This window comes from Euleptes europaea, chromosome 12 (assembly GCF_029931775.1).
Source record: "Euleptes europaea isolate rEulEur1 chromosome 12, rEulEur1.hap1, whole genome shotgun sequence".
Lineage (NCBI taxonomy): Eukaryota > Metazoa > Chordata > Lepidosauria > Squamata > Sphaerodactylidae > Euleptes > Euleptes europaea.
Window position 1 is genome coordinate 3,660,706 of NC_079323.1, and position 287,494 is coordinate 3,948,199.

At 49.0% G+C, this 287,494-nt stretch overlaps 2 protein-coding genes and 1 non-coding gene across 3 annotated transcripts; all 3 read right to left on the reverse strand.

The window, feature by feature from the left end:
- Positions 1–7,105: 7,105 nt before the first annotated feature.
- TRNAP-GGG (transfer RNA proline (anticodon GGG)) lies at positions 7,106–7,182 on the reverse strand. The gene has a single exon. It is a non-coding gene; the product is annotated as a tRNA-Pro (tRNA).
- A 46,243-nt stretch (positions 7,183–53,425) lies between these two features.
- ARHGEF17 (Rho guanine nucleotide exchange factor 17) lies at positions 53,426–215,188 on the reverse strand. Its single transcript, XM_056858830.1, has 21 exons — positions 213,152–215,188; positions 99,683–99,760; positions 90,732–90,914; positions 88,412–88,528; positions 87,149–87,241; positions 77,504–77,680; positions 76,027–76,077; positions 72,959–73,068; positions 70,183–70,268; positions 69,197–69,315; positions 67,719–67,932; positions 66,915–66,988; positions 65,683–65,876; positions 62,444–62,694; positions 61,631–61,880; positions 60,240–60,326; positions 59,896–59,963; positions 59,064–59,212; positions 56,630–56,804; positions 55,142–55,399; positions 53,426–53,601 (listed from the first exon to the last, which is right to left on the reverse strand). The coding sequence occupies exons 1-21, from the start codon at positions 215,186–215,188 to the stop codon at positions 53,426–53,428; spliced, it is 4,947 nt and encodes a 1,648-aa protein (XP_056714808.1).
- A 20,557-nt stretch (positions 215,189–235,745) lies between these two features.
- Positions 235,746–236,717, reverse strand: P2RY6 (pyrimidinergic receptor P2Y6). The gene has a single exon (XM_056858612.1). It carries the CDS (start codon positions 236,715–236,717, stop codon positions 235,746–235,748), a length of 972 nt encoding a protein of 323 aa, XP_056714590.1.
- Positions 236,718–287,494: the final 50,777 nt, after the last annotated feature.

The window sequence follows — 287,494 nt, forward strand, 5'->3', positions numbered from 1 at the left end:
AGCTTTGAAGAGTCAAAGCTCTCTTTGTCACATAGCCTTGATGGTGGTAACCCAGCGGTCTCCGATGAAGGGAACTTCGACTTTCAAAAGCTTCAACGTCGAAAATCTTGTCGGTCTCTAAGGTGCTACTGGATGAATCCAGCTATTCTTCTGCAGACCAGTACGGCTACTCTCTGAAACTACCTTCAAGACGACTTGCGACGCCCTGGCCTCGTTTTAGAAATTAACCACGGGGATTTACCGCACCAATTGGCCAAAAGAAGTCCTTGTCTTCCCTCTGCAAACTCTTTGCTCTGTTTTTGGCTGTAAATATATATAGCCCATCTATGAATTATCCTCGTTTCCAAACCGAGACAGGGTTGGCTGGTCACCCGTCAAAAACACAAGAACGCCGAGTTCTCGTCACAGTCCCCACCGCCAGGCGCTCCAGCTTCACGCAAAGCCGATCCCCCAAGAGTCACCTCCAAACGGCCCCGCACGGCCTCAGACGACTTCCACCATCACCCCTTTCTACCATTGGAACTGACCTCGGCCAGAGCAGCGCCGGTGAAGAATGAGCCACGGGATGTTAATTGCAGGGAAAGAGCCCGCAATGAAATGCCGAGGATTCATTCAGCGTGATCGATTCTTTCCCTGGAGAACCCCCCGTCCCTGTCCATCACACTCTTAACGCTACGAGGCATCGGTCGGCTGCCAGCAGTCGCCTGGCACAGCCTGGAATTGGATCCTGGGAATGGCGCCAGCCATTCTGTTCGAGGACTGAAACTCTTCGGTCCTGGGCACCGGCCGTGGGATACAGGCCGCCACGGCTGCTCGGGAAGAGGAGCAATTCTCAAGTTTCCACTCCTGAAGAGGTCCCAGCAGCATTTGCTCGGAAAGGAAACGAGGCTGGTTTGGAGTGTGGTTCTCTACGAAGATCCACAGCCCTCATAGATATCTACAGCCCTCACAGATACTCTGAGAGCCAGCGTGGTGTAGTGGTTAAGAGTGGTGGTTTGGAGCGGTGGACTGTAATCTGGAGAACCGGGTCCGATTCCCTTCTCCTCCACATGAGCAATGGAGGCTAATCTGGAGAACCGGGTTGGTTTCCCCACTCCTCCACGTGAAGCCAGCTGGGTGACCTTGGGCCAGTTACAGTTCTCTCTGAACTCTCCCAGCCCCACCGTCTTCCCAAGGTGTCTGTTGTGGGTCCAACAACAGGGCACAGAGGCTGAGGCCATCCCCTGAGAAGAACCTCAGAAGAGCCCTGCTGGTCAGACCTGTGAGGGTCCATCTAGTCCAGCATCCTGTCTCACACTGAGGTCAACCGGTTCCTCTGAAGGGCCAACAACAGTGCACAGAGGCTGAAGCCTGCCCTTAACGTTGCCTCCTGGCACTTCGATTCAGAGGTTGACTGCCTCTGACTGTGGAGGTTCACTTTATTCACCATGGCTAGTAGCCACTGATAGACCCGTCCTCCATGAATTTGTCTAATCCCCTTTTAAAGTTGTCTACACTTGTGGTCATCACTGCTTCCTCTGGAAGCAAATTCCACATTTTAGTCACTCACTGAGTAAAGAAGTATTTCCTTTTGTCCATCCTGAATCTACTGCCCGTCAGCTTCATTGGATGCCCTCAAGTTCTAGTATTTTGGTAGGGGGAGAAAAAGTTCTCTATGTCCACTCTCTCCACCCCATGCATAATTTTATACACCTCTATCACGTCCCCTCCTAGTCATCTCTTTTCTAAACGGAAAAGTCCCAGACTCTTCTGCCTTTCCTCATAGGGAAGGTGCTCCAACCCTCTAATCATCTTGGTTGCCTTCTTCTGTACTTTTTCCAGCTCTGCATTGTCCTTTCGGAGATATGTCGAGCAGAAATGATCTGTTTTTACCTTGCGTATATTTAGCTTTGCATAGAAATTTGACAAGGCCTGCAGATCCCCTCTTTCCCTTCTGGCTCCACTCTTGAAAAACGAGGCTTCTCTCTATCTCTGCAGGTTATAAATACCTGCCAGCCAAGGAGAAGGCATTGCGCACCTGAGAAAATGAGCTCCGGTCCACAAAAGGTGTTGCAGCAATAAATCTCAGGTGTCACAAGATGCTCTGATTTTCTTTTCTTTTTTTGGGGTGGAGTGGCAGCCCAATCCAATGCATGTTTACTCAGAAAAAAATCATGCTGTGATCAGCGGCGCTTACTTCCCCTCGGAAATTTTCTCCACAATTTCCATGGCAGTCATCTTTTAACTAGTAGGAAATTGCTATTGTGTCAAGAAAATAAAAACATTTAATGACCCCTGGGAAAGCAAACCACCCACTCCCGCAGGAGGCTGCCCACTGCAGCTCTGTATGAGTCACCGTTCTGCCCTTGCCTAGCCTGGTGCTTCTGCTGAATCAAGTGGGACTGGATCATTAACAAGCAGCAGTGAGCCCCAAAGTGCCCCCCTTCAGAAGAATCAACCCATCATGTCTCTGACTGAGTTGATGCTCAACAGACACCCCCCTCCAACCAGGAGACATCAGTGACTGTCAGGAGAACATACAGGGTGGCACTTTTGCACACCCCAAAACTAAAACTCTTCATGTGCTTCCCCAACTTGAAGACAGAAAATAATTATTTTGGTGTAGGATGGTTACTCCCCCTTTCTGTTAGGACACAGGGCTGTTGGAACACCATACTCCCCTGCAGAATGACATGAGAAAGACAGGCCAAAGGCAACCATGTATAGAAACATAGAGCTGGAAGGGACCTCAAGGGTCATCTAGTCCAACCCCCTGCACAATGCAGGAAATTCACAACTACCTCCCCCCCCCAATACCCCAGTGACCCCTCCTCTATGCCCAGAGGAAGGCAAAAATCCTCCAGGATCCCTGGGCCAATGTTGCCTGGAGGAAAATTCCTTCCTGATCCAGTATTACCCTGGGCATGTAAGAAAGGGCCACAAGAGCCGAGCACTGGTTCATCCCTTCCTACCCGCCCTCTCATGATCTGCCTAAATTTATAGAATCTACATTGCTGTCAGATGGCCATCTAGCCTCTGCTTAAAAACCTCCAAATAAGACATCATGGGAAACAGGTTAAACTCTAAAATGTAGAGTTGCCACCCTCCAGGTGAGGCCTGGAGATCACCTGGAATTACAACTGACCTCCAGACTAGAATCATAGAGTTGGAAGGGACCACCAGGGTCATCTAGTCCAACCCCCTGAACAATGCAGGAAATTCACAACTACCTCCCCCCCTACACCCCCAGTGCCCAGAAGATGGTCAAGATGCCCTCCCTCTCATGAACTGCCTAAGTTCATAGAATCAGCATTGCTGACAGATAGCTAGGGAAGGAGAGCTCACCACCTCCCGAGGAAGCCTGTTCCACTGAGCAACCGCTCCAACTGTTAGAAAATTCTTCCTAATGTCTAGACTACAAGCATCATCTCCCCTGGAGAAAATTGCAGTTTTGGTGGCGTTATATGGCATCGCACCCCGCTGAGGCCCCTCAAACCCTGCCCTCCCCAGGCTCCACCTCCAAATCTCCAGGAATTTCCTAATGCAGAGTTGGCAACCCTTGCAGGACCCGCAATGCAACTCCCAGGCCGACCCCATCCCTGGAGAAATGCCAGCGACTAACTTTATGGCAGAATTAATGTCTCGTACCCGGAGTTAATTACTTCATCCCAGAAGGAGGAGCAAAATCACAGGTAATCACTCCTATTAATTAAGGATCTGATGTCCTTACTAGAGAGGCATCATGGGAAATTCAGAGGTAACGTGCTAATTGCTGTCTTCCCCCAAAAGAAACTTGTAAAAGGGCTCTGCCCGGGCGCTTTTCATCCAGAAGACACATTTTTGTTCTCTTCCAGGTTCCTTCCAGAAAGCAGCAAGCAAAGAAGCCCACTGATCCCCGATTTTGACAACCCCCCCAAAATCTTTCCCAAGCACTAGCAATCATTTCTTTTTCCTGCTGGCCAGACTCGGTCTGCAAACCTGGCAACCGCTCCCCCGCCTTACAATACGCTGCGACATAGGAAATTTTCACAGATCGCAGGAGTAGCGGCACACAGACATCTCGCTTTGTGCCGAGCGGGAATCCAAGCAGGCCTCTAGCTAGGATTGCCAACTCTGGGTTAGGACATTCCTGGAGATTTTGGGGGTGGAGCTTGGAAAGGGAGGAGCTTGGTGAAGGAAGGGACTGCAGAGGGTTATAATGCAACAGAGTCCACCCTGCAAAGTAGCCCTTTTCTCCAGGTCAACTGATTTCTAAGAACTTAAGAAAAGCCCTGCTGGATCAGACCCAGGCCCATCAAGTCCAGCAGTCTGTTCCCACAGTGGCCAGGCAGGTGCCTCGAGGAAGCCCCCAAACAAGACGACTGCAGCAGCACCATCCTGCCTGTGTTCCATAGCACCTAATATAATAGACATGCTCCTCTGATCCTGGAGAGAATAGGTATGCATCATGACTAATATCCATTTTGACTAGCAGCCATGAATAGCCCTCTCCTCCATGAACATGTCCTCTCCTCTGGAGTCTGGAGATCAGTTATAGTCTGGAGATCAGTTGTAATCCCAGGAGATCTCCAGGCCCCACCTGGAGGTTGCTAATCCTATCTGTAGCATGGGTACAGCATAGTGTTAAATCCGGCCTACTGATTGGTTGATCAACCAGTGCATTTAGCCAGGTGCCCGGCCCAGCCAAAAGAGACACTTCCATCAGTCAGATGATGAGTCTGGAGCCAGTGAGCTTTGATGCTTACATTTATTTATTCACTTACTTCATTTATACCCTGCCTTTCTCCCCGTGGGAACCCAAAGTGGCTCAACACCATTCTCCTCTCCTCCATTTTATCCTCACAACAACCCTGTGAGGCAGGTTGGGCTGAGAGCGTGTGACTGCCCTGGTCACCAAGTGATTTTCCATGGCAGAAGTGGGGATTCAAACCTGGGTCTCCCAGATCCTAGTCCAACACGGTGTCCACCGTGCCCCGCTGGCTCTTGCATGGAAGCATCCTTTTTTTTCGGGGTGGGGGGGCAGGATGCTATTTCTCAGTTCATCCACATGCTTGCTTGATTGCAAAAGAAAAAGAAAAGAAAAGAAACGGAAAAGAAAAGGAAAAGAAACTTGCCCTGTTTCTCTTGTGCCTTAAAAAAACAGCTGCCTAAATGTTTAGAAGGCAAGACTATTTTTGGTGGGGAAAGTTACCTGGCCTCATTTCGGGCTCCTGAGCAGGGACTCTGCCAGAAGACTGTGGATGGTGGCTGTCGGAAAAGCACCGCAGTCTCCCAAGAGAAGTTGTTACCTTGAAATGAACACCTGGCATCTCCCTGCAGATGCAACGTGGAGAAAGCGGAGACAGGCTCCTTTCCCTGACGCAGCATCCCTTCTTGGGGAGACAAGAACTTCGCCAGGTAAACATCTGTCCGAAAGCAGACACTTAGTACATTGCAGGGGATGGTCATGTGCTCTATCAATAGGGTTGCCAACCTCCAGGTGGTGGCTGGAGATCTCCTGATATTACAACTGATCTCCAGGCGACAGAGATCAGTTCCCCTGGCGAAAAGGGCCACTTTGGAAGGTGGACTCTATGGCATCATGCCCTGTTTTAAGTCCCTCCCCTCCCAAAACTCCACCCTCCTCAGGCTCCACCCCCAAAATCTCCAGGTATTTCTCAATGGAGCTGGCAACCCTATCTATGAAACCTTTGGGATAATCAGTGTCAGTTAAGTGCATACTTAACACGATTGCCATAAATATTTATTGCAAGATTAAGGGACAGGAGGCTGTCATATGGAGAGGGAGTAGGGTTGCCAGCTCCAGGTTGGGAAATACCTGGAGATTTGGGGGTGGAGCCTGAAAAGGGTGGAATTTGGGGAGGGGAGGGACTTCAATGGGGCATAATGCCTTAGAGTCCCCCCTCCAAAGTAGCCATTTTCTCCAGGTGATCTGATCTCTGTTGCCTGGAGTTGTAATAGCAGATCTCCAGCCACCACCTGGTTGCCAACCCTATCATGTGCTGACTTTTTTTTAAAAAGCAGCAGCTGCAGAGAAACCACATTTTTTGGAGGCTGGTCCCCTGAGGATTATTCCTACTCGCCATAGGCGAATGGTTATTTGCAAGTCTGGTTTTCCAAGGAAAACCTGCAGCATTTCCTATTCTTATTCTTGGAATTGGAGGTTGCTGGTTTCCCTGTGCCTGTGTTGGATTTGCATTTCCCCAAACTTGTCTCTTCTGCTTCCCGACATCTGGGGAAATACTTGTGACTCTTCATCGCGCGCTCAAACACGTTTCTCCTGAGGCTGTAACTAGTTTTGACATCGCGGCAGGAAGCCAGAAACAGTGTCAGGGGCCATCAAATATTTGGTAATCAAATGACTTCCCGGTACACTGCAATGACTCTTTGGGACACAGAAGAATTAAACATTCTCGACTGACAACATTTTAACATGCTGTGTGAGTTTCAAGTTGCCAACTTTTCAGCTGCCTCATGTGCGTTTAACAGCAACGTGGCAATTAGCAGGCGATAATGCTTACTCCACATTGCAAAAAGCTTCATCAGCTGCGTTCTGCACATCATACTACTAGTAAAGGCACAACAGCAGTCGGCCAGCGTGGTGGAGTGGTTAAGAGCAGTGGCTTGGAGCTGTGGACTCTGATCTGGAGAATCGGGTTTGAGTCCCCACTCCTCCACATGAGCGGCGGAGGCTCATCTGGTGAACTGGATTTGTTTCCCCGCTCCTACACATGACGCCAGCTGGGTGACCTTGGGCTAGACACACTCTCTCAGACCCATGTACCTCACAGGGTGTCTGCTGTGGCGAAGGGAAGGCAATTGTAAGCCGGTTTGATTCTGCCTTAAGTGGTAGAGAAAGTTGGCATATAAAAACCAACTCTTCTTCTTTTCTCTCTCCTGGCCAGCCGGCAACTGGCATGCATGCACAAAGGTGTAATCCTAGGCATCCTTCCTGGGGAGAGCTTAAGAGCACTATACCAGAAGCCGCAGTCACATGAACACATGAAGCTGCCTTATACTGAATCAGACTCTTGGTCCATCAAAGTCAGTATTGTCTATTCAGACTGGCAGTGGCTCTCCAGGGACTCAGGCAGAGGTCTTTCACATCACCTGCTTGCCTAATCCCTAGAGAGGCCGGGGATTGAACCTGGGACCTTCTGCATCCCAAGCAGATGCTCTACCACTGAGCTACAGACCCTCCCCAAATTTCCTTGTCCATGTTGACGGACCATTCTCCTTGTGGCGCACATGCATGCACCAGAGTAAAACCAAAACCAGAAAAGGGGAGAGAGGTCCTAATACAAAAGCAAGAAAGAAGGAAACTACATAGTTAAGACCTCTGCAAAGTGTAAACAAAATAACCACATATAATATGACGATGGGTAGCCGGGTTTGTCTGTAGCCATAGAAAAGAGCAAGAGTCCAGTTGCACCTGGCAGGGTATGAGCTTTCATGATTCACAGCTCACTTCTTCAGATCAGTTGTAATTCATGGAGAACTCCTGGAGGTTGGCAACCCTACTCACTTCTGTAAGGGGCGGGGCCATACTCTCCTGTGCTGGAGCTTTTCAAGCAGAGGTGAGACTGCCACTGGCCAGGGATGCTCTACCTTAGGATGTCCTGCAAGGAGCTGTGGGTTAGACTAGGTGACCTCTAGGACCCCTTCCAACTTTATGTGGAATGTGTGTAGGAAAGGAAGGATTCCACAGGGCAAGAACCCCAGAGGCATGCTCATGCACGACAAAATACTGGGAACCGGCTTTTAAAAGTACAATTTATGTCATAAGAACATAAGAAAGGCCCTGCTGGATCAGATCAAGGCCCAACGAGTCCAGCAGTCTGTTCACACAGTGGCCAACCAGGTGCCTCTAGGAAGCCCACAAACAAGACGACTGCAGCAGCATTATTAGGGTAGCCTGGTCCCAATTGGGAAAATTTTACATGAAAAAGAAATAAATACATATGTTTGTTGGGAATATATGTTGTTGGTGGGTATATTACCACGTACTGTAAATATATAGCCAGAATATTGTTGGCATTGCTCACAGCTATTCCTATACTGAATTTCTCATCTTATGATAAGTGTATAGAGGTGTCTGATTTGTTTTCCAGTACCTGGAGGTTGGCAACCCTAAGCACTATCCTGCCTGCGTTCCACAGCACCTAACGTAATAGGCATGCTCCTCTGATCCTGGAGAGAATAGGTGTGCATCCTGGCTAGTATCCATTTTGACCATGGATAGGCCTCTCCTCCCTGAACACGTCCGCTCCCCTCTTAAAGCCTTCCAAGTTGGCAGAAAGAGAATCACCCCTTCTTTTTGCACCCAGCTGGCTCCCTTTCTAATGCGCAGCGAAGACACAGATGGTGCCTTTGTTATGCCCAGGGCAGAGCTGGCAAGGGTGGGGTGGGTTCCCTGCACGGGCCTCTTCATTGTTTCAGAGGAATCCTGCACAAACAACTCTCTCTCAGAGGAAGGGAGACCCAGGCCGGCAGCCGCAATCCTTTCGAGAGAAGCCTCATCCGCAAATTGGCCGGAGACCAGAATGGACTGAGCGGAGCTCCCACAGTTATGAAGGGGCTGGTAGAACACGGGTGGCAGAATACCCATTCTGGAGTGGGTGTGAATGGAGCGTTGGACTAGGAGTGGGGAGACCCAGGTTCGAATCCCCACTCTGCCACGGAATGTTGCCGGCTGACCTTGGGCCAGTGGTATGCTTTTGGACTAGCCTTCCTCACAGGGTTGTTGTGAGGATAAAATGGAGGAGAGGAGAATGACACACGCCGTTCCAAGCTCCGTGGAGGAGGGGCAGAATAAAAACATATTACAAATACCATTTTGCAAAAAGTCTTCATTGCATCCCACTTGTAAAAATCCAGGCTTTGAAAACCGCCACGGTGGGGAAATAAGCTCTATCATTTCCTTTAAATCCCTCTTCCAGACACACCTTTCTGAGGAAGTCCTTGGCAAAACCTGTTCCTCCCCTCCCCAACTGAAATTAAGCCTGTAGAACTGGGAAGGAGGCGAATTCTTTCCTTGTTCCTCCCCACCCTTGTCTGTTGTATACCACATATGAGATTTTATTGGAAGCGCCAGCCACCAAATCAGCAGGCCAGTGTTTACAGGAACACACATGAACACATGAAGCTGCCTTCTACTGAATCAGTCCATCTGTCCATCCAAGTCAGTATTGTCTACTCAGACTGGCAGCAGCTCTCCAGGGTCTCAGGCTGAGGTCTTTCACATCACCTACTTGCCAAGTCCCTTTTAACTGGAGATGCCGGGGATCGAACCTGGGACCTTCTGTATGCCAAGCAGATGCTCTACCACTGAGCTACGGTCCTTCCCCCTTTACGTGGCAAGCCACACTCTCTTAGCCTCAACTGCCTACCTAAAATATAAGGATCAGAATGCTGACCTACAACACAGGATTGTTGTGAGGGTTACGTTAATCTGAAGCATTTAGAACACTGAAAGTGCTATACAAAAAGCCACCGGTGGTGGAAAGTACTGTCAAGCCACAGTTGACTTATGGCAATGTGAGGCAAGAGAGGAAAACCGATGGTTTGCCATTGCCTGCCTCTGCGAAGCAGCCCTGGATTTCCTTAGCAATCTCCCTTTCAAATACTAACCAAGGCTGACCCTGCTTAGCTTCCGAGATCTGAGAAGGTTGGGCGAGCCTAAGCCATTCGGGTCAAGCCAAAAAAATCCACTACCCCCTTCAAAAGAACTTCAAAGGGAGAAACCAATGACAAAGTAGCTGAGTTAGAATCCATCAACAAGTTACACATCTCCCACCCCAGGGCTTAACAAGAACTTGGCATTTCTCACCCACTATAAAGGTGCTAATTTCTTGCATATTTCACCCCTTGCAGTTGTTAATCAGTTCAGCTCTTTCTCACTCACTTTCTAATTGCATCAGCTTTTCAGGTTTCATACAGCACCACCACCACCCCAATTTTTAATCCCACCTAGCCTTTCTATCAACAGTCAGGGGAGGGGCTGTGGCTCAATGGGGGGAGGAGGAGGAGGAGAAGAAGAGTTGGTTTTTATATGCCAACTTTATCACTTAAGGAAGAATCAGACCGGCTTACCATCACCTTCCCTTCCCCTCCTCACAACAGACACCCTGTGAGGTAGGTGGGGCTGAGAGTGTGTGACTAGCCCAAGGACACCCAGCGGGCTTCATGTGGAGGAGTGGGGAAACCAACCCGGTTCATCAGACTAGAGTCCGCTGCTCATGTGGAGGAGTGGGGAATCGAACCCGGTTCATGACATCTTCAGTTAAAAAGACCAGGCAGGAGGTGAGGTGAAAGAACTCAGCCTGAGACCCTGGAGAGCCACCGCCGGTCTGAATAGGCAGCATTGACCTTGACGGACCAACAGTCGGATTCAGTATAAGGAAGCTTTATGGGCACTTCATGTGCAACATTTGGAAGAGGGCTTCACATACTCTTGAGTTATTTGAATACATACATCTGACAAGTGGGCCTCAAGCCTATGAAAGCTTTGGCCATGAGAAATCTAAAGAAGCACATCAGAAGAGCCCTGCTGGATCAGACCAGTGAGGGTCCATCCAGTCCAGCATCCCATCTCACTCAGCGGCCAACCAGTTCCTCTGGAGGTCCAACAACAGGGCACAGAGGCTGAAGTCTTCCCCTGACGTTGCCTCCTGGCACTGGCATTCAGAGGTTGACTGCCTCGAGATGTGGAGGTTCCCTTTACTCACCATGGCTAGAAGCTACTGGTGGACCTCTCATCCATGAATCTATAAGAACATAATCTGGTTGGCTTTTAAAGGTTTCGGGGAGGGGGTGCCCAAAGACTGATGAGTCATTGCAGAAGGCAAACCTGCTGACTCATGTGGCCGATCAGTAGGAGAAAGGAGGTCAGTTTGAAGCACGCTCAGATCCCTTCCTCCCAGTCACAATTTCCTGTGGCGAGAGCAGCACAAAAATCCACCCCTATCCCAATTCAGCCTTTTCGCACCTGATTCCTGCTTGCTGCCCCTCTTAAGGGGTTGCATTTAGCAGAAAACAAGCAAGTGGCTCTGATCACGGGCTCCTCCGCCCAACTTTCCTGGTAAAACAAAGGGAGTTCTCATTTCCAGCTCTGTTCTGATGTGCGATGCATCAGGCTTTACACAGCAGAGGCGCCAAAGAGAACGGCCTGTTCCAGCAGGTGACCAAACCTGCCAGTAAAACAGAGCTAACAATCCCAGATGGCGCTAGCAAACAAACCTAACCATCGGGGTGTGAAATTAGGAAGATCCCCAGCCTCGTGTTGTGTTGTGTGTTTTTTTTGCATGTGAGCAAATATCTTGACAGCTTGTTTTCTTTCGGGGAGGGACAGAGTAGATGGGCAAACACCGTGCCAGCCAGAGACAGGGCACATTTATAGTCCAGCCCTGGAGGATGGGGGCGGGGGTTGCCAATGGGTCTCAGCTCTGCATCTACAAAGATAGTTGCTTATTGGACACGATCCAGTCCACGTTCCCGCAGAAGATTCTTGGGAGTCCCGAGATGCGTTCCGAACGCCCTCCTCAGATTAGAAACTGGAGTGATCCCCTTGGAGACCAATGGCTCAGTGGTAGAGCATCTGCTTGGCATGCAGAAGGTCCCAGGTTCAATCCCCAGCATCTACAGCTAAAGGGACTAGGCAAGGAGGTGAGATGAAAGACCTCTGCTTGAGACCCTGGAGAGCCATGGGGAGGGGCTGTGGCTCAGTGTGGTAGAGCATCTGCTTGGCATGCAGAAGGTCCCAGGTTCAATCCCCAGCATCTACAGCTAAAGGGACTAGGCAAGGAGGTGAGATGAAAGTCCTCTGCTTGAGACCCTGGAGAGCCATGGGGAGGGGCTGTGTCTCAGTGTGGTAGAGCATCTGCTTGGCATGCAGAAGGTCCCAGGTTCAATCCCCAGCATCTACAGCTAAAGGGACTAGGCAAGGAGGTGAGATGAAAGACCTCTGCTTGAGACCCTGGAGAGCCATGGGGAGGGGCTGTGGCTCAGTGGTAGAGCATCTGCTTGGCATGCAGAAGGTCCCAGGTTCAATCCCCGGCAACTACAGTTAAAGGGACTAGGCAAGGAAATGATGTGACGGACCTCTGCCTGAGACCCTGGAGAGCTGCTGCTGGTCTGAGTAGACGATACTGACTTTGATGGACCAAGGGTCTGATTCAGTATAAGGCAGCTTCATGTGTCCATGTGTTCAATATGTGGACCCATGCACTTAACTATTGGCTACAACTCATATTTAACCCTATTGGCCTAACTCCTCTGATTCTTACCGATAACTATTGCTCAACTTGGCAAAGTGGAATAGAGAAGACGCTTCAGAAACACGGCCTTTCCCCACAAGCCATATTGCCCCCTGGGGTACCAAAAAGCCAAGGAAATGATCTGGGATCACGCCCTTCAATCAGATAGGGCTCAGATTAATAAATGCTCACCCATCCTGCAATACATTAAACCTTTTCATTCTGCAGACTATCTTGGATCCCTGGAAGTATGTAAATACATCCTTCCCTTACCTCACACATTTACCCTTGCCCATTTCAATGTTCTACTTTCAGCCCTCCTCGAAGGCAGGTACCACCGTACTCCTTTTTACCAACAATAATATCCATGCAAAACAGAGAAAGTGGAAACTACAGAACATGTCCTGCTGCAACGATATAAGATTGCAGTATATTTTCCCCGTTTTGTCAACTTTTCCTGGGAGATATGAAGAATCTAAAGTTTTTTATCAATAAGTAAGATCATTATTAAGTATGATATCAAGTTTTATTCAGTGTACCTATAGTTTAATTAAGACTTAAAACTTTAAAGTTTATTACGTTAATAAACAGTGTACCTACCTGTATAGTTTAAGATTAAGAAATTTGGTTCTCAAAAGAAATCTCATTTGATATTTGGCCCTGTTGACTAATGAGTTTGGCGACCACCGTCTTAGCTGACTCCTCTCTGGAGATAACCAACCAAGTAGCCAAATTCTGTCTTCGGTCTTGTGGGATTCGTAAACGGCTGACTGTAAATCTCACCCCATCGATTATTTTTCCTTCCCTTCTACAAAACATCTCTCCCAGAATCGTCAACATACTTTATTATTTTATTTTTTTATTGAGATGATCTTGTATTGAAATAAAGGTGATTTGATTTGAAGCAAACGGCTGCCCATGCCTGTTCCTGGGCTGTTGGCATGTGCTCTGCATCTCTGTGGGTATACATCTCTTTAGGATGCATGACTAAGAAGACTATATGTGAAGATACTGGTCTTGCATCTTAAAAAATCCCAAAACAAACCTGGAAAATTTCCTGGTCAGTTACAACACTCACCCCAAAGCAATCCTGGATCCTAACCAACCCCTTTCATTGGTCAAAAGGGAATCAACAATATCCACCGTCTGAAGCAGGATCTCCAATCTTTTTGAGCCTCTGAGCACTTTCGGAATTCAGGGTGATTGGCGCAACCACAAAACGGCTGCCAAAGGAGGCGGAGCCAACCACGGAGAAATCCCAAGTGCAGGAGAGAAGAGAAGGACTTAAAAATGCACTGGGAAAGAGGGGCAAGAGTGAATCAAACAAACACCCTGGTAGCATCTGCAACTGAAATAATGTTATTTTAATCTGCATAGCCGAGAAGAGCTTTAGTGGCACATGAAAAACTCTGCTGGGCATGAGCCCCACCTGGCTCCACCCACTTTCTAAAAATACTTAGTGGGCACCAAGAAAGGTGTTGGCAGGCATCACGGTGTCCACAGGCACCATGTTGAGGACCCCTGATCTAAAGCATCTGGGAACAGCTTGCACGTGTGAAACAGTTACCACCCCCCAGCCAACTGGATGCAGGGAAAGTCGTTCACACATTGAGGTTCAATTCAGACATCGCCCTAAGCCACAAAAGGCGGCGCAGCTACAGGGCGACAGCTGCATCTTCCACCTCGAGAGGATCCTGCACCATAGAAACCAGAGCGCTGAGCAGATGGAAAACCGAAGCAAGCAAAAAAAAAGCACAGTTTGCTTGCTAGTTTGGAAGAACAGAGCAGCGTTCGGAGTCTAAAATACTGTTAGCACAAACCACAGGGGTGGATCCCAAGCCAGGTTGCCAACTCTGGGCTGGGAATTTCCAGGAGATTTGGCAGTGGAGCCAGGGGAGGGACCTCGGAGCGCCAGCGTGGTATAGTGGTTAAGACCGGTTGTTTGGAGTGGTGGACTCTAATAGGGAGAACCGGGTTTGATTCCCCACTCCTCCACATGAATGTCAGAGGATTAATCTGGTGAACTGGATTTGTTTCCCCACTCCTACACATGAAGCCAGCTGGGTGACCTTGGGCTAGTCACACCTCTCTCAGCCCCACCTCCCACACAGGGTGTCGGTTGTGGGGAAGGGAAGGTGATTGTAAGTGGTTTGATGCTGCCTGAAGTGGTAGAGAAAGTCAGCATATAAGAACCAGCTCTTCTTCTTCTCGGCAGGGTACAATGCCATAGAATCCACCCTTCAAAGCAGCGGTTTCCTCCAGGGAAACTGAGCTCTGTAGTCTGGAGATCTGTTGCAATTTCAGGAGATCTCCAGGCCCCACATGGAGGCTGGAAACCCTAATCCCAACATCCAAGGTGCCTTCCTTGAGTGCAAAAAACCTTCTGTTGACGGAAGGCTTCTTGCACCAGAGAAAAGTACTGCCATAAGTAGAACAGCTTGGCCGGATCCAACTGATCTGGTTTGGTATGATGTTTGAACACATGAAGCTCCCTTCTACTGAATCAGACCCTTGGTCTATCAAAGTCAGTATTGTCTACTTAGACTGGCAGCGGCTCTCCAGGGTCTCAGGCAGGGGTCTTTCACATCACCTACTTGCCTAGTCCCTTTAACTGGAGATGCCGGGGATTGAACCTGGGACCTACATGCCAAGCAGACGCTCTACCACTGAGCCACGGCCCCTCTGTATTAAGCCCTACCCACAGACATCTGAGTGACGCATTGCTGAAGGATGCAGGTAAGCATATAGAGTAGCCAAATATGGGGTGTGAATTGGGAAATTAAATCAAGGTTTTCTGCCTTGGCGATACATCTCATCTTCCATTTAACAGTGACACCTGATCCGGCAAGAGAAGAAATACACTGCAGGGGTTTTGACTTCAAGGGCACAGCATGGTGTAGTAGTTAAGAGTGGCAGACTATATAAACTATGCTGGGTCCGACCAAGGTCCATCAAGTCCAGCAATCTGTTCCCACAGTGGCCAACCAGGTGCCTCCTGGAAGCCCACGCTTCATAGGGCAGGTTGCTCCAGCCCCCTGACCTTTTTGGTTGCTTTTTTCTGCACCTTCTCAAGCTCTGCAATATCCTTTTTAGGTGTTGTTTAGGACTTTATGGCATTGAAGTCCATCCCCTCCCTAACCCTCGCCCTCCTCAGGCTCCACCTTCAAAATCTCCAGGTATTTCCCAACCCAGAGGTGGCTACCCTACCCCTTTTTCCGAGCGATTTTGTGATTGTGGATCAGGGGGCTTGGACACTGGTTTTTTTGTTGATTGTAAAAAGTATGAGCTTGCCAAAGATAAATGGATCACAATATACATTCAAAAGTAGGGACCTGCCCTAAATCAAGAGATAGTTGCAAAGCTATTGGCTGATACTGATCGAAATGTAACCCTCACCAATGGCAAAAACATTATCTAAGGCTTTTAAAGATATTTCCCTTTAACTGTACATCTCAGATTTTGTATTTCTGCATCTGAAGAAGTGAGCTGTGGCTCACGAAAGCGCATACCCTACCAGAAAATATTTTTGTTAGTCTTTAAGGTGCTACTGGACTCTTGCCCTTTTCTACTACTGCAGACAGACTAACACGGCGACCCACTGTGTATTTCTACATGTTTGGTTATTTCTGTATAATTGAATTGCTAATGACCTGTTGGTCCGCGAGCATAAAGAACAGAAATAAAGGAATAAAAACTTCCCCACCTCATCCCCTCTATGCCTGGACTATGGACGGATGTCGACAGAGCGACACAACGCAGGGGGGGGGGGAACCCAATCAAAACTGCCAGAGATTAAAAGCTCAAACCCATGGCCATTTAGGTTTAAGCAGAGAATTAAAAGGTTAATGCCTAAATCAGATCCTCCAACCCACTAACCAACTCCTGGGTTATGCAAAACGGAGGCTCAGCGTAGGCATATCCGGACTCGACACAGGGCAATCCTTTGCACATTTACTCAGGAGGAGGACCTAGGATTAGGGCTGCCAACTCCAGATTGGGAAGTGCCTGGAGATTTGGGAGTGGAGCCTGAGGAAGGCAGGGTGTGGGGAGAGGAGGGACCTCTGTGTAAGGTTGCCAACCTCCAGGTAGTAGGGAGGAGCAGAAATTGCACATATACTACAATAGTCAAGCTAAAGGAAAAGAGCAGTAATGGCTCTAAAAAAATGTACACAAACAAGTATTCAATGAAAAAGTGAATTTAGTGCCAAAGTGAAAACTACAAAAATTAACAAAGGAAACTTACGAAATGCTAAGAGTACAAACTCAATACAACAATGTACACCAGGCAAGGATTCAGTTCTTATCTCATTCAATCACTTGTAAAACCTTAGGACTTGTGTACAGTTCATATGATTATAAATCCCACAGGCGCAGGAAGTTTTCACTTTGGCACTAAATTCACTTTTTCAATGAATACTTGTTTGTGTACATTTTTTAGAGCCATTACTGCTCTTTTCCTTTAACCTCCAGGTAGTAGCTGGAGATCTCCTGCTGTTACAACTGACCTCCAGCCGATAGACATCAGTTCCCCTGGAGAAAACGGCCGCTTTGGCAATTGGACTCTATGGCATTGAAGCCCCTCCCCAAACCCCGCTGTCCTCAGGCTCCTCCCCCAGTGGTGAAGAGGGTCCTGGCAGCCCTAACTCCTTGGGGCATAATGCCATAAAGCCCGCCCTCCGAAGCAGCCATTTTTCTCCAGGGGAACTGATCTCTGTTGTCTGGAGATTAGTTGTAATTCCGGGAGGTCACCAGGCTCCACCTGGAGGTTGGCAACCCTACCTAGGATATATGTGCTGCTCCCATATAAAAATATGCAGGATTGCAGATTTAGGAAGAATGGGAGAGAAAATTCCTGGGGCAGGGGCATAAGCAAATTCCTTTAGGAACAATGCCGCGAAGTTTACATTGCACAATGAATGCTGGCCTTATTAAAACCGCTCAGCTGCTGCCCTAGACTTTGAAACTCCGCCGACACCCACCAGAACCGCTGCTAGGGTTGCCAGCCTCCAGCTGGTTAACCCAAGTAACTGGTGTTTTATCCCCTAACCAACCAAACCTGGAACCACCCCACTCCCCTGCCTCAATTGCCCCATTGGTGCTCCAGCCCAAACTGTGGGATCTTTTCAATATGATGATAGCAGGAACCAAAGTGTTCTGTAATTGGATACATGGAGGGCAGCGGTTAGGGTTGCCAGATCCGGTTGGGGAATACCTGGAGATTATGGGGGTGGAGCCTGAGGAGGGCGGGGTTTGGGAAGGGACTTCAATGCCATAGAGTCCTATTATGCATGGTTTGGGGAGAGTGGACAGGGAGATGTGTTTCTCCCATAATACTAGAACGCAAGGTCATCTGTTGAAGCTGGAGGGTGACAGATTCAAAACAGATAAAAGGAAGTATTTTTTCACACACGCATAGTTAAATTGTGGAATTCCCTGCCCCAGGATGTGGTGATGGCTGCCACCTTGGATGGCTTTAAGAGGGGAGTGGACATATTCATGGAGGAGAGGGGTATTCATGGCTATTAGTTAGAATGGATATTAGTCATGCTTCATACCTATTCTCTCTAGTATCAGAGGAGGATGCCTATTATATGAGGTGCTGTGGATCACAGGCAGGATGGTGCTGCTGCAGTCGTCTTGTTTGTGGGCTTCCTGGAGGCACCTGGTTGGCCACAATGTGAACAGACTGCTGGACTTGATGGGCCTGGGTCTGATCCAGCAGGGCCTTTCTTATGTTCTTATTGCCAAAGCAGCCATTTCCTCCATGTGAACTGATCTCTATCAGCTGGAGATCAGTTGTAATAACAGGAGATCTCCAGCTAATACCTGGAGGTTGTGGAAAAATGCCATGTAGGAAATTTACTTTCAGTGCACAGCTTGCTTATAGTCTTTATATCTCAGTGCACATCTTATATCTCATATATCTCAGTGCACATCTTGCTTATAGTCTTTTCAAATACCTGGAGGTGGGCAACCCTACTCAGAACTCTCTCTCAGCCCCACCTACCTCGTAGGATGTCTGTTGTGGGGAGGGGAAGGGGTTTTGAAGCTGCTTTGAGACTCCTTAAAAGTAGAGAAAAGTGGGGCATAAAAACCAACTCTTCTTCTTCTTCTGTTGTTCTTTTACTTTTTTTAAAAAAAAACACCAAAAGACACACACGAAGTTTCCATAAAGTCATTACGACCCAATGTTGGCAGGGTTTTCTTTGCTGCACCACTAGGAGACATGAATGAAGGTCAGGCACAAAGCAGCCCTCAGCGAAAGAGGCAGGTCTTATTTCCTACAGTCAGGAAATGCCTCTGCTGCAGAAGAGGTCCCCATCCGTGCAAACCCAGCAGATCTTCCCTGGAAAGAAAGCCTGCCCCGCTTGAAACCTGGAGGGGCGAGAAGGGGAGATGCTCTCAGGAACCAGGCTGCAAGTCTAGTCCTGTGCGGGTGTTAAGTTTGGCTGCGCATATGGGACAAACACAGCACATGCAACCCTCCCCAGAGGCACAATCGCTGTTTCCTCGGAAAGGCGCATACCAAGCCCTGACCTGAATGGCCCTGGCTAGCCAGATCTCATCAGATCTTGGAAGCTGAGCAGGGTCGACTTGGGTTAGTACTTGGATGGGAGACCACCAAGGAAGTCCAGGGTTGCTACGCAGAGGCAGGTGATGCCTCAGCTCTGACTCTTTCCCCTTAGCACAGCATTGAGATATCAGCTCCAGACTAGAGGTGTACCTGAGTCCTTTCTCCACTTGTACTTTTAACTGCTAGCACGCAGAGCTGGCTCCTCTTATATTTTTCAGTTACAAAGAAGAATTGATATTCTTCTGGCAATGAGCTGTACAGCCAAGTTTTGGATGTTTATTTCACCTGAAGGTGTCTGAAAGCCACTGAAATCCGATACAAAGGCCTAAAGCACTCTTTCAGAGCAAGGTTCCCGCAGGCCAGAAATTAAGAATGCATTTTTTCTTTTAAAAAGATAACTTTTTTTACAGTGATTTTTCAAACACTCCGAATTGCTCTGGCAGGTGAGAACACAGGCCAGCATAGATGGGTACTTCGGTTGCCTTGGTCGCAAGCCTAGCACCCCAGAAAAAACAAAGCACCAAGGCAAGATGGAGGTTGCTTCCACGTGGAATTTTTTGCTCTGCTTTGCTCCCTTAACTGCAGTGTTTTTCAAAAAGACTTCCATGTAACTCTGTCACGCCCAGACCTGGATGGCACAGGGTAGCTCGATCTCATCAGATCTCAGAAGCTCAGCAGGGTCAGCACTGGATAGTTCTCGGATGGGAGATCACCGAGGAAGTCCAGGGTTGCTACGTAGAGGCAGTCAATGGCTAACTACCTCTGTATGTCTTTTGCCCCGACCTGGATGACCTGGGCTGGCCTGATCTCAAAAGCTCAGCAGGGTTAGCCCTGGTCAGTACTTGCATGGGAGACTACAGAGGAAAGAGCATTAAAAAAGGCATAAAACAGAGGCAGGTTTGAAAAGTTGCCAGCATTAGACACCCTCCCCCCCCCCCGAGCGAGTTTATTTGCACAGCTTTGGAATAATGAAACAAGTACCAAATTGCAAGATTCACGCTCTCTGCAAGGAAATAATGAGCGTCTGTGAGTCACGGAGAACGTGAGAGAGCTGTGAGCCAGGCTGACATGCCCCCCATCAGATAATTAACTGTAATGTGCCAAATGCCAACAAGCTTTTAAATTTCAGGCAAGAAAGTGACAGGGCTCCATCCCTGCTCCCCGGGGGCTCTTTGAACATTAAGACTTGCAGTGCCAGTTACCACCAGTACAGCCCCCCAGAGAGGGGCAGAGGAGAAGCTGAATGCAAATTAAGAACTGCTGCATTGAAAGGAGAAAGAGAAGGATTTGGGGGGCTCAGTGGTACAGCGTCTGCTTGGCATGCACAAGGTCCCAGGTTCAATCCCCGACATCTCCAGTTGAAAGGACCAGGTAGGAGGTGATGTGAAAGACCTCTCTGCCTGAGACCCTCTGCCTGAGACCCAAGAGAACCATGGGGAAGAGCCATAGCTCAGTGAAAGAGCCTCTGCTTGGCATGCAGGACCCAAGTTCAATCCCCAGCACCTCCAGTTAAAAAGGGACCAGTCAGTAGGTGATGTGAAAGACCTCTTCAGACGCCAGAGAGCTGCTGCCAGTCTGAGTAGACAACAGTGACCTTGATAAACCAAGGCTCAGATTCAGTAAATAGCAACTTCCTGTATTTGTGCCTTTCTTTCCTGGTCCCCAGCTCTTATTAAGAGCAGCAGCCTTGAATAGTTGCCAATGTACCTAACTCTCTCCGGCTCTTGTATCTTTAAACAGTAGCACAGTACAAGGATAATATCACAGGAAGTGGACAGGTATGGGCTGTGAAAAAGCTTTAACGGGCACGTTCTTGCAGGTGAAGCCATAATTGTTGGCACCAGAGAAGACAGATGGTTTCTTGGGGTCAGTTGGCAACCCTGGTAGCTTCCAAATAGGGAAAGAGAATCTTGGTTCCGAAAGAAAAGGGATTCTTCTAGCAAAGCCAGAATTCTTCTACATTCATGGTAGCCAGAGAGGCAATACTTGGGGGTTATAGAATAACAGAATCATAGAGTTGGAAGGGACCACCAGGGTCATCTAGTCCAACCCTCTCAGTCTTCTCCTCTTCCGGCTAAACATACTCAGCTCCTTCAGCCTTTCCTCATAGGACTTAGTCTCCAGACCCCTCACCATCTTCATTGCCCTCCTCTGGACCCGTTCCAGCTTGTCTACATCTTTCTTAAATTGCGGTGCCCAAAACTGAACACAGTATTCTAGGTGAGGTCTAACTAGAGCAGAGTAAAGTGATACCATCACGTCCCGTGATCTGGACACGATACTTCTGTTGATGCAGCCCAAGATTGCATTTGCCTTTTTAGCTACTGCATCACACTGCTGACTCATGTTCAGTGTTTGGTCTACTAAGACCCCAAGATCCTTTCCCCTGGAGCTCCTAGCAGGTTTTTCGTCCAGTTTCTTAACAAACAAAAAAAAAATCACACATGCATAGCTGCTTTGTGCAGGTAGCAGCCCAGTTTCAACCACATGGTGTGTGAACGCTGTGACAAAATGCTGGGGCTACCACCAGCGTCATGCTCAATGTCAGGCCTGTGCATTGTTTGCGAGAGAGGCGTAGCACCCAATTCAAGGGCTTCCACTTTCTCTTGCAAGGACTATGCTCCTCTCACGCGCCTAACTGAAATGTTCAATTGTGTTTTCAGAGTCGTGTGATCTAGGCGTAGATCATGCTGCTCTCTCAGCACTCGGGGCCTCCCCCGCAGTGCCGCAGAAACATCTCTCAACCCACGAAATGCTCAGCTTGGCTTAAGCAACAGCCGCCAAGACACCAGCCTCATCTCTGCGATCAGGGGCCAAGGTTACCAGCTCCAGGTTGGGAAATTTCTGGAGATTTGTGTCGGGGGGGGGGGTACCACAGCAGGCTACGATGCCACAGAGTCCACCCTCCAAAGCAGCCACGTGCTCCAGAGGAACCAGTCTCCATCAGCCAGCTTGGACTCTAACCTGGAGAACCGGGTTTGATTCCGCTCTCCTCCACATGAACGGCGGACTCTAATCTGGTGAACCGGGTTGGTTTCCCCACAACTCCACATGAAGCCATCCGGGTGACCTTGGGCTAGTCACAGCTCTCTTGGAGCTCTCTCAGCCCCACCTACCTCACAAGGTATCTGTTGTGGGGAGAAGAAGGGAAGGCAATTAGAATCACAGAATCAGAGTTGGAAGGAACCACCAGGGTCATCTAGTCCAACCCCCTGCACAATGCAGGAAATTCCAAACTACTTCCGGTAGTAAGCCAGTTTGAGACTCCTTAAAGGTAGTGAAGAAAGCAGGGTATAAAAATCAACTCTTCTTCTTGAACACATGAAGCTGCCTGATACTGAATCAGACCCTCGGTCCATCAAAGTCAGTATCATCTACTCAGGCCGGCAGCGGCTCTCCAGGGTCCCAGGCAGGGGTCTTTCACATCACCTACTTGCCTGGTCCCTTTAACTGGCGCTGCCGGGGATTGAACCTGGGACCTTCTGCATGCCAAGCAGATGAGCTATGCCCCTTCTTCTTCTTCAGCTGCAATTCCTGGAGACCTCCAGCCCCATCTGGATATTGGCATCCTTATCAGTGGCATCCTATAGAAGACTAGCCAGTTCCTGATGAACAAGCCTGTTGTAGCCTGCTGTAGAAAAGGGCGCCTCTTCCCCGGTTGTTAAGCCGGCCGTGCATTTACTCAAGAGCCGTAAATCCTGAGATTCATTAAAACCACTAAATCATCTCTCCTTCCTTTTCTCTCTCACTGACAGATTACGGCTCTCCCCTCCAAGGGCCGGCCAGCATGCAAACCACTTGAGGTCCCGTCCAATAGCTTACAAAAATAGCGCCTCCAGGTCAGAGGCTACCAGCCGATCAAGGCAGATGCAAAAATCCTGCATCAAACGGTGCTTTGCATGGACCGTGGTTTTGCAGCCACATTGCCCCAAGCGCTGGCATTGCTTTGTTGCTGCTTCGGTGGCAGCAAACCCTGGTTTGCTAGGAGAATTAAAAAAAAAGGGGTCTTGGAGACTTGGGGGTGGAGGCTGGGGAGGGCGAGGTTAAAATGGATACTAGTCATGATGCATACCCATTTTCTGCAGTACCAGAGGAGCATGCCCATTATATTAGGCGCTGTGGGACAATGCTGCTGCAGTTGTCTTGTTTGTGGGCTTCCTAGAGGCTCCTGGTTGGCCACTGTGTGAACAGACTACTGGACTTGATGGGCCTTGGTTTGATCCAGCGGGACCTTTCTTATGTTCTTATGAATGTCTCTTGCCTTGAAAACCTTATGGGGTTGCCATAAGGCAGCTGTGACTTGATGGTACTTTTCACCACCAAGCTTTCAAGACTCAAAATTCCCTTCATGAGCTATAAGCTTTGACTCTCAAAAGCTTATACCCTGAAAGTGTTGCTGGCTTCTAGACTCGAATCGAGCTCTTCTGCTGCAGACCAACATGGTTACCTTCTGAAACCATTTTCATGGTGAAGAGCATATTCTCCTCCCAAGCCCACCCCCGTATCATCCTTCTTGCTTACAAAGGTTGACAATTATCAAGACCCCTGCTTCAAATTACTCTTAACAGCAGTGAAGGTATTTTTGTTCAAACTGTTACGTTGCTTTCTTTTTAAAAAATACACGCTCATCGATTGCCCGAAACATCTGGCAAATGCATGAAGTAAACAAAGGAAAAGGAAACTTTCCTGGACTTTGAAGAAAAGAGCTACTCGGAAATAAACAGCAGGAAGGGAAGGATGTGACTAAGAGGAAGCCAGACTGATACCCAGTGTTAAAATAGTCACCTTTGGCAGAAGGATTCTCCTTTGTGAAGAGGGAAAGAAAGTGGGTCATCTAGAAGGGTCAGATCAGGCAATGGATTCCTTACAAACTAGTAATTACAACAGACAGCACCCCACGGGCTCAGTTCTGCGGTACCTGGAAACTGATACCAAGCTGGGGCTATGGAGAAAGGCTGCGGAAAAAACTTCTTTTTCTAACAGGCTGTGGATTCATTGGTTGTTGAATGCCAGGCGCGTTGAAAGTCTGCTTCCTGCGATTTTATTCTCGGTCCGCTCATTATTTTGCTTTTAAAACATTTTATCACAGCAATTACTTTTTATGGTTTGAGGATTTCAGCAAAACACGACAGAATAGAATCTGTTTGTAGGGGTCCGTGGCTCAGTGGAAGAGCGCAGGCTTTGTACGCAGAAGGTACCAGGTTCAATCCCTGGCATCTCCAGTTAAAAAGGACCAGGCAGTAGGTGATGAACACATGAAGCTGCCTCATACCGAATCAGACCCTTGGCCCACCAAAGTCAGTATTGTCTACTCAGACCGGCAGCGGCTCTCCAGGGTCTCAGGCCTTTCACATCACCTACTTGCCTAGTCCCTTTAACTGGAGATGCCGGGGATTGAACCTGGGACCTTCTGCTTGCCAAGCAGATGCTCAACCACTGAGCCACGGCCCCTCCCCATGATGTGAAAGACCTCTGCACGAGATCCTGGAGAGCCATGTGGGAGGGGGGTGGCTCAGTGGTAGAGCCTCTGCTTGGCATGCAGAAGGTCCCAGGTTCAATCCCTGGCATTTCCAGCTAAAAAGACCAGGCAATAGGTGATGTGAAAAACCTCTTCTTGAGATCCAGGAGAGGGACTATGGTTCAGTTATAGAGCCTCTTCTTGGCATGCAGAAGGTCCCAGGTTCAATCCCCAGCATCTCCAGTAGGTGATGTGGAAGATATCCACTTGGGAGTCCTGGAGAGCTGCTGCCAGTTTGAATCTGAATCTGACCCTTGGCCCATCACAGTCAGTATTGTCTACTCAGACTGGCAGCAGCTCTCCAGGGTTTCAGGCAGAGGCCTTTCACATCATCTGATAACAGATCAGCCGTGATGGGCCCCCACTGGGGACAGAATCGGGACCGAACACATGAAGCTGCCTTCTACTGAATCAGGCCCTTGGTCCATCAAAGTCAGTATTGTCTACTTAGACAGGCAGAGGCTCTCCAGGGTCTCAGGCAGAAAAGGGTCTTTCAAATCACCTCCTTGCCTAGTCCCTAACTGGAGATGCCGGGGATTGAACCTGGGACCTTCTGCATGCCGAGCAGATGCTCTGCCACTGAGCAGCGGCCCCTCCCCTGCGATTCAAATTTGGCTGATAACATAAAGAACAGCAGATCCCAAACAAAGGCAGAGACACACACAACTGCAGATTAAATTTGCAAGGTCTCCCAGCCAACCCCTGCTTTTCTGGATGGTTCCAGGCGGCTGCCATGGAGGGAGAGACTGGATGGAAATTTACTTGGGTTGCTACAACACCCCCCTGCGTTGACGTGGCTCTTTGCCAGAGTGTTCTCTCTCTCCCTCTCTGGCTCTGTCTTTGTCAACAGAAGGTGTGTTTTGTTCAGAGGGAGGGGAGCCCCTTTTCTCCCTGAAACATCTTTGTCACGACACCCAAAGCAGTAGCTGGCAGAGGAGGTGACGCAAGGAAGGGATTCATAGCCCGGGCTGCCAGGAAAGGGCAAAGTAGGTCAGGACCCACATTTTGCACCCTTGGGAGTTAAGCAAAAGGCAGGGAGCTTGCCGCAAGGAGCTGGGGCGAGCCAGGGGTCCCACCGTGGTCTCTTCGCCATGCCCTGGGCACCCCCAACCCAAATTTGCCCCCTCTTCTCTCTCAGCTATGGCACGAATCAAATGTCGGAAGGCTTGTGGGATCCGTTTGGCCACCCAGGGCCAATTCCGTATCCGAGGGACCACTCTGGATGATGAAGAAGAAGAGTAGGTTTTTATAGGTCGACTTTCTCCACCGCTTAAGGAAGAATCAAACCGGCTTACAATCGCCTTCCCTTCCCCTCCCCACAAAAGACACCCTGTGAGGCAGGTGGGGCTGAGAGAGCTGTGACCAGCCCAAGGTCACCCAGCTGGCTTCGTGTGGAGGAGTGGGGAAACCAACCCGGTTCACCAGATTAGCCTCCGCCGCTCACGTGGAGGAGTGGGGAATCGAACCCAGTTCTCCAGATCAGAGTCCCACCGCTCCAAACCACCACTCTACGTTGGCTCTCCTGGCCGCACTGGGACCTTCACCTGCACTCCCCCCCCCCCCGTTTGACATGACAACATTTCCCACCTTCTTCCAATGGGCCATGCTGAAGACACAGGGCCCCACGTCAAAAGAGCCGTCCAGCCACATCCTGAGCCAAAGATCTCTCTGTCAAAGAGATCTGCACAAAGATGCAGCAGGAGAGAGACCTCGAAACCAAGACGGTGGGAAAAGCCTATCGAGTAATTAGCACGTTTCGCGCAGACGAGACACGAACAAAAAACGTAGGTGCTGAAATATATATTTTTAAAAGTGTCAGACAAAAAACACACACCCCATACTCATAATTTGGACAGATTGCAATTTCCACGTCTGAGGAGAACGGAAAGCTCTATATAATTGGAACTGTCGAGGCATGTCCAAAAGGCGGAAGGCAAGGGGTTAGAAGGGAAGGACACCTACAAGCTTCATGCCCCTTTGAAGAGAGACAAAAATAGATCACCATATGAGTAGCTGCATCAAGATTAAAGAGCAGGTTCCTTTTTCCAGGCGGGAAGGAGAGTCACAGTATGCCACATCGAGGGTCCTTGGCCATGGACTCCTCAGCAGAAAGTCACCATTTCAAGCCAGGACTTAACATTAGCCTGGAGAGGCTGTGGCTCAGTGGTAGAGCATCTGTTTGGTACGCAGAAGAGCCCAGGTTCAATCCCTGGCATCTCCAGTTAAAAGGGAAAGATGGTAGGTGATGTGAAAGACCTCAACCTGAGACCCTGGAGAGCCATGAAGAGGGGCCATAGCTCAGTGGTTGAGCATCTGCTTGGTATGCAGGAGGTCCCAGGTTCAATCCCCGGCATCTCCAGTTACCACGACCAGGCAGGAGGTGATGGGAAAGACTCGAGACCCTGGAGAGCTGCTGCCAGGCTGAATAGACAATAGTGATCTTGCTGGAGCGAGGGTCTGATTCAGTGTAAGACAGCTTCATGTTCAAGATACATCCGTCTGTCCCCTCCCTAAACCCTGCCTTTTCCAGGCTCTACCCCCATATCTCCAGCCTTTTCCTAACCTAACCCAGAGTTGGCAACCCTAGACCGTGAATGGCACCTCTGTTAGAGCCCATGAAATCCCTTAGTTAACCAACCCACCCATTAAGGGCCGGGACCATGGCTCAGTGGTAGAGCATCTGCTTGGCATGCAGAAGGTCCCAGGTTCAATTCCTGGCATCACCAGTTAAGGTATCTGGCAGGGAGTGATGGGAAAGACCCTGGAGAGCCACGGCCAGTCTGAGGAGGAGGAGGAGGACTTTCTCTACCACTTAAGGACGAATCAAACCGGCATACAATCACCTTCCCTTCCTCTCCCCACAACAGATTCCCTATGAGGCAGGTGGGGCTGAGAGCGCTCTAAGAGAGCTGTGACTAGCCCAAGGTCACCCAGCAGGCTTCATGTGTAGGAGTGGGGACACCAACCCCAGGTCACCAGATTAGCCTCCGCCGCTCATGTGGAGGAGTGGGGAATCAAACCCGGTTCTCCAGATCAGAGTCCGCCCCTCCAAACCACTGCTCTTAACCACTACACCACACTGGCTTAGACAATACTGACCTCAATGAACCAAGGGTCTGATTCAGAAGGAGGCAGCTTCGTGTGGTTATGTGACAAACCCTCACTGAACCTTGGAACAAGCCCCGATTTTGGGGAAGGAAGTTTTTCAGAAATATACACCCTCTCAAGTCTTCATTTTGGCACCAGCTAGTCAGAACAAGTTCCATCCTGGCTGCGATGCGGATTTCAACCTGCTTGTCCTTGGAGGCCCTTCTTCTGCGTGAGCCGCCAAGCGACAACGTTGGCTAGGACAGAGTCGCGCCTGCCACCTGCCCTGGGTTTGTGGCAGAGTGCCGCAAGCCGCGCTCACCACTAACCCAGCCACAAAGATCTCCCTAGGGCATCCAACGCCAGCTGTAACTCTAAAAAACAAAACAACCTGCCTCCAGTCCGATGGGACCAGACCCCACCAGGAGAAAACCACGGGACAGATTACGGCAGAGAGACCCGCTACACGGGGACAGCTTTCAGAGGATGCAAACGGACACAAAGGCTGCTGCTGCATTGCAGATAAACCGAGAGGAAACGTCTTGCCCGTTGTGAGATTACTGCCAGTGCAGAAAGTTTATTTCCCTAGACTGGAGGGAACAGCTCTGGCAGTCGCGAATTGGCACTGGACTTCAGCCGCTCTAGCCCAGAGTTCTCCAGACCGGTTTAAAATGCACGGAGGAAGTGCTCACACAAAGGGAAGAAGGGCACTTGGATGGCGCCCTTCTTCCCACTGGTCAAAGGTGACACTAGAAACCCAGCACTGGGGCATGCTGGTCTTCCAGGGCTGTCATTTCAACCCCATTATGAACTCCTGATGCATTTCTAGGACTCACAGAGCTGAGGAAGCCAAAAGGCCGTGAGCTTCAGAGGTCCCAGGTTCAATCCTTCGGCTTGGCTATGAACTCATTCAGCGCTTAAGGACAGCCATTGTTCATCTCAGCACCCTCCTGCCATATGGGAGATAATTATACTAACCTACCTAACAGGGCTGTTGTAATGTCCATCAAGATAAAGTACACGGCATGCTCTGAACACTTTAACATGTCACTCTAGCAAGATTACATCTGAGTCCAGCAGCTCCTTAGAGACCAACTCAAGCAAGAGCAAGTCTGCCTGCAAAGAAGCAAACTCCCCTCGTAAAAACAATTCCCTTCACTGAACCAATCTAGGCCCATGTACAGTAAGAAACCATATACACTGGCCAGAGCTTATTGGAGGAAGGTTGAGGCTAAAAGCTTAATCAGCTTTCCTGAATATCTCCTGAAACTTAAAACTCATGGCAAATGCCTTACAAGCCATAATTTGAGGTCTGCAGCTTGAAACAAAACAGGGATATTTTAAAATTGAGTTTGACCCATTCTAGAGCACAGCCCCACCACGAGGAGTGCAGCATCCGCACACGAGTAGACATAGTGCATGACATCACGGACCAGCTATGCATGCCCATAAGGGCACAGAGACCCTTCCTATTCAGGAATCTTTTTTGGAGCTTTGGGTGGAATTGGTGTTTGGGAAACTCCAGATGTGGAACCTCTCTACCTACCTCGAATGGCTAGATGACAGCCGGCCCCCTCCCTCTGACACATCTGTGAGACACAAGACTGCAGTCCTCATGATCTCTACCACTTGCAATGCTCATTTACAAGCACCTGGAACAGACACGAGTTCAATTCAGCCTTCTGCCCTGACTCACCACAACTCAACGCCTTGAACGAGTCATTTCCCACAACCTGGCCTGGGTTTCTTACTGTCACTCAGCAAAGGTAGGAGGCTTCTCTCCAACCACATTATATTGAACAAGGAAGAGATTTAACAAGGAAATCCCTGAAGGTATAGTAAGCCAACCAAGAGCAGAATCAGGTTTTGGTTGTCTAGATGCCAGCACCAGAAGAAGAAGAAGAGTTGGTTTTTATCTGCCAACTTTCTCTACCACTTAAGGTAGAATCAAACCGGCTTACAATCTCCTTCCCTCCCCCTCCCCACAACAGACACCCTGTGAGGTGGGTGGAGCTGAGAGAGTGTGACTAGCCCAAGGTCACCCAGCGGGCATCATGTGGAGGAGTGGGGAAACAAATCCAGTTCACCAGATTGGTGTCCGCCACTCATGTGGAGGAGTGGGGAACCAAACACGGTTCTCCAGATCAGAGTCCACCGCTCCTAACCACTATACCACGCTGGCTCTCACCAGCCTCCTAAGCATCGCTCAACTTCCTCCAAAGATTCAAGAAGTCTTCTAGAGGCAGGAAACCACACATGGAATCCTCACACCCCAGGTGAGAACAGGGAAATCTCTCCCTGGGCCACTGAAGGCCAGAACAAGATGGTCTATCGATCAATGGCCTCTACCACAAGATCTGGAAGCACCATCTCTGCATTCAGACAACATAATCACCTCTCACCATCAGAAGCTAGGGAATGAATAGGTCCGTCATACTTCATGGAGGATCTCCCTGGTGTTGATGGCCAACCACAACCCGTAAGAGGACTTCATCGGGAGGGCAAAAGAAGATCAGTTACAACAAAGGCTAATAAAATTAAGCATGGCTGGAAGAAGTGGAGAGAGATGTGTCATTCATTCATATTCTTTCTCTCATAACACTTAAGAGCTAGCATGGTGTAGTGGTTAAGTCCAACCCCTGCACAATGCAGGAAATTCACAACTACTCCGCCCCCCACACACAAAGTGACCCATACTCCATGCCCAGAAGATGGGAACAAAAATCCTCCAGGATCCCTGGCCAATCTGGCATAGAGCAAAACTGCTTCCTGACCCCAAAGTGGTGATCGGCATTACCCTGGGCATGTAAGAAAGGGCCACGAGAGCCAAACACTGACACAAACCTTCCTGCCCTCCCTCTCACAATCTGCCTAAGTTCACGGAATCAGCCTTGCTGTCAGATGGCCATCCAGCCTCTGCTTCAAAACCTCCAAAGAAGGAGGGCCCACCACCTCCCAAGGAAGCCCGTTCTACAGAGGAACCGCTCTAATTGTCAGGATGTTCTTCTTAATGTTTAGGCAAAAATTGATACAAGATGGAAGGCCAGCACCTACATAGATGGCTTAGAAGTGGAGGGGTTTTTTATATGCCAACTTTCTCTACCACTTAAGGAAGAATCAAACTGGCTTACAATTGCCTTCCCTTCCCCTCCCCACAACAGACATCCTGTGAGGCAGGTGGGGCTGAGAGAGTTCAGAGAGAACTGTGACTAGCCCAAGGTCACCCAGCTGGCTTCATGTGAAGGAGTGGGGAATCGAACCCAGTTCTCCAAACTAGAGTCCACCGCTCCAAACCACTACTCTTAACCACCACACCATGCTAGACTAGGTGAACCTTTGGTCCGACCCAACAGGCTCTTGCGATAGAATGACCAGGTGAACAAGCAGAAATCAGACACAGGTAAGCAGGTGTACATTTTGACAGTATTACTGTCCTGTCCCTCTAGCATCGCTACAAATCACCTTCCCAAACTACCAAACCTTTCGCCCTTCCAACGCCCCTCATCTCAGCTAGTCAACATAAGCAGACTGCATTAGTTTTTAAAAAACCCACAAAGGGCAGAGTTTACATTTCCTTGGTGAATGCTTTTGGACAGTGAAGGGGGGGGGGAGAACAACCCCTGACCACAGTTTTCTCCCTACAGTTCAGGCACAGCCTGTGAGCCCTGTAATTTACAGACCTGCCAAACTAAGCGTTCTTTTCAAAACCACTACACAGACTCTTTCCTTCGCCAACATCCCCTCTGGCAAAGCCTCTCATTTTCTCTCTCAGGAGCAACTCGGGTGTCAGGCTCCCAAGAGCCCAGAAATTGTAGGGCTAACAAGCAAATAGGAGACGTCGTCCTCACGAGTTGCTAGAGACCCTTTCCGGTAATAGGCATTATTCATTAACCAGGTGCCACCTGCTCTTCCCGCCTGGCGTCTTTTCCAGAGTCCTTGCCCTCGCTGGCCTCTCCAGATGGTATAGGGCTAGGGCCGTAGCTCAGTGGCAGAGCATCTTCTTGGCATGCAGAAGGTCCCAGGTTCAATCCCCGGCATCTCCAGTTAAAGGGAGATAGGCAAGAAGGTGATGTGAAAGACCCCTGCCTGAGACCCTGGACAGCCGCTGCCAGTCTGAGTAGACAATACCGACTTTGAAGGACCAAGGGTCTGATTCAGTATAAGGCAGCTTCATGTGTTCATGTGTGTTCTTACAGGGAAGGGGCTGTGGTTCAGTGGTAGAGCCTCTGCTTGGCATGCAGAAGGTCCCAGGTTCAATCCCCGGCATCTCCAGTTAAAGGGACTAGGCAAGGAGGTGAAATGTGATGCCTGAGACCTTGGAGAGCTGCTGCCGGTCTAAGTAGACAATACTGACATTCATGGACCAAGGGTCTGATTCAGTATAAGGCAGCTTCATGCGTTCATGTGTCCCCAATGTAGCGCCCATGGGTGTCATAGTGCCCGCCAACACCTTTCCTGGCACCCACCAAGTGTTTTTGGGAAGCGGCCAGGTGAGGCTTTTGCCCAACAAGGCTTCTAATTGGTTGTTGAGGATTTGATTGGCTGTGCAGCTTTTTAAAAAGGTGGCTTTGGCAGCAGCTGCCACCACAGCACAAGGATCTTCACCATGTGACCGAAGGTGAGCAGGGGCAGTCGTTTTGTGGCTGGCTCCGTTTCCCGTGGCAGACATTTTGTGGCTGCGCCCACCACCCTGTGCCAGAACTCCAAATGTGCCTGCAGGCTCAAAAAGGTTGGGGATCTAATTTTTTAAAAAGTTAATCAGAACGCTAGACAGGCTGGACAAGCCCATTTGGAGTGACATCAGGTCCAACTAAAGTTGACGGAGTCCACAATTTCAGAGCTCAGTGCCAAATGAGCAGAGATGCTATGGAAACCTCCAGCAAAGGTGGCCGCAGTTTGGCTAACCCAACATTAATCAAGGCCCTTTCTACAGAACAACTGGCCCGCGTGGGGAACAGACAGGCCCTTATTACTCCCGCGTAATCTTATTTGAACTCTTTCCGCTCTAGCCTGCAGCATCCGGAACCCAATTATTTCCCCCCGTAACCAGACAAGAACGGGAGTTGTGCCAGTTTCATTTACCAAGCAGCGGTCTTCACACAGCACTGGAGACGGGGAAGGGGAGGGCACAAACAGAAGAGGGCAGGTCTGCTCTCGCTCAAACTGCAAGGAATCCATAACTCATTGCCACTGGATGGGGGTGTGTGTTGCTTCCTACTCACAGCCAAACTACACACGGTATTCGGTTACCTGCTCACTAAAAAAAAAAGAAATCTGCTCACTATCAGGTTGTCTACTGCACCATCTGCTCTGTCAAACTCTCTCCCCCTCCTAGGCCTACAGGCAGCCAGAGGAAGGCATTTGCACAAGGGAAAGGTCAGTAGAACCTCCATGGTCAGAGGCAGTCTACATGTTAGCTGCATGGGGACTGCTGGATATATATCCTTTCTTGCAGACAGCCTAGAAATACTGGACTGCCCACAGTTGGGAACAGGATGCTAGGGTTGCCGATTCCAGGTTGGGACATTCCTGGAGATTTGTGGGGGGCAGTCTGGCATGGGCAAGGATTGTGGGAGGGGGCAATAGGGACCTCAGTGGGGTATAAGCATAGAGCCCATCCTCCAAAGCAGCCATTTCCTACAGGGGAAGTGATCTCTGTCATCTAAGAAGAGTTGTTTTCTATACCCCAATTTCTCTACCTTCAAGGAGTCTCAAAGAGGCTTACGATTACCTTCCCTTCCCCTCCTCACAACAAGCACCTTGTGAGGTAGGTGGGGCTGAGAGAGTTCAGAGAAACTGTGACTAGCCCAAGGTCACCCAGCTAGCTTCATGTGGAGGAGCGGGGGGAAAAAGCCAGTTCCCCAGATTAGAGTCCACTGCTCTAAACCACTACACCATGCTGGCCATCTATCAGCTGTAATTCCAGGAGATCTCCAGACGCAGCTGGAGGTTGGCAACCCTATGGAGTGCGGAACAAGAGTCGGTTTCATACAAGTTATCATGCGGCTTTTGTGTTTTGGGACTCCACTAATTAATGACACCAATTAGACACCAGGAGGCCACTAACAAACCATCAGCAGGTGCATACACCTCCGCCCTCCTGGGTTTTGATAGCACAGGTGAACCTCCTAAGAGCCCAATCCACCAGGAAGCTCTTCTGTACAAGCCCTGATCAGAACAGCTTCTGTCCTTGAACACATAAACACAAGAAGCTGCCTTATACTGAATCAGACCCTTGGTCCATCAAAGTCAGTATTGTCTACTCTGACCAGCAGCGGCTCTCCAGGGTCTCAGGCGGAGGTCTTTCCCATCACCTACTTGACTAGTCTCTTTAACTGGAGATGTCGAGGATTGAACCTGGGACCTTCTGCATGCCAAGCAAGAACCTCCTTCTTGCAGTCTCATGAACACATGAAGCTGCCTTATACTGGACCAGATCCTTGGTCCATCAAAGTCTACTCAGACTGGCAGTGGCTCTCCAGGGTCTCGGGTAGAGGTCTATTCACATCACCTACTTGCCTAGTCCCTTCAACTGGAGATGCCAGGGATTGAACCTGGGACCTTCTGCATGCCAAGCAGATGCTCTGCCATTGAGCCACAGCCCCTCCCCTTAGTCTCACCTTAATTTTGGACAGGGCTTGCACAGAACAGTTTCTTGGTGGATCAGGCCCTGCGTTTACAACCTCCACCGGCTTCCAGCACTGTCCCTTGGCTAGGATCGCTCCAGTCCGGAGCCAGGTACCAAGACAATGCATAGCTGTGTAATATGAATCTGCCCAAGTCACAGTGGGTATTTTTGGCACGGCTAAAAATAAATATTAGCCCGATTTAACATTATGAGCGTGAGTATCTGTACAGTAATTTATCTGTCAGTCGGCTCCATATTCCAAGTTTGTCAGCAGTTGCTGCATATTGCTATTAATAAGCATCTACTGGGGTTTGAGGGGGATATAGGCCAAATCAACTACAAACTCATTATTTTAAGAAGGAAAAGTGCAGCACAGTATTCTAGGGGTGGCCAAGAGAAAAATCTACGTTTAGATTAGAACAAATGCCTTGCAAGAAATCGGGTGGCGCATCCACATGAACACATGAAGCTGCCTTATACTGATCAGACCCTTGGTCCATCAAAGTCAGTATTGTCTGTCTAGACCAGCAGCTCTCCAGGGTCCCAGGCAAAGGTCTTTCACATCACCTACTTGCCTAGTCCCTTTGACTGGAGATGTCGGGGATTGAACCTGGGACCTACTGCATGCCAAGCAGGGGCAGCCTCCCCCACACAGTTCACAAAAAAACCATAAGAAATAAAATAAAAACAGAAATACCATCCCTGCTAATCCTTCTTCCAATATGGCCCCCCTGCTTCCCACACTGAAATCTGCATTTGTTGGTATGGTGAATGCTTTTTCCTTCCCCATCTTAGACAGAATGGCTCGATTCAAGCAGGAGTTTGCAAGAACAGCCCACGAGAAAGAGCAATGCCCCCCCCCAGAAGTGCCAGAGAGTTCAGACACTGAGATCCCAACCCACCCCCAACAGGCTGCTAATGCAGCTGCATAAAGAACCCTGCCAGCAAAAAATAGTTGGCAATTTGTCCAGCACATGAAGCCCTGCACGGCAATTGAGCCGGAGCGTCCTCGAGCACAAAGCCATTTGTTCATGTGAAAATTCTGCCTATGCGACTGAAAAGAATGGGTTCGAAGCCCACCACGACCGTGAAATCACGGATGGCTCTGAGCGACCAGATGACTCTCAGCTTCAGTTTCCTTAGCTGTGAAACAGGACCAGTGGTCCATAATGAACAGCAAACAATAATGTTAAGAGTTAGTTGGCAGAACTCACTGCCACAAGATGAAGGGAAGGACACTGGCTCAGCAGGCTTTAAAGAGAAATTAAATGCAGTTAAGGCCTTGATTACCAAATAGAACCTCCATGTACAGGGGTAGTATACCATTACCAGATGCTGGGGAACAAACGACAGGAGAAAGACCAAGTCTTCCCCAAACAGGTCATGCAGGAAGCAGAGGCAGCTATTATAAGCCCTTGTGGATGGGTCTTGGTCCAGTCCAGCTACGGCATCCTTAAAGGATCAACAAGAGCCCAATCATGGGCCTGGGTTCAAATCCTTCACACCTTTGGGAAAGCCTGGGTTCAAATCCTTCATGATCTGCTGGGTCACCATGGGGCCAGTCTCCCGCTCTCCACTGAGCCTACCTCGTAGTGTGGAGAGGAAACACCATATACAGACATTGCAGGCAGGGCAGGATAAAAAAAATGTACAAATAAAATAAAAGGATTCAATAGGTCCAAACACGTTCAGCCAGCTAAGGAACCCAAGCTTTTCAAAGCCAAGCCTTTTCAAAGCATCCAAGAAAGATGCTTTGTCCGAGGAGATGCCCTGGGACAGAAGGCACAGAGGGGCTGTGGCTCAGTGGTAGAGCGTCTGCTTGGCACACAGAAGGTCCCAGGTTCAATCCCCGGCTTCTCCAGTTAAAGGGACTAGGCAAGTAGGTGATGGGAAAGACCTCAGCCTGAGACCCTGGAGAGCCGCTGCCAGTCTGAGCAGACAATACTGACTTTGATGGACCTGGGGTCTGGTTCAGTATAAGGCATAAGAACATAAGAAAGGCCCTGCTGGATCAGACCAAGGCCCATCAAGTCAAGCAGTCTGTTCACATTGTGGCCAACCAGGGGCCTCCAGGAACCCCACAAACAAGACGAGTGCAGCAGCACCATCCTGCCTGTGTTCCACCGCACCCAAAATAATAGGCATGCTCCTCTGATACTAGAGAGAATAGGTATGCAGCATGACTAGTATCCATTCTAACTAACAGCCATGAATAGCCCTCTCCTCCATGAACCTGTCCACTCCCCTCTTAAAGCCGTCCAAGGTGGCAGCCATCACCACATCCTGGGGCAAGGAGTTCCACAGTTTAACTATGCGTTGTGTGAAAAAATACTTCCTTTAACCTGTTTTGAATGTCTCACCCTCCAGCTTTAGCAGATGACCCCGTGTCCTAGTATTATGGGAGAGGGAGAAAAACTTCTCCCTGTCCACTCTCTCCAAACCATGCATCATTTTACAGACCTCTATCCTGTCTCCCCTCGGCCGCTTCATGTGTTCATGAGCGGCGACGGACACCGGCCGGCCGGCTGGCCACCGCAGCAGTCCGCCCGGGCCTCCGGCAAATGCGGATCTGTCACCCCTCGCCTGACCCCTCGCCTTCCTGGAGGGAGCCGAGCGCAGCCGCAGAGGGCGGGCAGGCGGGCGGACAAAGAGAGCCTCCTTGCTCCTTACCTGCCAGCAGGTCGCTCGCAGCCCCGCCGCTGGAAGAGCCCGGAAAAATCCCCGCGGAGCAAGAAAAGGCGCCTCCGCTGCTTCCGCACGAAGGGAAGGACGGGCTGAATCAATGAATGAATGAATGGAGCGAGCCGGCTGGGAAAAGTAGCCAAGGCCGGCGGAGCCACGCCCCCCGCCGTGCATCACAATTGCACGGGCCCCGCCCACCATTGTGGCGTCACCGGCCGAGGACCGCCCCAACGTTCCGAACCCCCCCGCCCCTCCGGCCGAGCCTCCCGGCGGCCTTCCCTGGGGAGGAAAAGGCGACGTTAGGCTCCGCACCGCCATCTGGTGGGGGACGCTGGGAGCTGCGGCTCGAAGGCGCGCCGGACGGAATGGCCAGCGCTTTGGGAATGCACCCCTCATTAGAGTTGCCAAGCTCCAGGGGGAGGCTGGAGATCTCTCGGAATTCGGATTGATCTCCGGACTATGTAGAGCACTCGTTTGTTCATTATTTAATCATTTAAAAACATTGGTTCTTGTAGGTTATCCGGGCTGTGTGACTGGATAACCTACAAGAACCAATGAACTCTGACCGCGAAAGCCTTCGACAATATTTAAAACATTGATTCACATGAACACATGGAGCTGCCTTATACTGAATCAGACCCTTGGTCCGTCAAAGTCAGTATTGCTTACTCAGACAGGCTCTCCGGGGTCTCAGGCAGAGGCCTTTCACGTTCACCTACCTGCCTGGTCCCTTTAACTGGAGATGCCAGGGATTGAACCTGGGACCTTCCGCATGCCAAGCAGATGCTGTTCCACTGTGCCCCAGCCCCTCTTTATGGCTCTCCAGGCTCTCAGGCAAAGGTCTTTCACATCACCTACCTGCCTAGTCCCTTTAACTGGAGATGCTGGGGATTGGGGAGGGGCCGTGGCTCAGTAGTAGAGCATCTCCTTGGCATGCAGAAGGTCCCAGGTTCAATCCTTGGCATTTTGAGTTAAAAGGACCAGGTAGTAGGTGATGGAAAAGACCTCCGCCTGTGATCCTGGACAGCAGCTGCCAGCCCGAGTAGCCAATGCTGACCTTGATGAACCGATTCAGTATAAGGCAGCTTCATGTGCATTCAAGATGCTTCTGTGATGGACATTGAGGGGTAGATGTTGCTAAATTCTAGGAAAAGATGTGACGGGTGATGCCAACTCTCCTAGAGATGAACACACGTGAAGCTGATACTGAGTCAGACATCTGGTCCATCAAAGTCAGTATTGTCTACTCAGACTGGCAGTGGCTCTGCATGGTCTCAGGCGGGGGTCTTTCACATCACCTGCTGCCCTTTTAACTGGAGATGCCGGGGATTGAACTTGGGACCTTCTGCATGGCAAGAAGAGTCTCTACCACTGAGCCGCAGCCCCTTCCCTTTAGCTGCAAGATACCAAAACTCTTAGAGAACAGTTTGTGTTCCCACTTTGCAAGGAATTTCAGAACAGCAAACCGTATTTTGGTGGGTTCTGCCAACGGGCATCGAACTCCTCACCAACCCATCTGCCCGGCTTACAAACATGTTCCCCACCCAGCTATTAACCAACCTCTAAGCCCAGCTACACAACAAAAAACAGGGCAAAAAGCAACTAGTAAACAAACACGAAAACAAGCAGCGTGCCCACGCCCCAAACCTCAGCATGAAGGCAAAACAAAATGGCATTGAGCCGGAGGCAGACAACGTGGGTCGGAGCCGTCAATTAGGGCACCCACAAGAACCGACTCTTGTTCTCCGTCTTCGTTTGCTCCTGACTCAGCACACCCATCTTTAAAGAGCTGTTGTTTAAAAGATGCAAGTCAGCCCCCCCCTTCCTCGAACAGGGGTCTTAAAGCAAAACAGCCACACCCAGAGTGACCATCAGGGCCGGCCTTTGGAGTGGAAATCCAGCCGCCTGCAGCTTATAGGGTCAGTGGGGTCTCCTGTAAAGCAGACTGTGGCTACCAAACCTGATGATGAACCACAGGACTTACTATATTCACCAAAATATGCAGCGTGGTGTACTGGTTAAGAGCGGTGGACTCTAGTCTGGAGAACCGGGTTCGATTCCCCACTCCTCCATATGAAGCCTGCTAGGTGACCTTGGGCTAGTTACAGTTCTCTCCAAACTCTCTCAGCCCCACCTACATCACAAGGTGCCTGTTGTGGGGAGGGGGAGGGATGGAGATTGTAAGCTGCTTTGAGACTCCTAAAGGTAGAGAAAAGCGGGGTATGAAAACCAACTCTTGTTCTTCCCCTCCTCCTAAAACCGAGCCTTCATTGTATCCATACCAGACAATTAGTTGTGATACATTTGCAGTTTTTTGCTGATAAAATATCAAGAATACGATCTGATTTAGATGTTGATTGTAACACAGACCCATTGAAAGAACTGCCTATTTATGCATCACTTTGACCCAGCTTCCACAATGGATGTTGACAAGATCCTGGGATCTATGAAGGCCGTGGATCCCTGGCTTCTAAAATCATGTAAACATGTCAACAAATCCCTGGTATCTATTATAAATAAATATACTAACTCAGGGCACCTTCCTTCAGCCCCTCAAAGAGGGGTTTCTCTGTCCACTACTAAAAAAACAACAACACCCCTATAGAAAAATGATAGCCAATTACCGTCTTGTCTCTAATCTGCCCTTCCTAGTTAAAGTAAGCGAGAGGGCAATAGCAGACCATCTCCAAGTATTCTTGGATAATGCATGTCCTCCAGACCCTTCTCAGACTAGTTTCAGTCCGGGCTATGGGATGGAGTTCATAGAATCATGGAGTTGGAAGGGGCCATAGAGGCCATCTAGTCCAACCCCCTGCTCAATGCAGGATCAGCCTAGAGCATCCCCGACATGTGTTTGTCCAGCCTCTGCTTAAAGACTGCGAGTGAGGGGGAGCTCACCACCTTTCTAGGTAGCCGATTCCAATTTTGAACAACTCTTATTGTAAATTCCCCCCCAAAGCTGGTACCTTTCTGCCAGTAATTTAAACTCATTATTGCAAGTCCTCTGCTGGCTTTAGTTGACGACTTCCTTCTAAATGTAGGCAAAGGTCAGGGAACCAGAGTGGTGGGGTGGTTTGGAGCGGTGGGCTCTGATCTGGAGAACAGGGTTTGATTCCCCAGTCCTCCACATGAGCGGCGGAGGCTAATCTGGTGAACTGGATTGGTTTCCCCACTCCTCCACGTGAAGCCAGCTGGGTGACCTTGGGCTAGTCACAGCCCTCTTAGAGCTCTCTCAGCTCCACCTACCTCGCAGGGTGTCTGTTGTGGGGAGGGGAAGGTGGATTGTAAGCTGGTTTGATTCTTCGGCATACAAAAACTGACTCTTCTTCTTCCCTGTTGCTCCAACTGGATTTATCTGCTGCCTTTGACCCAGTACACCAGGCCGTCTTGTAAAGGTGCCTGGAGGCAGAAGCAGGCAGCGAGGGTTGTGCGTTGGACTGGTTCAAATCATTCCTCAAGGATCAGCCCCAAAGAATCCCATTGGAGACCTGTTATCATCAGCGTGAGACCTATCCTGTGGGGTCCCACAGGGCATGACCCTATCTCCCATGCTCTTCAACCTCTACATAAAGCCCTTTGGACAAATCATTCATAGTTTTGGGGTTGGCTGTCATCAATATGCAGATGGTTCACGGCTATATATATCCTTATCCAAATCTCCTGGTGATGCAGTATAAGGCCTAAATTGCTGCCTGGCTGCTGTGGTTAAAGGGCTAAGAGAGAACAAATTGAAACTAAACTCTGGGAAGGCAGAAGTCCTGCTGGTTGGGAAGGCAGAGGCCTTGAAGGATATTATGACCCGCACTTTCGATGGGATTCAGCTGACCCTTAGCGACTCAGTTAAGAGCCTTGGGGATATACTGGACCCAATGTCATTGCTGGAGAAGCAAGTGCATCTGCAAAAAAGGATTTCTTCCAATTCAACCTAGCCTGAAAGATGGCCCCTTACCTTGATGGAGAGCCAGTGAGGTGTAGTGGTTAAGACCGGTGGTTTGGAGCAGTGGACTCTGATCTGGAGAACCGGGTTTGATTCCCCACTCCTCCCCATGAATGGTGGACGCTAATCTGGAGAACCGGGTTCGTTTCCCCACTCCTCCAAATGAAGCCATCTGGGTGTCCTTGGGCTAGTCACAGCTCTCTCTCACCCCACCTGCCCCACAGGGTGTCTGTTGTGGGGAGGGGAAGGTGATTGCCTCTATAAAGGAAGCCACAGCCCTCAATTTTCAAGATCTGAGCAAGGCTGTCAAAGACAGGACATTTTGGAGGACATTGATTCATAGGGTCGCCATAAGTTGGAAATGACTTGATGGCACATAACACACACACACGCATCGTATACAAAGCCCTTCATGGCCTTTGTTGGGGACCCCTGGGATACAGGGAGTTCTCCCCTGATTTTTTCAGGCTGAGCCATCCGAGTGGCTTGAATTTTTGGAAAGAAGCCACCCTAACCTTGAAAAGCCCATTGTTTGTCAACAGAAGCAGGGCTGCTCTCTAGACAGCCAAACCCCCAACCGAGGCTGAACGGCTAACCGACATGCCGTATAAACATAGCCTGTGATTACTGGCCCACTTACAAAGCTATTACCCCTGCCTGGTGTTTTCCTCGAGCGGGGTTGTTGTTGCATACCCGAAAGCGAGGTGCTCCGGTCACCAGCCGCTGGTGGGCTTTTGATGGCTACCTAGAGAGATCAGACTCTCTCTCCCTTCCCCACCAACACGCCCACCAAACCGCTCGGCATTTAATTGGCAGACGGGAATCCCGAGGTAAATATTTTCCTCAGCGAATGGGCGTGGGGGTTTGTGGCGCCTCCTTACCTGGTTTGTGGGCTTCCCCGAATTATCTGGTTGGTCACTGCATGGAAAAGGATCCCAACGCTTTGGTCTGATCCTGCAGGGTTCTTCTTGTGTTCTGATCAAGAGGAAAGCAAGAACGTGGGGCCATGATACCCAGGGCTGGGGTGGACTCTGAGATCCTGCGGCAAGAGCCCAGCGTGCTCTGCTCTCAGTCACCTTAGGGCTATACAGGCATAGTTAAATTGTGGAACTCCCTGCCCCAGGATGTGGTGAAGGCTGCCAGCTTGGAAGGCTTGAAGAGGGGAGTGGACATGTTCGTGGAGGAGAGGGGTATTCATGGCTACTAGTCAACATGAATACTAGTCATGATGCACACCTGTTCTCTCTAGTATCAGAGGTAAAAGGTAAAGGTAAAGGTCCTCTGTGCAAGCACCGGGTCATTCCTGACCCATGGGGTGACGTCACATCCCGACGTGCTGTGGGACACAGGCAGGAGAATGCTGCTGCAGCCGTCTTGCTTGTGGGCTTCCTAGAGGTCCCTGGTTGGCCACTGTGTGAACAGATTGCTGGACTTGATGGGCCTCGGTCTGATCCAGCAGGGCTGTTCTTATCTTCCTTCTTTCCCTACATCCCTTCTTCCTGCCTTCCTTCTTTCCTTCTCTCCAGGATCAGAGGAGCAGGCCTGTTCTATTAGATGCTGTGGAACACAGGCAGGATGGTGCTGCTGCAGTCGTCTTGTTTGTGAGCTTCCTAGAGGCCCCTGGTTGGCCACTGTGTGAACAGACTGCTGGTCTTGATGGACCTTGGTCTGACCCAGCATGGCCTTTCTTGTGTTCTTATGTTCTTGTTTTATTGAGCTTTGCTTTATTGTGCTTCGCAGATATTGCGTCTTCGAGCAAGCCTATTGGCACCATTTCCCCAACAGCATGTGCTCACTTCATGACTCTGTGTCACATTTTGGTAATTCCTGCAATATTTCAAACTTTTCTATTATTATTACAGTACATTTTTTTAAAAGACATGATGCTCTTGCACACTTAATAGACTACAGCATCACTTTTGTATGCACTGGGAAACCAAAAAGTTCATGTGACTCAATTTATTGCAATATTCGCTTTATTGCAGTGGTCTGGGACTGAACCTGCCATATCTCCGAGTTATGCTTGTACACTGCAACACAGACAGAAGTGTGCATCCCACAACCGGTGTTTTGGGCTGTGCATGTGCCACTGCAGACAGCTACATCTGAAGAAGAAGTTGGTTTTTATACCCCAATTTTCTCTACCTTTTAAGGGGACTCAAGCCGGCTTACGATTGCCTTCCTTCCTGTCCCCAAAACAAACACCTTGTCACCCAGCAGGCTTCATGTGGAGGAGTGGGGAATCAAACCTGGTTCTCCAGATTACAGTCCACCCATCGCTCTTAGCCACTATACCATGCTTGGCTGAAGGCACAATGCATAGAAACATTTTCCAGGTACGCAAGCCTCTTGCAGTGTGCATGGGAGCTCTTCTGCACCCCTTTCCATTTCAAAGGGACTTCCTGGAGCATAGGTAGATTCCAGTAGCACCTTAAGAACATAAGAAAGGCCCTGCTAGATCAGACCAACGTCCATCAAGTCCGGCAGTCTGTTCACACAGTGGCCAACCAGGGGCCTCTAGGAAGCCCCCAAGCAAGATGACCGCAGCAGCATTATCTTAGAGATATCTTACACTTTATCTTACACCAGGGGTGTTGAATTCATTTGTTAGGAGAGCCAGATATGACATAAATGTCACTTGGTAGGGCTGGGCCATGTACACATAAATAAATAAATAAATAAATACATACATACATACATACATACATACAAAAGAAAGAAAGAAAGAAAGGAAAGGAGGGAGGGAGGGAGGGAGGGAAAGAAAGGGAGACAGAAAGAAAGAAAGAAAGAAAGAAAGAAAGAAAGAAAGAAAGAAAGAAAGAAAGAAAGAAAGAAAGGAGAGTGAGACGGAAAAAGAGGGAGAAAGAGAGGGAGAGAAAGAAAAGGAGAGTGACAGAAAATGAGGGAGAAAAGCCTCCCCCCCCCACATCCGGCTGAGCAAGTGGCCCCACCACACCCGGCCATGCAAGCGGTCCTGCACGACTGGGCCGAAGCTTCCCCCCTGCCCGGTCGCATAAGTGGCCCAGTGGCCCAGAGCGACCAGGCTGTAGCACTCCCTCCCCGGCTGCACACGCAACCGAGCTGAAGCCTTCCCCACTCCCTCCCTGGCAACGCACGGGCCCTGGGAATCCTAGAAAAGGCCGGGGGAAGAGGGAAAGGGGGATTAGATACCTCAGCTCCGCAGGCCAGATAAAAGCCCCCTGGGAGCCGGATCTGGCCCGCGGGCCGCATGTTTGACATCCCTGTCTTACACCTTAGAGACCAACAAGATTTTCAGTGTATGAGCTTTCAGCAGTCAAAGCACCCTTTGTCAGATGCCTAGAGCATGGTTCCCTCCCCTTTACTGGATGCAACGGACTTTGAGCAGGCCTCCAAAGTGGCTGGCACATCACTTTTCTGAACAAAGAAATAAAAAAGCAAAGAGCTCACACACCAAAACTGGGTTCTGACACCAGTGATCTTTAATGACAAAGAACCCGCAGTGCTGACTAGGAAAAAAATTAAAAACAGAAACAAAGCCCCAAGAATAATCGCTGTAACATCTTGCTGGGATGGGTCATAATTTGCCGGGGGAAGCGTGTGGCCGTACCCTGTTTTTTTTCTTGTCATCTTTAATGAAATGTAGTTATAACTTAAAACAGTGTTCGAGGCACCCTCAGGCACGCCTGCGAACGCTCATAACAAGTATATAAAAATATGCCGTTAAATTCGTATCGACAATCAGGAGACTCGAGGAATTTTATCTGTACACAGGAGGCGATAGATACCAATATTTACAACACATCTGCAGCAGCCCGCAAAGTCGGAGATGCCCACAAGAAAGAGAGAGAGTCATCTTTGGGAGGAGGGCACCACAAGAGGAATGTGCCGAGGGCACCACAAGAGGAATGCACCGAAGTCACGCGCTTCAGTGTTATCCATGCAAGAGCCACAGCAAAACAACAGCAGGGCAAAGGCAGATACAGAGAGGTTCTCTTCAAAGCATATCCATCACTACATCAGCATTTGTGTTTACTGATAACATCAAAACCACATTCCAGCGGTTCAAATGAGAAATGTTTTTGTACCCATTTGGCTGAGTCTAGGAACTATTTCGATACAGAGGTTCAGTCCTGGACCAGGTGAAACGTTTAAGGAAAAAACATGCCTTTGAGCATGAGCAGAACATCTTTCCTGGAGGGAAGATGCAAGAAAACCCCTCATGAACACAGATTATATGTCTGCCCACAAAAAGAAATAAAATCGATCGAGCACCTGTTATTCGAGTGTACCTTACACAATAAAATTTGTATCGAAACTATCAGACCACTGCTAGAAAGGTTTCCCGGAAGATGTAACAAAATTAGACTTGAATATCTTCTGTCAGATAAGAACCACCAAATGGCACGATTGGTTGCCCGGTTTTGCACCCAAGTCTATAATCACAGAAAAATTGAGAAGGGCCTTTAATCCTGAAGAGTGGCAGAGATTTTAATCCCTGGAAATGATTTACCGTAATCTTTAGTATTTGCCCAGGAGAAAGGTTGCAGTGTTTAATTGCTGACAGATGTGTGTAGTTTTAGCTGGTATCTATTAAGACTGTCCTGGGTTTTAACAAGATCATTTGTATATGGCGACCCTATGAATGAAAGTCCTCCAAAATGCCCTATCTTTGACAGCCTTGCTCAGATCTTGCAAATTGAAGGCTGTGGCTTCCTTTATTGAGTCAATCCATCTCTTGTAGGGTCTTCCTCTTTTCCTGCTGCCCTCAACTTTTCCTAGCATGACTGTCTTTTCCAGTGACTCTTGTCGTCTCATGGCGTGACCAAATACGATAGCCGCAGTTTAGTCATTTTAGCTTCTGGGGTCAGTTCAGGCTTGATTTGATCTATAACCCACTGATTTGTTTTTTGGCCGTCCACGGAATCCGTAACACTCTCCTCCAACACCACATTTCAAAGGAATCTATTTTCTTCCTATCAGCTTTCTCCCTGCTAGTCACAGAATTATGAATAATCGCCCCCCACATCCACGCAAAACTTTCTATGCCACCCTCAAATTGAGAACAGAACAGAACCGGGAACGATGTAGCTATCTAGATAATGCTCGGAATACAGAAAGCTCAATTGTGCCGGCAACTGAAACGGCAGGGTGGAAACGGGGCACGTCTGTTTCCTTCTGCCTAAAGAAGAACGGTACAGTCCTCTTCAGAATTGTCATTTGCATTGGGCCGTGGTTTGCAATGTGTTGCTTAGGGTGTGGAATAATTCGACCCATTTTGGCCACGGGTCCTTAGGAGCAGCTCCTAAACGTCTGAGAAATCAGGGATGAGGTTTTACTTTCTTTGTCAAGCTCCAGGCATGTGGAAGTCAGGAAAGTTCCCAAGCTCCTGGCATTTTGCAAAGATGTAAAACAGAATTGTTCGGGAGGGCATTTTTTAAATAATGGAAATAAAGATATGTCATTAACAGATTGGTCCAGGGAGATGTACTGTTTCTAACCGTTGCTATACCATGTTCTGCATTGTTTGACATGGCGTATTTAATACTTACGCTTTGTTCAAAGCATAGCTCCATTTTAAATTCCTGCAAATTCTAGGTCCCTTTCCATTGCTTATTAGGATTATTGTCATCCTATTAATTGCATTGAATTACATTGCGCAACCCGCCCATAGACTCTCAGTGAGAAAGGCAGGCTATAAATAACATTTAAAAAAATAAATGTTTCCCTCTTGTACACAAGGTTTACTTTTAGACTGGAAAAGCAAGACTTAACCTGCACCGAGAGAAGCCAACATCCTGTCCCTGATCTGGGCCTGTCTCCTAGCTGAAAAGAGGCAAACCCTAGAGCAGAGACTCATGTAGAGATAAAGCAGGCAGCCTCCTCTGAGGGTGGGAAGGTCTGCTTTGGTTCAGTGAGGTTGGGGGGCAGGGAGAAGCTTGATTGAATGACTTGATTACATCCAGTGTAGGGGTATGGAAGAAATACTCATTCCCAGTTGAGGTGGATCAGAAGGAAACACAATCAAGGTAGTCCATCATCCAGAGATGATTTGGGCCACCCCCTCTGTGAACACACACATGAAGCTGCCTTATACTGAATCCCTTGGTCCATCAAAGCCAGTCTTATCTATTCAGACCAACAGTGGCTCTCCAGGGTCTCAGGCGGAGGGAGTTCTTTCACATCACCTACTTGCCTGGTCCCTTTAACTGGAGATGCTGGGGATTGAACCTGGGACCTTCCGCATGCCAAGCAGAGGCTCTACCACTGAGCCACAGCCCCTCCCCATGGCTCTGCAGGGTCTCAGGTGGAGGCCTTTCACATCACCTACTTGCCTGGTCCCTTTAACTGGAGATGCCGGGGATTGAACCTGGGACCTTCTGCATGCCAAGCAGAGGCTCTACCACTGAGCCACAGCCCCTCCCCATGGCTCTCCAGGGTCTCAGGTGGAGGTCTTTCACATCACCTACTTGCCTGGTCCCTTTAACTGGAGATGCCGGGGATTGAACCTGGGACCTTCTGCAAGCCAAGCAGAGGCTCTACCACTGAGCCACAGCCCCTCCCCTTAGGGTCACAAGGGCCTTTAATTATTCAGTGTATGCCATCCTCTCACCTGTTAACAGCTCTCTTGCAGTCCTGTCTCCCTCCTAAAATGCCAGTTTGGCATCATCTGCTGGTCGCTTGAACGCCATGTCTGTCCTACCACATGCCGTGGGAACGGGTCTTCAAAGATGTTCCACATACTTTTGCAGAGTTGTAGAATCATACCCTTTGGCACTCCGGGAGGCACTGCTGAGACCGTGCTTTCCCCCTTCTTCCCTTTCTGCAATGGTGACGGTCACGACAGTCAACGCAAACGTCCAAAGAAGTCGCTGGGCAAAGCTGTTTCGTTATCTTTTAATGAAGGATGCCAGTCAGTCGGTCGGTTCCTTCTTGTTCACTCATGATTACGTGACCGCTTTAACAGGATGGCGCTGCGCGGAATGGCACACGAACATGGAAACTAACGCTTTGACATCCAGGAGTATTGCTTGTGTGCAAACTTAATTAGTGCAACAAAATGTTCTCAAGCTAACAGGCTGATGAAGTCTACCTGGGTGAAATGGTTTAAACTACTCCGGATGAACTGTACCTGTTCCTGCTGCTCTAATCGATTTAGAGATTTAGATTTAGTTTTCATTTGGCTGCACTGATTTATCTTACTACCGCTGGTACTGGATATTTCCCTGTGTATTACCTTGCAATTATAATCAAGGTGGTGGCCACTTTTACTCTGCTTCATTATCGACGATTATATACAGTGACTTGGATATACGTTTTATTGTTCACGACATTCATTTAGCAGTGTATGCTGTTGGTTGTTACGGACAGGAACATGGAAAGCATCATCCAACCAAGTTGCTGACATCAGCTGACAAACAGCCAGCAGGGGTTTCGGATCCAGTGGTTGGAGAGAAAGGTCCCAGCTACAAGACACACTTGTGAAAGGTTGCTAGCATCCCCCAGGTTTTCTAAGTCTCTGCCCATTTCAAGGGGAACTGTATCAGGAGGCTGCCAACAAAGGGTTGCCTCCCAACGAAGGGTGGCCGCAGCTTGTTCCTGCATATGGGGGATTGACCCAACAAGGGCAGGATGCCAGGTGCTTGAATGAGATCTTTGCCTGGGGGCTTCATAGTTCCTGCCAATCCTCAAGGCTCCCGTTGCATCCTGTTTGTGTTGGAAGATACTTCTGTGGCTTCTCTATTGCACATTCTCAGGGTAGCTACCTAATTCTAGGTCAGGGGTCCCCAACGGGCACCCTGTGGGTACCATGGCACCCACTGACACTTTTGCTGGCACCCACCAAATGTTTTTAGAAAGCGGGCAGGACCAGGTGGGGCTTTTGCCCAGCAAGGCTTCAGATTAGCTTTGTTTTAAAAACATTACTTGGACAGCAGCTGCCACCACAGCACAAGGATCCTGTTCACTGTTTGACCGAAGGTCAGCTGGGCCTCCCTGTTGGGACTGAAAAATGGTGGTTGACACGTAAGAACAGGATGATCCAGCTTGAGGGGGCTAATCTGGAACCTTTCTAATCATTTTACGAAAACGGTCTCTGGGTCTAAGCCCACGGCACGCATCTGAGGCCAATTACATTCTTCTGCCGGAGGCATGGAAATTAAATGGGGCCCTCAAGATTTACTTCTGATAAGGACTTCTGTGCTGAGCCCGATGTCCTCTGGGGGCCCTCCAAGGAAAGTCATGCTGCTAAATCAAGGAAAGTCACAGGAAGGAGGTGAAGCCCATTTGCATCACAATTTCAATTTCTGGCTGCAAATGTCTAAATATGGCGTCCAAAATTTGGTGATGGTGGTAAGGGAGATCCCTATGAATTCTGCGGCACCTCGGGCAGGGGATCGTGACCAGTTTCAAAACAGAACTCCAGTTCTTTAAATGTGGATTACAAAATCTGAGTTGTGTTTTGAAATTCTAACAACACAGAATCTGAAATTTGGGTGCTGAGATTCAGTGATATTAAAAAAAAAAAGAATTTGGCAAGACAGAGTGAAAGGGACAATTTTTTTTTTGTAAAAGAACAAGATTTAGTAGTTCAGGTCAATCCCTGATCTGGATGGCCCTGGCCAGCCCGATCTTGTCAGATCTCAGAAGCTAAGCAGGGTCTCCTGGTTGGCCAGGAGACCACAAAGGAAGTCCAGGGTCACTGCGCAGAGGCAGGCAATGGCAAACCACCTCTGTATGTCTTTTGCCCTGACCTGGATGGCGCAGGCTAGCCTCATCTCATCCGATCTTGGAAACTAAGCAGGGTCAGCCCCAGCTAATACCTGGATGGAAGACCCCCACGGAAATCCAGCGTTGCTACACAGAGGCAGGAGATGGCAAACCACCTCTGAATGTCTCTTGCCTTGGTGAGGGGTCTGGAGACCAAGTCCTATGAGGAAAGGCTGAAGGAGCTGAGTATGTTTAGCCTGAAGAGGAGAAGACTGAGAGGGGATATGAGAACCGTCTTCAAGTTCTTGAAGGGCTGTCATAGAGAGGAGTGTGCTGAGTTTGTTTTCTGTTGCCTCAGAAGGTTGGACCAGAACCAATGGGTTGAAATTAAATCAAAAGAGTTTCTGTCTCGACATTAGGAAGAATTTTCTAACAGTTAAGAGCGGTTCCTCAGTGGAACAGGCTTCCTCGGGAGGTGGTGAGCTCTCCTTCCCTCGAGGTTTTTTAAGAAGAGGCTAGATGGCCATCTGATTCTGTGACCTTAGGCAGATCATGGGAGGGAGGCCATCTTGGCCATATTCTGGGCAGGTAGGGGTCACTTGGGATGTGGGGGGGGGGAGGTACTTGTGAAATTCCTGCATTGTGCAGGGGGTTGGACTAGATGACCCTGGTGGTCCCTTCCAACTATGATTCTGTGATTCTATGAAACCTCTACGGTGTTGCCCTAAGTCAGCTGCGACTTGATGCCACTTTCCACCACAGTGTTCAGTTCCAAGGTTTGGAGCTTGAAATCGAAAACAAACTCTTCCGGTTACATATTTGGGACTTTTAATGTTGATCAGAAGCATCAGAGGCGGTCCTATTTTATGGTGCCCAGGAAACTAATCGGAGACAGTTACAAAGATACATCCATTTCAGACAGAGCGGGAGAGGCGACGTTTTGGGACCAGTCCCTTTGGCACGGGCACCCAGGGGCTTCGGCCCTCTGCGACCTCCATATTTATACATTTATTTCAAAATCAGAAGCCTCATGGTCCCCTGAGGTGCTTCAATTTACAAAGCGACCACATACTCGGGGAGTCCCAAGTCCTAAACAAGTGGAGTGAAGTGATCCCGAGGCTTGCTTATGAAAACAAAGAGGGCCTTGCAGGATCAGGCCAAATTTCCTCCTAAATCCCGCATTCTCCGCAACAAAAACTGGCAAGCAGACATCAGGCGGCCAGCGGTCCCTTGCTAGGACATGATATACCTCAGTACTAGCCACGTTCAAATATTCAGCTCGACTTCCTCCTCTACCCACAGACAGCTTCCCAAACCACCCATTACTATACAGAAGAAGAAGAAGAGTTGGTTTTTATACCTCACTTTGCTCTACCTTTTTAAGGAGACTCAAACCGGATTAGAAGAAGAGTTGGTTTTTATATGCCGACTTCCTCTACCTTTCAAGGAGAGTCAAACTGGCTCACAATCTCCTTCCTCTCTCCACAACAGACACCTTGTGACGTAGGTGAGGCTGAGAGAGAGTTCAGAGAGAACTGTGACTAGCCCAAGGTCACCCAGCTGCCTTCATGTGGAGGAGTGGGGAAACCAACCTGGTTCACCAGATTAGAGTCCGCCGCTCACGTGGAAGAGTGGGGAATCGAACCCGGTTCTCCAGATTAGAGTCCAGCTCTCCTAACCACTACACCACGCCCCTCACTCAAAAGGCAAGCTGACACGACCCACAGGTGAGGCAGGGTTTCTGCATACCTGGAGAACTCCACAGGTTTGTGGGGGAAAAAGAATGCAACTTTGCAAATTAAGAAAAAGAGAAAGGTCCCTTGCTTTCCTTCAACAAAAGGCCTGATGAGGGCTGATCGGACACCAGAAGCACAGAAAACGGACAGCAGTGGAGAGTTGGCTAAAGGGGAGAAACAAATATGGAAATTGGCCCCTGAAAGTCTATCACAGGGTGCCCATGGTCACCATGGTAATATGGTGCCCATGGTCACCATGGCACCTGCCGACACCTACCCTGGCGCCCACCAAATGTTTTTGAAAGTGGACGGGGTCCAGTGGGGCTTTTGCCCAGCAAGGTTTCTGGTTGGCTTTGCAGATTTTCAAAAAAATTACTTTGGCAGCAGCTGCCGCAACAGCGCAACGATCTTCACTGTGTGCCTGAAAAGTAAGCTGGGGCAGCCATTTTTGTGGCTGGCTCCGCCTCCTGTGTCAGCCATCTTGTGGCTGCGCCCATAGGGTTGCCAGGTCCCTCTTCGCCACTGGCAGGAGGTTTTTGGGGTGGAGCCTAAGGAGGGCAGGGTTTGGGGAGGGGAGGGACTTCAATGCCGTAGAGTCCAATTGCCAAAGCGGCCATTTTCTCCTGGCGTACTGATCTCTATTGGCTGGAAATCAGTTGTAATAGCAGGAGATCTCCAGCTAGTACCTGGAGGCTGGCAATCCTATGCGCCCACCATGCTGCGTCAGAAGTCCAAAGGTGCCCGCAGGTTCAAAAAGGTTGGGGACCCCTGGTTTATAGAATCCCAGAAGGGAAGATTTCTGCAGGAGTGTCCGATTTCCACACTGTTTAGCTTCCTTTCCCGTGGAAAATTCATCCTTCTCCCAGTAGGAGATAACCAACCCAAAAATCAGCATTTCCCCCCGCTTCTTTGCAGGCCCCGCTCGGAATTTTTAAAAAGGCAAACGTATAAATTAAGTGCCACTAACAGCCTCCTCCCTCCCCAAACATAATATAAATACTGTACAAGGTGGGAGAGCATGTGGGCCATACAAACTCCCCTGCTCCCTCCCTCCCTTGCCCCGGTAACCAAGAAGGCAGAAAACCCTCTCCGTCCATGTTGGACCCTCGTGCCTGCCCGTCAGTGGGGAAATTCAGCCCAATATTGCACAATTATTCTGTCCGTACCTGTGTGTCTGTCCCTCACCCGTTGCCCAGAACGCTACAAGGGGGTCTGCATTCCCTCCCGCCCAAATGCCACGTCTCTCTTCTTCCCTTCAGACACTCAACATCCGGCAGCTATCTTGGGCAACGACCACAATCCGAATCGCAGAGCGACAGCAAGCCGCATGCAGGCATCTTTGATTGCGACAAGCGCTCGCAGCCTGCTCTCATCACGAAACAGGCCGCGCACAGTCCCACCTTCCCAGCTCTCCGTCACTTGTTCAGAAACCACGCAAGCTCATCGATCCGATGCTTCTCGTCCCACCTCCTCTCCTCAACTGACAATAAATAAAGGTTATTTATACATATATATATATTTTTAAAAACACACACACACGAACATACACCCCCTCAAAGTTATCTGTAAGCTGGTGACGAGGGAGCGGGTCCGTAATGTTGGCACGGTGATGGAGTGGAGTGGTTCTTGTGGGAATCCCGGGAAAGGTTGACTGGTGCTGGCTAAGTGGATGGAATGTTACGGTGGCGTCGAGCTGAGGTGTCTACATCCATGTCCGAGGGAAGGTGGTGCGAGGCAACCAAAGGATGCGAGATACGGCGTCCGATCCATAAGGTGAACGTACTACGGCGAAGGTTGTCCGAGGGGTATTCCACTGACACAATCCACCTTTGGCCTCAAAGTGCGGGTGCCACAACACCCAACGGCTCCTGGCTGGCTGGTTGAGTTGGGAGGTTTCTTACCAAGCAACAAAAAAGAAGCAGACAATCCTTTTTCTCAAGCAGGGCCGGCTTCCTACATTGTCTTCTCTCTCTCTTCCTCTCTTGGGACCTTCAGGCGGACCCAAGGTATCAAGAATGCCCCCAGCCCACCCCGTGCTCTCCTCCTGTCTCCCACACACGCGCTTACACTTAAATCACGGCGGCAAGCGCGAATTGTGCAACATGGACTTGCATTCTGGAGAGGGGAGAGGGGTCAGAGGAATCTGTACACGACGCGCCTCGGGGCGTCGCTCTCTCCGTGCGGCGGATCTGGAAGGTGGCCACGGGCACCCATTTGAGACAGCCAAGATGGGAGATGAGACACGGAGACGAGCTGGTACATGTGCATGTGTGAACAGGCAAGGACGGGACCGGAGCACTCTCTCGCTGTCCCCAGAGGGGGCCCAAACCCCACTCCGGCACTCAGACCCTCCAGAGCAGCAGGTGGTTTGTGCTGTCGTCCCGGCCCACCGTCTCACTGCTGTTGGTGAGCCGGAAGTCTTCGTAACCATCTCCACCACTGATCACGAGCATCTTCGACTTGGGAGGCCTGTGTCTCGTTGAGTCGCGCTTCTCCAGGTCGTTGGACTTCTCTGTACCTAGGAAAAGGGGAAGGAGGGAGAGGAAAGAAAGGTGAATGCTACTTTCTACACTGAGATTACCCAAATGGTGTGGCCAGAACTAAAAAGGCAATCCATGGTTGTTTATGCATGGGTACTTTCACTCCCGTTCACCCCGTCTGTTTCGGTTGTTCCTTGGAATTATGCATGAGTTTTCCCTCCATTAGAGATGACCTCGCTGCCAGCCCTCACAAATCCTGGGACTTCCTGTTCCTCTGTTAACCCGATTCTTCCCTCTCCTGAGCTCAGCCTGGGTGAAATCTCCATGCATAAGGCAAATTGCGGGACACGCAAGCTTGGTTTCTCTCACAGCCAATTACAAAGCAGCAAGTCCAGAGGCAGGGATTCAAATACTTCCTGCTTCCTCTGAGCTCTTTCTAAGCAGAAGAAAGGCCTGTTAAAATTGAGGCTTGGCTTTCTCCCCCTCCCCCTTCTTTTCAGGTTGCTCCATTTTTTGTTTTATGTTCTTAAAATGCTTTTTTATACAGCAATTGGGATTGGAGGGAGGGAACTTTTCTCTCACTACAGCCAATTACGAAGCAGCATTTCAAGGGGCGGGGATTCAAATACTTCCTGATTTGAGCTTGGAGAATGCTGGTGCATAGACTCCCAACAGGAAAGTGTGGGTCCAGTGAGCAACGAACCTCAGTAAAACACCCACGCATAAACAACCTATGTTTGCTACTAGGTTTGAGTCCAGTAGCACCTTAGAGACCAACCAGAATTTGGGAGTATAAGCTTGCGAGAGTCAAAGCTCCTTTTTTCAGGGACCTCCAGTCCTTCTTGTATCTGATGAAGGAAGCTTAGACTCTCGAGAGCTTATATCCCCCAAATCTCGTTGGTTGCTAAGGTGCGACTGGACTCGAGACTAGCTCTAATACTGCAGACCAACGTGGCTATCCCCTGAAACTACATTTGCTGCATTTCATATACAGTGCACCTGATTTTCCACATCAGTTTGATCTTTTGATTTACTGCTAACTCATACATCGCGAGTCCTCCCCTATGATGCCCGCCAACTCATTTAACTTGTCTTTCCAGCCTACATTCAAACGCAACAGCTCTCCTGCAGAAATCTCAATTGTGGCAGAGGAGAGGAAGCAGCAGGGCCCAGGCTTTCTCTGTCACCCATCCCTAGGAATGTCACCCTGCTGACCACCGTACATATTAAAATCACCTCCTAGTTCTTGGGTGTTCAGCCAATCAACAGGGCAGCCATTGCCTGCCTCTACGTAGCAACTCTGTTATTCCTTGGAGGTCTCCCATCCAAGTCCTAACCAGGGCAGGCTCTGCTTAGCTTCCCAGATCTGATGAGATCGGGCTAGCCTGGGTCATCCAGGTCAGGGTAATCCATTGCAAGCAAAAAAATTCCCTCCACACCATGGATGAAAAATAAGCTTCCAAAGTGGCAACATGAAGAAAAGTAACTCAAGAAGAACATGCAATACATAAGAACATAAGAAAGGCCCTGCTGGATCAGACCCAGATCTTGTCTCTCGTTACCCGTGCTCAAACCCACCTGGATCCCTGGGCAAGGGGAAAAGGACATCGAAACTTTCCGGCAGCTCAATGGAAGTGAGGAATCGGACATGGCCCGTGTGTCCCTGCGAGAGGCCCACCGGCAAAGGCGGAGTCTTCGAGGAGGCGGCGTTGGCCGTGATGGAGAGCGTCAGCACCACCCCTGCGCTGGTACCGATCCACAGCAGGTCCTTGCACGCCAAGAGGGCGGTGATCCGCAAGCACGCGGCCTTGTGCTGACGGATGATGGCGTCTGACCCTGTGAGACACGGATGCGGGATGATTAATCGGGAGTCAAAGGGGGCAAACAGGCAAATGGTAACCAAGGTGGAGGAATATGGGGGTGGAGCTGGTTCTTTGCTTCTCCCGCATTGCCTTTTGAGACATCCAACTGCAGATATGGAGAGTTCACAGTCCAAACCCAAACAGTTCAGTTTCCCAGGGATTAACGCAGACCAAAGTATGTCATATAGGGACTGTGTGAATTCCCGGAAGGCACATGCAGAGAGAGCATGGGTGTCATACCCAGAGACTTCTGTTAGGAGAAATTTATGGTGGGACCATAACTTCCTGACAGTGTAGTTCCTCAGTGGGACAGGCTTCCTCGGGAGGTGGTGGGCTCTCCTTCTTTGGAGGTTTTTAAGCAGAGGCTAGGTGGCCATCTGTCAGCAATGCTGATTCTATGACCTTAGGCAGATCGTGAGAGGGAGGGCAGGAAGAGATAAGTCAGTGCTTGGCTCTCGTGGCCCTTTCTTACATGCCCAGCACAATGCTGATCGCCACTTTGCATCAGGAAGGAATTTTACTCCAGGCTAGATTGGCCAGGGGTCCTAGAGATTTGTTTGCTTTCCTCTGAGCATAGAGCAGGGGTCACTGGGGGAGTCTGGGGGTGGGAAGGTAACTGTGAATTTCCTGCGTTGTGCAGGAGGTTGGACTACATGACCATTGTGGTCCCTTCCAGCTCTATGTTTCTATGACCCAAGGTAAGTTACCTGCCCAGTGTACTTTCTACCCAAATGGACAGCTTATAGACTGGGCCACACCCAAAGAAGGTGTCAATCCAGTTCCATCCTACCCCATCACTTTTCTTAGCTGATGCTCCAACCAGTTCCTCTGAAGGGCTACCAACAGGGCACAGAGGCCGAGGCCTTCCCCTGAGAAGAACCTCAGAAGAGCCCTGCTGGATCAGACCAGTGAGGGTCCATCTAGCCCAGCATCCTGACTCACACAGAGGTCAGCCAAGTACTCTGGAGGTCCAGCAACAGGACAAAGAAGCCAAAGCCTTCCCCTGATGTTGTCTCCTGGCACTGGGATTCAGAGGTTGACTGCCTCTGAAGGTGGAGGTTCCCTTTAGTCACCATGGCATAAGAACTCTGTCCCCCAGCATCAAACACCACAATTAGTCAGACTGTCCTCTAGTGGGAGCTTCCCTAGATTACCACCCCCTCCCCTGCATGTAAGGACACTTTCCCCCAGCTCAGGGTCTTACCTGCCAACATCTTGTGGACCGGAGGGGTGACGTCCACTTCCGCTAGTTGTTCATAGCTGGCCGGATGGTACAGCCTCACCTGGGCACTGCCCTGAAGGGTCACCCAGACGCCCACGCTGGAGCTGACCAGGCAGGTCACACTGCGGCTACTGTCCTGGCCAGCGTGAAACGAATGCTGGACAAGGGAGGGAAGAAATGGGGCTGAAGCCACTGAGGGAAGGGAGCTGGTGAACGGTTTGTGCGTGTGTGTTATCGAGCCTAGTGCTTCTTCTCCAAGTGGAAACCTATCCCTCTAGCACATTTTCCAGCCAAGTACACAGTTCCATTCCCCCTTCACAACAATCCAGTGAGGTAGGCTAGGCTAAGAGAGAGTGAGTGGACAAAGGTCACAAACACAGTTTCCTCCCTTCTCCATTCCCCCTTCACAACAATCCAGTGAGGTAGGCTAGGCTAAGAGAGAGTGAGTGGACAAAGGTCACAAACACAGTTTTCTCCCTTCTCCATTCCCCCTTCACAACAATCCAGTGAGGTAGGCTAGGCTAAGAGAGAGTGAGTGGACAAAGGTCACAAACACAGTTTTCTCCCTTCTCCATTCCCCCTTCACAACAACCCAGTGAGGTAGGCTAGACCGAGAGAGAGTTCTCAAGGACCCTTCGTTGATCAAAAGTGTCCCAAGAGGCAAGGTATACGTTTTCCTTTCCTCTCAATTTCCCCTCACAACAAGTGAGGTAGGCTAGGCTGAGAGAATGAGTGGCCGAAGGTCACACACAGTTTCCTCCAGTCTCCGTTTCCCCTCACAACAACCCTGTGAGGTAGGCGAGGCTGAGATTAAGTGGCTGAGAGAGTTCGAAGAGAACTGTGACTAGTCCAAGGTCACCCAGATGGCTTCATGGGGAGGAGTAGGGAAACCAACCCGGTTCTCCAGATTAGAATCCACCGCTCTTAACCACTACACCATGTTGGTGAAGGCTTGCCAACCTCCAGGTGGGGCCTGGGCATCTCCTGCTATTACAACTGATCTCCAGACTAGAGAAATCTGTTCCCCTGTAAAAAATGGCGGCTTTGGGGAGTGGGCTCTATGGCATTATACCCCGCCGAGGTCCCTCCCCTCCCCAAGGGCCAAATCTCCAGGAATTTCCCAACCCAGAGCTGGCAACCCTGCAGGGATATTAGCTAAAATAACAGCACGATGGCCAAAACATATTATCACAAAGAAAACATAAGCTTGTATGATATATCAATATGTCAATTTTTCACAACCTTGTGTGTGTGTGTGTGTGTGTGTGTGTGTGTGTGTGTGTGTGTGAAGTGCTGTCAAGTCACTTCCGACTCATGGCGACCCTAGGAATCAAAGTCCTCCAAAATGTCCTGTCTTTGACAGCCTTGCTCAGATCTTGCAAATTGAGGGCTGTGGATTCCTTTATTGAGTCCATCCATCTCTTGTTGGGTCTTCCTCTTTTCCTGCTGCCCTCAACTTTTCCCAGCATGATTGTCTTTTCCAGTGACTCTTGTCTTCTCATAATGTGATCAAAGTACGACAGCCTCAGTTTAGTCATTTTAGCTTCTAGGGTCAGTTCAGGCTTGATTTGATCTAGAACCCACTGACTTGTTTTTTTGGCAGTCCACAGTATCCATAACACTCTCCTCCAACACCACATTTCAAAGGAATCATATTGTCAATAGGTCAATTTTTTCACAACCAGAAACGCAGGTAAGTATAATGTTTACAAGATAGTCTCTTGCAGCCGTCTTTGTTGGCCTCGCTGGTCATCGTCTGGCTTCGTTGCTCCACACTTATTAGCCTTGAGAGTGTTATTCGAGTTACTGACACACCAATTTATACACAGAAGAGGAATTCATATTAATCATATTGAGACTGTTGTATGGACATTTGTATTTATTTGTGTCTTTAATTACAGGACAATTACCTGGAGACTATCTTGTAAACATTGTACTTACCTGTGTTTCTAGTTGTGAAAAATTGACCTGTGTGTGCGTGTTAAGCGCCATCAAGTCGCTTCTGACTCATGGCGACCCTGTGAATCAAAGTCCTCCAAAGCGTCCCATCCTTAACAGCCTTGCTCAGGTCTTGCATACTGAGGGCCGTGGCTTCCTTCATAGAGTCCATCCATCTCTTGTTGGGTCTTCCTCATTTCCTGCTGCCCTCAACGTTTCCTATCATGACTGTTTTCTTCAATGACTCTTGTATTCTCATAATGTGACCCAAATATGATAGCCTCAGTTTAGTCATTTTGATATGTAGTCATATTGATATATAATACAAGCTTATGTTTTCTTTGTGATACATTGCTTTGGCCATAGTGCTGTTACTTTAGCTGCTCTTTTTGAATTCAGCACAGGGTTATTTTTGTATTAACCCTACAGGGATGGCACAGGAAACAGAGGCAGAAAAGGAGTCAGGTGCCCTCCGTACCTCCTGCTGCAGGGTAGATGTACTCAAGACGATGACTCGGTTCTGGCATCCACACCAAAGCTTCCCCGCCACGGCCACCATCTTGGTTACGGGGCTGCCCGGAGAGCCCAAGGCGAGGGATTTGGAGTTCTGAGAGTCCCAGAAACGGCCTGCGAAAGAAAGGGATTTGACACTTTTGTTCCCCCTTGACAGACTGTACCTATTGATTGTGGATGAGCCAGTTAAGAGGTCACCCAGCTGGCTTCATGAGGAGGAGTGGGGAAACCAACTCGGCTCACCAGATTAGAGTCTGCCACTCATGTGGAGGAGTGGGGAATCAAACCCGGTTCTCCACCGCTCTTAACCACTCTGGCTCTCAGCCTGGCTCTATCCTGCCTCCACCTCTGGGAGAAAGGTGGCCTTATCCTGGATATGCTGAGCATTTGAAGTACTTGGACAGCAATTGAGACTCCTTGTTTTGACACTATTATGCTCAGCTCTTCAAGCTGCAAATGTGAGGCTGACAGAACAGGGTGTCTAGGTCACAGGTCCCACCAGTCGCCACTTCTGGAAGGGCTTATCCTTTATTTAATTCGTCAATACCCCACTTTCCTCCCCAAAGTGGGTTCCATCTTTCCCCTCTCCTCCATTTTATCCTCACGACAATCCTGTGAGGTAGGTTAGGCTCAAAGTTTGTGAGTGGCTCAAGGCAGAGCGGGGACTCGAACCTGGGTCTCCCAGGATTTAATCCAACACTTCAGCCGCTACACCATGCTAGTTCTGTGGTTTTGCCACCCCATCCTCCGAGGGTAAACCCTTCCATAAAATGGCTTTACAGTGACACTTTTGTTACCTGCTTCTCTTTGATAGGCAATGAGCTCCCCATTGGCCAGCGATACAAACACCTGGTTATCAAGATACCTGCAGCGAAAGAGAACAGAATGGAGTGGGTGCAGAGGCAGAAGAAGAAGCTTCCAAAATGGCAAAGCTAAGCTCAGCATCTCCCCCCCCGCCCCCCCCCCCAACACACAAAACGTATTCAACCCTCTGGTTGGATTTTGGGTAGATATTTTTCACACTCTGCAGTCCTAGAAACCCAAGTTTTGTTTGCTTTTTTAAAATGAAAGTTGCAATCCTCCGGATGCCAAATCCAGGACCACAGAGAACGTCTTGAGCAAAGCATAACTTGACACTTACAGGATGCAAGTCACTGAAGCGGCGTGCTGCATTTTCATGCTGTTCTTCCGGTTGCGGATGTTGTCTGAGGATTGGTAGACGTGGATGCTGCAAACCCAAAGACAGGAAAGCTGGGCATGAGATCCTGGCTGGTTCACATGTAAGCAACAGTGCGCTGTGCTAAGTTTGCAAACTGTGGTAGCGAAATGTTAACTCCTGCAATCAAAAGCTTTAACTCTGGCTCAGAAGAACATAAATAACAGAGCTTCCCCTTCTGTCTGGGGAACTGGACTGATTTTCATTATTCAATGACTGAGAATGTTTTGGAACATTCTGTGACCTCACAGCAGCCCAGCCAATGGCTAAGGGAGCTTGCAGATAACCAATAGCCATCTTTTAGCTTGTTATACAGAAGGGAAGGTTTTCTAGCAATGCCTTTAGCAGTCTAATCCCACAACTGATTTTATTTATTTAATTTATATCATTTATCACCCGCCTTTCTCACTGGCAGATTACATAAGGTAAGTCAACACAAACAATAGGATGACACATCTAATAAACAATGTAATAGGACTAGGATTGCAGAAATCTGAAACAAGGTGTACGCATTAAACATGATACTGGTACTGGAAGACCCAGGTACTAGAAGGTACTGGAAGATCCAGGTATTTCCTAATCAGAAATAATGGCTGCTAAAAGTTTATCATACTCTGCGAATGGTAAAATTAACTGTGCTGCAACATTTTGGGAACATAAGGAATGAAGAAGGAAGTCAGCAACCTTTAATTAGACATGATTTAGTAGCAGAGCACTGCATAAAATCATACAGTCTGTTGGCTAGAAATGAATGTATGTCAGCTGACTTTCAAACTAAATTGTTGTTTTGTACGACTGTAATTTATGGAATGGTATTAAAGTGGATTACATATGATTTTCACAAATAAATAAGGGGAAAAGGGGGGGGGAAACAAACATGACTTATTAGCCAGGGAGCCTGGAGGTTTTTTGCTTTCCTCTGGGCACAGAGCAGGGGTCAACTGGGGAAGATTGGGGAGTGGTAGTTATGAAATTCCTGTGTTATGCAGGGGGTTGAACTAGATGACTCCTGACGTCCCTTCCCGCTCTACATTTTTATTAAGTAATGCAAGAAATGGTATTTTCTAAGCAGAAATATAATGGGGTGGAAGCAAGATAAAATCATACAGCAAGGGGTTACTACAGATTCGGGGTGTGCGCTGATTTTTTGGGTTTTTAAAATTTGGTATATTGACACGCACACCCCTACTACAGATTGTGGTACAGTCCAAAGTCCTGTTCCCTGTATCAAAATGACTTCCTAGATCATTCTTATAGCGCAGCCCTATTGCTTTTCCAAAACGACCCCCTCCCCTCCGGAACAGTTTCGTTCCTACCAGCCATCTTCGGTCCCCAGCCACATCGAACTCTGATAGGCCTCCGGGTCGATGCTCAACAGGTCTTCTAGGCTGCCCCTGGTGAATGACCCTCGACTCGACCGCCTCACAGCCCTCCCGTCCATGGGGCTCTCACTATTCCTGTTTTGAACGAAAGTGCTGGCGATGGGGAGGAAGGCGGCCGGATCCTGCTCTTCTTCCGAGCTGGTAGTTTCTGCCGTCGCATCTTTAGAACTCGGGATTTCCTCATCTGGCCAATGGGAAGAGACAGAAGAATACACATTAAGGAATAAGACTTCCAAACATGAAGGCTTAGTGGGAAAATTACATCTTATGATTTTGAGAGCCGGCATGGTGCAATGATTAACAGCGGTGGTTTGGAGTGGTGGCGCACCAGGTTTGATTCCCCGCTCCTCCACGTGAGCGGCGGAGGCTAATTAGTGCAGAGGAAGTGTTTGCTAAAGGCGCCCGGGTGGCCCCGGCCTGCACAATGTCTGGGTCATTTACAGCCCAGTATAAATGGAGGACTGATGGAAACTGGAGGATAACTGCATGTATTTATTTACGTTTTCCAATATTTCTAAGCTGCCTCTCTCAACAAGGAAGCTCACAACTCATTTCCTAAAAGGTTTTTTTAAAGTGTTATGTTCCTGGTAGACACAGAGATATGTTTGGAAGAAGGAGACTCAATTTTCCAACTCCACACAACAATAAAATGTGCTGGGCAGTTGGAGGGGTTCAGGCAAGTAACTAGCCCTCAGCATGTCTATCCTGTGTGAACTCTCCTTGGTAATGGGAAGGATCTGAACTCACTTCCGAAGCTGGAGGAGATGGTGGAATGGCTGGCTTGGCTCTGGAGGGTGCTGGAGGGGCTGGGTGAGGATTCGTCGTCGCTGTCGTCGCTGTCGAAGGGGACCAGTTCTCGGTTGGCGCTGTCCATAGGTTCCGACAGCTCCAGCGAAGATCCGGAAATGGAGATATGCAAGCACTGCTGGGGTCCTGCCTCCTCCAGCGTGGCATGGAGTGGCTCAGAGGAAGGGCAGGTCAGAGACTCCGGACGCTCCCTAAGAAGAAAGAGAGAAAGACGCAAGCAAATGTCAAACGTGCGTGTCCCCTAGCAAAATGCAAAGGTCCAGAAGAGGAGGCCAAGGAACACAGGAATGGGTGAAGGTGGGGATTCAGTACTGACAGGAACTGTCTGGGCATACAGCAGGGGTCACTGGGGGAGTGTGTGGCGGGAAGGTAGTTGTGAATTTCCTGCATTGTGCAGGGGGTTGCACTAGATGACCCTCGAGGTCCCTTCCAGTTCTGTGCTTCTATGAATGAGGGATGCCGAGATCCAAGCCAAATGATCAGCTGACTCAAGGGGTGGAACCTTCACTGGGATGAACCACTCTGGACCGTATAAGGAACATAAGAAAGGCCATGTTGGATCAGACCAAGGTCCATCAAGTCCGGCAGTCTGTTCACACAGTGGCCAACCAGGTGCCTCTAGGAAGCCCACAAACAAGACGACTGCAGCAGCATTTATCCTGCCTGTGCTCCACAGCACCTCATAGAATAGGCCTGCTCCTCTGAGTCTGGAGAGAATAGGTGTGCATCATGACTAGTATCCATTTTGACCAGTAGCCATGGATAGCCCTCTAGTCCATGTACATGTACACTCTCCTCTTAAAGCCTTCCAAGTTGGCAGCCATCACCACATCCTGGGGCAGGGCACAATTTAACTAAGCTTATTTAACAATTTAACCATTTTCTCTGACACACTACCTTTCTATATGCAGGGGTTTTTGGATGCGTGGGGATGCATCCAAACAGCTATTTACCTATTTTCATTTATAGTCCATCTTTCACACTGGGACTCAAGGTGGATGACAAGTACTGCATCTGCCCTGGCCCACAAAAAAAGCTGCACCGCTCAATTTTGAGGATTATTTAGCTTGGGCCAAGGGAGTCAAGAGCCACTAAAGCACAGAGCTGACAACAGCTTCAGGAACAACTGGACAGGAAGAGAAGGAGCTTTCCTAGCCTGAATCAAGTGGATCATCTGTGTAACTGTTCTGCCCGGCAGCAGCTCTCCAGGGTCTTGGGCAGGGGTTTTCCCCCTCTCTCAACAAGGGGAAGTGATACAGATTGTGGCTAAGTTCTTTGGCACGCACAGCCTCTCCTCTGACATTGTGGTATGTCCCCCACCCCCAAATGGCTCTAGGCATTCACTGCTGGAAAGACTCTTGTGCTGGAGGAACACACCGGCATCACTGAAACACACCAGAGAAACAGCACGGGAGCCAAGCTATTCTTTAAGACAAGCAGCTTTTAAAACGGCAGTGCAATGAACACGGCAATAAAATAGTGATTAATTTTTTTAAAAAGGCATAACGACAAACCAGTGGGTCACTTGAAACAATCAGACGCAACAAAATCCAGCTAGTGGTGGAAAGGGAGGGCAAGCCACAGTCAACTTAAAGCAACCTCCTGTGGTTTTCACAGGAAGAGACAAACAGTAGTGGTTTGCTATCTGTCTCTGTGTAGCAACCAAGAACTTCCTTGGTGGTTTCCCATCCAAGGTCTGATAAGGTCTGACAAGATTGGGCTAGCCTGGCCCGTCCAGGTCAGGGTGAAAATATTTTGCTGGAAACTCCAAAGGGAGAGGGAGGAGCCAGCAAAATTTAAAAAATAGAATAAAAAAAATAAAAGGCTGGGGGGAGCAGGGAGGGAAGGACGATTTTCACCTAGTGCCAAAAAACTTAAAAGGGTCAGCATCAGGTCGACAGCAGAGGTTTCCACAGTTGATGTGTTGAAAGAAACCACTTGTTCTTGATTGTTATTTTTATTTATTGACTTTCCTCCCCGCATGCACCTTAGGGTTGCCAACCACCAGGTACTAGCTGGAGATCTCCTGCTATTACAACTGACCTCCAGCCGACAGAGATCAGTTCCCCTGGAGAAAACGGCCGCTTTGGCAATTGGACTCTATGGCATTGAAGTCCCTCCCCAAACCCCGCCCTCCTCAGGCTCCGCTCCAAAAACCTCCCACCAGTGGCAAAGAGGGACCTGGCAGCCCTACCGCACCTCCAAACGGTTTGTGTAGCCCAGGGGTCCACAACATGATGCCCATGGGCACCTGTTGATACCTTTCCCGGCACCTGCCAAGTGTTTTGAGAAAGTGGGTAGAGCCAGGTAGGGGCTTTTGCCCAGCAAGGCTTCCTATTGGCCAGTGGAGACATGACTGGCCATGCAGATTTTTTTAAAACGTTGCTTTGGCAGCAACTGCCTCCACAACACAAGGATCTGAACTGTGACTGAAACTCAGCTGTGACCAGCCCTTTTGTAATCGGCTCCAACTCCTGCAGCTGCCGTTTTGTGGAAGCTGTTATCTGGCTGCACCCACCATGCTGGATCAGAATTCCAAATGTGCCCACAGGCTTAAAAAGGTTGGGGACCCCTGGTGTAGCCCATGGGCACCACCCCACAGGATGGAAGAAGAAGAGTTGGTTTTTATACCGACTTTCTCTACCACTTAAGGGAGAATCACATGAACACATGAAGCTGCCTTATACTGACTCAGACCCTTGGTCCATGAAAGTCAGTATTGTCTAAGACCAGCAGAGGCTCTCCAGGGTCTCAGGCACAGGTTTTTCACATCACCTACTCGCCTGGTCCCTTCAACTGGAGATGCCGGGGATTCAAGCTGGGATCTTTTGCACGACAAGCAGATGCTCCATCAGTGAGCCACGGCCCCTCCCGATCAAACCGGCTTACAATCACCTTCCCTCCCCCTCCCCACAACAGACACCCTGTGAGGTAGGTGAGGCTGAGAGAGTTTGGAGAGAACTGTGACTAGTCCAAGGTCACCCAGCTGGCTTTGTGTGGAGGAGAGGGGAAACCAACCCAGTTCACCAGATTAGCCTCCGCCACTCATGTGGAGGAGGGGGGAATCGAACCCGGTCCTCCAGATCAGACTCTACCGCTCCAAACCACCGCTCTTAACCACTACACCACGCTGGTTCTCATTACACCACAACATTCCTAAGAGGCACTGAGGATCTCACCTGAACGTTCTCTTCAGGCCAGGCACGGAGGCGATGCAGAGGATGCGGGCCGAGCAGACAGCGATGCAGGCTTCCACGGTGGGCTCCTTCCGGATGCTGAGGAGGCAGACCTGCCCCACGTAGCCGTCGCTGTTGCACACCCACACCTCGTAGGCGTTTTCCAGGCTGCTGTGGCTGGGAGATGCACAGGAGAACTGGAAGGCAAGAGGCGAGGGTATCGCGGCTGAGATTCACAACAGAAGGGCTTCGGCGAGGGACGCAACAAAAATCGACACCCCCTTTCTGCTCTGTGGGTACGAGACATTCTGGGGAGATGCGACTGCTTCTGGGCTGAGGCACAGGAAGCTGCCTTATACTGAATCAGCAAAAAGAAATAAAACGGCCGCACCAGTAACAGGAAATAAAAATAAGGCCAAGGCCAATGGTGCAAAATAGGGGAAAAGATTTTTTATTACTCAGAATGATAATTCCCTATGCATTTTGCCAAGGGGCAGGGAGTGCCACAATTTAACTATGCGTCGTGTGAAGAAAGACTCTCTTTTGTCTGTTTTGAACCTCTCACCCTCCAGCTTCAGCAGATGACCCCGTGTTCTAGTATTATTGCAGAGGGAGAAAAGCTTCTCCCTGTCCACTCTCTCCATATCATGCATAATTTTATAGACCTCGATCATGTCTCCCCTTAATCGCCTTCTTTCCAAGCCCTAAAGCGTTTTAACCATTCCTCTTTGGGCAGCTGCTCTAGTCTCCTGACCATTTTGGTTGCTCTTTTCTGCATCTTCTCAAGCTCTGCAATATCCTTTTTTAGGTGTGGTGACCAGAACTGTACATAGTATTCCAAGTGTGGTCTCACCATAGATTTGTACAAGGGCAGTAGGACATCAGCAGTTTTATTCTCTATTCCTTGTCTAATTATGGCCAATAATTATGCTTTCCTTAATACCGGAGTAAGGAAATGTTTTGGTGAGCAGGTCTTTATAGTGTGTATATTCTGGCCTTGTGTGAAACCTGTTCTTCGGTGAAAAATCCACCCACAGTTTTGTGCTGTCTGACTTTTGCTTTCAGCGGGCTTCACCAGCATTCAAGACCAGAACAACCCTCCGCGCTACGTTTTTTTTTTTTTTGCAATGAGCTCCCTGGCTGGTAAAGGCGTATTTCTAAAGTTCTGAGCTATGTGTTTTGCTCAAAAAGTGCCAGTAAATAAGGCTGGCTTGATTTACAAAGTCTGAACATACCTGCATCCCGCTCCTCGTTTTCATGATGGGAATCGCCTTCAGGAACTCAGGATCCAGGGAATTTTTGTTGGAAGCTGGTGATTGAGAAAAACAAAAGTTGCACAGACTTATCCGAATGCTGGCAAATGAACAATAATCAGCAGCAGGCCTTTATGTATATAAAAATCTGGTTGTAGCCTCCCTGTTTCCTGTTTAAGCTGAGATGATATCACGGAAAGTTCACAAACTGTCTTGCTGAAAGTGAGGGTGTTAGCAATAGAATGTTAACAAACAGCACAACTCATGGGACTGAAGTGAACGGTTAATTTAACCGGGATTAAAATATGGTAGCTCGCGCTTCAGTGACACAGTGGCCCTTATGGGGAAGGAATGGTGGGATTGGGAACCTCTGCTCAGCCCCTCCTCATTGGGGCAGGGAAAGGGCACCACATACCTGTAATTTAAACCCTTTCTTGTGAGTCCTATCCTTTGCTGCCAACAGAAACAGCTCCCTGCCCTCCTCTAAGTGACAGCCCTTCAAATACTTCAAGAGAGCAATCACAAATAGCTTTGTTGGCAAGAGCTGCATCTCATTTTGAACACATGAAGCTGCCTGATACTGAATCAGACCCTTGGTCCATCAAAGTCAGCATTGTCTACTCAGACCGGCAGCGGCTCTCCAGGGTCTCAGGCAGAGGTCTTTCACATCACCTATTTGCCTAGTCCCTTTAACTGGAGAGGCCAAGGATTGAACCTGGGACCTTCTGCATGCCAAGCAGATTCTCTGCCACTGAGCCACAGCCTCTCCCCACCAATGCTACCCACCTAGTTTCTTCTTGGTGTCCTCGAAGGCATGCTCGAAGCTCTGGCGGGCGTCGGGGTTGGGGAACTCGAAGAAGTAGGACTCGTTGCTGTCAGCCTTGGAGGCCGTGAGCTCCAGTTTGTTGGGCGGGAAGGACATGGTGAAGGAGAGCGACTGCTTCTCGGCCAGCTCCCGGTGGATGGCCGCCATCAGGTCCTTGATGACGTCGTCCAGGGTCTGCGGAGGCAGAAAACACACCGGTGCGGGTGTCAGTGAGGAGGGGGTCCCAAACGTGAGGAGCAGCAGGCCGTCTGTAGAAGGCACAGCGAAGCTTTGGAAGCCCTGTGGCTCTTACTGCCCCGAGAAGCGGGAACGGACATAATGGAGGGCTGTTTGGGAGCTGATATTGATCGAAGAAGAGACTACGACTGGCTCCTGCAGCCATAGATAATTGTATAGATTATCAATCATTATTACTGCTCCAGTCTTTATGAATACTCTTTTGACTATGAGATATTGATAATTGTATTTATGGCTGCAATATTACATCCCCTCATTTAAGAGGGAAGCATACGCGAGGATTAGGTTTCTTTGTGGATGAAAGTCTAAAACAGAGGAAGAAGGGCTGCAGATTTATATTTTGAATATTACTTTGCAATAACAATCTATGCATAGTCATAAAGATTTTTTAATGTATATTTCTGTATGTCTTTGAGTCTAGAATGTTGATTGCTTAGACCACTGAAGAAGGCTGTATGGCCGAAACGCACATGGTCAGAGTATAATTGTGCTATTTTATGTCTTACTGCGTTTTTATGAGTATGTCAGTTTGGTAGGCTGTTGAAATGCTCTATATGTGTTATATGTGGTATTAGATTTTATCCTGAAATAAATGTATACATATTTTGTACTTACATAATTTTTAGCGTGTATAACTTCGATTTTTACTTTTATTTATATTTTCTTGATCTTTTGGATACTTAATCCGAGTTTTCCCACAATAGCCCAATGCAAGTTTGGAGAGGCATTTTAAACCATGAAAGAGGCACAGAAGGAAGAAGAACAAAAGTTGGTTTTTATATGCCGACTTTCTCTACCACTTAAGGAAGAATCAAACCGGCTTGCAATCACCTTCTCTTCCCCTCCCCACAACAGACACCCTGTGAGGTAGGTGGGGCTGAGAGAGCTCTTAATAGAACTGTGACTAGCCCAAGGTCACCCAGCTGGCTTCATATGTAGGAGAAGGGAAACAAATCCAGTTCACCAGCTTAGCCTCCACCGCCCGTGTGGAGGAGTGGGGAATCACACCCGGTTCTCCAGATCAGAGTCCACCGCTCCAAACCACCGCTCTTAACCACTACATCACACTGGGAACAGCAAATGCCTTTCACATTCGGATGTGACCTAAACCCTGCCAATTACAGAGCTGCGGGTTTCTAGTCCCTATTACTCAACAGCGTTACCTGACTTTTCTGAGCCATTAACGGGGGACCGTCCTCACCTGATGTGGAAAGCTGAGGGTTTCGGACAGCTTGCTGACTTGGCCGAGGGTGCTGAGGTCCTCGTCCAGGCGGCAGATGGTCTTCTGGATACTCTCCCGGTTGGTGGACTGAGAGGGCCCTGAAGCCAGAGGGAACTCGTCTATCATATGGCAGCATGTTAGACAAGGCAGCGACAGGCATCTATGGATTTGGGCTGGCTCAGTTTTGCAACGCTGCCAGCATTTTGATGTGCTTTTTTAAAAAACATTTTAAAGTTTATTCTAATTTACGCTATGTTTACTTTTATTCTAACCTGTGCATCAGAAAGACCATCCATAAAAGCAGAGCTACCAAATCAAATAAAACAAGTCCCCCAACTAACGTTCCCCCTTTCTGTTTTGCAGTCAGCGTGAGATGCTGCTTAGAGTGTGGGATTACAACTTGGGTGACCTGGGTTCAAATCGAGGTCAAGGCTTGAACCCCCCCCCCCAAAAAAAACCCTCTGCAAGGGTAACCGAGCCATCTTGCCTAAATAATTGGCCCTCTCTTCTACGAACTTGTCTAATCTCCCTTCAAACCTTCCTACGCTAGAGGCGATCATCGTATCCTGTGGCAGCGAGTTCCAGAAGGTAACTTTGCATTACATAAGCAGTGTCATCCCTCACTTAAGGATTGGGTCCTTAAGACTGCCTGTTGCCAACCTTGATATACACAGCTCTGAGTGAACACACATGAAGCTGCCTAATACTAAATTAGACTCTTGGTCCATCCAAGTCAGTATTGTCTAATCAGACCGGCAGTGGCTCTCCAGGGTCTCAGGAAGAGAAAGGTCTTTCACATCACCTACTTGCCTCGTCCCTTTAACTGGAGATGCCGGGGATTGAACCTGGGGCCTTCTGCATGCCAAGCAGATGCTCTACCCCTGAGCTACAGTTGTAACAGTGGTCTGTAACAGTGGACTCCGAATGGACTCCTGTGAGTGACTCAGGGGAGGGGCTACACAAACCTTTCACAATGTCCATGTCTTCCAATGGCATCTTCCAGAGCAATTTATACTTGCTGGTGGTGTCGATCACGCTGGCTGCCGTGTAACTGGAAAGAGACGGGGCATTGAGAACGGAGGCATTTTGCAATACTGAATGTGGCAACTGAGTGGCATTGCTGGCATATTTCCGAGACCAAAGTAGTCGAGCTGAACATTTATCTAATACAACAACCAATAAATCTATGTTTATTATATATTGTGCACAATTGTATTTAAAATCACAGGGCCTAAAATACAAGCTTCCTGTGTTTTTACATACAATTGTGCACAATATATATTAAAAATAGGCTTTTTGGTTGTTATATTAGATAAGTAAAAGAGCCCCGTGGCGCAGAGTGGTAAGCTGCGGTACTGCAGTCCAAGCTCTGCTCACGACCTGAGTTCGATCCCAACGGATGTCGGTTTCAGGTAGCCGGCTCAAGGTTGATTCAGCCTTCCATCCTTCTATCCTTCTGAGGTCGGTCAAATGAGTACCCAGCTTGCTGGGGGTAAAAGGGAAGATGACTGGGGAAGGAACTGGCAAACCACCCCGTAAAACAAAGTCTGCCTAGCAAACGTCAGGATGTGACGTCACCCCAACGGTCAGGAATGACCCGGTGCTAGCACAGGGGACCTTTACCTTTTTATATTAGATAAGTGTTCAGCTCAACCGCTTTGGTTTCCCCTGGTTTTTAGATTGAGTTTCTTTGTTCCGCTTTTTCTTCAGTTATATTTCCAAGACCTCCATTCCCGGTGGGGGCCCTCCCTCCCTTCTCTTTTTGTCTTCCTGCATTCTTTGGCCTTTTACGCAGGGACGTTTCCCCGCCGTCACCCCCGCCGACTGCTTCAGGGCTTCCTTTTGACTATGCGTGCCTTTCCTGCCCGTCAAAGGTCACCTTGCTCTCCCCACGGGTTCTGCCTATGTTTTCCAGATGTTGTTTTAGCCAGAATCTGGAAAATGAGGGCAAAATGTGCGGGGAGAGCAAGGTGACCTCTGATGAGCAGAAAAGGCACGCATAATCAAAAGGAAGCCCTGAAGCAGTTGGCGGGGGTGACCGCAGGGAAACGTCCCTGCATAAAAGGCCTTTGTTTGGCATGTTAGATTTATATGCTTTTATAAAACAAACACAATACAAATAGAAGTACGTCCCACATACATCTTTCACTCCTCTTAAGAAATCAATCTTTTCTGCTTATAACAAGATCCTCCTCAAGTACCTATTGTAGGCGGATCTAATTCAACTATTTCATTTAATATTACTCTTTAACACTACACAAACCTAATAGTTCATTGATTAATTATGAGTTTAATAATTTATTCCAAAGTCTTCTTGCAGTCTATATATTACTACGTTTATTTAATATAGTTTTATATTCGTATATTAGTACTCAATTATGATCCTACCCATCAGTATTTCTGAACTATTAGTAATGCCATATATTGTGTGTGTGTTAAGTGCCGTCAAGTCGCTTCCGACTCATGGCGACCCTATGAATCAATGTCCTCCAAAATGTCCTATCTTTGACAGCCTTGCTCAGATCTTGCAAATTGAGGGCCGTGGCTTCCTTTATTGAGTCAATCCATCTCGTGTTGGGTCTTCCTCTTTTCCCGCTGTCCTCAACTTTTCCTAGCATGACTGTCTTTTCTAGTGACTCTGGTCTTCTCATAATGTGACCAAAATACGATAGCCTCAGTTTAGTCATTTGAGCTTCTAAGGTCAGTTCAGGCCCTAGAACAAGCAATGCCATATGTTACTTGTTGCCAAATCTAATACCTTATATCTTTAGCTGTATATAGCAAATAATATATAATCAGCTTATTTTCTCAAGATATATATACTTTTTGAAGACTTATATGTTTGAAGAGAAGGGTGGGGCCTGGGCTTTAACTTCTGGAGAATGCCTGGATTTTTGAGACAAGCCAGTCATGAAGAAGTGCTGCTGCAGGGGGGCTTTCTTATAAAAAGGAACAGAGGCGTCAAGGGACTGGCTGCAGACTGCGTAGGTTTCCCCAAGAGGATAAACTGCCCCCCCAGGACTTTTCAGGTCAGGAGAAAAGCATGGGGAAGAAGGCCAAAGATACGGCTTTCTCTTTTGCTGCAGTCCCAATCCAAAATGGTCCTTTCAGCACCTGGGAGACGCAGAGTGTGTTACCACATTTTTATTACTTGGTCCTCCGGGGCAAAATCCCCGTACCCATCAGCTGGGCTCTGAAGAACACAGTTGTCTCCATGACAGACCAGGAAACACTTCTACACTTCCTGATGCTGGCAGAATTTTACTCCTAACCAGTCCGTGCCTGCCAAAAGCAGGGGTGGAAAGCAACTGCTTGCTACACTGTCCAAGCAGGAGCTGATGGCGAGGTGGTGGTAGAAAGTGCGGTCAAGTCACAGCCCTGCGGGGTCAACCACAAGTCAGCAAGTCACCGCCGTGAACTGCTTTAGGGTCACACTGTATTGGTCAGGCCACACCTGGGGTATTGTGTGCAGTTCTGGAGGCCTCACTTCAAAACTGAGCGAGCGCAGAAGAGAGCGAAGAGGATGATCAGGGGCCTGGAGACCCAGCCCTACGAGGAAAGGCTTAGGAAGTTGGGAATGTTCAGTCTGCTCTAGGCTGACCCTGCATTGAGAAGGGGTTGGACTAGATGGCCTCTATGGACCCTTCCAACTCGATGATTCTATGATCCCAGGGGACATTTTGTTTTCCTGAACCCTCCCCTCCCAACAAATAAATAATATATTTAAGAAGGTTCGCTTACAGGCTCATGGAGCTCCGTCGCAGGGACCCTGACTTCCGCTTCAGCGTGGTACAAACCAACAGGTCTGTGAAAAGGAAGAGGGACCGGTCCTTCTTGCCGCCCACGGCTTTCTGCAAAGCGATATGAAAAAGATCAGGTAAGCTCACACATACAGAGAGCTGTTCATATCCCGACACTGATGTCTATTGGGGTAAAGTAAGGTGTTGTAGTATGAAGAGAGCCAGAATGGTGTAGTGGTTAAGAGTGGCGGTTTGGAGCGGTGGACTCTGATCTGGAGAACCGGGTTTGATTCCCCACTCCTTCACGTGAGCGGTGGACGCTAATCTGGTGAACCGGGCTGGTTTCCCCACTCCAACACATGAAGCCGGCTGGGTGACCTTGGGCTGGTCACACTCTCTCAGCCCCACCTACCTCACAGGGTGTCTGTTGTGGGGAAGGGAAGGCGATTGTAAGCCGGTTTGATTCTTCCTTAAGTGGTAGAGAAAGTCGGCATATAAAAACCAACTCTTCTTCTTCTATAGCAGGCATATAAAAACCAACTCTTCTTCTTCTATAGCAAGAAATGGATTCTTTTAGATCCATTCTCTCAGATGGGCCTGGGATCAGTGCTCTATGGCCAACAGACACTAAAAACCCCATTTCCTGGAGCGTCAGGAAAACACGCCGATTGCCACGGGCTAAAAAGATCACAGGAAATAACGGTGGTATTTTAGAGACGGATTTCTGAGGCGGCAAGCAGAGGGCTTCTTCGTTATCTTCAGCTTGTTTTGCAAGGAAGATGCTGTTGGTGAGGGTGGTTCTTGCACAGAGGAACAAAGACTGAGGCCACCTTAGCTGGTCTGTCCCTGAATGCAATATCAGTCTCCCCACCCCACCCCACCCCACCCGGTTGCTTTCTCCTGACTTCCTTCCTTCATTTCCCCCTGCCTGCTCTTTTTTTCTCATCTCCTTCCCTAAAGTGGCATCCTTTCCACTTCGGACACCCTTCTTCATAACCTCCTTCCTGGCCCTCTTCCCACACAACCTCCCATCTTTTCACACCCTTGCCCTGTCCTCGACTTCCCGGCAACAGGCTGTATCTTCTCCTGCTCTTTCACTTTCCGCGCTGAAGCTGAACCGTCTGTCGACGTTCCGTGACTGAACCTTTCCCTTCCGCATGTCTGCGAGGAGCGGTCCGTAACAACGCAGCAGCAGCCCAGCCAAATGGTAGGATGCATGTGTTTGCTAGCCGGAGGGGCCCGTTTGTTTGCTCAATGCACAATTATAAATAAGGTAATAAACCTGGTTAACAACCCTAGGGAATGCAAAAACAAACTGAACGCATTTAACTCAGCCGAAATCCACGCAACTGATAGGGAGGGCGAGGGCCGGAGTACCGTGGGCTTTATGAATGGCGATGCCGTTAATCATCTTTTTTTTTTTTGATAAAAGGGTTTTTTATTTACATATTTGCTTTCTGTGCCGTTAATCATCTTTAAACGTGGTCTCCAATTCAGGAGCCGCACAGCACGAAAGCCCCAGCCACGGGAGCAGGTACGCCTTCACGGTGCCTTTTCTCGTTTTTAATCCGTCTTAACCGCCTGCTGTAAACTCTGCAATTTGCGGTTTATTTTTTGCCACCTAATGCACCGAAATTGAGTTACGAAACACCCGAGGAAGGGCAGGATTGGTGCGTCTAATGGTGTGTGTGTGTGTGGGGGGGAGCAGATATTGCTGACAACTGGCAGCCCCTTGAAAATCCAGCGTGAGCCGGGAATAACACGGAGAAGGTCTTTGGGTGGAAGAGGGTCCATTCATTTGCCTTCCCTGCTCTCCGGTTGTCATGGAAACCCCCGGCGCCGCACGCTTGGCTGCGGGGAATTCGGATTGTTATCTCCTCTTTGCAGCGCCAGGACCACAATTACATCCTATTTGGGGAAGAAGGGGAAGGGAGGTGTGGTGCAGTCCACTCGTGGGGCTGTACCGTCTAGAATGCACAGGCTTGGCTTGGGGTTGGGGGGGAGGAAAGGAGGTGGTTTGCTTTAAGGACCACCCCCCAAAAATGTCAAAATCTCACTGTGCACATCAGGCAGAAGCTGCCAAGTTTACAGATGGATACCAAGTGGTTCAAGATGGTGAAAACCAAGGTGGATTGCGATGAGGATCTTTGTAGTGGCTATTTTCAGCTCCCTTTTTCATTGGCTGCGTTTTGCGCCAGTAGTAGGGTTGCCAACCTCCAGGTACTGAGGAAATAAATGGTACTAGGCTCTTGCAATACAAACAAACATCTATTATGCAAAACTGCGCAATAAGTGAAAGTGTAAACCCTTACAAACGGAACAACAACATATACAACACAGCTCCAAAAGGCTGCTCAATTTTCTACAAGAATTATCACAGAAGTGTTGTAATCAGTCAAAATTAACTTGAACTAATACATAAATGCTAGTCATTTTGGAAGCGAGCAGCCTTGCGGTGCAGAGAGAGCAGAGCCAATTTTTGAGAATTTTTATTCTATAGCCAAGAAGCAACTGCATATGACATTCAAGACGAACGACTGAAGAAGCTGCTAACGCAGCAGCGAAAACGCGAGGGTCATCCGGGCCGCGTTCTCGTCTTGCGCTCACTCTCGAGATAATTTATGTATTAGTTCAAGTTAATTTTGACTGATTACAACACTTCTGTGATAATTCTTGTAGAACATTGAGCAGCCTTTTGGAGCTGTATTGTATATGTTGTTGTTCCGTTTGTAAGAGTTTACACTTTCACTTATTGCACAGTTTTGTATAACAGATGTTTGTTTGCATTGCAAGAGCCTAGTACTATTGCTTAGCATTTGGTACTTGTGCCTATTTCTCCAGTTTGCTAACCTCCAGGTACTAGCTGGCGATCTCCCGCTATTACAACCGATCTCCAGCCGATAGAGATCAGTTCACCTGGAGAAAATGGCCGCTTTGGCAACTGGACTCTATGCCATTGAAGCCCCTCCCCTCCCCAAACCCCACCCCCTCCCCACCCCAAAAACCTCCCGTCAGTGGCGAAAAAGGACCTGGCAACCCTAAGCTGTAGACCAAACTAGCCACACTTACCACTTCCACCACCATCTCTTGGCGTAGGAACCTCCGCAGCGGGGCCTGAAGCTGGAGAGGAAGGAAAGGGGATGGGTTAGCGATGCCGCCCAAAGGCTTGACTGGTACTGTAACGTTCGCTTCTGAATCTCTACGACCAACGCGTCTCCAATACAACGTCAAGAATGCTAACGTGCACAATGTGAGAAAAATGGTTGAATAAGGAACTGAAGAACTTCTTGTTCAAGTCCAGCTTTTCCAAGAGCGGGTCTGATTCTTCCAAAGGCGACTGATGAAGGGAGGATTCAAGGACAAAGGAAATACCGGCCTCCTTTTCTCACATTGGATTGGACTTTTATGGTTTTTGTAGATCAGATATCAGTGACTGGACAGTTGAAAAACACTTTGTGTGGGTAGTATACTAAACATGTTTATGTGGAAATTGATAACTTGTATAAATGCATAACAGTACGAACAGATTTCATTTTTGATAAGTTTGCTTTTTGGCCACAGTGCTGTTTTTTTTGTTTTTTGTTTTGCATAACTCACTGGTTCAGCACACGTTTTGGTTTGGATATAACCTCCAGGTGAGGCCTGGAGATCTCCCAGAATTATCATTGATCTCCAGGCAACAGAGATCAGTTCTTCTGGAGAAAATGGCTGCCCTGGAGGCACCTCTGTAAGCCATTACAGCCTTTTAAAGTTCCCTCCCCTTCCCCAAACCCACCTTTCCCAGGCTTCACCCCCAAATCTGCAGGAATTTCCCAACCTAAAGTTTGTAACCCTACTCTAGGCCTGGTGCAATTTTTTCCCCCTCTGGGCCCAGTAACATCCCCTGGGATCCCCTCTCAACCTCATGAGTCATGGAAAAATGCCTAATTTAGTCCTGACATGATCATGATCTATCGACCCACCACCCCGCTGATGTTGGAATAAATGGGGCAGCCATAAATAAATGGGGTTATAGAATCATAGAGTAGGAAGGGGCCATAGAGGCCATCTAGTCCAACCCCCTGCTCAATGCAGGATCAGCCTAGAGCATCCCTGACAAGTAATTGTCCAGCCTCTGCTTAAAGACTGCCAGTGAGGGGGAGCTGGGGAAGGCAATGGCAAACCATCCCGTAAAAACAGTCTGCCTAGGAAACGTCGGGATGTGACGTCACCCCATGGGTCAGTAATGACCCCGTGCTTGCACAGGGGACTACCTTTACCTTTTAAGGGGGAGCTCACCACCTCCTTAGGTAGCTGATTCCTCTGTCGAACAACTGTTACTGTAAAAATTTTTTTCCTAATACCCAGCCGGAACCTTTCCGCCCGCAATTTAAACCCATTATTGCGACTCCTCTCCTCTGCTGCCGTGTTGATCTAACTTCTCCAGGATCGGGGACAGAGGGTAGCGCTTGGGGAGAGAGTCTATTTACACATTTGTGCACACACACAAATAGGTGAGACTACACGAGCCAAGCTCTCAGGCGGGCGGCTTGGGAGAAAAACCTACGTCCTCCATTCCTTCGATGTGCGATTCGATCTCCTGGACGATGCGGGCGTTCCGCTCCACCTCCTCGGCGCTCTTCATCCCCTTGTTGATCCTCTCGGCCACTTGCTTGATGCTCCGCTGGGCCTCTATCAAGAACGGGTGGTCGGGATGTTCTTCGGGGGTGTGCTTCAGGAGGTCCTGTGGGGAGAAATCACAGTGGGAATTAGAGCGCCGGGGGGGTGCATGTTGGGAACGGCACACCGAACGGCTATCGCCATATGGTGTAGTTCTCTCGAAGTTGCACAGATTTCTTCCCCATCATTTATACTAGGCTGAGAATATTGTGGCCACTTTTGGAACCAACTGAACTTTCCGAACAGTCTCCCAAGGCAGACCCATGTAGAATGCATTGCAGCAGTCTAACCTGGATGTCGTCAGAACATAAGACAACTCTGTCCAGCTTTTCGAGGAAAGGCTGCTGCTTGTGCCAGGACCAATTCCACGACAAGGAAGGTGGCGGATTTTGAGGCAGGGCAATCTCCCAGCCCGTCTGCTGCCAGCCACCTGCTTCTACCCAGGAGAAAACCCTCCTTGTTCCCTGACCTCACACAGGCCTCTTTAAAAGCCAAGCAGCGCCTGCCACTTCCAGAATCCTTTCAAAAGTCCTTCTGCTTGCGGGAGGTCGGCAGCCATTTCTTGATGCTTGTTGCTGGAGCAACCCAAATTGCAGAAGAAGAGAGGAAACAATCTGGCTTTCAGGAAGGCCTCAACAGCTTGCGGTTTCAATGTGAAAGGGAGGAGAGTCAGAAAGCTATAAAAGAAGCTCATCTCCTCTGGCTTCTGGCTGGGAGGGGTGGGTGGGGGGCGACAGAGGCAGAACACACTGGACCACCATGGGCTGAAGGGGCTACTTCACAACCAAGTGTTTGCCTATAGACACAGATCTAGGATACCCAGGGTGTGTACTGCCTATTTTAGAGGGAGATGCCACTTGATTCTAAACAGGTTGAGTCTTCAAGCTCCACAAGGCTTCGTTACACAATGCAGAATTAAACTGTGGAACTCCCTGCCCCAGGATGTGGTGATGGCTGCCAACTTGGAAGGCTTTAAGAGGGGAGTGGACATGTTCATGGAGGAGAGGTCTATCCATGGCTACTAGTAAAAATGGGGACTAGTCATGATGTAGACCAAGGTCCATCAAGTCTAGCAGTCTGTTCACAGTGGCCAACCAGGTGCCTCTAGGAAGCCCACAAACAAGACGACTGCAGCAGCATCCTGCCCGTGTTCCACAGCACATAATGTAATAGGCATGCTCCTCTTATCCTGAAGAGAACAAGTATGCATCATGACTAGTATCCATTTTGACTAATAGCCATGGATAGCCCTCTCCTCCATGAACATGTCCACTCCCCACTTAAAGCCTTAAGAACATAAGGTCCATCAAGTCTAGCAGTCTGTTCACACAGTGGCCAACCAAGTGCCTCTAGGAAGCCCACAAGCAAGACGACTAAAGCAACACCATCCTGCCTGTGTTCCACAACACCTGATATCATAGGCCTGCTCCTCTGATCCTGGAGACAATAGGCCTGCATCATGACTAGTCTCCATTTTGACTAGTAGCCATGGATAGCCCTCTCCTCCATGAACAGGTCTGCTCCCCTCTTAAAGCCTTCCTTTGGCAGAAATCACCACATCCTGGGGCAGGGAGTTCCACAATTTAAGCATGCATTGTGTGAAGAAATACTTCCTTTTGTCTGTTTTGAATCTCTCACCCTCCTTCCTCGATCACTTTTTCCTGCGCCTGCTGGCTGATTCACACACAAACCACTCAGTGTGTCAGCGCTCAGTGACTAGTTATTTATTAATTCCCAAGCACTGAAGGAACACTGGCTGCGGTTCAAAATGATGCTCAATCACAGCGAGGCCCTGCCTGCTGGCATGCAAGCCAAGTGGTGAGTCACAGCCACACGCGTGGGACATGCAACCCCTTTCAAAAGCCTGCTGTCGGAGCCCAGATGCTCACAGGGGTGGCAAGCCTGCCTCTGGGTGGGGGCTTGCATTATTGATTTTTTTAAAAAATCCCTGCATGTAGAAATCTAGAGTGTCAAGGAGACAGCTGGACGAGAGGAGCTTTCTATTATGCGAGCACACTATGATATAAAAAGGGTGGTGTAATGATTAGAGCACAGGGGTCAAACATATGGCTCGTGGGCCGAATACGGTCCCTTGAGAGCTCTTATCCGGCCCCCGAGCTAGCCAAAGCAGCCACACACACCCCGCTCCTGATCTGGGTTGGGGAGCCTGCTGAGAGCTAGCCAGCCAAGGAAGCCAGCATTCCACTAGGCTGGGGCCACAGGTGAAAAGGCCCTGGCTCTGGTTGAGGACAGCCGGATGCTTTTTGAAGAGTTAAACACCCTCTCCCCTTCCCTACACAGCCCCGAGGCAAACTGAGGCTCCCATTTCCATTTCACAGTCTTCCTTTCACTCTGAGCAGTCCTCTGAGGTCTGTCCCACCTCTGCTACAGGTAGGGTTGCCAGGTCTCTCTTTGCCACCGGCGTGAGGTTTTTGGGGTGGAGCCTGAGGAGGGTGGGGTTTGGGGAGGGGAGGGGCTTCTATGCCATAAAGTCCAATTACCAAAGCGGCCAGCTAGTATTTGGAGGTTGGTAACCCTAGCTACAGGACACATTTTTAAACTTAGAGATGTCAGGGGTCGAACCCAGGACCCCTTCAGCACGGCCAAGCATCTGCTCTGCCACTGAGCTATGGAAAAGCCGGTTGGTTTCATGACAATCGATCCTTTCCCGGACTTCCTCGTGTCAGAGGCAGAGATGGGACCACACACCGTCTCCTGCCCTTGCCGGTGCCAGGGAAATTGGTTTCTGAGAAACCTGAAAGACTCTGAATGCAAAAGGGAATCTGCGCCGGGCCTCGGAGACTTTCCTATTAGAGGCTCTGAAGGCCATTCATCACCGAAAAGCAAATAAAGCTGGCTGGTTAATGGGCCAGCAGCAGAGTGCAAAACAGCCCAGCTCTTGGGTAATCGACATAATTCAATGCCAGCTCCTGTGGCACACAGTGAACATCAATCAGGACGCAACCAAGGCATTTAACCAAGGAGCGGGTTAAGACGCTTAGGGCTGTTTAGCTTGGAAAGAAGGTGGTTAAGGGGAGACAGGATCGAGGTCTGTAAAATTACGCATGGTATGGAGAGAGTGGACAGGAGAAACTTTCCTCCCTCTCTCATGATACCAGAACGCGGGAGTCATCTGCTGAAGCTGGAGGGTTTCAAACTAGATAAAAGGAAGTATTTCTTCACACAACGCATCGCTAAACTGTGGAACTCCCTGCCCCAGGATGTGGTGATGGCCGCCAACTTGGAAGGCTTTAAGAGGGGAGTGGACATGTTCATGGAGAAGAGGGCTATTCATGGCTACTAGTTAAAATGGATACTAGTCATGATGCATACCTATTCTCTCCACGATCAGAGGAGCATGCCGAATATATTAGGTGCTGTAAAACACAGGCAGGATGCTGCTGCAGTCGTCTTGCTTGTGGACCTGGCTGGCCACTGTGTGAACAGACTGCTGGACTTGATGGACCTCGGTCTGATCCAGCATGACCTTTCTTATGTTCATTGCTGGGGACTGGGGCGGGCAGCTCTCTCTGCAGCTGTCATTTGAAGGCCGGAAGGAAGACCTGAGGGGGTCTCTCTTCAGCCAGTACCCCTCCCCTTCGCTAGCATTTTAGCAGGTCCCGGATTGTCTGCTACTGGACATCATGTTCCTGCCAGAAGCTGCTCTGCCTTTTCTCAGTGCTCTGTGCAGTTTTCCCTCTTCTGCTTTTCTCCTGTCGTTCTGGGATCCGTCTCTAACTAAACAAACATTTCAGGCCGGAAACATCTCTCTCCCCCCACCCCACCGATTTCCCAACCACTAGAGGAGTTGGGTTCATAAAATCCTACTCCAGGCATGTCTGTAAATGTTAGAAATTTGGTGAATGTTAGTATTTACTGGTAACTCTTAAGACTCCCAGAGGGAAACGAAAAGAACATTCTGACATTTACTAGTAAATCTCCAAAACCCAGCGTTCTCAGTAAATAACACAGCAGCAGAAAAAGTCGGATGGGTCCGATCGAAGGTACAACTGCGCCAGTGACCTGTTCTAATAATGGTCAGTCGGTAGCCTTTGTAGGAGACATGGCGACAACAGACTTCCTCTGATATCTGTCCCCAGTATTTAGAGGTATACTGCCTCTGAATATGGAGGATCACATGAACACATGAAGCTGCCTTATACTGAATCAGACTCACGGTCCATTAAAGTCAGTATTGTCTACTCAGACTGGCAGTGGCATTTCCAGGGTCTCAGGCTAGAGGTCTTTCACATCACATGCTTGCCTAGTCCCTTTAACTGGAGGTGCCGGGGATTGAACCTGGGACCTTCTGCAGGCCAAGCAGGTGCACCATCACTGAGCCACAGCCCCTCCCCTAATTTATCATGATGAATAGGCTTACCCTGCATCAACCAGTCTAACTCTTTTTCTAATGTCATCCCAGCCTGTGAGCACTGCTATATTACTATGGAGTTCCATAACCTATTTATGGGCTGAATAAAGAAGTATTTTTATGTCAAAATATCAGCCGTCGTTTCCCTCTCCCCCAAAAGGAATCAAAGGCAAATTTCTTGACTCAAGCACTTCTCCTTATCCCATACATTTTATCCCACACTTCCTCCAAGGAGGCCAAGGCAGTGTTCCCCTTCACCATTTTATCTTCACAACAACCTTGAGAGGTAGAATAAGCTGAGACAGAGTGAGTGACCGGCCCAAAGTCATCCAGCAACGTGCGTAGCTGAGTAGGGGTTTGAATTCAGGACTTGGCCTGGTGTTCTGACCACCAGACCACACTGACTTCTGACATTTCCCACTACACTTGGCTCTTAACATCTTAAGAGTCACCAGTTTTTGACATTAAGCATGACATCCATGCACATCCATACCACACAGCACACATGCTGAAAGAGGTTCCACTCATGCTAGTCCCAGCGGCAGACAGTATCTGGTCGGCAGAGGATTTGCGGGTGTGTAAATGTTATGACATCGCCCCTCCAAGTAGAAGAAGAGTTGGCTTTTACACCCCGCTTTTCCCTACCTTTAAACTGGCCTATGAAGTCCTTCCGTTCCCCTCCCCACAACAGACACCTTGTGAGGCAGGTGGGGCTGAGAGAGTTTGGAGAGAACTGTGACTGGCCCAAGGTCACCCAGCGGGCTTCAGGTGGAGGAGTGGGGAATCGAACCTGGTTCACCAGATTAGGGTCCGCCACTCTTAACCACTACACCCATGCTGGCTCTCAATAAGTACTGACCAGGGCCAACCCTGCTTAGCTTCTGAGAACTGACGAGATCAGGCTAGCCTGGTCCATCTTTGGTGTGCACCCAGCTATGTGCACAGATGGAGTCAGCTGAGCTAGTCCAGACGTCCAGCTAGTCCAAACCTCTGAGGTTTCCCAGGACGGGTGAAGCTGACACGATCCAGATCCTTCCTGGGCAAGCGCAGAGCCAGCCAGGGCCCACAGAACAATGGCCACCTTCTTTTACCAGTCCCGCTCCAGAGACCAAAATCGTGCAGCTTTCCCCACCACTGGTATCCATTCCAGGAAAAGTTCTCCCTGCCCTGTGTCACTGCTACAGCGTGGTGTAGTGGTTAAGAGCGGTGGTTTGGAGTGGTGGACTCCGATCTGGAGAACTGGGTTTGATTCCCTGCTCCTCCACATAGGGTTGCCATGTCCCTCTTTGCCACCGGCGGGAGGTTTTTGGGGTGGAGCCTGGGGAAAGAAGGGTTTGGAGAGGGGAGGGACTGCAACGCCATAGAGTCCAATTGCCAAAGCGGCCATTTTTCTCCAGGTGTACTGATCTCTATCGGCTGGAGATCAGTTGTAACAGCAGATCTCCAGCGAGTACCTGGAGGTTGGCAACCACACCTCCACATGAGCGACGGAGGCTAATCTGGTGAACCGGGATCGATCCCCCACTCCTACGCATGAAGCCAGCTGGGTGACCATGGGCTAGTCACAGCTCTCTTAGAGCTCTCTCAGCCCCACCTACCTCACAGGGTGTCTGTGGTGGGGAGGGGGAGGGAGATTGTAAGCCGGACCCTGAAGTGGTGGAGAAAGTCAGCATATAAAAACCAACTTCTTCTTTTTTTCAAGCTATAGAATCAGGGCCAGAAAAATAAAAGATGACAGTCCCACTTAGGAATGTCTAGTACGGAAACAGAAAACAGGAGTATTCCCCCCAACCCCCGTCTCTTGGGATAGTTGCAATGGGAAAAGAGCTTCTTGCAGACTTCGAAGGGACAGCTTCCCAGCGTTTGGCCTTTGACGCTTCCCTCCTCCTCATGGGTAAGGTAACCCATACCTCTCAGGCTTGCTCTGCACAGTATCAGAGCGTAGATTGCTTAATAATAATAATAATCTCCTGGACTCGATTCAGAGCAGAAGCCTCCTGTTTCTTGTCCTGGCTGCGTGAATAAAATCCGCGCTGGCTGACTCAAGCTTTCTCCGCTTGCAGGCAATCGTCACAGAAACAAAGAAGAAGAAGAAGAGCTGGTTTTTATATGCCGACTTTCTCTACCGCTTAAGGGAGACTCAAACCGACTTACAATCACCTTCCTTTCCCCTCCCCACAACAGACACCCAGTGAGGTAGGTGGGGCTGAGACAGCTCAACCCACCGAACAGGATTGAGGTGCAGATAAAATGGAGGAAGGCGGAATGGTGTAGTAAGCTGCTTTGGATTCCCACCGGGGAGAAAAGTAGAGTATAAATAGGAAAATAAATAAATGAAATAAACATCCTGAGTGGTGAACTAAACAGATGTGTTCACCGTTATGAGACACTTCCCTTGGTTCCAATAAATGGGTGTCTTGGATTTCTTCCCAACTTTGCAATTAACATAGTCAAATCTATGGATCCTTAAATCTGGAGACTGGAGCGATGAACAGACCACTGGTCTGATCCAGCAGGGCTCTTCTTCAGCATATTGACAATCAGGCTGCAAACCTATTCCCACTACAATTGTCCCTACACAGCTAACCGTCTGGCCACAGTAACTTGCTTGCGTGTCCAGAGAACATCTCCTTGCAGCTTTTGCAAGCTGTGCAGGTTCCTTTACTCGCTGCAGAACCTGTATTTTTAAAGCTTAGGTCTGTTCCTTGCCCGAATTTATGTCGATTTTCCTGCACAACATGCTTGATTCCCTCGGACTGCTCGGATTGTGCAGATCGGGGCTACCCCATGATGAAGTTTCCCTCCTCTCTGGCTTCCGGGTGTCTCGGCTGCTCCAGAGTGAGTGACGGCTCTTTCCTGGAATCCGATCCAAGCTGGTCGCTCTGACTCAGGCATGTGAATCATCCCAAGAATGCTGCGTGCGGAATAGCAATCTGTCACTGCAGCCCACTAATGCAGGGATGCAGAAGAGCGGCTCGGCTTTGTCCCTGGGGGACACCTCGCATGGTTTGTAGGATTAAATTACCTAGGGAAGGTCTCCCTGTGACCAAGTTCTATGAACTGAGGGGAGAGGGGAAATGAGCAAAGAATGTTGTGGCCTTATGTAATTTGCACTAATTTTATTGGGTTTGGGGCAGGGGGATGGGGGAGGGGCTGTTCGTTCACAAAGAGGAAGAATTAATTCATCCCCTCTCTACAGTAAGGAGTGGCGGAAAGCTCCATCAAGCTGCAGCTGACTTACGGAGCTGACTAGGGAGAGGCCATGGCCCAGTGGTAGAGCATCTGCTTGGCATGCAGAAGGTCCCAGGTTCAATCCCAGGCACCTCCAGTTAAAGGGACTAGGCAGGTAGGTGACGTGAAAGACCTCTGCCTGAGACCCTGGAGAGCCGCTGCCGGTCTGATTCAGTAAAAGGCAGCTTCGTGTGTTGATGTGTTTGTGTAGGGTTACTAAGGCAAGAGAAGTTCAGAGGTGGTTCAACACTCCCTGCCCCTGCGTAGCAACCCTGCACTTCCTTGGTAGTCTCCCCTCAAGCACAAACTAGGGCCGACCCTGCTTAGCTTCCAAGATCTGATGGGTTAGCCTGGGCCATCCAGGTCAGGGCGCAAGGTAACTACATTCTTAATATTAATTCAGCTGACTCCCTCTAAGTAAGGCTGAGTAAGAAGAAGGCTGATGAACTTAACTCTTACCAAGAGCTAAGCGTTTTCTTTCTTTCTTTTTAAATTAATGTTACTAGTCCCAATGGGCTTGCTAAATGTGCATGTCATTTGTAACTGTTCCAAGGAAGGAATATGTGGGCTAACCAGGCACATGGATGCTCCACTGGCACTGTGAATCCCTCTGCATTTGAGGCAGCAACGAGAACTCCATTACCATGCGGAAGCAGCCCTGTGAGGCAGGTTAGTGACCGACGGGGATATAAGTGAGGCAGGGCCGGAGCCAGTCACTTTTGCACCCTAGGCAAGGCTAACTACTCATGCTAACCAATTTTCAAAAACAGATGTCTTGTAGAAAAATAAAAGCACAAAACTTCTTATTAGACATTATAATTAATTATATTCCATAGCACTGTTGTGGTACTTACCTTAAAATAAAAAATATACATTGCCAGTTGCCTTTTTTTCAAGAAACGAATTGGTTTAAAACTGTGTCCCTCGGGCCAGTTCTGCGCCCCTCTGAGGTCTGCGCCCTAGGCAACCGCCTAGTTCACCTAATGGTAGCACCGGCGCTGAAGCAAGGCCATGCCTGGAACTTCACAGTTGTGTGGCGATCCAAACACAGATCTTCACTGCACAAGTCCCAGTCTCAGCTCACTTCACTGTACTGGCTATTTCCCCATTTGTTTGTTTTTCATCCATCCATCCACCCACCCACCCACCCATCCATCCATCCATCCATCCATCCATCCATCCATCCATCCATCCAATCATAGCTTTGGAAGGGACCACCAGGGTCATCTAGTCCAACCCCTTGCACAATGCAGGAAATTCACAACTACCTCCCACCCCCACACACACCTCCAGTGACCCCTACTCCATGCCCAGAAGATGTCCAAGATGCCCTCCCTCTCGTGATCTGCCTAAGGTCACAGAATCAGCATTGCTGACAGATGGCCATCTAGCCTCTGCTTAAAAACCTCCAGGGAAGGAGAGCTCACCACCTCCCGAGGAAGCCTGTTCCACTGAGGAACCGCTCTAACTGTTAGAAAGTTCTTCCTAATGTCTAGACGGAAACTCTTTTGATTTAATTTCAACCAGTTGATTCTGGTCCGACCTTCTGGGGCAACAGAAAACAACTCAGCACCCTCCACTCTATGACAGCCCTTCAAGTACTTGAAGATGGTTATCATATCCCCTTTCAGTCTTCTCCTCATCAGGCTATACATTCATTCATTCATTCATTCATTCATTCATTCATTCATTCATTCAATGTACACCCTGCCTTTCTTCCCCAATAACTACACAAGGCATTAAAGAGCATTAAAATAATAACTTTTGCACAGATCTCAAAAAAAGGAGTGGATGACACAGCCTTTAAAGCAGATAGGCAGCAACGGGCAAATGGACCACACTCCCGGGCATTTCAACGGTGCTTGCGTAGGATTGAATCTGGATTGTATCTGGCATAACCCAGCACAGATCCCCTCTGCTTGAGCTCACCTTGACCAGGAGCTCGTAGCGTGGGATCCGTTGCACTGGCTTGATCATGAGGTCCGAGAGCGCCTGCTTCTCCTTGTTCTCCCTCATGCTTTGCTGGAGAAGGAACAAAGAAAGAAAAACCAACATATAAATCCAATTCTACATTGGTGTCCACACGTATGGGGTGAAGTTGTGCACGTGCAAGAGTGAAGAGCGAAACAGTGAACACGTGAACGCACATGAAGCTGCCTTATATGGAATCAAATTCACAGTGGGTAGCCATGTTAGTCTGTCTGCAGTAGTAGAAAAGAGCAAGAGTCCAGTAGCACCTTAAAGACTAACAAAAATATTTTCTGGCAGGGTATGAGCTTTCGTGAGCCACAGCTCACTTCTTCAAATCAATATGGATTCAGATTTATATGGAATCAGACCCTTGGTCCATCAAAGTCAGTATTGTCTACTCTGACTGGCAGCGGCTCTCCAGGGTCTCAGACAGAAGTCTGTCCCATCATCTACTTGCCTAGTCCCTTTAACCGGAGATGCCAGGGATTGAACCTGAGACCTTCTGCATATCAAGCAGAGGCTCTACCACTGAGCCACAGCCCCTCTTCATGGCTCTCCAGGGTCTCAGGCTGAGGTCTTTTCCATCACCTACTTGCCTAGTTCCTTTAACTGGAGATGCCAGGGATTGAACCTGGGACCTTCTGCATGCCAAGCAGAGGCTCTACCACTGAGCCACAGCCCAGAGGTCTCATGAGACAAACAGACTCTGAGGTTAATCCAAGAACAACAGATTGCTCTAGACTTATGGGAATGGGGCTGGCCCAACTACAGAGGTAAACTAGGCCTGGGGGCCCCACCCAGTACTTGTAGGGGCCCCTTCCTCAAGGATGGATGCTAAAGACGAAAATGAGAAAACAGCATCTTGGGAAAATCAACTATTTAATATGCCACTGATGTGCATTTAAGCATGCAGAAAAAACACACTGGGGTGGAGGGGGGTACACATTTTTTCTCAGTTTAGCAGAGCAAAAAAATAAGGAGCTTCCCTGTCAGGGGGAGGATATCATGTGCACCTGCCTGAGATTTAAGCAAGGATGTCAGATTGCAACCCAGAGATTCTCCCTTAACTTATCTCGAAATCAGAAGTCGGATGGGCAGTGAGAGAAGGCTGGGGTTTGTGACAGAACTTCAGAGCTGGGGGTTGCAGATTTGAGGGTAGTTGGAGCTCAGCTGCCTTCTATTTTACAAAGAAAACAATGGGGGGTGAGAACCACGTCATACCTCCAGAAACTTCATGAACGCCGGCCTGGCTTCTTTGGCGATCCTCACGGCATCTTTGGCATTGAGGAAGTTATCGATGTAGGCGGAGTAAATGTTCACGAGGATTTCCTTGGAAAACTAGAGGAACGGCCAAGAGGTTTTGATTAGAGATCTGGACATTGCATTCCAATGATGTCAGACATGGATAGGGTTGCCAGGTCCTGCCTGGCAGCCAGCGGGAGGGTTTTGGGGTGAGGCAGCATCCCAGGAGACAAATTAAAAAGAAAAATAAGGCTGAGACACGCAACAGGCCCTCTGTGAAGTCGACTCTGCACCCTCCAAGAAGATGTGGCTTGCGTACTGACAGATGGCAATTTCAGTCCTGCTTATTTTTCCTCTCCTACCATAAGAACATAAGAAAGGCCCTGCTGGATCAGACCCAGGCCCATCAAGTCCAGCAGTCTGCTCATACAGTGGCCAACCAGGTGCCTCTAGGAAGCCCACAAACAAGACAACTGCAGCAGCACCATCCTGCCTGTGTTCCAAGGCATCTGATATAACAGGCATGCTCCTCTGATCCTGGAGAGAATAGGTATGCATCATGACTAGAATCCATTTTAACTAGTAGCCATGAATACCCCTTTCCTCCATGAACATGTCCACTCCCCTCTTAAAGCCTTCCAAGTTGGCAGCCATCACCACATCCTGGGGCAGGGAGTTCCACAATTTAACTATGCATTGTGTGAAAAAATACTTCCTTTTATCTGTTTTGAATCTCTCACCCTCCAGCTTCAGCAGATGACCCTGCATTCTAGTATTATGGGAGAGGGAGAGATACCCAGTATCTGTTATGCATCCTTTCTAAGAAGACGGCTCTCAAGAGAAAAGGACAAAAGAAAGAGAGAATCATAGAATCACAGAGCTGGAAGGGACCACCAGGGTCATCTAGTCTAACCCCTGCACAATGTAGGAAATTCACAACTACCTCCCACACACACACACTGTGACCCCTACTCCATGCCCAGAAGATGGCCAAGATGCCCTCCCTCTCATCATCTGCCTATGGTCATAGAAGCAGCATTGCTGACAGATGGCCATCTAACCTCTGTTAGAAACCTCCAGGGAAGGAGAGCTCACCACCTCCCTAGGAAGCCTGTTCCACTGAGGAACTGCTCTAACTGTCAGAAAATTCTTCCTAATGTCTAGACGGAAACTCTTTGGATTTAATTTCAGCCCGCTGATTCTGGTCCGACCTTCTGGGGCAACAGAAAACAACTTGGCACCCTGCTCTCTGTGACAGCCCTTCAAGTACTTGAAGATGGTTCTCATATCACCTCTCAGTCTTCTCTTCTTCAGGCTAAAGAGAGAGAGGCAGGAAGGGAAGGAGAGCCCAAGAAGGTTGGCAAATTGTTAGGGACTGATGAGGATTTATTTGAGGGCAGGAAACCAGCCATCTCTCCAAGCGCCAGGCTCTTGGAACCAAACCAAAATCGACCTCTCGACTTTGAAACTGATGTGCCAGGCCGACTTGGCAGTGCACACACATTCTTCACTGCAAGCTGTGCTTAGCCTTTGGAAATGCCCAGCAGGCAATCGGTGAGCTTCTGACAGTTCCTCAGTGGAACAGGCTTCCTCGGGAGGTGGTGGGCTCTCCTTCCTTGGATGTTTTTAAGCAGAGGCTAGATGGCCATCTGTCAGCAATGCTGATTCTGTTAACTTAGGCAGATCACGAGAGGGAGGGCAGGAAGATTTGCGTCAGTGTTTGGCTCTTGTGGCCCTTTCTTGCATGCCCAGAGTAGTGCCGATTGCCATTTTGGGTCAGGAAGCAGTTTTCCTCCAGGCCAGATTGGCCTGGGATCCTGGTGGGTTCCCCCTCACCTTCTGGGCATGGAGTAGGGGTCACTGGGGGTGTGGGGGTGTGGAGGGGATGTAGTTGTGAATTTTCTGCGTTGTGCAGGGGGTTGGACTAGATGACCCTGGTGGTCCCTTCCAACGCTAGGATTCTATGATTCCAACAATGCACAGTGGCACTGATTATGTGCCAGAAAATACAGCATCTCAAGAGGAACATCTTTATTTTTAAAAACAAAACAAAAGTTTCTAGTCCTCATGGATGCATCCGCAGGTTTGGCAACATGGGAGCAGTGCCTGGTGAAATCTCAGAAACCAGATGTGGGCTGTACAGAAGGAACAGAATAATAGATTTCAGAAGTCAGGTGGTTATCAGGTGTCAGGGTTATCAAGTGAGCTCCCTCTGCCCCACCTCTTGGTTCTTCGGCTGCAGTCGGAGTTCTGGAAACGGGGGGATGTGCATTTTGCCGGGTCAGATGGCTGTACTCACAGACTGTACCAGGATGTCTCCCACTTTCTGCTTCTCGTGCCAGTTCTGCACGCACTCGCTGATCTGCTCCAGGAACTCCTCGTGATGTTCCAAAAGCTCAGGGATCTGATCGAAGATCTCGTCAACCAAGGAAGGGTCACAGAGGATGGAGTTGTCGGGCTGCTTCAAGGGCTTCATGTAACCCTGGAACAGGAGGGAAGGAGAGAGAAAAGAACCAATATAATATAATTTTCTAACAGAGTGGTTTCTCAGTGGAACAAGCTTCCTCGGGAGGTGGGGAGCTCTCCTTCCCTGGAGGTTTTAAATGGCCACTTGTCAGTAATGCTGATTCTATGACCTTAGGCAGATTGTGAAAGGGAGGGCATCTTGGCCATCTTCTGGGCATGGAGTAGGGGTCGCTGGGGGTGTGTGGGGGAGGTAGTTGTGAATTTCCTCCATTGTGCAGGGGGTTGGACTAGATGACCCTGGTGGTCCCTTCCAACTCTATGATTCTATGATTCTTTAAACCAAGAATTCACATGAACAAAAATGACATCAATCCTAAAGTTCATCCCTTGTACCTTTTGGAAAGCGACTGGGTCATAGAATCATAGAGTTGGAAGGTACCACCAGGGTCATCTAGTCCAACCCCCTGTACAATGCAGGACATTCACAACTACCTCCCCCCACACCCCAGTGACCCCTACTCCATGCCCAGAAGATGGCCAAGATGCCCTCCCTCTCATCATCTGCCTAAGGTCATAGAATCAGCATTGCTGACAGATGGCCATCTAGCCTCTGCTTAAAAACCTCCAGGGAAGGAGAGCTCTGGCGTCTCTTTGATGCCACATGGTGAGCCACACAGTGGAGAGAGAAGAGGAAGGTTATGCGTCTGATTTTCCATAACAAACTTTTTCCATGCGAAAAAGGCCTGCGTTGGGGACGGAGGCCAAATGTGCCTTTCTCCATAACTCTTTGCTGGTGTTTGCATCCTTGTTTCAAATGAACACATGAAGCTGCCTTCTACTGAATCGGACCCTTGGTTCATCAAAGTCAGTATTGTCTACTCAGACTGGCAGCGGCTCTCCAGGGTCTCAGGCAGAGGTCTTTCAGATTCCCTACTTGCCTAGCCCCTTTAACTGGAGATGCCAAGGATTGAACCCGGGATCTCCCGCATGCCAAGCAGATGCTCTACCACTGAGCCACAGCCCCTCTGGAATGGCTGCTTCCTGCTCCAAAGTGAGTGTCTGCCGAATTGCCCCCCCTTTAAAATTGTTATTAAATAACAGTAACCTACAAAAAGTATCCTCAAATAACAACTGCTCTCATGTTTCCTTCCCTTTATTAATTTAAATTTTAATATTAATAATGCTTACTTAATAACACATTACAACCATCTTTCTATTGCAGATATCCATGTATCCAAACAGACAGAAAAACATCTTTATAATATTATCCAAATCGCTAAATTGAAATATAAATCTCAAAATGATAATGCCCAGGGCTGCACTGATTCTATTGTTTTAATATTATTCCAGTATTTTATAAATAAGAGCCATCTTTGTATAAATAATTTCTGTGCAGAAAATCTCTTTTCTTCTCTTTGCCTGTGTGACGTAATTTTATCCATCAGCATAAATATACCAACATCTCCTGAGCCAAGACGCGACAGAGGGACGCCTCTTTTGATTCCGCTGCTTGGCCACCAACATCCTTGCTGCCGAAATCAAATTCCTTAATAACCATCTTTCCTCTCCATCTGCTGGAGTATATACCAAACAAAATGAACATTGGAGTGCATTCCACCTACTATTTCACTCCGGATCCTACAAATGTTTCCTTCCCCTAAGTACTGCTTACGTACTGCCCAATTGCCCTTTTTTCTCTTTCTGGTAATAATTGTATTTAGTGACTTCACTTATACCCTGCCTTTCTCCCCGGTGAGGACTCAAAGGGGCTAACATCATTTCTCCTCTTCTCCACTCTTATCCCCGCAACGGCTCTGAAGGACAACCAGCGAGGTTCCTTGGCCCGAGCGGGCATCCGAACCGAAATCTCCCAGATCCCAGCCTGGCACCACTATACTATGCTGGCTCCAACAACTGCGAAAGCAATAAAGCAATAAAGCAAGCAAGCAAGCAAGTAGGTGAGAAAGAGAGAAAGAGAGAAGAGAGAGAAAGAGAGAAAGAGAGAAAGAGAGAAAGAAAGAGAGAGAGAGAGAGAGAGAGAGAGAGAGAGAGAGAAAGAAAGAAAGAAAGAAAGAAAGAAAGAAAGAAAGAAAGAAAGAAAGAAAGAAAGAAAGAAAGAAAGAAAGAAAAAAAGAAAGAAAGAAAGAAAGAAAAAGAGGGAGGGAGGGAGGGAGGGAGGGAGGGAGGGAGGATGGATGGAAGGAAGGAAGGAAGGAAGGAAGGAAGGAAGGAAGGAAGGAAGGAAGGAAGGAAGGAAGGAAGGTTCCCATTGGATGGGACTTCCAGGCTTAGATCTGGCTTTGGAGTGCCCCCCTCCCTCCAGGGTCTGCCCCAGTGCGCCATCAAATTCTGGCCCCAATCTTGCTGGGTTCTAGCTGTATCTGAAGAAGTGAGCTGTGGCTCATGAAAGCTCGCACCCTGCCAGGAATTTTGTTATTCTTTAAGGTGCTACTGGACTCTTGCTCTTTTCTACTGCTACAGACAGACTAACACAATTACCTATCGCGATATATCTTAATGATGTGTGTTTGGGATGGGGAGTTCATTTTAATTGTTCTATCATGTGACTTGATCATGTATGTTTTAAACTGTTCACCACGTTGGTGGCCCTTCCAAGGGCAGAAAGGCAGGACACAAGTTTTGTAAACAAACATACAAAGAAACAACTGTCCACGTGAGTTTAACATCTGATGAGAGGGATCCCACCAACTTTTCCGCTAACGGAAGAGGGAGGACAGGGGAGATCGCATGCGATTCCCCTCTCCACTGCCCCCCTAGCCTTCATGGGAGCCGAAAGAAGAAGAAGAAGAGTTGGGTTTTATATGCCGACTTGCTCTACCATTGTAGGCAGAATCAAATCAGCTTACAATCACCTTCCCTTCCCCTCCCCACAACAGACACCCTGTGAAGTAAGTGGGGCTGAACCAGTGTGACTAGCCCAAGGTCATCCAGCTGGATTTATGTGGAGGAGTGGGGAAACCAACCCAGTTCTCCAGATCAGAGTCCACCGCTCCAAACCACCACTCATAACCACTACACCACGCAGGCCTTCCTCTTGTGCCAGCAGAAAAGCCAGTAGGACCCAACCCAGGGTTTTCCCATGGAGGCCATTCACACATTCGAGTGCAGAAGCATCAAGTGATGAGTGCAGGGATGTGTGAACCAGCTCAGTATTTTCTGAACGGCTTCTGCTCGCACCTGCCAAATACTCAGAACTAGGGGTAATTTTCCATGTTGTGGATTGCATCTCTCTCTCTCTCAACACAGCCGTGCTTGTCATTCACTGCATGTGTTTCCATGCCATTTCTCTCCAAGGACGGCATGAGTGAATAAGTCAGGAGCGTTTCCAGGAATTCCACTGCCTCAAATTATACGTTTCCAAATTTTCATTAGCCTTCCTGTCCTTCAAAGTGAACGGGAGAAGCCGCTCTGGGCTTTGGGGGGGGGGGGAATCTCTCAGCTCTCTTTCTCCTCTGCTATTAACCTTACATTGTTCTTTGGTGAAGGGCTGGGAAGCGGCCACTGGCTTAAACCCACGGGTGCCGGCAGCACCGGGGGTCGGCACTGCCCTAGAGCGGCTTCCTCCAAAGCAGCAAGAACATAGGAAAGGCCATGGTGGATCAGACCAAGGCCCATCAGGTCCAGCAGTCTGTTCACACGGTGGCCAACCAGGTGCCTCTAGGAAGCCCACAAGCAAGACGACTGCAGCAGCGTTATCCTGCCTGTGCTCCACAGCACCTAATATAATAGGCATGCTCCTCTGATACTAAAGAGAATAGGTATGCAGCACGACTAGTGTCCATTTTGACTAGTAACCATGGATAGCTGCATCCTCCATAAGAACATAAGAAAGGCCCTGCTGGATCAGACCCAGGCCCATCAAGTCCAGCAGTCTGTTCACTCAGTGGCCAACCAGGTGCCTCCTGGAAGCTCACAAGCAAGACTGCTGGAGCAGCATTCAAAACAGATAAAAGGAAGCGTTTCTTCACACAACACATGGTTAAATGGTGGAACTCCCTGCCCCAGGCTGTGGTGATGGCTGCCAACTTGGAAGGCTTGAAGAGGGGAGTGGACCTGTTCATGGAGGACAGGGCTATCCATGGCTACTAGTAAAAATGGATACTAGTCATGATGCATCCCTGTTCTCTCCAGGATCAGAGGAGCATGCCTATTATACTAGGTGCTGAAGAACACAGGCAGGACGGTGCTGCTGCAGTCGTCTTGTTTGTGGGCTTCCCAGAGGCACCTGGTTGGCCACGGTGTGAACAGACTGCTGGACTTGATGGGCCTTGGCCTGATCCAGCAGGGCCTTTCTCATGTTCTTTCATACCCTTCTTCTGGGCTTCCCAGAGCAATCTGGAACACCACTGTGGGAAACAGGAAGCTGGATGTGACGGACCTTTGGCCTGGATTGCTGAATGCCAATGGGGATGCTTTTCCTCGAGCTACGGCCTCACAATCTCTTTCCTCGATCAGTGATGGCGAACCTTTTAGAGACCGAGTGCCCAAACTGCAACCCAAAACCCACTTATTTATCGCAAAGTGCCAACACAGCAAGAAGTCCACATGGGGCTAGACCTAGATAGTTATCGCCAGTTCAGATGCTGGCGAACATGAGGGGAAAAGCAAAGGGGGACGGATAGTGAAGCTGAGGAATACGACAAGCTGCAGAACAAAGAGATCTCAGCTGACGGAGACGAGGAATTGGAAGGAGGAGGGAAAAACCCGCTGCAATAGTCCAGGCGGGAGAGGATCACAGAATTAGTTACAGTCTGAGCAGCAGAGGTGGACTAAAAGAAGGTTGTCCTTCAGAAATGTCGATGAGCTGCTGCTGACAAGCAGTTTTATTTTCTATTCCTCGTCTAATTATGGCCAGCATAGAATTTGCCTTTTTACAGCAGCCGCACACTGGGTTGACATCTTTACTGAGCTATCCACTACCACGCCAAGATCCCTTTCTCGGTCTGTCACTGCCAGCACAGATCCCATCAGTGTATATGTGAAGTTGGGATTTTTCGCCCCAATATGCATCACTTTACACTTACTCACATTGAATCTCATTTGCCATTTTAATGCCCATTCTTTCAGTATGCAGAGATCCTTCTGGAGCTCTTCACAGTCCGATTTTGTTTTAACCACCCTAAATAATTTGGTGTCAACTGCAAACTTGGTTACTTCACTGTTTAACCCCAACTCCAGGTCATTGATGAACAGGTTGAAAAGCACCGGTCCCAACACAGATCCCTGAGGCCCCCCACTGCTCACATCTTGCCATTGTGAGAACTGACCATTGATTCCTACAGGATGAGAAACTGAGAAATGAAGAAGGAACAAACCAGGGCACAAAGAACACACGAACACATGAAGCTGCCTTATACTGAATCAGATCCTTGGTCCATTAAAGTCAGTATTGTCTACTCAGACTGGCAGCGGCTCTCCAGGGTCTCAGGCAGCGGTCTTTCCCATCACCTACTTGCCTAGTCCCTATAACTGGAGATGCCGGGGATTGAACCTGGAACCTTCTGCATGCCAAGCAGATGTTCTACCACTGAGCCACAGCCCCTCCCCAGAAAAGATCAGAAAATAAAGAGGAGCTGGAGATGAAAAGGCGTGACCTTTAAGCACACACATTTTCCTCTCTATCTCTTTAACATGCAAATAGCAAAGCAGGGAACTCAGTTTCAAATAGCAAAGATGAGCAGAGGTTGAAGGGTTAAACCTGTTCAGCCTTCACTGCACAGCCCCTAGGCAAACTGAGGCAGCATGAACCCACAAGCTGCATTTTATGGACAGCAAAAGAGTTGTAAGTGAAGCAGCGGCCTTTGCTAGAAACTGATCTGCACGGCCCTTAAGCAACCTTGGTATCAAGGAACAACAAAAATTTCCCCTATGGTATTTGCGTTTTGTGTGCTCAGAAAGAAATTTAAAAGAAGGACTGTGAGTCAACGGGTAGAACCCCCAGGGTACATGCATTGTTGGGGCGGGGGAGAAGAATAAACTTTTAAGAGGGATAGGATTGCCAGGTCCTTCTTTGCCACCGGTGGGAGGTTTTTGGGGAGGAGGCTGAGAAGGGCAGGGTTTGGGGAGGGGAGGGACTTCAATGCCATAGAGTCCAATGGCCAAAGCGGGGGGGACTGATCTCTATCGGCTGGAGATCAGTTGTAATAGCAGGAGGTCTCCAGCTAGTACCTGGAGGTTGGCAACCCTAAATATGGACCCCTCCCCCACTCAAACCACAATCCTATCCCATGCATGCATACATGAAAGAAAAGTCTGTTCTTTAATTCTGTGATATCCTGTTGACGTTTTGGTTTTTTCGTGTCTGAACGGATCCACGTGGCTGCAATCATTTTATAAACAGACCCGTTCATTTTAAAGCTCTGTCTTTCTGGCCTTTTCTTGCAAAAATCATGAATGATCTTCCCAAAGTCAATTTCTCTTGCAAGTTCATATTTGGCAAACAAACCAAGTAGGCAGGCTTCTTATCCCAGATTGGCCGCTTGCAGGTTTTGGTGTGCGCACCTACTTGCCCAGTCCCTTTAACTGGAGTTGCCGGGGATTGAACCCGGGACCCTCTGCATGCCAAGCAGATGCTCTACCACTGAGCCACAGCCCCTCCCTACAGCCCCTTCCTTTGTGTCGAGGAAGATTCCTCAGAACCAGCTGGACAATCAGAAGGGGAGACATGCCACTCGACTGCACACTTGGTATATATGACTCTGCGATCTCCTTGCTGCAAAGAGAGCTGCAAAGAGAGCAGAGGAACACATGGGAGTCCTTGTGATTCGGCCCGACAAAAGACAGGCGTTCTTGACTGACAGAAACGCCCCCGCCTTTTCTGGGTGTGGGGGAGCCCGAATCCTGAGCACACGGTTCTCTGACATCTCCATCTTGCGCTCTGTCATGCTCAGCCCCAGTGTCTCCCTCCTGACTCCTGCAGCGCGCGGCAATGTGATGCAGTTGCCAGAGAGACACAGGCGGATTTCAGTTGCCCTGGTAAAGCTCTGAACGCTCGACCGGAGAGCAAACAGAACCGTTCAATTGCATTTTGTAAAACGGGTGGCTGCTGTACACCGAGTCAGACCATCGACCGTGTGAACCAGTGGTTCCCAAAGTGGGCAGTACCACCCCCTGCGGGGCGGTGGGATTACCTAGGGGGGCACTAAGAGGCAAGGGGGCAGCAGGGGGTGCTGGAGGTGGGCCCCTTCAACTGTGTTGTTCACTAATTTACAACAGATCAAGCTATGGCCCCATGCTGGCAAATTTGGTGGAAACTATCAGAATTTTTTTCCAGGGTGAGTGTGTGTGTGTGTGTGTGTTGGAATTTGTTCAACTTTCTCCGCTCGCATCGGGACCATGAATAGTCATTTTAAAGGTCGGATTTTAAAAAATCAGCATTCAGCGAGGGGCAGAATCGACCCTGCATAAACGACCTTGCTCTTTTCTACTGGTCTAGTCACACAGAAAAAGGGTTATACAGCAGCAATCGAAAAGCCAAAAACAAAGTGTCACTAGCCAACTGTGTAATGGGCACAGGAAAATAAACTGCCAAACAAAGGACTGTGTATGAGGACAGACTTGATGAAGACATTTGAAATGTAAAGATAGCGCCTTCCGTTGTCTTTCCCGTTCTACTTTCCCATCATTATTATAACATTGCGTCTCTCGTCCATAGTTTGCATTGTTCATACAATTTGTATATTTGTGTTAAGTTTCACATTTGTGGGATACTTGTAATTTCTGAAACTTCCTAGAGGAGTTGATACATGTACCTTTGATGGATTTACAATGTTAAAGACACAATGGCAGTTTATGCTTGGTAATTAGCAGCGCCTTTCAGGCTGAATTGCCCCGCTTTTTTTTTTCCATTTCTTCAAGCTGAACCATCATTCCAAGAGCCCCTTTAATGTGACTTTTTGCATTTGCTCCACCCCCGCATCGAAGCATTCACTGAAGGAAGCATGCAGAATCCCAACCGAGGCTTAGCTATACAAAAGACTATTGCTAACGGCTATGCAAACGAAGGAGCAGGCGAGTGGAGGTGTGTGTGGAATTTGTTTGACTTTCTCCTCTTGCATGGGGACCGTGAATAGTCATTTCAGAGGTCGGATTTAAAAAATCTGCACTGAGCGAGGAGCAGAATGGACCCTGCATAAATGGCCAATAACATATTTTATCATCATTGGTTCAGCAGTTTATTTTCCTGTGCCCATTGCACAGTTGGCTGGAGCCGCTTTGTTCTTTTCTACCGGCCTAACAAGGTCAGTACTGCCTACTCTGACTGGCAGCTGCTCTCCAGTATCTCAGGTTTACATCTTTCACACGACCTTCTCGGTAATCATTTTAAATTCAACAAACAAACAAAAGTGTGATGCCCAGGATTGAATCTGGGACCTTCTGCATACCGAGCAGGTAAGTGCCATACCACTGAGCCCCTTCCCTCCCTGTGGGGACTAGACATTGTTCTGAGCACCATACACAACCAGGGAAGCTGCTCGTACAAGTTACTGTGTGAAGAACATAAAAGTTACCCACACACAGACACAATAACACTGATCACTCCTCTATCATGCCTGGATGCAGCCCATGTTGAAATCCCCCTCCCCAAGCATACTTTCTTCGGTTATATTTTAAATTATATTTGTATTGGTTTTTATATCTGATACACATTGTTCTGGGAACTGGCCTTTGGCCAAAAATGCAACAAACAATATTAGATTTAAGACCGATTTGGGCATGTAAGCTATGCCATCCCCTGCCTCCATTCCAGCAAAGGTCAGTTACCTGCATCAGGGTTCGAAGCGACTCCACGTACGACTGCTCCGTGTCCAGGAGGGTCAGAGTGACATGTTTCCGCATGTCCTGCAAGAGAGAGACAAGACTTTGAGAACTGGCGTCCAAATGCGTAAAGACTTTGAGAACTGGCGTCCAAATGCGTAAATCAAACACGGGTTGGAAAAGCCAGCTAGATGGCCTTGGATCAGAATGGAAGGGGCATTGCTGAGGCCTGACATCTTTTTTCAGCCACTTCCCCTGCTCGCTTGGTGGCACAAATTAAAAGTTCAACACACACAGACGATTCCTTGACAGCTTTGTGGACTACAAAGGTGGGATCTTTCCTGACAGTATGCCTCATTGAACAGACCCGAGTAGGATTGTAAGGAGACCTGCTTAAGCCGACACAGGAAGGTGCCATCTGCAAAATGGGAACACCGAGAAACCCCCTCCCCGCCTCTGGATAAGGGTGAATGAGATGAAGACAGTCCAGCAATTTGTATACTACAAAAGCAATAGCAGTAAACAATTAATGTGCCTTCCGGAGAGGGTTGCCAACCTTCAGGTGGAGCCTGGAGATCCCCTGGAGCAAATGGCTGCTTTGGAAGGTGGAGTCTCTGGCGTTATGCCCTAATGAGGCCCCTTCCCTCCCCAAAACCCACCCTTCTTAAGCTCCATCCCCAAATCTCCAGGCATTTCCCAACCTGGAGCTGGCAACCCTACTTCCTGAAGTCAAGAGATGTGGCCAAGACACCCAGAGAATTCGTGGCACTGACATAATCCGTCCTGGAAGAGTCACGCTTTCTTTCTTTCTTTCTTTCTTTCTTTCTTTCTTTCTTTCTTTCTTTCTTTCTTTCTTTCTTTCTTTCTTTCTTTCTTTCTTTCTCTCTCTCTCTCTCTCTCTCTCTCTCTCTCTCTCTCTCTCTCTCTCTCTCTCTCTCTCTCTCTCTCTCTCTCTCTCTCTCTTTGCTTCAAAATCACGGAAAATATCTTTTTTGCCACTTACTCGGCAGAGCCATCTTTGAGCCGTCCCGTATGCCCCTTTAAAATCCGTCTCGCTCCTCCAAGACTGCCCCCCCCCACCGTCCCTTTGCACCTTTGTTTATTTTCCAAAACATGCAGTAAGGGCAACCAAACAGAACTCTTCCCAAAATCACAAACACGTGCCACAATCCGTTATGGAACGGAGCAGGACCGTGAAATCAAGACGCCGCCAGACGGGCTCTAAGAATAAACCTCTCCAAGAAACCAGATTGGATCTAGGATTTATGCCTTGGAGAATGGTTCCCAGGCTTCCCGTCTCTCTCCCCACCCCCAGTCTCTCTTTGCCGCAACCAGGGCCAGACTAAAGGCCTTTTCTTATGTTATCATGGAAAGTGCCATTGAGTCACAGGCGAGTTAGGGTGACCCCGTATTCAAAGCAAGAGACATACAGGGGTGGATTGTCATTGCCTGCCTCTGCAGAGCAACCCTGGACTTCCTTTGCAGTCTCCCATCCAAGTGCAAACAGAAGCCGACCCTATTAGCTTCCAAGATCGGGCTAGCCTGGGCCATCCAGATCAGGTCAAGAGACAGAGGTGGTTTGCCATTGCCTGCCTCTGCGTACCAACCCTGGACTTCTTTGGTGGCCTCCCGTGCAAGGGCTAAGAAGAAGTAGAAAAGTTGGTTTTATATGCTGACTTTCTCTACTACTTAAGGCAGAATCAAACAGCTTACAGTCACCTTCCCTTCCCCTCCCCACAACAGACACCCTGTGAGGTAGGTGGGGCTCAGAGAGCTGTGACTAGCCGAAGGTCACCCAGCTGGCTTCATGTGTAGGAGTGGGGGAACCAACCTGGTTCATCAGATTAGCATCTGCCGCTCATGTGGAGGAGTGGAGAATCAAACCTGGTTCTCCAGATCAGAGTCCACTGCTCCAAACCACTGTTCTTAACCACTACACCACGCTAATCCTGCTTAGCTTCCAAGATTGGACAAGATCAGGCTACCTCCCCCCCACACACCCAGTTCCTCAGTGGAACAGGCTTCCTCGGGAGGTGGTGAGCTCTCCTTCCCTGGAGGTTTTTAAGCAGAGGCTAGGTGGCCATCTGTCAGCAATGCTGATTCTGTGACCTTAGGCAGAGCATGAGAGGGAGGGCATTGTGGCCATCTTCTGGGCATGGAGTAGGGGTCACTGGGGGTGTGGGGGGGTGGTTGTGAATTTCCTGCATTGTGCAGGAGGTTGGACTAGATGACCCTGGTGGTCCCTTCCAACTCTATGATTCTATGATCAGCTTCACCTAGGTGACGACCTCTGCCACCCTCAATAGCCAAGAACATGTGCCTCGGCTGTTTATCTTTGAAATTAAGTGACAAATGGCTCACTCTTAATTGAGCTAGTGAGTAATAGGGGATCAATTCAGTGTGGGATTAAACTGTCAGAAAAAGCAAGAGGGAGGGAGGGGCCTGCTCATTTCCAGTCCCTGGCAATAAATGCTTGGCAAAGACCACTAAATCTGGGGGAACTAAATACCACTCAAATCCCTTCCCCAAGAGTACCATACTGCCATTTCAGGCTGTTCAGAAAATGCAGAGGGAAGAAGAAGAAGAAGAAGAAGAAGAAGAGGAGGAGGAGGAGGAGGAGGAGGAGGAGTTGGTTTCTATATGCTGACTTTCTCTACCACTTAAAGGAGAATCAAACCAGCTTACAGTCACCTTCCCTTCCCCTCCCCACAACAGACACCCTGTGAGGTAGGTGGGGCTGAGAGCTCTAACAGACCTGTGACTAGCCCAAGGTCACCCAGCTGGCTTCGTGTGTAGGAATGGGGAAACAAAGGTGGCCATTTCATCCCCAGAGAAAGGGATTTCTTCTTCCTATATTGACTGCAAGGAAATCCAGCCAGTTATAAAGTGCTGTGTGGCTTGGGTTCGAATACCCATTCAGCTAGGAAACATAGGTCTCAAATCTTCCAGAAAGGTGGGCTGTCGATCTTATAATAAATAAAAAAGTTCGGACCAGAACCACCGAGTTGAAATTAAATCAAGAGAGTTTCCATCTCCTTAGGAAGAATTTTCTAACAGAGCTGTTCCTCAGTGGAACAGGCTTCCTCAGGAGGTGGTAAGCTCTCCTTCCCTGGAGGTTTTTAAGCAGAGGCTAGGTGGCCATCTGTCAGCAATGCTGATTCTGTGACCTTAGGCAGAGCATGAGAGGGAGGGCATCGAGGCCATCTTCTGGGCATGGAGTAGGGGTCACTGGGTGTGTGTGTGTGTGGGAGGTGGTTGTGAATTTCCTGCATTGTGCAGGGGGTTGACTAGATGACCCTGGTGGTCCCTTCCAACTCTACGATTCTATGACTCTAATCTATGATTGCCCTGTATGGTTCAGAAGTTGTTCTTGAGAGCCCCCTGAGCCGATCTTCCTTGGCAACGCTAGTAGCCCCTGCCAGACGATATGATCATCCCAGCCTTATAAACAAACCACTCAAACACTGGGATGCCCATCACCGTGATGACAGCGTTGGCTCAGGTTAGAGAACATGCTGTTTTATCAGCAGAAGCCCAAATCCCTTGCAATATACCAGAACTGCTTGGGGAGCGGTGCGGGGTGGGGGGGAGAGCTGGAACACAATGCAAACGCCCTCTCTTTCTGTCGCACACGGCTTTTAGGTGGGCAGCAGCCGGAAGAGCAAGCAAAAGAAAAGGCACAGATGCCTTTTTCGCAAACCTCTTCAGGCGCCCTCTCCTCTCAACTGCGTGGCCCACGAGTTTAAAACACTGACGCTTCTGGCTTCCGATTGTTTTTACAACGTGGAGTCCAAAGCTCATCGGTATGATCTATTAAAAAATCCCTCGCAGGATAAAAGAAAGGTTTCCCTGATTGATCAAGCAGATTTGTAAAAAAAGTTTATATATCCTCCTAAAGGCACACGTGAAAACTATTAAAGACAGTTAAAAATATATATACCCCAAACAGAAAAACAGCAATTTAAACATTGGTTAGGAAGGAAGGATCATCGAGGGAACGCCAAACGAAACAATGAAGTCTTCACCCACTGGTGGAAGCCGGCAACAGAAGGGACAGGCAAATCTCCCTGGGGAGAGAGCTTTGGTGCCGTGGCTGAGAACTAGTGTATTTTTATCCCAAAATTCCTCTAAGTTGCTCAGAGCAGCATAGATTAATCTCCCTCATTTTGTCTTCCCATAAGAACATAAGAAAAGCCCTGCTGGATCAGACCAAGGCCCATCAAGTCCAGCAGTCTGTTCACACAGTGGCCAACCAGGTGCTGCTAGGAAGCCCACAACCAAGACGACTGCAGCACCATTCTCTTGCCTGGATTCCACCACACCCAAAATAATAGGCATGCTCCTCTGATACTAGAGAGAATAGGTATGCAGCATGACCAGTATCCATTTTGGCCATGGATAGCCCTATCCACATAAGAACATAAGAAAAGCCCTGCTGGATCAGACCCAGGCCCATCGAGTCCAGCAGTCTGTTCACACAGGGGCCAACCAGGGGCCTCTAGGAAGCCCACAAAAAAGACGACTGCGGCAGCATCATCCTGCCTGTGCTCCACAGCACCTAATATAACAGGCCTGCTCCTCTGATCCTGGACAGAACAGGTATGCATCATGACTAGTATCCATTTTGACTAGTAGCCAGGAATACCCCTCTCCTCCATGAACATGTCTACTCCCCTCTCAAAGCCTTCCAAGTTGGCAGCCATCACCACATCCTGGGGCAGGGAGTTCCACAGTTTAACTATGCGTTGTGTGAAGAAACACTTCCTTTTATCCGTTTTGAATCTCTCACCCTCCAGCTTCAGCAGATGACCCCACGTTCTGGTGTTATGAGAGAGGGAGAAAAGCTTCTCCCTGTCCATTCTCTCCATGCCATGCATAATTTTATAGACTTCTATCATGTCTCCCTTTAACAGACTTCTTTCCAAGCTAAACAGCACTAAGCGTTCAAAACAACCCTGTGAGGCTAAGTGAGGCTGAAAGAGAGAGTAACTGGCCCAGGGTCACCCTGAGAAGTTCATGGCAGAATGTGCTAAGCCTGGATCTCTCAGATCTGAGTCTGAGCACTACACCACACTACCTTTCCCCCCAGTACCTATCACATTTTAATCTCTCCCCTCCTTCAAGGAACTCTGCCTGGTGTACAAGATTCCCCGTTTCTTCACCGTACCCTCACAACAACCCAGTGAAGGAGGTTAAGCTGAAAGGAAGTGGCTAGTCCCAGGTCATCAATGGCAGAGCGGGGATTCGAACCTGGGTCTCCCAGATCCTTGTCTTTAACTACTACACCACACCGGCACTGAGAAGCACCCCCATACTCTGAGCACGCAAATTCAATTTTTAGCCATCTTAATTGACAGTCACAGGCAGATCTGTCCTCCATGAATAGCTATTTACTGAGCAGTGAAAAGACTTTTCTCTCTCTTGGGTTTGACATCTGATGTTGGAAGACGGGTAGGATTCTGCCCAGGTGAGGTACACCAGGGTCTAAGATGCCAGGGTCCGCATCAGTGTGTCACTGTGAGCTGCGGAGGTGGAAACTGGACGCAAAAGATATCATTTCTCACTCTCCAGAATTTGTTTGCATTTCCACTCTTGACTGCATTTTACCAAAAATAGAAAGAGCGGGGCTATTCTCTCGCAGCGAGAAATTGCACACCCAGCACAAAGGCCTGGCCGCCAACTGCAATCCAGATATGCCCCTCTGCCTGCTTCGCAGCACAGTTGGGTTTTTTAGAAAGTGGGGGCAGGGAGGAGGGCTCTGTGCGGGGGCACAGCCGAGTTGTCCCAAAATAGTGCCCTGTGTGGGAGCGCAGGAAGGGCAAGATTGAAAAGCACCAGCTGGATTTTGAAGAGAGACCTCCATGTTGTTCCATTGTTCAGCAATGGAACTGGCCGCCTGGGGGGGGGGTGAGACCCCCCCCTCACTGGCAGTCTTTAAGGAGCAGCTGGACGACCACTTGTCATGGATGCTCTAGGCTGATCCTGCATTGAGCGGGGGGCTGGACTAGATGGCTTCTATGGCCCCTTCCAACTCTGTGATTCAATGATTCTGTGTCATGACCCTGACCTTAAGAGGGGCTGTGGCTCAGTGGTAGAGAATTTGCATGACATGCATAAGGTCCCAGGTTCAATCCCCGGCATCTCCAGATTAAAGGGTTAGGAGGTAGGTGGTATGAAAGACCTCTGCCTGAGACTCCGGTCACTGCTGGTCTGAGTAGGCAATACTGGCCTTGATGGACCAATGGTCTGATTTGATATAAGGCAGCTCTGTGTGCAAGAAGAAGGGAAGTCACCTGAGAACTCCAGCAGAGTGACATCATTTTGAGGAGAGGGGCCGTGGCTCAGTGGTAGAGCATCTGCTTGGCGTGCAGAAGGTCCTAGGTTCAATCCCCAGCATCTCCAGTTAAAGGGACTAGGCAAGTAGGTGATGTGAAAGACCCTTTTCTGCCTGAGACCCTGGACAGCTGCTGCCAGTCTGAGTAGACAATACTGACTTCAATGGGCCAAGGGTCTGGTTCAGTAGAAGGTAGCTTCATGTGTTTCCGAGGGTAGCTGTGCTGGTCTGAAGTAGAAGAGATGGTCCAGTAGCACCTTAAAGACCAACAAGATATTTTGGGGTAGAAACTGTTGAGAATCTACACTCCCTTTGTCCATTACAGGTAAGAATGGAGGTTCCTGTCTGACGAAGGAACCTTTGACTCTCAAAAGCTTATGTGTGTATAAAGCGTGGTCAAGTCGCAGCTGACTCATGGTGACCCTGTGGGGTTTCAAGGCAAGAGATGTTCGGTGGTGGTTTGCCACTGCCTGCCTTCACGTGGGCTGAGACAGTTCAGAGAGAACCATGACTGGCCCAAGGTCACCCAGCAGGCTTAGAGCCAGCGTGGTGTAGTGGTTAAGAGCAGTAGTTTGGAGTGGTGGACTCTAATCTGGAGAACCGGGTTTGATTCCCCAATCCTACACATGAGCGGCAGACTCTAATCTGGTGAACCGGGTTGGTTTCCCCACTCCTACACATGAAGCCAGCTGGGTAACCTTGGGCTAGTCACAGCCCAGTCACAGCTCTCTCAGCCCCACCTACCTCACAGGGTTTCTGTTGTGGGGAGGGGAAGGGAAGGTGATTGTAAGCTGGTTTGATTCTTCCTTAAGTGGTAGAGAAAGTCAGCATATAAAAACCTACTCTTCTTCTTCTTCATGTGGAGGAGTGGGGAATCGAACCCAGTTCTCCAGATTAGAATTCCACCACCTCAAAAGTTAGTACCCCAAAAATATTGTTGGTCTCTAAGGTGGCCTTGGATTCAAACCTAGCAGCCCCTGATAAGTCCTCCACCTCAGTTTAAACATCCCTGCCAGAATCCTGCACCCAGCGCTCAAACAGCCAAGAAGGGGCACAGATGCTTGCGGGGGTGTGTGCAGCAGCACCATCCTGCCCATGTTCCACAGCACCTAATATAATAGGCCTGCTCCTCTGATCCTGGAGAGAATAGGTCTGCATCATGACTAGTATCCATTTTGACTAGTAGCCATGGATAGCCCTCTCCTCCATGAATATGTCTGCTCCCCTCTTAAAGCTTTCCAAGTTGGTGGGAGAGTTCAGGCTTGATTTGATCTAGAACCCCCTGACTTGTCTTTTTGGTCATCCACAGTAACCATAAAACTCTCCAACAACTCCACATTCCAAATGAATCCACATTTTTCCTGTCCGCTTTCTTCACTGTCCCAAGGAGAGGACAGAATCATAGCGAGGGACCCCTTTTGCCTCAGTTTTGACAATGACAGGATCCACCGAAGGGAAGCCCAAAAGTCACAGACTCCTACCCTGGCAGGGCCCGAGCAAAATCTTTATAAATAAAATGCTTTTCCAGGAACTCAATTATTTCCACGACAAAATGCCAACTCGGTTAACTGTTGGATCTTTTCCCCTCCTCTCTGGCAAGGAGCACCGAGACGCTTTGTTCTCTCCGGGCTACCACTGTGACATCTAATATGACATGACTGTAGTCTTCTTTTTATCACCCCCCAGAGAACATGATGTTCTTCAAACAACAATCTTTTAGTGGTCCCCGGCCCAAAGAGCGTTAGGCTGACCTCGACCAGGGCCAGGGCTTTCTCTGCCCTGGCCCCATTCTGGTGGAACTCCCTTTCTGATGAGACCAGGGCTCTGTGGGACCTGAAAGCTTTCCGCAGGGCCAGAAAAATGGAGCTATTCCACCAGGCCTACCGTTGAGGATGGTTGTAGTGGTTGTAGTGGTTAAGAGCGGTGGTTTGGAGTGGTTGACTCGGATCTGGAGAACCGGGTTTGATTCCCTGCTCCTCCACAAGAGTGGCGGACGCTAATCTGGTGAACTGGATTTCTTTCCCCACTCCTACACGTGAGGGGAAGGTGATTATAAGCTGGTTTGAGTCTCCTTTAAGTGGTAGAGAAAGTCAGCATATAAAAACTAACTGTTCTTCTTAACGGAGTTATACCCTTCTAAAGGTAAAAGGTAAAGGTGTGCAAGCACCGGGTCATTCCTGACCCATGGGGTGACGTCACATCCCAACATTTACGAGGCAGACTTTGTTTACGGGGTTGTTTGCCAGTGCCTCCCCGAGTCATCTTCCCTTTACCCCCAGCAAGCTGGGTCCTCATTTTACCAACCTCAGTGGGATGGAAGGCTGAGTCAACCTTGAGCCGGCTACCTGAAACCAACTTCCGCTGGGATCGAACTCAGGTCATGAGCGGAGCTTGGACTGCAGTACTGCAGCTTACCACTCTGCGCCACGGGGCTCTTGATACCCTTCTACCCCCATTGAATTCAGTGGATGTAGGAAGATTTAACTCTGCTTTGGATTGCACCGTAAATAGCTTAACGAAATCAGAGGGGAGTTGTGTCCTGGAGATCAGCTTTGGATTGCAACTCATTCTTTGTAGCCGTTGCGCTATTTATTTACTTATATGCTTTTTCTGCGGGTGGATTAAAAAAATTAAAATGACAATACAGGAACAAAGTCATTAAAGCCATTCAAAGCCCGGCCAATAAAAAAACCAGAAGCATAAAAACGGCATAAAAACTAAGAATCATAAAAACCAGTTCAACCCTAAGTCCCCACCCCTCTTTTTGTCTGGTGAGTTCACCAGGATACATGTGCCCATCCTAACACCTGGACCAACAAGAAAACACCAGCCTTTCTCTGGTACTTGTAGCCAAGGCTGACAATCTCTTAGGTGAGGCCTGGAGTTCTCCCAGAATTACAGCTGAATACCTGCAAAGATCAGTTCCCTTGGATTATACTTTTGGGGGGGGGGGGGATAATCTACGACATCACATCCCTTTTGAGCTTCCCTCCTCAAACTCCACCCTATCCAGGCTCCATCCCCAAATCTCCAGGAATTTCCCAACCCAGAGTTGAAGAAGAGTTGATTTTTATATGCCGACTTTATCTACCACTTAAGGGAGACTCAAACTGGCTTACAATTACCTTCCCCTCCCCACAACAGGCACCCTGTGAGGGAGGTGGGGCTGAGAGCGCTCTAACAGAGCTGTGACTAGCCCAAGGTCACCCAGCTGGCTTCATGTGGAGGAGCGGGGAAACCAACCCGGTTCACCAGATTAGCGTCTGCCGCTCATGTAGAGTAAGGAAATGAACCCGGTTCTCCAGATTAGAGTCCACCGCTCCAAACCACCGCTCTTAACCACTACACCATGCTGGCTCTCTATACCAAGTTGGCAACCTTACTTGTAGCCCCCGCTTTTTATATCAACACACCGGGATGCTGAGATCATCGTATCAAGGCACCGACGGCAAAACCACTGAAAGCTGCTGAAAGCCCAATTAAATCGCCAAACCCGCAAAGCCACAAAGCCTTTCAAAAGTGGTGAAAGACCATTCAAAGGCAGAGCATTGAATAACGCCGGTTAATTAGCCACGGCACAGAAGACTTCGCAATATTTTAACAAACATATCCGGCAAAGGGGGAACCGCCAGAGAGAGCCAACAGCCCGGAATTCCAGATTTGTGTAGACTGGGGCAGGCAAACTTTTCCAATCGTGTGGGTCACATCTGGGCCTCTTCTTTGAGGTAGAAGCTGGAGCACACTACAAAGCCCCCAAAAGTGGGTGCAGCCCTCACCCGATTTTCCGGCGCATTGGCCCATGAGACGATGCTGCAGTCAGGGAACTGACCAGGGTTGCCAACCACCAGGTACTAGATGGAGATCTCCTGCTATTACAACAGATCTCCAGCCGATAGAGATCGGTTCACCTGGAGAAAAGGGATGCTTTGGCAATTGGACTCTATGGCACTGAAGTCCCTCCCCTCCCCAAACCCCACCCTCCTCAGGCTCCACCCCCAAAACCTCCCACTGGTAGCGAAGAGGGACCTGGCAACCCTAGAGCTGAGGGACCTGACAAATTGTCGGCAACTAGAGGCCCAGACGGTTCCTACAGGCCGGATGGGACCTGTGGGTCATAATCTGCCTACCTCTGGGATAGGGAGCATTCAGCTCAGGGCAACGACTCTCTAACAGCAACCTCGGATTGTCACAGAATCACAGAGTTGGAAGGGACCACCGGGGTCATCTAGTCCAACCCCCTGCACAATGCAGGAAATTCACAACAACCTTCCCCCAACACACACACACACACACCCAGTGACCCCTACTCCATGCCCAGAAGATGGCCGGAAAAACCCCTCCAGGATCCCTGGCCAATCTGGCCTGGAGGAAAATGGCATCCTGAAACCAAAGTGGCGATCGGCATTTCCCTGGGAGTGTAAGAAAGGGCCACGAGAGCCAAAAACTGGCGCAACCCTTCCTGCCCTCCCTCTCATGATCTGCCTAAGTTCACAGAATCAGCATTACTAACGGATGGACATCCAGACTCTGCCTAAAAAGCTGCAAAGGACAGCCCACATGCCGATGGATTTCCAGTTTCACATCATTATTCACAACAGTGGGGACCTTCTCTTCCCCCCGCATACAAACAGAGCAAGAGCTGCCTGTTTAACTCTTTGACCTTTCTGTTGCAGAGATGTGGTTCTTTATTCCAAGAAACGGCCGTAATTTTTTTCTTCGGAAAACCAAGTTATCAGCTGCCATAACACCACCGATTAGTCATACATTTTGTATAAAACCAGATCCATTTTCATGCTACCCTAATTCACTAAACCACCTTCATGCCCCAGTTACATTATACCAGCCTGGAAGGGAATGGGCTCTTTATTTTGACACCACAGATCTTCTAGACATGGGATCCGATAGCCAACTATCGGGATCCGATAGTTCACCCCAAAGGGTCTGCTAGAAGATCACGGGTGACCTTGGGCCAGTCATTCAGCCCAAACTAACTTACGGGGTTGTTGTAAAGATAAAATGGAAGAGAGGAGAGCCATGTATAATAAACTGAGCTCCTTGAAGGAAAGGCAAGAGAAAAATGTGGCAGGAAAAAAAAACTTGCTACCAGTATTAGATTTGGGGGAGGGGCTGTGACTCAGTGGCAGAGCATCTGCTTGGCCTGCAGAAGGTCCCAGGTTCAACCCCCCGGCATCTCCAGTTCAAGGGACTAGGCAAGTAGGTGATGTGACAGACCTCCGCCTGAGACCCTGGAGAGCCGCTGCTGGTCTGAGTAGACAATACTGACTTTGATGGACCCAGGGTCTGATTCAGTAGAAGGCAGCTTCATGTGTTCAGGGAATTGATCCCTTGCCTGGCTGAAATAAATTTTTCAATCTGTGTGAACCAAGTCAATGTGGTACCCAACACTATAATCCTAAACAGTTACACCATTCTAAATCCATTGAATTCAGCGGGTGCAACCCTGTTTAAGATTGCCCGGTCAATGGGAGAAGTCAGCCACTTTCAAATCCAAATGAGAAATGCACCTGTTTCACTTGAATTATCTGGAAATTTCCCAACCTCTATGGACCGCTGCGGAGTCAGAGATACACGCCGCTCGGTCGCCCGTTGCCTTTTCGGTTGCGAATTCAGCACCCAGGCCCTGATCACAGAGGGAATGGACTCTTCTACACTCTTCTACACTGTCCGAAGTGCCATCAACTCACAGCTGACTTCAGGGTGACCCCAGCAAGGGGTTTTTAAGGCAAGTGAGAAGCAGAGGTGGTTGGCCATTGCCTTCCTCTGCAGAGTCTTCCTCGGTGGTCTCCCTTCCAAGTAGCGACCCTGCTTAGCTTCCCAGATCTGATGAGATGGGGCTATAGCATATTGCCTTCCCTCCCCCTTCTACACTGTGTGTTCAGTGCCGTCAAGTCGCTTCCGACTGATGGCGACCCTATGAATGAAAGTCCTCCAAAATGTCCTATCTTTGACAGCCTTGCTCAGATCTTGCAAATTGAAGGCTGTGGCTTCCTTTATTGAGTCCACCCATCTCTTGTTGGGTCTTCCTCTTTTCCTGCTGCCCTCAACTTTTCCTAGCATGACTGTCTTTTCCAGTGACTCTTGTCGTCTCATGATGTGACCAAAACACGATAGCCTCAGTTTAGTCATTTTAACTTCTAGGGTCAGTTCAGGATTGATTTGATCTATAACTCACTGATTTGTTTTTGTAGTCCTTCTACACTAGAAAGCAAAAATCCAGAATTCTAGCTGTGTGCATTGGCTGCAACAAAAATACATGATTACTGTGGCACCTTGAAGAAGAAGAAGAAGAAGAGTTGGTCTTTCTCTACCACTTAAGGAAGAATCAAACCTGCTTACAATCACCTTCTTTTCCCCTCCCCACAACAGACACCCTGTGAGGGAGGTGGGGCTGAGAGAGCTCTAAGAGAGCTGCGACTAGCCCAAGGTCACCCAGTTGGCTTCATGTGTAGGAGTGGGGATGAATGAACCTTTTATTCTAGCATGAGCTCTCAAGACTCCTGCTCATTTTAGAAACACAAAGTGTTTCTCTGTTCTTCCTCTTTTTTTTTGCACTGAACATCTAACCTGATGAGGAGTTCTGTGGGACCTGGAAGCTTATACACTGCCTTGTGGTCGGTTTTAAATGAAAACTCAACAACAACCAGTCTAGAACAAAGCTTCTTAAACTGTGGGTTGCGACCCCTTATGGGGTTGCATAATTGTATGTGGGAGTCGTAAAAAAATTGGCAACAGTAAATGGTAAAATTATATGAATACCAAAGAATTGTTTTAAACTAAATTTCTTTATGATTTATTATCAGTAAATGTTTGATTTGCACGCCTATTTTATATACCTATATACCCAGGGTCGTGTAAAAAAATCTCGGGCGACAGTGGTTCCCAAAGTGGGCAGTATCACCCCCTGGGGGGCGATGGGATTACCTAGGGGGGCACTAAGAGGCAAGAGGGCAGCAGGGGGGCGCTAGAGGTGGGGCCTTCAACTGTGTTGTTCACTAATTTACAATAGATCAAGCTATGGCACCGTGCTGGCAAATGTGGTAGAAACTATCAGAATTTTTTCCCAGACTTTGAAGACCTGGTGCCACCGGATCAAGTTCATCAGTTTTGTTGAATAAATTTCAACTAAAAAGTTTTTATTTGATTTTGAACAGATGTGCAATTAATTGTGACTGTTTTGAAATTTTAATGTTCTTATCTTCTTTAGTGAGTCATGCAAACCCCTATTTTGAATAATGCTTTTTATAGGATAGGGTAGGGGGCGCTGGGGTTGAGTTTGTGGAACCGTGGGGTGGGGGGTGGCCCGAAAAGTTTGGGAACCACTGTCGGGCAAAAAGGGGTAGCGAGTGGAAAAAAGTTTAAGAAGCCCTGGTCTAGAAAACATGTTTTTCTAAGATCCCAAAAAACACATAGGTATGTGTCGTGGGCGTCGGGGTGACATCACCTCGCAGATCTGGGAAACAGAAGCGCACAGTCTTGTGTCGAGATGCCTCATAGGTTTGGCAATTGCTGCTCCGATGCTTCCAAACCTGGCTTGTGTGATGCCACTTGCCAGTCACAGCTGACAGGGAACATTGTCAAGGGTACTGAGTCACCATGCTGTGCTCAGCACGGCGCACATCAACACAGTCAGGAGGAGGGGGGAATTGTGAGAAGATGGCCACCAGCTTGTAAGATCCATATTGCTTGTTTTCTCTTTCTTCTGCTGCAGGCGTGGCTGGGGGCGTGAGCCAAAGGGCAAGAACCTAAGGGTTGTTGGGCCTTGGCTCCCAGCCCACTGCCATCACTTGTGGCCGATATCTTCGTGGACTAACCTGACAGACACCAGCCCAGGACATTTTGTGTAAGGAGCTACGGGGCCTCACTGGATAGAAAAGCCACACAAAAATACACTAAATAATAATAATAAAAATAACACACAAACACCCCCCCCAAAAAACTGAAAAATCTGTGGAATACTTCTTCAGTTCCTGATTCTGGTCTACAGCAGTTACATAAGAACATAAGAAAAGCCCTGCTGGATCAGGCCAAGGCCCATCAAGTCCAGCAGTCTGTTCACACAGCGGCCAACCAGGTGCCTCCAGGAAGCCCAAAAGCAAGACGACTGCAGCATTATCCTGCCTGTGTCCCACAGCACCTGGTATAATGGGCCTGCTCCTCTGATCCTGGAGAAAATAGGTATGCATCATGACTAGTGTCCATTTTGACTAGTAACCATGGATAGCTGCATCCTCCATAAGAACATAAAGAAAGCCATGCTGGATCAGACCCAGGCCCATCAAGTCCAGCAGTCTGTTCACACAGTGGCCAACCGGGGGCCTCTAGGAAGCCACAAACAGGACGACTGCAGCAGCACCATCCTGCCTGTGTTCCAGCTGGTTTTCATACTGGGTTTTGGGGACTTTGGGATTTCTCAGAAGCTCACCAGAAGCTAGATGGTCCAGTGGTTCATTTAGTCCAGCATCCTGTCTCACACAGCGGCCAACCAGTTCCTCTGGAGGGACAACAACAGGGCATAGAGGCCGTTCAAAAAGAATATCAGTAATGGTAGAAAAGCCTGTCCATCACTGTCGATTTTCTCTTGCAAGGTGCAGTTTAGAAAAAAGAATTGGGAGTATTCTAGTTCACACACTCAGTTACAGCAGGGCAACAGTCCTGTATCAAACGAAAACTTCCCCCGAATCCTTGCCAATCTATCAGAGTTCCACGGCAGATTAACTGTTAAGGGCCTTGCTGCTCGACATATGTGATTTGCTTGCAGAAGATCCCAGGTTCAAACCCCTGCATCTCCAACTAAAGGACCCTGAATAGTTAATTTGGGAAAGACTGATCTCTCTGGACACCCCTTTTGACTCAACCTCACAGCATTTCAGGAATCTGGTCCACACGCCTGACCCCCCAGAGTCCACGCACTTGGAAAAGCCTTCCATCCACAGGCTAAAATTAATCTATTCCCTGCCTGCCCTTTCTGAAATCCCTGGCAGAAGACCAGGGGTTGAGTCATCCTGGGGTGACGGAGCTCTGACCAGGAATTCCTTAGGTGTGTATCCGGAGTTCTCTTAAAAAAATTAAAATTTCTTGCAGCCAGAATCAATTTTCAGGAACTTGATTTGCCCTGGCTTTATTTACTCCACCTTCTTTAAACGATATTTTGAGCTAACTTTTTCAATGGAACTGCAGAATTTTGACCAAACGTTCTACAAAGAATTTCTTAAGACTGCATCCAAATAGGGATTTTCCTCCACGTGGAGAGCAGGAAGCCCCTGCAGCCAAGGGGAGCATCCATCGAGTCATTGGTACATGACTAACCTGGCTCACAGTTGTTTCCTCTTTCTGTGTCTAAAGTGCTGTCAAATCGAAGCTGACCTATGGCAACCCCAGCAAGGGGCTCTTCCGAGGTGAGAAGCAGAGGTGGTTTGCCACTGCCTTCCTCTGCAGAGTCCGAGAGGTGATATGATAACTGAGAGGCGATCTGATAACCATCTTCAAGTACTTGGAGGGCTGTCATATAGAGGATGGAGCCGAGCTGTTTTCTGTTGCCCCAGAAGGTCGATCCATTCACATTCCAATTCCCAAGAAAGGAGACATCAAAGATTGCAGCAACTATGGGACCATCGCATTAATTTCTCATGCAAGTAAAGTGATGCTCAAAACCTTACAGCAAAGGCTGTTACCATATATGGAACAAGAAATGCCTGATGTTCAAGCTAGTTTCAGAAAAGGAAGAGGTACTAGAGATCATAATGCAAATATACACTGGTTACTGGAGCATACGAGAGAATTTCAGAAGACAATCAGCTTGTGTTTCATAGATTACAGCAAAGCTTTTGACTGTGTGGATCATGAAAAGCTATGGCTGGTTTTAAAGGAAATGGGTGTGCCACTACATCTGATCGTTTCGATGCGCAACCTGTACTCTGGACAAGAGGCCACAGTTAGAACAGAATATGGAGAAACGGAATGGTTTCCAATTGGCAAAGGTGTCAGACAAGCATGTATTTTATCTCCCTATCTCTTCAATCTATATGCAGAACATATAATTAGGAAAGCTGGATTAGATTTAGATGAAGGTGGAGTGAAACTTGGAGGGAGGAACATTAATAATTTGAGATATGCTGATGACACTACATTATTGGCAGAAAATAGTGAAGATTAGAAACGACTACTGCTGAAAGTTAAAAGAGAAAGTGCCAAAGCAGGACTACAGCTGAACATCAAGAAAACAAAAGTAATGACTACAGGAGAATTACACAACTTTAAGGCTGAAAATGAGGAAATTGAAATTGTTCAAGACTTTCTATTCCTTGGCTCCACCATCAACCAAAAGGGAGACTGCAGCCAAGAAATCAGAAGGAGATTGAGACTGGGAAGGGCAGCCATGAAAGAGGTAGAAAAGATTCTGAAGTGTAAGGATGTGTCACCAAAACTAGATTAATTCATGCCATCATATCCCTATTACTATGTATGGGTGTGAAAGCTGGACAGTGAAGAAAGCTGATAGGAAGAAAATAGATTCCTTTGAAATGTGGTGTTGGAGGAGAGTGTTACGGATTCCGTGGACTGCCAAAAAAACAAATCAGTGGGTTATAGATCAAATCAAGCCTGAACTGACCCTAGAAGCTAAAATGACTAAACTGAGGCTATCGTATTTTGGTCACATCATGAGACAACAAGTCACTGGAATAGACAGTCATGCTAGGAAAAGTTGAGGGCAGCAGGAAAAGAGGAAGACCCAACACGAGAAGGAGTGACTCAATAAAGGAAACCACAGCCTTAAATTTGCGAGATCTGAGCAAGGCTGTCAAAGATAGGACATTTTGGAGGACTTTCATTCATAGGGTCGCCATGAGTCGGAAGCGACTTGACGGCACTTAACACATACACACAGAAGGTCGGACCAGAACCAAAGGGGTTGAAACTAAATCAAAAGAGTTTCCATCTAGACATTAGGAAGAATTTTCCAACAGTTAGAGCGGTTCCTCAGTGGAACCGGCTTCCTTGGGAGGCAGTGAGCTCTCCTTCCCTGGAGGTTTTGAAGCAGAGGCTAGATGGCTGTCAGCAATGCTGATTCTATGACCTTAGGCAGATCATGAGAGGAAGGTCATGTGAATTTCCTGCACTGTGCAGGGGGTTAGACTAGATGACCCTGGTGGTCCCTTCCAACTCTATGATTCTATGATAGTCTTCCTAGGTGGCCTCCCTTCCAAGTACCGAACAAGCTTAGCTTCCAAGATGTGACAAGATCAGGCTATGGCTGTGGCTCATTGGAGGGGCCATGGCTCTGTGGTAGAGCATCTGATTGGCATGCAGAAGGTCCCAGGTTCAATCCCCGGCATCTCCAGTTAAAGGGACTAGGCAAATAGGTGATGTGAAATACCTCAGCCTGAGACCCCGGAGAGCCATGGGGAGGGGCCATGGCTCAGTGGTAGAGCATCTGCTTGGCATGCAGAAGGTCTCAAGTTCAATTACCGGCATCTCCAGTTAAAGGGACTAGGCAAGTAGAAGATGTGAAAGGCCTCTGCCTGAGACCCTGGAGAGCCACTGCTGGTCAGAGTAGACAATACTGACTTTGATGGACTAAGGGTCTGGTTCAGTATAAGGCAACTTCATGTGTTCATGTGTACCGTGCACTTTGACACAGATGCAATGGAAAGGAGGGAAGGAAAGGCAGCATGGTATAGCCTGATCTTGTCAGATCTTGGAAGCTAAGCAGGGTCAGTACATGGAAGGGAGACCACCAAGGAAGACTGCAGAGGAAAGCAATGTCAAACCACCTCCGCTTAATCACTTGCTTTGAAAGCCCCTTGCTGGGGTCACCATAATTCAGCTGCAAATTGAGTGCACATTATACACTCACACACAATGCGAAGGGGGAGGAACGAAGGGGGGGGGAGAAGTGAATGGCTTAGGAATGGGAGAAGGCATGAACCCCATTCCTGTATTGCTTTGGTACGGCCACATTTTTGTGCTTCCATCTCAAGGCAGCCGAAATCAGAATCTCTGTTATTTCGGCATCACAGCAAACAAAATTTCGCTTTAGTCCCGATTTAGTCCCGACAGTGTAAAAGATATTGAAAAATCAGAAGAAGCCGAAGGTAATGTGTCTTTCTTTAGCAAAGGTGGTTCTGCTTGCGGACCAAGAGTAGTAGGGCTGGGCAGAGAATCATCCGAGGGTTTCCGCCCACCCTCTCAAGCACAGTTTCCCAGCAGGAAGAGACAGAAATCTAGTCATGTGTAATGCCACTTAACGAACGGTAGGCAGACCAGATTAATTCATCCCGAATAAAAGACAGTGATCTCATATACGGAAATCTGGATTCGACTCCAGTAGCATCTTAGAGACCAACAAGATTTTTCACGGTATGACCTTTCGAGAGCCAAGTCTTTCAAAAAGGGTCCGAATCAGAGGGTAGCCGTATTGGTCTGCGGTAGAACAGTTAGATTCGAATCCAGCAGCACCTTAGAGACCAACAAGATTTTTGGCATAGAAGCTTTTGAGATTCATAGCTCCCTTTGTCAGACACGGTCAGTATCTGATGAATGGAGCTTTGACTCTCGAAAGCTCATACACCGTAAATGTTGTTTGTCTCTAAGGTGCTATCGGACTTGAATCTAGCTCTTCATATATGAGATCACTGTCTTTTATTCAAGATGCAGAGCAACACGGCTCGTATGGGTACCTCTAAAGATGACCCTCCTTAAGACAACCTCAATGGCAGGGTTGTCAAAAACCGATAAATCCACCCGGCACTCTGAAGCAGTACCTTCCTACATATTCTTTGGTGTTTTGTAAGAATATTTCAACCTCTCCAAGAAAGCCGCTTCCAAATATCAGACTGTCCTCTGCTCTGCAGGGAAGGATGCCCAACAGGGGGGCGGGGCACCTGACGTTGGGAGCATCAGGTAACCCATCTTCCTGGCAGGTCAGACCCAGACAACACCAAACCACAAAGAAATAGCATCATCACTGACACCCCCCGGAACCAGGCAGGTTCCCACTGCAGATTGGTTGGTCCATCCTTCCCTTCCTCAGCCATATGTTCCCCGCCCACTCACCCATGATTCCAAGGTGGCAAGACCCAAAATGCTCTGTTGTTATTCCTGGGGGAGGATAAAATCATTGCCCCCTTGTTTGGCATGGCAATGATCCTCAGTCGCAGAAATCACCTCTGGGGAATTGTGCAAGCCCCCCTAGGTAACTGCCTTCTATCTTGTTTGTAAACATGCAGACGGCGAAACCGATGCATGCAAATGAGGGGGGGGGGCTTTAAGCCAAGGGCATACGGACGGCCATCCCAAGCCGGCAAAAAAATCACCCGTCCATCCCATCCTGGCATGGTGTCTTTTCTGAGACTGCAATCCAGATTTCCTCTGGCAAGTCTCTGCGCAGCATCCTTCCCTTCCCTGCCACCCCGCCCCCTTTCCCCATCACCTCTGCCATGCCATTCCTCGTCGGGCTGTTTCGGTTGCTGCTGCTGTTTTTCTCCGGGGTCTCCTCGGCAGCTCCCCCGAGAGAGGAGGGGGTGTTCAAGGTGGCGTCGCCGGCGTCCCCGAGTTCTCGCATGTCTTCCAATGCGATTGTGAACTGGGCAAGGGTCCTGACCATCTGCAGCATGCGGTTCCCGGGGGAGGGTTTGTCCGTCCGACAACGGGCACGATTTAAAATAAAATAAAAATTCAAATGGACAAAAACAATAAAGACGACGGACGGGAGAAAAGGGGGTTGTCAAAAAAGAGGAGCACGAATAGCTCACTCCTCTTATCTTTCTTGTTCTGTCTTTGTGCTGTTGTCCTTCCGTGCCTCTGCTCCTCGTTCTACATATATAATCTCTCTCTCGCTCTCTCGCTTGCTCGCTCTTATTTCCTAGCAGGTGTAAATGCCTCACTGCCGCTGTTATTATGGAGCATCCAGAAGGCAAAAGCAATTGGTGCCAGAGCAAGACAAAATGGATTGGCAACAGAGAGAGAGAGAGAGAGAGAGAGAGAGAGAGAGGAGCTGGGGGCTATGCACCGTTGCGGGAACCACTTGCAGGCGCGCAGGCACACACACAGAGAGAGGGACGCAAGCGCAGGAGAGCTCACGGCAAGAGCAGCACTTTTGAAAGTGCATGGATTAGACTGACTGGTGGCAGCATCACACCCCCAGCACGCTCGTGGTCTGAACATAACAAGACCCGGAAGTCTTGCCGTTTGGAGATATGGATCCCGATCTGCTGATTTTCCCCCCAGAGATGGGCTGGGCTCTTCTCTCGGTCGGCTGACTTGCACATTAATTTACCACAGGGTAAATTTACCCCAATTGTCCACGGGGTATTGCAACCCTGCGGATAACTCGACTGGACAGCAAGGCTGTGCTGAAAAAATGAGCCTTGGCAGTTACGTCCTGGCTGCGGTTTCCACTGATCTCTTTCTCTCCTCGCTCTGTTCCGGGATTCCTAACGGCCTCAAAAGGACAGGCCTGCCGCCGCGATGCAAAGATGTTGACCCACTGTGCTGACTGCAACGGATCGATAGAGATCACATGCTGATACGTAAGGACGAAGAAGCCGGTAGGCCAGGCTGGTCAGGGCATGCGGGCCTCAAACTTAGGATGCTCCAGGCCTGCAGCATCCAAAACTAGGGCAACTAACCAAGTTGAGAAGAAAAGCAGCCAATCAGAACTCAGGTTACTGCAAGCCCTCTCCAGTTTGATGGGCTTGCAGTAACCTGAGTTCTGATTGGCTGCTTGTGCTATAAATGCACCCATGTCCATCGGGAAGATCGGGGTCCCCAACCTTTTTGAGCCCGGGGGCACATTTGGAATTCCGACACAGCAAGGTGGGCGCAGCCCCAAAATGGCTGCCACAAAATGGCTGCTGCAGGAGGCGGAGCCAGCCATGAACCAATTGACTTAGCTGAACTTCAGTCACACGGTGTAGATCTTGTTGCGGTGGTGGCGGCGGCTGCCAAAGCAACATTTTTTTTTAATAAAATTTGTTTAGCCAATCAAATCTCCACTAGTCGATCGGAAGTCTTGCTGGGCAAAAGCCCTATTTGGCCCCACCCACTTCCTAAAAATACTTGGTGGGCACCCAAAAAGTTCTCTCCTCCTCCATTTTATCTTCACAACAACCCTGTTAGGCAGGTTAGGATGAGAAAGTGACTGGCCCAAAATCAGCTTCATGTCCTAAGTCTACGCTGTAACCATTACACCCTGCTGTCTCTTTCTGAGAGCCAGCGTGGTGTAGTGGTTAAGAGTGGTGGTTTGGAGCAGTGGACTCTGATCTGGAGAACCGGGTTTGATTCCCCACTCCTCCACATGAGCTGGATTTGTTTCCTTGCTCCTACACACAAAGCCAGCTGGGTGACCTTGGGCTAGTCACATTCTCTCAGCCCCACCTACCTCACAGGGTGTCTGTTGCGGGGAGGGGAAGGGAAGGTGTTTGTAAACTGGTTTGATTCTGCCTTAAGTAGTCGAGAAAGTCGGCATATAAAAACCAACTCTTCTTCTTCGTCTTCTTTTTCTCAACTCCATCCTTTAATTATGTGTTGCATGAAAAAGTTCTTTGGTTAGAAGTGAAATTCCTGGGATTATATCACAAGCATTTTTGGGGGACCGAGATTTCAAGAGAGGGGGAGAATGTCTCTAACAGGTAGAGGATTTTAATTCCCTTGGGAGCTTTTAAACAAACTGATCAATAGGAATACTTGAAGGTCTCGTCTGCCAATCTTCTCAACGTTGATACCATGCTGCCACAATTCCAACGGTTAGCAAATGGAGACGTCTTCCCTTCGGTGATGTCGCGGCGATTTTACGACAACCCCTGACATTTGTGGCAAAGAACAAAAGAATCAAATCAAAATGTTAAACCCTGAGCTAAAACTGGAAGCGACTTGACCGGGGCTCTGGAATTGCAGGGAAGCCGGCTCCTTTTTTTGAACTCGCATCCCTAATTGCCTCCAAAGGGATTTAGAAGCAAAGCCGGGGGATGCGAGAGATGTAAATATTAATGCAGCACGGTGTATCTGTCTAATCTTATCAGTCTTTGGCAGGCCTCAAGAAAGCTGGTACCCATCCACCCCCAGCTCCTGGAAAGGATTTTTCATACACCGAAGGAATCCTACGGGAATTTCTTAGATGGCTGAATTCAAAGGTGGATTCCATCAAGGAAAGAACTTCTATCCTGTGAAGGGCTGTGGTACCCAGAACGTGAAGAGAGGAAGGTGTGAGAGGGGTAAACACTAGGAAAAGTTTTATGATCCTGTCCTTTACCAGATACAAGACAAGCAGAAATCCAGCAAGAGAAATACACCCTACAGCTGTCTATCCAGAAGAAGAAGAGCTGGTTTTTATACCCCAATTTTCTCTACCTTTAAGGAGTCTCAAACCGGCTTACAATCACTTTCCCTTCCTCTCTAACCCCTAAATCACACTATTGGTATGCTAATTTATGGAAGCAGATTTCACATTTCCTGGAGAGTTAAGCTTTGCAGCACAGGGTAGTCATGAGAACATTTAGCGCTCTGATACAAACTCAATGCAGTCTTTACAACATCCTTGTAAGGTAGAGCAGTTTTATTATCCTTTGTGTGTAAAGTGCGTTCAAGTCGCAGCCGACTTATGGCGACCCCTTTTGGGGTTTTCATGGCAAGAGACTAGCAGAGGTGGTTTGCCAGTGCCTTCCTCTGCACAGCAACCCTGGTATTTCTTGGAGGTCTCCCATCCAAATACTAACCAGGGCTGACCCTGCTTAGCTTCTGAGATCTGACGAGATCAGGCTAGCCTGGGCCATCCAGGTCAGGGATTATTATCCTTTACAAGGATGTAAAACTCTGAACATTTGAATGATAAGGATTTGTTTACTGTTTTGTACTGCTGTGAACCTATAAGTGTTTGCCAAGACTTAGAAATATGGTCAAGGATTTCCTGTGTATTCCAGGATTGTCTGACCCCGCAGAACACGTGTTTTCCAATGCCAGCGTTCTCTGTTAATCTTATTTATTTACTTTCTTCCAAAAGGCAGCTTGCACGGTTCTCTTCTCATTTTCATCCCCACAACAACCCTGTGAGGTGGGTTAGGCTGCATGACTGACCCAAGGACTCCCAGCAAGCTTCCCTGGTAGAACATGGATTCTAACCTGAGACTCCCAGATCTTAGTCCATCACACTAGCCACTACTCCACACTGGCTCTTTTTGCGCACAAGATGGACATCGGAGCATGTTAACATGTTCGTTTCTCTTCGCAAGAATCCGCAGCAGAGCTGATAACGTGTAAGAATATTTAACAGGGCTAGAGAGATTGTGAGCTTGTTGAATAACATTTTGATAGTTTAAAAAACTACTTTAGTAAACAAAATGTACATCCACAATCCTTGAAAAGAGGTGTGTGTGTGTGAGTAAAGTAGAGTGTGGCTTATTTAAGTAGGCCTGATTCGGACATACAGGGTAATGCAATAGAAGTAAGCAGGCATACCCCTGAGGGGTTATAATGGACTGCATCAGTTCATACTGCAGTAGTAAGATTCTGGCTTTGAATATTCTTTTGCATTTAAAAAAAGCCCTCCCTGTATATAGAAAACCAGCACCACAGGGAGAAATCTGTTCCTCACCCCTAGCTATGATGCTGGTTTTCTAGTCTCAGGGAGTATTTTAATATACATTTCAGAACTGTGATTCTCCACCTGGGGTAATCCCTTCTATCTCCTAATTCCCCTGCATGTGCGAACCCCACTTTGGTGCCCAGAGTTGAGATCTGAAGTGGGTTCCAGCTTGAGGGTTGCCAACCTCCAGGCCTGACAATCTCTTGGAACTGCCCCCAAACTCCGGGATACAGAGATCAGTTCCCTTGGAGAGAAGGACTTCTTTGGAGGGTGGCATTACACCCTGCGGAGGTCCCTCCCTGACCCAAACCAGGCCCTCCTCAGGCTCTGACCCCAAATCTCCCGGAATTTCCCAACCCAGAGTTGGCAACCCTATCCATTTCTCCCCCCCCCTTGGCTTGATATGGGTGTTTCTGATATGGGAGAGAGGGTATAGATCACGTTGTACGAGTGACAATGGCTCCCCTCCCTTCTGCAAACACACCTCGACTTTAAAACGAAAGCCAGGCACCCCCCCCCATCCTGCACCCACACCTACAAGCATCAGTTAACCTGTCATAAATTATCATTAAATCCTCGCAGGCCTATTGTGTTAAGCAACGCCTAAAAAACATGTATTTTTGGCTCTGAGCTGGCAACACCTGCAACGAGAGGTGGAATTCAGAAATCCACAAATGAACCTTTTTCTCGGCCAGGGGATGCAGCAACTGAGGGAGGAGGGAATTCAGTTGCAGATTTGTGCCTGGAATCATCAAAAGAAGGGGTCACCTGTCCCAGGAAACACACGTAGGGTGGTCCACCTGGAAAGCTAGGCTATAGGTAGGGTTGCCAGCTCCGGGTTGGGAAATATCTGGAGATTTTTGGGGCGGAGCCTGAGGAGGGCTATCACCAGACCCTCAGACCCTCCCTGGGACACACACCTGCTGCTTGCTAGGCCTCCTCTGTTAACCTGGCTCTCTCGATGCCGTGGGGATCCACCCGACCTAAAGTCCTCCACGGCTGCCATTTTTGCACAATCTGCTTTTCGGGGCCATCCGTGCCCGAGCCCTGGCCTCTCGCTTCTCTTAATTAACCCTAATTAGATATTCACTGGTTTCTATGGCAACTCCAGGCAGCTCTTCTGTCGGTTGCTTCCCCAGTCGGTAAATTTCCTCCAGAGGAGCCCCTCAGAGACGAGAAGGTAGCAGAAGGGCCTGTGGGGGAACTCGCTTCTGAGCCCGGCCCGCCTCGGCCTCGTGTTCGCACATGCTCCCCGTCTGCTGGGCGAAGGCAGAGGCGGAGGAGCCTCCCCCCCCATCTCCTTGGGCAAGTTTCATTTTTATTTCTTGGCGATAGTATTGCCCCTCCTTTCCTCTACCACAGAATGCAGTGCGGAATACAGCGGGTCCCCCAGGGGTCCCCCAGCTAAGTCACCGAGCAGACCCTGCTGTATCAAGAGCCTTTGGACTGCAGACTGCATCCCCAAAAGGGATGCCCTAGAGCACTGGTTCCCAACCAGGGGTCCATGGACCCCCAGGGGTCCGCGAGAACTAAATTAAGGTCCGCGAAACAAAGTTATAAACCCATAACAAATTAATATTTTCAATTAAAAGTTCTCTATTATAAAAATATATTCAAATATTATTCTAAGTTTAATGTTTAACTAACAGTTATGATTAATTTTCAAATTCTCGGAATTTTTATTTTGAACCTTGGGGTCCCTGCACCGAACAAAAAAGTCCTAGTGGTCCCTGGTCAAAAAAAGGTTGGGAACCACTGCCCTAGAGTATTGTGTGCAGTTCTGGAGGCCTCGCTTCAAAAAGGATGTGGATAGAATGCAACAGGTGCAAAGGAGAGCGACAAGGATGATAAGAACATAAGAAAAGCCCTGCTGGATCAGACCCAGGCCCATCCAGTCCAGCAGTCTGTTCACACAGCAGCCAACCAGGTGCCTCGAGGAAACCCACAAGCAAGATGACTGCAGCAGCATTGTCCTGCCTGTGCTCCACAGCACCTAAGATAATGGGCATCAGAACATAAGAAAAGCGATGCTGGATCTGACCATGGTCCATCAAGTCCAGCAGTCTGTTCCCACAGTGGCCAACCAGGTGCCTCTAGGAAGTCCCCAAACAAGATGACTGCAGCAGCACTGTCCTGCCTGTGCTCCACAGCACCTAAGATAATGGGCATGCTCCTCTGATCCTGGAGAGAATAGGTGTGCATCATGACTCGTGTCCATTTTGACCAATAGCCATGGATAGCTTTATCTGCCATGAACATGTCCGCTCCCCTCTTAAAGCCTTCCAAGTTGGCAGCCATCGCCACATCCTGGGGCAGGGAGTTCCAGAACGCGTTGTATTAAGAAATACTTCCTTTTCTCTGTTTTGAATCTCTCACCCTCCAGCTTCAGCAGATGACCCCACGTTCTGGCAGTATGAGCTAAGAGGGGCCACGTTTGCTCAGATACAAATACTTGATCCTGCCGGTTTGTAATATTCTTTGCGTAACAAAGCTTTGTACGAGCTCTCAGAAACACACACAGACGCACAAGCAGCAGCAGATTTTCAAAACCGGGAGAAAATAAACTGACCAGGGGCCTGGACACCAGACCCTATGAGGAAAGGCTGAGTGAGTTGGGAATGTTTAGTCTGGAGAAGAGGAGGTTGAGGGAGGACATGACTGCTCTCTTTCAGTATTTGAAGGGCTGTCGCTTAAAGGAGGGCAGGGAGCTAAGAGGATATGACTCGCAATAATGGGTTTAAACTGCAGGCTGAAAGGGACCTGCTGGATATTAGGGGGGAAATTTTTCACAGTAAGAGTTGTTCAACCGTGGAATCGGCTGCCTAGGGAGGTGGCGAGCTCCCCCCTCTCTGGCAGTCTTTAAGCATAGGCTGGACAAACACTTGTCAGGGATTCTCTAGTCTGATCCTGCCTTGAGCAGGGGGTTGGACTAGATGGCCTGTGGATGCCCCTTCCAACTCTATGATTCTAACCACTATTAATACACATCTAAATCAGCTGCATTAGCTCAAAACCATTACTGTTAAATACATTACAAGATGTAACTTGTACGTGGCCAAGGGTCAGATGAGTCACATCTGCAACTGAATGGAGGTTTTCATGCCAACGTTCACAAAGGAAGACCCATGTTAAAATGCTCATTTCATGTTTGCCTGCCTTCTCTGACCTTAAACAGAGCGAGTTAATTTTACTGTGACGGCTCATTCATGCTTTTTATTTTCCCCATTCAGAAGCTGATATAATTCTCCAACATTAAGCATAACAAATTCCAGCAAAAAAAAAATGCTCACATACAGTAACAGCTAGATACCCACCTCGGTATAAATCAGTGAGAAAATTAATGATTCTACTGCCAACTTTATGCTAGTATTTTATTAGAAAAGAGTAAGAGTCCAGTAGCACCTTAAAGACTAACAAAAAATATTTTCTGGCAGGGTATGAGCTTTCGTGAGCCACAGCTCACTTCTTCAGATACAGCTAGAATGTGAACCCATCTGTCTTTAAGTAGAGGAGAGTGAATTCAGACAAACTTTAGTATGTAAATGTGAACAGTATGTAAATGTAATTCACAGTGGGTAGCCGTGTTAGTCTGTTTGCAGTAGTCAAAAAGGGCAAGAGTCCAGTAGCACCTTAAAGACTAACAAAAATATTTTCTGGTAGGGTATGAGCTTTCGTGAGCCACAGCTCACTTCTTCAGATACAGCTAGAATGTGAATCCATCGGTCTTTAAGTAGAGGAACAGTATGTAAATGTGAATAGCAGGCTTGATGGGATTAGGTGTGATATGCAGAAGAGTCTGTGATGTCAAGGGGAGAGATGTGTGTGGAGAAATCAGCATTGGTAATGAGCCATGAATGCAAGGTTTTTATTCAGCCCAGGTAAATGCATTGTCTTTAGTTTGAATATCAACTGTAATTCAGCAGTTTCTCTTTCCAATCTCCCTTTGAAATTCCTTTGTAGGAGAACTGCTACTCTTAAATCTGCAACAGAATGTCCTGGAAGGTTGAAATGTTCTCCCACTGGTTTTTCAATATTGTGGTTTCTGATGTCAGACTTATGTCCATTTAATCTTTGTCTAAGAGACTGACCTGTTTGTCCAGTGTAGATTGTGGAAGGGCATTGCTGGCATGTGATGGCATAAATCACATTAGAAGATGAGCAGGAGTATGAACCTGAGATAGTATGGCTGACATTGGTGGGTCCAGAGATGATGTTCCTAGAATCTCTGGACCCACCAATGTCAGCCATACTATCTCAGGTTCATACTCCTGCTCAACTTATAATGTGATTTAGGAGAGTTGGTTTTTATATGCCGATTTTCTCTACCTGTTAAGGAGAATCAAACCAGCTTACAATCTCTTTCCCCTCCTCTCCCCACAACAGGCTCTTCGTGAGGAAGGTGGGGCTGAGAGAGCTCTAACAGTGCATTCCTAAGGAGAGATACTCCAGTCTAAGCCCATTCATTTCAATACCACATGATGTTATTTACCTCCATGCCAGGGATCCCCAAACCTTTTGAGCCTGAGGAGGGCGGGGTTTGGGGAGGGGAGGGACTTCAACACCATAGAGTCCAATTGCCAAAGTGGCTATTTTCTCCAGGGGAACTGATCTCTATCAGCTGGAGATCAGTTGTAACCATGGGAGATCTCTAGCTAGTACCTGGAGGTTGGAAACCCTACTGCGGGTGCCATGACACCCACAGCACCACGTTGGCGACCCCTGCTCCATGCCATGAAGAGTTTCAGCTGCACATTTCCACACATTAAGATTGAGAATGAGGCAATTTAAATTGTTCAAGACTTTCTATTCCTTGGCTCCACCATCAATCAAAAGGGAAGCCAAGAAACCGGAAGGAGATTGAGACTGGGAAGGGCAGCCATGAAGGAGCTAGAAAAGATTCTGAAGTGTAAGGATGGGTCACTGGCCACCAAGATCAGGTTAATCTATGCCATCGTATTCCCCATTACTCTGTATGGGTGTGAAAGCTGGACAATGAAGAAAGCTGATAGGAAGAAAGTAGACTCCTTTGAAATGTGGTGTTGGAGGAGAGTGTTACGGATACCCTGGACTGCCAAAAAAACAAATCAGTGGGTTTTAGATCAAATCAAGCCTGAACTCTCCCTAGAAACTAAAATGACGAAACTGAGGCTGTCGTACTTGGACATATTATGAGAAGACAAGAGTCACTGGAAAAGATAATCATGCTAGGAACAGTTGAAGGCAGCAGGAAAAGAGGAAGACCCAACAAGAGATGGATTGACTCTATAAAGGAAGCCATGGCCCTCAGTTTGCAAGATCTGAGCAAGGCTGTTAAGGATGGGACGCTTTGGAGGACTCTTGATTCCTAGGGTCGCCATGAGTCGGAAAAGACTTGACTGCACTTAACACACACAAAGGAAAAGAATATCTCCTCCACCCCTCACCCCGGGCATGTTTACAACCATAAGGGTACAAACTGTGATAGATTTTTAGCAGCTGAAGATAGTTTTAGAAATATTGGGGACAAAGGCATGAGAAATTAGGCAATTCTCCTAATTAACTGAGGGTTTCCCCCCCCCCCTCTTCTCTTCCCTGCTGTGAAAGAAGGAACTGAATAACACCGAGATGATTACAAAATACTTGGAAACGTCCTGCTCCGGTTTGCACTTTTCGTACCCTCCGCCAGATGGCTGGCTGCATTCCCAAATTCTCTCCTACCGGTCTACTTTTATGCACGCAGCGTACGTTCTGTTAAGACAAGGATGAGCAAAAGGGGCGAAGGGGTTAACTTCTGGAGGATTACCTAAAACCTGGCGGTTGCTGGGATGGAAGGCGGCGCTTTGATCCGGCAAGGAATTTCTGATGCTTGTAAACACCAGCCGGGTCTCTGTATCACAGCAAGGACAAATGACGGCTCAAGATATCCCGCATGCCTTCCCACTCGGCTAATTCAGAACACAATGGTGGACCGGGAGGATTCTAGAAAATCACACAAAACTGGTCAGCTCCCCCCCACCTGCCTTCTCTTGCACAGAATTATATTTAATATTAAACACTTGCAAAGGTTTACTAGCTATATTCCAGTGGGATGGGGATTCGAATGTGCGACCCCTGCAACCCAATCCTGCCTTCTCCCTACAGCATGTCTAACAACTATCACAGCCCCCTGCAGGTGGTTCTATCTCACCTGGACCTTTTCCACCGAGAACTTCTGCGCTCCAAATACACCGTGCGTCAGATTCAGTTGCGCCCAGCTTTTACTATGTCATTTGAAGTCATTGACAGCATGCCGCCCTTTGGCACGTGGCACAGAAACCTGGGACAAACGGTGTGGCCCGGCGGCTCCCTGCAGAGCAGGATCAAAGTTTTGGCTCTCCCCGTGGAGACTTCTAGCCAAATTTTAGATCCCACACCAGGGAAACTGGAGTTCAGGAAAGGACTCTGTTCTGGGGACAATTTGGGGCGGCGGGGGGGGGTGTCAGCTCTTACCATGCTCACCATTGGTCCATCAGGACTATCATAAGTGATCAGGGTTGCCAACCTCCAGGTGGGGGCTGGAAATCTCCTGGAATTACAACTGATCTCCAGAAGACATAAATTGCTTGCTTATTTATTTAATTATGATATTTATTCCACTTCTCCTGGAGAAAATGGCTGCTTTGAGGAACCGGGAGAGGGGGTGAAGCCTAAGTGCCTGGCATCCCACCTCTCTCTGCCCCACAACCAGAAATGGCAGAATTATATCAAATAAACAGTAACTGCAAATTCACTTCTTTTGGGATATGGAAGCAGGTGACAGAATTGGAACTGCCTTGGCCAAGAATGGTGATTTCTATCCCCAGCCCCACCTTTCGCTCACCCTGGTGGCAACCCATTTATGGGGGCTGATTAGGTTTGCCAACTCTGGGTTGGGAAATTCCTGGAGATTTGGGGGGTGGAGCCTGGGAAGGGCAGAATTTGAAGAAGAACAAGAAGAGTTGGTTTTTATATGCCAACTTTCTCTCCCACTTAAGACTCAGAGCGGCTTACAATCACCTTCTCTTCCCCTCCCCACAGCAGACACCATGTGAGGTAGGTGGGGCTGGGAGAGTGTGACTAGTCCGAGGTCACCCAGCTGCCTTCATGTGTAGGAGTGGGGAAACCAACCCAGTTCACCAGATTAATATTAAGTATGCAAGTATTTAATATTAAATATAATTCTGTGCAAGAGAAGAAGAAGAAGAGTTGGTTTTTATATGCCAACTTTCTCCACCACTTAAGGAAAAATCAAACCAGCTTACAATCCACCTTCCCTTCCCCTCCTCACAACAGACCCCCTGTGAGGTAGGTGGGGCTGAGAGAGTTCGGAGAGAGCTGTGACTAGCCCAAATTTCACCCAGCTGGCTTCATGTGTAGGAGCGGGGAAACCAACCCGGTTCACCAGATTAGAGTCCGCTGCTGATGTGGAGGAATTTGGAATCAAACCCGGTTCTCCAGATTAGAGCCCACTGCTCTTAATCACCGTTCTTAACCACTACACCACGCTGGCTTTCTTTGGAGAGAGCAGAGACCTCAGTGAGGTGTAATGCCATACAGCCTGCCCTCCAAAGCAGCCATTTTCTCCAGGGGTACTGATCTGTGTCACCTGGAGATCAGTGGTAATTCTGGGACAACCTGGAGGTTGGCAACCCTAGGGCTTGTGTATCTGAAATGAAGGGGAGTATATTATACTATGCCCACCCTCCTTTTCTGGTGCCCATCCTTGGTAAATCATTGTTTCATCTCCATTTTGCCCCTATCAAATTTTAGACATGTACACGGAAGCATGACAACTCTTGTCGATCACAGTCTTTATTCTCAAGTCTATGGGCGGGGGCAGGGTTTACAGTGCACGTGTGCAAATGCACACGTAAGGACACAAAATGCACACTGCTTCCCTTCCACTAACCATAAACACCCATCCAGTGCATCAGTGTTTGGCTCTCGTGGCCCTTTCTTGCATGCCCAGGGTAGTGCCAATCGCCACTTTGGGGTCAGGAAGCAATTTTCCCCCAGGCCAGATCGGCCAGGGATTCTGGAGGGTTTTTTTTTTTTGCCATCTTCTGGGCATGGAGTAGGGGTCACTGGGGGTGTGTGTGGGGAGGTAGTTGTGAATTTCCTGCATTGTGCAGGGGGTTGGACTAGATGACCCTAGTGGTACCTTCCGACTCTATGGCTATTTATGCAGGATCAATTTTGATGCTCTCTCAAAGCTGTTTTTTTAAATGCGACCTTTAAAATGCTTATTCACGGTCCCGATGAAAAAGGAAAAATTCCACACACACACCCCACTCGCCTGCTCCTTCGTTCCTGTTTGTATAGCCATTAGCAACCGCCATGTGCATAGCTAACTCGCAGCTGTGATTTTGCATGCTTCCTTGATGGGATTCTTTGTGGCGGGGACAGAGCAAACACAAAGGTCGTGTTAAAAGGGCTCTTAAGAAATGCGAAGCAGATATGCTCTGGCTTTGCATGACAGTTCAGCGTGAAAAACTATAAAAAAATATGCGGTGCAATTCAGCCTGGATCTCAGTGCTAATTACCAAGCATAAATGGCCTATGATTCTATGAATTCCCCAGACAGAGCTGCATTTACTCTTAAGGAAATCCAGCTACAGAATAGATATTCAGCATACCACAGTAGGCTGGGCAGGCGGTGTGGGGTGGTCTCTGGCCTGGTGTGGGGACAGGGGAGTCACAAGTACCCCCAAAATATCTCTGGGAAATGGCAGAAGGGTTGCCTCCGCCCTACCCATGGATTTTGGTCTCCCCCCACCCCAGCTTTATTCAGCTCTTTTCTGAGACCCAGAGGAGCTGGTGGCGATTTCCATCTTGTGCAACCCATGGCGCTCCCAAACGCCTGCCTGACTGCTAGGGAAGAAAGCAGAAAAGAACAACGTCAGGGAACAGGCTGTTCTCGGGATTCCCCCGAAAACAGCTCCGTGGGGTCCGGAGCGCAAGAGGCCCTGAGCGAGCCAAACGCAGAGAGGGGGGAACGGCAGGAGATTCTTGGAAGGAACCCACCCGGCTCTTTGAAGATCGACGCTGCCCCTGCTAGGTATGTGCAAAGCCACATGTTTTTGGTGGAGCAAACTTCTCCAGCTGGCAGGGCTGCCGCAGCCGATTGGGAAAGATCCGCCGCGCCCAGGTATGAATGTACCCTTCAGCTGCACGTATTACTTGGCAGGGTACAAATCTCTCTCTCGTGTTTTGGACACTCTGGTCTTATCCGCCCAAGAAGCCAAAGCAAGTCCCTGCTGAAAGCTGAAAAGCCGCCATCTCTGAACATCAACTTCAACATCCTTAACATAATACTGGACTACCTTACAGGGCTGTTTCAAAGCTGCTAGGACACTGCAAATCATGGGAGAAGCTGTAACCTGGCACAGTTCTCCCCTGGATACAAACTGGCATGGGAAAAGAAACCCTGCATAGATGAAGAGCTGCAGCAGAAAAGAACACAAAACATGTGCGATATGGTAGGGTTGCCAGCTCTGGGTTGGGAAATAGCTGGAGATTTTGGGGGCGGAGCCTGTGGAGAATGGGGTTTGGGGAGGGGAGGGGCTTCAGTGTAATGCCATAGAGCCCACCTTCCAAAGCAGCCATTTTCTTCAGTGGAACTGATCTTGGTTGCCTGGAGGTCAATTATAATACCAGGAGATCTCCAGGTTTCACCTGGCGATTGGTAACCCTAGCGACATGGGCCTGTTGAGCGCCAGCATGATGTAGTTGTTAAGAGCAGTGGATTCGAATCTGGAGAACCGGATTCGATTTCCCACCCCTCCACATGCAGCCTGCTGGGTGACCTTTAGCTAGTCACAGTTCTTTCCGAACTCTCTCAGCCCCACCTACCTCACAAGGTGTGTGTTGTGGGGAGAGAAAGAGAAGGCGATTGTAAGCTGCTTTGAGACTCCTTAAAAGTAGAGAAAAGCAGGGTATAAATACCAACTCTTCTTCTCTTCCTCTTCTGAAGGTATCAGACGTAAATTTGGGCTATACCATGTCAGATTGCATAGCTGAGTTCTCCTCATAAAACAATTCCCTGCATACAGAATATTAGCAGATCAGGGAAGAAAGATCTGGAGATGAGCCTGGCATGTTACTTTTCTACCTGTGGGAATCTCCCCCTGCACCTCAAGGCAATTCTACCACATGATCCCCCAACTACAGCGCGAACACAATCCTAGTACATCACTTCCCGGAGCCCCTTTTATAAAAGCTCGGTGTCCTGAGACCAATCTTGTTTTAAACCAAAACTGCTTCCTTGGTTCATGAAAAGGCGCCCTGCCCATGCTTAGAGGCCTTGTTCCTTCAGGGTTGTCTCTGAAGATGAAAGTCGTCCAAAATTGGGAAGTGGAAAGTACCCTGTTCATGCGCGTAGCTACCGTTTCCTTAAAGGCTTTTTAAAAAATCCACTCTCAAGGGAAAGACACTCCAAATGTGTTGAGAAGCACCACCCCTGCCAAAATTTTGGAAACCAGAAATTAGCAAGGGCTAGAAACTTGCAATTTGTCGTAAAATGAAAAGACAGAATTTTTTAGGAATTCACCTTTTTGACCATTGAACACATGAACATGTGAAGCTGCCTTCTACTGAATCAGACGCTTGGTCCATCAAAGTCAGTATTGTCTACTCAGACTGGCAGCAGCTCTCCAGGCTCTCAGGCGGAGGTCTTTCCCATCACCTACTTGCCTGGTCCCTTGAACTGGAGATGCCAGGGATTGAACCTGGGACCTTCTGCATGCCAAGCAGATGCTCTGCCACGGAGCCACGGCCCCTCCTGTACTGCAAAAAAGGAACCACTCTGGATGCCAGTTCCGAAACTCTCGGCCAGTTCTTCTATGTCTGGAATCTATAAAAAAACGTGCTGAAGACCGATCCCAATTTTATTTATTACATTCCTGCCCTGAAACACAGGTAACGAAATGTCTCAGTTACAACAGCAGAGGATAAGATCTCGCTTTTCAGAAGCCAAAGGAATGCAGGAGATGGAAGGGATTAGAGAGCATTCCGCTCCGGCTGGGGAATTGCGCTCTTATTCATGGACAGGATGCTGTACTCCCTTCCCCTATAAATCTACAGCATTGGCAGGCCACCAGTGCTATCCATGCAGCCCCGTAATATCAACAATGTGCATCACTTACAATGTACAGCAATTTAATTCACAGTGGGTAGCCGTGTTAGTCTGTCTGCAGTAGTAGAAAAGGGCAAGAGTCCAGTAGCACCTTAAAGACTAACAAAAATATTTTCTGGTAGGGTATGAGCTTTCGTGAGCCACAGCTCACTTCTTCAGATGAAGAAGTGAGCTGTGGCTCACGAAAGCTCATACCCTACCAGAAAATATTTTTGTTAGTCTTTCAGGTGCTACTGGACTCTTGCCCTTTTCTACTAATGCACAGCAATGTACAGTGTGAAAGCTGGAGAATGAAGAAAGCTGATAGGAAGAAAGTAGATTCCTTTGAAATGTGGTGTTGGAGGAGAGTCCTATGGATACCGTGGACGGCCAACAAAACAAATCAGTGGGTTATAGATGACATCAAGCCTGAACTGACCCTAGAAGCTCAAATGACTAAACTGAGGCTGTCGTACTTTGGTCACATTGTGAGAAATCAAGAGTCCCTGGAAAAGACAATCATGCTAGGAAAAGTCAAAGGCAGCAGGAAAAGAGGATGACCCAATGAGTGATGGATTGGCTCAATAAAGGAAGCCCCGGCCCTCACTTTGCAAGATCTGAGCAAGGCTGTTAAGGATAGGACGTTTTGGAGGACACTTATTCATAGGGTGGCCATGAGTTGGAAGCCACTTGATGGCACTTAACACATACACAGCACTTATATAGTGCCTTCCTCAGTAACCTTTAGAAAAATCCTGTAAGGTTGGTCAGTATTATTATGCCCATATTGCAAATGGAAGAACTGAGGCCAAGATAATAGTGGTTTGTCTGAGGCAGGGGAGCCCAATGTGGTGACCAGGGGCGCTATGGCACCCGCCATCACCTTTCCTGGCACCAAGTGTTTTTGGAAAGTGAGTCGGGCCAGGTGGGACTTTAACCCAGCGGGGCTTCTGAATGGCAACTGGAGATCTGATGGGCTGTGCAGATTTTTGTTTAAATTGCTTTGGTCTCATTTGGCACCATAACACTGCATGACTGAAATTAAGCTGTGCACAAGCAAGAGAATACCTTTACACAATATTTTCCTTTTAAAAGGTGTCCTGTCAAGCAGAGCTTCTGCCTGAAAAGTTGAAGAGTTATTGTTAGAGTTGTGCATAACCTCGGACCCTGACATTTTGTGGTTGGCTCCGCCTCCTGCAGCAGCCATGTTGTGGTTGGCTCCGCCTCCTATGGCAGCCATTTTTGTGGCTGTGCCCACTGCCTGGCGTCAGAATTCCTAAGCTGGCCACAGGCTGAAAAAGGCCAGGGGCCCCCATAGAGGTTAAAGTTGTAATGGGAATGAAACCAGTAACGTCTCCTTTCCCTCTTAGCTACTCAGACAGAGAATGGATCTGGTTTATTAGTAAAAGGAGTGAAAAGAAAACCGCCAGCATCACAATCCAGTTGCACAGAACAATGATGCGGCTGCATCTGGAATAGTGTTCAGTGCGCCACGTCTCAAAAAGGTACTGTAGAGCTGGGAAATGAGCACAGAGGGGCCACAATTTAGGCTGGATGGATTATTCATGTTGTGGATAATTTCAACATAAATAACTGTGGGAAGGGCTTTGGCTCAGTGGGAGAGCATCTCCTTTGCATGCAGAAGGTCCCAGGTTCGATCCCCGGCAACTCCTGTTAAAAGGACCAGGTGATGTGAAAGACCTCTACCTGAGTCCCAGGAGAGCTGCTGCCAGTCTGAGTAGACAACACTGACTTTGATGGACAAATGAGTGTGATTCAGAATAAGGTAGCTTCAGGTGTTCATGTGCTTTATAATTGGGATGGGGCTGTGGCTCAGTGGTAGAGCCTCTGCTTGGCATGCAGAAGGTCCCAGGTTCAATCCCCGGCATCTCCAGTTAAAGGGACTAGGTGATGTGAAAGACCTCTAAATGAGACCCTAGAGAGCCGCTGCCGGTCTGAGTAGACAATACTGACTTTGATGGACCAAGGGTTTGATTCAGTATAAGGCATGCGTTCATGTGTTCAACTTGGGGCTGACAGGCGATAGATTCAGGACAAACAAAACATAGAACTTCCTTATACAATCTGTCATTAGCTGATGGAACTCCCTGCCACCAGATGTGGCAATTACTTTAAAGGGGATCAGATGAATTCAAGGATGGATCTCACTGGGCCCGTAACCCCCAATCCCAACGAAAGGGCCTAGGGGTATGGGGATGTTCACGTGTGGGGCAGAAGGGAAAAGGAATCCGCTCCCCTTCCTAAAGAAACATATGTTTTTATTATAACCCGTAACAGGCCCTTAGTGATGGAGGAGGGAACATACCTAATGAATTAGCAGCGGTCAGATTTGGCCTCATCCCGAGCCGAGCCAGTAAATCACTGTGAGCAACGGTGAAAACAGCTCGAACACAGTTGAAGAGGAAATTCTTGTCCTCTTTGGCCCAGAATACTGCCGTCCTATTTTTAGTCATGCCTCAAATAACGAAACGGTTATTTATAGAAAGACCTCTTCACAAACACCTTTTAAAAATGCATCCTTCAAAATATGCACACTATATATAACTCTTTTTTTTAAAGAAGGGGTCATCGCCGGGCCCAGATAGATTAGCGGGAACCTGCATTCCTGTCTACTCGTACGTTTATCCATTCCCCCCCTCCACATACCCCGTAGATTTTTGCATTTTTCTTTCTCTTTTGGCCCTGGAATGCATGGCATATACAGCTGCCCACCTCCCAAGAAAGGTCAAAGAAAGAAAAGTGAAATGAAAGCTTGAAAACAGAGGGATCCATAGCCACTGGAAGGGCTGGGACACGCAGCTGGAGGTGTGGGGGCAAGAATGTCAGGGAGCTTTCTCGCGCTTGCCAGGAGCTTACGAAACCCAGTTGCAAAAGTTGGCACATAAAAACCAACTCTTCTTCTTCTTAATTTCTAAGTGGCAGGTTGTTGCTAAAGACAGCGAAGCAGCTCCCCACCTGAAAGATGACAAAAACATACTATGGGACTTTAAAAAAAATTAATTAAAATTTGGGGCCACCCTTGACGACGCTGTCCACCACCAATCCATTAAAACTCACAATTAACCTAGCTACAGTTTCATCGGTGGTCTTTATATCATTCCTCCTCTTACAATGCATTCCCCCACTGTGTTGTGGGTCAGTGATGGAGTGCATGATTTGCACTAGGGTGGCCAGGCACCACCGACAGGAGATTTTTTGGGGGGAGCCTGAGGAGGGCGGGGTTTGGGGAGGGGACTTCAATGCCACAGAGTCCAATGGCCAAAGCGGCTGCTTTCTCCAGGGGAACTGATCTCTATCAGCTGCAGGTCACTTGTAATAGCAGGAGATCTCCAGCTAGGACCTGGAAGTTGGCAACCCTAATTTACACCCAGAGGGCCCAGGTCGAATCCCTAAGTAAAGGTCTGCAGGTGTGGGGAAAGACCCTTTGTTGCCTGAGATCCTGGAGAGCTGCTATCAGCCAGAAGAGGGGAGTGGACATGTTCATGGAGGAGAGGGCTATCCATGGCCACTAGTCAAAATGGATACTGGTCATGATGCACAACGATTCTCTCCAGGATCAGAGGAGCATGCCCATTATATTAGGTGTTGTGGGGCACAGGCAGGATGGTGCTGCTGCAGTCGTCTTGCTTGTGGGCTTCCTAGAGGCATCTGGTGGGCCACTTTGTGAAAAGACTGCTGGACTTGATGGACCTTGGTCTGATCTATCATGGACTTTCTTATGTTCTTATACTTTGGACCGGTGAGGAGGAGGAGGAGGAAGAGGAAGAGGAGAAGAAGAGTTGGTTTTTATATGCCGACTTTCTCTACCACTTAAGGGAGACTCAAACCAGCTTACTATCACCTTCCCTTCCCCTCCCCACAACAGATACCCTGTGAGGCAGGTAAGGCTAAGAGAGCTGTGACTAGCCCAAGGTCACCCAGCTGGCTTCGTGCGCAGGAGCGGGGAAACAAATCCAGTTCACCAGATTAGCCTCCACCGCTCATGTGGAGGAGTGGGGAATCAAACCCGGTCCTCCAGATCAGACTTCACCGCTCCAAACCACCACCCTTAACCACCACACCAGGCTGTAAGCACAGGCCGGCGTTGGCCCATCTCGAATCTCTCCACCTTTGTGCTGTTCGCACAGTCCTGCGCTCGAAAGGAGCTTGAACAGAAGTTACCCCTGCAAAAAAAAAAAAACCCACACACTCACAAACACGGATCCAAAAACATTTAACTGCTGGAACGCTCCGTGGGTTGTGGGTGGAAGAGGCTCGTAAACCGTGGCTCGCGACAACGGCAGTCGATACCCACAGAAACGGCTAATAATAACCCGCTTCTCGGTTGCGCCTCCGCAACACGGAGAGCTGTAAATGCGAACATTGTAGGTTCGGGGCTTTGAGTGACGGCTGCGCTTGTTTTACTCGATGCATTTAGATTTGCATGAAGCCGGCAGAGCGGCAAGCGGTTGGGAAGACAGACGGTTGGCATGGCCCTATACGTGCTTAATGTAAACAAGGATATACCATATATATAAAGAGTTCGTCAGTTGTTCAGATCGTAACGCTTGGGCTGAATCCAGACATCGCTGGATATTGCAAAAGGAATTGTTCACCACTACATTTTCCTTTGAGGACAAGACCGTCCAGTTGTGAAAACCTGCAACAGTGAACCAGTAGGGCAATATCCAGTGATGTGTGGATGCACCCTCCTATTGGAACATCCCAGGGCTGGCCCCCGGCGGATCAGTAAATCTGCCAAACAGGCCCTGCTACAAATTAGGGGTCTGCACACCAGGGGAACCTCTAGGATTGCAGAAAAATTTAAACTTGTTAAAAAAAAATTATGGAGGGTACCCCCCCCCCCAAATGGTAGCTTTGATGCCTACAGAGCCACAATCACTGCAGAAAACATATATATACACACATACACTTGGAATTCGTGGAACATACGTTTGCTTATTTGGATTTAGAAGAAGCAGCAGCATTGGATTTTATACCACGATTTCCTCTACCTTTAAGGAGTCTCAAAGCGGCTTACAACCGCCTTCCCTTCCCCTCCCCACAACAGGCACCCTGGGAGGTAGGTGGGGCTGAGAGAGTTCCGAGAGAGCTGTGACTGGCCCGAGGTCTCCCAGCAGGTTTCATGTGCAGGAGTGGGGAAACCAACCTGCTTCACCGGATTAGAATCCGCTGCCCTTAACCACTACACCATGCTGGCTCTCGTGGTGTATTTTATTTTTATCCCGCTTTTCTCAATATAGCACAATATTCAAAGAAAACAAAAAGGGCACGAAATATCCTAGTCCGGTGGCCCTTTTGGCTTATTCTCCCCCATACCACACCCAGCCCCCCCCCACACACCCAGGCTTTAAACAGCAGTAGGAGAGCAAGTGACACCCAGGCTGGTCTTCCAAGCCATCTTCCCACAGCCCCCCCACCCCGCTATTTGTTCCCGCTGCAACCCAAAATGTCAATCAATATGGCAGCAGCCACCACAACAAGGACAAGAAGGATGTGTAGGAGAGGGAGGGGTCATGGCTCAGTGGTAGAGCGTCTGCTCGGCATGCCGAAGGTCCCAACTTCAATCCCCGGTATCTCCAGTTAAAGGGACCAGGCAAGTAGGTCATGGGAAAGACCTCTGCCTGAGACCCTGGAGAGCCATTTTCTCCAGGGGAGCGGATCTCTGTTGCCTGGCGATCAGCTGTAATCCCAGGAGATCTCCGGGCCTCACCTGGAGGTTGGCAGCCCTGTGCCCCCTGCTTCAATTTAATATGAGAAGCAAGCCACCAAGCTGGACACCTTCTTTCCAAATTGGGAGGGAGGGAGGGAGAGAGAGCTGGCAATCCACATGAACTGCGCTGGCATTCATTCAGCATTTCCCCAAAGCCCAAACCCACAATTTGCAGAAATTAGATGAGCTCTGGGCCAAACCAGCAATCAAACTGCACCTCGTGGTTTATGTCCCAAGTACGTTTTTATGCCCGTACTTTGTGGGGGTCAAATTTGCATATCATTTGCATCGGTGTGGGGATGCCAGACCACAAGCCCCTGGCCTCCGCATCTTTTATTGTTCTTATAATTAGATATAAATAGACAGAGCGGGGGGAAAAATATCAGATTTGTCTGATCATTTCTTGAGCATCAAGAAATCCAATTTTTGTTGTTGTTCCTTAGCCCTGGCGCCTGCATATTTCAAGGCCGGCTCTGGAGGGCTGGGGGTGCCGGAGGGTCGAACACTTCGATGCAGAGAATATTTGCACACTAAACGCTCATCGTCTGAAGACGAGCGTATGGCGTGGTACATACATGAAGCTGACTTGGAGTGAATCAGATCACTGGGCCATCAATGTCAGCACTGTACTCAGACCGGCAGCAGCTCTCCAGGGTCTCAGCCAGAGGTCTTTCATATCATCTACTGCCTGGTCCTTTTTTTTTTTAACTGGAGATGCCAAGAATTCAACCTGGGACCCTCTCCATGTCAAGCAGATGTTCTGCCACTGAGCCACAGCCCCTCCCCATAAATAATGTCTCCTTAAATCTATTAAAGCGACAGCTCCCTGCCCTACTCTAAGCGACAGCCCTTCAAATACATCAAGGGAGCAATCATGTCCCCCCCGCCAACCTCTTCTCCAGACTGAAACATTCCCAACTCCCTCAGCCTTTCCTGGTAGGGCTTGGTCTCCAAGCCCCTGATCATCCTCATTGCTCTCCTCTGCACCCGCTCAATTTTGTCCACATCCTTGTTGAAGTGAGGCCTCCAGAACTGCACACAGGACTCCAGGTGCGGCCTGACCAATGCAGTGAACAGAGGAACTATGACCTCTTGCGATTTGGGTGTTATGCCTCTGTTGATTCACCCCAAGACTGCATTAGCCTTTTTTGCCGCTGCATCACACTGGTTGCTCGTATTTAGCTTAGAGTCCACCCGTACCACAAGATCTCGTTCGCACACACTGCAACCCAGAAGTGCATCTCCCATCCAGTATGCGTGCTTCTCAGAGGTCTGGCTAGTGACTCAGCTGTAAACATTTAGGTGCCAAGTGAACAACTCTTCATTTGCTTAGGCGCCCTGTGCAAACAACTTGTTTTATCAAGTCGTATCTTCCTCTGCATACTCAGAGACGCCTATTAACTGGCCTTGCGCTGAATTGTTTTATTGTATTTTTATCTGGCTGGCTGGAATGCTGTGCTCTTGTTTGGAATGTTCTCTCTACGGCGCTTTTACCCTGCTATTTTGACTGTACTGCTTATGATTTTATTGGTTTTAAGCCATTGTATGAGGTCTTAAAAAAAAATCTGTGTTTTGCAGTTTGCAAGCCAGGGGCCTAGCATCCTTGGATCATAAGCCCTCTAAATAAAAACAAGCAAAGGAAAGAATAATAACACTGCAGCATTTGAGAATAAGCAAATCATATCCAGACCGATGTGTTATTCTTATGATGCCAAGTAAAGATGTTGGGGGGGGGAGAAAGGGGGGTTAAAATTTAAACCTGCATAAGGACAGCAAAAACTAAACATCTTGGGGTTGGCTCTGATTATAACCATGCTCCTTGCTAGCTAGATTTCTATGTGTGGGGATGTTTTAATGTGAAATACATTCAGCCGTGCAAGCCCTACAACAGGTTTCACCCAGGAGCAATTTCACCGACTCATGTTTGTGTTCACCAGGCTCGATCATTTATTTTATGTTGATATTTATGCTCCTTGCTAGCTAGTTTTCTATGCACAGGGATGTTTTATTGTGAAATATATGAGGGGGGGTGATTCAGCCATGCAAGCCCTACAACAGGTTCCACTCAGGAGCAATTTCACTGTCTCATATTTGTGTTCATCCAGCCCAATCATTTATTTTATGTTGACATTTATGCATCGCTTTCTCTCCAACGGGAGCCCAATGTGGCTCACGCAGCATTCTCCCCTCCTCTATTTGATCCTCACAACACTCCTATGAGGTAGGTCAGGCTGAGAGAGAGTGACTGGCCCAAGTTCACCCAGTGAACTTCCATGGCAGAGTGGGGATTCGAACCCAGGTCTCACAGCTCCTATCCGGCTGAATTTTCATGTACGCATTTGTTTATTTATATCCCGCTTTTCTCCCCAGTTGGGACTCAAAGCAGCTTAGAACACAGTTCCCCCTCCTTCAATTTCTCACAACGATTCTGTGAGGCGGGACAGGCCGAGAGATCGTGACGGGCCCAAGGTCACCTAGCGAGATTTCTGTGGTGGAAGTGGGGATTCGAACCCGGGGTCCTAGTCTGCCACTCTATGCACGACACCACACTGACTCTGACACTTTCCCGACTCAGCCACGCTGGCCTCCCAACTACTAGAAGAAAGAAAAGTAAAGTTTTTCCAGCCTTACCCATGAAAATGCCTTATACCGAGTCAGACCACTGGACCATCTAGCTCGGTGTCCTCTGACTGGTGGCAGCTCTCCAGGACTTCAAGCATCGGAGACCGGTCTCTGCCCACACCTGCTACCGCCGGGGGCTGAACCACACACCAAATATCAATACCACCCCTGAGCTTTAGCCCCGGTAAAGATCACCTGTCGATTCCGTAAGGCAAGCAGATCCCAAGTCTCAGAGCTCCAAAACTTCGCCGCTCCCCTTTCTGCCCGCGTGTGTTTTCACGCCGGGATGCAGTCCACGGGCCCAGTTGGTTCGTGGCTGCCGGCCCGTGGCTCAACGCAAAGCTTTAGATTGACATTCCCCGCAAGGGGAGCGGTTCCTCCGCCAGGGCTGCTTTGGGGAGGGTCCCACTCTGAAGTCTGTTGCTCATCTAGGCTGGCGTTTCACGGTTGAAATATCAGAGCGGCCTTTTGGATAAACACGGCCCCGCTTTGATTTAAAAATGCAATCAAATACTAATTACGAAAAAAAAGAGAAGAGGGGGGGATATCGAATAAAGAATTTGCTCTCGGGCCTGTACCCTGTCGCTGCCAAGGTTCGTTTCAAAGCAACTGCCTGGGTCGGGAGGAATTTCTCTCTCTCTCTCCCTGTCTTGAAAGAATCCTTTAACTGCAAAGCACACTAAATGATTTTCGATAGAAAGGCCAGTAGACAATGTGGCGCAGTGCTTATAATCATAAAATCATAGAGCTGGAAGAGACCACCAGGGTCATCTAGTCCAACCCCCTGCACAATGCAGGAAATTCACAACTACCTGTGTTGTTGTGAAATTCACACACCCCCAGTGGCCCCTACTCCATGCAAAGAAGATGGCCAAGATGCCCTCCCTCTCATCATCGGCCTAAGGTCATAGAAGCAGCATTGCTGACAGATGGCCATCTAGCCTCTGCTTAAAAACCTCCAGGGAAGGAGAGCTCACCACCTCCCGAGGAAGCCTGTTCCACTGAGGAACTGCTCTCACTGTCAGGAAGTTCTTCTTAATGTCTAGATGGAAAATCTTTTGATTTAATTTCAACCCGTTGGTTCTGGTCCGACCTTCTGGGGCAACAGAAAACAACTCGGCACCCTCCTCTCTATGACAGCCCTTCAAGTACTTGAAGATGGTTATCATTTAACCCCTTGAAGATGGTTATCATATCACCCCTATATGGCCTGTGGGTTGGATCCAGCTCCTTGAGAGCTCTTATCCGGCCTGTCAGCCAGCTGAGGCAGCCTCTACCCCCTGAGAGTTTGGAGAGAACTGTGACCGGCCCAAGGTCACCCAGCAGGCTTCATGTGGAGGAGTGGGGAATCAAACTTGGTTCTCCAGATTAGAGCCCGCCGCTCATGTGGAGGAGGGGGGAATCGAACCCAGTTCTCCAGATTCGAGTCTACCGCTCTTAACCACTACACCACGCTGGAACCACAACCACCTTGTGCTCCTCCCAAAGCCCCTCACTTCTTTGTAAGTTCCCAGCAGGAAAAACAGAAGGCGCACTTGAAGACCACCCATCGACAACCGAGTGCCGGCTCTAGGCTAAGGAGTAATGGTCGGGCACCCTCATGTTTGCTAGCAAAGCATTCTACTGAGTTCAGAGCAGAGGAAGCAACGTCTGTCTTCCCCGGGGAGCTCTCCCAGGTGCTGAAGAGCCTGACCTGACTCACAGCCTCGCTCCTGGAACAAGCACCTGTGACTTCCTTCTCGCAACTAGAAAACTATGGCTCAAGCACAGACCCCCTAGAGGGCTTACTGAGTGCCCCCTTTCACAAGAATGGCCCTCAGGCCTGGCAGGGGCATCACACACAAACCAAAAGAGCAGCTAGATTCGAGTCCAGTAGCACCTTAGAGAGAAACAAGATTTGAAGGTTTGGTGCTTTGACTCTCGAAAACTCATACCCCGAAAATCTCATTGGTCTCAAAGGTGCTACCGGACTTGAATCTATCTGTTCTACTGCAGACCAACACGGCAACCCCTCTACCACTCATTCCTTACACATCACCCCAATCCTGTCCAATTTTCCCAGTAGATCCAACAAGATTTCCAACAGTTCTGGTTGCCACACCAAAAAAAAAAGAATACTGCAGAGCTTGAGAAGGTGCAGAAAAGAGCAACCAAAATGATCAGGGAACTAGAGCAACTGCCCTATGAGGAGCAGTTAAAACGCTTAGGGCTGTTTAGCTTGGAACGAAGGCAGTTAAGGAGGGAGATGATAGAGGTCTGTAAAATTACGCATGGTATGGAAAAGAGTGGACAGGGAGAAGCTTTTCTTTCTCATAATACCAGAATGCGAGGTCATCTGCTGAAACTGGAGGGTGAGAGATTCAAAATAGATAACAGTAAGTATTTCTTCACACAACACATATTTAAATTGTGGAACTCCCTGCCCCAGGATGTGGTGATGGCTGCCAACTTAGAAGGCTTGAAGAGGGGAGTGGACAGGTTCATGGAGGAGAGGGATATTCATGGCTACTAGTCAAAATGAATTCTGGACATGATGCACACCTATTCTCTCCAGGATCAGAGGAGCAGGCCTATTATATTAGGTGCTGTGGAACACAGGCAGGATGGTGCTGCTGCAGCCATCTTGCTTGTGGGCTTCCTAGAGGCACCTGGTTGAGCCACTGTGTGAACAGACTGCTGGACTTGATGTCTGATACAGCACAGTTTTCTTACGTTCTTATTACCGGTATGTCCCTTCTTTCAGATCTCCAAGGATGCCACCTTTACATTGGCCACAGTATGTACTTCAGCTTATTTAATAGGGAAACACCTGGTTAAACCATTTTACTAACTATGCACGTAACATGAAATTTAGGCTATAACAAGGTTATGATTTTACAAGGTTATGATTTGACTGTATGTGCATATTTCCTTTATCTGCTGCTGACTGTTGTTTATGCCATTGTTGATCTATGAGCATAATAAAAGTAAGTAAGCAAGCAAAAAAAAGTAATGAAGTAAATTGGGCGGGGGTGTCTTGTGCGTTCAAAAGTTTAAGAAACACTGCCAGGTTGTTTCATGAGGTCTAGACAACTCCCAGGTGCCCAAAAAACATGTTGCAGCCACAGGAAACTGGGACGAAGCCGGATCCATCCAGGTCAGATACTTCACAAGGTTGGAACAGGTGCTCGGGCGCAAATGGGCCTGGTGGAGGAAATATGGATTACTCAAACAACTGAGCCATGCCTCAAGATGCCTTAATGCTTGCCCCAATGCCTTTAGCTGTGGATCCCCTAATATGATCACAGTCTGATTCAGAGCATAAACAAGCTGCGAAGGAGCTCAGGGGCAGAGCATATCTTTGGCATGTAAAAAGGGGGCTCTATGTTCGGTCTCCTTCACCTCTGGTTTTTAAAAAAGCATCTTGGATAGGAGGGGCCAGAAAGGCCTTCATGTCAGGAGACACTGTGGCTCAGTGGTAGAGCATCTGCTTGGCATGCAGAAGGTCCCAGGTTCAATCCCCAGCATCTCCAGTTAAAGGGACTAGGCAGTAGGTGATGTGAAAGACCTCAGCCTGAGACCCTGGAGAGCCGCTGCCGGTCTGAGTAGACAACACTGACTTTGATGGACAAAGAGTCTGATTCAGTGTAAGGCAGATTCATGTGTTCACCATAGTTAGAGCCGTGCTCTGGGGAGGGACCATGGCTCAGTGGTGGAGCATCTGCGTGATGTGCAGAAGGTCCCAGGTTCAATCCCAGCATCTCTAGTTAAAGAAGCAACTGGTAGGTGATGTGATAGACCTCAGCCTGAGACCTTGGAGACCTGCTGCCAGTCGGAGTAGACAGTACTGACCTCGATGGACCAAGAGTCTAAGTCAGTATAAGAATGTGTCCATATAAAAGGGTTCCCTAGGATCAATCACCTACAGTTTTTTAAAAGCTATCTCCAATAGGAAGGTGAGAAAGACCCTTGAATGAGACCGGGGAGGGCCCCCTACCGGCTCAGAGTCACCTGAACAGGCCTCATCCGATGGAACACAGGTCTTCACGTGCTCTCTGTCTTTGGTGGACACAACAAGGTGGCGTTCAATATCCTGTCCCTTTTTTCTCCAAAATTGTGACGATCCAGAGGAAAACTAGAGTTGGGGGGAAGGGGCAAAATCACAGGGGGTGGGACTCAAAGTTGCAACGGGAAGGACTCCTGAGAAAAGAGAAAACGGCACAACCGCTGCCTGGTGCCAAGCTGTGATCCCACCTGAACCAACCAGAGCACCGTGACCTGGCCCCGAGCCACGCAGAGAGGGTAGCATTGCTCAGCCGCAGGTGCTTCCAGCTGTCAAGAAGAATGGCCCGTAACCAAAGCAAAGGGGTGATAAATGCGGCAGGCTGCAGCACAGCAGCCGACGCTCCAGAGGCTCACAGATTAGCATCGGCGGGCTCGCACCTGTTCACGCTTCATCAGCTGTACGAGAGAACCCGGGGCGGAGGGAAGCACAGGGGACCAGAGCCTCTTCTGCTACCAAAACGGGCCGTCCTTCAGCTGCAAGGCAGTGGATTGGGGGAGGGGGATGGAAAGAAGAAGAAGAAGAAGAAGAAGGAGGAGGAGGAGGAGGAGGAGGAGGAGGAGGAGTTGGTTTTTATATGCCGACTTTCTCTACCACTTAAGGCAGAATCAAACCTGCTTACAATCACCTTCCCTTCCCCTCCCCACAACAGACACCCTGTGAGGTAGGTGGGGCCGAGAGAGCGGTGACTAGCCCCAGATCACCCAGCTGGCTTCATGTGGAGGAGTGGGGAAACCAGCCCGGTTCACTAGATTAGCCTCCGCCGCTCATGTGGAGGAGTGGGGAATCGAACCTGGTTCTCCAGATTGGAGTCCACCACTCCAAACCACTGCTCTTTCTTTGTCCCCCCCCCATTCTTAGACCATAAAACTGAAATAAGACTCATCTCTAAAAACACCAGAGTGTTAGATTTATTCTCTCCCACGCCTCTTTCCCAGCATATTTTTTGAATTTACCCCTCTTCTCCCCTGCACTTGGGCTGCCTCTGCCTTCTGCAACAGGCTTTTTGTGGCCGGGCCCACCAGCCAGTGTCAGAACTCCAAAGGGGCCCACAGGCTTAAAAAGATTGGAGACCCCTCTGTTACACTCTCCCGCAAACCTGTTATTCACTCCAAAGTCTAGGCTTCAGAGAACCAGCAACCCTATCCCCCATGCTCTTCAATCTTTATTTAAAGACCTTAAGAGAGCCAGCGAGATGTAGTGGTTAAGAGCGGTGGTTTGGAGCGGTGGGCTCTGATCTGGAGAACCAGGTCTGATTCCCCCACTCCTCCACATGAGCGCCGGAGGCTAATCTGGTGAGCTGAATTTGTTTCCCCACTCCTCCACATGAAGCCAGCTGGGTGACCTTGGGCTAGTCACAGCTCTCTCAGCCTCACCTACCTCACAGGGTGTCTGTTGTGGGGAGGGGAAGGGAAGGTGACTGTAAGCTGGTTTGATTCTTCCTTAAGTGGTAGAGAAAGTCGGCATATAAAAACCAACTCTTCTTCTCCCACCAATCCTCTGTTATTTTACACTGCTCTGGTCAACGGACGGCTCTCTTCTTTATTGCAATGCAGGAGTCTATCTAATAGCAACAACACGGGTGAAAGTCCCTTGACCCCCCCCCCCAAAAAAGACTCATTTATGAGCAAAGCATCTTTTGCTTGGCAATTCTCTCCAAACAGCTTCTGTCCTCCCGCGCCTGCTCAACTAGAGTCCCACGGAGCAGCTCCTCCTGCTGGACACACTCTGCAACAGCGGGAATCAACAAGAATTGAGGGGAGGGGGGAAACCAAGAAGAAAGGAAACAAATCGGCCATCATACACGTGGCATAGGGTTGCCAGTTCTGGGTTTGGAAATTCCTGGCATTCTGGGGGTGGAGCCCGTGGAAGGCAGATTTGGAGAGAATCTATAGTGCCATGCCGTTCACTCTCCAAAGTAGTTTTTTCTCCAGGGCAACTGATCTCTGTTGTCTGGAGATCCGTTGCAATTGCGGGGGATCTCCGGGCCCCACCTGGAGGCTGGCAGCTGAGGCTGTCCAAAAGTCAAGACTGCCTTGGAATCAGGAGCATTGGCTGGGGGGGACAAAGCAAGCTCGGTGTGATCAGGCACAGATTCGAGGACAGGGGTGTCAAACGTAAGGCCTGAGGGCTGGATCCAGCCCCTTGAGAGCTCTTATCCAGCCCACGACCCAGCCACCACCACCCCCAGTCCCGATCTGGGCTGGCAAGGCCTGGCCCAGCCTGGCCAAACCAAGTGGCCCTTATGTCATATCCAGTCCCTTGTATGAATTGAGTTCAACACCTGTCTCGTTGGTCTAGGGGTATGATTCTTGGTTTGGGTCCGAGAGGTCTCAGGTTCAAATCCTGCATGAGCCCTTTCGTTTGGGGAGGGTCTGGGGCTCAGTGGTGGAGCCTCTGCTTGGCATGCAGAAGGTCCCAGGTTCAATCCCCGGCATCTCAAGTTAAAGGGACTAGGCAGGTAGGGGATGTGGAAGACCCCTGCCTGAGACTCTGGAGAGCCGCTGCTGGTCAGAGTAGACGATACTGACTTTGATGGACCCAGGGTCTGATTCAGTATAAGGAAGCTTCATGTGTTCACCCCTGGTCTAGGAGGCCCCCTAGTTTGGCAACCAGCGGGATCGTCGCAGCTCTCCCAGATTAGCCTTCTAAATTACTGACTAGCATTTGACAACACTTCATCAGTCAAACGACAACCCTCTCCCAGGGCTTGACCACATGCAAAAACAGAGTCGGGGAAACAGGAAACAACAGCACCAAAATCAAGCCAAAATTGTGCACCCCAAAATTCAATGAACCGTACAAGCGTGAAGAAGAGGAAGAAGCAGCGTTAGTTTTTATATGCCGACTTTCTCTACCACTTAAGGGAGAATCAAACCGGCTCACAATCACCTTCCCTTCCTCTCCCCACAACAGACACCCTGTGAGGTAGGTGGGGCTGACAGAGCTGTGACTAGCCCAAGATCACCCAGCTGGCTTCGTGTGTAAAAGCAGGGAACCAAATCCAGTTCACCAGATTAGCCTCCACTGCTCATGTGGAGGAGGGGGGAATCAAACCTGGTTCTCAAATACCAGAGTGTCCTGCATCGTCAGCAACATGCTGACGCCACTTCTGGTGCATGCCGGAAGTGATGTTGGCCTAGGCCTCTCCTGGCTGCTGGTAAGTCCCTCCCGGCCACAGTCCATTGTCCCCCCCCCCCGCTACCAAAAGAAGCCCCTCCTTCCATAAAGCATGCAAAACAGCACCATAAAATAATAAGAGTCGGAAAAAAGGTAAAGGTGCAAGCACCGGATCATTCCTGACCCATGGGGTGACTTCACAGCCTGACGTTTACTTGGCAGACTATGTTTACGGGGTGGTTTGCCGTTGCCTTCCCCAGTCGTCTTCCCTTTACCCCCAGCAAGCTGGGTCCTCATTTTACCGACCTCGGAAAGATGGAAGGTGAGTCAACCTTGAGCGGGCTACCTGAAACCGACTTCCGTCGGGATCGAACTCAGGTCGTAAGCAGAGCTTTCGACTGCGGCACCGCAGCTTACCACTCTGCGCCACGGGGCTCATGATAGAGTCGGAAGGAATAGCCAAAAAATGTGACCTTTTCAAGTTGCACAGGCCGGCCCCTCCCTGAACAAACCCTTCCTCTGGACTACCGTCTCATTTTGCAAGATCGCTGCTGGACACGACCAAAGCAACCAGGACTCTCGCTCTCCCCCCCCCACCCCGCCTTCCACCCCCAAATCTGTGCACTGTTGCGGAAGAAACTGCTGACCAGACGCTTCGGGAAGCATCCGTGCCTGGAGGCCACAAAGTGCGAAAGAGAGAGCGAGAGAGAGCGAGAGACCCTTTGTTGAGTCAACACGTTCCCGGGGTGCCATCCTCCCCTCTCCCCGCCTCCCTCTATGGGTCAGATTCCTTTATCTGATTGTTACTCCACTATTCATTCATAGAGCGGTCCTGGGCCTGCCATGAGTTCGTCATGCCTCGATGTCTTTCCATCTGTTTATTTATAAAAAGCCAGCGCGGTGTAGTGGTTAAGAGCAGTGGTTTGGAGCGGTGGAGTCGGATCTGGAGAACCGGGATCGATTCCCCACTCCTCCACACGAGCGGCGGACGGCAATCTGGAGAACTGGGTTGGTTTCCCCGCTCCTCCGCACGAAGCCAGCTGGGTGACCTTGGGCTAGCCACAGCTCTGTTAGAGCTCTCTCAGCCCCACCTACCTCACAGGGTGTCTGTTGTGGGGAGGGGAAGGGAAGGTGATTGTAAGCCGGTTTAGTTCTCCCTTAAGATGTTTCTACATTCTGCCATAGCATCTCGCCGGAAGTCCTATGGTGATGGGCACTTGGGTGGGTGGTAGGTTATGGCGCATTATAGCTTTTTGAAAAGCTATAATGATGAATGTATTAGTTCAGGATATGTTAGTGCGCAATAAGCATTTTTTTGTATTGTTTACGTTGATGTTTTCTTTTTATTATTATTTGTATTCACTTATATGTATACTTTTTCTTTTTTTCTTTTATTACTATTATTAAAAATCAATAAAAATTTTTTTAAAAAATCTCCCTTAAGAGGTAAAGAAAGTCAGCACATGAAAACCAACTCTTCTTCTTCTCCTCTCCACCGTTTTATCCTCAAAACAACTTTGTGAGGTAGGTTAGGTTGCGTGGGTGACTGGCCCAAAGTCACCCAGCAAGTTTCCATGGCAAAGTGGGGATTTGAACCCGGGTCTCCCAGATCCTAGCTCAACATTCTAACCACTACATCACGCTGGCTCTCTATTAGTGTGCCTGCGCCCGGGAAATTCTCCTCTTCCCCACTTTTAAATGAACTTCTAACGCACAGTTTTGGAAAGTTGTATTTCAGCCTGTTTCCGAAACAATAAGCGTAACAATGCTCCAAGGATAAGCGTCTCCTGACTAGGCACATACCAGTAATTCAACTTTCTGCTGACTCCATTCATTCTAACCAGCTCTGTGACCTCACCTGACCTTTATAACAGAATAGCTGGCCAACATATTCTTGCATGCCCTGACCTGGATGGCCCAGGCGGGACCAATTTCATCAGATCTCAGAAGTGAAGCAGAGTCAGCCCTGGTTAGTACTTGGATGGGAGACCACCAAGGAAATTCAGGGTTGCTGTGGAGAGGCAGGCAGTGGCAAACTTTGGGCCAGTCACGGTTCTCTCGGAACTCTCTCAGCCCCACCTACCTCACAAGGTGCCTGTTGTGTGTGCGTGTGTGTGTGTGGGGTGATTGTAAACTGCTTTGAGAACCCTTAAACATAGGCCATTTTTGCATGGTCAATTTTGATGCTTGCTCAAAGCTCTTTTTAAAAATACGACTTTAAAAATGCTTATTCATGGTCCCGACACAAAAGGAGAAATTCCACCCCCACTTGCCTGCTCCTTTGTTCCTGTTTGCATAGCCATTAGCATGTGCATAGGTAACGCGCCTCTGTTGTTTTGCATGGTTCCTTGAGGGGGATTCTTCGCGGCAAACACCAAAGGTTACGTTAAATGGGCTCTTCCAACTCTATGTTTCTAAGTGTAACCATGCCTTGTGGAGGTAAATTTTAAATTGCTGGGCAGTTGCTCCAGGACCTCCAAGGTGGCATTCTCAGATCTTCCAACTCTATGATTCTATTATTATAACGTAAGAACCTAAGGAAGGCCCTGCTGGATCAGACCAAGGCCCATCAAGTCCAGCAGTCTGTTCACACCATGGCCAACCATGTGCCTCTAGGAAGCCCACAAACAAGACGACCACAGCAACATTATCCTGCCTGTGTTCCACAGCACCCAATATAATAGGCATGCTTATCTGCTTCTGGAGAGAACAGGTATGCATCATGACTAGTATCCATTAGTAGCCATGGAGAGCCCTCTCCTCCATGCACATGTCCACTCCCCTCTTAAAGCCTTCCAAGTTGGCCACCATCACCACATCCTGGGGCAGGGAGTTCCACAATTTAACTTTGTGTTGTGTGAAGAAGATTCTAGGACATATCCCCAGGCCTTTCTCCCACGGATTCCTTATAACTGGGAAGATGGCTGCCCATAGCTAGGATTACAGCACAGGAGCAGAGGGGGGGAGAATGAAAAGGGGATTCTAAGTCTGCTTTTTTTAAAAACTGAGGACACCCATTCTCCAGCTATTTGGAGGACGGAACCTCTCCTGTGCATCTTTGACCTCTGACTTTGGCGCATCCCGTTCATGCTGGACTAATCAGCCCGGAAACCCAACAGAGGACAGATTATCCGACAGCAGCCGCTCGGCTTAACCTCCGAACAGGACGCGCTTCTAATTAGCTCCTTTACTGGCTTGGCTTCGTCCAGAAGGGACAGGCTGCCAGGAAGTTGCAGTGCCTCGGCTGGAGCAGGATTAAACCTCTGGCTCTCCTCCGCCACACCAGCATGCTCGGCTCCCTCTGTCCATACAGCGCAAGGTCAGATTTGCCTGGCCCTCGACTCCTCTCCCCTTACCGGGGTCAATCCCTTCCAGGAGGAGCGCCTGCACTTTTTGCAGCTTCGCTGGTTGAACTGCAGCCTGCTGCGCAGCCACAGTCTTCGTTCTCTGGGCCTGCCGCATACCGGGAAAGAGGTCCACCCATGAGGTTACCCTCATGGAAGGAAAAAGATACTGTTTTGTTTCTAAGATGTCATAAGGTGGTTGGCCACATCCTTGGGTTTATTTAAAATGTTTATATGCCCGCCCCTCTGCCAAGCAGTGGAAATAGAATTGCCACCACATCACCTTGCCCTGACCGAAAATATCTACTCTGTCAACTCAGGTTCCTCAGTGGAACAGGCTTCCTCGGGAGGTGGTGAGTTCTCCTTCCCTGGAGGTTTTGAAGAAGAGGCTAGATGGCCATCTGTCAGCAATGCTGATTCTATGACCTTGGGCAGATGATGAGAGGGAGGGCATCTTGGCCATCTTCTGGGCATGGAGTAGGGGTCAGTGGGAGTGTAGGGGGGGAGGTAGTTGTGAATTTCCTGCATTGTGCAGGGGGTTAGACTAGATGACCCTGGTGGTCCCAGAGCAGTGTTGCTTCTAGCCCAGTATCACCTACATGGGCTGGCAGCTGCTCTTGAGTATCCTGGGCACAAAAGTGTTTTCTCCAGCACTTGGTATCTGAGGCCTAGTTGAAATCTGCCAGAGGATCTTTTGAACCTTGAGGGGGTAGAACGGAATTCACAGCTTCGGGTTGCAGGTGACGGAGTCCAGCTTGAAACGGACTAAATTCAAGCAAGTAGAAATTTAGCACAGTACACAAGAAACTACCTTCTACTCAGTTGGACCCCCGGTCTACCAAGGGCTGTCTTGCCTACTCTGACTGGCAGCGGCTCCCCAAGATCTTAGAAGAGGATGTTTCACTCCAAAGCCCATTCAATGAACTGGGGACCTGCGGCATGGAAAGCTGGGACTCTAACACAGAGCCTCGCCAAGCACTGTTTGGCCACTGTTGTGGTTTGCCTTCAAAAAAATTATGCACCTCTCTAGATGCTGGCATTTGCACCAGGTAGCAAATTATGCACAATCAAAGATGTGCCAAATACACACACCCCGGCTCTCTGCCAGAAAGCTCGGTTGAAAACTGGTGTGTGTGGTCGCCCCAGTTGGGACCAGAGTCGACTTTCCCACATTGAGGTGAAACCTAAAAGGTCAGAAAGACACGTCTCGGCATGCACCCAATTCATGTGCCTTTTGGACAGGGGTGGTGTCGAGGCAATTAAGGGAACTGAAATCTCCTGTGGCAGTTTTCAGAGATGTTGCGCATTGAACTCAAAGCGCACAGAAGCCAGAGCGTTGGCACAAATGTACTCCCTGCCCTGGGGAGCTTCCAATTAAAACTGAGAAAGGGCGGAGAGGCGAGTGAAGCAGCCAGGTTTGCACAGCTGTAGCGGCTCACATCTGTGTGCATGCGGCCACTCCTCTAGATCAGGGGACCCCAACCTTTTTGAGCCTGCGGGTACCTTTGGAAGTCTAACAAAGCAAGGAGGGTGCAGCCACGACCTGCGATCGGCATGTCAGAAAGGGCCACGAGAGCCGATCGCTGGCTCATCCCTTCCTGCCCTCCCTCTCACGATCTGCCTAAGTTCACAGAACCAGCCTTGCTGACAGATGGCCATCTGGCCTCTGCTTAAAGACCTCCAAAGGAGGAGAGCTCACCAACTCCCGAGGAAGCCCGTTCCCCCGAGGAATCGCTCTGGCGGTCAGGAAGTTCTTCCTGACGTTTAGCTGGAAACTCTCCTTTGCATTTGCAAACACCTGCCCCCTCCACAAAAGTTATGCATGGATTAAAAAATTATTTGACTTTGCTTTGCTGTCCAAACTTACACATTTGATGAAAATGAATTCAATAGACGGCTTCAAGGTAAAATGGCAGCCTCTATATGATCACTATTCACGTGCTTCAAATTCGTTTGTTCCTTAGCGTGTAAATATTAAAATTGTGAAATCGGTAATTAGTATTAGAAACCTGTAGTGTCTTAGCTTAACTGAAGAAGAAATGCATATGTATTAAATTGAAGCTGGCATCATATGACCATTACTCACGTGCTTCAAACTTTTCTGTTTTTTTTAACTCTGTAAATATGAAGATCGTTAAATCAGTAATCAGTATAAGAAACCTGTAGTCTTAGCTCAATTGATGAAGAAATGTGTATGTGTTATATCGAAGCTCCGACATAGATATGGATATACTCTTTTTGACTTTCCCTTTCTTCCCTTTTTCTTTTTTCTGTACCCCATTATATAAAAACAAGATTTAAAAAAAAGTTACGGTATGCATGCTCTAGAACTCAGTTTTATTTTTATTTTTGGCTCAGTGTGCCACGGCGCGCATTTTTTCAAAAGAAAATCAAAAGCACATCCCCCGTTATTCCAGCGGTGGCCAAAAAGGCCTTGGAGTGCCACAGCTGGGCCGCAGCTGGCTACGCTGGCACAGCCAGGCTGGTGCAACCTTGTTTTGTTTCCAGCCCTTTCTCAGAGCTCTTTGCTCGGTTCGCTCCCAGCGGCAGCAACTTTGGTATCAGGTTACCGAAAAAACGCTCCCCCCCCCCTCGGCGGCCCCCTTTTTCAACTTTCGCAACCGTTCATTTCCAGCCAGCCAGCTGCCAGGTCCCTGCCGATGGATTCCCGCCCTGTCATCTCGGTGTTTCACTCTTTAATCGAGGTGCGTGACGGCGCAATCCGGCACAGAGCTGCACACTTCTAAACCCACTGACTTGCACGGATGTAGAAGGGCGTACCTCTCTTTAAGTCTGTCCTGTGAAGGCTCCCAACTATACAGATTCCATGAACTTAAGATAGATCATGAGAGGGAGGCCAGGGAGGGTTGTGCCAGTGTTTGGCTCTCAAGAAGAAGAAGAAGAAGAAGAAGAAGAAGAAGAAGAAGAAGAAGAAGAAGAAGAAGAAGAAGAAGAAGAAGAAGAGGAGGAGGAGGAGGAGGAGGAGGAGGAGGAGGAGGAGGAGGAGGAGGAGGAGAAAGAAGAGGAAGACGAGGAGGAGGAGAAAGAAGAGGAAGAGGAAGAAGAGTTAGTTTTTATATGCCAACTTTCTCTACCCAGGAAGAAACAAACTGGCTTACAATCACCTTCCATTCCCCTCCCTACCACAGGCACCCAGTGAGGTACGTGGGGCTGAGAGAGCTCTAAGAGAGCTGTGACTAGCCCAAGGCCCCCCAGCTGGCTTCATGTGGAGGAGTGGGGAAACCAACCCGGTTCACCAGATTAGCCTCCACCGCTCATGTAGAGGAGTGGGGAACCGATCCCGGTTCTCCAGATCAGAGTCCACCGCTCCAAACCACCGCTCTGAACCACGACATTTAGCCACTGAACCGCCAATCCCACCCTCCAAGGCTCCACCCCCAAATCTCCAGGAATTTCCCAACCGGGAGTTGGCAACCTTTGGTCCCTATCCTCCCTCCCAGACAGTTCCCTGCTATGAGAAGCGAATCTTGCACTGTGAGCTCGCTGCTCTCCCACGGGTAAGGCGAAATCCATGTGGCTCTCTCAGGCACGGCCTCTTGAAAGGGAACGCGAGCATAAATCAGATGTGCTCTGATTCAGCTCCGCTTGGGTTACTAAGAATATACCAGTGTTTATCCTCAGCCCTCCGGCGCTGGATGTTTGCTTTCAACCGGTCGGGTTTTATTCCCAGGCTCCCAAGCTCCGCAGAGGCGTTCCCCGCATTCAGAAGCTGCCAGGGGGGTGGGGAGGAGAGCCCAGGGCAGGGAAAAGAGGAGAGGAAGGAAAAGACAGGGGGCCGTTTCGGCTCAGGATCTGCCCCAAACGACAATAGGGCTCAGTCTTCAGGGGGGCCAGGCATGACTCCGCGCTCCGCCCCAGCTGCCGAGAGCTGCCACTGGTTTTTGGGCCCAGCCCGCCTGTGAAAGAAAAGGGAACCGTCCCTCCCCCAATGTGCTGGCTCAGAAACGCATCCCTCCCTGCCGAAGACCAAAACGTCGGATCGGGTCTCGTAGTGGGAGGGTGCAGATCCGAGAATCCAGCCCCGAGGATTCTTCCACAGTTTTTCAATTGAAACTGTTGCGCACAGCTTATGAATGCGGATGAAGAGAGATGCATCGTCATAAATGCGGCCACAGTGCTTTGAGCGCATGGGTGCTCCTCTGTTCTGAAGCACTGAGGAGGGAAGAGAATGCAGTTTTGCTAGGACTGACAACCTCGAGGTAGTGGCTGGAGATCTCCTGGAATTACCACTGATCTCTAGGCTACATAAATCACTTATTTATGTACTTATTTATAACATTTATTCCACTTCCCCTGGAGAAAATGGCGGCTTTGGAACGTGGACTGAATGGCATTACCTTACCAAGGTCCCTCCCCTCCCTAAGCCCCGCTCTCCCAGGCTCCATCTTCAAATCTCCAGGAATTTCCGAACCCAAAGTTGGCAACTCTATGTTTTGCGCATCTCTAGCATGCCACGCAAAAACTGGTGTGATGGGGCAGCTAGTACCTGTAGCATCCCTACACCGATTTCACTACTGTTTTTAATGGACTATATTTGTGTGTTTATGTTTTGCTACGATGACGGACAGGCATACAAGCAGATGGGCCCAGATGGATGGGCCGCCTAAAGCACAAAGGGATGAATAACTCTGAGAGACGATCTAGCATTTCTTCTTTGCAAACACACATTCTGAGTGTTGCTACTTTGGAAGGGACGCTGCATGGTTTAAACAAGAGGACAGGTCTGTGCGGAGTCACAAAGGCGAGGAGGAGGAGGAGGAGGAGGAGGAATTGGTTTTTATACCCCACTTTTCTCTACCTTTAGAGTCTCAAAGTGGCTTACAATCGCCTTCCCTCCCCTCCCCCCCCCCGCCCACAACAGGCACCTTATGAGGTAGGTGAGGCTGAGAGAGTTCGGAGAGAACTGTGACTAGTCCAAGCTGGCTTCATGTGGAGGAGTGGGGAATTGAACCCGGTTCTCCAGATTAGAGTCCGCCACTACACCACTACACCATGCTGGCATCTTTGCCCTTCGTGCGTTTAAATCAGGCCTCCATACGCAGTCCAGGACTCATTCTTCGATCTCTGCAACCAACCAGCATGGCATAGTGGTTAAGAGCGGTGGTTTGGAGCGGTCGACTCTGATCTGGAGAACCAGGTTCGATTCCCCACTCCTCCACATGAGCGGCGGAGGCTAATCTGATGAACTGGATTTGTTTCCCTGTCCTACATATGAAGCCAGCTGGGTGGCCTTGGGCAAGTCACAGCTCTCTCAGCCCCACCTGCCTCACAGGGTGTCTGTTGTGGGGAAGGGAAGGTGATTGTAAGCCGGTTTGATTCTTCCTTAAGTGGTAGAGAAAATTGGCATATAAAAACCAACTCTTCTGCTTCTACCAATGGGACAATATTAGAGCAGTGAATCCGAATCCAGCATCCGTTTCCAGCATAAGCCCCACCGAAGCGCGCTGGGCGTGCGCTCAATAGCTTCCATTCATTTCAAAGGGGCTTATGGAAAAGAACTTTCCTAGCAGCCAGTGTTGCTAGTCCTCAGGAAGGAAATGCTCAGTATGGGGAAAAGGTCTCTCTCTTTCTCGATGTCACTCTTTCTCCCCCCCCCCCAGCTGAAGACCCAACCGTGTAAAAAGCCTGTTTTACGTGGGCACACAACACATTTTAAGAGAGCGAACTGGAGTCTGGTTGGCGAGTGTTTACAATCTGGGGAGGAGAGAAGGCTGGAAGCAAGGGTTGTTTCTGCGTGACCTCAGCGTTTGGAAAGCAGGGCCCGTGTGACTAAACTTCGAGGCAAAAACCTTCCATATTTGGAGAAAGACGCTCTCGGGACATGGCTCCAGCCAGTTGCTGAACACACCAGCAGACTCCCTTTCAGTTTTGGGGTCTGCAGCCTGAGAGGGAATTTATAACCTCAGTGTAATAGCCCTTCTCCTCACCCCCTTCCCTTCCCCAACCCAGTTCTCACCAGAATCACCAATTTGTTCCCGGCATTGATCATAATTTTGTCTTCCTCCGCCAAGGTCAGGCTAGCGTGCAGAATCCCATTAGGGTTGCCAGCGTGCAGAATCCCATTAGGGTTGCCAGCACCAAGGCAGGGCCTCGAGATCTCCTGGGATTATGACTGACCTCCAAAATTTAGGGGACCCTTCTGTTAAGTCCGCGTGGGGAGGACACACGAGGTCGAGACGGAGTTCCAACAGCAACGCGTTTATTGTGAACAGAGCAGAACTAAGGAAGGCAGTGAACCGGCCCTGCTTATATGCCCCCCTGGCCACCTGCGGCCACTCCCCCCCCCTGATCCGGGATGGGGGGGAATAACTCCGGGGTCGCCAATGGTGCGTGCCGGCTTAAGGCCATTGGCGTGTGCAGGTTTAGGATCCTTCGTCGGGGACTCAAGCTCCTAGGTTTTCCCCTGCTTACCGGCCTAACTATATACATACATAACACCTTCCCTTGGAGAAAACTGCAGCTTTGGAGGGTGGAATCATAAGAACATAAGGCCCTGCTGGATCAGACCCAGACCCATCAAGTCCAGCAGTCTGTTCACACAGTGGCCAACCAGGTGCCTCTAGGAAGCCCACAAGCAAGACGGCTACAGCAGCACCATCCTGCCTGCATTCCACAGCCCCTAATATAACAGGCAGGCATGCTCCTCTGATCCTGGAGAGAATAGGGATGCATCATGACTAGTATCCATTTTGACTAGTAGCCATGGAAAGCCCCCGCATCCATGAATATGTCCACTCCCCTGTTAAAGCCTTCCAAGTTGGAAGCCATCACCACATCCTGAGGCAGGGAGTTCCACAATTTAACGATGCGTTGTGTGAAGAAATACTTCCTTTTGTCTGTTTTGATTCGCTTACCCTCCAGCTTCAGCAGATGACAGGGGGAGGGGTTGTGGCCCAGTGGAAGAGCTTAAGGGCATAAGAAAGGCCCTGCTGGATCAGACCAAGGTCCATCAAGTCCAGCAGTCTGTTCACACAGGGCCAAGCAGGTGCCTCCAGGAGCCCACAAACAAGACGACTGCAGCAGCATTGTCCTGCTTTTCTTCCACAGCCCCTAATATAACAGGCAGGCCTGCTCCTCTGATCCTGCAGAGAATAGGTATGCATCAGGACTAATATCCATTTTGGCTAATAGCCATGGATAGTCCTCTCCTCCATGGGGCAAAGGCTGGCAGTGTGGGCGAGAAGCCAGTGGCTACGGTGCCCATCAGCACCAGCTCTGTTGGAGGCCAAGTCCTATGAGGAAAGGTTGAAGGAGCTGGGTATGTTTAGCCTGGAGAGGAGAAGACTGAGAGGGGATATGAGAACCGTCTTCAATTACTTGAAGGGCTGTCATAGAGAGGAGGGGGGCGAGTTGTTTTCTGTTAGCCCAGAAGGTCGGACCAGAACCAACGGGTTGAAATTAAATTAAAAGAGTTCCGCCTAAACATTAGGAAGAATTTTTTAACAGTCAAAGTGGTTCCTCAGTGGAACAGGCTTCCTCGAGAGGTGGTGGGCTCTCCTTCCCTGGAGGTTTTTAAGCAGAGGCTAGATGGCCATCTGTCAGCAATGCTGATTCTGTGAACTCAGGCAGATCAAGAGAGGGAGGCAAGGAAAGGTTGCATCAGTGTTTGGCTCTGGTGGTCCTTTCTTATATGCCCAGGGTAATGCTGATCACCCCTTTGGGGTCAGGAAGCAGGTTTCTTCCAGGAATCCTGGAGGGTTTTTGTTGCCATCTTCTGGACATGGAGCAGGGGTCACTGTGTGTGTGTGTGTGTGGGGGAAGTAGTTGTGAATTTCCTGCATTGTGCGGGGAGGTTGGACTAGATGACCCTGGTGGTCCCTTCCAACTCTACGATTCTATGATTCTAAGTGTAATCGTGCCATCATGGAGGTAAATTTTAGATTCTGGGTGGTCGCTCCAGGACCTCCAAGGTGGCATTCTCAGATATGGGCATGTTTCGAGAAAAGGGCAAACTGGACAGGTAGATACCGTCGGCCTCAATATACGGATGAGATGCTGGCGTTCGGAAGAAGGGTTTCGATTTGTTAGGCACTGGGGGAGGTTTTGGGACAAGTTGGCCCTGCCTGAAAGAGACGGGCCTCATTTGAACCGAAAGGGAGCCAGACCGCTGGCACACTATAACAAAAATGTCCCCGAGCTGCTTTTAAACTAATTCCCAGGGGGAAAGCCGACAGGAGCCGGTTGGCAATGACTCACCCCTAAGAGAGGAAGGGTTAACTTGTCTGGGTAATACAGAAGGGGACAGGCTGGAGGGTGCTAGGAAATGACCCCCATAAAAGGGCCAAAGGGCCCCAGGGGGAACAAGAGGGAGGGGCCGTGGCTCTGTGGTAGAGCATCTGCTTGACATGCAGGAGGTCCCAGGTTCAATCCCCAGCACCTCCAGTTAAAGGGACTGGGCAAGTAGGTGATGTGAAAGACCTCTGCCTGAGACCCTGGAGAGCTGATGCCGGTCTGAGCAGACAAAAGAACATAAGAATGGCCTGCTGGATCAGATCAAGGCCCATCAAGCCCAGCAGTCTGTTCACACAGGGGCCAACCAGGGGCCTCTAGGAAGCCCACAAACAAGACGACTACAGCAGCACCATCCTGCCTGTGTTCCACAGCACCTAATATATTCAGCATGCTCCTCCGATCCTGGAGAGAACATGCATGCATCACCTTCACACCCATAACCTCATGTTTCCACAAGTAAGGAGAATGAGAAGATCAGATCTCTCAGTGGCCATGAGCCACCATGACTTAATGGAACCTCCATATTCAGAGGCAGTAATCCTCTGAATGCCAGTGCTCATGGGCAACATTAGGGAGGAAAAAAAAACCCTTTCCCATAAGAACATGAGAAAGGCCCTGCTGGATCAGACAAAGGTCCATCAAGTCCAGCAGTCTGTTCACACAGTGGCCAACCAGGTGCCTCTAGGAAGCCCACAAACAAGGCGACTGCAGCAGCATTGTCCTGCCTGGGTTCCACGGCACCTAATATATTAGGCATGCTCCTCTGATTTTGGACAGAATAGGTGTGCATCATGACTAGCATCCATTTTTACTAGTAGCCATGAATACTCTTCTCTTCCATGAACATGTCCCCTCTCCTCTTAAAGCCTTCCAAGTTGGCAGCCATCACCACCTCCTGGGGCAGGGAGTTCCACAATTTAACTATGCGTTGTGTAAAGAGATATTTCCTTTTATCAGTTTTGAATCTCTCACCCTCCAGTTTTGAATCTCTCACCATCACTGAGTTGTCCAACAAGGATTGCAGCAACACAACCACAGCCCTGCTTGATCCAACCACAGGTCCAACAGGGTCCAAGTTCCGTTCCTCACAGTGGCTACCCCATTCCCAGGAAGCCCTCAAGCACAGCACTAAGGCAACCCCCCTCCCCTGTTCGTCCTCAGTGCCTGACATGCGGGAGTAGACTGCCTCTGTATATGGAGGCTCCATTTCATTAGCACAAGCAATACAAATGGAAAGATCTCTTCTCCGTGGTTTGGTCTAGTTGTTGTTTTTTAAAAAGCCATCTAGACTAGCAACTATCGCTGCATCTCGCAGGATTTTATTTATTTATTCATTTAAAACCTTTCTTGGCCACCTTTCTATCCAGATAGGGTCGCCAAGGCGGGAGTTGCCATCCAACAAGAGGAAAAATTGATTTGCTATCTCCCTTGCCTTTAGGAGCAGCTTGGTCAGCAAACGTCAAATTGACCTTTTTTCCCCAGGCACAGAAGTAGGAATTATCTGCTCCAGATGTTGCCAGGTCAAACTGGTGTTAAAGGAATAGGAGCAGAAACTAGTGTGAGTGTGTGTGGGGTGGGGGAGTTGGCAATTAGCATATCTTGCGGCTGGCGCTTGTCAATATTTTGCACGGCAAGAAGGAACTCTGCTTTGGGTGGCAGATTTGCTTTATGGGGAAATCTGAAGTTTTGGAGACATTTTGTGTGTCCTGTTCCTAATGAAAATTGCAATTCTCTCTCTCTCAGTGCCAGCGGGGTGTAGTTAATAGCGGTGGTTTGGAGCAGTGGAGAACCGGGTTCGATTCCCCACTCCTCCACAGGACTCTAATCTGGTGAACTGGATTTGTTTCCCCCACTCCTGCAAATGAAGCCAGCTGGGTGACCTTGGGCTAGTCACAGCTCTCTTAGCCCCACCTGCCTCACAGGGTGTCTGTTGTGGGGAGGGGGAGGGAAGGTGATTGTAAGCCAGTTTGATTCTTCCTTAAGTGGTAGAGAAAGTCGGCATATAAAAACCAATTCCTCCTCCTCCTCCTTCTTCTTCTTTCTCTCTCTCTCTCTCTCTCTCTCTCATCCCCCCATTTCTCTCTCTCATCCCCCCATTTTCTTTTTGGACAGTTTGCAATTCCCAATTGATTAATCTGGAGAACTGGATTTGTTTCCCCGCTCCTCCACATGAACCTGGATAACCTTGGGCTAGTCACAGCTCTCTTAGAGCTCTCTCAGCCCCGCCTACCTCATAGGGTGTCTGTTGTGGGGAGGGGAAGGGGATTGTAAGCCAGTTTGATTCTTCCTTAAGTGGTAGAGAAAGTCAGCATATAAAAACCAACTCCTACTCCTCCTTCTCCTCTTTTTCTCTCCTCCCCCCCCCCTCCATTTTCTTTTTGGACACTTTGCAATTCCCAATTGAAACTTTTTTTTTTTAAAGCAAAATGTTCTGTTTTAAGATCTAGACTGGGAGCCTTCATTTACTGTAGTTGTTGCTTTGAAAATGCCTGCCTCATTTTTCACCATGGCAACCCAAAGAGCCAGGGAAACCAGCCCCCCCACCCCCACCCCAGGAGCAAACTCCAGGGCTTTAGAAGGAAGAAAGGGTGGGGGCAACGGAAGGGAAGGGGCCTTTTCTTCCCATATTTTCAAAAACTGGACCGTGGCATTGGCGTGAGGCAGGGGAAGGGAGTCTTGTGAAAGGCTAAAAGGTTTCTCGTGGCAGAATCTTTCGTGGATTCGATCCCGCTTCTGCCAGGCGTGCCGAGAATCCCTCCAATCAGCAGATGATGGTTGCTAACTCTGCCTTGGGAAATTCCTGGATATTTAGGGTTGGAGCTTGAGGGCGGAGCTCAGCAGGGATGTGATGCCATAGAGTCCACCCTCCAATGTTGCCATTTACTCCAGGGAAACTGATCTCTGTAATCTGGGGAAGGGGCTGTGGCTCAGTGGTACAGCCTCTGCTCGGCATGCAGAAGGCCCCAGGTTCAACCCCCGGCATCTCCAGTTAAAGGGACTAGGCAAGGAGGTGATGTGAAAGACCTCAGCCTCAGACCCTGGAGAGCCACTACCCTCAATTTAAACCCATTATTGGGAGTCCTATCCTCTGCTGCCAACAGGAACAGCTCCCTGCCCTCCTCTAAGTGACAGCCCTTCAAATACTTAAAGAGAGCAATCCTGTCCCCCCATTCCCAACCCCCTTGGCCTTTCCTTGCAGGGCTGGGTCTCCAGGCCCCTGATAATCCCCATCACTCTCCTCTGCACCCGCTCCATTCTGTCCACATCCTTTTCTAAGTGAATAGATGGAATGAGAGCTTGTTAATGTCGTGAAATGAAATTTACACCTCTACTTTGCACCACTGCTTCATCACACATACCCACTGCATTGCTTCAGCGCACATGATCCCAAAGAGGCCCATGGGAAGGAATTACTCGCGAGCAAGCTCCCCATCCCACTGTGTCAAACGGCACTCGTTTGCAAGAAGATCTGGGCCGGGTGTCCCAGCCGACTGTTTCAAGTAACAAACTGGGAGAAGACAGTGTTCCTTCCAAGGTCTGCCCAACTGGGGAAGTTAGTGCCTTGTTTTAAAAGACACTAGCTTCCCTGCAGGAAAACACGGAAGAGGGGCCCGAACTAGGGGTGTCGCCTGAGCTGGCCCCATCCAAAGAGCCCCTGGGGGAAAACGGCTGGTCCAGGCGCGCCCAGGACGTTCCAGCAAATAAATTAGTGCTTTCTGGCGCTGGGGATGAAACCGAGCCAAAAGGAAATGAAGGGAGCAGATGAAACCCAGGAGCATTTGGGAAGTCAAATAGCTATAGCGTCAGTCATCCTTGGCGCAGGGAAGCAAACGGAGCAGGGACTCACCCAGACCCTGCCGATCAGCCCTCACATACAGCCAAAGGAACAGCTCATCCGGAGGAGCGCGCTAAGGTCAGGCAGATTTGAAAGGGACCACAAAAGCCACTGCAAAACAGCTGTCAATAGGGTTCCCAACATCCAGGTACTAGCTGGAGATCTCCTGCTATTACAACTTCTCTCCAGCCGATAGAATCACAGAATCATAGAGTTGGAAGGGGCCAGAGAGGCCATCTAGTCCATCCCCCTGCTAAATGCAGGATCCGCCTAGAGCATCCCTGACAAGTGCTTGTCCAGCTTCTGCTTAAAGACTGCTAGTGAGGGGGCACTCGCCACCTCCCTAAGGAAGCTGATTCCACTGTCGAACAACTTACTGTAAAAAACGTTTTCCTAATATCCAGCCGGTACCTTTCCGCCCGCAATTTCAACCCATTATTGCGAGTCCTCTCCTCTGCTGCCAACAGGAACAGCTCCCTGCCCTCCTCTAAGTGTCAGCCCTTCAAATACTGAAAGAGAGCAATCATGTCCCCCCTCAACCTCCTCTTCTTCATAGAATGGCTTGCACCTGGAGAAAATGGCTGCTTTGGCAATTGGTCTCTATGGCATTGAAGTCCCTCCCCTCCCCAAACCCCACCCTCCTCAGGCTCTGCCCCAAAAACTTCCCATCGGTGGCGAAAAGGGACCTGGCAACCCTAGCTCCCGACAATCCAACCACCCAGTGGTGACCTCCATGGGCCAGAGTCCGCCAGCTTCCCCTAAGAATTCCATCAGAGCACCAAGCAATAGAGGCATGCTAGTTGGCCCCTAGTTGGCCACTGTGTGAACAGACTGCTGGACTTGATGGACCTTGGTCTGATCCAGCAGGGCCTTTCTTAGGTTCTTATGACAAACACGTGTCAGGGATGCTCTAGGCTGATCCTGCATTAAGCAGGGGGGTTGGACTAGATGGCTTGTATGGCCCCTTCCAACTCTATGAGCTCTATGAGCCAACTCCCCTGGCGTTCAGAGGAAGGGGGCAGTGCCCCAAAGGAGAAAAACCAGTAGGGCCACTGGTAGGAATGCCAGACCTTCTCCTATAATGAGAGGCCAACCAGCATCCTGCCTCATTGCCCAGGAACACGAGCCAGTGTGCTTATGTCACTTCCTGTAAAAATCGGAAGCAACATGGAGGACGCTCTAGCATTTTGCAAGAACACTATGCTAGAGCGTCCTCCATGTCTCTTCTGTTTTTTACCGGAAGTGATGTGAGTGCACCACCACAGGGAGTTCCACAATTTAATGCCTTCGTTCCAGCCTGCCTTTCTGGCCCCGAGTTGCTGCCCTCTGGGCAAAGCCAATGTAAAGGAAGCATATGTGCTACGGGAGTGAAATGCATTGTGGGACACCTTGCGAGCCTGTGAAACTCAACACCTCAGGGTGCACCGATGACCACGAAAAGGAGTGGGGCAAATTCACAGAGCAGGAGTCCGTCAATGGCCATAAGCCATGATGGCTGAAACCCCTATCGGCTACAGTTCTGCCGGGATGGAAATCAGACCACATGACGGCCATCAGCCCAGCAAAGGAAATCGCAGTTGATTAATCTTCTGCCTTTTGACAGATTAATTGCGCAGATTAAATGTAAATGCAGTTACCAAAAACCTCAGCCCGGGTGCCTTTCCTGAGATAGCAACGGAAGCATGCAGTCATGTGCAGTTTTAATATCAACAGTGGCCCAGATCCAAATGGCTGCTTGGGAACATGGGAGAGGATGATCTCTTGCCCCATGGGATTTTGGGTTTTGTTTTGGTTTTTTTGCTTTGCAACTTTTTCTGTTCTTGGAATAACTGTCTCCCCCCCCCACACACACACACACAGTGCCACACTGCAAACCACTTTAGAAAAGAGAAGAAGTTGGTTTTTTTGTATGCCATCATTCTCTACCTCTTAAGGAAGAATCAAACCGGCTTACAATCATAGAATCAGAGTTGTCATAGAGAGGATGGTGCCGAGTTGTTTTCTGTTGCCCCAGAAGTTTGGACCAGAACCAATGGGTTGAAATTAATTCAAAAGAGTTTTCATAGACATTAGGAAGAATTTTCTAACAACTAGAGCGGTTCCTCAGTGGAACAGGCTTCCTCGGGAGGTGGTGAGCTCTCCTTTCCCTGGAGGTTTTTCAGCAGAGGGTTGATGGCCATCTGTCAGCAATGCTGATTCTATGACCTTAGGCAGATCATGAGAGGGAGGGCAGCTTGGCCATCTTCTGGGTATGGAGTGGGGGTCACTGGGGTTGTGGGGGGGAGGTAGTTGTGAATTGCCTGCATTGTGCAGGGGGTTGGACTAGATGACCCTGGTGGTCCCGTCCAACTCTTATGATTCTATGAAAAGAGACAGGCTTCATGTGAACTGAGATGGAGCCAGATCGCAGGCGATTGATAGTAAAATGGCCACAGAGCAGCTTTTAAACTAATTCCTGGGGGAAAGCCGACAGGAGCTGAAGAACCTCCGGTTGGGGATGACTCAATCCTAAGGGAGGGAGGGTTGACTGTTCCGGATAATATGGGTGGGTACAGGGCAGAGGGTACCAGGAAATGACAGCCCTTTAAGGGGGCCAAAGGGCCACAGGGGAAACCGCCCACACCAAGGGCCCTCGGAGAAGGAAACGTAATATTTGTTTACATGTAAATGCTAGGAGCCTCTCAGTTAAGACGGGAAAACTGGAATGCTTGGTCCTAAATGGGAACAGTGGGTCATGACCCACAGTTGGAGGATCATGGGTTTAGATGGACCGACAGTCTGACTCTGCTAACGGCTGCTTCCAACGACCGCAGCGTTCACGCATACAGCCCCAGACAAAACCCCTTTGTGTGGGCAAACCCCATATCCAACGCGGAAACCATTTGGCACTCAAAAACATCTGAATGATGTTGGTTCTTGTAGGTTATCCGGGCTGTGTAACCGTGGTCTTGGTATTTTCTTTCCTGACGTTTCGCCAGCAGCTGTGGCAGGCATCTTCAGAGGAGTAACACTGAAGGACAGTGTTACTCCTCTGAAGATGCCTGCCACAGCTGCTGGCGAAACATCAGAAAAGAAAATACCAAGACCACGGTCACACAGCCCGGATAACCTACAAGAACCAATGAACTCTGACCGTGAAAGCCTTCGACAATATTTTAATCTGAATGATGCTTTTTTCATTTTTGCATTTCTAAACGCCACAAACTGTCTTCTCTGTTGGATAGTTATTTCCTCTGCACCCAAACACGGGGGTTCCACTGCTTACTCCATTGCCCCCTAAGAACCTCAGAAGAGCCCTGCTGGATCAGACCAGTGAGGGTCCATCCAGTCCAACATCCTGCCTCATGCAGTGGTCAACTGGTTCCTCTGGAGGGCCAACAATGTGGCACAGAGTCTGAGGCCTTCCCCTGATAAGAACCCAAGAAGAGCCCTGCTGGATCCAACTAGATGGACCAGTGGTCCATCTAGTCCAGCATCATGTCTCACCCAGCGGCCAACCAGTTCCTTTGGAAATCCAATAGTCAATTAGAAGCCTAGCTGAGCAAAAGCCCTACCTGGCCCCACCCACTTCCTAAAAACATTTGGGGGAGGGGAAGAAAAGGAGTTGGCAGGCACCCAGGCGCCCACAGGCACCCACTTGGGGACCCCTGCAATAGAGAATGGTAATTCTTGTGTGTGCTTCATACACATACAACAACTTTTCACATATATGTTCATTATTTAAACGTAGCTTATTTTGGGCCCAATGAATACGCTATAATGTGTATGATGGTACGGTATAATGTGTATGATGGACATTCATTTCTTGCAATGCTATAAAGTTGCTATCCAAATATGCTGCTGGTCCTTTGGGGACCACAAGAGACTGGTTGTGCCTAAATAATACTTCCTTTCCTCTATTTTCAACTTTTTATTTTTGCCTACCACTCAGACGGCAAGAAACTATTATCTGCGCCCTCAGGTAGTATATAGGGTTGCCAACCTCCAGGTACTAGCTGGAGATCTCCTGCTGTTATTACTGATCTCCAGCCGATAGACATCAGTTCCCCTGGAGAAAATGGCCCCTTTGGCAATTGGACTCTTTGGCACTGAAGTCCCTCCCCTCCCCAAACCCTAGCCCTCCTCAGGCTCTGACCCAAAAACCTCCCGCCGGTGGTGAAGAGGGACTTGGCAACCCTAGTAGTATAACACTGTAGCAGTTTGCACATCTCTCTTTGCAGTATCTTGTATAGTCACAATGTAGCTTACAAAAAAACTAAGGCATTTGGCTTTGGGAGCTAGCATGGTGTAGTGGTTAAAGGTGGTGGTTTGAAGCAGTGGACGCTAATCTGGTGAACCCGGTTCAATTCCCCACTCCTCCACATGAGCAGCAAAAGCTAATCTGGTGAACAGGGATGGTTTCCCCACTCCTACACATGAAGCCAGCTGAGTGACCTTGGGCCAGTCACAGCTCTCTTCGAGCTCTCTCAGCCCCACCTACCTCACAGGGTGTCTGTTGTGGGGAGGAGAAAGTTTGATTCTTCCTTAAGTGGTACAGAAAGTCGGCAAATAAAAACCAACTCTTCTTCTTTTTAAATTCCAGAAATATGCTAAATATCACCATAATGCAGCTTTTTATGCTGTTAAAGCTGTAAAATGTTCACGTATGAGCCAAAGGTTAAATATTGCACATATTACCATTTTTTTCTACAACAAAGGAAAAAAAATCTTTATATCTTTAAAGTTTCTGGAAAGCTTACTTGATCAATAAATTGGGGGGGGGAGGAAGAAACAGGCATTCTCCACTGAGGGAAGGGCATCTTCAATTTTGGGTGGTCCTCATTTGCTTGCCCGGGGACGCAGGAAGAAAAGGGTTAAAAAGGGTTCCGCCCTGTGCTCCACGGGCAGGAAACCATCCCTTTCAGTTTCTCTTCCTGCCTTCGCTGGGGAGTGCACGCTTTGTAGCAGCTCTGCGCTATTTTTCCTAGAGAGTTCAATTCTGTACCTTTTACCCTCTTTGTTCCTATTCCTTCATGTGTGGGAATGGCTTACCTCTTGTTTTTCCTTCCCTCCTCACTAATTCCTCCCAGTCCTTGTCTGTTCATCTTAAATTTTTTTAAAAATGTAGGACGCTGTTTCTTCAAGAGGGGACAATTTCCTCTCAGAAGGAGACCACGATGACGGGCAATTAATGGCCGATCAGGACGACGGCCCCAGCCCACCTGGCAGCCACAAACGTGGTTTTGCCAATGAGGAACCCTCTGGTGAGGCTGGAGCGGCCAAAAAGAAGCGGCAAAGTGGGCCGAGAGAAAAAGCTGCAAAAATGGTGCCTGTCCCTGACGACGATGTGGCAGCGCTCCGTCGAGCCAAGACCGACCTTGACGGAGCGCAGGACCATCAGGAAGCCGCACGGAGAGCCATGGTTGGTAACCTGCCCTCTAATTCTTTTTTTGGGGGTGAGGAAAATAGGATTCGCCTGCATAGGGAAATTGACTTGACAGAGGTGTATCTACACCTGCCAATACATATTTCCCACAGAAGGTTCCTGCGCTTCTGTTATCAAGGGATGCACTATCAGTTTCGGGCCCTACCCTTCGGCCTCACATCAGCACCTCGGGTATTTTCCAAGGTCATGGTGACGCTGATTGCTCACCTGCGCAAGGAAGGTCTTCAGTTGTTCCCATATCTCGACGACATCCTGATCAGTGCTCCTTCGAAAACTCTCGCCTCAGAACATACCCGAAGAGTGATTCAAGCCTTAACATCTCATGGCTATCTCATCAATTGGGAAAAGAGTTGCCTGTCACCTCAACAGAACATTTTACACCTTGGATTAGTTATCAATACTCAAAACAACATGGTCTCCCTGCCAGCGGAGAAAGCCAGCAAGATTGCATGCGCATCCAAAGAAGTCATCAGCTCCTCGTCAGTGCAACTGATGTCCCTTGCTCGACTACAAGGGTTGATGATTGCCTGCATTGGATGTGTGCCGTGGGCCCGATTTCTTGCCAGGCCTCTTCAATGGCTCCTACGTCCCTACCAGCTACAGATCCTATCCAAAGAGACAAGGGCAGTCATCGTCACACCACAAGTCAGACGGAGTCTCAGATGGTGGACCAGACTTTCCAGCCTGCAGAAGGGCCTAGAATTCTTTCATGAAGAATCGAAACAGCTCTGACGCGAGCCTGGAGGGCTACCCTAGAGGGACACATGGCCCAAGGCGTCTGGTCAGTGCAGGAGAAGACCCTACATATAAATGTTCTGGAGATCAGGGCGATCTGGAAAGCATTACTTTCCTTCCAATCCATTCTGAAAGGTCACCACGTCCTAGTACGCACAGACAACATCTCAGCCAAAGCCCACTTAAACAAGCAGGGGGGGGCTCTTGGTCCTCCAGGCTACACCGGGAGATGGAACCCATCTTGTCCTGGGCAGAGAACCATCTGAAGTCCTTAAAGGGGAATCCTGAACAGTCAGGTCGACTGGTTGAGCCGGCAATGGCTCAACAAAGTGGAATGGACACTCTACAAGGAGATTTTCCAGGAACTAGCTCACAGATTCGGCCGTCCAGTAGTGGACTTATTCGCATACAGCTGCAACAATCAGCTCCCAAGGCTCTACTCGAGATTCCACGACAGGAAGGCCGAGCAGACAGACACACTGATGGTTCCATGGCCAAAGGGCATCCTATATGCATTCCCGCCTCTCCCTCTGCTACCTTGGGTTATTTGAAAGATTTGACGGGAACAGGAAAGCATGATCCTAGTGGCTCCGGATTGGCCCCGAAGGCCCTGGTATCCATCCCTGAAGGAACTATCAGTCCGCAAGCCGTGAACATTACCTGTTCAACCTCAGCTCCTGACACAGGGTCCTCTATACCATCCAAAGCCAGGATGGTACAGGCTGACCTCTTGATTCTTGAAAGGAAGTGGTTCTTAGATGCGGGATATAGCTCTGATGTAGTAGACACCATAACGGAAGCACGTCGTTCTTCCACTAGAAGGATATACAACTGCTCCTGGAAGGCCTTCGTTTGGTGGTGCAGGAGGAAATCAATAGATCCTATACACCCACAGACGTCTCAGGTCCTATTGAAGGGAGCTACCCAAGTTTCTCCAGCCACAGTACACAGATTTCCAACCTGGCGGTTACATATGGTACTGTCTGCATTAACCAAGGCACCCTTCGAGCCCCTCAAGGATACCTCAATGATCCTACTCAGGATGAAAACGCTATTCCTAGTAGCCGTCACTTCGGTGCGAAGAGTATCTGAACTGGGCGCTCTTTCCATTAACAAGGGACTATGTGTCTTCCATAAAGACAAAGTGGTTCTGCGCCCAGACCCAACCTTTATTCAAAAGGTAACTTTCACAGAGACCAGGAGCTCCATCTTCCGTCCTTTTGCCAAATCCATCCTGCCAAACGGAGAAGGACTGGAATACCTTGGACGTGCGCAGGGCCTTAAAGATTTACATCGCCCGCACGACATCCATTAGAAAGACCAAAGCGCTGTTTATCTCCTTGTCTCCGGCCAGCAAGGGTAACAAGTTATCTAAGTCAGCCAGGTGCATCGTCCAAGCATACTCCTCCAGTCGGATTCCGGTTCCGGAGGGCATTACAACACATTCAATGCGTAGTGCAGCGACCTCTGCAGCCTTCGCAAGACAAGCCTCTGTGGAGGACATCTGTAAAGCGGCCACTTGGTCATCTATTTCAACCTTCGTACGTCACTATAGAATAAATTCCTTTTCCTCAGCAGATGCGGCCTTCGGAAGGCGAGTCCTTCAACAGGTGACGAGCGAATGACATTCCCACCCATAACAAGGGACAGCTCTTGGAGGTCCCAGAATTGAAGATGCCCTTCCCTCAGTGGAGAATGACCGTGAAGGGTCCTTCTCTCTGAGGTAAGAAGGGCATCTTCCCCACCCGGATGAGAAGACTGAAGAAGAGACTGGAAATAAAATGTAATACAAATAAAATAAAATAAAAAAGGGGAAAAGAGGCAGTATATTTACAAGGGATTACTTAGGTCAACTAGGAAACCCAGTTACTAACTCATGATGTTTATTCTTGTTGTTTAAATGTTGCAACCTATTGTCGAGTTTCCTAGTCAGTTGTTCCTGTTTCCTTGTTCCTGTTCTTTCAATATTGATTTTCAGCTGATTAAGAATAGAAAACTGAAAGGGATGGTTTCCCGCCCGTGGAGCAGGGGGCGGAACCCTTTTTAACCCTTTTCTTCCTGCCTCCCCGGGCAAGCAAATGAGAACCACCCAGAATTGAAAATTCCCTTCTTACCTCAGAGAAAAGGACCCTTCACGGTGAGTAAACAAGGGTCCTTCCCGGTTCACAAGCCGTGGTTTGCAGGGAACCTGCATGGCATCTGCCCCAGATCAACTAGGGGTAAACCGCTCAAGCGATATGACCCACTGTTTCCCTCCTTCCATTGCTTTGCAAATACAAGAAAATATGTGAAGCGCCACGATGGGAACGAGAGCTTTGCCTGTCATCCCACTGGCCCAATAAAACAAAAGCATCTAAAAATTTCCAAGAGGAAGATTCTGCCAAAACAGACTGATCTTCTGCGCTTTCTCCGGTGCCTCTGCCAAGGTCTCCATTCCTTCTTTTCTGGCCCAAAGCCGAGGAGAAAGAAGGTCTCTGCCGCTGCTACGTCCATGTCCCAAGCAAGGAAGGAAGAGGACCGAGCAGCTTTTCCCCAGAATACAGTGCAGTTGGGCTGTTTTAAAATGGCAGCAGCTTTTTCCTAGAATACAATGCAGCTGGGCTGACTCTTTTAAAATGGCAGCAGCTTTTTCCCAGAATGCAATGCAGCTGGGCTGTTTTAAAATGGTAGCAGCTTGTTTCCCAGAATGTAATGCAGCTGGGCTGATTGTTTTAAAATAGCAACCTAAATTCTTACTGAACAGGGATGGGGGTACATGCATAACTCTGCCTCAAACGGCTCTCTTTCCACCAACCAGTTCTCGACTGCATTTATTTATTTAGATATTTATAGCCTGCTTTTCCCCCCAATGGAGACCCAGAGTGGCTTAGAACACCATTCTCCTCTGTGCCATTTTTATCCTCAGAACAACCCTGTGAGGTAGGTAGGGCTCAGAGACAGTGACTGGTTCAAGGTCACCCAGTGAGCTTCCATGACAGACGAGGAGATTTGAACCTGATTCTCACAGATGCTAGTCCAGCACTGTTAAAATTAAATTAGTATTAATAATAATCAGTATTAATATTCAATAAGGGTATTAACACTGATTAATATCACTATACGACTTTTTTAGCTTCTTCTTCTTATTATTATTATTATTATTATTATTATTATATTTCTAGACCACCCTCAATCTCCAACCAAGGCTAGGCTTGAAACTGAACAATTCATTACAATAAAATATGAAAATCAACATATCCCTCAATTACTTAAAACAGGTAGTAATTATTAAAACAAATAATAATAAATTAAATACAATGATGGTGCATAATCAACAGAACAGTTGCAGGAGAATTCAAAGGCAGTTGAAAACCCACACCATCAGAAACCAAAAAGGTGTGGGAGAGACAGGGGAAGGTACTGAAACGAGGATCCTACTATGCAATTTTTGCATCATTTAATGTTCCATGTTAAGACTTATGCTTTGCTTCGGTTCTGTTTTTAGAATTCTGGTTGGTTCTGCAAGCCTAATTCCTGTTGCATTGTTTACTGAATATCCCATCCTGTCGATTGGGTTGACTCACCCTGGGTCATCTGCCTTGAGTCCCAGGGAGAAAGGTGGAGTATAAATGATGTAAATAAAATACATAAAAATAAAATATTTAGCCCCACACATTTGTGAACTGAAGCGCCTGCCCAACTACTGTGCTTTTTTAAAATTATCTTTTAGTATCTGAGGTCTATGTTGGGGGGGGGGTGTCTTTACATCTTACTCTTGTCTGGGACCACCATGCTGATTTTTAATAATGCACTGGCGGGTCTGGAGAATAAGCGAGCAGAAGAACACAAGAAGAGCCCTGCTGGATCAGACCAGTGGGGGGGGGGTCATCTAGTCCAGCAACCTGTCTCACACAGTGGTCAACCAGTTCCTCTGGAGGTCCATCAACAGGGGAGAGAGGCCGAGGCCTTCCCCTTATGTTGCCTCCTGGCACTGGGATTGAGAGGTTGACTGCCTCTGAACGTGGAGGTTCCCTTTTGTCCCCATGGCTAGTAGCCACTGACAGACCTCTCCCCCACACATCTGTCTAAAGCCCTTTTAAAGCAGTCTGTCCCTGGGGCCATCACTACGTCCTCGGGCAGCGAATCCCACATTTTAATTGCTTCCCCCAGAAGTGGGGCTGGGGTTTTCTTGAGCTGGAAAAGGGTCTGGGTCTTTGCGGGGTTTTCAGGGACGGGCTTTTCGGCCCCCTGGCAGTGCAGTTAGCAAACACCCGCACATTATAGCAATTCCAGAGCAGTAGCTGTAGTAAAGATGAGAGGGGAAAGAATATTAACCAATTTATTGCGATATAATTTTTCACGGTTTAGAGTCCTCTTTGTCAGAGGAAGGAGGGGACGTTGCTAACGGGTGCTTGACTCCAGCTCCGGCCCTCCCGGCAGCCAGGGGCAAGTTCTGAGGGAGAAAAGGCACCCCTCTGGGCACCCCTCCATCCTGCCTGATGGAGAAGCCCCCTGACCCAATAATTTTTCAAAATTCAATTTTGATTTGGTGCCAGCAGATTTCAGAGCCAATTTGGGGAGCGGAAGATGAAAAGAGGGGTGAAAAGGCAATAAAGAAATATGTTCAATTGCACATGGTGTGAATGTGGGAGAGGTACCACATTTGCCCAGTGGCTCCTAAGGGCCAAGGAAAATGTAAGAATAATTAAAAAAAAGCAAGTTCTCAATGAGGTAGTCAATCTGTGCCTCGACAGTTCAGTGCGGTGCAGCGGGATACAGCAGCCATGGACAACCCAGGTTCAAATCTCCTCTTCTACCATGGAAGCTCTGCTGGGTGACCTTGGGCCCATCACAAATTCTCAGCCTGGCCTACCTCACAGGGTGGTTGCCATGAGGAAGTGGAAGAGGGGAGGACAGTGTTCTAAGCTGCTCTGAGTCCCAGCTGGAGAAAAAAGGGGGATATTGATAAAGAAATAGATGCCAAGTAAAGAAATGCATGACAAAGAATGCAGATGGGGGCTGAGATAAAAGAACATTCCCTCCTCAAGAGCCAGCATGGTGTAGTGCAGGGGTGGGGAACCTTTTTTTCTGCCAAGGGCCATTTGGATATTTATAACACCATTCACGGGCCGCACATTCTGGCCCTGCCCCTTTTAACCCCTCCATTGTTGCTGCTTCTGCCCCTAGCCCTCTTGTAATACAGAGGAAATACGTTTCTCCACAGCCCAGGAGGAAAGGGGTTAACGCAGTTTCTTGGGCGGTCCTAGCAGCTCCATAGCTAACGACTCTTCTGCAAGGGGGAAAGAAGGTTCCTTTTCTCGGCAAAACAAACTCACATCCGCCTTAAATAGAGGATATTCCTGGCTGCGGGAGGGGGCGGATCACCAGTCTTAGATCCTTGTGAGCTAGAGATCTGCCAGGACCCACAAAGGGCCAGACCAAATGAGTTCGCGGGCCTTATACGGCCCCCGGGCCTGACGTTCCCCACCTCTGGTGTAGTGGTTAAGAGCGGTGGACTCTGATCTGTTTCCCCACTCCTCCACATGAAGCCAGCTCGGTGACCTTGGGCAAGTCACAGCTTTATCGGCCCCACAGGGTGTCTGTTTCGGGGAGGGGAAGGTGAGTGGAAGCTGGTTTGAGTCTTCCTTAAGTGGTCGGCATATAAAAACCAAGTCTTCTGCTTCTTCCCTAGCACATGGAGCACCGCATATGTTTTCTGGAGTCCCCCCACCCACAAATCTGGAAAGAAGCCCGCCAGCTGCTGCTACCATCTTATTATAACATGCAAAATCTCAATTCCGTTGGGTTTTTTTTTTTTACAACCCTGTTTATATTTATGGAGGGAACCGCAAAAGCAAAATAACACAGTCCGGCAAACAAACAAACAGAGCCAAAGAAGTCAGAAAAATAAAGAGTAATAAAAAAATAAAGGCACTGGGACGGGGAGGGAACACATCCGTGCTAGCCTGCCGGTGTTATTCTTTTTATTAAACACATTCAGTTCCAGTGCAGCTTACAGCTGGACATGCCAGCCAGAGGGATGCCAAGAGGAGCCAAATCTTCTCCGCCTCTTTCAAGAGCTGACGGAGCCGGGAAAAATTAGCCTGTACTAAGAAAGAGATCCTGGGCCTGGCTTCTGTTTAGAAGAAGAGCTGGTTTTTATATGCTGACTTTCTGTGCCTTTTAAGGGAGACTCAAACCAGCTTACAATCCCCTTCCCTTCCCCTCCCCACAACTGACACCCTGGGAGGTAGGTTGGGCTGAGAGAGCTGTGACTAACCCAAGGTCACCCACCCAGCTGGCTTCATGTGCAGGAGTGGGGAAACAAATCCAGTTCACCAGATTAGCCTCTGCTGCTCATGTGGGGGAGTGGGGAGTCAAACCCGGTTCTCCAGATCAGAGTCCACCACTCCAAACCACCGCTCTTAACCACTATGCCATGCTGGTTCTCAGTAGGGATCACTGGGTGTGTGTGGGGGGGAGGTAGTTGTGAATTTCCTGCATTGTGCAGGGGGTTGGACTAGATGACCCTGGTGGTCCCTTCCAACTATGATTCTATGATTCTCTGAGGTGGTAGAGCAACTGCCCTATGAGGAGTGGTTAAAACGTTTAGGGCTGTTATAGCTTAGAAAAAAGGCATGTAAGGGGAGTTATAACAGATCTATAAAATTCTGCATGGTGTGGAGAGATTGGACAGGGAGAGATTGGACAGGGAGATTGGACAGGGAGAAGCTTTTCTCCCTCTCCCATAATACTAGACTCCGAGGGCATCCACTGAAGCTGAAAAGCGGAAGATTTCAGAGCAGTCACAAGGAAGTACTTCTTTACACAGAGCAGAGTTAAATTGTGGAACTCACTGCCACAGGATGTGGAGACGGCCACCAGCTTGGAAGGCTTTAAAGGGGGAGTGGACAAATTCATGGAGGACATGGCTCTCAGTGGCTACGAGTCAGGATGGATATCTACTCCTTCCAGTACCAGAGGCACTATGCCTCTTTGGATCAGTTGCTGGGGACCACGGGAGGGAGAATGTTGTTGAACTGAATGCTGGACTTGATGGACCTTGGTCTGATCCAGCACGGCTCTACCTCCTCTTTTATGTAACTGGCTCCCTCCTGAATTGGCTCTTCTCTTGAGAGCCAGCGTGGTATAGTGGTTAAGAGCGGTGATCTGGAGAACCGGGTTTGATCCCCCACTCCTCCACATGAGTGATGGAGGCTAATCTGGTGAACTGGATTTGTTTCCCCACTGCTACACATGAAGCCAGCTGGGTGACCTTGGGCTAGTCACACACTCTCAGCCCCACCTACCTCACAGGGAGTCTGCTGTGGAAAGGGGAAGGTGATTGTAAGCTGGTTTGATTCTTCCTTAAGTGGTAGAGAAAGTCAGCATATAAAAACCAATTCTTCTTCTTGTTAAAAACAAAAAAACAACCCAGGATTTCACTGCCCACATTCTGAACATCATATTTTATAACGTCTTTCATTTTGACAACAGATAGGGTTGCCAGCTTCTAAAGTAAGTCCCTCTAGCTGTCTTTTCGAAACCAGCTTGATCTGCAGCCAACACCAGGTGCTGTTATTTACCTGCAGGCAAGGAACGGCCCTTTCCCACAAATTAAATCTCTGTTAAAAGGACAGAACCCTTTTTCTCCAGGTCAGTTGGCAACCTTGACAACAAATATGCCGAAGGGAGAATGCACCAGAAGGGCTGAGCATGCGCAATAGTTCCATGTAGGTGCGGAAAAAGTACAGAAGGTTAACAGTGGGGGCAAGATTCACCTCCCTATGAACCTTGTTTTGAACGGAAGACCAAGTTCCTAGTCCTCATGGCTGGAAAGACACCTGAAACCAGCGGGCAACGCCTGCTGGAATCTCAGAAGCCAGAGAGGTTGCTGAATGGCCTGGGGGTTCATGGCCCTTACCCACGACATACAGAAGCAAAATACATTATGCAAAATTAGGAAATTAGGCAGATGTGCTCAATTTGCAGAACAGGTAACTACAGGTTGCAGAAGAAAAGCCTGCCAGTTTGCCGACATAAAGATCAAAAGTTACAAGATTAAAAGAGAGGATTTAAAAAACAACAGCAACAGACTTCTGGATAGGGTTGCCAACTCTAGATTGGGAAATTTCTGCATATTTGGGAGGGGGGTGGAGCTGGAGAGGGTGGAGTTTGGGGAAGGGGAGGGACCTCAGTGGGTTATAATGCCATAGAGCAGGGGTGTCAAACTTAATTGTTAAAAGGGCCGGATATGACATAAATATCACTTGGTTGGGCCGGGGCATGCCTTGCCAGCCCAGATTGGGGGCGGGGGGCTGCCTCGGCTGGCTCACAGGCTGGATAAGTGCTCTCAAAGGGCTGCGGGCCTTATGTTTAAAGTCTCAGAATCACAGAGTTGGAAGGGACCACCAGGGCCATCTAGTCTAACCCCCTGCACAATGCAGGAAATTCACAACTACCTCCCCCCACACACCCCCAATGACCCCTACTACATGCCCAGAAGTCAGCCAAAAAAAAAAAAAAGTTAACCCTCCAGGATCCTTGGCCAATCTGGCCTGGAGGAAAATTCCTTCCTGGCCCCAAAGTGGCAATCAATAAGCATTCCCCTGGGCATGCAAGAAAGGGCCACGAGATCCAACCACTGATGCAACCCTTCCTGCCCTCCCTCTCATGAGTTCACAGAATCAGCATTGCTGACAGATGGACATCTAGCCTCTGCTTAAAAACCTCCAGGGAAGGAGAGCTCACCACCTCCTGAGGAAGCCTGTTCCACTGAGGAATTGCTCCGTCAGGAAGTTCTTCCTAATGTTTAGCCAGAAACTCTTTTGATTTAATTTCAACCCGTTGGTTCTGGTCTGACCTTCTGGGGCAACAGAAAACAACTCAGCACCATCATTACTTGGTAAATTCCCTGATGAGTCAGTTGAGCTTTTGGCAAAGAAGCTCCTATTAAGAGAAGACCCTCAGCTTACGCTCCAAACTGCCAAGTTCTGCGCTGCTGCTATTAAAATACGCAGAACTTTATTAGAGAATGATTGTTAGAATATTTTACAATTTTATCAATTTTAATGTGATAATTTTAACCAGGGGTTGATTTATTGACCTTACACCTTTATACGTACGGGCAGTCTGTGATTCTGTGGTGCAAAACTATTGTATCTGAAAATTTTGATGTGTTGGCATGTCAGTCGACTGTATTAATAAACTTGACTTGACCTCAGCACCTTCCTCCATATCAAAGCTTCTTAAACTGTGGGTCGCGACCCCATATGGGGTCGCATAACTGAATGTGAAGGTCGCAAAAAATTTGGCAACAGTATAAATTTCTTTCTAAGTTATTATCAGTAAATGTTTGATTTGTATACCTATTTTATATACCTATATACCCGGGGCTGTGTAAAGATTTCTCGGGCAAAAAGGGGTTGCAAGAGGAAAAAGTTTAAGAAACCCTGCTCTATATGACAGCCCTTCAAATACTTGAAGATGGCTGTCATAACTTGAAGATGGCTATCATGACAACCCTGCCATGGAGTCTACCCTCCAAAGAAGCCATTTTCTCCAGGGGATCTGATCAGTGTCATCTCGAGATCAGATGCAATGCCAGAAGATATCCAGGCCCCACCTGGAGGTTGGCAACCCTACTTCTGGATACTCTCTCGACTTGCAAAGGGTGCTATGCAAGGCCCTTGCCACCTGCCCCAAACCCAACAGCAGTGGTGTTTTGCAGTCTCAATTCTGTTTGAACGGCTGCTCCAAGTGTGTAAAGCTCGATTCTTCGCAAGATAAATAAGTGCATCCAAGGCCCAAAAGAGCTGCAGGTGTTTCCAGTTAAGATGCCTGGGTGTGCTTAAGTGTTTCTCAGGACAGAGCCAGACGTGGCACAGAATAAGCCCACGGTGCAAAGCGCAGGGCGGCTCTCCACCGACAGGCTGCCGCGTTTGTTCCGTGGGAGCCTTTTCAAAGAGAAGCCAGATTAGGTGCGTTTGGTTCGGCAAAGAAACAGACATTCTTCATCGGCGAGAGCCAAATTAATTATGCACGCCATGCACGCTGGTGGTTGTGATGTAGCAACATCACAGACAGGCCAAACAGACATTTACCCTCGTTGCTGTGGTGTTTGTTTTATTGTTCACAGTGTTTGTTTTATTATTTTGCAGTATTTTGCAGTACTATTGTTATGCAATATCTGGGAGATTTGGTCTTTGGTCCGGTGGACAAGGAAGAAAAAGAAGCGCGGCCAAGTCAGAGCCGGAAGGGAAACGGAGCCCTCCGACCCATCTCCGAAGCACCGTTCTGTTTTGAGTCTTTGGCAAACGCTTTCCCATCTTTGGATTCCTTTGAGAGTCCCCGTCACCACAATCAGGAGACCTAGAAAGTAGGGATGTACGCCATATTTTCGGGTTCGGGTTTAATAGACCTGGAAATTTTCAAAAGAACGAAAAAAGCCGAATCCCCATATTGGTATTGAGGGAGTTGGCTTTTTCGGATATTAGAAATTTTTCGGGTGCAGAAAAAATAGAAGGAGGAGGAGGAAAAGAGTAGTAGTAGTAGTAGCAGTAGTAGTAGTAGTAGTTTATTTTTATATCCTAACTTTCTCTACCTTTAAGGAGTCTCAAACCGACTTACAATCGCCTTCCCTTCCTCTCCCCACAACAGACACCATCTCCACCAGGCTAGGCAGCTAGTGCTCTATCTTTCCCTCCCTGACCTAACCACAGTGATCCATGCGACGGTCACCCCCAGGCTAGATTGCTGTAACTTGCTCTATGTGGGGCTGCCCTTGAGACTGGTCCAGAAACTCCAGCTGGTCCAGAATGCAGCAGCAAGGGTCATTACCGGGACCCTGCTCAGAGCACAAATCCAGGAGGAGTACCGGATCAAGTTCAAGGTGCTGGCATTAACCTTTAAAGCCCTAAATGGCCTGGGATCTGACTTATGGCAACCCCTTAGAGTTTTCAAGGCAAGAGACTTTCGGAGGTGTTTGCCTCTGCGTCATGCCCTGGGTATTCCTTGGAGGACTCCTATCCAAATACTTGCCAGGGTCAAACCTGAGAGTGTGCGACTGGCCCAAGGCCACCCAGGAAATTTCCATGGCAGAGTGGGGATTCGAACCTGGGTTTCCCAGATCTTTGTCCAGTACCTTAACCCCTAAACCACACTGGCTCTCACGGGTCTAGTTACACCCATGTTATATGAGGGCCATTAGGAAAGTCGGCGGATCTCTCCGGCTCCTGGGAGGAATCACATTAGCCCAAATCTAAGAAAAAAGCGCTGACTAACCTCAGCTTCAGCTGCACAGTCAGCCAGGGTGGAGCGGGGCTGAAACAGCAACTAAATGCCAATGCCTTGCCATATTATTAAGCCCAAAAGACAGGCCACGATCTTGGGAAGAGCAACGAGAACGTCTGTTTATCCTTGCTCAGTGACTGCCGGAAGCCAGACAGAGCAGAAAAAAGGGTGCCGCCTAACCCAGGCTCCCCAGCCAAGAGATCCCTGCCAGTTCTCATTTACATGTGGAAATTCATTACCAAGGAACTTAAACCAGCTATTCAGCATTTGACTTTAGAGCCCCTGGCAAGCAAGAAGGTGCAGAAAAGAGCAACCAAAATGATCAGGGGGCTAGAGCAACGGCCCTAGGAGGAGCGGATAAAACGGTTAGGGCTGTTTAGCCTGGAAAGAAGGCGGTTAAGGGGAGACATGATAGAGGTCTATAAAATGATGCATGGTTTGGAGAGAGTGGACAGGGAGAAGTTTTTCTCCCTCTCCCATAATACTAGAACACGGGGTCATCTGCTAAAGCTGGAGGGTGAGAGATTCAAAACTGATAAAAGGAAGTATTTCTTTACACAATGCATTGTTAAATTGTGGAACTCCCTGCCCCAGGATGTGGTGATGGCTGCCAACTTGGACGGCTTTAAGAGGGGAGTGGACATATTCATGAAGGAGAGGGCTATCCATGGCTACTAATCAAAATGGATACTAGTCATGATGCATCCCTATTCTCTCCAGGATCAGAGGAGCATGCCTGTCATATTAGGTGTTGTGGAACACAAGCAGGATAATGCTGCAGTTGTCTTGTTTGTGGGCTTCCTAGAGGCACCTGGTTGGCTACTGTGTGAACAGACTACTGGACTTGATGGGCCTTAGTCTGATCCAGCAGGGCTTTCCTTATGTTCTTATGGAGGACAGGGCTATCAATGGCTACTAGTCAAAATGGATACCAGTCATGATGCATCCCTATTCTCTCCAGGATCAGAGGAGCATCCCTATTATATTAGGTGCCATGGAAGACAAGCAGGACAATGCTGCTGCATCCGTCTTGTTTGTGGGCTTCCTAGAGGCCCCTGGTTGGCCACTGTGTGAACAGACTGCTGGACTTGATGGGCCTTGGTCTGATCCAGCAGGGCTTTTCTTACGTTCTTATGTTCTTTATACCCTGCTCCTAAGTTTCCCAGTTGGCCAGACTGGGGAATGTTGGATTAGATGTACCATAGGCCTTATCCGGCACAGTTACTCCCATGTTGGCATTACTTCAGACCCAGGGCACATTCGCTAGTGTCAACATGGGGAATCACGTGAGCTAAATCAATAATATAGGTCCTTCCCAGAGGGATTATCCAGTGAGGGCAAGGACCAGCAAACTTATTTGGTTCCTCCAGAGCAGCACAGACTTGGATCACAAGACAGAAATGGCTTTTACATGACAGTCAGCCATGGAAGTAGACCCTATCAGGCAAGGTGGGCCATAGGTAACTAATAGTGCCATGATAGGCCAAGTCCACAGAAGTCAATGGGCTTAGAAATGTGTAACTCTGTTCAGGATGGTGCTGGGACAGACTCGGCTTCAGTTGTTGAAATAGCATGTTCTGATATTTTTACTTCTGTATGTCAGCTTGAGAATATTTTATTACAGAAAAGCAACTAATAAATTGATGAGGAGGATATTTTCTCTACCTTTTAAGGAGACTCAAACTGGCTTACAATCGCCTTCCCTTCCTCTCCCCACAACAGACACCCTGTGAGGTAGGTGAGGCCGAGAGAGTTCAGAGAGAACTGTGATTAGCCCAAGGTCACCTAACAGGCTTCATGTGCAGGAGCAGGGAATCAAATCTGGTTCTCCAGATTAGAGTCCACCACTCTTAACCACTACACCAGCTGGAAACCTGGTTGACGAGAGCATGAGCTAGAATGCCCTGAGTTCAAATTTCCTCTAGTTATGATGAACTTACTAGGCAGTCTTAAGAAAACCATGGAGGATAGGTCTATCAGTGGCTACTAGCCATGGTGACTAAAGGCAAACCTCCACATATAGAGGCAGTCAACCTCTGAATCCCAGCCAGGAGACAACATCAGGGGAAGGCCTCGGCCTCTGCGCCCTGTTGTTGGACCTCCAGAGGAACTGGTTGGCCACTGTGTGAGACAGGATACTGGACTAGATGGACCCTCACTGGTCTGATCCAGCAGGGCTCTTCTTATGTTCCTAAACCTATCATTTTCAAATCCCCACTCTGCCATGGAAGCTTGCTGGCTGACCATGCGACAATCACATACTGTCAGCCTAACCTACCTCACAGGGTTGTTGTGAAGGTAATATGGAGGGAGGTGAGGAGAAGATGTAAGTTGTTTAGGGTCCCAAATGGAGAGAAAGGTGGGATACAAACAAATAAATACTAAAACACAGCCTCCAACCTCCACGTGGTCAATATTGGGATACCAAGACTGGCCCACTCTACAGGGCTGTTGTATGGATTGTGAAGAGCCTTGAACACTCCAAAAATGCAGCTATGAGACTGACAGGTGGCCAAAAGGTATCAAAGGGTGACTGATTTGCTTTGGAGATTTTGAGCACGTGACCGAGTAGGGCGGGCAGCTACTTATTCCAAAATTAGTCATGCCGGGATTAAAATAATGTTAATTAAAGGACGGCCCTCCAGAAATTGCAAGTCAGGTAATAGTTGGGGAGGCGAGGGTGGGGGAGGAAACCCGGCAAAATTAAATTCCTGACATGATAAGAGAACTCTTGTTCTTTGCCATCTCCTTCATTCGTCGTAGGGATGGATACCTGGGAGCTGGGTTACCAGGTAACCAGTTGCTTGGCCTTGGTTTATTTGTTTTTGCTAAGCCCAATGGCCTCTTTCCAGAATCACGGGCTGCCATTTCCGCCTCTGATCTTGGATCCCAAACCAGGGAGGGTTTCGTTTTTCACCCACCCTCAAGAGCGGGAGTGACAGCCATGCGAGATCCAACCCACAAAACAGTCCTCTGCCGTCCACAGCCGGTCTCCTCCTGGCAGCCTGACATCTGGCATTTGTTCACACATTAGAGGAATTAGAAGCAGCAACCTTTCTCCCGGACAGATTTGCATCCGGGAGTAAAAAAAATGCAGCCCGCTCCTCAAAGCAGGGGTGCGCACCGATGTGTCGTGCACATATGTGAATGTTGTGAGCTGATACTGCCCCCCAGGATATTCAGTTCTGCACCCGGTGGAACTAGAGTTGCCAACCTCCAGGTACTAGCTGGCGATCTCCTGCTATTACAACTGATCTCCAGCCGATAAAGATCAGTTCCCCTGGAGAAAATGGCTGCTTTGGCAATTAGATTCTATGACATTGAAGTCCCTTCCCTCCCCAAACCCTGCCTTCCTCCGGCTCCACCCCAAAAACCTCCCACCGATGGCGAAGAGGGACCTGGCAACCCTATGTGGAACATCAACAGAAGAAGAAGAAGAGTTGGTTTTTATTATGCCAACTTTCTCTACCACTTAAGGCAGACTCAAACCGGCTTACAAGCACCTTCCCTTCCCCTCCCCACAACAGACACCCTGTGAGATAGGTGGGGCTGAGAGAGCTGTAAGAGAGCTGTGACTACCCCAAGGTCACCCAGCTGGCTTCATGTGGAGGAGTGGGGAAACCAACCCGGTTCACCAGATTAGCCTCCACCGCTCATGTGGAGGAGTGGGGAATCAAACCTGGTTCTCCAGATCAGACTCCACCGCTCCAAACCACAGCACTTAACCAGTACACCACGCTGGAAGGAGATCCAGAAAATGCACAAAAGGAGACTGTGCAGCTGCTCCATGTGGGTCTCTGGAGAGGCATCATACATATTTACTAGATGAACAATAACATTTTTGCGCAAATCCTGATACACACACACGGGTATGTGCATACAGACACATCCTTACAGGCCTGACGCCCCAGATCTAGTGGACTGTTTCAAAATAGTATATGGTTGGAACTCCTGCAGGGCCCTAAAAGGCTTAAAAAGTGGACTAGATATTCTTGAAAAATAAAAGAGACAATAGTCAATACGTAAGAGCCAGATTAGAGTCCAGTAGTCCTTTAGAGACCGACAAGATTTTCAGGGTATAACCCTTCCAGAACCGAAGTTCCCTTTCTCATATCTGACGAAGGAAGCTTTAACTCCTGAAAATTTATACCCTGAAAATCTTGTTAGTCTCTAAGGTGCTACTGGACTCAAATCTCTAGCTCTTCTAAGGCAGACTAACACGGCTACCCTCCCAAAACTAGTAAAGACAAGAGATCTGTAACAAAAGATGGGTGTTTTTCCCCTAGAAAAGCTGAAAGGGCTAGTCTGGTTTACAGAAAACTCACTTCCTCCTTACAAACAATAACAGCAAGATCGTTCACATAACTGCCAGGTTTTGCATTCAATTCCTACCTCCTGGACAGCGCTAAGGACAATTTTAGTGTTCGTGCCTGAATGCGTGTACTTTCGAAAGAACTTTGTGATATCCTTGATCTGGTTTCTTTGTGATTATGTTCCTCGCACATGGGGTGGGGTACACCGCTATAAAGATTTATATTCATCCCGATCTGCCCTATTAAAAAAAAAAATCAGTAATGCGTTATTTAATTCTTGTAATGGCTAATGGCTGGAACAAAGTACACTGTACTTACAGTTTACTTACTATACACACGGACGAGACATGAGCTGGCTGTGACTATCCGCGAAAGAGATTTTGTAGTGGATAGCAGAGCACAGAAGTTAGTTCAACACGTGTCGTTTTAGGGTTGCCAACTCTAGACTGGGAAATTCCTGATGGTTTGGAGGCAGACCCTTGAAAAGGTGGAGTCTGAGAAGGGAAGGGAACACAGCAGGGATGTGATGCTATAGCACCTAACTTCCAATGCTGCTGCTTTGTCCAGGGAAACTGATCTCTGTAGTCTGCAGATCTGTTGAAATTCTGGGGGATCTCCAGGCCTCACCTGGAGGTTGGCAAGCCTGCTCTGCATGCTTGGGGTTGGGTTCTGCATGGCATGCAGAAGGTCCCAGGTTCAATCCCCGGCACCTCCAGTTAAAGGGACTGGGCAAGTAGGTGATGTGAAAAACCTCAGCCTGAGACCCTGGAGAGCCACTGACGGTCTGAGTAGACAATACTGACTTTGATGGACCAAAAGTCTGATTCAGTAGAGGGCAGCTTCATGTGTTCATGTGTTCTCCATCCTCCACACAACCTGCTCAGCCAGGAACAGAAAACGGAACTCAAAAAGCTCCTAAGAACTGCAAAAAGCTGGTAAGACCCACTAAAATATAAAACAATGCGTACAGCAGAAAATTGTTTTTGACTCTGTTTCTGCTTTAAGTCTGCCTGAAAAATAATGGCTCCATGAGAAATCAGGCCCAGAGCTGGGAATCAGCCTGGAAATAAAATGCCAAGAGTAGAAAGAGACACCACCAAATAGATGGCTACTAGGGTTGCCAACCTCCAGCTGGGGCCTAAAGATCTACTGGAATTATAACTGATCTCCAGGCAACAGAGATCAGTTCCCCTGCAGAGAACGGCTACTTTGGAAGGCGGGCTCTACGGCATTATACCCTGTTGAGGTCCCTCCCCTCCTCAGACCCCAGCTTCTCCAGGTTCCACCCCCAAATCTCCAGGAATTTCCCATCCCAGAGTTGGCGACTCTAACAGCTAAAATACATTTTAGATTACACATGATTCTTCTTCATATGCTTCTGCAGGCCCCAAGTCAGCCTGCAGACGCTACACAGGGTCGAGCTGACCTTAGAAACGGCAAGAAAGAGCATGAAGGAACCCTAGAGGAAAGTAATTGCACATTTCTATCTAAGTATAGCTATAATTGCTGTCTTTGCCCTTACAAAGAGCTCTGTGCAACCCAGGAGTCTATATACTCTTTTACAATCATTCCTCCAATAAACGATATTACCTACGGGCTGTGTAACCGTGGTCTTGGAATTTTCTTTCCTGACGTTTCGCCAGCAGCTGTGACCGGCATCTTCAGAGGAGTAACACTGAAGGACAGCATCTCTCAGTGTCAAGTGTGTAGGAAGAGTAATATATAGTCAGAAAGGGGTTGGGTTTGAGCTGAGTCCTGCAAAAGTAATGTGCTAATTGTCCTGCAAAAGTAATGTGCTAATCATTGTCCTGTAAGTATCAAGATAATGTGCTAATGAGGATATGGTATGTTAATATGGAACCATTGTATCCTGAAGTGATCTGTTAATGTGTGTAATCCAAAGCTAATCTGCATGGCTATTGTTGAATGTTGTCTTTGTTAGTCTGGAGGTTTTTTAGAACAGGAAGCCAAGCCTTATTCATTCTTAAACTCTCCTCTTTTCTGTTAAAGTTGTGCTGATGTTTATGAATTTCAATGGCTTCTCTGTGCAATCTGACAAAATAGTTGGTAGAATTGTCCAGTCTTTCAGTGTCTTGGAATAAGACCCTGTGTCCTGTTTGTGTCAGTCCATGTTCAGCCACTGCTGATTTCTCAGGTTGGCCAAGTCTGCAGTATCTTTCATGTTCTTTTATCCTTATTTGTATGCTGCGTTTTGTGGTCCCGATGTAAACTTCTCCACAGCTGCAAGGTATACGATATACTCCTGCAGAGGTGAGGGGGTCTCTTTTGTCTTTTGCTGATCGTAGCATTTGTTGTATTTTCTTGGTGGGTTTAAACACTGTTTGTAGGTTATGTTTTTTCAAAGGTTTCTCCATCCTATCAGTGACTCCTTTAATAAATGGCAAGAATACCTTTCCTATGGGAGACTGTTTTTCCTGAGTTTTCTGATTTTTGTTTGGTTTAATGGCCCTTCTGATTTCATTCTTGGAGTAGCCGTTTGCTAGCAGTGCGTGATTTAGATGATTAGTTTCTTCCTTGAGAAACTGTGGTTCACAGATCCGTCTTGCACGGTCCATTAATGTTTTGATTATTCCTCTTTTCTGTCGGGGGTGGTGGTTGGAGTTTTTGTGTAAGTAGCGATCTGTGTGAGTTGGTTTCTAAACTTTCTAAACCATCTTAATAATATCCATCCAAACATTCAGTTCACCATGGAAAAGGACTGGACAATTCTACCAACTATTTTGTCAGATTGCACAGAGAAGCCATTGAAATTCATAAACATCAGCACAACTTTAACAGAAAAGAGGAGAGTTTAAGAATGAATAAGGCTTGGCTTCCTGTTCTAAAAAACCTCCAGACTAACAAAGACAACATTCAACAATAGCCATGCAGATTATCTTTGGATTACACACATTAACAGATCACTTCAGGATACAATGGTTCCATATTAACATACCATATCCTCATTAGCACATTATCTTGATACTTACAGGACAATGATTAGCACATTACTTTTGCAGGACAGTACTCAGCTCAAACCCAACCTCTTTCTGACTATATATTACTCTTCCTACACCCTTGACACTGAGAGACACTGTCCTTCAGTGTTACTCCTCTGAAGATGCCTGCCACGGCTGCTGGCGAAACGTCAGGAAAGAAAATTCCAAGACCACGGTTACACAGCCCGGATAACCTACAAGAACCAATGAACTCTGACCATGAAAGCCTTTGACGATATTACCTACCTTCCTTTTTTCTCTTTTTTGCTATCTTCTATTCTCTGGAACAAAATCAGCAACAGCAATCAAAAAGAATGCTGATAACATTAAGTCATTTCCTTCCCATGGCATCTTTTAAAGACAAATTTAATTGCACTCTCGCTTAAGGTCAGCTTTAGATTCTGATCCGCATAGTCACTCTGCAGATAAGCAGATGCCGGGCTCTTATTTGCGGAGGAAAAGAGCTGTAACTCTTCTTGTCACTCCTCTTTCTTCCCCCTAATCTGGTTCTACAAAGCGGACCGAGACGTCTTCCAGATCTTTCTCCTTTTGCTAATCTTAAAACAGAGAGCTTCCACCCATTTGGGGCCAGCTTACAGAGAGAGAAATTTCAAAAAGTTCTTCCGTTTGGTCTGGAAGGGGATGGGCTCTTTGCTCCTCTCTCAGTGGCAGCGTGGGTCAATTTCTGATACTCCCTTAAGTGAACTTGCACTGTCCTAGGGTTGCCAACTTCCAGGCGAGGCCTCGAGATCTCTGGGAATTTACAACTGCTTTCTAGACAACAAAGATCAGTTCCCTTGAAGAAAACGGCTGTTTTGGAGGATGGACTCTAGGGCGTTATACCCCACTGGGGTCCCACCACTCCATAAACCCCGCCCTAATCAGGCTTCAACCCCCCCCCCTCAAATCTCCAGGAATTTCCCAACCCAGAATTGAGCCAAAATAAGAGACAATTGGTGCAGGGGGAGAATTAATTTTAATTCACTTCAAGATCCCTACACGTTTCGCCTATGCTTCATCAGGGGAATCAGTAAAGTATCGCAGTGCTTGAGCCAGACTTGGCAACCCTAGCATTGCCTCTAGGGAAAAAAAAATCGGTAAAATTCAGATTTGGCAAAATCCGACCTGTTTTTATTCGGGAAATGCCGAAGTCCGAACTCCCCCTATTTGGATCCGTGGAATTCGGCATGAAATTCAGCGTTTGCTAATAAATTTGGCCGATTAATGCCATTTAAGCACATTCACGGCTTTCCGTGGCTCCAGGGGGGAGGGCATTTTTGGAGTTAGAGGTCCCAAACTTTCAGTGTAGCTTGAGGGGACCCTTCTTGCAAGAACCCCCTTTGGTGCAGATTGGGTTAGGGGGTCCCGAGTTATGGGGCCTGGAAGGGGTTCCCCCCCTCCGCCCATTGGAATGAAGAGGAGTCGGCAATCCTTAATGTGCAGCAGAGAGTGGCAAATCCAAGGCAAAACCTCCCATTGTTTCTGGGGCAGCCAGAGAGGGACTCACTGACCCACGCTGACCTCCAGGCGAAGGTGGCAACCAGTGAAAACAGCAACAATCACACTCGCAAAGAGGAGATCAAGCACCCCCCCCCAGGACAGGTCGCCCCCCCCCACAGTAGAAGCCAGTCCGTGGCTTCTAAGAGCCGATGTAACTACGCCGAAAGTGCATCCAACAACACTCAAAGCGTAAGTAAACAGCGTAACTAGCATCGGTAACGTATCTTTTAATTTCAACACAGCCAAAGTGCATCTCATAACGCTACTAGCGTAAGTGTGACATGCGCAAATTCCGTATCTTCAGTATTGATAGATGTCATGCTGCTGGATTCAAATCTTCCACAGCAACAATCACACTCGCAAAGAGGAGATCAAGCCCCCCCCCAGGACAGGTCACCCCCCTTTGGCTTCCCCCCTCCACACACACACAGTAGAAGCCAGTCCGTGGCTTCTAAGAGCCGATGTAACTATGCCGGAAGAGCATTCAACAACGCTCAAAGCGTAAGTAAACAGCGTAACTAGCATGGGTAATGTATCTTTTCATTTCAACACAGCCAAAGTGCATCTAATAACGCTACTAGCGTAAGTGCGACCTGCGCAAATTCCGTATCTTCAGGATTGATAGATTTCACTCGCAAAGAGGCAATCAGCCCCCCCCCAGGACAGGTAACCCCCCCAAATCACACTCCACAGAGGCAATCAAGCCCCCCAGCAGAACAACCCCCCCTCAAACCAGTACGGCTCAGCTCCACCCCAATCAAACGATCCAAGGAAGAGGAAGAGGCACGGGTGCCAAGCGGAGGGACACTCATGCCGCACCGCCGCACTGACTCAACTCCATTCGAGGGTGGCAACGGGCAAAAAAAGGCAGAACGCACACTCCCGCAGAGGCGAGTGGGCACATACCCCTGGCAGAACAGGCAACAGCTAACCTTTGCCCTCCCCCCCAACCACAGAAACTGCTTCCCCCCATACACACACAGAATCTGCTTCCCCCCCCACACACACACACAGAGAGAAGAAAAGATATAGAGAAAAACCCCAAAAATCAAACTGTGTGGATATCTTCCAGCAGGTGCAGGGAGGAGAAGTAAATCCAATGCTATTCCAGTAAGCAGCTCAGCTCAGGACCTCTCAGGAGCAGCACCATCAAAATGGAAGGAAATGAACTCGGGACGGGACGGGAGGGACTCGGGAGTTTTTATACTCTTCTCCTGGCCAATTCAAAAGGGAGAATCCCTGCTCTGATTGGCCAGAAGAAGACCCAGCTTGGGCCACCATTGGCCACGGGAGAATGCTGATTCAGGGGCACTGAAGTTGTATGAATTTATCCAGCGTCCGCCCAAACTCACCGAGTTCGGCTCATCGTTTTCCTGCCTTTTTTGACTTCGGCTCTATCCGAACTGGAAACCGCAGAATCGGGGAACATTCGGCTGTTTTCCATGTTGGATGGAACCGAATCGACAGCCCTAATTGCCTCTCCACAAGGCCCCCAGTAAGGCTGCCAACCTCCAGGTGGGGCCTGGAGACCTCTCAGAATTACCACTGGTCACCAGACTACAGAGATCAGTTTCCCTGGAGAAAATGGCTGCTTTGGAGGGCGGACTCTAAAGCATTATACCTTACTAAGTCCCTCTCCTCCCCAAAACCATCCTTCCCCAGGCTCCGCTGCCAAATCTGCAGGAATTTCCTGATCTGGAGATGGCAACCCTAGACCCCAAATATATCAAGTAGCACTTTCATCTTGGTCCACACCCTCTTTTTTATCCCCACCTAAGGATTGACCCAATACCCATCCCTGATTGTTCTTGGCTCCTCCAGATGCCCCAAAGTTCTGCCTGCACCCCCACTCCCTGACTTCACCTCCAACTATAGATTTTATCATTTGAAATCTGATGTAATCTGCAAGTCACCTTACAGAGATTCAGAGTTCCCAAGTGGCCAGGTTTTTACCACCCCAGCCAGAACGTCATTCTCTTGTCCAGAAGCCAAAACAAAAAGTACATAATGCTGGAGATGGGGGACAATTGTGTGCCCTGGAATTTTGTTGTTTTCCTATTTTCTATTCAAGGGGAGGGGTTCTGAAAATAAACTACACAGCATGCCCCTTCTGTAGGGTTGCCAACTTCCAGGTGGTTGATAAGAAATAAGCAGCCACTATGGCATCAATTAACCCTTATACTATACTATAATATAATCAATCAAAACACAGCTTCAACCTAACAGACTATTGTTTCTTGTAGGTTATCCGGGCTGTGTAACCGTGGTCTTGGTATTTTCTTTCCCGACGTTTCGCCAGCAGCTGTGGCCGGCATCTTCAGAGGAATAACACTGAAGGACAGTGTCTCTCAGTGTCAAGTGTGTAGGAAGAGTAATATATAGTCAGAAGGGGGTTGGGTTTGAGCTATATTCACAAAAGAGTCATCATACATATGTAAGACAAATGACAAGTGCATCCTCATTCATTTTAAGGATGCAAAAGTGGCCCCAATACCTTTTTCATTCAAATTAATCATACATAAATGGTAGCAGTCCAACAATTGGGTGGTAATGCAATACTAGTACCCTTCAGTGGCTGAAGAAGATTATAACAAAAACAGGGACAAGCTACTGGAAACCTGTACCACCCATCTCCACCCATATGCTTTGGACTGCTTCTAGTATTGCATTACCACCAAATTATTGGATTGATACCATTCATGTATGACTAATTTGAATGAAAAAGGTATTGGGGCCACTTTTGCATCCTTAAAATGAATGAGGATGCACTTGTCATTTGTCTTACATATGTATGATGACTCTTTTGTGAATATAGTCTGTTAGGTTGAAGCTGTGTTTTGATTTATTATATTATAGTATAAGGGTTAATTGATCCCATAGTGGCTGCGTATTTCTTATCCATTACGACTTTAGCAGCTCAGGTCTTGTTTTTTGATATTAACCTCCAGGTGGTGGCTGGTGATCTCCTGCTATTACAGGGATGGGGAACCTCAGGCCCGGGGGCTGTATGCGACCCCCGAGGACATTTTCTGTGGCCCTCGGTAGCTCCAGGGCCGTGTGTGTGGGTGGGGGGGAGGCGTGGAGGCTGGGGCCTGGTCTCGTGGGGCCGGCATGCACGGGTGTGTGTGTGTGGGGGAAGGCTTTTCTTTTTTTCTGTCACTCTCCTTTCTCTCCCTCTCTCCCCTTTTCTGTCTCTTTGTCTGTCTCCCTCTGTCCTTTTCTTTCTTTCTTCCCCTCCCTCCATTTCTTACTCCCTTTCTCCCTCTTTTTCCCTCCCTCCCTTTTCCTCTTTCTCTGTTTTCTTTCCTTCCTCTCTTCCTTCCTTGCGGATCGGCTGCGGGCTGCGCCCCCCTGGTGCCTCATTTGCTCGGGCCCACCGCTGGCTGCCCTCCCGCCTGGGGGGGGAGGACGACGGGAAAGGGGGTGCCCTCCAGGCCTTCTCTGCATGGCCTCCCCTGGGGTTGCCAACCTCCAGGTGGTGGCTGGAGACCTGGCAACCCTAGCCTCCCCCCCCGCCGGGAGATCTACACCTGGTTATGGCCCCCGAATGATGTTATAAATGTGCAAATGGCCCTTGGCAGGATAAAGGTTCCCCACCCCTGTGCTATTACAACTGATCTCCAGCCGATAGAGATCAGTTCACCTGGAGAAAATGGTTGCTTTCACCATTGGACTCTATGGCATTGAAGTCTCTCCCCCTCCCCAAACCCCACCCTCCTCAGACCCCTCCCCAGAAACCTCCCACCAGTGGCGAAGAGGGACCTGGCAACCCTACCCTTCAGAGAAGGAAGGAGATGTTGGGCGTCATTTCATTGATGCTTCGTTCTAAACCTGTTCTGGTGATTTAAGATTCTTGTGTGTGATAACCCTCCTCACACATTGCCCCTAAGGGATCATGTGGTACTATGGCTCAGAATGCAAACTGTGTACATTGGGATGTTCCCAGTTCAAGCTTCACCTAATCCACAAAGCTACCTGGTTGTCTTACAAAAGCCACATCGCTCAACCTCATCTACAAATCTTCAGTGTGAAAACCAGAAGATTGGCTGACCTCACAGGGCTGTGAACAAAGTTTACAGCTGTCTCAGTCATTGTGTAAGTTTAATCAAATTTATTACACATGCGACTCGGTAAGTAACATGCAGGCATTCCCATCTGTGTAAGAGAGGAAGCTCAAATGGTACCCGTCACACTTTTTGTGAGTAAAACAATTCACCACTGAAAATAGACTGCTACCCAATAAATCGAGGGCACTTTTTCAATTGATCTAAAGGTTATTTAATGGATTTATGTAATCAGAGAATCAGCTCAACATTGCAAATGTAATTATAAAGCATTCCTTTGAAGTGATATGACACAGAAGCTTGGGGTGGGGTTAAATTAAAGCATGGATTCTCAGGATGAACACATGAAGCTGCCTTCTACTGAATCAGACCCTTGGTCCATCAAAGTCGGTACTGTCTACTCAGACCGGCAGCGGCTCTCCAGGGTCTCAGGCACAGGTCTTTCACATTGCCCTACCAGTTCCTTTAACTGGAGATGCCGGGGATTGAACCTGGGACCTTCTGCATGCCAAGCAGATGCTCTACCACTGAGCCACAGCCCCTCCCTCCTAGTGTATAATTGAGGATCCTAAATTATACACTAGGAAAGCTCTGTTGAGCACACAACTTTCGTGCATGTTCCTGGAGTTCATCTTAACTCATTACAATTTGGAGACAAGACCCTTCACCCCCATTAAAACCATGCCTGCTTCTCTGTATCTTCGCCAAGATTCTATGACCTTCGGCAGATGATGAGAGGGAGGGCATCTTGGCCATCTTCTGCGCATGGAGTAGGGGTCACTGGGGCTGTTTGGGGGAGGTAGTTGTGAATTTCCTGCATTATGCAGGGGGTTGGACTAGATGGCCCTGGTGGTCCCTTCCAACTCTAGGGTTCTATGATCACGTGCAGCCTTAGCTTCAGTGGGAAAGGAGCGCCCAAAGAGTAGAAAGACGCAGGGTCATCTGAAAGGCCATCTCCGCTGTAAGCAAAAGACAGGAAAGGATATATTTGCGTCCTCGTCCTCCCACCTGGCTGCATCTACCAACCGGGAACTGGAGCCCGGTCCTTCACGGAAAGGTCGAGAGGTTTAGAACACTATGCTAAAAACACCACCCTTTTTACAACCCGAAAGCTTCAAATGCTGCCAACCTGTATACGCAGTGTCAGTTTACGCAGAAGACGTTTCATAAAAAGATCCGGCAGCCAGGCTACCATGCACAGAACAAGAAGCAGAAGCGATCCCCGAGTGCATGTTTTAAGGGAACAATTAATTTAGAACTGTGACAGTTTCGGGCCTGAAATGGACCTTGAGCGGGGCCACGGAACGCTCACAAACATCTTAACCGCTCAGGATGAAGAAGGCAGCGTAAGAAGGCAGACAAACATTTGTGTTATTGTCGAAGGCTTTCACGGTCAGAGTTCATCGGTTCTTGTAGGTTATCCGGGCTGTGTGACCGTGGTCTTGGTATTTTCTTTCCTGACGTTTCGCCAGCAGCTGTGGCCGGCATCTTCAGAGGAGTCACACTGAAGCACAGTGTCTCAGTATTACTCCTCTGAAGATGCCGGCCACAGCTGCTGGCGAAATGTCAGGAAAGAAAATACCAAGACCACGGTCACACAGCCCGGATAACCTACAAGAACCGATAAACACTGTGGTTTTTGTAAAACATCAGGGTGGCTTTGAATATCCTCACGTAGGCCCCAGAGGTATAAGGGAACTCTGTCTACTGGAAAGAAGGGGTGGGCGCGTGAGAGCAGGAGGGAGGGGAAAGGCTTGGAAACTCTGGGTAAGGAGCAGAGAGCTGAATGTCTGAATGAAAGGGGTCAGACTAGGCTGTGGAAGGAGAAGGAGAAGGAGAAGGAGAAGGAGAAGGAGAAGGAGAAGGAGAAGGAGAGGAAGGAGAGGAAGGAGAGGAAGGAGAGGAAGGAGAGGAAGGAAGGAAGGAAGGAAGGAAGGAAGGAAGGAAGGAAGGAAGGAAGGAAGGAAGGAAGGAAGGAAGGAAGGAAGGAGAGTTGGTTTTTAACATGCTGATTTTCTCTACTTTTAAGGAGTTTCAAACTAGCTTAAAATCGCCTTCCTTTCCTCTCCCCCATCAGATACCTTGTGAGGTAGGTGCATCATTTTATAGACCTCTATCATGTCTCCCCTGAACCGCCTTCTTTCCAGGCTAAGCAGCCCTAAGCGTTTTAACCTCTCCTCACAGGGCAGTTGCTCCAGCCCCCTGATCATTTTGACCGAATTAGCATGAATTTGCATACCCATAAACACAAAAGGCAAGCTGCCTCTGCTTTCCAGACCATTCAGAAACCTATCCCAGGAGGGACTATCCTAGAAGAGGCATTCCCTCCAGCAGATGAGACAGAAAAGAGTAATGTCTCTGTGAACCTGGCACCAATGTGCGTAAGAACTTACACTAAAAGCAATTAACTTCTTTTTTTAATCGTGTTGCCGGATTAATCAGCAGCGCAGTTTTCGTTGATCAAAAAGGTTTCCGACAGATTAATCAACCCAATGACTTGGCCAATTAAGTTTGGCAGCCCCTGCCAGGAACAGATAGGGCCAAGGCCCTGAAATAGGAAGGAAGAAAACCCAGCTGGAAGATTCAAAGAAACGCACACCTGGACAGACACACCCCGGAGAGGGGGTGGGATGTAGAACAGGTGACGGTCTAGCAGGCATGCATGGGGAGAACTGGTCACTGTTCTAGGGCCATTATTGTCCCCACAACATCAAGAACAGGGGTCCCAAACATGGTGCCCATTGACATTGTACTTGGTGCCCACCAAGAGTTTCTAAAAGTGGGTGGGACCAAGTGGTACTCTTGCCTGGCATAACTTCCTCAGTGGAAAGGGCTCCCTCGGGAGGTGGTGACCGGGTTTGATCCCCCACTCCTCCACATGATTATTTGTATATATTATAATATAACAATATACTAGTAAAAATGAATACTAGTCATGATGCATACCTATTCTCTCCAGGACCAGAGGAGCATGCCTATTATATTAGGTACTTTGGAACACAGGCAGGATAATACTGCAGGCAAAATGGTGCTGCTGCAATCGTCTTGTTTGTGGCTTCCTGGAGGCACTGTGTGAACAGACTGCTGGACTGGATGGGCTTGGGTCTGAGCCAGCAGGGCTTTTCTTATGTTCTTATGAGCGGCGGACTCTAATCTGGTGGACCGGGTTGGTTTCCCCACTCCTCCACATGAATGGCGGACGCTAATCTGGTGAACCGGGTTGGTTTCCCCACTCCTCCACATGAAGCCAGCTAGGTAACCTCGGGCTAGTCACAACTCTCTCTGCCCCACCTACCTCACAGGGTGTCTGTTCTGGGGAGGGGAAGGTGATTGTAAGCCAATTTGATTCTCCCTTAAGTGGTAGAGAAAGTCGGTATATAAAAACCAACTCTTCTTCATCGTCTTCCGCCACCAAAAGCAAGAATAAACAGGGCAATTTATCTGGACATTTTTGCTTAGAGCCCAGGGGCGCAATGCCAAGCAAAAACCGATCCTTGACTCCCAACGACATAATTCAAGCCCTCTGTTCCAAAGTTCCCATCTGCCCATCCTTCACATGGCATCTGGGGCCCTCCAAAATGTACCATCCTGCAGAGCCCAGCCCCCTCAAGTACATAATAAATCAAAAAGGGGAAATAACAGAACGCCGTTTTAAGTTCTGTCGTGGCTGCCGTGCAAAGAAGCAGAAAGGCAGCAAAGACATTCACAGACGGAGCTGGAAAACCTTGCCCTTAAAAGGAAGAGTCTGGCCCCTGTGTTTCCTCCTGGCTGGCCGGGCAGCCCCGAAGTTCAAGCAGGGTAAGGCCCCCCGGCTTTGATCACCCCTGGCAGTTGGCAAGAGACGAGAAAGGCACCAGGCCAAGGTCTGTCTGGAAGTGAGGAAGACCAGCCCTGTGAGTCAAAAAGCAACATAGAATCATAGAGTTGGAAGGGACCACCAGGGCCATCTAGTCCAACCCCCTGCACAATGCAGGAAAGTCACAACTACCTCCCCCCCACACCCCCAGTGACCCCCACTCCACGCCCAGAAAATGGCCAAGATGCCCTCCCTCTCATCATCTGCCTACGGTCACAGAATCAGCATTGCTGACAGATGACCATCTAGCCTCTGCTTAAAAGCCTCCAGGGAAGCTCACCACCTCCAGAGGAAGCCTGTTCCACTGAGGAACCGCTCTAACTGTTAGAAAGTTCTTCCTAATGTCTAGACGGAAACTCTTTTGATTTAATTTCAACCCGCTGGTTCTGGTCCAACCTTCTGTGGCAACAGAAAACAACTCGTCACCCTCCTCTCTATGACAGCCCTTCAAGTACTTGAAGATGGTTCTCATATCCCCTCTCAGTCTTCTCCTCTGCAGGCTAAACACACCCAGCTCCTTCAACCTTTCCTCCCAGGACTTGGTCTCCAGACCCCTCACCATCTTCGTTGCCCTCCTCTGGACACTTCTCAGTTTGTTGGTATACCTTAAGAACTCAGCTTCATGAATAAGTCCACTCAAGTTACTGGCCTGCAGATATGCTGACTGGTCCATTTCCCCACACATACGGATGTTAGCTTTAACTTATTTACAAAGTTCCTATTACATGTTGGTTTCATGGGATCTAATGGTGGTGGCGGAGCAACCTCGGTAATGCTTAATGTCTAATCGCCTGGAAGCAATTCTAAACTCTAACCGCTGCTGGGTAGAAAGAAAATACATATATATGTATATAAATACTGAAAATATAATTTATTAGAAACGCTATGTAAAGGTTAAAAATATTTTAAAACATTAAAATAGCACAATGGCATTTCCTAGGGTTGACATCTGCAACCACATACCAAATGCATTTCGGCCTATTGGGCCTTCATCAGTGGTTAATTAAAACACATGTTAAGCCTGCACACATTTGCAGAAATAAATAAATACATATACAAACAGTTCAAACCCAACCAGGCATGTGTATAGGTTGTAAAATCTATTATCAATTACTCAAACATCTGGTCAGATTGGTTCTATTTGTAATACTGGTTAGTATATGTCTCTCATATACTATGTGTGCAGGTATCAACCTAGTAGAGCAGTGTTTAACATCTGTTTCTCTTAGAGCTCTAAGAGAATTGTGACTAGCTGAGGGTCACCCAGCAGGCTGCATGTGGGGGAGTGGGGAAACCAACTTGGTTCTCCAGATTAGCCTCCACAGCTCATGTGGAGGAGTGGGGGATCAAACCCGGTTCTCCAGATCAGAGTCCACCACTCCAAACCACCGCTCTTAACCACTACACCACGCTGGCTGCTCTCCTCATGTGGAGGAGTGGGGAATCTCCCTCACCGTATGTGAAAAAGCCACAACCTAGTTGCAGAAATAAGGATGTGAAAAGATCAGAGGCGATTCTCTTCTGGAAGTGGGGGGAGGGCGTCTAGTTCTTCGGGGTCCACTTCCGCTACTACTAAACAGCCGCAGCGTGAGACGACACCAGAAAAAGGGGTCTCGGGTCACTGTTCCTCTAAAAGGTTTCCATGAGGGATGCAGCTGGCTCCAGCTGTGCTAGGCAGCTGTTAGACTAGGAGAGCTGGGGGGAGGTAGAATCATAGAATCATAGAGTTGGAAGGGACCACCAGGGACATCAAGTCCAACCCCCTGCACAATGCAGGAAATTCACAACCCCCTCCCCCCTCCACACCCCTAGTGACCAGAAGATGGCCAAGATGCCCTCCCTCTCATCATCTGCCTAAGGTCACAGAATCAGCGTTGCTGACAGATGGCCATCCAATCTCTTCTTAAAAACCTCCAGGGAAGGAGAGCTTACCACCTCCTGAGGAAGCCTGTTCCACTGAGGAACTGCTCTAACTGTTAGATAATTCTTCCTAATGTCTAGATGGAAACTCTTTTGATTTAATTTTAACCCGTTGGTTCTGGTCCAACCTTCTGGAGCAACAGAAAACAACTCGGCACCCTCCTCTACATGACAGCCCTTCAAGTACTTGAACATGGTTATCATATCCCCTCTCAGTCTTCTCCTCTTCAGGCTAAACATACCCAGCTCCTTCAACCTTTCCTCATAGGACTTGGTCTCCAGACCCCTCACCATCTTTCTTGCCCTTCTCTGGACACGTTCCAGCTTGTCTACATCTTTCTTAAATTGTGGTGCCCAAAACTGAACACAGTACTCTAGTTGAGGTCTAACCAGAGCAGAGTAAAGAGATACCATCACTTCGCGTGATCTGGACACTATACTTCTGTTGATGCAGCCCAAGACTGCGTTTGCCTTTTTAGTTACAGCATCCACACTGCTGACTCATGTTCAGTGTTTGGTCTACTAAGACCCCAAGATCCTTTTCACACACACTACTGCTCAAACAAGTCTCCCCCATCCTATAATTATGCATTTGATTTTTCCTACCCAAATGCAGAACTTTACATTTGTCTTTGTTGAAGTGCATTTTATTAGTTCTAGCCGATTTCTCCAGCCTGTTAAGATCATCCTGCATCTTGGCTCTGTCTTCTACCGTATTTGCTACCCCTCCCAATTTAGTATCATCTGCAAATTTAATAAGCATCCCCTTATACACACACCGCCTCCTTGAATAAGCGGCCCTGGGAATCTTGGGAATTGTAGTTTGATATGTCACAGTCTCTGACATCTTACAGCACATGAACTATGATATTGAGTTGTACATATGCAGAAATAATTCATTATAAAACTACAACAAATTAAGACTAAACTGCAAACTATATAGCAGAAGGTTTAGTTATTTTTAAGAAGGAAAGAAAGCCTGGAAATATTAAACCAGAGGCTTATGTTTCTGAAATATATCAGGGTCAGAACTGACTGACTTGCTAAGCTTTTCCTAGTTTACCTGACCTTCTCCTGCCATTTCAATGGAGAAGAGCAGAGCCCTTTTCATTTCAATGAAGAGCAGAGCCCTTTTCAGATATAGACTGTCTTTCTTCCCTTCCAATAACATCATGAATAAAGATGCTCTCCACCCTCCACACTACAAGGTTATTCAATGCTAACTAATGATGACATAATGCAATATAAGCAATAATTGTGTTTTATGCTTTAAACATGTAAACATGATACTATTGATTTATAAATGAATGTAATGAAAGCGTATTATGCTGGAGATGAGAACGATGTTAAAATTGAGTATATAGAGTGATCACAAAGCTCAAAACTGATTGTTTATAGTTTAGTAAAATAAACTAAAAGAAAAGGAAGCCCATATTAGGTAATAGAGGAGGACTGCACCCTCAGTATTATGGAGGAGGACTACTCAGCCCATATTTTCTCAGAATCAGCAGAATTGAGGGGTTTGAAACAGTATAAATACAGGCACAGAAAGGCTAGATTTTCAGACCTCTCTCAGAGAGTCTCGAAGATGGTATTGGTATGTATGGCTCTAAAATATTGTATTCTAGATATTGTGAATTAGATACTTTGAACTAAATCATACTTATTTGACTGTTATATTTTAAGAGTTGGATTTAAAACTGAATAGTATGTAAGACTTGCTTGCTTTACTGCGTACATTGTAACTGAAGACATTGTTACTGAATACTTTGTAACTGAATGTAAAGACTTTGTAACTTGCATTTACACATATTTACTAGAAGTACATCAATAAAAAGACTTGCTTTTTAAAAGTAGGTAAACTCATGGAGTCCTGCTTAGTAAGTGACTACCTGAATAAGATAACATATCACTTCCCAGGAAGTGGTCCATTCTAAGACTATAGTCACTCAAAGGCACGACCCACTTCAGATGAGGGTGCCGAGATCTCCGCCACGGGTCTCTATCAGAAACCACAAGCGAAGCACCCTACCAACGTCATGGTGAGCTCAGATTTAGGGTGGTTAATGGTTATTTCCCCCCCCCCAAAAGTGCATCATTCAGCTTCTAAGAATGGAAAAAGAAGAGGAAGAAGAAGAATTGGTTTTTATACCCCGATTTTCTCTACTTTAAGAAGTCTCAAACTGGCTTACAATCACCTTCCCTTCCTCTCCACACAACAGACACCCTGTGAACTAGGTGGGGCTGAGAGAGCTCTGAGAGACCTGTGACTAGCCCAAGGTCACCCAGCAGGCTTCATGTGTAGGAGTGGGGAAACCAACCCAGTTATCCAGATTAGAGTCTGCCACTGATGTAGAGGAGTGGGGAATCGAACCCGGTTCTCCAGATTAGAGTCCACCACTATTAACCACTACACCACGCTGGCCTTCGTGACATGCTTCCCAGGCTAAAATTTAAGGCTCTAAAGATGGATTCCCAAGGTAAGCTCTGCTAAACCCCAGCTCATGAAAAGCCCTGCTTAGTTCATAGATCTCCACCTGCCTGCAGCAATATTCATCTCCAAACATGAACACATGAAGCTGCCATACTGAATCAGACCCTCAGTCCATCAAAGCCAGTGTTGTCTGCTCAGACCGGCAGCGGCTCTCCAGGGTCTCAGGCAGAGGTCTTTCACATCACCTACCTGTCTAGTCCCTTTACCTGGAGATGCCGGGGATTGAACCTGGGTCCTTCTGCATGCCAAGCAGATGCTCTACCACTGAGTCATGGCCCCTCCCTATAGCTCTCCAGGTTCTCAGGTGCAGGACTTTCACATCACCTACCACCCAATCCTTTTAGTTGGAGATATCAGGCATTGAAACTGGGACTTTCTGCATGCCAAGCAGATGCTCTAGCACTGTGCCGTGGCCCCATTGCCTTATACTGAATCAGTCTATCAAGGTCAGTCTTGTCTACACAGACCGGCAGCAGCTCTCCAGGGTCTCAGGCGGAGGTCTTTCACATCACCTACTTGCCCAGTCCCTTTAACTGGATTGAACTTGGACCTTATGCATGCCAAGCAGATGCTCTACCACTGAGCCACAGCCCCTCCCCAACATCTTAGCAAAGTGCACCTCGCTTGTTTCCACTACATTCTTGCAGAACCCGGCAGACTGGACTGGGCTCAGACTTCTGGTTTTCCCCCAGCTCTTTATTCCTAGGATCCAACAGCTGCCGCCTAGCTTCTTCAGAAGCCAGCACGTGCCGCAGAACTCAATCGTGGGAGAGGCGAGCAGCTGTATCGTTAATAAAACAACGCAGAAGGCAATACAGGAAATCCGCCTATTGAAAAGCAGTGAAGAGGCACAGGAAATATTTCACAGCAAAAAAAAAAGAAAGAAAGAAAAGATAACCCTAAACAACATGATCGACCAAAATATCTGGCAGAATGACAGTTGAGGACTTATGTGAGGAGCATGTTGTCAGGATTTCACACTGGCTATTAAACATAAGAACATAAGAAAAGCCCTGCTGGATCAGACGAAGGCCCATCAAGTCCAGCAGTCTGTTCACACAGTGGCCAACCAGGTGCCTCTAGGAAGCCCACAAGCAAGACGACTGCAGCAGCATCGTCCTGTCTGTATTCCACAACACCTCATATAATAGGCCTGCTCCTCTAATCCTGGGGAGAATAGGTGTGCATCATGACTAGTATCCATTTTTACTAGTAGCCATTAATACCCCTCTCCTCCATGAACACGTCCACTCCCCTCTTAGAGCCTTCCAAGTTGGCAGCCATCACCGCATCCTGGGGCAGGGAGTTCCACAATTTAATGATGTGTTGTGTGAAGAAATACCTCCTTTTATCTGTTTTGAATCTCTCACCCTCCATCTTGAAAACTTAAAACTCTTTGGGGCATGTTGGGTTTGCAACTCCAGCTCTGTAAAGGGTGGGAAACACAGACAGTGCTGGCCAGGCAATTCAGCGTGGTGTAGAGGTTAAAGCGTTGGACTAGGATCTGGGAAACCCAGGCTTGATTCCCCGACTGTGCCATGGAAGCTCACTGGCTGACCTTGGGCCAGTCACACACTCTCGGCCTACTGCATAGGGTTGTTGTGAAGATAAAACACAGGATAGGAGAACGGTGTAGGCTGCTTTGGGTCCTCGTTGGGGAGAAAGACAGGATATAAACAACGTAAGTAAAAATAAATGAATAAAAATAAGGCGTCTCTAGGCGACGCAGGGAGAGACCTCTGAGATTTCCCATGTGTAGTGTGCTTAAATTGTCGGACTAGGGCCTGAGAAACCCAGGTTCGAATCCCTGCTCCGCCATGGAAGGTCCCTCGGTGACCTTGGGCCAGTTACACACTCTCAAGCCTAACCTACCTCACAGGGTTGTTGTGAGGATAAAACGGAAGAGAGGAGAATGCTGTAAGCTGCTTTGGGTCCCCGCTGGGGAGGAATTATAAATGAAGCAATTTTTTAAAACGAAACTATTGAGTCGGACCCTTGGTCCATCAGTATGTCCGCTCTGACAAGCAACTGCGCTGCAGGGAGTCATACAGAGGCACAACATTCACAACACCCACTCCCTAGCTGGGGATGACAAGGATCGGCCTTCCTGCGTCCAAAGTGGGTGCCCCACCACAGAGCCAATCCAGTTACCGTGAGGCATCGGAGAGAAAAACCATCTCAACCTCTTAAAACACATGCTGGTTTGCTTAAAGTCTGCTCACAAAGAAAACCCTTACAAAGCAACCTGAGTCGGGTGTGGGGTCACTGTTTTAGGTGGGTGGAGGGGGAACGGGTATCTTCTTTTTCAAATAATAGAATTTTATAACTTAGAATATAAGAATTAAGGTATACTGATACCCTTCCGTTATTGTATTTTTTTATTTTGTATTGTTTTATATTCATTTATGTTGTTGTTTGTTTTATGTTATAAAATTCAATAAAAATTTATTTAAAAAAAGAAAAAAAAAAGCAAAGCAACCTGAGTTTGTATGAAATCCACAAGATGCCCACATTGCTCAGAAACAGAGGCACTACTGAGAAAGAATCCTAGAATTGGAAGGGACCACCAGGGTCATCTAGCAGGATATAATAATGTAAATAGATAAAAAGGGAGAAGCAGCACCCCACGCCTTTGGGTATTTCTCGGTGGGACGGCTGCTCCCGCCTCCCGTCTCAGCCTGCCTGCCTCCCCAGCCAGGCAGGCGAGTCCAGAGAGCGACGGCCCCGCCAGCTTGCTGCTTCTGGGGAGAGAGAGCTCGGGTTTCGCTTCCCCGACCTTTACAGCCTGCACACCAGCCACACACCCCCTCCTTCGCCCCCCAGCAGCTTGGCTCCTGGCAGTTGCCTGCGTGGGGCTGGACAGCATGTTCTATTGTAGGAGCGCAAAACAGCGGCTCTTCTAAAATTCAGGGTGTGTAGTTCGTTCCCTGGCCGTTTTGCGGTTTCACCGTTCGGCAAGCAGGGAAAAGGGGGGCCATTTAAAGAAGGGGAACTGTACACCGTGCTTGCCGTCTTGAACCTAAAGGGACAGCTGCTTTGGAGCAACTCTTTTTTGCATACCAGTCCCACGCATGGAGCAGGGATTGCAATAAATGTCATCCTAAGAACATAAAGCTCTGCTCACGACCTGAGTTCGATCCCAACGGAAGTCGGTTTCAGGTAGCCGGCTCAAGGTTGACTCAGGCTTCCAGCCTTCCGAGGTCGGTCAAATGAGTACCCAGCTTGCTGGGGGTAAAGGGAAGATGACTGGGGATGGCACTGGCAATCCACCCCGTAAAACAAAGTCTGCCTAGGAAACGTCGGGATGTGACGTCACCCCATAAGTCAGGAATGACCCGGTGCTTGCACAGGGGACCTTTACCTTTTTAAGAACATAAGAAAGGCCCTGCTGGATCAGACCGAGGTCCATCGAGTCCAGCAATCTGTTCACACAGTGGCCAACCAGGGGCCTCCAGGAAGCCCACAAGCAAGATGACCGCTGCAACACCATCCTGTCTGTGTTCCACAGCACCTGATATGAGGCGTGCTCCTCTGATCCTGGAGAGAATAGGTAGGCATCATGACTGGTATCCATTTTGACTAGTAACCATGAATATCCGTATCCTCCATGAACATGTCCACTCCCCTCTTAAAGCCTTTCAAATTGGCAGCCGACACCACATAACAACATAAGAAAGGCCCTGCTGGATCAGACGAAGTTCCATCAAGTCCAGCAGTCTGTTCACTCAGTGGCCAACCAGGTGCCTCCAGGAAGCCCCCAAGCAAGACGCCTGCAGCAGCATTATCCAGCCTGTGTCAAGAACATACAAATGTAAGAAAAGCCATGCTGGATCAGACCGAGGCCCATCAAGTCCAGCAGCCGGTTCACCCAGTGGCCAACCTGGGGCCTCTAGGAAGCCCACAAACAAGACGACTGCAGCAGCACCGTCCTGCCAGTGTTCCACAGCACCTGATATAACAGGCATGCTCCTACTGCATGCTCCCATGCAATAGAAGGGAGTTTGCTTGCCGGGTAAAGGATGTGGAATGAGAAGGGTTTATCCAACAGGGCCCTTCTTTACTCCTTATTTATGCCTCTGAAACCAAAAAACAGTGCCAAGGTAAAATAGATGGTTGTTATCCCGCCATTCTGCTAGCTACATGAGGAGCCGTCCATCGGCAGAAGGAGCCACCCACCCATCCATCCACCAACCCATCTTTATTACGAGTCACACGCCACACAGAAGTACAATAAACAACATTAATTATTTACCTGAAATTATCTATCTCTATCTGGAAGCTAAGCAGGGTCGGCCCTGGTCAGTATAGAATCATAGAATCACAGAGTTGGAAGGGACCACCAGGGTCATCTAGTCCAACCCTTGGATCTAGTACTCAGATGGGAGACCACCAGGGAAGTCCAGGGTTGCCACAAAGAGGCAGGCAATGGCAAACCACCTCTGAATGTCTTTTGCCCTGACCTGGATGGCCCAGGCTAGCTCCATCTCATCAGATCTAGAAGTTAAACAGGGTTGGCCCTGGTTAGGACTTGAATGGGAGACCACCAAAGAAGCCCAGGATTGCTATGAAGAGGCAGGCAATGACAAATCACCTCTGAATGTCTCTACGTCACCACCATAAGTCAGTTGCAACTTGACGACACTTCCCACCACCATGAGTATTAACATGGCACATTAAACAATGCCAAAATTACATAGTTAAGATCCCACTTACAGCAAGCTATCTATACACAGTAGTATAGACTACAAGTCCTAGTCATTTATCCTAATATTTCAGTGGGAGACCACCAAGGAAGTCCAGGATTACTATTCAAGAGGCAGGTTATGGCAAACCATCTCTGAACGTCTCTTGTCTTGAAAACCCTATGGGGTCATTCTATGTCAACTGTGACAAAAGGATCTTCTCCCTCTAGAGCACTGGTTCCGACCTTTTTTTGACCAGGAACCACTAGGACTTTTTTGTTCGGTGCAGGGACCCCAAGGTTCAAAATAAAAATTCTGAGAATTTGAAAATAAACTTTAATCATAACTGTTAGTTAAACATTAAACTTAGAATAATATTTGAATATATATTTTTATAATAGAGAACTTTTAATTGAAAGTATTAATTTACTCTGGGTTTATAACTTTGTTTCGCGGACCTTAATTCCGTTCTCGCGGACCCCTGGGGGTCCACGGACCCCCGGTTGGGAACCAGTGCTCTAGAGGAAGGTGCCATAATTCAGAGGGTGTGACCAACAATGGAGTGGAAGGGGAGGGGCCGTGGCTCAGTGGTAGAGCATCTGCTTGGCATGCAGAAGGTCCCAGGTTCAATCCCAGGCATCTCCAGTTAAAGGGACTAGGCAAGTAGGGGATGTGAAAGACCCCTGCCTGAGACCCTGGAGAGCTGCTGCTGGTCTGAGTAGACAAAACTGACTTTGATGGACCGAGGGTCTGATTCAGTATAAAGCAGCTTCATGTGTTTATGTGTTCAAATCTTCACTTTCGGCATATGGCTTTATAGAATTCTATCAAACACCGTGCAAAACATCCCAGCAACACAGAACATAAAGCATGCCACAGATTTTTGTCTGTGACTTGATAGCGCTTTCTCTCTTTCTCTCTCTCAGATGTTTGATACGTGCAAGACCATAGTAAATCCCAGTTTATTTTCAAATTCTTCAGTATTTCCGTAAGCCTGGTTAAAATGAAAGAATCTCAAGATTTGAGGTCTCTCTCTGCTGCCCAAAACATAACACAGCGCCAAGCAGCATGCATTCCTTCCCACAAACAAAAGGTACCCATATGCAACGGACTGCAAGACGTTCTGAGCTTCGAAAAGTCATGTCTGCTCGCTTTTGTGCTACAGAGACAATGGGCAGAACATCAGGAAAGCAGCGAATTAAAAAATGAAAACATAAAAGGAAGGGTGGCAGAATAAACCTCCTACAGGGAAACAGAAACGTTTTTCAGCCAATGTTCCAGGCATGAAATCCACTACAAACAGCCAAAAGATCAACAATTTGTGGAGACCTTACATAGCAGCAGCAGCAGAAGAGTTGGTTTTTATAAGCCGACTTTCTCTACCACTTAAGGAAGAATCAAACCGACTTACAATCACCTTCCCTTCCCCTCCCCACAACAGACACCCTGTGAGGTGGGTGAGGCTGAGAGAGTGTGACTTGCCCAAGGTCACCCAGCTGGCTTCATGCGTAGGAATGGGGAAACAAATCCAGTTCATCAGATTAGCCTCCGCTGCTCATGTGGAGGAGTGGGGAATCGAACCCGGTTCTCCAGATCAGAGTCCACCACTCCAAACCACTGATCTTAACCACTATACCACGCTGGCTGTGTTTGCGTGTCATGGACTGAGTCCAATATTATGCAGTTGCTGTAGTAAGGGGCAGCAGACCAGGTGGTCGTAGGGACACCCGAAGGACCTTGCTAGATCAGGCCGTTGTCCCATCCAGTTCAACATCTTGTTTCCCGGAGCAGCCAATCAAATCCCCCTGAGCAAGTTCTCCTGCTTTTGCCTGCCAGCAGCTGGCATCCAGAGGTATACAGCCTGTGACCATGGAGGCTCCATTTAGCCATTAATGCTAAGCCTCCACGGATTTGTCTTTCAAAGTGACTTGTTCCAGTGGCCATAGTGGCATCCTGAAGTAGTGAGTTCCAAAACTTAATTATGTATTGCATGAAAAAGAATTATTTCAGCACAAAATGCATAAAGGCATGGCTGAAAGCTTCCTCGAGGTGGGGGGGGGAATCACTGTGCATACAAAACTAGTGTATCGGGACAAGGTTAAGACAAACTCCTTTCCTGATACCTACGTTTCTAGATGCAAGGAGGTATTTTTTCTTTACATGAAAGAATGTTTGATCATGGGACTCCCCCAATATAGGTGCACTGACAGAGGTTGGCATTTCTGGGCAGATGCCAGGGTCACCTTAACAGAGACACGGGGCTGCTGCCATCTTTGATTAGCTCAATTGTTTCTGAGAGCCAGCGTGGGGAAGTGGTTAAGAGCGGCAGGACTCTAATCTGGTGAACCGGGTTGGTTTCTCCACTCCTCCACATGCAGCCTGCTGGGTGACCTTGGGCTAGTCACAGTTCTCTCCGAACTCCATGGGGAATAGATCCATCAATGGCTATTAGCCACTATGACCGAATATGGAGAGTCCTCTGAATATCAGTGCTAGAGGAAACGCTTTGGCCTACTGTGTTCTGCTTCTAGGCCTTCTAAAAGTATTTTGTTCACTATGGGAAATGCCGGTCTAGATGAACCTTTGGTCTGATCCAGCACAGCCCCTTTTCTCAAAGTTCTCATCTGCCTGAAAGCCATCCCCTCCTCTTCAAAAGCTCGTCTTGCACCGATTTAAGAGCAGCCAGCTCGTCTGTTCTTTCGAAGAGGGACTGGGGGAGCATAACAGTCCTTATCGTACATAAACCTTCAAAATACGCATCGCCCCGCTGCGTGACACTGCTCCTGAGTTTTATTTATTTCTTCAGACTTGTACCCCGCCCTAGGCCGGGCTCAGAGCAGGTAACAACAAATCAACGAACAGTTTTGTGCAAAATGCATCCCTGCCCCTTCTCAGAGGCCAACTGGTGGCAAAAGGAAATCTTTTGAAACGGCAACTCTTGCAAACTCACCAGAAAGGCATTTATATTTTTTAAAAAGGTAGCTTCAAAAATGCAAAACAGGGACTCCAGTTTACTGCAAAAAAGGTGGCTAGGATAACAGAGTCTGTGGAAGGACGTGACCTGCGTGAGGTTTTAAAACAAGATTTCACCCACCCCCCAACAAAGTAGGATTGTTTTTATCGTCACAGATGTCCTACCTGCCTACATTCCATACGCTATCATCTACTTCTTAACCGTACAAAATCCCCACACGTATAAAACTAGGACGTCAGGGAAAAGGCTAAGAAAACTAGTTTTCTACATGCAGAGAGGTGGTTGTTTTTGTTTTAAACGGAGAAACATTAAAATTAGATTAGCACCCACCCACAGTCTGAAATGGGTCATCTCAGACATAGGCCGAACATCACAGTGAGAACCAGGTCTCTGGAAAAGGAGGGCCCTCATTTGCAGAGAAACCTCTTTGTGTTGAGCTAGACCGATGCGACAACTTCAGAAAAGAAGAGCGCAAAACAAAACAAAAGCCTATTGATGTGCTGATTGCTGCCACCGTAAGCCCCGATCACGCCAACAAAACTTGTTCTACCAAGGCCAAATGGAAAATAAGTTGCCCACACTTCATATGTGCGTGTGCTGAATGTCTTGTACCACAGAACCCTGCCTGACATTCATGCGCATCGTCTACTCATTCCAGGGATGCTGGTTTGCTTATGCACGAGGACCAGGAAGCAAAGTTCCAGACAACAATCCACAACACAATAGCAGGGAACCACATAAAGAACCCCCCTTGACTCTCACAGGCCAACCATTCCCAAATGGATTATCTCTACGCAAAGTTTGCAATGATGAACAGAACTACGCCTAAAACGTTGTGTGGACACGAGTACCACGGCACATTTACGTATGCACAAAATCAGTTTGCAAAAGCAAAATATTACATTACAGCCAGCCAACACTTGAAAGGGTGTGACTCTGAAACAAGTCCAGATTGTACCACTTCATAAGGTGGAATGCTACCTCCAACGGACAATGGAAAACATATCAGAACATAAACAAGGAGCATTATCTCTTCCTGTGAATTAATGCAGCTATCCTATGGCAAGTTACTCCAGTCCAAGCCAAATGAAGCCAATGTGCCTAGACTGGAGTAACTGCCTAGGATTGCGCTGTTGATTAACAGGGCCTTCCTATGCCCTTCTAAGCCTACTGAAGTCAATGGGCTAAGATTAGTGTTAGCTAAAGATGGTACCGTAAAAGATCTCAGAATAGACAACAGGGGACTCACCACTTGTGGCTTGCTTCTGGTGCTTGGCTCCTCATGATGCTTTGGACACCTGGGCAACCTGAGCTCCGATGTAGTTGGCGTGGCAGGCGAAGATCTGGGCATATCCACAGTGTTAGTGGGGGACGATTCCCCCGAATGAAGGGTCAGCATGTAGTGCTTGGTGACATCCTCCAAGGATGGCGCTTGGAGAACCGGGTAGGGTTTTGCAGGCAAACGAGAGGATTCTGCCGTTGCAACGTGGGCATTCAGGTTCAGAGAAGCAGGCGAGTGGACCTCTGAGACAGGGATAAACGTGGCCGGCTCACTGGTGTGGCGCACATGTTTGGAGGCTGGCCTTATGGTCCCTAAAGTGGCAGGGACTGTGGTGGTGGTGGATGGCGTGGCCTCTTCTTTTCTGTTCTCGTGGCCGTTGACCCTGTTGGTGCGCTTCTTGGAACTACGCCGGACAATCCTTGGAGACAGGACTTCTGCTAACTTGGGATCAAAGCCATAGTTTTGGGCCACCTCCATCAAATCGCTCTCCAGTTGGGTAGTCAAGATGTGTTCAGATTGGGAATACAGCTTCCCCATGTCCTGGTCCTGCTCCATCGACTGGCCTCGTTGTTCCGAGAGGATGGGTTCGCTGCTGGACGGAGGGATGACCTGGTCCATCTCACTGATGGGTTCTCCGGGGCCGTCGAAGCCAGTGGTGGCTAACTCGCTACGGCGGCTGGGGTCGCTGAAGGACTTCTTCTTGATGGTCTTCCCATTCCCCTTCTCGTCGATCACTTTGTCCATGGCCCCGGGCTGGCTGACAATGTTCTGGATCACCGTGCTGTAATCCTTGACGCCGTCGCTGCAGACGGACAGGTCACTGGCAGCGCTTCCCGTGCACTCGGATAGGGCGACGGGCGACGACTCCGGGATGCCGGACTTGGAATTCAGCGACCCCAGGAGGTTACTATCGACTGAAAAATTCTTGGAATCCTCCGTGATCGAGCACCTTCTGTGGGGCATGGGGTCACTCAAGGATCTGTAGGTCTCACCGTTGGGTTCCCCATTGCTTCCGTTACTGGACTCAGAGCCGCCGTTTCCAACAGATGGAAACTTCCGTCGGCGCCGCAGTGCTCCAGGAGTTGACGGTGCCTCGGACAACCCTTGGGGTCCCATCTTGGGAAGGGCCTCGTCAACGGCAGTGGCCTTCTCTTTATTCACTTTGGCCATATGACTTGGGAGGAGCATGCCCTTCAACTCTGCCAAGGTGGCTTCATTCTCTCCTTGGTTTGCCGACCGCCATGCTGCAACCGACGGATCGAGATACCTATAGGCAGGACACGTCTCTAGCTCGGTTACGATGCCTTCATCCGTCATGCTGGACTCGGGACCCGAGAGTTCTTCCAAAGACTTCCTGCGAGAGTTGTCCCTTTCCAAATCAACTTTTTCCAAGCTCTGCTCATGGCTAACTTCTGGCGTTCCCGAAAATTTTCCATCCTCTCCTCCGCCTTTCAAGTTTACGCTATCCTTCTGGTCCAAACCAAAGTTATAGTCATGTTGGGAACCGATCTTGCTTATCTTCTCAAAGACCTGCCTCGCTTCTTGAATGTACTGGTCCTGGACGACCACCGGCACCCCGTCGTCCACATCCCGGCCAATCTCGCCATCGGAAAATGTGCCTTCGTGGTCCCTGCCTGTGGCCAGCAGGAGCTCCGAGGAGCTTTGCTTCATGGCACTCTGGTAGAAGAACCGGCGAGGTGCCGGTTTATCCGAATAGGTAAAAGACTTGGCTCGCCGCAGAGTCGCCGTGAGATCTTTCAGAGTTGGACGGTTGCCCAGAACCCAACGGCTGGGTGCCTGAACCTCACTCTGGGTTCTGCCTGCTGGCTGGTGCCCAGCTGTGCCCAGGTGGCCGCTTTCACACCTGCCGCCATTACCGCTCAAGGCCGCCTCCTCTTGGTCGCTTGACCGGCCGCTCTTCTTCCTCGCCTTCAGCTCCGAGAGGTCGGATTTCAAGAAGCTGAGGAGGGTGAGAGTCTCAGTTGCGATGTCAGGGTTGGACATGGACTTCACATGTCTGGGCTTCTCCGTGGTTTCGCCACCGCAGCGCTGCAGGGACTCGTACAGAGAGGCGTCAGGCTTCGTCCTGACAATCCCCGACGGGAGCTTTGGACGGGCCCGGACCTGGGACTGCAACCTGGCGAGGCTGTCGCTTTGGCCGAAGCTGGGGGAGCGGAAGACCCCCTGGAAAGTCCTGCTTTGGCCAGGCCAGGAGGCCCCAACGTGGTCTTCTTCTTTCAGGGTCTCGGTGCTCGAATACCTGCTGCTACTCCTGGACCCACAGGGGCTGGGCACGAAAGGGGGGATGTTGACTTTGGAAACCCTGGCGACGAGAGGGAGGGGGGAGGCGGAGGACAGGGGGGCAGAAAAGCCAGGAGGGGCCCCACCACCTTCCGAAAGGCCCTGCCGATGCCCCTCGACGCCGCTCCCCGGCCGGGCTTCACCGGGCGAGCCGACAGCCGGCGTGCCCTCTGCCGCCAACCTCTTGGCCTGGAAGGACGGCTGAGTCCTTTGCTCCGTGAGCAGGGCGAGGTCTCCGGAGAGGTCTTCTTGGGCCCTGCGATGCCACTCCATCCCTGCCAGCCCAGCTCCGCCCAAGACCCGCTGGGACAGCCCGGGCTCTTCCTCCTCCAGCTTGCGGACGGAGCCTCTCCTGGGGGGCACCGGGGGGTCCTCCTCTCCCTCGCTCCCCGACGATCTCTCCGGGCCGGGGTGCCAGGCGCTGCCCCCCGGGGAGGCGGCCGGGGGGCGCTGGTCCGGGCAGGGCAGGGGGGCCCCGGGCAGGGCTTCCCGGCCGACGGCGCTCTCCCCGGGCACCCTGCCGCAGCTGGCAGAAGACGAGGAGGAAGAGGAGGAGGAGGGCGGCCCGGGGGGGCCGGGGGGGGCCGGCTTGGGCGAAGCATGCCAGGAATGCGAAGCCTCCCCCAGCTGCCGCGACGGCCGCTCCGCCCGGGCTCGGGGGGCCCCGCCGGGCAGCCGCGGGGGGCGGAAGGGGATGCAGCTGCGGGGCGGCGGGGGCGGCGGGCTTGGGCGCCCGTCGGGGCCCGGCCGGGGCGGGGAGAGCCCCCGGGGGGGCGCTGCCTTGGGGGTCGCCGGCGGCCAGCCCTCCTCGGCGGCGGCGGGCTGCTGCTGCGGCGGCCGTGGGGAGCCCTCGCCGAAGAGCTTGCGCATCTCGGTGACTCGGGGCCAGTCCGGCGGCGCCTGGCCGGCGCGGGGCGGCGGGGCCGGGGCCGGGGCGGCCGTCGGGGGGTCCCCGCCCGCCCCGTCCGGGGGATCCTTGCCGGGGGCGCCCTCCCGGCCGAAGCGCTGCGAGAGGCGGCGCACCGAGGGCGAGAGGCTGCGCGGGGGCCGGCCCCCCGACGGAGGAGGAGGAGGAGGAGGAGGAGGAGGATCCGGGCCGGGAGGGGAGGAGGAGGCGGCGGCCAGCTGGGAGACGCGGCGGGAGACGCGGCAGGAGGCGGCCCGGCCCGGGGCCCGCCGCCCCCCCGCCTCTTGCGACGGCGGCCCGGCGCTGGGGGGCGGCTGCGGCGCGACGGCGGCCCCGATCCGGCGCTCCGGCCGCTGGAAGGAGGCGCTGCGCCGCAGGGGGCTTCTCCCCTCGGCCTCCCCCTCCGCCATGGCGGGCCCCCGCTCCACCCCCGACGGCCCCCGCCTCGCAAAACGGAAAGGGGCGGGATGCAGCCGGGGGACGGGGATGGGGGGGTCGCCAGCCAACTTCCAGCCAAGTTCCCACAGTCTGTTCAGGCTTGGACGGGGGGGGGGGGGCGCAGGAAAGGGCCGGCCTCCTTTTGTCCCGCGAAGGCCGCTCCGGTTCCGCTCCGGTTCCGCTCCGGTTGCAACGCCGCGTCGGTTCAGTCCTTTGCCAGGAGTTCCAGGGTTGCAAAATCCGGAGGGGGGGACCCCCCTCCCCGACAAACGCCCCCCTCGGGCTTTCCAAGTTGCAAGGCGGCCTTGGAGGGCCGCCAGCCCCGCCGGCCCCTCGGGGGGAGAAGCGCAAGCCCCCCCCCCCGGGCTGCCTTGCAAAAGCGACGGGCGAGGCGAGCCTCCCGGGTGGGTGGGTGGGTGGGGTGGGGGGTCGAGGCCTTCTCCTCGCCGTTCCAAGAAGGGAGGAGGAGGGGGGGTCTTTAGCGGAGGCCTCGTTCCCCGGGGGGGCCGCGATCCCGGCCGGCCCGGCCCCCGCCGCCCCCGCTCCGCCCCATTCGCCGGGCTGCCGGTGGGCTCTTTATCGCGCCTTCTGCCTCCCTCTTCCTTTCTCCCTCTCTCGCTCTTTTAGGAACATCTCGCAGAAACTTTCCCCCCGCCAGAGGCGGGGTTTCTCCCAAAAGAGGGGCTTGGTCTTTTTTTGCAAGGAAAGTCTGGGAACTGGGCTTGTGCAACTGCAAAAAAGAAGAAGAAGAAAGAAATAGAAGAAAGAGGAGGCGGAGGAGGAGGGAAGGCAGCTGAGCCGGGCGATCCCACCCCCGCGCCCCTTGTCTCCCAGTGGAACACGGCCTGGGTTTGTCATCTTTGCAGGATAACACCCACCCACCCCAGTCGGCCTTCTGGGAGTTTGGGGTCGCCCGGGCCTGGGCGTCTTCCCCAAGCTCCACCCCCACATTCCCAGGGGTTTCTGGAAATTGCCAACTCTAGGCGCTCCGCACATGATACTAAAAACATCCAGTCCTTATGTCCCTCCCGACACTAGATATATGCTGCTCAAGATCAATTGATCAAGGAGCTTCTAAGGCACTGGTTCCCAACCAGGGGTCTGTGGACCCCCAGGGGTCCGCGAGAACTAAATTAAGGTCCGCGAAACAAAGTTATAAACTCATAATAAATTAATATTTTCAATTAAAAGTTCTCTATTATAAAAATATATACAGTCAAAGATTATTCTAAGTTTAATGTTTAACTAATAGTTATGATTAAACTTTATTTTCAAATTCTCAGAATTTTTCAAATTCTCAGAATTTTTATTTTGAACCTTGGGGTCCCTGCACCGAACAAAAAAGTCCTAGTGGTCCCTGGTCAAAAAAAGGTTGGGAACCACTGTTCTAAGGGATAAAAGGAAAGGAAAGAAAAACATCAGGAAAGCCCTGCTGGATCAGACCAAGGAACATCAAGTCGCCCGGTCTGTTCTCACAGTGGCCAGCCGGGTGCCTCTAGGAAGCCCGGGAAGACGAGTCGGTTTTATTATAGGCCGGCTTGCTCTACCACTTCAGGAAGAATCAAACCCGCTTACAGTCGCCTTCCCTCCCCCTCCCCCCAACAGATACCCCGTGAGGTAGGTGGGGCTGAGAGAGTGTGACTAGCCCAAGTTCGCCCAGCAAAATCAAAAAGTCAAGATTTGCCTGCACAACAGCAACAGACTTAGGATGAAGCTGATGCAATTAACGAAACAAGGATAAGAGTCGCGAAACCTTGTAAACTTGCCTAGATTGTTGCAACTTGTATAGTTTTGTTGCATAACCGGAATCTTTTGTTGGAAACCACGTTTTGGAAACCCCATAAAACTTTCATACCCAGTGCATCAGTGGTACTTTTTGTGTATATATGTGTGTTCCAGGTACCACTCCCCTTTTTGTATTGTAACCTCCAGGTACTAGCTGGAGATCTTCTGCTATTACAACTGATCTCCAGCTGATAGAGATCAGTTCACCTGGAGAAAATGGCCACTTTGGCAATTGGATTCTATGGCATTGAAGTCCCTCCCCAAACCCGCCCTCCTCAGGCTCCACCCCAAAAACCTGCCGGTGGCGGAGAGGGACCTGGCAACCCTATTCATGTGCAGACAACTGCAGCAGCATTGTCCTGCCTGTGTTCCACGGCACCTGGTGTAATAGGCCTGCTCCTCTGATCCTGGAGAGAATAGTTGTGCATCATGACTAGTATCCATTTTGACTAGTAGCCATGGAAAGCCCCTCTCCTCCACGAACATGTCTGTGAGGGTCTCTGTGTCTGTGTCTCTGCTTCCCATCACCTGCTATCAGTGAACTCATAAAAGCAGTTCACACCTTCTGGTCTCAGGCGCCAGGCCTGATTGCCCCATGTATCTTCCCCCCCGCTGTTCTTCCTGTCGGTACTCCCTCAGGCCGATGCGGCCTTGGAAGTGTGATAGCTTCACCAGACTTCCTGGGACTCGTCTGATGTTTTGTATTATGCCAAGCTTGTAACTTCCCATAACAATAAGTGTGAACCCCAGTGCCCCGGTGCCCTGGAGTCAATATATTCTGTAAACCCGATTAGCCCCTCACTTGCAACTTGCTATCTGTGCCTGTCTCAGCTCCTGATGTCTTCAATAAATCCTTTGTTTCTTTATCAACGTCTGAACATTTGATTTTGAGAAGTAAACTCAGAGAGAGGGGATCTCTCACATTAAGTTGCAAGTCTTTGCCTCTCGAACTGCTGCTGTACCTTTTGGGACAGAATGTCAGGCGATGAGGAAAACACCCCTACTACCCCTGACGCACCGGACGGACCGGTGGTACCGGAGAAGCCGGATCCCAAGGAGGAGGGTGCCAAGCCAAAGAACCCTAGGGGTCCCATCCCCGACCAAGGCCGTGGACTTTTTAACAATTGGCTGGACTCCCCCAAGGGTTGGTCTCTCTCCCGAACCGCGGCGAAGGATCGCCGTTTGGCCTTCCCCAGCACGGGACTTGAAGGGGACCCGGCACGCAAGGAAGCCCTGATGGAAGAGGAACGCAGGCAGTGGCTGGAGGATCGCCAAGCCATGCAAGAACAGATGGAGTCCATGCGGCGGGTGATGGGTGAGATGGCTGCGGCCCTGGACGCCTTGAAAGTGCAACCGCCTGCCGGCACCCCTCCGGACGGAACACCGGCAGCCCCCCCCGCGCCTCCTAGCCTCCCGTCCCGTCGGGACCTGAAAGTCACCTATGACGGTTCGGGTGACCAGTTGACCTTTTTCATGGTCCAAGTGGACATTTTTATGCGGGAACAGGGCCGGACCTTTACTTCCGAGGAGTCCCGGGTGCAGTACGTGGCTTCCCTGCTGCAAGGGGAGGCGGCCGCCTGGATGGTGTTGCAGTATGAACTCCGCTCGCCGGTGCTACGAACCCTGGATGAGTTTATGGTAGCACTCCGAAACCGCTTCGAGGACCCGACCCTGGGTGAGCGAGCTAAGGCCTCCCTGATGCAACTGCGCCAAGGGACTAAGTCGGTGGCGCAGTATGCAAGTGAGTTTCAATCACTGGCCAGCCGAATCCTGGACTGGAGTGAAGCCACTTTGGTACAGTGCTTCAGGGAGGGCCTCAACCCGGACCTCCAGCATTGGGCTTTTATGCAAGGGAACCCCCCGGATGTGGAAGGTTGGGTTCGCCACGCTGCCGACATTGAGAATCGCAAACAACTCCTGACCTTGTCCAAACAACGTGTTGGACGAGACCCGAGACCCCGGAGTGACCGGGGCCGAGACTTCCGACCGGGGGGGGAGCGGAGGTCCCTCGGCCGCTGAACGCCGTAAACGTTTTGAGACCGGAGTCTGCCTGACCTGTGGAGGAAAGGGGCACTTTGCGTCGCAATGCCCCTCTCGTGCGGGTCGTCCAAACCCCCCTCGCCAAGTCCCAACCGAACCGCAGAAGACGGCAGCTGAGGAGCAGCCCCGCCGCAGGAGCGGGCCACCGGGCCGGCGTTCCGGCGCACCCTCCGCTCTCCATGCGCGCCCCCAGGATGTGATCTCCACCTCTACAGGCCCAACGGGGTCCCGGATTACAAATACCACGTTTGATTCGGACGGATCCCCAATTGCCACCACCCCATCTCCCTCTTCCAGTGAGGAGGAAGAGTGGGAACAGCCGGCAAAAAACGCCGTCGGTCTGCTGTAGAGGGGGCTCCGCAGCAGACCGCCCCTGTCGTTGTGCAAGGAGCTCCACCGATGGTAAGCGCCCAAGAGGACAATGTGTATGTACGTGTTCACCTGTCCCTACCCAAAGGGGGTCCCAGTTTAGAATTCCCCGCTTTGGTTGACTCGGGGTGTGCCCGCACTATGATTAGTGAGGAAGCCGCCAAGAAACTGGGAGTCCGGCGCAAGCGGCTTCCGGGACCCCTCCGCTTTTCCCAAATGGACGGGAGCGATTTTAAACGGGGCCCAGTGACCCACCGAACTGCGGCCGTGATTATGTCAGTGGGAGAACATTGGGAACGCTTGTATTTTACCATCGCCCCCATTGTAACCCCAGTGGTGTTAGGGATGAACTGGCTACGGGGACATAACCCCTCCATCGACTGGGTTAAACGGGTGCTCTCGTTCCCCGACAGCCCCTGTGGGTTGCATGACAAGGAACGGGTACTCAGGACTCCGGCCGCCGCATTGGTAGGGTCCCCCAATCCGATCTCCATTCCTCCTCAACTTCCCACAGAATACTTGCAGTTTGCGGATGTCTTTGATGTCAAAGAGTGTGACGAACTACCTCCCCACAGAGAGACGGACTGTGCCATTGAAATCGTGGGGGAAGGCAAACTGTCTAAAGGGAAGGTCTACCCCATGAGCCCTAGTGAGAAGGCGGTGTTGCGGGACTATTTGGACGCTAACTTGGCGAGGGGTTTCATACGCCCTTCCAAAGCTCCTTATTCGGCCCCGGCCTTCTTTGTGAAGAAAAAGACGGGAGATTTGAGACTGTGTATTGACTTTCGTAGGCTAAACGCGGTCACCCAGTCTAACGCTTACCCTCTCCCTCTTATTCCCGACCTTTTAGCACAATTAAAGGAGGGCCGAATCTTCACCAAACTGGACTTAGTGGAAGCATACCACCGCATCCGCATTAAAGAAGGAGACGAACCCAAAACGGCCTTTTCCAGCTGTTTTGGAATGTTTGAGTACCTAGTCATGCCGTTCGGACTTTCGGGGGCCCCCAGTGTGTTCATGCAATTGATTAATGAGGTTTTACATGATTTACTGTTTCGGGGGGTGGTGGTATTTCTCGATGACATACTTATTTACTCTGAAACCATGGAAGAACATGTGCGCCTAGTGCGAGAAGTGCTCCAGCGGCTGCGGGAGCACAAACTGTATGCTAAGGTATCCAAATGTGAGTTCCACCAACCTTCCATTACGTTTCTTGGGTACGTGATTTCCCACCAAGGTTTAGAAATGGACCCCGCCAAGGTCCAGGCGGTGCGAGATTGGGAACCCCCCACTACCCGCCGCCAGCTTCAGCAATTCTTGGGATTCGCTAACTTTTACCGCAACTTCATTCCCAACTTTGCCCAAGTTGCGCTTCCTCTCACCAATCTGTTGCGTACCAAAGACAAGGGGGCTAGTGCCGCGCTTCCCTCAGCCCGTTTGCAATGGTCCCCCCAGTGCCAGCAGGCTTTTGAGTGTTTAAAAATACTCTTTTCATCCGAACCCGTTTTGGCTCACCCAGATTGCACCAAGCCTTTCGTGGTGCAGGTGGATGCTTCGGATGTGGCCATGGGAGGAGCCTTATTGCAGAGAGATGAGGGGGGCCGGTTGAGACCATGCGCCTACTTCTCCAAAAAGTTTTCCCAGTCCGAAATTAGCTATTTGGGAGAAGGAGGCGGCGGCGGTCAAACATGCCCTCACCATATGGAGGCACTTTTTAGAAGGTGCCGAACAGCCGTTTGAAGTGTGTACCGATCACAAGAATCTCGAGGCTCTCAAAGGAGCTAGAAAGCTCAACGCCAAACAGATTCGGTGGGCCCAATTCTTCGCCAAATTCCGGTTCACTCTCAAACATGTCCCGGGGAAGGACAATGCCCTGGCAGACGCTCTGTCTCGACTCCCCCAGTATCGCAACGAGTTCGATCGCCCGGTCGACTCCCTGTTCACACCCGAGCAGCGTGGGGAGGTCCCCGGCTTAGCCGTCACCACCCGCTCCCAAGCCCATCGACCAGAAACCCCCCCTACGCTCAAGGGTATCCCGGAAGCCTTCCAACAGCGGCTCCGGGACGCTTCCTTACAGGAGGAGGAGCACCATCTCCTCCCTACTGGCCTGGAACGAACCAACACTTGGTGGATGCAGGGGGGAAAACTGTATGTCCCGTCCTCCCTTCGCAAGGAGGTATTGGGACTTGTACATGGTGCCAGATTGGCGGGTCATTTTGGCTTCATTAAAACACTTCACCTGGTACGGAGGCAGTTCTGGTGGCCCGGTATGAGAGCCGACGTGGAGCTGTATGTGCGCAGCTGCCCCACTTGCGCCACAGCTAAGAAACGGATGGGGAAACCCCCCGGGCTTCTTAAACCGCTGGAGAACCCCTCCCGCCCATGGGAAGTCATAGCCATGGATTTTATCACCGACCTACCTCCCAGTCGGGGAAAAACGGTTCTCTGGGTAATCACGGACCTTTTTTCCAAACAGGTCCATTTTGTTCCATGTGCAGGTCTTCCTTCAGCCCAGGGTTTGGCTAAGCTATTTGTCACACACGTCCTCAGGCTACACTCGGTACCGAGGAAGGTCCTCTCCGACCGGGGGGTCCAGTTTGTTGCCAAATTCTGGCGAGCGTTTCTAAAACTCATGGGGGTGGAGGAACAGGGGTTGTCTTCCGCCTATCACCCCCAAACGGATGGTCAAACGGAACGAGTAAACGCAGTGGTAGAATGTTATTTGCGTTGCTATGTCAATTTCCACCAAGATGACTGGGTCGACCTGCTGCCATTCGCCGAATATGCGTACAACAATGCGCCTCATTCCTCTACCGGCTTTAGTCCCTTCCAAGTAATATACGGGACGGAGTTCGGTCCTTTCGGTTCCGCCCCCGTCACGCCTGAGCTCCAGACCACCCCTGATCTTCAGGAGTGGATCCAGGCAGTTAAATCTACCTGGCCGTGGCTGCTCAAAAATCTTGAGAAGGCAAAAAGCAAGTACAAGGAACAAGCAGACAAACACCGGTCTCCGGGATGGGAGCTAAAGGTGGGGGAGCAAGTGTATCTGTCCACCAAAAACCTCCGCTCCCTGCGGCCCTGCAAAAAACTGAGCGACCGTTATGTGGGACCTTTCCCCATTACCAGAGTGATCAATGAGGTTACCGTGGAACTGAAACTCCCAAAGACTCTCAAAGGAGTCCATCCGGTGTTTCATATTAGTCTTCTCAAACCGTATGTGGCAGCCCCCCAGTTCCACCCCCCTCCCGACCGTGAAATTCCTACTGTGGTAGGAGGGGATACCCATCTGGAAATATCCAAGGTCTTAGACTCCAAATGGAAGAAGGGGAAACTGTTTTACTTTGTTCGTTGGAAAAACCTTGGGTCCGCTCACGACGAGTGGGTGGCCGCACCCCACATGGCGGCCCCTCGCTTGGTCCGAGAATTCCACCTCGCTTATCCCGATAAACCTCGCCCTCTCGAGGATCCCGGAGGGGGGCCTTAAGGGGGGCAGAATGTGAGGGTCTCTGTGTCTGTGTCTCTGCTTCCCATCACCTGCTATCAGTGAACTCATAAAAGCAGTTCACACCTTCTGGTCTCAGGCGCCAGGCCTGATTGCCCCATGTATCTTCCCCCCCGCTGTTCTTCCTGTCGGTACTCCCTCAGGCCGATGCGGCCTTGGAAGTGTGATAGCTTCACCAGACTTCCTGGGACTCGTCTGATGTTTTGTATTATGCCAAGCTTGTAACTTCCCATAACAATAAGTGTGAACCCCAGTGCCCCGGTGCCCTGGAGTCAATATATTCTGTAAACCCGATTAGCCCCTCACTTGCAACTTGCTATCTGTGCCTGTCTCAGCTCCTGATGTCTTCAATAAATCCTTTGTTTCTTTATCAACGTCTGAACATTTGATTTTGAGAAGTAAACTCAGAGAGAGGGGATCTCTCACATTGTCCACTCCCTTCTTCAAGCCTTCCATGGTGGCAGCCATCCCCACATCCTGACTGTGACACATTTTCTTGACTGTGCACCTTTGCTATATTAATACATATCCACAATAGGTCAGGTGCAATCTATTCCAGCATCATGTTTCACACGGTAGTCAACCAGTTTTTCTGGAGGACCAACAACAGGGCATAGAGGCCGAGGCCTTCCCTTTAGTCACCAGGGCAACTGATAAGTGTATGCTGCCTATGAACATGGAGGTTCTATTTAGCCACCATGACTAAGAACTAACTGCCTTGGTGGACGAGAGCATCTGGTCCAGTGTCCTGTTTCAAGTACAATTAGGGTGTGAGAGTGATAGCCCCCTTTATCCCCTCAGCAACTGCTGTTAAGGTACACTGCCTCTGAACATGGAGGCCCCATTTAGCTGCTACCCGTCCTGATAGATTGAGCAGAGGGGTCCATCCCATCCAGCACCCTGTAAGCCAGATACATTTATGGAGCTCAGCAGCACAGCCTGATGGCAACCACTGTTTGGGGAGGGGCCATGGCTCAGTGGTAGAGCATCTGCTTGGCATGCAGCAGGTCCCAGGTTCAATCCCCGGCATCTCCAGTTAAAGGGACTAGGCAAGTAGGTGATGTGAAAGACCCCTGCCTGAGACCCTGGAGAGCTGCTGCCGGTCTGAGTAGACAATACTGACTGATGGACCAAGGGTCTGGTTCAGTATAAGGCAGCTTCATGTGTTCGTGTGCTGTTCCTCACTTTGCCCTCCCAGCAACTGTTTTCAAGCTACACTGCCTCTGAACATGAAGGTTCCATTTAGCTGAGCTAGTAAGGGACCTATCCTATGTGAATTGGGCTATGAGGGCAATCTAGAGGAAACATCTATGGGACATCTTCGAGAGCCAGCATGCTGAAGTGGTTAAGAGTGGTGGACTCTAATCTGGAGAACCGGGTTCAATTCCCCACTCCTCCAAATGCAGCCTGCTGGGTGACCTTGGGCTAGTCACAGTTCTCTCTGAACTCTCTCCGCCCCACCTACCTCACAAGGTGTCTCTTTTGAGGACATGAAAGCAAGGCTATTGTAAGCATGTTTGAGACTCCTTAAAGGTAGAGAAAATTGGGGTATAAAACCAACTCCTCTTCTTCCTTCTTGTTCAATGTACATTCTCATTTGGCTCTCTCTTATCCTGCAATATGTATCTTTCGGCCCCAGACTAAATCCGAGCTCTTTCCCCACACCCTTCTCAGGTTTTGGGATTGCTAGATGAAACTTCATCTGGTGCATTCTTTCTCTCATTGAAGTCAATAACTTTCATTGAGTTTAATGGAGCTGGCGGGATTGCAGCCAAATAGTTTAGTAGCATATTTTTGGTGTTTCGTTGAAAAACACACAAAAAACATTGAGGCCTGGGTAATCCTTTTTGTCCAGAAGGGATTTGGCCACCCTCTACTGATGAAACGTTTGTAATAGCAGCTGTGAAATGGTCAACGGCTACAGCTATGTCTTGCAGACAAAGGCCGGACAGAAATGTGTAAAATAAACAATTCCCTTTCCGGTTTTTTTGGCACCGCAATTTAGGAAAGATGTAGACATGCTGGAACGTGTCCAGAGGAGGGCAACAAAGATGGTGAGGGGTCTGGAGACCAAGTCCTATGAGGAAAGGTTGAAGGAGTTGGGTATGTTTGGCCTGGAGAGGAGAAGACTGAGAGGGGATACGATAACCATCTTCAAGTACTTGAGGGGCTGTCATATAGAGAGGATGGTGCCGAGTTGTTTTCTGTTGCCCCAGAAGCCTGGACCAACACCAACGAGTTGAAATTAAATCAAAAGAGTTTCCGTCTAGACATTAGGAAGAACTTTCTAACAGTTAGAGCGGTTTCTCAGGGGAACAAGCTTCCTTGGGAGGTGGTGAGCTCTCCTTCCCTGGAGGTTTTTAAGCAGAGGCTAGATGGCCATCTGTCAGCAATGCTGATTCTATGACCTTAGGCAGATGATGAGAGGGAGGGCATCTTGGCCATCTTCTGCGCGTGGAAGAAGTGCCTCAGCCTGCCGCACTGAGGGCCCAGTCCGGATAATACTGATAATAATACACTAAGTATAATACACTGATAATAACACACATAGTATAAATACTGATCATAATACACTAAGGGCCAAACTGGACGTGAGGGCATCCTGGTGGCCGTCATGGGGACGGCCACCAGGATGCCCTCACATCCAGTTTGGCCCTTAGTGTATTATGATCAGTATTTATACTGTGTTGAGAGCCAGTGTGGTGTAGTGGTTAAGAACGGTGGACTCTAATCTGGAGAACCGGGTTCGATTCCCCACTCCTCCACACGAGCTGCGGACTCTAATCTGGAGAACCGGGTTCGATTCCTCACTCCTCCGCATGAAGCCAGCTGGGTGACCTTGGGCTAGTCACAGCTCTCTCCAAACTCTCTCAGCCCCACCTACCTCACAGGGTGTCTGCTGTGGGGAGGGGAAGGGAAGGGGATTGTAAGCCGGTTGGACTCTCCTTAAAAGGAAGAGAAAATCGGCATATGAAAACCAACTCTTCTTCTTCTTTATTTAAACATTGACATCCCACCTTTCTGGTTCAAGGTGGCTTACAATGACAGTTTAAAAAAATCAGTTAAAACCAAAAATGCAATAGCAAACCCCAAATCTCTCCCCCACACTCCATTACCATTATTTTCATGTATAGCCCACCTTTCTCATGGGGGACCCAAGGTGGATTAGAAGCATCCTTAGGTTGAAATGGCATTTTATTTATTTGTTAGAATATTTTTGTCCTGCTTTATTATTTTCATTTATAGCCTGTCTTTCTCACTGGGACCCACAGTGGATAAAAAGCGTCCTTAGGTTGAAATGGCATTTCAGTTATTAGAATATTTCTCTCCTGTCTTTATATTTAAAAAACAAATAGGGGAACAGATTTCACTAAAACAGGTCTTCAGGAATCCAGTCATTTCCAGTTGACAGTGGCGGCCTTTGAATGAAGGGACACAAGTCCAACATCCAAACCTTAATTAAATACCTTTGCCCAAATCTGCTTTATTCTGACCCGCCTTAAGCAATTTGGGGAGGGGCTGTGGCTGAGTGGTAGAGCATCTGCTTGGCATGCAGAAGGTCCCAAGTTCAATCCCTGGCATCTCCAGTAAAAAAAGATCAGACAGTAGGGGATGTGAAATACCTCTGCCTGAGACCCTGGAGAGCCACGGCCTGTCTGAGTAGACAGTACTGACTTTGACTGTCTGATTCAGTAGAAGGCAGCTTCATCTGTACTCATCTTTAGGGGAGGGGCTGTGGCTCAGTGGTAGAGCATCTGCTTGGCATGCAAAAAAATCCCAGGTTCAATCCCCAGCACCTCCAGATAAAAGGATCAGGCAGTAAGTGATGTGAAAGACCTCTGCCTGAGAGCCATGGAGAGGGGCTGTGGCTCAGTAGAAGACCATCTGTTTGGCATGCAGAATGTCCCAGGTTCAATATCCGGCATCTCCAGTTGAAAGGACCAGGCAGGAGGTGATGTGGAAGACCTCGGCCTGAGACCCTGGAGTGCTGCTGCCAGTCCAAGTAGGCAATACTGACCTCGATGGGCCAAGGGTCTGACTCAGTATAAGGCAGCTTCATGTATGTATTCATATATGTAAGTGTGCAAAAGTTCAGTGAGTTTGACAGCAAATGTGAGCACTGAACCAAGTTCTTCCACATACCAACCCGACACTCGGTCAACAGCATGGTGTAGGCTCTTCCTTTACTCCCCCAAAGAGATACGAACATAAGAAAGGCCCTGCTGGATCAGATCAAGGCCCATCAAGTCCAGCAGTCTGTTCACACAGTGGCCAACCAGGGGCCTCTAGGAAGCCCACAAGCAAGACGACCGCAGCAGCACCATCCTGCCTGCGTTCCACTGCACCTGATATAATAGGCATGCTTCTCTGATCCTGGAGAGAATAGGGATGCATCATGACTAGTGTCCATTTTGACTGGTAGCCATAGATAGCTCTCTCCTCCATAAACATTTTTTTCACACAACACATAGTTCAATTGTGGAACTCCCTGCCCCAGGATGTGGTGATGGCTGCCAGCTTGGAGGGCTTTAAGAGGGGAGTGGACATATTCATGGAGGAAAGAGGTATTCATGGCTATTAGTTAGAATGGATACTAGTCATGCTGCATACCTATTCTCTCTAGTATCAGAGGAGCAGGCCTATTATATTGGGTGCAGCGGAACACAGGCAGGATGGTGCTGCTGCAGTTGTCTTGTTTGTGGCTTCCTAGAGGCACCTGGTTGGCCACTGTGTGAACAGACGGCTGGACTTGATGGGCCTTGGTCTGATCCAGCAGGGCCTTTCTTATGTTCTTAACATGTCCACTCCCCTCTTAAAGCCTTCCAAGTTGGCAGCCATCACCACATCCTGGGGCAGGGAGTTCCACAACTGAGCTATGCGTTGTGTGAAGAATTTTTTTCCTTTTATCAGTTTTGAATCTCTTGACCTCCAGCTTCCGCAGATGACCCCACGTTCTGGTATTATGAGTGAGGGAGAAAAGCTTCTCCCTGTCCACTCTCTCCATACCACACATAATTTTATAGACCTCTGTCATGTCTCCCCTTAACCGCCTTCTTTCCAAGCTAAACAGCCCTAAGATCCGAAAGCACTCCAGGGAGCTGTGAAACTGTACCTTTGCTAGTTATAGTGTAACCAGCAAATGCCCCCAGCAGAGAAAATCCATTAAAAGCAGAGGAGCCGGGAAACAGAAACTCTCTGTGCCTTTAATGGGTAACTCATTGACAGCAACGGCCACGCTGGGGGTGTAGAGAATTGTCTCCAACAGCAATTGCTGCGTTTTGGCAGTTCCTTTGTGACCCCTGTGCCTAGAAATCTTTGGAGAACCAGCGGAACATTGCAGCACTGATGACCGGCAGAGAACAAGTCATTCGGGTGATTTGGCTAAACACCAGATTTGTGTACCTCACGCTGCTTGTTGCTCCGTCAGGCTGGGTCAGTTCATCCTGCTTGTGCTGCCGTTTATTTGTTGTGCATCTAAAAGGTAAAGGTAGTCCCCTGTGCAAGCACCGGGTCATTCCTGACCCTTGGGGTGACGTCACATCCCAACGTTTCCAAGGCAGACTTTGTTTTACCGGGTGGTTTGCCAGTGCCTTCCCCAGTCATCTTCCTTTTACCCCCAGCAAGCTGGGTACTCATTTGACCGACCTCGGAAGGATGGAAGGCTGAGTCAACCTTGAGCTGGCTACCTGAAACCAACTTCTGTTGGGATCGAACTCAGGTTGTGAGCAGAGCTTGGACTGCAGTGCTGCAGCTTACCACTCTGCGCCCCGGGGCTCTTCCAACAGCATCTATTCATCCAAAATAACAAAAGCTAAATTGTTTTTTATTCTCCGTGGCTGCTTAAATTTGTTTCATCTTTTTAATGCTAGATCATGATGGGGATATAGCATTACAATCTAGTAAGAGAATTCACTAGTTCCCAACTTTCTTAAAACAAAACAAAACACTAGCCCTTTTCATAGTGAAGATGTAAGGAGAAATGTGCAGCCTGTAGTTTTCCCTTTACAGCTCTGCAATGAAAGATTGAGAGAAGAAAGCTGGGAACTACTACGTTATTGCAATAGATTGCTATAATGTTATAACACTATTGCAATCTAGAAATTCCTGTCACTTCAGTGGAAGGGGGTTATTTTAATTTCTCCCAGTAGTACATGGAAAAGATTGGGGGGTGGGGATGCTGGGAAATGGGGAATGTACGCCTTACATAAGTGAAAGAGACCTTGGGGAGGCGTGTGATGGTGGGAAGTTGGGTGACCTTGGGCTAGTCACAGCTGTCTCAGCCCCAACTACCTCACAGGGTGTCTGTTGTGGGGAGGGGAAGGTGATTGTAAGCCAGTTTGATTCTTCCTTAAGTGGTAGAGAAAGTCGGCATATAAAAACTGACTCTTCTTCCTCCTCCTCCTCCACCCCCCCAGGAGATTCATCTGTCCCCTTCAGCTGCCATCTTGGGAGCCAGCGTGGTGTAGTGGTTAAGAGCGGGGGTATGGAGTGGTGGACTCTAATCTGGAGAAACGGGTTTGATTCCCCCACTCCTACACATTAGCGATGGAGGCTAATCTGGAGAACCGGGTTGGTTTCCGTACTCCTCCACATGAAGCCTGCTGGGTGACCTTGGACTAGCCACAGAGCTCTCTTAGCCCCACCTACCTTACAAGGTGTCTGTTGTGGGGAGGGGAAGGGAAGGAGGTTGTAAGCCGGTTTGAGTCTCCTTAAAAGGTAGAGAAAATCAGCATATAAAAACCAACTCCTCTTCCTCTTGTTCCCATTTAAATCCCACCTTTCTGGTTCAAGGTGGTTTACAATGACACTTAAAAAAAAAACCCAGCCTACTGGGTGACCTTGGGCTAGCCACAGCTCTCATAGAGCTCTCTCAGCCCCACCTATCTCACAGGGTGTCTGTTGTGGGGAGGGGAAGGAGGTTGTAAGCCGGTTTGATAGTTCCTTAAGTAGTAAAGAAAGTCGGCATATAAAAACCAACTCCTCCTCTTCCTTCTCCCCTCTTCAAGCCTTCCAAGTTGACAGCCATCACCACATCCTGGGGCAGGGAGTTCCACAATTTAACTATGCGTGTAAAGTGCCATCAGGTCACAGTTGCCTTAAGGTGACTCCAGCAAGCGGCTTCCAAGGCATGTGAGAAGCAGGGGTGGTTTGCCATTCCCTGCCTCTGCAGGGCCTTCCTTGGGGGTCTCCCTTCCAAATACCGATCCTGCTTAGTTTCCGAGATCTGATAAGATCAGGCTATACGACAGGTCCTTTTTGCCCAAATTGAAAGTGCTGTCTTGTTCTCTGTGCTCCGAACTGGGACTGCAAGCCACAGCTTAAACCCAGGTTCTAATCCCGATTTGGGGGGAACAGAAAGGTTTGGGTGAAGCAAGAAATTGGGGTGTGCTGCACAAAGGGGCATTTTGGAGCCACACACAAGTGGAGAAGGAAGGTGGAAGGGTATCCAAATATTCCCCAGGCTGGCATACGTCACGGGCAAACCTTAGTATGTTGTTACCTTTGATCCCTACCAAAGAAAAGACGAACGTGAAAACTTAGAAGGGAAACAAAATTCTGTCTTCCGCAGATGTTTGGTTTTATTAAAACGATTCAATAAATAAAACACATTTTAAACACGTTAGACTGCATGCGTTTAGGGTTTAGCTATTTTACATCAGGTTTATGATGGCCCAACCCTGCAATACTACTGTCGGATGCCCCCTTCCCCACCCCCAACGCATCTCTTGATGCACGAAGCTGTCTTCACTCCACCAAGTTCAATCCTCTTTGCTGTGATAGGCTGCAGCTTTTTAAGGGCCTCCGGGTACCTATGGGAAACCAATGTGAATGGGGCAGGCTGCATATGCCAGAGCTCTCTGTACACTTCAAGAGCACACCCAAGATTCTGGATTGGTCCACTTATGTATCCCTTTTCCAGCATGTGAGGGATAGAAACTTGCTTTCTTCACAGTAAATTTTTTTTTAAAGGAAGAAATTCTTAAGAAGCCCAATTCCCAACTTCCCTCCCAATTTCATGGTATGCTGTACATGCAGAGCACGAATGTATGGACCATACCCAGCTTTGCTGCTATTCTATTCTCTCAAGAATATAGTTCCCCAGGCCTGCTGAGCAGGTCTGGTAGATCACCAGCCAACCTGCCCCATGTCTCAGTTCCGTGTCCCCCCATTGCATGCATCCTACTAAAAACAGGTTGTGAGTGGAAGGGGACGCGTAAAAGTTACCTACAGAATTTTGAATTTCCTGCAGTTGTGAATTTCCTGCATTGTGCAGGGGGTTGGACTAGATGACCTTGGTGGTCCCTTAGAACTCGGATTCTTTGAGAAGCTGCCAGTGCCAAACTGTTTCCCACCAGTGGAACCCAGGGGACAGAAGGAGAGAACTGAATGTCGTGGCTCAGTGGTACAGCCTCTGCTTGGCATGAAGAAGGTCCCAGGTTCAATCCCCGGCATCTCCAGTTAAAGGGACTAGGCAGGTAGGTGATGTGAAAGACTCTTGTCTGAGACCCTGAAGAGCCCCTGCCGGTCTGAGTAGTCAATACTGACTTTGATGGACCAAGGGTCTGATTCAGTAGAAGGCATTTTCATGTGTTCAATACACAAAACCCCATTTCCTAAATCAGTGGCCAGTAATTGCAATGGAAATGTTTTTAGGGCCAAGTCCCAATGTTCTCTAAATTCTGGTCTGCCCAATCCAATAATGGTCGCCCTGTAGATGCATCAAAGATGTCTTGTCAAAGAAACAGTTCACAAGTCTTGTTCGGAACCCACAGGCTTTTGCAAGCAGCGAGATCTGAATGATGTGACCTCCGTCTTATGGAAATAACACTTTATCTTTGATAACCGCCAGCCGAGTTCTCCTTCGTCCTCTAGACCGCAGAACTTCTTGATAAATAAGATCTTCCCCCTCGTGCTGTCTGTCAATGTAAACTTACATAAGTTTGACAAAGGGAGTATGGACTCTTGAAAGGTTACACCCTGGAAAACTTGTTGGTCGTTAAGAAGGCGGCAGCGGCTTGGTTTTCATATCCCGTTTTTCTCTACCTTTAAGGAGTTTCAAAGTGGCTTACAATCACCTTCCCTTCCTCTCCCCAAAACTGGCACTTGGTGAAGTAGGTGGGGCTGAGAGAGTTCGGAGAGAACTGGGACTTGCCCAAGGTCACCCAGCAGGCTTCATGTGGAGGAGTGGGGAAACCAACCCAGTTATCCAGGTTAGAATCCGCCACCCACGTGGAGAAGTGGGGAATCAAACCTGGTTCTCCAGATTAGAGTGTGCCACTTTTCACCACTACACCACACTGGCTGCTACTGGACTGGTCTGATCCAGCAAGGCTTTCCTTATGTTCTCTAAAACTATTTTATTGTATTTTATTCACTTTGTACCCTGCCCTTTCTCAACCCAAGTTGGGCTCTTGGGGGGGGGGGGGCTTAGAATCATAGAGTTGGAAGGGACCACCAGGGTCATCTAGTCCAACCCCCTGCACAATGCAGGAAATTCACAACTACCTCCCACAAACAGTCCCAGTGACCCCTACTCCATGCCCAGAAGATGGCCAAGGTGCCCTCCCTCTTATAATCTGCCTAAGGTCATAGAATCAGCACTGCTGCCAGATGGCCATCTAGCCTCTTCTTAACAACCTCTAGGGAAGGAGAGCCTGCTACCTCCCAAGGAAGCCTGATCCACTGAGGAACCGCTCTAACTGTTAGTTCTTCCTAATGTCTAGATGGAAACTCTTTTGATTAAATTTGAACCTGTCGTTTCTGGTCCGGCCTTCTGGGGCAACAGAAAACAACTTGGCACCATCCTCTCTATATGACAGCCCCTCAAGTACTTGAAGATGGTTATCATATCCCCTCTCAGTCTTCTCCTCTCCAGTACACATACCCAGCTCCTTCAACCTTTCCTCATAGGACTTGGTCTCCAGACCCCTCACCATCTTTTTGCCCCTCCTCTGGACACATTCCAGCTTGTCTACATCTTTTTTAAATTGTGGTGCCCAAAACTGAACACAGTACTCTAGCTGAGGTCTAACAAGAGCAAAGCGATACCAGCACTTCACGTGATCTGGACACTATACTTCTGTTGATACAGCCCAAGATTGCATTTGCCTTTTTAGCTATCGCATCACACTGCTGACTCATGTTCAGTGTTTGGTCTTCCAACATTACATATCATACATTGTAATTGTTCTTTTGTGTAAGTCACAGTCTTGCTTAATCCCTGCCAGCCAGTTTCTTGGTATTTCTTCCAACATGTATTTTACTGAGAAATGCTGGAAATAAACATGGAAGAAGCCATCCTCAGGACCGCTGTGAATAAATCTTCACAATGCAAAAGACAGAGCAATGTACTAGCAGCCTGCTATTTACACAGTAATGTTCTCCATTATTGAGGGAAGGGATGTGAATCAGTGGTAGAGTCTCTGCTTGGCATGCAGAAGGTCCCAGGTTCAATCCCAGCATCTCCAAATGAAAGGGCCAGGAAGGAGGGGATGTGAAAGACCTCAGCCTGAGATCCCAGAGAGCCATGGAAAGGGGCTCAGTGGTAGAGCATCTGCTTGGCAGGTAGAAGGTCCCAGGTTCAATCCCCAGATCTCCAGTTAAAAGGACCAGGCAGTAAGTGGTGTGAAAGACCCCTGCCTGAGACCCTGTAGAGCAGCTGCCAGTCTGAATAGACAATACTGACTATAATAGATCAGCAATCTGACTCAGGTTCGTTTAGAGAGTGGCTGTGGCTCGGTGGGAAAGCCTTTGCTTTGCATGCAGAAGGTCCCAGGTTCAATCCCTGGCATCTCCAGTTAAAAAGACCAGGCAGTTGGTGATGTGAAAGACCTCAGCCTGAGACCCTGGAGAACCATGGGGAGGGGCTTTGGCTCAGAGGCAGAGCATCTGCTTGGCATGCAGAAGGTCTCAGGTTCAATCCCTGGCATCTCCAGTTAAAAGGATCAGGTAGTAGGTGATGTGAGAGTCCTCCACCTGAGACCCTGGAGAGCTGCTGCCCGTCTGTGTAGACAATACTGACTTCGATAGACTGATGGTCTGATTCAGCTCAAGGCAGCTTTGTGTGTCCACCTCAGCAAGGACAAGCAAAGAGCCTTGCGGCTGGGGGTCTCTCCCAAACAGCTGGGCAACACAAGACCCACAGGGACCCACCACCCCAGTCCCACCTTCGCCCGACGGCACCCTCGTTTCAACACTCCCACAAACACCAGCTCTCTTCAGGAGTCGTGTTTCCATTTCGAACTGACTTTATCCAGCAAGTGCCGGGTGCTTTCCCGGAACTTGCGCTGGGTGAAGTAGAATAGGATGGGGTCCAGGACGCTGTTCATGCTCGCGAAAGGCCGGGTGCACTTGTAGGTGATGGCGAAAGACTGGAGGGTGCCACAGGGCACCCCCTGCAAGGAGCGGACAATCAGGTAGATGGTCTTGGTGAGGTGGAAGGGGAAGAAGCTGATGGCGAAGACCAGGACGACGATTATGATCATCCGCACGGCCTTGTCTTTCTTCTTGCGGACTGCCAAGCCGATCAGCTCATCCTTCTGGCAGAGGATCCGGGCCATGCAGCAGTAGCACCCCACCACGAGGACGAAAGGGATCAAGAACCCCGTGACCGTCAGGGTGATGCCATACGGGAAGTAGCTGGCGGAACGGTCCGGAGGGCTGAGGTCATAGCACACGGTACGGTTCCTTTGGACGCCGGTGGAGGCGTAGACGAACGTGGGCAGGCACTGCGCGACGACCAGGAGCCACACGACCCCGCACACCATCCAGGTGAAGCCTTTGCCCCTCTTCTTGTGCCAGGTGGAGAGCGGGTGGCAGATGCCCAGGTAGCGCTGGACGCTGATGCAGGTGAGGAAGAGGATGCTACCATGCAAGTTGGTGTAGAACTGGAAGCGCACGAAGCGGCAGGTGAAGTCCCCGAAGGGCCAGTAGTCTTTCTGGGTGTAGTTGTAGATAAGCAGCGGCAGGGAGCAGACGTAGAGTAAGTCGGCCATCGCCAGGTTCAGCATGTAGATCATGGAGCGGGTCAGCACCTTCCGTGACAGCCAGACCTGAACGATCACGACAGCGTTCAAGGGCAGCCCCACCACAAAGACCACGGAGTAGACCAGTGGCAGCAGGATCTGCTTGAATTCCTCGTGGAAAGTGCAAGAGTTCTTCCCGCCGGTGGAGGTGGTCAAGTTCTCCATCCCTGGACTACCGGGTTCTCCTTGCATTCAGCTCAAAGCCAAGGTTTTTCTCTGGCCAAGTGGGACCTGCAGGCGAGACATAATGGAGAGCAGTTTAGATCCATTCGTTTTATTTCACACACACACACACACACACACACACACACAGAGTTTTCTTTTTCCCCCTTTAAAAAATATTTTATTTAGTTTATATTAGGGATTCAGAAGGAAAAAAAGGGATGGGTAAGCATGAAAGGGTATCCGTCTGAAGATAGAAAAGAAAAACAACGTACACACTTCGTCTTAAAAGACTGATCGAACAGACTACATTGTGACTTTTGTAACTTTTATGTTAGCTATTATCCAGGCAAAAATGTAAGTGCATTCCTAGGTATTTTATAACTATCCAACCAATTGGTTCTTGTAGGTTATCCGGGCTGTGTAACCGTGGTCTTGGTATTTTCTTTCCTGACGTTTCGCCAGCAGCTGTGGCCGGCATCTTCAGAGGAGTAACACCAACCAATTTTCTAGTCTACACTGAGAAGCTACCTCGTAATTATATAACATTTAATTTTTAATGTTATTTTGATTAACCTTCAGCCTCAACATATCTATAGAACAGTTTCCTTTATCATTATATTGCTCATAAGTCACTTCACGGGTTATGTTCATCGCATGGGTCATTTTGGCCATGACTGCATACTCCATTAGTTTGTCCTTCCATTCCTCCGCATCTGGGAGGGATGATTGTTTCCCACACAAAGTTTTCTTATACTGCATCAGACCATCAATTTATTTATTCACGTAAAACACTTATTAGCTGCCTTTCTTCCCTATGGAGCTGGAGGCAGTTTTCAACAGAGATAATGGCCCCAGTGTACTTTTCGAAAGAAGCTCGCTACGGTAAACAGGTCAACTAGAAAACTTCACCACCAGGGTGCCAGGAATCTGGATGAGATCACCTTTGTGTTTGTGTAAGTAGATGTGTGTGTGTATTTCTACAGTTACTGGACTCTTGTGATCTCGCTCGTCTTCCAGCTTCTGCTAATTTTGTTAAAACAAGTCTCTTGTTATAATTTTCCCTTGCCACTAGGCGGCACCACCACAACGTGTAAGGAGCTAGAAGCCGCCTGCCGTTCATCCCGGTTCCAAAGAAACACCAGGCAGAAAAAGGAGTGATAGACGGCATGCCTTTAATGCAGTCCGCGTTACATCTTCCTCACAGCCCTGCTTGTGAGTTATGTGTAGCTTAGAAGCCTGTGCACCTCTGCAGCTATTTTATTTATTTATTTTACTCACACACGAAGTTGCCTTATACTGAACCAGACCCTTGATCCATCAAAGTCAGTATTGCCTACTCAGACCAGCAGCAGCTCTTCAGGGTCTCAGGCTGAGGTCTTTCACATCACCTACTTGCCTAGACCCTTTAACTGGAGATGCCAGGGACTGAACCTGGGACCTTCTGCATGCCAAGCAGATGCTCTACCACTGAGCCATGGCACCTCCTTATAGCTCTCCAGGGTCTCAGGCGGAGGTCTTCCACATCACCTACTCGCCTGGTTCCTTTAACTGGAGCTGCCGGGGATTGAACCTGGGACCTTCTGCATGCCAAGCAAGCAAGACTGAATGACCTTCAATTTGTACCCCTGCCCTTTCCGAACCTAAGCTGGGCTCAGAGCGGCTTCCAACATTATCTTCCAGTGTAACTAAAACATGCATTTAAAACACACACAGGAAGGGAGCCAGCGTGGTGTAGTGGTCAAGAGCGGTGGTTTGGTGGACTCTGATCTGGAGAACCGGGTTTGACTCCCCACTCCTCCACATGAGCGGCAGTCGCTAATTTGGTGAATTGGATTTGTTTCTCCACTCCTACACATGAAGCCAGCTGGGTGACCTTGGGCTAGTCACAGCTCTCTTAGCCCCACCTACCTCACAGCGTGTCTGTTGTGGGGAGGGGAAGTGATTGTAAGCCGATTTGAGTCTCCTGTAAGTGGTAGAGAAAATAGGCATATAAAAACCAACTCTTCTTCTTCAACTCTTCTTCTTTCACTGGGTCTTTCTCAAAAGGTATTCCTGGCTTTTGTGCTTCAATTCGGCTTTGGACCAGCGTGGTTCCCTGGGACCTCCAAAAAAACCGATGTCCTTTCAAAGGCTTTCAAGACTGACGTGACGTTAACTTCAGTTCTCTCTGATCATGCCCGTGCACTGCTGCGTCAGCTTTTTTCATGAAGTCCAGCAAACAATCCTCTCTGTTTAATTACTTTGATTCTTTTACACTGCCTTTTGTCTCCTTTTCTGGCCGCCGTTGCTACCTTGGAAACTTTTCACAACAGAAAGGAGGGACAGGAATATCATCAACAAACTTAACAGCTCTTCTTTCCACCCAGAGGCTATCAAGTTGCAATTAACCACAGGGTGACGGGGAGTTCCCAGTGGGAAGGAAAGGATAGACATCTCCACTGCTGGCATTTTAGATCAGAGCACTTCATTCAGAGGAGGGGGGGAATGACAACAGACAGTTCATTGTGGTTCCCAGGGTGCTGAAACGATCCCCACCTGACCCAGTAAAAGATCACAGGATCGAGTGAGGGACGGGTGGACTGATTTAAATCCTTCAGCACCCAGGAAAGGTGGAGGGCCCGATCTCTCTGCCTGAATGCAGCATGCAAAGGGAGAGATTCCAGAAAGCCCAGAAAAGGGACTGTGGCACAGTGGAGCAGTGTCTGCTTGGCATGCAGAAGGTCCCAGGTTCAATCCCTGGCATCTTCAGTTTAAAGGATGAGGTACTAGGTGGTACGAAAGACCTGTGCCAGAGACTCTGGAGAGCCATGAAGTAGGGCTGTGGCTCAGTGGTAGAGCATCTGCTTGGCATGCAGAAGGTTCAATCCCCGGCATCGCCAGTTAAAGGGACCAGGCAAGTAGATGATGCGAAAGACCTCTGCCTGAGACCCTGGAGAGCCGCTGCTTGTCTGAATAGACAATACTGACTTTGGTGGACCAAGGGTCTGATTCAGTAGAAGGCAGCTTCATGTGGGTTCATGTGTTTGGGTTCATGTGTGTTCACAAGGGGCTTGGGAGAAAGCAAAGGTCTGTAGGAAGCACCAAAAGGGAAGGCAAGTCATTCCTCCGTGACGGCACCAAAATCCCAGTAGGGCAGCAGTGGATTCTGTGCTCAATTTTTTTTTTTTAAAAAAAACAGCACAATATTCTGCTCCGGCAGTTCTGAGACCTGCCTGGTGGTGGAAAAACTGCCGTCAAGTCACAGCTGACTTGTGGTGACTTCTCATGGCATTTTCAAGGCAAGAAGCAAACAGAGGTGTTTTGCCATCGCCTGCCTCTGTGTAGCAACCCTGGACTTCCGTGGTGGTCTTCCATCCAAGATGTTTCCTACAGGCACTGGTATTCAGAGGTTGACTGCCTCCGAACATGGAGGTTCCCTTTAGTCACCATGGCTGGTAGCCACTGATAAGTCTTATTCTTCATGAGTCCATCTAATGTTCTTTTAAAGCCACCGCCTGTGGCCATCACTACCGCCTCTGTCAGCCAATTCCATATTTTAATCACCCCTTGTGTAAAGACGTTATTTCCTTTTGGAAATATCTGGAGAACCGGGTTCGATTCCCCACTCCAGCAGCGGAGGCTAATCTGGTGAACTGGATTTGTTTCCCCACTCCTCCACTTGAAGCCAGCTGGGTGACCTTGGGCTAGTCACAGCTCTACTCTCAGCCCCACCTACCTCACAGGGTGTCTGTTGCAGGGAGGGGAAGGGAAGGCGATTGTAAGCCTGTTTGATTTGCCTTTAAGTGGTCAGGTTACAAAAGCCAACTTTTCTTCTTTTGTCTGTCCTGAATCTACTGCTATTCGACATTGTTACAGCTGGATATTACAGATGAATGGGAGGTCCCGCTTCCCTGGGCACATGCCACATTACAGCAAAATAACCCACTGAACTTACTGAGCTTTAGCCTGGATCATTTACTTGGATCATTTGGAGTCGGTCCTTTTCTTAAGCAAACGCACCGCTCCTAGTCGTGTCCACGGCCAGCCAGATAGCTCTTCTGCCTCTTCCCTTTTCATTCTAACCCCTCTGGCAAAGGTGGCGACTTCCCCCTCCACGGCCAACCGCCCCTGTCCTCTGAGAGTGACATTCGCATGGCTTCCTCTTTCCACGCAGGTTGCACTATGAAACATCCCAGGACGTGGAGGGGAGGGGGAGGAAAGGGCCTGCCCAGGATGTGCCACCCAGGCCGCTCCCTCCTCTGACAGCTGCAGGATTGCTCAATTGCCTTTGTGGCAAAGCAGGTCCTCGAGCGTCCATTCAGTGATAGGATGGGGGGGGGAGGGTTGAGAGACGGCAGGGGGTGCACCCCCTTCTCAAGCGTGGCTCCCTGATGTGGTGGTGGTGGGAAGTGCTATCAAATTGCAGCTGACAACCCTGTAGGGTTTTCAAGGCAAGAGATGAGCAGAGACGGTTTGCCACTGCCTGCCTCTGCATAGCTCTACCATTGAGCAATGCGCCCTTCCATGGAGGTGCCCGACCCTTCAGAGATGCCCCCACCACGGCCATTAGCATCCCCCACACAGTAATTTCTTTTAATTACACGTTTAATATGGACACTACAACACACTAGCATGGTGCAGTGGTTAAGAGCAGCGGACTCTAATCTGGAGAACCGGGTTCGATTCCCCACTCCTCCACATGAGCGGCAGACTCTAATCTGGTGAACCGGGTTGGTTTCCCCACTCCTATCATTTGGGGCGAATAAAGCAGATAACAGGACTGGTCGGGAAGGAGGCTGGATTGAGAAGTCCTCAGGAAAACGGGGCTGTCATTAGGAATGTTTACAAAGCCCTGCTAGTTTACAGAACCCTAGATTCACAGAGATGGAAAGGCCAGCGTGGTGTAGCGATTAAGAGTGGCAGACTCTAATCTGGAGAACTGGGTTCGATTCCTCACTCCTCATGAAGCCAGCTGGGTGACCTCGGGCTAGTCACAGTTCTCTCCGAACTCTCTCAGCCCCACTTGCCTCACAAGGTGTCTATTGTGGGGAGAGGAAGAGGAGGAGATAGAAAGCCGGTTTGATTCTCCTTAAAAGGTAGAGAAAACCGCCATATGAAAACCAACTCTTCTACTTCAAACTGTGGTTCAAGAGCTAGCTTCAAATCCAGTAGCACCCTAAATACCAACAAGGTATTAGGGGTATAGGCTTTCAAGAGTCAAAGCTCCCTTCATCAGAGACAAGTAGGAATGGGGATCCCTGCGTCCTTACATCCCAGTCAGAAGGTGGGAGGGCTGAAAGGAGTCAAGATGCAAAGGTGCAAAGTGGTTCAAGGAAACCCAGAAACACAGGAAAGAATCAGCACACCAGACAGGCAGGATAGGAGGAACTGCACAAGATCATGGCCTGAAGAGGAGAAAACTGAGAGGGGATATGAGAACCATCTTCAAGTACTTGAAGGGCTGTTGCATAGAGGAGGGTGCCGAGTTGTTTTCTGTTGCCCTAGAAGGTCGGACCAGAACCAACGGATTGAAATTAAACCAAAAGAGTTTCCGTCTAGACATTAGGAAGAATTTCCTAACAGTTAGAGCTGTTCCTCAGTGGAACAGGCTTCCTCGGGAGGTGATGAGCTCTCTTTCCCTGGAGGTTTTTAAGCAGAGGCTAGATGGCCATCTGTCAGCAATGCTGCTTCTATGACCTTAGGCAGATGATGAGAGGGAGGGCATTTTGGCCATCTTCTGGGCATGGAGTAGGGGTCACTGGGGGTGTGGGGGGGAGGTAGTTTGGAATTTCCTGCATTCTGCAGGGGGTTGGACTAGATGACCCTGCTGGTCCTTTCCAACTCTATGATTCTACGGCACAGACTCAATCAAAACACGACATCTGAGCTATGCGATGGTGGAATCAAGAAGATTTTCAGGTCCAATTCCACCTGAGCCAATGGTGATTATAATGTCCACAGTTTGTGTGTGTGTAAAGTGCCGTCAAGTCGCAGCCAACTTATGGTGACCCCTTTTGGGGTTTTCATGGCAAGAGACTAACAGAGGTGGTTTGCCAGTGCCTTCCTCTGCACAGCAACCCTGGTATTCCTTGGTGGTCTCCCATCCAAATACTAACCAGGGCTGATCCTGCTTTGCTTCTGAGATCTGACGAGATCAGGCTAGCCTGGGCCATCCAGGTCAGGGCGTCCACAGTTTAACCCCATTCAAATGACTACACTGAGGCTATCGTACTTTGGTCACGTTATAAGACAAGAGTTACTGGAAAAGACAATCACACTAAGAAAAGTGGAAGGCAGCAGGAAAAGAGGAGGAGGAAGAAGAAGAGTTGGGTTTTATATGCTGACTTTTTCTGCCACTTAAGGGAGAATCAAACTGGCTTACAATCACCTTCTCTTCCCCTCCCCACAACAGACACCCTGTGAGGTAGGTGGGGCTGAGAGAGTGTGACTGGCCCAAGGTCAGCTAGCTGGCTTTGTGTGGAAGAGTGGGGAAACAAATCCTGTTCACCAGATGAGCCTCCGCCACTCATGTGGAGGAATGGGGAATCAAACCTGGTTCTCCAGATCAGACTCTACCACCCCAAACCAACCCTCTTAACCACTACACCACTATACCAACAAGAGATGGATTGACTCTATAAAGGAAGCCTCTTAGCAAGGCTGTTAAAGATAGGACGTTTTGGAGGACATTGATTCATAGGGCCGCCATGAGTCAGAAGTGACTTGACAGCACTTCACACACACACACCCAACCCCATTCATCCCATCGCTTCTTACCACTCCTTCAAGAGGTCTACTGCATGCAGAGCTCCTGTAGGCCATCAAAGGGATGGGTTTTCATCGCCTGCACACAAGATGCTTTTCTCTCGTGCACCTGCAAAGCCAAGCTCCCTTGACTGACTCCAGCCGCCGCAATGCCTGCTTGGTCCTTTGGGTTAAACTCAGTGTCGTCTTCCTTGGAGATGCCCTTTATAGGCTCCCCGAGGAAACCGTGCAAGCAGATCAGGGACGGCAGCCGGCCAGGTGCCAGTCAACGCACCAGCAATAGATAGGATCAGCAAATCTGACCTATCCAGCAACCACATCCTGGACACGGGGCCGGCTGGCACAAAGGCTATTTTGCTGCCATCGAAAGCGAGATTTGGGGAAGAAAGAAACTGCCAGGGTTGCGATAAGAGGAAGTTCAACTGAGCTCCGCTTTTAGAGTAACAGAGAAATACTGGCCCATGCAACTGAAGCGTGGGCTAGCCGTCAAGCATGGCCGTCTGGGGAGGAAGGGGAGAAAAGTACAGGTATTTTCAGAGAGATCTATTCTTCATTCGAGTCCAACAGCACCTGAGAGACCAGCAAGATTTTCAGGGTATCACCTTTCAAGAGTCAAGGCTCCCTTCATCAGATAGGGACTGCCGTTCCTACTTGTATCTGACAAAGGGAGCTTTAACTCTTGAAAGCTGATACTCTGAAAATTTTGCTGATCTCTAAGGTGCTACTGGACTCAAATCTAGCTCTTCTACGCAGACCAACACAACTACCCTCTGGAAATATCTTAAGTGGTAGAGAAAGTCGGCTTATAAAAACCGACTCTTCTTCTTCTCTTTTAAAATTGGAAAGTGTATCTGAATGCCCAATGCAAAGGCTGAATGCCCAATGCAAAGGCTGAATAGCCGGAGGGGACCTGCTCTACCCGTGTGTTTTCAGAAGAGCCAGGCTGCCTGGCAGGGGTCACAAATGCCAGCCTCCACATGCCTTTAGTCTGATCCAGCGGGGCAATTCACATCTGGACAGGGATGAACCAGTCCTGTAAGGACACTGCAGTGCTGCTCTCCAAAGGGAACAGGCTTTCCTTCTTCCCAGGAGGTGTGGAGGGGGAGGTATCCCACTTGGCTCCACCGTGTGGCAACCGTGTTGAGGTGGTACTCACTACCCCCTCTCTAAACTCCAAAGGTGTCAGCAGACCCTAAAAGACCCTGCTTTAGAACATATGTGCCTGATAAAATCTAGGTCAGGGAAGGAACGACACGTTAAAGGTTCGGGTGTGGGTGACCTGTGTACCCCCTCTTTGTGGCTTACCAAAATCAGGGCTTTGCCTCATGAACTCCGTGAAAAAGTGCTTAAGGTTGTATAATTAAGAGGTCACAGAATCAGGACTGAGTTGGCGGCTGTAACTCCATCCATACTTTGTCTTTTCATCTCAGCTTAGGAGTTCCTGGCATCCAGCTCTAGCTGAGCTAAATGAGCCGATCTTTCCTTCTTCTCTTCTAAATATCTCAAGCATAGCTCGCAAAAGCAGGCATTGACTTCTGTTATGCAAAAAACACAGGTGGTGGGGGGGTTTGAAGGTCTCCGGGGGCCACATTCCACAAGCAGCCAATTAAATAATTGCTTAGCGATTAAACTTCAGCTCCCTTTCTTTCCTCTGGGAGAGGAATGCTTCGATGGGCCCGCTCAGGCCCGGCGCTGGCTTCAACCCTGCCCTTGGGACGAGACACCTCCTAGGGTTTCGAATTCTAGTTGCCAAAATAAATTCAGAATGTAAGAACCCTGGCGCTTGATCAGGACAAAGGATCGGGGCCCCATGGGGCCGTCTGGCTGTGATTGATCGCATTTGTTATTTAATCCTAGTTTTCCTCCACAGAGTTTGTGAGGCTTCCCCTGCTTTGTCTTCACAACAACCCTGAAAGGTAGGCTAGGCTCAGATATCACAATCTTCCTGCAGGCACCCAGAGAGCTTTGAGGCTGAACATGAATTTGAACATCAGGGGAAGGGCTGTGGCTCAGTGGTGGAGCATCTGCTCGGCACCCAGAGGGTCCCAGGTTCAATCCCCAGCATCTCCAGTTAAAAAGGACCAGGCATTTGGTGATGGGAAAGACCTCTGCCTGAGGCCCTGGAGAACCAGAGAAAGGGGCCAGTGGCTGAGTGGTAGAGCATCTGCTTGCATTACAGAAGGTCCCAGGTTCAATTCCTGCCATCTCCAGTTAAAGGATCTGGCAGCAGGTGATGTGAAAAAGACCTCTACCTGAGACCCAGGAGAGTTGCTGCCCATCTGAGTAGACAATACTGACTTTGATGGACCCAAATATACAGCAGCTTCACCGGTGTTCCTGTGACATGTGGATCCAGCCCTGGGTCAAGTTCTCTTATATTTTGCCATACCACCGGAAACTGTCTCCTATGTTTTTTTCCTCCTATGGAACAGCAACATCTGCTTATTAAATTTTAATGTTCTAAAGGAAGCCACGTACAACAGAACTTTTGGGAGGACATGGATTCAGAGGGGCGGTGTGAGTCGGGAGCGACTTGACAGCACTTAACACACACATACACACACCACACTTCCTTCAGTAAAGGTACTGCACTGGATTTTTCGTAACACAGAACCTGATTATAAAACAGATGATTCATGCAAACTTTTAAATCTGGGGACAGACCTTTAAACGTTGCATTTTAAGGGTCAAGCTACATGTTAGTAGAACTTGGGTTCCCCATAGCCACACAGCGGCTGCAGAGAATGGCTGTTAAAAATTAAGGAGAGCTCAAACGGGCTTGCACCACCACGACAGGGGAAGGGACGGCTGCTGCCCCCCCCCAGCTGTTTTCCCCTGCAGAAACAAAGCTTGGGGGGGATAATTATTTCCCTGTTTTTGTGGCTCCCTGTGGAGTATTCTGTGAATACAGAACAACAAAAAGAACAAAGAAAAAGGTAATGCGTCTTTTGCAGAAGGAGATGAAGACTGGGAAGGGCAGCCATGAAGTGGCAAGAAACGATTCTTAAGTGTAAGGAGGTGTCACTGGCAACCAAGATCAAGTTAATTCATGCCATTGTATTCCCTGTTACTATGTATGGGTGTGAAAGCTGGACAGTGAAGAAAGCTGGTAGGAAGAAAGTAGACTCCTTCGAAATGTGGTGTTGGAGGAGAGTGTTAGGGATACCCTGGACCGCCAAAAGAACAAATCAGTGGGTTCTAGATCAAATCAAGCCTGAACTGACCCTAGAAGCTAAAATGACTAAACTGAGGCTGTCGTACTTTGGTCACGTTATGAGAGGACAAGAGTCAGTGGAAAAGACTGTCATGCTAGGAGAAGTTGAGGGCAGCAGGAAAAGAGGAAGACCCAACAAGAGATGGATGGACTCTATAAAGGAAGCCACAGCCCTCAATTTGCAAGACCTGAGCAAGGCTGTCAAAGACAGGACATTTTGGAGGACATTGATTCATAGGGTCGCCATGAGTCGGAAGCGACTTGACGGCTCTTAACACACACACACACACTTCTTCCATAGTGCAAAAATGGTTTTTTGGGGGGAAGGCAGGAAATCTTCCTCTACCTGTGATGATGTTTCAAGCCCTTTTCAATTTTAACAGCCATTACTCACAGCTGTTGTGGGGCTGCAGGGAACCCCAATTGGGTCTGGGGAACACGAACATGGCGTATTGGCACCAGCATGGTGTACTGGTTATGAGCAGTGGACTCTAATCTGGACAACCGGGTTTGATTCTCCATTCCTCCACATGACAAGCGGAGGCTAATCTGTTGAACCAGGTTCGATTCCCCGCTCGTCCACATGCAGCCTGCTGGGGTGACTTGGGCCAGTCACAGTTCTCTCCGAACTCTCTCAGCCCCACCTGCCTCACGGGGTGTCTGTTGAGGGGAGAGGAAGGGAAAGTGATTGTAAGGTGCTCTAAGACTCCGTAAAGGTAGAGAAAAGCGGGGCATAAAAACCAACTCTTCTTCTTCTTCCAGTGTGTAATCTGGCCCTAAATCAATGCCAGAATGTCACTCAAGCAAAGGTGCTGAGAACCAGACGGTGCAATCCGAAGCAGAGCTGCCTTGATGCCCGTTGGTTCCAGTGGGCTGAGTCTGGAGTAACTGTGGCTCAGAGTCTGGGCTGTGGCTCAGCGGTAGAGCCTCTGCTTGGCATGCGGAAGGTCCCAGGTTCAATCCCCGGCATCTCCAGTTAAAGGGACTAAGTAGGTAGGTGATGGGAAAGACCTCTACCTGAGACCCTAGAGAGCTGCCGCCGGTCTGAGCAGACAATACTGACTTTGATGGACCAAGGGACTGATTCAATGTAGGGCAGCTTCGTGTGTTCCTGTGTCTTCTGCATGGGATTGCGCCGAGAAACACCTCGATTCCAGCCCTTTGGTTCTTGCACTCCAGAAGGCCCTTAGAAGCAGAAACCGGCTCCAGCATCACTTGCAGATGTTCGGGGGTTGAACATCTCAGGAGCGCTGAGGGAATGAGCCCTTTGGCACCGCTTTGCCTGAACCGTGTGTCCACGGGAGACACTGGGGTGTCTTCATGACCTCCCGTTGAAGGGGACGGCAGGGTCAGGCAGATCCGGAACAATGCGGGGCTTTCATCAAAAACACAAATAAACATCTCTCTGGGACTCTGACCTCCCGAATGCTTACAACAATCGTTCCACAAAGCGCGCACACGCACAAGGGCCATTTCAGAGGTTGCTGAGATATTGCAGCTGTTTGAGCAAAAAAAACCAACCCACACCAACGCGAGAGGGAAAAGGATACAAAATCTGGAAGCTGGATACAAGGGGAAGAAGAAGAAGAAGAGTTGGTTTTTATATGCCAGCTTTCTCTACCACTTAAGGAAGAATCAAACTGTCTTCGAATCACCTTCCCTTTGTCTCCCCACACAACAGACACCTTGTGAGGAAGGTGGGGCTGAGAGAGTTCTGAGAGAACTGTGACTGGCCCAAGGCCATCCTGCTGGCTTTATGTGGAGGAGTGGGGAAATCAAACCTGGTTCTCCAGATTAGAGTCCACCGCTCTTAACCACAGCTAACCACTACACCACACTGGTGCCTGGTGTAGCAACTCCATGAAAGAACTTGCCGAACTGTAGAGTCAGAGAGAACAACGAGAAGAAGAACAAAGAAGAAGGAAGAAGAAGGAAGAAGAAGAGTTTGTTTTTATATGCCAACTTTCTCTACCACTTAAGGAAGAATCAAACCAGCTTACAATCACCTTCCCTCCCCCTCCCCACAACAGACACCCTGTGAGGTAGGTGAGGCTGAGAGAGCTCTAAGAGAACTGTGACTAGTCCAAGGTCACCCAACTGGCTTCATGTGTAGGAGTGGGGGAACCAGCCCAATTCACCAGATTAGCCGCCACTCAAGTGGAGGAGTGGAGAATCAAACCCGGTTCTCCAGATTAGAGTCCACCGCTCCAAACCACCGTTCTTAATTACTACACCATGCTGGCAGTACTGGCTGCCCGATAATTTTTAATTTGTTCTCTACAGGAATCCTTTTTTAAATCCAGGCAGGGAATTAATTTTCAGAATGGAGCCGCCAGCCACAGGAATACTAAGGCTGCCCTCTGCAGCTGTGCCCACCTGCCAAACCTCAGAGGACTTTGCTCTAGAATGGGGTTAGATGACACCAGGCGCCCCGAGCATGCAAATATTTGCTGTGATACAACGTTCGGATGTCTCCTCCCCTCCAGGTCGAAAGGGCTGCCCCTTTCAAAAGCGAGGCTGTAGATCTGCAATTCCTTGTTTACAGAATTGTATCTGGCATAAAATGTTGGATTCTAGAGACTTAATAGAGAAACATGACGCCTGGCCCACAAGTGCTGCAAATGGGGAGGGGCTGGTGGCTCAGTGGTAGAGCCTCTGCTTGGCATGCAGGAGGTCCCAGGTTCAATCCCCGGCATCTCCAGGTAAAGGGACTGGGCAAGCAGGTGATGTGAAAGACCTCCACCTGAGACCATGGAGAGCCGCTGCTGGTCGGAGTAGACAATACTGACTTTGATGGACCAAGGGTCTGGTTCACTAGAAAGCAGCTTCATGTATTCATGTGTCACCAAACAGACACAGAAATCAGCATCCCGAGAATCTCCACATTTATTTTTCGGAAAGTTACTAGACCTCAAGACAGGCACGGAAAATGAATCACTTTTGGGAAGCAAACCATGCCTCTGTGCCTCTCAGGTATACATTTCCTTCTAAATCCACTAGACTGCATATTTTCAAGCGCTCTCCCATCCAGTCCAAAACCACACTAAATAAGCAAACAAGAAGAAAGCTAGTATAGTTAAATTGTGGAACTCCCTGCCCCAGGATGTGGTGATGGCTGCCAGCTTGAAAGGCTTTAAGAGAGGAGTATTCGTGGAGGAGTATTCATGGAGGAGAGGGGTATTCGTGGCTACTAGTTAAAATGGATACTAGTCATGATGCATACCTATTCTCTCCAGGATCCGAGGAGCATGCCTGTTATATTAGGTGCTATGGAACACAGGAAGGATAACGCAACTGCAGCCGTCTTGTTTGTGGGCTTCCTGGAGGCCCCTGGTTGGCCACTGTGAACAGACTGCTGGACTTGATGGGCCTTGGCCTGATCCAGCATGGCCTTTTTTATGTTCTGCCTAAGGTAATAGAATCAGAGTTGCTGACAGATGGCCATCTAAAATCTTCTTAAAATAATTTGAAATAAATCAATTTCCCAAATCATGGTACAATCATAGCTCTGCAGTAAACTAGCCAGACTGGGTGGCAAATCTGGCGCCGTTCTGCTCATTCTTTGTGATTAATGAAAAGGGAACACAGGCCCCTGCCTGGCCCATTGGTCTTTCGCTCGAAAAGCACTTGAAGACGGCAACTCAGAGCGGCTCTTTAGTAAACCGCAGCACCGGGAATAGAACTTCAGCTCAACCCTCTTGAGTAATCGCACAGATAAACGCAAAGGCCTTTTCCCAGAAAGGGAAAACAAGAGAGGTTAATAAATCACTTATTTTGGCATGTACAGACCTTCTGAATTTGAGATCTTAAATTCCTCAGGGCATTTTACTTCTCCTCCCATTACAGGTAATCTGCTTTTTTCCGTTTTTTGCAAACGCAAACACAAAGTGCGGAAATCCTTCGTGCGGAACTCAAGCTCCTAAGTCTCCCCTTGCTTACTACCCTACTAAATACATCCACAACACAACCCTTTCTGCTCTCCTTCTCAAGATCTTCGTAAGTTCACAGAATCAGCCTTGCTGACAAATGGCCATCTAAAGGTAAAGGTAAAGGTCCCCTGTGCAAGCACCAGGTCATTCCTGACCCATGGGGTGACGTCACATCCCGACGTTTACGAGGCAGACTTTGTTTATGGGGTGGTTTGCCAGTGCCTTCCCCAGTCATCTTCCCTTTACCCCCAGCAAGCTGGGTACTCATTTTACCAACTTCGGAAGGATGGAAGGCTGAGTCAACCTTGAGCCGGCGACCTGAAACCGACTTCCGTCGGGATCGAACTCAGGTCGTGAGCAGAGCTTTCGACTGCAGTACTGCAGCTTACCACTCTGCGCCACGGGGCTCTTAAGTGGCCATCTAGCCTCTGCTTAAAAACCTCCAAAGAAGGGGAGCTCACCACCTCCCGAGGAAGCCTGTTCCTCTGAGGAACCGCTCTAACTGTCAGGAAGTTCTTCCTAATGTTTAGCTGGAAACTTTTTCAATGGAATGTGGACCAGGGAGGCTCACACGAGCCCAACAAACAAGCTGTGTTCGTGCCCATGATGGGCCGGTACAGCTGCGTCAAGGCACTTTGTGTTGCGTTTGCAAAAAACACCTCCCGCCAGACCGAACTATCCCTGAACAAGGGGTGCCTGCTGTGGGGGAGCCGCGTCGTGATTCCGGCCAAACTACGCACCAAAGTTCTGGAGGCTCTACCCGTTAGCCACCCAGGGGTCGTGCGCATGAAGGCCCTGGCAAGAAGCTATGTGTGGTGCCCAGGCATCGACGCTGCTGTCGAGGAGTGGGTGAGTTGTTGCCAACCCTGCCAGGAGTCACGCCCGGAGATGCCACGGGCCCCGACCCAGCGCTGGGAGTCTACCCGCACACCCTGGTCCCGCATCCACATAGACTTGCTGGGCCGTTCCAGGGTAAGACATTCTTGATTATCGTGGACTCCAACTCCAAGTGGCTGGAGGTGGTCGACGTGGGTTCCATGACCTCGAGTGTGGTCATCCGTGAGCTGCGCAAGGTCTTCGCAACCCACGGCTTGCCTGACACCATGGTCTCCGACAATGGGGCCCAATTTATGACCTCCAAATTCAAAGACTTCATGGCCAAGAACTTGATCCGCCAAGCAACCTCGGCCCCGTTCCACCCTGCCACCAACGGGCAGGAGGATCCTGGTTTATGGAGAGCTACCAGTTTCGAGTTCCAGCAGCACCTTAGAGGTCAAAGCATTTTTTTCTTTCAAGAGTCAGAGCTCCTTTGGAGCGGTGGAGTCTGATCTGGAGAACCGGGTTTGATTCCCCACTCCTCCACATGAGCGGCGGAGGCTAATCTGGTGAACTGGATTTGTTTCCCCACTCCTCCACACGAAGCCAGCTGGGGGACCTTGGGCTAATCACAGCTCTCTCAGCCCCACCTACCTCACAGGGTGTCTGTTGTGGGGAGGGGAAGATTGTAAACTGGTTTGATTCTCCCCTAAGTGGTAGGGAAAGTCAGCGTATAAAAACCAGCTCTCCTCCTCCCCCCCCCTACCAAGGGAGCTTTGAAACATGAAAGCTTATAACCTCAAAATCTTGTTAGTCTCCAAGGTGCTGCTGGATTCAAATCCAGATGTTCTAATGCAGACTGACAAGGCTACCCTCTGAGAATGGTTTATGGGGCTGCAATTAGCACCATGAGAGCCAGTGCTGTGCAGTGGTTAAGGTGTCGGACGAAGACCTGGGAAACCCAACTGTGGTCTCACCATTCTCCATATTGCAGGTGGTGAAAACAGAGGCTGAGAGCACGGCTTGCCTCAGCCAGGCCGCTGAACGACTTCACGACAAACAGGAGACTCAAAACAGTGATTTACCTTTCCGTCCCTTTGCCACAACACCTTCCACAAAAGCCACAGCTTCCAACAGTGCTTGACAGGCAGCCCCATGTCAAAGAGTAGGGTCGCCAACCTCCAGGTAATATCTGGAGATCGCCTGCTATTACAATCGATCTCCAGCTGATAGAGATCAGCTCCCCTGGAGAAAATGGCCGCTTTGGCCATTGGACTCTATGGCATTGAAGTCCTCCCCTCCCCAAACCCTGCCCTCCTCAGGCTCCGCCCCAAAAGAGGGACCTGGCAACCCTATCAATGAGGTGAGTGAACAGCAAGTGGGGAATTCTGCCCCGGTCCCTGGATCAACCCACTCCCTCCTGTTTGCCTGTCCCCGTTTCACGGGGCAACCAGAACCGGTCCAACTAGCAGAATCTCTGACACAGGAGATCAATTGTTTGTACTGGGGGTGGGGGTAGAGGAGACAGCCACATTAAAAAAGGGGGGGGAAGTGAAGTGGAAATTCCCACGTTACGCTGGAAGCTGCCCTCCAAATCCTTTAGAGGTGTGGGGTTGCCTATTCGTTTGGCTGGATTGATCAAGTGAGCCGTTTCCAAACCGGGAGCAGCTTAACCCCATAAAGCATCGACAGAACCTGTTTTGCAAGAAGTCTGTGATATATTTTGTTCTGATGCTGCGAGGAAGGGTCAGGGTTTGGCATGTGAATGGTGTGGGGCGGGGGCCGGCACAGTTAGTGGGGAAACAGAATAAGGCAGGCCCGGGAGAGACCGGAAAAGCTTGGCTGGAAAAGAGGCTTGAAAATGTTGGTATTCTGCAGACAAGAGCAGCGATTGACTCTGGGCCCGCCGTGCACAGTTAAACTGTGGAACTCCCTGCCCCAGGATGTGGTGATGGCTGCCAACTTGGAAGGCTTTAAAACAGGAGTGCATAGCACCCTGGACTTCCTTGCTGGCCTCCCATCCAAGACCCTGCTTAGCTTCCGAGCTCTGAGATCAGGCTAGCCTGGGCCATCCAGGTCAGGGCAAAAGACATACAGAGGCGATTTGCCATTTCCTGCCTCTGTGTAGCGACCCTGGACTTCCTTGGTGGTCTCCCATCCAAGTACTGACCAGGGCCGACCCTGCTTAGCTTCTGAGACCTGAGGAGATCAGGCTAGCCTGGGCCATCTATGTCAGGACAAAAGACACAGAGAGGTGGTTTGCGATTGCCTGCCTCTGCGAAGGGACCCTGGACTTCCTTGCTGGCCTCCCATCTAAGTACTAATCAGCTTAGCTTCCGAGATCTGAGGAGATCGGGCTAGCCTGATCCACTGCACCTCTCCTCTTCCCTTTGCAAAAAACAAAAACAAAAAAACCCCAAAAGGTGACCCCGTAACCTTCCACACACCTCTCTGTCTCTCAGATATCTGCAGTCTGATTTCTGCCGCACTCCGAAGGTCCATGTGTTCTAGCCGGCCCCTGAATAGATTGCTTTGGCAAACCATGGCTGGCGTTGGCAGAGATGCCTTTTTAAATGGGGACTGTCCTTTCTCATCTCTGTGTTATTTATTGAACAATCGAGCTTTGTGTTCCAAAAGCCCGCCCCAGCGTTTTGCCCCCGTATATCACTCGGGGTACAAACAGACAATGCTCCTAGAGAAGGGTGGGCATTCAACCAACTGCAGAATCAAAATCAGCCACTAAACCTTCGCGGCTACAGTCAAGGTTGGATGTTTGATGCATTTCCAGAAAATACAAAGAGGGCAGGATAAACCACTGAGAAGCTGGGGTAGCAGTTAGAGCAGGTCTGCAGGCCGGATCTGGCCCCTTGAGAGTTGTTACCCGGCCCGTGAGCCAGCCAAAGCACCCCCCTCTCAATCTGGGCTGGCGAGGCATGGCCCGGCCCCACCAAGTGACATTTATGTCATATCCGGTCCTTGTAACAATTGGGTTTGACACCCCTGGGTTAGACCAGGATCTGGGACACCCAGATTCAAATCTCCACTCAGCCAGGGAAGCTCACTGGGTGACCTTGGGCCAGTCACACACTCTCAGCCTTACCTACCTTACAGGGTTGTTGTGAGGATACAATGGAGAATGAGGTAAGTTCCTTTGGGTTCCCATTGAGGAGAATATAACTAAGTAAAAAGTAAGAAAACTCTGGCTTGAATCCAAGGAGATAAGGCAGGATAGAAATGTTTTCAATCAATCAATCAATAAGTAAAACCACAGGAAACCAGTACAAGATGTGAAGGGCAAGTTTGGTCCCTCTTGCCAATTCTCTCCCATCCAGACCTCCATCTTAACAACAATAATCCTTTACATTTAGAATACTCAAAAGTATAACCCTGCCAGGTAGGCCCAGTACCATACTCTCCGTTTAGCAGGTGGGGGAAAATGGAGGCTGAGAGACCAGCTTGCCCCAGTCAGGCTGCTCAATGACTTCATGACAAACAGGAGATTCAAACCAGAGATTCACAGTTTTGCCACAACACTGAAGCTGCCTTATATTGAATCAGACCCTCGGTCCCTCGAGGTCAGTATTGTCTACTCAGACTGGCAGCGGCTCTCCAGGGTCTCAGGTGGAGGTCGTTCCTATCACTTCCTTCTTGGCCTTTGAAGCAAAATAATGCAGAAGTCCAGTGGCGCCTTAAAGACTAATAAAATTTATTCCACCCTGAGCATTCATAATTCAGAGCTCACTTCTTCATATACATAAGAAGTGACCTTTGATTCACGAAAGCTTACGCCGGAATAAATTTTGTTAGTCTTTAAGGTGCCGCTAGACTTCTAATTCATTTTGCTTTCTTCCAATCAGCCTCTGCTGCAGGTTCCTACTTCTTTTCTTCCTTTATTTTTGGGAAGAACAAGAAGAGTTGGTTTTTAATATGCCAATTTTCTCTACCTTTAAGGCATCTCAAAGTCGTTTGCCATCACCTTTCCTTCCCACGACAGGCACCTTGTGAGGTAGGTGAGGCTCAGAGAATTCTGAGAGAACGGTGACTAGCTCAAGGTCACCCAGCAGGCTTCATGTGGAGGAGTGGGGAAGTCAACCTGGTTCACCGGATTAGAGTCCACCACTCATGTGGAGAGGTAGGGAATCAAACCCGGTTCTCCAGAAAAGAGTCCACCGCTCTTAACCACTACACCTCGCTAGGAGTGACGGGAGCAGTCAATTGCTTTCATACACCTTTGAAAGAGCTGCCTGTTGTCTCTCTGAATGACAGCTCTGCTCTGGGCTTACCCCCTGCCAATCAGAAGGCATACCTAAGTGAAGTGAGTCAGGAAGAAACCAAGAGGGGCCCCACACCTCTGCAGATAGATATTATTAACTACAACAATCTATATCTTTCAGGGAGAGTCAAACTGAACTGTTGTTCTGGTTCAATTCAGAAAAGAACAGGGTGAAATGATAACTATCTTCAAGTACTTGCAGGGCTGTCAATATAGAGGACGGTGCTGAGTTGTTTTCTGTTGCCCCAGAAGGTCGGACCGGAACCAACAGGTTGAAATTAAATCAAAAGAGTTTCCAGCTAAACATCAGGAAGAACTTTCTGACAGAGCGGTTCCTCAGTGGTACAGGCTTCCTCGGGAGGTGGTGAGCTCTCCTTCCCTGGAGGTTTTTAAGAGGAGGTTAGATAGCCATCTGTCAGCAATGCTGATTCTGTGGCCTTAGGCAGATGATGAGAGGGAGGGCATCTTGGGCATCTTCTGGGCATGGAGTAGGGGTCACTGGGTGTGTGCGTGCGGGGGAGGTAGTTGTGAATTTCCTGCATTGTGCAGGGGGTTGGACTAGATGACCCTGGTGGTCCCTTCCAACTCTATGATTCTAGGGCTTCAGGTATTCTCAAGGCATTTGGAGAACATCAGCCTAGAATCTTTGCTGTGGCAATTAATCACAAGAAGATTTCAATCGGCAATGGTGAATTAATTGCACCGATTTTATCAATTAAAGCCTGCTATAACTATGCCTCGTTACCCTTGGTCACGGCTGAGGAAGCCCCCCCCCCTGAGTAAAGAGAAGGTGGCAACCTCACAGAATCTACGGACGCACATTTATCTTTGCCAAGGTAGTGAGTACTAATGGTTAATCAACACCCCAGTTATACCTGTGCCATCTGGCAAGGGCTGACTTTCATGCCTTGGTAATGTCATGCCTCCCGGTGCTACCAGGTTTACAGTCGTCTTTATGACCCGTTATTTTCACCCCCTCCCCGAAAGAATGTTAATTATTCTCTGACACCCAGCCCCATTTCCAACATTCTTCCCGGCAAGCTACGGGATTTTCTCAGCAGGATGATGATTCTCCGACCTTCAGAGGTACAAAGGTATTAAAAAAGTATTCACAAAAGCCAACCAGGATCTAAATGATGTTTGTGGGCTTCCTCGAGGCACCTGGTTGGCCCCTGTGTGAACAGACTGCTGCACTTGATAGGCCAGGAAAGAAGGCGGTTAAGGGGAGACATGATAAGAGGTCTATAAAATAATGCATGGTGTGGAAAGAGTGGACAGGGAGAAGCTTTTTTCCCTCTCTCATAATACTAGAACGCGGGGTCATCTGCTGAAGCTGGAGGGTGAAATATTCGAAACAGATAAGAGGAGGTATTTCTTCACACAACGCAGAGTCAAATTGTGGAACTCCCTGCCCCAGGATGTGGTGATGGCTGCCAACTTGGAAGGCTTTAAGAGGGGAGTGGAAATGTTCATGGAGGAGAGGGCTATCCATGGCTACTAGTCAAAATGGATACTAGTCATGGTGCATACCTATTCTCTCCAGGATCAGAGGAGCATGCCCATTATATTAGGTGCTGTGGAGCACAGGCAGGATGGTGCTGCTGCAGTCGTCTTGCTTGTGGGCTTCCTAGAGGCACCTGGTTGGCCACTGTGTGAACAGACTGGAGTTGATGGGCCTTGGTCTGATCCTGCATGGCTTTTCTTATGTTCTTATGATCCAGCAGGGCTTTTCTTATGCCCTTATATTATTATCACCGCTACCTGAATCCTGCATCCCTAAACTAACCATACTTAACATTAAACTATGAGTTTGCCTTGTCAGACCAAAACTTAAATCTAACTCGGTAATTTGTAAAGAGAACCAATTGGACTGAAAAGTCGCTCTCGTATCTAAAAAGCTGCCTTCCCTCCCTGAATAAATCTGCATGCTCCAAAGTGGTGGCCATTCATCCTTTGCCCCCACCCCACCCCGGCAGTTTCTGCCCTTTTCATCTTTCTCTACGATGCTTCAGCTTGAAACTTCTGTCGCTGGAAAACAATCCTGATCGGTGGCTTGTTCATGCCATCGCCTACCGTGACGGAGGGCACCCTTTGGAAAATAGCCCCTGTTTGGGTATTCTTTGAAGGGGGGGTAGAAATTGCAATTATACAGGTGAACTGGGGATCTTTTCCCTGCTGAATCCACTGCTTGGTTGTATTGGAATGACCCTTCCTGTAATTTAAAACTGGGCGCTGTCAACCGTAGCCTTAGTGATGAACAATTGGAGTCTTTCTTCCCTCTTGACTCCCTTTGCCCAAATATTTTTTGAAAGAATGCCCTCCTGAACTGGGTCTCTCCCCCACCTTGGTTGAGCATAGCTAGTTTCTTTAGGCTGTCCTCTCGCAACTTTGGCTGACTGGTCCCCATAGTCAGAACCTGGTCCCACCGAACAGAAAGCTTCTTGAAACTGCAGGGCTCCATTTCTAAGGGCCCACTTTCCTGTTCACATCCCTAGAAGTGGCAGTGTGGTGTAGCGGTTAGAGCACGGGTTCTCAACAAGGGGGGAATCCCCCCTCGGGGGAACTTTAGGGTTTTTTTAGGGGGGAAACTGGGACCACTGTTCAGCAAAGTGTGATGTCCTGTAGATTATGTAAAATCTGTAAAATTGTAGTTTGTTTTTAATTTAATCTGTGACATTTGATAAAGTTTATGACTATCTTGGGAAGTGGGGGGGAATTATATTCTGAACAATGGTGAAAGGGGGGAACGGAGCAAAAAAAGGTTGAGAGCCACTGGGTCAGAGTGTCACATTAGGCAGGCAACCCCCAGGTTCGAATCCCCACTCAGCCTAACCTAGTTTACAAGCTCGTTGTACGGGAATGGGAAGATGTATGCCACGCTTTGAATGAACGGTTGGATACAAGTCAACTAAACAGACATTCACATAAGAAGCATGAAGCATGAATGTGACAAATATCTGTTTGCAGAGACAGCATAATTGAGGACATGGCAGCTGGATGTCACGTGGCTAATCTGGGTCCGGCTCTCATGAATATAGCACAGGTACAGTATGGATGGTATATTTATTTACTTATGTTATTCACAGTCCCCCTTTCTCTGAAGGGCATTTTAGATCTGGGGTCCTCAATGTGGTGCCCTTGGGTGCCATGGTACCCACCGGCACCTCTCCCGGAATCCGCCAAGTGTTTTTAGGAAGTGGGCGGGGCCAAGTAGGGCTCTTGCTCAGCAAGGCTTCCGATTGGGCACTGGAGATCTGATTGGCAGGGCAGATTAAAATAACATTGCGCCTGTGGCAGCCGCCACCACAGGATTGGTTTTAGTCTCGCCCACACTCTTCTTTCTCATTGTATTTTTAAAAAATAACTACTCTTAACCCTTGCACTTGAGCTTCCCGTGTGCGGCTCCGCCTTCTGCAATGGCCATTTTGTGGCTGCGCCCACCATTTGTGTCAGAATTCCAGAAGTGTCTATAGATTGTAAAAGGTTGGGGATGCCTGCCCTAGATCATTCATCCCCCTGCCACATCTGTACCAAAACATCTCTTTAAAGAGGACAAAGAACATCTCTTTGGGTCCACTGAAGAATATAAAAGTAGCCCTGCTGGATAGTTAAATTATATCCCCGCTGGATAGCCCGCACTGTTAAATTGTGGAACTCCCTGCCCCAGGATGTGGTGACGGCTGCCAACTTGGAAGGCTTGAAGAGGGGAGTGGACATGTTCCTGGAGGAGAGGGCTATCCATGGCTACTAGTAAAAAATGGATACTACTCATGATGCATCCCTATCCTCTCCAGTCTCAGAGGAGCATGCCTGTTATATTAGGTGCCGTTGAACACAAGCAGGATAAATGCTGCTGCAGTCGTCTTGTTTGTGGGCTTCCTGGTTGGCCGCTGTGTGAACAGACTGCTGGACTTGATGGGCCTGGGTCTGATCCAGCAGGGCCTTTCTGATGTTCTTATGCATTTGACTAAAGGTCCACACAGTCCCATCATCCTGTTTCTCACCGAAACCCCCCAGATTCTTCCCAAAAATCCACATACGACGGATACCCCCCCTCACTGTCCACCACCCCAACCCGCAATGGTATTTCACGGCATACTGCCGAATCCAGGACAAACACATTTCAATTGGAAACAACCACCAATTAGTGTTTTCTGCACTGGAGCGCTTTGTCGGTCCGTTTCTAAGGGTTTTTGTCATCTCTCGCCCTGCCTGACCTCCGAATAGCAAAGCTCTCTTGAATATTTCTAAAGAAACATTTGTAAAGAAAAACACATCCGCGTGCCAAGCAATTAAAATTAACGCACACTTGAGTAAATAAACTCACTCATCGCTGGATGGGGTTCAGCAGATTCCTTGTAAATAATGGTTCCCTTTCTGTTGAAGGCCCCCATTGATTAATTTGTAGTCTTTCAACCGCCAGGGAACACTTTGTTTCACTCAATTTCTACCCCGCCTTTCTCCTCTGCAGGGACCCAAAATGGCTGACCTCACTCCCCCGCCTCCAGTTTATCCTCACAACAACCCTGTGAGGTAGGTTAGGCTCGGAGCGCGTGATCAGCCAGCAAACATTTATGGCAGAGCAGGGAATTCGAACCTGGGTCTCCCAAATGGTATCCAACACTCTGGTGTGGTTTGGGGGGCTGGTGTGGTGGTCAGAAATTTCAGATTATGATCTAGGAGTCCTGATTTCAAATGGCAGCTCAGAGGAGGAGGAGAATGAGAATATTATTATTATTATTATTGGTTTTTATATGCCGACTTTCTCTACCACTCAAGGGAGAATCAAACCGGCTTACAATCACCTTCCCTTCCCCTCCCCACAACAGACACTCTGTGAGGTAGGTGGGGCTGAGAGAGTGTGAATGGCCCAAGGTCACCCAGCTGGCTTCGTGTGTAGGAGTGGGGAAACAAATCCAGTTCACCAGATCAGCCTCTGCCGCTCACGTGCAGGAGAGGGGAATCAAACCCGGTTCCCCAGATCAGACTCCACTGCTCCAAACCACTGCTCTTAACCACTATACCACGCTGGCTCTCACTGGGTGACTGGGCCAGTCACTTTCTCAGACGTACCTACCTGATAGGGTTGTTGTAAAGACAAAAAGGGGAAAGGAGGAGGGGAAGGAAAAAAACAGTTAAACCCGCTAGAGATAGTTAATCATCGGCTAGGCTGCTACTGTGAGACAGTAGGTAGACATCAGTTAACTCTGAAGTGGGGGGAAATATCTCGATGTGATGACGTAAATTACTACAAAAGCCATTTCAACATATGCAGAAACACCCATTCCAGACAGTCTCCACTAAAGACTCGAATCCAGTTTTAGGACATAATCCCATTATTTAAGGAGAGGGGGGAGAATCACATGGATTTGCAATTTTAACATAGTTCGTAGAATCGTAGAAACATGGAGTTGGAAGGGACCACCAGGGTCATCTAGTCCAATCCATGCACAATGCAGGAAATTCACAATACCCTCCCCCCACACACACACACCCAGAGACCCCTCCTCCTGCCCAGAAGAAGAGGAAAACCCCTGCAGGATCCCTGGGCCAATCTGGACTGGAGGAAAATTCCTTCCTGACCCCAAAGTGGCGATCGATCGGCATTGCCAAGGGCATGTAAGAAAGGGCCATGAGAGCCGAGCACTGGCTCATCCCTTCCTGCCCTCCCTCTCATGATCTGCCTAAGTTCGCAGCCTCTGCTTAAAAACCTCCAAAGAAGGAGAGCCCACCACCTCGCGAGGAAGCCTGTTCCACCGAGGAACCGCTCTAACTGTTAACGGAAGTTCTTCCTAACGTTTAAGGCAGTGCCAGTAATTAACATTGATTTAACATCAGCATGGTGTACCGTGCCTTGTGCAAAAGAGACGCAAACCCTGCTGAGATGTACAAAGCAAAAAGCCATGGCTGGGGGTGGAGTTAGGCAGGGGGAGTGAGGATGGAGAAACCCACCAGGCATCTGGGTTGAAGGAAATTGTGCTGAGCAAGCAGAAGCGGGGGAGACAATGGGCGCTGTCACACATGCTGGAAAATGCACTTTCAACCCACTTTAACGATCGTTTGCAAGTGGATTTTGCCCGTTCACACAGTAAAATCCAGCTTCAAAGTGCATTGAAAGTGGATTGAACGTGCATTACGTGACATGTGTGGAAGTGCCCAAAATTACAGGCGTGGGGGGCACACGGCCTATAGAAGGGAGTTGAAGCAGGAGACCGTGCGGACCCAGTTATAAATCAGGCACAGAGGCTGGGTAGAGGAGATACTTGGAAAGCGACTGCCAGTATGAGTAGACAATATTGCCTTTGATGGACCAGTGGTCTGATTCAGTATAAGGCAGGTTCATGTGTGTTTAGGAAGGGGCTGTGGCTCAGTGGTAGAGCAGAAGGTCCCACTTTCAATCCCTGGCATCTCTAGTATGAAAGGATTCCAAGGCTCAGCGTTTTTCTTCCAACCAAAGCTGACAGTATTGGGCTAGCAAGATCAGTGGCCTGAGATGGGGTTGAAAAAGATGCAGAAAACTAGAACTGAGGACTAGAAACTTGAAGCAGCTCAGTGTGGTGGAAGGTGGACAGAATTCCGGTCTCAAGTGCCTGACCTGCAACATTCACAGGCTACTCGATGGGGAGGGGCCGCATCTCAGTTGGCAGAGCCTCTGCTTGGCATGCAGAAGGACCCAGGTTCAATCCCCAGCAACTCCAGTTAAAAGGATCAGGTAGGAGGTGATATGAAAGACCTCGCCTTGAGAACCTGGAGAGCCGCTGCCAGTGTGAGCAGGCAATACCGACCTTGATGGACCAAGGGTCTGACTCAGTATAAAGCAGCTTCACGCATTCGCATGGCAAGGCCTAAGGGATCAGGGGAGGCCAGATGAACTGGGCCATCCTGCCTAGGTTGTTGTTGAACTGACAACTCAGGTGGGTACGCAGCTAGGATGGAAACATAGAGCTGGGAGGTACCTCCAGGGTCATCTAGTCCAACCCCCAGCACAATGAAGGAAATTCACAATTCCCTTCCCCCCCCTCCCCCAGTGACCCCTACTCCATGCCGTGAGGAAGGCAAAATCCTTCAGGATCCCTGGCCAATCTGGCCTGAAGAAAAAACTTTTAATCCTATTATTATTAACAACAACTATTATTATGATGATGATGACGACGTAGCGTTGCCAGAAGGCCTGATGGAAAGTGATTTCTAAAAGATGCGTTCCACCTCTCCCACAACACATTCCTTCCAAATATTTAGTTAAGGGAATGCGAATATAATACCAACGGTCCATGATTTTGGTGTTCACTGGTAGATTCTCGGGGGCTTTTAGACCCAATACACCCTTCCCCTGATAATCCCTGAGCCCGGCTTTGGCTGGGGAGGGCAGGCTAGAAATGTGGTAAAATGAATAAATCCTGTTCTCCTTTGCTGTTGTAATAAAACAGTTAAAAGAGGAGGTGAAAGATGCAAAAGGCCCCAGACTGAGCCTGGAGAGCTGCTGCTGGTTTGAGTAGACAATACAGACTTTGATGGACCAAGGGTCTGATTCAGGATAAGGCTCAGTGGTAGAGCAACTGCTTGGCATGGCAGAAGGCCCCAGGTTCAACCCCTGACATCTCCAGTTAAAGGGACTAGGCAAGTAGGTGATGTGAAATATCTCTGCCTGAGTCCCTGGAGAGCTGCTACCAGAATTTGTAACTGGCTAGTTTGAGGCGTAGGTGCCTTTTAAAGCATGAGCCAGCAGGAGTTTTGGGGCACCTCAAAGACCAACAAAAATTTTATGCAGGCACAAACTTTCCAAACTCCAGGTTCCAGTCACATGAACGCATGAAGCTGCCTTTGACTGGTCCATCGAAGTCAGTATCGTCTGCTCAGACTGGCAGCCGCTCTCCAGGGTCTCAGGCTGAGATCTTTCCAGACAGAAGGAACAAGCAGTTAGAAGGGACAAGGCAATAAGTGATGTGAAATATCTCTGCCCGAGACCCTGGGCCTGAAGAGCTGCTGCCAGAATTTGTAACTGGCCAGTTTGAGGTGATCAATCCCGACGGAAGTCGGTTTCCGGTTGCCGGCTCAAGGTTGGCTCAGCCTTCCATCCTTCCGAGGTCGGTAAAATGAGTTCCCAGCTTGCTGGGGGTAAAGGGAAGATGACTGGGGAAGGCACTGGTAAACCACCCCGTAAACAAAGTCTGCCTAGTAAACGTCGGGATGTGACGTCACCCCATGGGTCAGGAATGACCCTGTGCTTGCACAGGGGACCTTTACCTTTAGTTTGAGGCAAAGGTGCCTTTTAAAGCACGACCCAGCAGGAGTTTGGGGGCATCTCAAAGATCAACAAAAGTTTTATCCCAGCAGAAGATTAAGAAGTGTTTTTTTTTAAGCATTCAGTGTACTGCAAAAGCCTTTTAGTTACCAATAAGTACTGAGAAGTAGTAGAAAAGGGCAAGAGTCCAGTAGCACCTTAAAGACTAACAAAAATATTTTCTGGTAGGGTATGAGCTTTCGTGAGCCACAGCTCACTTCTTCAGATACAGCTAGAATATACTGAGAAGTATATTTACATATACATATCTATAGTAAGGATAAACTAGAATAAATTTCAACAGGTTGAAGACACAGAGGTAAAGGAGGCATGCTGGTTTTTATGTTAGATTTTACGTTAGAATTTATGTGCTAGACCTTGTATGTATGTAATGTGTTCTGTTACTAAACATACAGTTCTATAGTAAGGATAAACGAGAATAAATTTCAACGGCCAGAAGATACAGCGTTCAACGAGGCACACTTGACTTTCTGTTAGGTTTTTATGTTAGATTTTATGTTAGACTTTCTATGTTTGTGTGCATGTGTTTGCATTTGTGTGCATCCTGTGTTTTGTTAATAAATAAATAATAATTAATAGAAAAGTTTTACCCCAAACTCCAGCCCAGTAGGTGCCAATCACATGAACACACGAAGCTGCCTTCTGCCGAATCCAACCCCTGGTCCACCAAAGCCGGTATCGCCGGCACAGACGGGCAGCGGCTCTAGGGCGTCTCAGGCGGAGACCTTTCCCATCACCGACCGCCGGGTCCTTTTAGCTGGAGGCGCCGGGGCTCGAACCTGGGGCCTTCTGCAGGCTCAGCCGCTGAGCCGCAGCCCCTCCGATGAATCTCTGCCGCGCTTGAAAAATGCTGCAAGACTCCGGCTTCTTGGGCACCGCAAGACGCTTCAGGCAGCTCCACCTGCGAGGGTTTCCTGCATTTCTCTCGCGCTGCGCTATGGGGCTCTGTTACATGGGGGGGGGGGGAAGGAGGGGGGCGGATCTCCGCTAGGAAACCCCAGCCCCAGGGCTCTCCCCTGACCGGGAGGGCTCTTTTCCTGCCCTTGGAGGCGGAGGGGCTCTGAATCGGGGCCACCCTGCAAGCCACTCAGGGCTCCGAAGAAACCCCCCCCCGGAGCTCCGGAGACACACACCCCTCCAACCAGGCGAGCTGCAAGCAGCCCGGGGGGCTCCGAAGAAACCCCCCCAGGAGCTCCGGAGACCCCCCTCCAACCAGGCGAGCTGCAAGCAGCCCGGGGGTCTCCGAAGAAACCCCCCCAGGAGCTCCGGAGACCCCCCTCCAACCAGGCGAGCTGCAAGCAGCCCGGGGGGCTCCGAAGAAACCCCCCCAGGAGCTCCGGAGACCCCCCTCCAACCAGGCGAGCTGCAAGCAGCCCGGGGGTCTCCGAAGAAACCCCCCCAGGAGCTCCGGAGACCCCCCTCCAACCAGGCGAGCTGCAAGCAGCCCGGGGGGCTCCGAAGAAACCCCCCCCAGGAGCTCCGGAGACCCCCCCTCTCCAACCAGGCGAGCTGCAAGCAGCCCGGGGGGCTCCGAAGAAACCCCCCCAGGAGCTCCGGAGACCCCCCCTCCAACCAGGCGAGCTGCAAGCAGCCCGGGGGGCTCCGAAGAAACCCCCCCCCAGGAGCTCCGGAGACCCCCCTCCAACCAGGCGAGCTGCAAGCAGCCCGGGGGTCTCCGAAGAAACCCCCCCAGGAGCTCCGGAGGACCCCCCTCTCCAACCAGGCGAGCTGCAAGCAGCCCGGGGGGCTCCGAAGAAACCCCCCCCCAGGAGCTCCGGAGACCCCCCTCCAACCAGGCGAGCTGCAAGCAGCCCGGGGGTCTCCGAAGAAACCCCCCCAGGAGCTCCGGAGGACCCCCCTCTCCAACCAGGCGAGCTGCAAGCAGCCCGGGGGGCTCCGAAGAAACCCCCCCCCAGGAGCTCCGGAGACCCCCCTCCAACCAGGCGAGCTGCAAGCAGCCCGGGGGTCCCTCGCCCGCCCGCTCTCCTCTCCCCCCCCCCCGGAGCGTCTGCAACCCGGCTCCCCCGTGCCCCGCCCGGGCAACCGTCCAGGCCTTACCTGGGAGCGTCTCCCGGGGCCGCCCCATCAGACGCAGCAGTCCAGCCGCCGCGACCCAGCCCGGCCGCCGCGTGCGAACCGCCGCTCTGGCTCGGCGGACGAGCCGGCACGCCCCCCGGCTCCCCGGCCCGGCCCGCCCTTCCTCGGCACCTGCCCGGCCCCGGCTGCAGGCTTTTGCGCCGGGAGGCTCCAGCTTTCTAAGAACGGAGGCGAAGCCTTGCTGGATCAGGCCTGGGGGCACTGGAGCCAACCTCCAGGCGGGACCTGGAGCTCTCCCGGAATTACTACGGAGCCCCACAGATGGGGTTGCCAGCCTCCAGGCACTAGCTGGAGATCTCCTGCTACTTCAGTTGCTCTCCAGCCGATAGAAAGGAGATCACCTGGAGAAAAATGCTCGCTCTGGCCATTGGACTCTATGGCATTGAGGTCCCTCCCCTCTCCAAACCCCGCCCTCCTCAGGCTCCGCCCCCACAATCTCCAGGTCTTTCCCAACAAGGAGCTGGCAACCCTACTGCCCATCCAAGCTGCTTAGGGTTGCCAACCTCCAGGTACTAAAATATATAGTACTTGGACCACAGTATAGGAAGTTAGTCAAGCATATGCAGTCACAATGGCTAAAAATTTTTTTTTGTGTATGTAGAAAAACCAACAACACAAATCTTTCACAATGTGTACAATAACTTCTTTTAAGTTTTATCTGGCTTTGTTACTTCACAATAACCATATATATTGTACACATTTACAATGGCAACAGTAAATAATAACAACCCAAAGAAAGGGGGTTTAAAGGACCATATACAACCAAGACAGGAGTCCGGTAAGTATCCTATTTCTTCAGTTGGTGTATATATATTGTCCCATAACTTATAGGTAGTGTCAAAATAAATTATTCTTTCTTTTGCAGGTTTTTGTTCAGCGTTGCAAGAGTTCCTGTTGCATTTAATATTGATTGAAGTTTCTTCTTCAATTTCTTTTTAATTGCCTTCTTTTTGAAATTTTTAGGTCTATCACAATTCATTGAAAAAAATCATAAAATACAAAAAATACACCAACTGAAGAAATAGAACGTGAAACAGGATACTTACTGTCTTGGTTGTATATGGTCCTTTAAACCCCCTTTCTTTGGGTTGTTATTATTTACTGTTGCCATTGTAAACGTGTACAATATATATGGTTATTGTGAAGTAACAAAGCCAGATAAAACTTAAAAGAAGTTATTGTACACATTGTGAAAGATTTGTGTTGTTGGTTTTTCTACATACACAAAAAAAATTTTTAGCCATTGTGACTGCATATGCTTGACTAACCTCCAGGTACTAGCAGGAGATCTGCTGCTATTACAACTGATCTCCAGCCGATAGAGATCCGTTCACCTGGAGAAAAATGGCTGCTTTGGCAATTGGACTCGATGGCATTGAAGTCCCTCCCCTCTCCAATCCCTGCCCTCCTCAGGCTCCGCCCCAAAAATCTCCAGGTATTTCTCAACCCGGAGCTGGAAACCCTACCCACAGATCAGTTCCCCCAGAGGGGCCATAGCTCATTGGTAGAACATCTGCCTGGTGTGCAGAAGGTCCCAAGTTCAATCCTTGGCATCTCCTGTTAAGAGGACCAGGCAGGAGGTGATGTGAAAGGCCTCCACCTGAAACCCTGGAGAGGCATATGGCTCAGTGACAGACCTCCTGCTTGGCATGCAGAAGGCCCCAGGTTCAATCCTTGGTAGGTGATGGGAAAGACCTCGGCTTGAGACCCTGGAGAGCCGCTGCCGGTCTGAACAGACAAGAGTGACCATAATAGACCACCAATCTGATTCAGGTTCATTTAAGGGGTGGCTGTGGCTCAGTGGTAGAGCCTTTGCTTGACAGGCAGAAGGTCCCAGGTTCAATCCCTCTGCTGGAGACCCTGGAGAGCGGCTGCCAGGCTGAGTAGACCATCTTGATGGACCAAGGGTCTGATTCAGTTTCATCTGTGTTCATGGGACACGAATTTATCTCCTGCAGTGCCTCAGTGCTTAGTCAGATGTGACCCAGCAAATTAAAACCATCCCAAGAAGAAGAAGAAAAGTTGGTTTTTATAAGCTGATTTTCTGTACCACATAAGGAAGAATCAAACCAGCTTACAATCACCTTCCCTTCCCCTCCCCACAACAGACACCCTGTGAGGTAGGTGGGGCTGAGAGAATTTGGCTAGCCCAAGGTCACCCAGCTGGCTTCGTGTGTAGGAGTGAGGAAACAAATCCAGTCCAGCAGATTAGCCTCCACCGCTCATGTGGAGGAGCTGGGAATCAAACCCGGTTCTCCAGATCAGAGGCCACCGCTCCAAGCCACCACTCTTAACCACCACACCATGCTGGCTCCAAATGGGTGCAACTGAAAACTTGCCTGCATCCAAAGGACATGGAAACATCCGTATAGACTGCCCCCACCAGGCGTTCAGCTGTCTTTTGCTTCACTCAGTGTATAATTCAGTCAGTGAGACCCAAACGTCACCGGAATTCACACACTTTAATATACTTATGGGAAATGTGGCGCTCCAGAGATGCCAGAGGGCAGTGAGATCAATTCTGCAAGATCGGCATGCGGCTCATCACAACACCCTCCGGTTTCATGTAGCCTTTGGGATGGTTTCCCTTGGGAAAGAATGCCATACATCGGAGCCTGGAAACTCCCTACCCCCCACCCCATATCCTAAATCTTTTCTTTGCAGGCTACAAAGCTGGTGTTTATGTTTCCCAGCATGAAAACACATGTCCACATATTGTTGGTAAGTGTGATAACAGGCTGCATTTCCACAGAAGCTAACCAGACCCAGGGACATCTTCCTATATGGGATTGAATCTTGTTGCTTCTGAGCGGTTCCTCATTGGAACAGGCTTCCTCGGGAGGTGGTGGGCATTCCTTCCCTGGAGATTTTTAAGCAGAGGCCTGATGGCCATCTGTCAGCAATGCTGATTCTATGACCTTAGGCAGATCACAAGAGGGAGGGCATCTTGGCCATCTTCTGGGCGTGGAGTAGGGGTCACTGGGGGTGTGGAGGGGGGAGGTAGTTGTGAATTTCCTGTGTTGTGCAGGGGGTTGGACTAGATGACCCCAATGGACACTTCCAACTCTATGATTCTGTGTTAGGATTAACAAGGATCAAATGGGGAGGGAGGGAGAGAGGGAGAGAAAGAGAGTTTGATTAATGTAAGCTGAGACCAAGGAGCTGTTTGAAGCCAATACACCATTAGCGGATGATTGATGGATGGGGGCTGAAAGACCATTAGACGAGAAGGACTGAGTCAGAAGCCATCTGTGTGCTCTTAAGAGAAACCATACTCTGCAGCGATTGCCAGAGACGTCTCTGCGTTGCTGCCAGAAGGAATTCCTCTTCGCTGCAAAAGAGATATTGGGCATTGCAATTTAGGGAGACTGGATCTTCAGAGCTTCAAACAGGGAGGGAGCCTTTGGAGGCAAGGGCATTGCCATTGAAGGGTGGAGCCCAGTAAGGGGCAGGGCCTAGGGTAGGGTTGCCAGGTCTTCGCCACCAGCGGGAGGTTTTTTGGGTGGAACCTGATGAGGGTGGGGTTTGGGGAGGAGAGGGACTTCAATGCCATAGGCCATTTATGCTTGGTAATTAGCAGAGTGTTCCAGGCTGAACTGCCCCGCATATTTTTTTTGAGTTTTTCACACTGAACCGTCATTCAAGAAGTGACTGTGAAGCCGGCACATACCTGCTTCACATTACTTAAGAGCCCCGTTAACGCGACCTTTTGTGTTTGCTCCGCCCTCGCCATGAAGAATCCCCTCAAACAAGGTTTTACTCTTTCTTCTGCATATCCTGAAGAGGAGGATAACACCCAGCAAACTCAAGCTGAACTCAGACACTTGGCAACACTATGTATCAAGGACCCCATGAGATCAAGGAAAGGTTCACTCATTCGTGCGCATGACGCATGAAGCTGCTTTAGACTTAGGACGCTTTCACACGTCCTGAATAATGCACTTTCAATCCATTTTCAATGCACTTTAACGATCCATATGAGTGGATTTTAACGTTTCACACACTAAAATCCATCTGCAAAATGATTGAAAGTGGATTGAAAGTACCTTATTCGGCACCCTAAATCACACCCTAGGTCTATCAAGGTCAGTCTTGTCTATTCAGACTGACAGCGGCTCTCCAGGGTCTCAGGCAGAGATCTTTTTCATCATAAGAACATAAGAAGAGCCCTGCTGTATCAGGCCAAGGGCCATCAAGTCCAGCAGTCTGTTCACGCCATGGCCAACCAGGTGCCTCTAGGAAGCCCACAAGCAAGACGGCTGCAGCAGCCTCATCCTGCCTGTGTTCCACAGCACCTCATATAATAGGCCTGCTCCTCTGATCCTGGAGAGAATAGGTATGCATCATGACAAGTATCCATTTTTACTAGTAGCCGTGGATAGCCCTACCCTCCATGAACATGTGCACTCCCCTCTTAAAGCCTTCCAAGTTGGCAGCCATCACCACATCCTGGGACAGGGAGTTCATCACCTACTGCCTGGTCATTTGAACTGGGGCTTGAACCTGGGACCTTCTGCATGCTAAGCAGATTCTCTACCACTGAGCCACAGCCCCTTTCCACAGCTGAGTCTCACAGAAATATTTTAAATAAATAAATAAGGATTTATTAGAGGTTATGATGCCTGACTTTATGTCAGGGAGACTTCCTGGCTAGTTTCTCAATCAAAACTTCCCTGTTAGAGTTGCCGGCTCTGGGTTGGGAAATTCCTGGGGATTTGGGAGTGAAGCCTGGGGAGAGCAGGGTTTGGGGAGAGGAGGGACCTCAGTAGGGTATATAATACCACAGACTACACCAGCATAGTGTAGTGGATAAGAGCGGTGGACTCTAATCTGGAGATCCAGGTTTGATTCTCCACTCCTCCACATTAGTGGCGGACTCTAATCTGGTGAACCAAGTTGATTTCCCCAGTCCTACACATGAAGCCTGCTGGGTGACCTTGGGCCAGTCACAGTTCTCTTAGAGCTCTCTCAGCCCCACCTACCTCACAGGCTGTCTGTTGTGCGGTGAGGAAGGGAAGGAGATTGTAAAGTGGTTTGATTCTCCTTAAAAAGATAGAGAAAGTAAGAGTATTAAAAATGTCGTCTCCTCTTCCTTCTAAAGTGGCTATTTTGTCCAGGGGAACTGATCTCTGTTGTCTGGAGATCAGCTGTAATTCCAGCAGATCTCCAGGTCCCACCTGGAGGCTGGCAACCCTAATCTGTGGCCACCTGACATGCACAAAGGAGAGCCGGATCCAGAAGCTTCTTCAGACTGTCCGTCAGCTTTGTTTCCTATCAGTATTATTCTTCAGAGGCACAACACACCCTGTGTCCTAAAGAAAAGGGAGGGATGAAACCCTAAAACATAATATTTGCACAAGCTCCACGCTGCTTCTCTGCCAAGCTGCCGGCCCGTCCAAGGGCAGGTGACCTTGGCATGCTTTCTCCAGGGCTCTACGAGTGGGACAGGAACAGCGTTCAGTCAATAGTCATAAGGAATGTGAAATCACCGTTCATCCCAAATGCACGCCCGTTCCTAATGAGCGGGGTTGCCGCACAGAGGAGCCCATTCATTCGGGAAGGAGCAAGCCAAGGAGGGTGGGGCAGAACTCCCTTGCCTGCCAGGCACATGTGAAAGAGAAAAGGGCAGGGCAGGAAATTTGTATCTGTTCCTCTAAACATATCAAACGGCCTCTAAACTATTGGTCTGATGGACCCACCACTCTGTTGAGCAGGGGAAGTTCTGCAGAAGAAAAGACAATTCAAGTCAAGTGAGAGCCAACGTGGTGTCGTGGTTAAGAGCGGTGGTTTGGAGCGGTGGACTCTGATCTGGAGAACCAGGTTTGATTCCCCACTCCTCCACATGAAGCCAGCTGGGTGACCCTGGGCTAGTCACAGTTCTCTCCGAACTCTCTCAGCCTCACCTACCCGACAGGGTGTCTGTTGTGGGGAGGGGAAGGTAAGGTGATTGTAAGCTGGTATGATTCTCCTTAAAAGGTAGAGAAAGTCGGCATGTAGAAAAGAACTCTTCTTCTTCAATTGGAGCTGCCACATATTGCCTTACTATTAATCCACAGGGGTGCCATAAATCGGAAGCAACTTGATGGCACTCAACACACAAATGCACACAGGGCTCCTGAGCTTTTAACCACAGGCTGAAGTGCAACAGGTACAGCTTCCCCCTCCCTCTCACCACATCTCCATGCCGAGCTATTGTTCTGCTTATCAAGCCACAGAAGGAGTGGTGGACTCTGACCAGGAGAACCGGGTTTGATTCCCCACTCCTCCACATGAGTGGCAGAGGCTAATCTGGTGAACTGGATTTGTTTCCCCGCTCCTACACATAAAAGCCAGCTGGGTGATCTTGGGCTAGTCACTGCTCTCTCAGCCCCACCTACCTCAACAGGGTGTCTGTTGTGGGGAGGGGAAGGAAAGGTGATTGTAAGCCGGTTTGAGTCTCCCTTAAGTGGTGCAGAAAGTTGGCATATAAAAGCCAACTCTTTTTCTTCTTACCAGAAAGAAAAGATGGCAACGCTTGGGGATCTATCCAGTGTTACGTCGGGAGTCTCTCTTGGGGAGGGGCTGTGGCTCAGTGCTAGAGCATCTGCTTGGCGTGCAGAAGGTCCCAAGTTCAACCCCCGGTATCTCCAGCTAAAAAGGACCAGACAGCAGGTGATGGGAAAGACCTCCGCCTGAGACCCTGGAGAGCTGCTGCCAGTCTGAGTAGTGACCCTGATGGGCCAAAAGGTCTGATTTCAGACAGTTCCATTTGTACTTTTAATTCTTTGTTATCTTCAGGACTCCTGATAGGGGAAGCCAACAGTTTATCTGAAGTTAGGCCTTTTATGCATGGCTGTTTCCCTCACCGTCACCCCTCCGATGGCTTCAGGTCTTTGTTTTTTTTATTATGCATGCCATTTCTAACTGTCAGAGGTTGCCTCGTTCTCCCCCTGTGTTTCCCCGCATTTTGCCTACGTTTTCAGGGACCTGTTTCATCTTGAATTTGAAAACGCGGGCAAAACGCCGGAAGACATGGGCAGAGAGACCTCTGACAGCCGGAAACAGCATGCATAATCAAAACAAAGATCTGAAGTCATCAGAGGGGTGACCGCCAGGGAAACAGTCATGCATAAAAGGACTGAGTGAGGTTAGGGTTGCCAACCTCCAGGTACTAATTGGCGATCTCCTGCTATTGCAACTGATCTCCAGCCGATAGAGATCAGTTCACCTGGAGAAAATGGCCACTTTGGCAATTGAAGTCCCTCCCCTCCCCAAACCCCACTCTCCTCAGGCTCCCTCCCAAAAACCTCCCGCCGGTGGCGAAGAGAGGCCTGGCAACCCTAAGTGATGTGGATAAGTTCTGAACAGAGCTGTCCCAGATGTGGAGCTCAGCTTAGTTAAGATTCTTGTGCTCCCCCCTAAAAATAACCCCCCTATTTTCCAATTTTTGCAGGACCTTCAGAAGGGGAACAAAAATTATTGTTGCAGGAGGCAATGGCTTCCCCATTGTCAAAGCTAGTGTGTCCTGTTCTGCAGCCCTGCAATGAATCCCCTGCAGCGGAGCATAGCCAGGGAGGGTGTGCCCCCTGCTCCAAAGTCAATTTAAACTCAAGCGAAAGGCTTGGCTTTGTTTGCACTCAGTAACGGCATCCCAGAGCCCAGTCTAAATGGGTTTACTATGCTTTTTTTCTTTTTTTAAAAAAGCAGTAAACAGGAATTTTTAATGAGGGAAATTGAAATTGTTCAAGACTTTCTATTCCTTGGCTCCATCCTCAACCAAAAGGGAGACTGCAGCCAAGAAATCAGAAGGAGATGGAGACTGGGAAGGGCAGCCATGAAGGAGCTAGAAAAGATTCTGAAATGTAAGGATGGGTCACTGGCCACCAAGATCAAGTTAATTCATGTCTTCGTATTCCCTATTACTATGTATGGGTGTGAAAGCCGGACAATGAAAAAAAACTGATAGGAAGAAACTCAATTCCTTTGAAATGTGGTGTTGGAGGAGAGTGTTATGGATACCGTGGACTGCCAAAAAAACAAATCAGTGGGTTCTAGATCAAATCAAACCTGAACTGACCCTAGAAGCTAAAATGACTAAACTGAGGCTGTCGTACTTTGGTCACATTATGAGAAGACAAGAGTCCCTGGAAAAGACAATCATGCTAGGAAAGGTTGAGGGCAGTGGGAAAAGAGGAAGAGCCAACAAGAGATGGATGGACTCCATAAAGGAAGCCACAGCCCTCAGTTTGCAAGACCTGAGCAAGGCTGTTAAGGATAGGATGTTTTGGAGGACATTGATTCATAGGGTCGCCATGAGTCGGAAGCGACTTGACGGCACTTCATACACACAAACAAGTATTTTAATAAAATAAATGAAGAACTCAGTTGGCTCTGTGGTTTTCCATCATCATCATCCCTGGATGGTCTTGGACGCTCATACCTATAGGACCACCTCTCCCATTACAACTCCCTGCACTCCCTTTGGTCTAAGAGCCTCTTGAGGGTATCCTGACCCAGGATGGCTCAGTTAGCTGTCACTTGTTTCAGTTGGCCTTTGGAGCGTAATCCATATTTGGGTTGTTTTGTTAGTGGCATGGTGCTAGCCACATATTGTAATAGTTTAACATTTTGATGTTAATATTTTTAACCTGCTTTTATGGTATTTTTATCTCACTTATACTGTTTTAATAAGTCACCACAAGACCCTTTGGATAAATGGCGACTAAATAAATCCTAATGAATGAATGAATGAATGAATCATCATACCAGATTCCTGATTGGCTAGATTCACTCAAGGGAGGAGAAACAGGGAAGTCATAGAATCATAGAGTTGGAAGGGACCACCAGGGTCATCTAGTCCAATCCCCTGCACAATGCAGGAAAGTCACAACTACCTCCCCACTCCCAGTGACCCCTACTCCATGCCCAGAAGATGGCCAAGATGCCCTCCCTCCAATGATCTGCATAAGGTCATAGAATCAGCATTGCTGACAGATGGCCATCTAGCCTCTGCTTAAAAACCTCCAGGGAAGGAGAGCTCACCACCTCCCGAGGAAGTCCATGATGTATCCTAGCCAATCAGAGATCATTAGGGTTACCAACCTCCAGGTACTAGCTGGAGATCTCCTGCTATTACAACTGATCTCCAGCCGACAGAGATCAGTTCACCTGGAGAAAATGGCCGCTTGGGCAATTGGACTCTATAGCACTGAAGTCCCTCCCCTCCCCAAACCCCGCCCTCCTCAGGGTCCGCCCCAAAAACATCCTGCCAGTGGTGGGACCTGGCAACCCTAGCGATCATGTAGGAAAGGAGAAAGGCTAAACAATTGCAGCAAAAAAGTTTCCATTGTGGGAGACTTTCATGCTCCCCGCCCTCCAAGTCTACCTTTCACTTCAAGCTGAGTCTGTAAATTTCCATCTGATGGATCTTCCTTACCAGAGTAAAGTTGCCAATGGAGAATTGGAAGTGACATCAGGGTGCATATGACACCAAATTTTAAAAAATGTCTCCTGCCACCACTCAGAGAAGTGATGGGCAGCGATGGCTGCCAGATGAAGGCCACGCAGTCGGAGCTCTAAGTAGGACAATTAGCTAAAGTGGTAGACCAGGTCACCTGTTATTTACAATTCATCACTAATGGTGATTGGTTATCTTGGTGACTCATTCCTGGCCAACTGCAGCCTCAGCGCCCTCATTGTTTGGGGGATTAATTCCAAGATGTCCTTCATGAGACAGATGATTCCAACGTTCCTATATGGAGCAGCAAGACAAGAACTCCTTTGTCTACCACATGGACATAGGATCGCTAGTTTTCAGGTATCTTCTTCTCTCAAGACTGCCCCTTCACCTAGGGTTGCCAGCTCCAGGTTGGGAAATACCTGGAGGTTTTGGGGGTGGAGCCTGAGGAAGGCGGGGTTTGGGGGAGGGGAGGGACTTCAATGGGGTATAATGGCTAGGGTTGCCAACCTCCAAGTACTTTCAAGAAATAACAGCACCAGCTCAACTTATAATATACTTTACCAAGTTAATAATGACATAGAACAAAGATAAATAAAGGAATTAGGCTGCTTCACCAAATATATATACCAATCACTTCTATAAATAATAGTCCATAGGTTCCATGACCTAAACAAAAGAGTCCATTTCAACAAAGGTGTCCAATATCTGGAGATTCTCAGTCCACAAGATAAATTCCAAAACAAAAGTGTCCAATATCTGGGAAATTTCAATCCCTCAAAGTATAATCCAAACAGATAGTATAATCCAAAACGGCACTTCCGGATAAGTGATCGTTTCACAATATATAAATTGCTTCTTCAGTTGATTATTTCTTTTTACTCCTGCCCTTTGGGGTAACGTTGTCCTTAATGTAGGGTACAAAGACCTCTGTAAAGACAATATATATACACACAACTTGCTATAACAATCAGATATTATAGTAATAAATAATTACATTCCCAAGCTTACCACCAGTAGACCAGCAGACCCTCACGGTTCCTTAAGCTCTGCCAAAGCTGGTGTAGAGTGCAAAGCTCATACTGCATATATTCCTAAGCTCAGATAGTCTACACCTGTAGGTTACAAGGAGTGTATGCATTTAAAGAAAACTAGTCAAATCAAATTCATTGTTCAAACCTAATGGTGTCATGGTTTTAAATAAATGGACAAATTTCATTTTGTGTCTGTGTAATAATTTAACAACATCTTCCTGACAGTAAGGACGTGGTTTGTATTGCCATAATGCAAAAAACAGCAAGTCTTTGTCTGAATGGCCTTTTTCTAGATAATGGTTCATTAAAGGTGCCTCACGTGTTTTGGAGCGGATTCTTGCCCTATGCTCTCCGATACGGATTTTTAATTGTCTCGATGTTGATCCAATGTATAATAAAAAACACGGGCAAAAAATTCTGTACACCACATTGGTGGAACTACAATTAGTGAATTGATTGAGTCTAAAGGTGAAATTAGAACTCGAGGAACTAACTTCCTTAATCGGCAAACTATAAGCGCACATGGCGCATGCATCACATTTAAAGTGACCATTCGGTTTGGTTTCTGTCTTACTCTCTAGAATGTCTGACTTTACCAAATAATTGGTACCAGGTACTAGCTGGAGATCTTCTGCTATTGCAACAGATCTCCAGCCAATAGAGATCAGTTCCCCTGGAGAAAATGGCCACTTTGGCAATTGGACTCTATGGCATTGAAGTCCCTCCCCTCTCCAAACCCCTCCCTCATAGAATCAGAGTTGGAAGGGACCCCCAGGGTCATCAAGTCCAACCCCCTGCACAATGCAGGAAATTCACAACTACCTCCCCCCCACCCCGAGTGACCCCTACTCCATGCCCAGAAGATGCCCAAGATGCCCTCCCTCTCATCATCTGCCTAAGGTCACAGAATCAGCATTGCTGATGGATGGCCATCTAACCTCTTCTTAAAAACCTCCATGGAAGGAGGTTCCACCCCAAAAACCTCCTGCTGGTGGCGAAGAGGGACCTGGCAACCCTAATAATGCCATAGAGTCCACCATCTAAAGCATCCATTTTCTCCAGTGAACTGATCTGTCACCGGGGGATCAGTTGTAATAGCAGGAGATCTCCAGCCACCACCTGGAGGATGGCAACCCTAACTATGTAGGTCCAGTCCATGCATGGTCATCTCTCAGGGGTGCTGCCCATTCTGAAGCCATAATTACTTTCTCAGTGCCTGCAGTGGTTTGTGTGATGACAATTTCTCAGTCACCATCAGTTTCCACTTCGTCCTCAAGATAAGAAATAGGCTAGCAAGATAAAGAGAAGGGGTCATACCCTTGGTTCCTGGAAGATGCACTTTGCAAATCAGCCCACAGGTTTTGCAGTCTAACAATTCAACATTCAGTAGGGGATTAAAATAGCTATCTACACCCTAATTAGTAGAATCACATGGAGTTATATCTTCTGGTGAATTAGTGACTGGAGGAAGATTGCTGAGGTTGGAGGTAGGCCTCTTGGTCCAAAGCAAAAACCCCAAACAAAAGCCACATAATACCTTTAATCAAGACCAACCTTGGGCCAATCTAGGGCTGCCAACCTCTAGGTGGTAGCTGGAGATCTCTTGCTATTACAACTGATCTCCAGGCAACAGAGATCAGTTCCCCTGGAGAAAATGGCAGCTTTGGAAAGTAGACTCTATGGCATTGAAATTCCTCCCCTACCCAAATCCCGCCCTCCGGAATCCATTCGCCAAGTGGCCTCTTGTATATTTTATGTATTCTTATGTATTATGTTCTGCTGACACTGTAAGCCAGCTTGAGTTGGGTTTCTTTTTATTCAGAACTTAAATCTGTTTAAAGAAATAAATCTTTTTATTTCCAACAGAAAGACAGCTAATAAATGTCTTCAGTAAATAAAAATAAATGAACAAGTTGTGACATTCAACAACTGATGATAGAACAAACTGGGATTTCTTGGTCTGCACCAAGACAGGGTTTCAAACCAGGATTTGCAGCTGGTTTGTTAGCCTCAGTTTGTACTAACTGTGGCTTGTTGTGACCGCTGAATTCACAAACCACAGTTGCACTAGGAGTTTTCTCCATTCACTTCTTCCCCTCCCAACTCTCTCACTATTTTTCTGACATTCCTTCTAAGGTTACCAGGTTGTGGAAGGGTTTTGGGAGGGGACATGTTGGGGGGGGGGGAAGTTCTGTGACATCCTCAGCACTACTACATCACTTCCGGAAAAAACCCAGAAGTGACGTGAGGCAGCTCTAGGAATTGCCAGAAACTCTATGGTAAAACCATTCCAGAATTCCAGAACTGGCTCAGACTGCAGAGGAGCCGTGCCCTAGTTGGAAAAAGTGAATCAATGGCCTTCCTTTAAAGGGAGGTAACAGAATGACTTTTCCAACTGAGAGATTGTGGCATTAAGTTGCCTTGAAGCTTATTGAATCCGTTTTCACTTCTGACGTAAACCTGTCGATGTCCGTTCCTGTATGTGACCACATGATGCTTTTTAGTTTTTGGCTTTCTCCTGGCTCAGAATGATGCTTTCGCTAATTATATTATGGAGCACCAAGCCATTTTGCCCAGTGAGCGAAGTGGTTTTTTTGCCTCAGGATCAGCGAATGCCTGTTTTTTTGGAAACGATACAGTCTTAAAATAGTTATATATATCCTGCGCATAACTGTGGGCTATCATCTATCTGCCGATGCTCGGAAAACCTCAGGCAGGAAGCCATTTTGATTGAAAACACGGACGCGTTTATTGTGGCCGAAGGCTTCTCTGAGCCAGAGTCTGTTGTACCAGATGCATGAAATGTTACCTTCATTTGACCAAAAATATATATCCTTGGCTTCAGTCTGAAGAATACCAGGGGGTTATTATAAACGGAGATCACTGGTCTAGCCATGGTTTGGACCCTGTAGTCTTTTGACTGGTTTAGGGAGGCTAGCCAGCTCCAGGTTGGGAAATACCGGGAGATTTTAGGGGTAGAGCCTGAGGAGGGTGGGGCAGTTGTAATAGCAGGAGATCTCCAGCTAGTACCTGGAGGTTGGAAATCAAGAAAGTAGCACAAGACAATTCTTTCTATAATAAGAAGACCAAACTATAGCAATTAATGCTATTAAGAATATGTATTGGAAACATACAAAGAACAAAATTCTGGAGCAAAAAAGTATCACATAGGTAATTAAGAGCCCAACTTTCAATAAGGGCTTTACAATACAAATATGAGCCCAAATTCTCAATCCTTATTCAGTCTACATAAATAATTTCATAAAGTGCATGAGTGAACCACAGGAACAATACTCAGTCCTTATAGAGTCCGCATGAATACTTTCATAAAGTGCATCAGTAGGTCGCAAAAGCAAGATGAAGGGCAATGGAAATCTGGTATAATTCCATTTCGTGCAGTCTTTTTCAAGCCTTCATCCCCTGTGTGAGACGGGATGCTGGACTAGAGGGAACCCCACTGGTCTGATCCAACAGGGCCCTTTCTACAATGATATAAGATCGCGGTATATTTTCCCCGTTTTGTCAACTTTTCCTGGGAGATCTGAAGAATCTAAAGTTTCCCTTCTCTTAGCAGACTCGGGAGATAACCAACCAAGTAGCCAAATTTTGTCTTCGCTCTTGTGGGATTCGTAAACGGCTGTCTGAAAATCTCACCCCATAGATGATTTTCCTCCCCCTCTACAAACCATCTTTCCCAGAATCTTCAACATATTTTATTATTTTAACTTTTCAATTTTTATTCAGAGCTGATCTTGCATCGAAATAAAGCTTTGATTTGATTTGAATAATGCACTTCCCGTGCACCTTGCAATTGGATTTTATGTGTGAAGCGGCAAAATCCACTTGCAAATAATAGCACAAGTGCATCGGAAGCGGATTGGGTGTGCGTTATGCAGCGTGTGTCAAAGCACCCCTGTCCTCTGCTGAGCCAGGGAAGGTTGGAGGTCCCAATTCCAGCAGGCAGGTCCACCTACTCCTTCCCACAAAGACACCCATGAGTAATAGCGCCAGTGTTTTGCAGGCTTCCGCTAAGCAGACACAGACGCATCCTGCCATGACTTCTGGCAGCAAATGAGACACTTCCTTTGGTCATTGCTATTTCTGAGGCTTCCGTCCAGGCTAGAAGTCGGTTCTTGGAAACCAGACAGCAGCTAATCTTCCAGCCTCCTGACCTGTCGAGACAACACTGTTCTGGTTGAACTTTCCCTCCCCGCCCCCATCCTAAATTAAACAGCTGGCGGGAACCTTTAGCAACTGTAGTGGTTAGTTCTGGTAAGCGCCCTTCAAGTGGCCACTGACTTATGGCTAGGGTTGCCAGGTGGCGGCGGGCAACCCCCTGGCAATCCACCCCCCCTGCCCGCCGACCAGCTGAGGGTCGGGGGGCAAACGTGCACGTGCGCGTACACACCGCGGAACGTCACTTCTGGTTTACTCCTGGAAGCGCGGCATCGCGAGGGGCCTTATACCACTCAAACGGTGAGTTTGAGTGGTAAAGGGCCCTTTGTGATGGGGCACTTCCGGGTGTAAATGCACGGCAAAGGGCCTTTTACCACTCAGACTCCCAATTTGATAAATACTCCTGATAAATGGGTATTTTTCCCCCCTCAAGCATGTTTTCAACCCCCAAAAAACACACCTTTTTGGCTTTTAAAACACAGCTGGATTGGCTGTTGCAGAGCAGACAGATACCGTGGTCAGCTCTTGGAACAGAGCCATGAGACGTATTTAATTGGGGGCAAGAACTCACCCAGGAATCCTTGGTACGAAAGCAGGAGAATTGCAAGCAAGTCTCTCTTTTCATCTGTGAAATGTTGGAGGGAACTCTATCCTGGCTGCATCGTCAGGCGATCGATTTACAAAAACTTGCTTTTCTTCCCACAAACAGTGCCATTGTGATCCCGGGACACATGATACTGAAGTTAAACAATGGCTATGTGGAAAGGTACACCGTGCATAAATGGGACACCGGCTCCACGTGTGCGAAAGAAATCACTGCCAAACAACTAAAATGCTCAGCCAAAGGCCAAAATTGGGGAAAATACTCGACTCGTTCCATGTGCGTGGAGAGCTCCGTTTCTTTGCTATTTCTGATCTGCCCCAAATACATCCCCCTCCTTTCTGGGATTGGCCAGAGAGGCCATGTTCCAGATTCCATCACAGATGTCACACTAGGGTTGCCAACCTCCTGATACTAGCTGGAGATCTCCTGCTATTACAACAGATCTCCAGCCGATAGAGATCTGTTCCCCTGGAGAAAAGGGCCGCTTTGGCAATTGGACTCTTCCCCTCCCCAAACCCCGCCCTCCTCAGGCTCCGCCCCCAAAACCATCATATGGAACCTCCTGCTTTTGGTGTCTACATCACTCCTGGTTTTTAGGAGACAGGCAAAGGCGTTTTCTCTTTCACCAAGCTTTTAATGACCTTTAATGGCTCTGAGTAGCTCCTAATTTTTTAACAAAAGGATCAGGTAGCAGGTTATGTGCCCTGATCTGGATAGCCCAGGCCAGCCTGATCTCACCTGATCTTGGAGGATAAGCAGGGTCAGCCTTGGTTAGTACTTGGATGAAAGACCACCAAGGAAGTCCAGGGTTGGTATGTAGAGGAAGGCAATGGCAAACCACCTCTGTATATCTTTTGCTCTCATGTGGATGGCCCAAGCTAGCCTGATCTCATCAGATCTCGGAAGGTAAGTAGATAGGGTTGCCAACTTCCAGGTAATAGCAGAAGATCTCCTGTTATTACAACTGATCTCCAGCCGATAGAGATCAGTTCACCTGGAGAAAATGGCCGCTTTGGCAATTGGACTCTATGGTGTTGAAGTCCCTCCCCTCCCCAAACCCTGCCCTCCTCAGGCTCCGCCCTAAAAACCTCCCACCGTTGGCAAAGAGGGACCTGGCAACCCTATAAGTAGGGTCAACCGTGGTTAGTACTTGGATGGCAGACTCAAGGAAGTCCAGGGTTGCTACGTAGAGGCTGGCAATGGCAAACCACCTCTGTATGTCTTTTGCTCTGACCTATATGGTCCAGGATTTCCTGATCTCATCAGATCTCAGAAGCTAAAAATGGCCAGCCCTGGTTAGTAGTTGGAAGGGAGACCACCAAGGAAGCCCAGGGTTGCTATGCAGAGGCAGGCAATGGCAAACCACCTGTCTGTCTCTTGCCTTGAAAACCCTGTAGTTAGGGTTTCCAGGACCTTCTTTGCCACCGGCGGGAGGTTTTTAGAGGTGGAGCCTGAGGAGAGGGGGTTTGGGAGGGGAGGGACTTCAATGCCATAGAGTCCAATGGCCAAAGCGGCCATTTTCTCCAGGGGAGCTGATCTCTATTGGCCAGAGAGCGGTTGTAATAGCAGGAGATCTCCAGCCATCACCGGGAGGTTGGCAACCCTACTTCAATGCCATAGAGTCCAATTGCCAAGGCGGCCATTTTCTCCAGCTGAACTGATCTCTATCGGCTGGAGATCAGTTGTAATAGCAGGAAATCTCCAGCCATTACCTGGAGGTTGGCAACCCTATGTTGAACCCGGAGTTGGCAACCCTAGGCGCAGTCCATCCAGAACTTCTCCTGGTTTAGTTCGCGCACGAACTTGGTGTTCTGGCGAGAATGTTTTCTGGTTGCCGTGAAGCAACACCAGGAGGCTGAAACGACAGTCCGCGGAGGAGGAGGAAATCGCAGTGTTATTAGATCAGTGAAACCACAGAACGGGCCGAGCCCCGACAGCGCATGAAACATCTGGTGTTCCTCTAGGTGGTGGCAACGCCAAGAGTAATGGCGGAAGGTCACTGTATCCTGTTTTTATCCAGTGCAGATCTCATGATTGGGATGAAATTGAACAGAAGAACTCATGGAGGATGTGGGGGGCAGGAAAACAGTAAATCATCTGGAAGAGGTTCTGTTTCTTCCCAGCTTTGGTAGCAAAACAGTATAAAAGAAACTGGCGCTGTCCAGGGAAGAGGGCCTGCGTATTCTTGATCCCCAGTGCATAGGTTTGCCAACCTCCAGGTGATGGCTGGAGATCTCCCACTATTACAGCTGATCTCCATGCGATAGAGATCAGTTCCCCTGGAGAAAATGGCCCCTTTGGCATTTGGACTCTATGGCATTGAAGTCCCCCCCCTCTCCAAACTCTGCCTTCCTCAAGCTCCACCCCCAAAATCTCCAGGTATTTCCTAACCTGGAGCTGGCAACCCTACCAATGCGTTAATCTACATCTAGGTACAATCCCACGTGTGTACAGTTTTGTAAATGCATTGTGAAAAGGTACAAATCACATAGAATCGCAGAATCATAGAGTTGGAAGGGACCACCAGGGTCATCTAGTCCAACCCCCTGCACAATGCACATGGATGCATGTCGACTGTGCAGAAGGTCAGGCAAACATGTGGAAGTCATGGACATGGTCTCAACATGGACACAATCCCAACCTCCCACCTTAGGGTTGCCAGGTCCTCCCAAGCCACCAGCGGGGGATGGGGGAGTAGGGATGCCAGATCCAGGTTGGGAAACACCTGGAGATTGGGGTGTGTGAGCCTGGGGAGGACAGGGACCTGTTCATAATACCAGAATGCGGGGACATCTGCTGAAGCTGGTGGGTGAGACATTCAGAACAGATAAAAGGATGTCTTCACATGACGCATAGTTAAATGGTGGAACTCCCTGCCCTAGGATGTGGTGATGGCTGCCAACTTGGAAGGCTTTAAGAGGGGAGTGGACATGTTCATGGAGGAGAGGGCTATCCATGGCTACTAGTTAAAATGGATACTAGGCATGATGCATACCTGCTCTCCAGGATCAGAGGAGCCTGCCTATTATATTAGGTGCTGTGGAGCACAGGCAGGACAATGCTGCTGCAGTCGTCTTGCTTGTGGGCTTCCTAGAGGCACCTGGTTGGCCACTGTGGGAACAGACTGCTGGACTGGATGGGCCTTGGTCTGATCCAACAGGGCTTTTCTTATGTTCTTATGACCTCAGTTGGGTACAATGCCACAGAGTCCATCCTCCAAAGCCTCCATCTTCTCCCGGGGAACTGATCTCTGTAGTCTGGAGTTGAGCTGTAATTCTGGGGGATCCCCAGGTCCCACCTGGGGGCTGGCAGCCCTATCCCACCCCCAGGCTCCTGCCAATGGAGCAACAGGAGCAAAAATGGGGGGGGGGAATCAGCATTGCACCACAATTGCAGGAGTTGGCAATGCTTTACTGGAGTCCTGATCCCCATGGCAGCCCACATCCCTGGGCGGGAGGCGGGGGGATCTGACAGACTAGCATTCAGGGAAGGAAAACTGATCCCCCTGTTTCCCCCCCCCCCTCTTGATAATGTCTTTGACGGTGACCACAAACTAGGTGCACCCTTGTTATGCGGTTCGCATATTGCTTTCCCTGTGGTTGAAATTTGCTTTCAGAGTTCTTGAAGCGTTTCACAAACATTATGAACCCAGGCATTTTTGCGGAGGGATTGAATATCCTCAGCGGGGTTCGGTAACTGGGACAACCCGGCGGAGACGGACACTGTGGCTTTGTCTTGCTCCAAAGGTTCTGGCAGGGGCAGTTAGTTGGCTCCAAAGCTGGAGACAACGTAGCTAACCCCAGGCGGGCTGCCAGGTGGCCCAGCAACTCAAAACCCACATTTCTCTCTCCTTGCTCTTACGCATTTAGTGGCATTTAAAGAAAAGGGATGCCCTAGGACAACCAAGGGCCCACCTACTGTTGCACGGCTCTCCCCTGTGGTCTGCCCACCTCAGCAGTCAGTACTGAGGTATGCTGCCCCAGTACATGGAAGTTCCATTTAGAGCTTAACTCGCTGGTGGAAGGACAGTAGCCATTGATAAAAGGTGTGAAGGAACAGACTCACAAACCCTTCCCCGTTCTTTCTGGTTGGCCCCTGGGAGGTTGGAAAAAAACCCCAGGGCCATCTGAAGCCTCCACATGGTGCCACTGCCCCATTCCCTCACTCCACAGATGTGCCAAAAATAAACTGGGTAAACACTGCAAGCAGTGACTCTGAGAATATCTCCTACCCAATGGAGTCATACATCTAGCAGTCCATACCTATGCTGCTGTTTAAAGGCTCTACCTAGTTGCCGTGCCTACCACAACTCTCCTACAAGTCCACATGGGGAGCAACCTACCGCAGCTCTGTACGTGCAACGTATCATGCTACAGGGAGGGCAAGCTGACCCCCTCTCCTTCCCTATTACCACACTTCAGATAGCAATGCAGAATAGATTTAGTATTATTCCAAAGATGAGGCTTAATGCATTCAAAATATACGTTTAACAAATGATTAAAAAGACCACACATGTTCCGTTTAAGCATTTCAGGCTGAGCAAGGGAACAAAGAAAAGGTGAAACTCTCGGAACTTCCTGAATGATGTTTATATCGGACAGCCCTCACCAGGCTCCATCCCCAAATCACCAGGACTTTCCCAACCTGGAATGGTCCCTCTTCGCCACCGGCAGGAGGTTTTAGGGGTGGAGCCTGAGGAGGGTGGGGTTTGGGGAGGGGAGGGGCTTCAATCCATAGAGTCCGATTGCCAAAGGGGCCATTTTCTCCAAGTGAACTGATCTCTATCGGCTGGAGATCAGTTGTAATAGCAGAAGATCTCCAGCTAGTACCTGGAGGTTGGTGACCCTATGAGAAGCCCACAGAAGGGGCAGCAGCCCCCCTGCAGTCTTTCCCCACCCATCAAAATAGCCTTCTAGGACTGAAGAGAACATCTGTTGTGGCCACATGAATGGGACACGCAGGACATAAATTCTGTAACCTTGGCAGCATCTCCTGACCATTTCTAACATTAATCACAATAACTCTATGCTCTGTCGCCTTTTGTTTTTTACGGTTTAAAAAAGCAAATAGTTCAACCGTTCCACAAACAAAGAGCTGAAAAAACACACACCAGGAATGGGTTGAAATGCAAGCCCTGTCTGTTCTATGGTTCGTTGATCTGCTTTGTCATGTATAGACTGGAATGTTCCCATCTTGTGTAAGTCAGGTCGACTTCTAGGATGCCACCCTCCAGGTAGGACCTGGGGATCCCCTGGAATTACAGCTCATCTCCAGACTACAGAGACCAGTTCACCTGGAGAAAATGGATGCTTTGGGGGGTGGACTGTAGGGTGCTGCACCTCACTGAGGTCCCTGTCCTCCCCAGGCTCCATTCCCAAATCTCCAGGAGTTTCCCAGCCTGGATGCAGCAACCCTACCTGGCCCCATCCCCCGCTGGGGGCCAGAAGGGACCTGGCATCCTTACTGGCAACTTTAGATGACATGAATGTACAGGGTACAGTTGCCAACCTCCAGATGGTAGCTGGATATCTCCTGGGATTACAACCGATCTCCAGGCGATAGAGATCAGTTCAGGCGGAGCCGCTTTGGAAGATGGATTCTATGGCATTGAAGTCCCTCAACTCCCGAAAACCCGCCCTCCTCAGGCTCCACCTCCAAAATCTCCAGGTATTTCCCAATCTGGAGCTGACATTCCTAGTAAAGGATGCTACACCATGCAAGTGATGTGTAGAGATCTCTCCCTCCTGTGTGTAATACTGACCGTGGTAGGGCTTTAGGAGCCCCTATATATAGGGTTGCCAGGTCCCTCTTCATCACTGGCGGGAGGTTTTTGGGGCAGAGCCTGAGGAGGGCGGGGTTTGGGGAAGGGAGAGACTTCAATGCCATAGAGTCTTTTGGCTGAAGATCGGTTGTGATAGCAGGAGATCTCCAGCTAGTACCTGGTGGTTGGCAACCCTACCTGTATAGCTGACCAAATCACTCGTTCTGCATCCCAGATGCAAAAACTCGAAGAACTTGAATTATCAGATCCCTCTAATAGTATTTATTGTTACTATTTATTTACCAAAATATTTCCTGCCTTTCTGCCCTTACAAGGGCCACCAAGGCGGCTGACCGTTTAAAACATACCTGATAAAATCACATTTAAAAAA

Excerpts from the sequence above, each read along its gene's own strand:
- ARHGEF17 (XM_056858830.1), bottom strand. The coding sequence starts at position 215,188 with ATGTCCAACCCTGACATCGCAACTGAGACTCTCACCCTCCTCAGCTTC. Across the intron at positions 66,989-67,718 it reads GGACACCAAGAAGAAACTAG|CTTCCAACAAAAATTCCCTG; the intron begins GTGGGTAGCATT and ends CTCAATCACCAG. Across the intron at positions 56,805-59,063 it reads CATCTACCCTGCAGCAGGAG|CATTCGTTTCACGCTGGCCA; the intron begins GTACGGAGGGCA and ends TCCCTTGTCCAG.
- P2RY6 (XM_056858612.1), bottom strand. The coding sequence starts at position 236,717 with ATGGAGAACTTGACCACCTCCACCGGCGGGAAGAACTCTTGCACTTTC.